This window comes from Leuciscus leuciscus, assembly GCF_965113295.1.
Source record: "Leuciscus leuciscus genome assembly, chromosome: 20".
Lineage (NCBI taxonomy): Eukaryota > Metazoa > Chordata > Actinopteri > Cypriniformes > Leuciscidae > Leuciscus > Leuciscus leuciscus.
This window is the reverse complement of record NC_138744.1, coordinates 15,295,428-15,568,871: the sequence shown is the minus strand read 5'-3', so window position 1 is coordinate 15,568,871 and position 273,444 is coordinate 15,295,428. Positions and strand designations below refer to the sequence as shown.

At 37.3% G+C, this 273,444-nt stretch overlaps 23 protein-coding genes and 3 long non-coding RNA genes across 41 annotated transcripts; 15 read left to right on the top strand and 11 right to left on the bottom strand.

Annotated features, from left to right (window-relative positions):
- Positions 1-2,328: 2,328 nt before the first annotated feature.
- On the bottom strand, positions 2,329-4,727 carry LOC309484665 (trypsin-3-like). Its single transcript, XM_082151003.1, has 5 exons — positions 4,609-4,727; positions 4,262-4,421; positions 2,916-3,169; positions 2,668-2,804; positions 2,329-2,569 (listed from the first exon to the last, which is right to left on the bottom strand). Exons 1-5 carry the CDS (start codon positions 4,646-4,648, stop codon positions 2,420-2,422), a joined length of 741 nt encoding a protein of 246 aa, XP_082007129.1. The 5' UTR covers positions 4,649-4,727; the 3' UTR covers positions 2,329-2,419.
- Positions 4,728-15,505: 10,778 nt separating this feature from the next.
- On the top strand, positions 15,506-21,400 carry LOC309483647 (uncharacterized protein). The gene is made up of 3 exons (XM_082149573.1): positions 15,506-16,623; positions 19,446-19,871; positions 19,974-21,400. Exons 1-3 carry the CDS (start codon positions 16,266-16,268, stop codon positions 20,741-20,743), a joined length of 1,554 nt encoding a protein of 517 aa, XP_082005699.1. The 5' UTR covers positions 15,506-16,265; the 3' UTR covers positions 20,744-21,400.
- LOC309483649 lies at positions 16,644-19,513 on the bottom strand. Its single transcript, XR_014200612.1, has 2 exons — positions 19,374-19,513; positions 16,644-18,564 (listed from the first exon to the last, which is right to left on the bottom strand). It is a non-coding gene; the product is annotated as an uncharacterized lncRNA (long non-coding RNA).
- A 390-nt stretch (positions 21,401-21,790) lies between the features above and the next one.
- On the top strand, positions 21,791-28,137 carry LOC309483646 (uncharacterized protein). Its single transcript, XM_082149572.1, has 2 exons — positions 21,791-22,313; positions 24,348-28,137. Exons 1-2 carry the CDS (start codon positions 21,932-21,934, stop codon positions 27,971-27,973), a joined length of 4,008 nt encoding a protein of 1,335 aa, XP_082005698.1. The 5' UTR covers positions 21,791-21,931; the 3' UTR covers positions 27,974-28,137.
- A 3,187-nt stretch (positions 28,138-31,324) lies between these two features.
- On the top strand, positions 31,325-37,224 carry LOC309483550 (uncharacterized protein). Its single transcript, XM_082149439.1, has 2 exons — positions 31,325-31,764; positions 33,066-37,224. The coding sequence occupies exons 1-2, from the start codon at positions 31,401-31,403 to the stop codon at positions 37,214-37,216; spliced, it is 4,515 nt and encodes a 1,504-aa protein (XP_082005565.1). The 5' UTR covers positions 31,325-31,400; the 3' UTR covers positions 37,217-37,224.
- Positions 37,225-58,752: 21,528 nt separating this feature from the next.
- znf576.1 (zinc finger protein 576, tandem duplicate 1) lies at positions 58,753-71,666 on the top strand. 2 transcript variants are annotated; one of them, XM_082150998.1, is made up of 10 exons: positions 58,753-58,880; positions 61,627-62,299; positions 62,789-63,310; positions 63,801-67,255; positions 67,386-67,590; positions 68,428-68,586; positions 68,703-68,792; positions 68,880-69,066; positions 69,155-69,362; positions 69,979-71,666. In XM_082150998.1, exons 2-10 carry the CDS (start codon positions 61,687-61,689, stop codon positions 71,218-71,220), a joined length of 6,681 nt encoding a protein of 2,226 aa, XP_082007124.1. In that variant the 5' UTR covers positions 58,753-58,880; positions 61,627-61,686; the 3' UTR covers positions 71,221-71,666. The 2 variants fall into 2 exon arrangements, with proteins under 2 accessions (XP_082007124.1, XP_082007125.1); XM_082150999.1 differs by having other exon boundaries at positions 58,753-58,884; positions 61,630-62,299.
- Positions 71,667-71,900: 234 nt separating this feature from the next.
- Positions 71,901-76,380, top strand: znf576.2 (zinc finger protein 576, tandem duplicate 2). Its single transcript, XM_082151001.1, has 5 exons — positions 71,901-72,041; positions 72,781-72,968; positions 73,371-73,486; positions 74,108-74,251; positions 74,912-76,380. The coding sequence occupies exons 2-5, from the start codon at positions 72,824-72,826 to the stop codon at positions 75,698-75,700; spliced, it is 1,194 nt and encodes a 397-aa protein (XP_082007127.1). The 5' UTR covers positions 71,901-72,041; positions 72,781-72,823; the 3' UTR covers positions 75,701-76,380.
- A 151-nt stretch (positions 76,381-76,531) lies between these two features.
- On the top strand, positions 76,532-84,294 carry LOC309484662 (uncharacterized protein). Its single transcript, XM_082151000.1, has 4 exons — positions 76,532-77,808; positions 78,229-78,840; positions 79,858-80,834; positions 82,451-84,294. Exons 2-4 carry the CDS (start codon positions 78,234-78,236, stop codon positions 83,741-83,743), a joined length of 2,877 nt encoding a protein of 958 aa, XP_082007126.1. The 5' UTR covers positions 76,532-77,808; positions 78,229-78,233; the 3' UTR covers positions 83,744-84,294.
- Positions 84,295-84,753: 459 nt separating this feature from the next.
- On the top strand, positions 84,754-87,572 carry hcst (hematopoietic cell signal transducer). The gene is made up of 5 exons (XM_082151002.1): positions 84,754-84,987; positions 85,444-85,529; positions 86,079-86,099; positions 86,297-86,428; positions 86,532-87,572. Exons 1-5 carry the CDS (start codon positions 84,890-84,892, stop codon positions 86,573-86,575), a joined length of 381 nt encoding a protein of 126 aa, XP_082007128.1. The 5' UTR covers positions 84,754-84,889; the 3' UTR covers positions 86,576-87,572.
- A 1,105-nt stretch (positions 87,573-88,677) lies between these two features.
- On the top strand, positions 88,678-90,606 carry tyrobp (transmembrane immune signaling adaptor TYROBP). 2 transcript variants are annotated; one of them, XM_082149471.1, is made up of 5 exons: positions 88,678-88,968; positions 89,820-89,840; positions 89,941-90,099; positions 90,181-90,245; positions 90,393-90,606. In XM_082149471.1, exons 1-5 carry the CDS (start codon positions 88,923-88,925, stop codon positions 90,447-90,449), a joined length of 348 nt encoding a protein of 115 aa, XP_082005597.1. In that variant the 5' UTR covers positions 88,678-88,922; the 3' UTR covers positions 90,450-90,606. The 2 variants fall into 2 exon arrangements, with proteins under 2 accessions (XP_082005597.1, XP_082005596.1); XM_082149470.1 differs by having other exon boundaries at positions 88,681-88,968; positions 89,817-89,840.
- A 13,977-nt stretch (positions 90,607-104,583) lies between these two features.
- Positions 104,584-106,189, bottom strand: lratd2b (LRAT domain containing 2b). The gene has a single exon (XM_082149438.1). The coding sequence runs from the start codon at positions 105,728-105,730 to the stop codon at positions 104,918-104,920; it is 813 nt and encodes a 270-aa protein (XP_082005564.1). The 5' UTR covers positions 105,731-106,189; the 3' UTR covers positions 104,584-104,917.
- Positions 106,190-108,293: 2,104 nt separating this feature from the next.
- Positions 108,294-117,981, top strand: klhl38b (kelch-like family member 38b). Of its 2 annotated transcripts, XM_082149437.1 has the most exons (5): positions 108,294-108,734; positions 109,722-109,888; positions 114,771-116,124; positions 116,222-116,327; positions 116,943-117,981. In XM_082149437.1, exons 3-5 carry the CDS (start codon positions 114,955-114,957, stop codon positions 117,230-117,232), a joined length of 1,566 nt encoding a protein of 521 aa, XP_082005563.1. In that variant the 5' UTR covers positions 108,294-108,734; positions 109,722-109,888; positions 114,771-114,954; the 3' UTR covers positions 117,233-117,981. The 2 variants fall into 2 exon arrangements, with proteins under 2 accessions (XP_082005563.1, XP_082005562.1); XM_082149436.1 differs by lacking the exons at positions 108,294-108,734; positions 109,722-109,888 and adding an exon at positions 112,310-114,077.
- Positions 117,982-122,662: 4,681 nt separating this feature from the next.
- Positions 122,663-129,542, top strand: fbxo32 (F-box protein 32). The gene is made up of 9 exons (XM_082149678.1): positions 122,663-122,955; positions 123,569-123,678; positions 123,764-123,813; positions 123,903-123,995; positions 125,868-125,961; positions 126,607-126,791; positions 127,391-127,573; positions 128,446-128,589; positions 128,704-129,542. The coding sequence occupies exons 1-9, from the start codon at positions 122,834-122,836 to the stop codon at positions 128,791-128,793; spliced, it is 1,071 nt and encodes a 356-aa protein (XP_082005804.1). The 5' UTR covers positions 122,663-122,833; the 3' UTR covers positions 128,794-129,542.
- A 289-nt stretch (positions 129,543-129,831) lies between these two features.
- prelid3a (PRELI domain containing 3A) lies at positions 129,832-136,836 on the bottom strand. Its single transcript, XM_082149681.1, has 6 exons — positions 136,423-136,836; positions 135,354-135,522; positions 133,296-133,385; positions 133,073-133,143; positions 132,820-132,922; positions 129,832-132,389 (listed from the first exon to the last, which is right to left on the bottom strand). The coding sequence occupies exons 1-6, from the start codon at positions 136,452-136,454 to the stop codon at positions 132,318-132,320; spliced, it is 537 nt and encodes a 178-aa protein (XP_082005807.1). The 5' UTR covers positions 136,455-136,836; the 3' UTR covers positions 129,832-132,317.
- A 133-nt stretch (positions 136,837-136,969) lies between these two features.
- On the top strand, positions 136,970-139,745 carry LOC309483732 (uncharacterized protein). Its single transcript, XM_082149680.1, has 5 exons — positions 136,970-137,106; positions 137,871-138,134; positions 138,235-138,285; positions 138,626-138,760; positions 138,894-139,745. Exons 1-5 carry the CDS (start codon positions 137,079-137,081, stop codon positions 139,088-139,090), a joined length of 675 nt encoding a protein of 224 aa, XP_082005806.1. The 5' UTR covers positions 136,970-137,078; the 3' UTR covers positions 139,091-139,745.
- A 590-nt stretch (positions 139,746-140,335) lies between these two features.
- Positions 140,336-153,380, top strand: tbc1d31 (TBC1 domain family, member 31). The gene is made up of 22 exons (XM_082149663.1): positions 140,336-140,683; positions 140,764-140,910; positions 140,999-141,114; positions 141,218-141,396; positions 141,597-141,748; positions 141,834-141,993; positions 142,297-142,497; positions 144,831-144,998; positions 145,153-145,232; positions 145,343-145,489; positions 145,607-145,740; positions 145,860-145,993; positions 146,110-146,289; positions 148,044-148,276; positions 148,376-148,528; positions 148,629-148,764; positions 149,572-149,664; positions 149,928-150,068; positions 150,245-150,439; positions 150,785-150,938; positions 151,864-151,974; positions 152,984-153,380. Exons 1-22 carry the CDS (start codon positions 140,601-140,603, stop codon positions 153,127-153,129), a joined length of 3,243 nt encoding a protein of 1,080 aa, XP_082005789.1. The 5' UTR covers positions 140,336-140,600; the 3' UTR covers positions 153,130-153,380.
- LOC309483734 lies at positions 146,316-219,302 on the bottom strand. Its single transcript, XR_014200636.1, has 3 exons — positions 216,444-219,302; positions 213,607-216,100; positions 146,316-147,129 (listed from the first exon to the last, which is right to left on the bottom strand). It is a non-coding gene; the product is annotated as an uncharacterized lncRNA (long non-coding RNA).
- dync1i1b (dynein cytoplasmic 1 intermediate chain 1b) lies at positions 153,961-164,984 on the top strand. Of its 6 annotated transcripts, none has more exons than XM_082149674.1 (17): positions 153,961-153,973; positions 154,796-154,919; positions 154,990-155,104; positions 156,596-156,653; positions 157,777-157,836; positions 159,024-159,139; positions 159,289-159,375; positions 159,463-159,625; positions 159,883-159,982; positions 160,091-160,216; positions 160,634-160,780; positions 161,683-161,796; positions 161,886-162,019; positions 162,246-162,390; positions 162,477-162,617; positions 164,091-164,216; positions 164,396-164,984. In XM_082149674.1, exons 1-17 carry the CDS (start codon positions 153,963-153,965, stop codon positions 164,507-164,509), a joined length of 1,881 nt encoding a protein of 626 aa, XP_082005800.1. In that variant the 5' UTR covers positions 153,961-153,962; the 3' UTR covers positions 164,510-164,984. The 6 variants fall into 6 exon arrangements, with proteins under 6 accessions (XP_082005800.1, XP_082005799.1, XP_082005798.1 ...); XM_082149673.1 differs by having other exon boundaries at positions 156,563-156,653; positions 164,399-164,984; XM_082149672.1 differs by having other exon boundaries at positions 156,563-156,653.
- On the top strand, positions 165,245-178,023 carry zfat (zinc finger and AT hook domain containing). 2 transcript variants are annotated; one of them, XM_082149659.1, is made up of 16 exons: positions 165,245-165,425; positions 168,191-168,352; positions 168,857-169,120; positions 169,209-169,385; positions 169,470-169,623; positions 170,124-171,442; positions 171,531-171,763; positions 171,841-171,925; positions 172,003-172,152; positions 172,247-172,420; positions 173,148-173,236; positions 173,328-173,466; positions 173,568-173,692; positions 175,782-175,902; positions 175,983-176,131; positions 177,366-178,023. In XM_082149659.1, exons 2-16 carry the CDS (start codon positions 168,208-168,210, stop codon positions 177,594-177,596), a joined length of 3,555 nt encoding a protein of 1,184 aa, XP_082005785.1. In that variant the 5' UTR covers positions 165,245-165,425; positions 168,191-168,207; the 3' UTR covers positions 177,597-178,023. The 2 variants fall into 2 exon arrangements, with proteins under 2 accessions (XP_082005785.1, XP_082005784.1); XM_082149658.1 differs by having other exon boundaries at positions 165,245-167,215.
- rbfa (ribosome binding factor A) lies at positions 178,266-180,824 on the bottom strand. Its single transcript, XM_082149679.1, has 7 exons — positions 180,524-180,824; positions 180,402-180,432; positions 180,009-180,173; positions 179,180-179,292; positions 179,015-179,099; positions 178,825-178,898; positions 178,266-178,737 (listed from the first exon to the last, which is right to left on the bottom strand). Exons 1-7 carry the CDS (start codon positions 180,724-180,726, stop codon positions 178,362-178,364), a joined length of 1,047 nt encoding a protein of 348 aa, XP_082005805.1. The 5' UTR covers positions 180,727-180,824; the 3' UTR covers positions 178,266-178,361.
- adnp2a (ADNP homeobox 2a) lies at positions 181,694-186,868 on the bottom strand. The gene is made up of 4 exons (XM_082149664.1): positions 186,588-186,868; positions 186,114-186,231; positions 185,202-185,294; positions 181,694-184,974 (listed from the first exon to the last, which is right to left on the bottom strand). The coding sequence occupies exons 2-4, from the start codon at positions 186,219-186,221 to the stop codon at positions 182,281-182,283; spliced, it is 2,895 nt and encodes a 964-aa protein (XP_082005790.1). The 5' UTR covers positions 186,222-186,231; positions 186,588-186,868; the 3' UTR covers positions 181,694-182,280.
- On the bottom strand, positions 188,341-192,885 carry pard6ga (par-6 family cell polarity regulator gamma a). The gene is made up of 3 exons (XM_082150171.1): positions 192,544-192,885; positions 191,810-192,032; positions 188,341-190,803 (listed from the first exon to the last, which is right to left on the bottom strand). The coding sequence occupies exons 1-3, from the start codon at positions 192,607-192,609 to the stop codon at positions 189,851-189,853; spliced, it is 1,242 nt and encodes a 413-aa protein (XP_082006297.1). The 5' UTR covers positions 192,610-192,885; the 3' UTR covers positions 188,341-189,850.
- Positions 192,996-196,019, bottom strand: LOC309484035 (glyoxylate/hydroxypyruvate reductase B). Of its 2 annotated transcripts, none has more exons than XM_082150172.1 (6): positions 195,878-196,019; positions 195,393-195,768; positions 195,134-195,305; positions 193,797-193,975; positions 193,622-193,718; positions 192,996-193,478 (listed from the first exon to the last, which is right to left on the bottom strand). In XM_082150172.1, exons 1-6 carry the CDS (start codon positions 195,962-195,964, stop codon positions 193,325-193,327), a joined length of 1,065 nt encoding a protein of 354 aa, XP_082006298.1. In that variant the 5' UTR covers positions 195,965-196,019; the 3' UTR covers positions 192,996-193,324. The 2 variants fall into 2 exon arrangements, with proteins under 2 accessions (XP_082006298.1, XP_082006299.1); XM_082150173.1 differs by having other exon boundaries at positions 192,996-193,428.
- On the top strand, positions 199,293-241,903 carry jarid2a (jumonji and AT-rich interaction domain containing 2a). Of its 3 annotated transcripts, none has more exons than XM_082149661.1 (18): positions 199,294-199,888; positions 209,537-209,660; positions 212,327-212,471; positions 213,304-213,470; positions 226,143-226,313; positions 228,805-228,968; positions 231,792-232,779; positions 234,492-234,970; positions 235,068-235,160; positions 235,260-235,378; positions 235,942-236,012; positions 236,161-236,275; positions 236,366-236,471; positions 237,374-237,445; positions 237,715-237,839; positions 238,509-238,686; positions 238,884-238,991; positions 240,147-241,903. In XM_082149661.1, exons 1-18 carry the CDS (start codon positions 199,844-199,846, stop codon positions 240,318-240,320), a joined length of 3,444 nt encoding a protein of 1,147 aa, XP_082005787.1. In that variant the 5' UTR covers positions 199,294-199,843; the 3' UTR covers positions 240,321-241,903. The 3 variants fall into 3 exon arrangements, with proteins under 3 accessions (XP_082005788.1, XP_082005787.1, XP_082005786.1); XM_082149660.1 differs by having other exon boundaries at positions 237,374-237,556; XM_082149662.1 differs by lacking the exons at positions 238,509-238,686; positions 238,884-238,991; positions 240,147-241,903 and having other exon boundaries at positions 199,293-199,888; positions 237,374-237,632.
- Positions 199,774-207,565, bottom strand: LOC309483735. 2 transcript variants are annotated; one of them, XR_014200637.1, is made up of 2 exons: positions 203,437-207,565; positions 199,774-203,400 (listed from the first exon to the last, which is right to left on the bottom strand). It is a non-coding gene; the product is annotated as an uncharacterized lncRNA (long non-coding RNA). The 2 variants fall into 2 exon arrangements; XR_014200638.1 differs by having other exon boundaries at positions 203,473-207,565.
- A 1,725-nt stretch (positions 241,904-243,628) lies between the features above and the next one.
- On the bottom strand, positions 243,629-270,449 carry dtnbp1a (dystrobrevin binding protein 1a). Of its 3 annotated transcripts, none has more exons than XM_082149677.1 (10): positions 270,054-270,449; positions 269,404-269,457; positions 267,527-267,574; positions 267,283-267,343; positions 267,069-267,201; positions 264,727-264,859; positions 263,688-263,710; positions 252,122-252,277; positions 251,375-251,518; positions 243,629-244,348 (listed from the first exon to the last, which is right to left on the bottom strand). In XM_082149677.1, the coding sequence occupies exons 1-10, from the start codon at positions 270,107-270,109 to the stop codon at positions 244,056-244,058; spliced, it is 1,101 nt and encodes a 366-aa protein (XP_082005803.1). In that variant the 5' UTR covers positions 270,110-270,449; the 3' UTR covers positions 243,629-244,055. The 3 variants fall into 3 exon arrangements, with proteins under 3 accessions (XP_082005803.1, XP_082005801.1, XP_082005802.1); XM_082149675.1 differs by having other exon boundaries at positions 267,527-267,577; positions 270,054-270,448; XM_082149676.1 differs by having other exon boundaries at positions 243,629-244,345; positions 267,527-267,577; positions 270,054-270,447.
- Positions 270,450-273,444: the final 2,995 nt, after the last annotated feature.

Genomic DNA, 273,444 nt, shown 5'->3' with positions numbered 1-273,444 from the left:
AGACTTAGGTGCTAAGGACACATAATGTTAATAATGTTTCACTTTTTTTATTTCATCTCTTTTTTTTCATAAAAATGTTTTGACTGAATTTTGACTGATGTTGTACAATTATTATGGTAACACTTTACAATAAGGTTCATTAGTTAACATTAGTGAACTAAATTAGTTGACATGAAGAATGAACAATACTACAGTATTTATTAATCTTAAATACTTTACTTTCTTTAAATCTTTAAATACATTACTTTCAACATTTACAAATACATTATTAAAATCAAAGGTTATTTGTTAACATTATGTACTGTGAACTAACATGAACAAACAATGAACAGCTGTATTTTTATTAACTAACATTAACAAAGATGAACTAATATAGTAACAAATGTATTGCTCATTGTTAGTTCATGTTAGTTAATATACTAACTAATGTCAACTAATGAACCTTATTGTAAAGTGTTACCATTATTATATTACTTATCTTTGGAAACTAAGATGCAAAACCAAGGGTTTAAAAATTGGCCATATTATAATGTTAAATATATAATGATAAATGTTATTTAACATATCTTAATGTTAAATTTGTTTCATTTGCTAAATTAGGATACATTACATTGTGGTGCAATTGCAAACAATGATTCATGTTAGAGTCTGTGGTGTTTCACTTCAGAGGGCTCTTTTATTATTTTTAAAAAATGTGATCAAATTCATGAAATTTGTAAAATGAGGGTTCTCATTTTACAAACTCTCATTAGAGAAGACTGAGTGGACAACACAGACTTTCTGACACTGAAAATCAAGAAGCCCTGCCCTCTGACACTTTAAACCAAACTGATGTAACATTGGATGATGCATGTGTAGATCATTCACCTGAGAAAAACACAGGTGAGAAGCCCTTCACATGCCAGGATTGTGGGAAAGCCTTCGCTCAACTCTCTAACCTGCGATCGAGTTGCTTTGGCACCAGAGATGAGTATGAATTACATTTGCAAGGACACAAGGATACCCAGCGTTACAGCTGTGACTGCTGCAAGCAGACGTTCAGTCTTCTCTCAGAGCTACATACGCACAGCAAGCACTGCATTTCCATGCGGCACACAAAAACCAAGTCTTCTGGTTACAGTTCTCCTCACAGATTACAACACAAAAACTCTTTGAAAAGAAGAACAGCACAAAAAATGCGAAGTGCAAGTCCAGTAAAATCTCCTGAAAAAGATTTTTCTTTGCTGAGGAAGTTCAAAAGATGCTCTTCTTTGCTTGCTTGCCCTCCTCAGGTCATGGCCACTTCGGTTTATGACTCTCAGAATAATCTCTATTCAGTGAATCAGCCGATCAAATGCAAAAGAAACTCCTCTCATTCTCCTCTTCAAATGGTGCTGAAATGCCTCATTCATTGTCACACTTAGGTCCCTCAAGTTTACATCCATTACCAAAACAGCAGCAAAAACCGAACACGGAGGCCCCGAGCACCACCAGGACATCGTCTTATGTGTCATCAGACCCACATTCCTTTCCTGATTCTCTAAATAATGTGAGGCAAATTGTTAAAAAACACACTGAGAACAGTTTTTCAACAATGGAAGAATTAAATGGTTCAAGCCGGTCACCATCTGTATTGAAGACAGAGGACACAACCGGTAACTTAGTTTGCACTGAATGTAATGCTAGTTTTTCCAACCTTCTAGAATTGCATGGACATTACTTGGACCATGCCAGAGGACAAATATGAATATTCTGTAAAAGTTGTTCTCCGAACGTGAGTGTGTGAGGAACTTTTGTATGGGAATGACATAACTTCTGAAACTAGTGAAAATGTTGACTGTATATGAATATTATGTTTTTCATGTGATATCACCATTACTGATGTACTGACACATAATTTTGTTTAAAAAATTAATTTTCAAATATTTGGACTAGTTATTCCCTGTAATTGACAGTATTGTTTTATTTAGAGATCCTTTAGTTTGATTTAGATCTGTTGGTGTTGGTGCTGTGAGTGAAATTTTATCTGTTGATTATAACAGATTAAATGTCTTGTCTGATATCGCTCAAGTCTTATGTTATTTATACTTGTATAGTTGTTTGGGCTAAACATTCTGATTTTTTTTTTTTTTTTTTTTTTTTACAGATAGTAAGTACAACCAGATCTGACCAGAAATTAATAGAATTCAAATTAAAATCAATGAAAAGATCCATAATAAATGTATTCAATGTTAATTAAATATGTTAATTTTTATGTCAATTTAATTAATGATAATGTGGAACTCAATCTGTGAAAATCCAGACATCTCAAAACTTAGCTAAAATATAATATAAATAATACAAAGAACATTCTTTAATGTTTGTTATCAGATCTTTATTTTAGTTTGCCAAAATGATATTGCAAAATGCCATGATTATGGTCTTGAAAATCCATGGTAGCTTAGTTGGAGTTCATGGTGTTTCTGATCCAGGTGGTGAAGTTGCAGACTTTGGCATAGACACCAGGATTGTTCCTCTGGGCACACCCGTAACCCCAGGACACAATACCCTGCAGCTGGTTGTTGCACACCACTGGGCCGCCAGAGTCACCCTGCGATACAGAAGCGTTTCAGAGAAGTCAATAATTGCTGCAAAAAGTATTTTTATATATCTGTTAGCTTGACATCAAAAGTTTAGCATTGATCTTACCTGGCAGGAGTCCTTGCCTCCCTCCATGAAGCCAGCGCAGAACATGTTGGAGGAGATCTGACCAGGGTAGGCACTTTTGCAGGTGCTGTCACTCAAGATAGGAGCGTTCAGGCACATCAGACGGCTGGGGTAGTTGCCTGAGAAAACATCAAGTCCCCACTTGGTTAATTTGCATTAATGGGTTATTTTAAGATGGCCTAAAGATTTACGCAGGAAGTTTCATTCCATATTAATTTAGTGGCACGCACTTCCACTGGCGCTCATGTTTCCCCATCCAGAGATCAGGCAGCTGGTACCAGATGAAGCACAGCTTGAAGGCAGAGCAACGGTCTTAACGTAGCTGTTCAGAGTGGCGGCACTGCTCAGCTTGATCAGCATGACGTCATTGTCCAGAGTATTGCTGTTGTAACTGGGGTGTCTGATGACCGTAGCGGAGTTGATGAACTGCTCGGTGCCCTCAGTGGTGTCAATGTTGTGCTCACCCAGACGCACCTGGACACGTCTGAGAATAGAGACAAGTGATTATTGGTTTATACAGAAAGCATAAAATGTTAAACTCTTTAACATACTTCTACAATTTATTTTTTGAACCTAAGAAAATGTGCAGTTTGTTTGCTGAATTTTAAGTGATTACTAATGATGTATCCCTTATGTGCCTCTTATAGGAGATATTTATTTTTGAAAAGTAATTCCTGTATAGACACATATGGTAGAATCTTGACTACAGTAAGATGATGGACATTTCTACCCCATAGCAGGGCATATATTGTAACACTATGAGCAGATTGAGCACTGCCATTCAAAAGTTTGGGGTCGGTAAGATGTTTTTTGGAAGAAGTATCATAAGCTCACTAAGGCTGCATTAATTTGATCCAAAATATAATAAAAACAGTACTACTGTGAAATGTTATTACAGTTTAAAACAGTTTTCTATTTGAATATATATATTTTTAAAATGTGATTTATACCCTGTGATGGAAAGCTGAAATTTCAGCATCATTACTCCAGTCTTCAGTGTCACATGATCCTTCAAAAATCATTTAATATGCTGATTTGGTGTTTAAGAAACATTTCTTATTATTATTATCAATTTGAAAATTTAAAAACTCCATATTTTTTGTGGAATTTTTTTAAGGATTCTTTAATGAATAGAAAGTTATATTAAACAGCGTTTATTTAAAATAGAAATATTTTGTAACATTATCACTGTCTTTACTGTTACTTTTGATCATTTTAATGCATACTTAATTTAAATAATGGCATAGCAAGTAGAAATTTGTCATTACATTGGTTATTTAGTTGCTTTCTGTTATATTTAAAAGGAAAAAAATTAAGCACAAAATAATTCATTACAAAGTTAAAATGTTAAAAGTAACATAACTTCCTACACTATAGAAATCGTTAAAAAAAATAAAAAACATTATTCTTAATTCAAATCCAAAGACAAAGTTTTTGTGCAATTGGACTTTTGATTCAAACCTACTGAGATATAATTATTGTAACAACTTCCCCATGTGACAAGCTCCAGTCCAGTCTCCAATATATATATATATAATGCACATGCAAAAAAAAAAAGAAAAGGACTTTCACTTACGACTTGTAGCAGTGAGCAGCAGACACAACCCAGAGGTTGCTGATCAGAGAACCACCGCAAAAGTGGTAGCCACTGTTCAGGGAAACCTGGTATGGAACACCATTCTTAGTGCACTCGTATCCGCCAACAATCTTGTCATCCTCATTCAGAGGAGCGGCATCTGGGAAAACATAAGGTTTCATTGTTTCATACATTTTACCAATATTAATGAAGAGAGCTGTAACCATACGGAATTAAATAAAAAATGTATTATATTTTACATGATGATGTCTATTTAGATAAACCCTAAAAACCCTTAATAGATCTGTATTAATTTCGATCTAAATCTTTCATGCCCCTTTACTTACAAGCCACAGCGAACAGAGCCAGAAAAATGAGAGCCTTCATGTTGAGACTGCTGAGTGTGTGTTCCCATGCTGTTAAGACCCACCTTTTATACTCCGTCTACTCCACAGCTCGAGATAATTTTCAAGGACATACATACAGGAGCATACATACAGATGTTGGTTCATTATGTAAGCCTTAAATAGCAACCAGTGTGTGACTCCAGCATGTGCTTCAACATAATTCAGATTGTCTTTAGAACATATTATTGCAAATCATTTTTTGCATGTTGAGAAACAATATTCACAAACTGATTAATTGATGTTTCTTATTTTCTAATAGGCAATCATTTGCAGCGGTTATTTATAAAGGGGAAATTTGGTTGCATATTAGTAACAACTTGTAACAAATATGTTCAGAAAATTAACAAATTTGTCATGAGTTTTAAATATTAAGTGCTTATCATGCGCTACTTTAAGAAAAAAATGTTGACAAGACTTAGGTGCTAAGGACACTTAGGAGCGGTTTCCCGAACAGACATTAAGCCTAATCCTAGACTAAAATTGCCCTTTAAACCAGATTAACAGAAATCTGCTTTCTCGGTCAAGGCTTTAAATAGTCCTAGATTTAGTTTAGTCCAGAGTTTAATAAGCTGATTTCCTGGAGGAAGACTAGACTTACTCCAGGACTAAATCGAGGCTTAAATTAAACCTACCAGGTGGCAGGTTTAACTTCAGATTAACATTGTGTTTTAAAGAGGACACGTGTACTACTTGGATACACACACACACACATATATACAGTGTGTATGTATATATATTACAGTCTTCCAGCATTTATTTTATTTTATTCCATTCCATAGCTGCATGGCGTGTGCAGTTTGCTCTTGTTTAGTAAATGTTTTTTTGATTGCAGTCTTTTTCTGATTCCATTGTTTCCTTGGATTTGCTTCTCAGTTCCATGCAATTTTAAGCTTTTCTTGGTTCATTCCATGTTTTATAGGCAACCTCTGTCATGCTAATTCAGATTAGCACAGTTGGTTTTAAATTAATCTGGTTTATTTTAGTTCAGGACTCCATAGTCCAGGTGTAACTAATCCTTACTTAATCTGTGTTACAGAAAGCCATTTTTTAAGACATGATTAACTATTCTAGATTAAGGCCTACTCCTGGCTTAATTTAAACCCTGTCCGGGAAACCACCCCATAATGTTAATAATGTTTCACTTTTTTATTTCATCTCTTTTTTTCATAAAAAAGTTTTGACTGAATTTTGCCTGATGTTGTACAATTATTATGGTAACACTTTACAATAAGGTTCATTAGTTAACATTAGTGAACTAAATTAGTTGACATGAACTAAGAATGAACAATACTATAGTATTTATGAATCTTAGTTAACATTACTTTCAACATCTCTCACTTCATCAATGCATCTCTTACCTCTGCTTCATTTCCTCTGTCACTCAAAACTGCAGCTGTTACCCCTGTTCTCAAGAAACCCAACCTTGATCCCTCAGTTTTATCTAATTATCGTCCCATTTCAAATCTCCCCTTCATAGCTAAATTACTGGAAAGTACTGTTGCCTCCCAGCTTCAGTCTTTTCTAGTTGAAAATAATCTTTTTGATCCTTTTCAATCTGGTTTTCGCCCTTTGCATAGTACTGAAACTGCACTAGTTAAGGTACTGAATGATCTGCTTCTCTCTGGTGATTCTGGTTCTCTGTCTATGCTCCTGCTGCTCGACCTCAGCTCTGCCTTCGATACCGTCTCCCATCAACTACTCATTTCGCGCCTTTCGGATGTGGGTATTTCTGGTGCTGCTCTTTCCTGGTTTTCCTCCTATCTCTCTGACAGACTGTTCTACATTTCACTTCAGAATTTTCGCTCACCTACTGTCCCCCTGAAGCAAGGTGTCCCTCAGGGATCTGTTCTTGGGCCATTATTATTTATAATCTATATAATACCTCTTGGTCAGATCCTCCGCCGTCATGGTTTTAATTATCATTTTTACGCTGACGACATTCAATTATATACTACCTGTACATCAACTTTATCTCTCACAACTGACAAAATCTCTGCTTGTGTACATGAAATAAAAGATTGGCTTCATTCAAATTTTCTAAAACTTAACATGGACAAAACTGAGATTATTTTCACTGGACCCTCATCACTCAATAATAAAATTCCTACCAACTTCACCTGTGAGATCGCTGGCTCTCTTATCAACCCATCTAGAACTATTAAAAATCTTGGTGTAATTTTTGATTCCTCTCTATCTTTCCACTCTCACATTAATTTTATCACTAAATTGGCATTCTTTCATCTACGTCGTATCGCTCAGCTCCGTCCCTTTATCAGTATCTCAGATGCTGAAACTGTCATCCATGCATTTGTCACCTCACGTCTTGATTACTGCAATGCACTTTTCATTGGCCTATCAGCTAGCTCCATTTCCAAATTACAATACATTCAAAACTCTGCTGCCAGACTACTCACCCACACCAAGCGTTCTGCACATATTTCCCCAATTCTGTAAGATCTTCACTGGCTTCCTGTGGCTTACCGTATCAAATTCAAAATTCTCCTTCTCACTTTTAAGTCTCTGCACGGCCTGGCTCCCCCCTATCTTTGTAACCTGCTTCTCCCCTACCCCCCTACTCGCTCTTTACGATCCACTGATTCCAGCCTTCTCGTCGTCCCTCGGCATCGCCTTGCTTCAATGGGGGGCAGATCATTCAGTGTTGTTGCGCCCAAAATGTGGAACTCTCTCCCCCGTTCACTCTGTTCTGTTAACACTATCTCTGAATTCAAATCCATGCTCAAAACTCACCTATTTTCTGAATGTTATAATTCTTAATTTTTTTTCTTTTTTTTTTTTCTCAAAGTTATATCTGTTTGTATTCTGCTGGTTGCCGCCCCATCTACCCAATTCTCACTTACCGTACTTGCACTCTCAACTGCCTACTGTTGTTCTGTCTGCTGTCTTTGTCAACTGCCTTTATTGTTGTTTGTTTATTGTAAAGTGTCCTTGAGCTCTGGAAAGGCGCTATATAAATAAAACGTATTATTATTACTTTCAACATTTACAAATACATTATTAAAATCAAAGGTTATTTGTTAACATTATGTACTGTGAACTAACATGAACAAACAATGAACAGCTGTATTTTTATTAACTAACATTAACAAAGATTAACTATAGTAACAATTGTATTGCTCATTGTTAGTTCATGTTAGTTAATACACTAACTAATGTCAACTAATGAACCTTATTGTAAAGTGTTACCATTATTATATTACTTATCTTTGGAAACTAACATGCAAAACCAAGGGTTTAAAAATTGGCCATGTTATAATGTTAAATATATAATGATAAATGTTATTTAACATATCTTAATGTTAAATTTGTTTCATTTGCTAAATTAGGATACATTACATTGTGGTGCAATTGCAAACAATGATTCATGTTAGAGTCTGTGGTGTTTCACTTCAGAGGGCTCTTTTATTATTTTTAAAAAATGTGATCAAATTCATGAAATTTGTAAAATGAGGGTTCTCATTTTACAAACTCTCATTAGAGAAGACTGAGTGGACAACACAGACTTTATTTCAGACTGGAGTACTGCAGTGAAAAGTTTTAATTGTGAAAAGTAAAAAGTATTTAATTGAAAGTTGGCATTGATTAATTTCCCCATGTAACTATTATTTCCCCTTGATTATAAAAAAAATATAAGCTGTGAAATCTTAGCTGATGGTAACCTTATTTTCCGCAATATTTCAAAATACCTAAAAAACGATGACTTTACATAAACATGACATGGGAAAGTTCAACTGAATCAACATGTGGGAGCTACACCATTCAAGGTGTTTGTCACCAGAGATTCTTATTGACTATCGACGAATTTTGAAATATTTAATCAGACATTTTAAACTCATATATTGCTTGTCAGAAAGTTTTATTTATTTATTTTAATTTTTCATTTGCCAGGCACAATATAGAATAGCATTGTTGCTTAAAATTGTGAGCAGCAGATGCTCTATTTTCTAGCTAATAGCTAACTGCACATTTCCCTGGTTAGACTTTTACTCAAACCATAATAAATCTAAGGTTTTTTATCCCTTTGATGCATGGTGTCAACGACAGTGGACAGATCTTTAAAATACATTTTTAAACATGGCCGTTGTTATAGCCAATCCAAATTACCTTTCTCCCTTTTTCATAATTCTATATGACTGTCTTCTTTATATTTCCATTCTGTGTTTACTTATAAACTGTCCATTACATTACGTTAGAAGCCTCAGACTTGTCACTTTTAAATTTCATCATTTAAAAAAAAAAGTTCACAAAAAAGTTACCATATGGTTTATGCTTTGGGAATCTTGGGCTGATTTTTGACTCCAATTCCAGATAAATCACAGATAAATCATTAGCTTTTGTGGGAGAAAACAGATGGCTAATGAAGGCTAGGCAAGAAAAAAAAAAAAAAAAAAAATCTGATTAAAAAGCCTAGATGTATCTTTGTTTTTTTATTTTTGATATATTTTATTGTCTGCCTGCTACTATAATGAGTAAAAATAAATTCTAGATTTTTTTTTTTTAACTCATTGTACATCAATATCACTTTGTGGGCTGTCACGCATCGGGACATTGTCGCAAGAGATATAGCCAATCTCCGTGACTTCAAGGTTTTGAGTCAAAAGTCCATTTGCATAGGTCAGCTATAGTGAAGATTGATTTTAACCAAAAAGATCCTCAGATAGGCTATGCTCACCGGATCACTCGGGTGAAGCAAGTGATAAGCTAATACAAGTAGTCCAAGCCATTGCATGTTTACTCTTCTACCATGTGAGAAATGGGAACCGTATTTAGCACTTTTTCCTTTTCAACTTTATACTCAAATCGAGTGTAGCTGCAATTTTCATTTAGACAACAATTCCACTGAATGGGCAACATTTGCTTGTTGTAACACATATTTGACTATTCAAAATGTGTATTGGTCAATCTCAGGCAACTTTATTTAATTTTTTACAAGGTTTCTAAACAGAAGATGGACGCATGTTTTCTCAGTCCTGTTAACGAAACTCATGTCAAGTCAAGTCAAGTCAAGTTTATTTGTATAGCGCTTTTCACAATACAGATTGTATCAAAGCAGCTTCACAGTATTAAATTAAAATAATACAACAAAGTTTGTTTGATTTTAAATTTTAAAAAAGAGGAATTTATTGATTGATAAAATTAAATTAAATATCCCCAAAATATCCCCAACTGAGCAAGCCAAAGGCAACAGTGGCAAGGAACCGAAAAACTCCATCAAGTGACCTAATGGTGTCCTAAAACTCCATCAGGTGACCTAATGGAGAAAAAAAACCTTGGGAGAACCCAGGCTCAGTCGGGGGCCAGTTCTCCTCTGGCATTTATGAGCTAGAGGCCGGATTGTAGTTTGAACTGTAGGATTATATGAATGCCTGGCTGAAGAGATGCGACTTTAATCTAGTTTTAAACTGGGAGAGCGAGTGTGAGCAACGAACAGTATCAGGAAGACTATTCCAGAGTTTTGGAGCCAAATGTGAAAATGCTCTCCCTCCTTTGGTGGTTCTGGATATCCTAGGTATGACCAAAAGCCTTGAATTTAGTGATCTTAAAGAGCGCGATGGATTATAGGGTGATAGAAGATCCGTTAAATAGACTGGAGCTAAGCCGTTTAGGGCTTTATAAGTCAGTAGCAATATCTTATAATTAATACGGAGCTTTATAGGTAACCAATGCAGTGATGATAAAATCGGTGTTATATGATCATATTTTCTTGATCTCGTTAGAACTCTAGCGGCGGCATTTTGGACTAACTGTAGCTTGTTTATTGAGGATGCAGGACAACCAGCTAATAAAGCATTACAGTAATCCAGTCTCGAGGTCATGAATGCATGAACTAACTTTTCTGCATCAGAAACTGATAGCATATTACGTAGCTTAGCAATGTTTCTAAGGTGGAAAAAGGCTGTTTTTGTAACATATGAAATATGATTTTCAAAAGACAGGTTGCAATCGAGTATAACACCCAGGTCTTTTACTGTAGAGGATAAAGTAACAGGACATCCTATGATGTTAAAGTTGTATTGTGCGAGGTTTTGTGGGCGGTTTTTTGAACCGATAAGTATTACCTCTGTCTTGTCTGGATTTAATAAAAGAAAATTACGCGTCATCCAATCTTTTATATCTTTAACACACTCTGTCAATTTGGAAAATTTAGCGTTTTCATCCGGCCGTGATGAAATATATATTTGAGTGTTATCTGCATAACAATGGAAACTAATTCCATGTTTCCTTATAATATTTCCAAGTGGCATCATATATATGGAAAATAACAGAGGGCCTAACACAGATCCCTGCAGCACTCCATAGTTTACTGGAGTTATGATCGATTTTTCTCCATTTAAATAGACAAAATGGTAGCGGTCAGATAGGTATGATTTGAACCAGCTTAGTGCTTGTCCTGGAACACCAGTATAATTTTGTAGTCGATCTAAGAGTAATGTATGATCTATAGTATCGAACGCAGCACTAAGATCAAGTAAAACTAGTATTGAGATACAGCCTTGGTCAGAAGCTAAAAGTAAATCATTTGTGATTTTAACGAGCGCAGTTTCAGTGCTATGATGCGGTCTGAATCCAGACTGAAACTTTTCATAGATATCATTTTGTTGCAAGAAAGAGCCCAGTTGAGCGGACACCACTTTTTCTAATATTTTAGACATAAATGGAAGATTTGAAATGGGTCTATAATTTGCTAGATTATTATGATCTAATTGTGGTTTCTTAATGAGAGGTTTTATAACTGCCAGTTTAAATGTTCTTGGAACATGACCTAAAGATAAAGACGAGTTAATAATATTGAGGAGAGGCTCTTCCACTACAGGTAACACTTCTTTCAGTAGTTTAGTTGGTATAGGATCTAATAAACATGTTGTTGTTTTAGATGAAGTGATAAGTTTATTTAACTCTTTTTGTTCTATAGTTGTAAAGCACTGTAATTGTTCTTGCGGGGTGATAATTGAAGCTGAATTATAAGGCGCGATTGAAGATTGAACGTTTACAATTGTGGTTCTGATGCTTTCTATTTTCTCAGTGAAGAAGTTCATGAAATCATTACTACTGAACTGTAACGGGATATTTTGTTCGGGTGACGTCTGTTTATTTGTTAGTCTAGCCATGGTGTTAAATAAAAACCTTGGATTGTTTTGGTTGTTTTCTATTAGTTTGCGGAGGTGCTCAGCCCTGGCCGCTTTTAGGGCCTTTTTATAACGTGACATACTGTCTTTCCACGCGATTCTAAAGACCTCTAAATTAGTTTGTTTCCATTTACGCTCTAAAATACGGGTTTCTCTCTTTAAAACATGCGTAGTATTGTTATACCATGGTGCTTTATTTTTCTCTCTGACCTTTTTTTATTTAATAGGTGCAACCACATCCAATGTTCTATAGAGAATGGTGCTCATAGTGCTAGTTAGTTCTTCTAGTTCATCTGTTTGTTTGGGTTCAGGCAGCAGCTGAGACAGATTAGATAAGCAATTTGAGAAATTATCTATGGTGGATGGGAGGATTGTTCTGCCTGGTTGATAACGCGACGCCGCATGACATATTACAGCAGTACGTAATATGCAAGTTACCATGTAGTGATCAGTGACTTCATCACTTTGTGGAATGATATCTATATCGGTTGGATCGGTTCCATGTGATATAATTAAATCGAGTGTATGATTAAGACGATGTGTTGGTCCGGTGACGTTTTGCTTGACCCCAAATGAATTTAATAAATCTGTAAACGCAGCTCCTAACGCATCATTTGGATTATCTACGTGTATGTTAAAATCTCCAACAATTAATGCTTTATCGACATTGACTAATAGGTCTGAGAGAAAATCTGCAAACTCTTTTAGGAAATCAGCGTAAGGCCCTGGCGGTCTATATACGGTAGCCAAGGCTAGAGATAATAGGGATGTTTTTCTAACATCTAAGAGCGTAACATTTAGTACAAGTACTTCAAATGAAATAAACTTATAACCCGTTTTCTGAGTAACATTTAGAATATCTCTAAATGGTTGCAACACCTCCGCCACGACCAATCAGACGGGGCTCATGCTTATAACAGTATCCAGGAGGAGTAGACTCATTAATACCGAAATAATCATTTGGTTTAAGCCAGGTTTCAGTAAGGCAAAGTACATCGAAGCTATTATCTGTGACTATTTCATTTACAATAACTGCCTTAGGTGTGAGTGATCTAATGTTTAGAAGACCTAGCTTTAGAAATAGTTTTTGTTTACTAATAGCAACATTTTCTGTTTTAATAACAATTAGATTTTTCCTAGATCCTGCAGTAGATTTATTATTTGATCTCACTAAACGAGGAATAGACACGGTTTCTATGCAATGTTCTACACTAGTATTTATATCAGTTAAATTGGTGCAGCAGAGACTATGATTTGGACTTTTGGTTACTAGTCAAAGGGTATTTAACATTTTGGAGATGTTATCTGACAGAAGATCCGCTCCGAATCTGCTTGGGTGTAAGCCATCAGCACGGAAAAGCCTAGGACGCTCCCAAAACAGATGTGCCATTTAAAAAGCATGTTTAAAAGCATGTCAATTAATTCCTTTGTTTTCCCCACAAGAAAGTGTTTATTTTAAATAAATTGTTGGTTATATGTTCAAATAATTGATATTTGTGACGAAAAAAATCCCTATAATATTAAGGCAAGGTGTATTTTAATAATAATAATAAAAAAAAAAAACATTTTAAAGCAGACCGAAGCTCCAAGTTTATAATTGTTTTTTATAATTTAATTTATTAAACAATTGTATAAATGATGGACCAAACAAAATGGATAAAAACAGTGGCTTAACTTTATTAATTTAGAAAAAAAAAAAAAATTGTAACAGGAATGAACACTTGGTAACAGGAATGAACATTGGGTAACAGTAATGAGTGTCCATATGTGTGTGTATGAGAGAGAGTGTACATGACTGTGCGTGTATAAGATTTCTAAAGATTTCATAAGTTGCTATAGTACTTCACAGTGAAGGAGGTGGAAAGAGAAATAAGGAGAAAGAGAAGAAGAGAGAGGGAGGGAGAAAGAGGGAAGTTAAGACAAAAAAGGGAGAAAAGAGAGGGTTGCGGGTGTGTTTCGCTCCTACCATTGCAATATGCCATAGATGGATGTTTCTGGCACCTGCATAGCATGGGTTTTCTCCATCTTCTACAAAATGAAAGACAAAGACAAAACGTTTAAGACACTTCGTGGTGAACTGGCTTCCTGGAAGTATGATGTTCACATTGTAAAACTAATGCTAATGTTGACAATATAAGTAATTGCAACCTTAAAACTCATAATTCAGGTGAATAGTATTATATCAACTAATATTTACAGTATTAAATCAACAAAACAGAGGACTCTACTCACTCCTGTTACTTTAACTCACTCCTGTTATTTTCATATAAGTAACAGGACTGAAAGTAACAGGATTAAGTTTTTAAGCAAAAAGTTATCAAATACATGGCATATGGCCACATAGCATACATGCTAATAGCATGAGGACACTGAGCAAATTCTAGTGACTTACCAAAAGTTCATATTTTTAAAATAAACAATTAAAATCTAAGAAATAATTTAGGTAAAAGGACAGTATGTTGAGATTGACCTTCTCAGTCATAGTTACAATTTCATAAAATATACAGAAATTAAAATGAGAGGACTTACTTATGGTCACTCCTACATCACTCCTATTTTACAACAGCTCCATTGGCTCCCTATCATTTATCGTATCAACTATAAAATACTTCTCCTTACTTTTAAAGTCATTCATAATCTAGCCCCTTCGTATCTTTTTGATCTCCTCCATGTACCTACACACGCTCGTACTCTTAGATCCTCTTCTTCTATTCATTTCACCGTTCCCCGTGTCCACCTCGTTACTATGGGGAGTAGAGCTTTCAGTTTCTCTGCTCCTCAGCTCTGGAATTCGCTTCCACCGGACCTCCGTAATATTGATTCTCTCACACTTTTCAAATCTAAACTCAAAACTCATTTGTTTAGAATAGCTTACTCCCTTTGACCAACTGTATTTTCTTTTAATTGTATTGTATCTTATTGTTTTTAAATATTGTTATTGTTGTTGATGATGATGTAAGGTGACCTTGAGTGTCAAGAAAGGCGCCTATAAATAAAATGTATAATAATAATAAATAATAACTTATGGTCTTCCCATTGCCTTCAGAATATCCAGATGATGCAACTTCCTGTTGAAAATGTGTCTTGTGGAATATTTCAAGTTTTTCAGAGGGGGGCATGTGTTAGGGTAACAGGACTGAGTGAAAACCCGGGGACACGACTAGAATGTAAATATCTAAAATATTAGATAAAATATTTTTTTCTCATGAAAAAAACAAACAAAAACATTTTAAAGCATAGATTGGATATAAAGTCACACAACAATGAAAAAAAATGTAAAAAAAATTCTGAAGGATTTTAATCATTATATTTCATGGTAAAGTTTATAGATAGAGAGTGGGGACATGCAGAAAATGCTATTTTTTGTGTTCTATGTAGTTTTTATTAATGTTTTTAATTATACTTTTTAAAAATTGTAGTTAGCTTAATGTGCAGGACATTTTGCTTAATAATAAAATGTATTTTGGAGTTAATTGTCATGCAATTTTATAATGTCCTGGGGACTCAAATGTCACCCTTTCGGTGGAATGGATTATTTCCACTATTATTTTTTCATTTAGCTTGAACTTATATACTAATAACTTATATATAATTATAGAGCTGAGTTTGTTTAAATATACTTTCTCCGTTTTAATGTATAAAATATTTGATTCAGAATTTCAGATACAGCAACACGGTAAATATCTTTGTGTGATGTCATATTCCTGCGACGATTTGTGGTCTGTGTACATTTAGGATTCTAAGAGGTTAGCTTTGCATCTATGCACTTAAATCGGGTTAGCATTATGTTTTAAACTCTCTGGCCATTTATCACAGTCCGACGGTGTGAGTACGGATTTTTTTTTCCCATAAACTAAATCTGTCTCGTAATGCGGGCACGTCGCATATATGACTTTTCCTCGAACAGCAGTATTTGCTTGAGAAGAGCTAGTGGCGGCTAACGTAATTTATGCGGAATGCGCATCCATTGCGGATGTGGTGCAGAATATATGCGCATTGCTGCGACACAGGTAATTTTGGCCTTTACTTTTAAGATATTCCCTTAATTAAACAATTAGTTAAATGCGAATCCAACTATACAATCCATGCTTTATTTGTTTTTATTTCTCGCCCGCTCCTCTTGTAGCCTCGGACTTTTCCTTGTCATTGCCAAATTTATAGTTAATTAGGAGAGCTCTAAGATGTCTGCATGTAATTAATGATACTAATACATAATGTCATACATAACAGAATATCAGAAGAACATTAGAAAAAAGCCACAGGTTTTTGTTTTAGAGATACAAGGTACAGACAACAAAATATCGCAATAATTGCGCAGATACACATAATTTTTTTATATATATATAAAATGACACGTTAACCTATTGCCGTTCCGAAGTTATTATCTATTTTATGTAGTTGCTGAGCCCATTATTAAGGCTGTCCTTGTTAGACATTACAATGAAGCAATAAATGCCTTGCCATGGAACAGCATGGTGGCTTTTTACCCTCCTTGTGAATGGCACGCTGTCCACCAGTCACATTGGTGTGTCTGTAAACCACAACATTTCCATGACTGAATACTACGAGGAGGGAGGGTTGCTGTATGAGCACTCACCTCCCATGCACATCAAAGTGGAGTCTCCAGAGGGTCCCTTTGGAGGCGGGGTCTCAGAGGATGGTTTCCCCAGGGAAGATGACGACTCAGAGGCCAGTTGTGACCACCAGAATGGTGGGTTGCCTAGCAGTCTGCCCTTTAACGTTGTGGTTGTGCATCCCAACATAGTCGCACCTGGAATGTCTTCAGATGAACTCATCCCAATCGAACAAAGTAAGTCTTAGATGGAAGGAAGTGTTTAAAAATATGTGATTTTACTTTCCTGAAATATTACTTCTAACATTACAGTAATATTTAAAGGTGCACTCTGTAATTTCCGCCCTCATTATCAAAGTTTTACAAATGTCGAAATTAATAATACATTTAATAAATATTCTAAATTATGTACACTCATATAAGATGATAAGACGGCTATAAAGCAGCTCTGCAGAAAACAGTGATGTCATCGTCCAGCTCAGTTCAGTTCTCATCCAATAGTGTCAGTTTAGTCAGATAAATAATATTGTTGAATATTAAGCGTCCCCAACTACGCAAGCAAGAGGCGACAGTGGCAAGGAACCCAAACTGCATCAGGTGACAAAATGGAGAAAAAAACCTTGGGAGAAACCAGGCTCAGTTGGGGGGCCAGTTCTCCTCTGGCCAGCAAACAAACATGCTGTGGTTTAAGTCAGAAAACAGATTGTGAATTGGAATCATTCAAAATATTTTATCCAGTTCCTTCTGCTTGAAGATCGGATTCATTACGCCAGTATGGAGACGAAGCTGGCCATCAGGGTCTGTGCAAAGGACTTTTCTGGTTCTCGTGGTCTTTGCTCGGGGATCATTGTTGATGGCTGTAGTGTTGACAAGGTCTTCACAGGGGATTGTCTAGTTGATATTGTCTCTGCTGACATTCAGGGCTGTGTTGTGGTCGCGTCTAGGTGCAGATGCACCATCTGATCTGGCTGACTACGGTAACCTCAGGATAAGGATGAGACAGACAGATTAATATTAGCGTAGATGCCATTCTTCTTATGATGTAACAAAAACTTTGGATGTTGTGGGAAGTGTTCCAAGTTCCAGTTGACCTACTTTATACAGCCTAAGAATCTTTTAACGGATTTGAATTTATAGAAATGTGATAGTGTGTTATGTGTATTCTAGATAAAATAGATGCGTTTTAATCTACATTTGGATTTAACACAGAGTGCCTCCCGAACAACACTAGGAAGACCGTTCCACATTTTGGGTGCTAAATAGGAAACGGATCTACCGCCTACAGGCAATTTTGACATTCAGGGTATTATCAACTGGCCAGAATTTTGAGACCGCAATAGACCTGCAGGACTATAAAGCGTTAAGAGCTCGCTCAAGTACTGGGGAGCTCAACCATCCAGTGCTTTATAAGTAATCAACAAGATTTAAAAAATTTATGCAATGTTTAATTGGGACCCAATGCAGTGTTGACAGAATCGGGCTATTATATGCTCATACTTCCGGGCTCTAGTAAAAACTCTAGCTGCTGCATTTTGGACCAGCTGGAGTTTGTTTATTATGCGTGCAGGGCAACCACCCAATAGATCATTACAATAATCTAGCCTTGAGGTCATGAACACATGAACTAACTTTTCTGCATTTGTCATTAAGAGCATGAACGATAGTATCATTGCAACACTAAGGTCCAGTAACAGTAATAGAGAGATACAACCATGATAAGATGATAAGGGCAAATCATTTGTTTTTCTAATGAGAGCAGTCTTAGTACTATAATACAGTGTAAATCCTGACTGGAAATCTTTGCAGATACCATTTCTTTCTAAGAAGGAACATAGTTATAAGGATACTGCCTTTTTTTGTATTTTTGACCGAAAAGGGAGATTCAAGATGGGTCTCTAATGAACTAATTCTTCAGGCTAAAGTTGTGGTTTAATAACTGCCAGCTTGAAAGTTTTTGGTACATATCCTACTGTGAAGATGAATTAATAATATTATATATATTACTATAGTAACATTATGATATTGTAATTTCTACTCAATGATTAAATAAATCATTAAAAATGACAAATGTGTAAATTTTTTGGTCAAAAATATTTGCGTGATGCTGCATTAATGCTGCTATGTGTCAGTATAAGTCCAAAAATACCGTCCGTCAGCGCACCAAAAGCAAACAATTTACTGAGTGCACCTTTAAAGGACAATTACGGTATTTAACACTTTGAGTCTATTTTGTAGCTTGTTTTGGATGAACAAGAGTGGTGGACAAAGAAATTTTGACAATGGTTCCTGTCTCGACTTTTTGACTATTTTAGAATTGCCCATGACCGCTTTAGAATGGGAGTCTATGGCCATGCACAGACATGTCCTTAAAACAACCCTTAACGTTCGTTTTCAAAACTGTTCAACTCACCGAGTGGTTAGTGGTGTTCGTTGATGATTAAAAACAAATATAGCGGCACAATGTATGATTTCAATCCGTTTATTTTTCTATAGTGGAACTATTTTTTCAGATACCTCACAACCGCGTATAAACTTCCGCTCTTCGGCAACTTCCGTTGCTTTGCTCACGCTAGCCTTCTGAGAGTCAGAGAACCGAGCGAAAAGACTACAACCAAATGTAAACAGCCCCCTTTCCGTCTCCGGTAGCGCAGTAATATCAACGAGCAATGAGTCCTCCAACGGAAATCAATGGGATTTTACAAAATGGCAAATAAAACACGACAGAAACTGTATTTCGCTACGCTACTTGTTTTGGAACATCAACGAACACCACTAACCACTCGGTGAGTTGCACAGTTTTGAAAACGAACGTTAAGGGTTGTTTTAAGGACATGTCTGTGCATGGCCATAGACTCCCATTCTAAAGCGGTCATGGGCAATTCTAAAATAGTCAAAAAGTCGAGACAGGAACCATTGTCAAAATTTCTTTGTCCACCACTCTTGTTCATCCAAAACAAACTACAAAATAGACTCAAAGTGTTAAATACCGGAATTGTCCTTTAAATAGAAATGCAGAAGCCTAATTTTTTGTTAAAATAAAACTTGCCTTTGAATTAAAGACAGGGGGGTGTCTTCAGCATTAGCCGCAGGAGGCGTAGGAAAAAGGAAGAGCCGCTTTAGCGGGGCAGAGCTGGAGGTGTTGGTATCAGAGGTGACCCGCTGTGAGGGGGAGCTGTTCGGTCCAGCAGGGAGGCTCCGGCGCCGAGAAAGAGAGCGAATTTGGGCCGGGATACTTGAGCGTGTCAATGCTGTGTCTAGAGTACCACGCACTCTAAGAGAAGTGAAGAAACGCTGGGATGACCTGAAGAGACGTAACGGTGGTAGACTGGCTGACGCAAGGCACCGCACCTGCTACCTGCCATCCAGCAGAGGGGCCGCAATTATGGGAAGGCCGACTCAAGTCAGTCCCAGGCTCCAGCAGTCTCGTCAAAAGCAGAGCACTAGAGTAAAAGCCAGTTTCAGTTGCTTGTCAGACACTGATCCAGGTAACATCTTCAGGTTTTGAGTGACCTCACAAATTTGATTCTGTAATGAAGTCTGTCAAGCATGGGAATATTAAATGTTTACATATCTTTTCACTGTTTCAGTTGCAGTTGGAGATGGTTCTGAAAGAGATGGTTTCGAAAAGGAGGAAGAAGCTGGTGAGCAAGACTGTGATGATGGAGATGATTGTGATGGTGTGGAGAGCAGCATGGAGGATAAACTGGGCTTAGGCCTGGGTCTGGGAATAGTACCACCTCCGACATCAGAACGCTGGCTACCTCCTTCACCCCTTTACAGCGCGCCTTTCCTCAATGGGACCCCTCATACAAGCCCAGAACCATCCTTAGGGACCCACCAGGGCCCATTGGAGCCCCCTCCACCACGCACTTCCTGGCTGGAAGATGAACTTCGTGGACTGGGAGATGCAGCCATGCAGCTTGGAGATCGCATGGAGCAGAACCTGCGCGAGTTTGCAGAAGGCTTCAGAAGCGATATGCGGACGCTTGTGGCTTCACAAGAGGCCCTTACAAGCAGCTTGCAGCAGAATAATGTACTTTTGCAACGCCTGTTGGGTCTACTTGAGATGCAGCATCAGCCGCCTCAGCAGCAAATTCCACAACAGCAACAACAGTTACAGCAACCTACACAACAGCAACAGGAACCTCCACAACAGCAGCCTTATCAGCAACTGTTATTGCCACAGGAACATCCACAGCTAGAGGAGCAAATCCCAGCAACTCTTCCACCTCTACCGCCACCTCCAGATATTTTAGATGGTACTCTGCACACTGAACCACCGACTGACATAAATGGAGTATCGCAACGGCCACGCCGTGGCAGAACAGTAGACCTTAGACGAAGACGCAGACGTTGATGTTGCCGTGAGATGTGGAAAAATAAACTGTATTTGGTTACAGTAAATGTATTTATTTAAAGCAATGTTTTATAAGGTTACCTAGTTGCAGATTGTGCCATGTCATTGCAGCCACATTATATGTTATGCCTGTTGCAGATATATAATAAAATGTATTGTGTACACCAAAAAGCTCAAAGCTATAATCAAAATTGACTTATGAACTCTTGTTGCTGATCATAAATTACTGACATTTTATGGATCTGCTTGCTCAAGTTCATAATATATGGTAAGTTTAGAAAAATATTCTCTAGTATTCATGCTGTGGCATGATAAAATTGATTAATTTTCATTCTTTGATTGAGGCACCGCAGATCAGTGTAAAATGACGTTTTACTTTTGTTACTATCACTGGTTAAGAAGATACATCCAAATGCTGTTTTAAAGGATATTGTATTGCATAGAGGTTCTCCAGTTCCATGGAAATAAATGCAGTTTTCAGAATTACTGACTAACATAGATATCTAAGATTGCCCAGTCACTCTGCATGCAATGCAAGATAGCTAAGCTCAAATATACCTTTTTGCTAACTTTTCACCATGTTAACAAAAATCATGTGTATTTGAAAAAAAATGTCTGCATATGAACAAATTTTAATAAAAGCAATCAATACATTTATCCCCTTTTTTATATTATCAAAGTCAATTATAAATATTAAGCAACACAACTGTTTCAACATTGATAGTAATAAATATTAATCATGTGACACTGAAGTCTGGAAAAATCATTCAGCTTTGTCATCACATTAATAAATCATATTAAAAATAAAATGAAAATCGAGAAGAAAAAATAAGTGAAATTTTTGTTGATATGTTTGTGATTTAAATGGACCCAGGTGGATATTTCTGCCTTTTTCTGTAAATTATAACAACCAGTTTACTGAAGAGTTAAAAAATGCATTAAATCTACACAAAAATGACGTGAATACATTCACATGTCTGACCACGGTTATCAATAAATCTACTAAATTAATAAAACATGTAAATCTTAGATGCAAGTAAGTCGCAGATTCGCACCCATCTACATTTATCGAAAGGTGTCGCTTTAAATGTAGTCGCAGAGGGCGCATGTGACGTAACCACAGGCTTCCAATCAATCGCTGGCTTCCATGTTTTTAGGGGTGGAGAAAAGAGAAAGAAATATGTGAAAATGGCTACTGTACTGTCTGAATCCGAACAACCATTAGATAATAAACTCATTAACGGTACACTCGCTGAAAATAAACCCGAACTACAACCTGCATCTGCTACAGTCGCTGATTGTGACGCGGAGGTTTGTGCGCAAGGCAGCGGCGTAAAGGGAACGACAGAGCCTGGTGTTCCGTCTTCGCCAGCAAGTGAAAATTCATCTCCACATGGCGCTGCTCTTTCACCACGCAACAAAGATGAATCAGGAATGCCATGTAATAGGAAATCTACGGTGGACGAGCAAAAGACGGATGTGCTTTTCGAAAATAACGGTGATCTTGTTTCAGCTGAGCCCGCAACGGACTGCGGGGAGACCTCGGATCGTTTGCACAATGAAAACATCGGTAAGTACAACTTTGCATCAAGGGCAGACAGTAAATGGCACGCAGCGCTCCCTTGAAGAGCGCATAGACTTTACACACACATATATTCAGCCGTGGGAAGATCATGCAGAAACTCGTGGAGCGTGTTTTTGGGGTGGCAGCAATTAATTACTCTGTAATTGGCTTGTTCTAACCCAATCAGAAACAAAACTGCTTGTTTAACCCTTTCATGCTTGTAAATTAAGATCCGTTATAGAGCTTTTAATTAGATAGAATTGCATACAACACCTCAAAAGGTCATTTAAATAATTTTTCCGCTTATCAGTTTTAATTAAAAAGAATGATTGAACTGTCCTTGTGAAACAAGCCATGTTAAAGAGCCTTTCTGACATAATAAAAAATAGCATATTTTTATTGTACGTAGAAATTTTGAATAGACATATCCAAAACGTTTATTACATACCTGTCACTCATAATATAATTATGCATAAGTTGCAATAAACACAAAATATATTGTATCTGTAGGTTTAAATCAATCAACAACCTTAAATCAATTCATCTCCATCATTTTTTTTATTTGTCATTCGCAATGCTTCATAACATTGTAGTTCTTTATCATATTAAAGTCATGAAGTACACAGCCCTGTACCTGATTTACGTCTAATTTTGAAATACCTTTTTTTTTTTGCTTCAAATCAAAGTTTGTAACGTTGTGATTCATCTTGTAACTGGTTGGCTTGGTTCATGGCTTATTCAGAATGAAATTGACCTTATTCAGAATGAAGTCATCATACTTCTACAGTGGTGAAGGGAAACTACAACAAATATAAATTTTGCATTCCAATTTGCGTCAATGGAAAAAGAAAAAAAGCTTTATGTTTAAATGACTACAAAAAAAAGGAGTAAAATATTGAGATAATGATTACATTGGTCAGAAGAAGAGATCAGATATAGCTCTTTACAAGAAAAAGTATCAGCTGCATGCATAGTTACCCACATTTGGTTTTTGACCTCTTAAAATGTGTACCAATTTACTCAAGGAGTCACATTGAGATGGAAATTAACCATATTGGTTAATTACAAAATAGTGGATTCATCAGTTAATATACATCCTTGACATCTAATATTTTGGCTTTCTTCTTAATTTATATATTTCTTTTACCAGAGAAAAATAAAAAATGAAACTGAAAATTTTTATCAGGGGACCAATGGTTGAGCTGAGACGGAATGACCTAGCAGTTTTCAGTTATATTCAGTTATAAAGTTTAGTGTTATGAATGTGCATAAAAAAATAAATAAAAAATTAAAATGTGAAAAACATTGATTTACAATGTTTATAACTGTTGAAATAGGGCCTACATCATCACAGCCTGAGAAAAGGCTCTTGAATCAAATGTTAGTTACACAGATGCTTGTTTTATCTAACAGTGCTTCTATAGGTTTCACGCATTTAGGTTTTAAACTTTTTTTTTTTTTTTTTATCAAAGTAAAATTCTAGTATCATCTTATTTTATCTATAGTTGCCCTATAAAATACCTCACGAATGTACAATCAGGCATGTGCCAGCTCTATAATGAAGGTAGATTTTAGCTGAAAGGTTGAATCATGTTATCAGCACAAGGGTATTTTTCATGAATGTCAGGGCACGTCACGTGTTTTAAATTTTATGCATTTATATAGTATATTAATTGCAATATTTGTTGGTCAAAACAATGGTTTACCTTTGACATTTTTGCAGTTTAATTAATTTGTATGTTTTGTAATTCTTGCTTGCTGAAATAGCTGAAAAGCTATAATAGACTGTTTAATGAGCATGTTGTCACACAAGCTCAGTGTGTATTTAGTTAACGTAAATGTAACTTTTTTTTTTCTTGGACAAAAACGGTAGTAGTATTTAATATCTTTTTAGACTTTTTATATTACCGTATCTACTCCTTTTTAAAACAGTGAATTGATCTAAATAGGTTATTGCAATTATAAATCTGAATGACTGCTACATGTTGTGGTTTTACATTACAAATTACTTCTAATGTTTTCGTTCCTGTCACTCCACAGGGCAAGAAAACAACAAAGACGAAACGGCAGACAAAACTATAGAAAATGTCAGCAAAGATTTAAAGCTTGTTAGAGAGGAGGAACACCCAGCAAAACAAGATGAAGAGTCGCCAAATGTAAGTGAAGAATCAAAGTCTCATGGAGAGGTAACACAAAGCACAGAAGTGGAGATGGAGGACAAAGGAGATCCTAAAAGCATTGAGAAGGTTAAGGACAACACAGAAGAGAAGGAAGCACAAAGCACAGAAGTAGAGACAGACGACAAAGGAGATCTCAAAAGCACGGAGAAGGATAAGGACAACACAGAAGAAAAGGAAGATGAATCTAAGAGTGACGGGACAGGTGTAGTTGTAAAACGAAGGAAAAGCCGCCTGGAATGCAATGAATGTGGTAAAAAGTTTACTCGCCGCGAAACATACAACCTCCATCGACACTTTCACATGCATCAGGATGAGCAGGCTTCCCTCGTTTGTAAAGAATGCGGCATCACTTTTCAGCATCGAAGTGACCTCATCAAACACCGCAGTATTCATAAAGAAAATAGCCAACCAAGTGTGTCTCATTCAGGACGCTCTAAGATTATGTACAAGGAACGGAGGAGATTTGTGTGTGAGCATTGCGGTATGTGTTTCTCGACAATGATGCGATTAAGGATTCATGCTTGTGAACAGACTGTGGAGAAGCCTTTTCGCTGCCCTCTGTGCCGCAAAGAGTTCCAGTATAGGGTGTCTATCAATGCCCACATGCAGAGTCACTCATTAGACAGTCCTTATCGATGCCTGGAGTGCAACAAAGGCTTTCAGAGTTTGGGGACGCTGCATATCCACCAACGATCCCACGCTGCACTGAAGCCGTATGAGTGTCCAGATTGTAGTATGGTCTTCAAGCATCGCTACGTTATGGAGGACCATCGACGCAGGCATGTGGATGAAAGAGCCCACCTGTGCAAAATCTGTGGGAAGAACTTCAAATACAGCAGCCTTTTGCAACAGCACCAGTATCTCCACACCGGCCGAAAGCCTTACCACTGCTCATACTGTGGAAAAACATTCGCTTTTGCGCAAAACATGCGAGCACATAGTCGACAACACAAAAAGATCTCGGCTAGGTCTGAGGCACGTGTTGCAAACCATGATGTATCTCTTGTGGGGCAAGTAGGTAAAGAAAACGCAAATGTTGAGCAGCAGCGCAACTGTCCTCTATGCCCTCAAGTTTTTTATAAAGCTCCTGATTTAAGAGCACACATGTTAATCCATGAAGCAGAGTATGAAAGAATGAGTAATGGCAAGAGATTCGATAAGGTCTATGCATGCCAGTATTGTCCTCTCAAATTCCAGACAGAATCTCTCCTGCAGTCCCATTCGCAAACACATATGACGAACATTTTGGGTATCAACACAACACATATCACAAATCAGGTTAAAGCAGTACTTGAAAAGCAGGATATTGGAATGGATGAGGCAGATATTGACAGTATGTCAGGAGTAGGGGGTTTGGAGAACCAAACAGAGAAGAAACCGTTCAGGTGTCGAGACTGTGGAAAGTGCTTTCGTTACCGTTCAGTGTTAGAGCTCCACATGCGCATACACAACAAGGGCTACCAGTGTCAAGTTTGTAAAAAGTCCTTTAGATTTAGTAGCTATTTGCAGCAGCATTCGATTATCCACACCGGCAAAAAGCCATACAAATGCCCAGACTGTGGTAAGGATTTTGCATTTCATCATAACATGAAAACACACCAGCGGCTGCATCAACAAAAGCCGTTTCGCTGCACGCAGTGCCGTAAGGGCTACAGCGATGAGAGTCAGCTCCAGCGGCACATGCTTTCCCATACAGGAGAGAAACCTTACAAGTGTCATTTGTGTGACAAGAGCTTTGCTTTGGCCTACTTGCTCCGAGACCATCTAAACACTCATACGGGGGAGAGACCCCACCGCTGCCAGGAGTGTCATAAATCATTCCCTTGGCTTAGCAGTCTGCTTGTGCATCAGAAGATTCATATGCGTAAACGGCAAGGTCAGAGTCACAGTTATTCACTGTCCATACATTCTCAAAGAGGTAGAGTAAGTACCGGCAGGAGAGGTAGGCCAAGGTTAGATCGAGATATTGGAAGGACGGCACCTCTACATGGTAGAATCGTATCAGAAACACACTTGCCAAATGTGGTTCCACAACAATCCAGTAGCTTCGATGCAAATAGACGTGAACACATGCAGCTAAGATCGCAGCACTTGCAGACGAGAAATCATTCCCAGCAGGTTCCGTTGCAGCAAGAATGGCAGCTACAAATGGCGCCTTCATCAGAAGAGCTGCTACTCTGTCAGAAATCCACAAGTTCATTGGACGCTCAGCCCTCTAATGCAGTGCAGGTGCAGTGGCCAGGAAGTCACCTTAAGACGATCTTGCCTAAATGCGAGGGTCTCCCAGAGCTCATGCATCAGCAACAACATTCTCAAGCAAGTGTACCCATGTCAACACAACCTAATCATTACTCTGAGATAAATGTATCTGAAGCAGAGCAAAAGGGCAAGCATCCTTCTCTTTGGGTGAATACACCAAACTCCACTCTGCAGAAGACCTCATCAGAATCACAACACCACATGGACAGGCCTTCACCTCTGAATGTGAAAATGCAGTCACCGAGGTCCATGCAAGACCCGCAGCAGTCGCAATGGCCAGTACTCTGTGATTCAATGCAAACATCTAATCCAGAGCTGTTCAATAATTCGTCAGAAGATGGTAAAGGAACTGTTGACTTAGAAGCACCACCCAACAACAAATCTGATAAACTCACTCATGATTTGCAAATGCCAAATTCCTCTGGTCTGGCTAAAACAGAAATGGGTCAGGCTGGTGGTATAGTGATATCTGCTGGTGCTTCCGTTCTACCGAATACTAATCCATGGGGAATCAAAACATCTTTAGAAATGTCTACAACTGTGAGCTTACAAGAAATACCTGGGGATGGGTTAGAGAAGCAGCAAAGCAGAATAATCCAGCACTTGCCTCAACAAATGCAGCTACAACAGCAGCTTCTTCAACAGCAGCTTCATCAGCCACAACTCCAGGAACAGCCTCAAATACCTCCTACTTGGGTTAGTGCAACTCCCCCAAACCAGATGGGACCACTGAACATTCCGTTTGCACCAGCTCATTTTCCTCTTGGTGACAGAACTCCAATGTGGGGGTTTCAGGCAACTCCAGTTGTTTCCCAAGCCCTTGTAAATGGACCAGTTCAACAAGGCCACATCCAACAGCACGTAACTCTAATTTCTGGCCAGCGGATTCCTTTAAATAGCCCTCCATCTTTTATCTCACCACCTTTTCCTCCACCAGCTCTAAATTTACCTGCTCCTCATCCAATGCATTCTGTTGGAAGGCAAATTCCAGGTCCGTTACCACAAGGCATCTTCTTCACCTCACAGGGAAACATAAATGAGATGCCACTCATGCCACAAGTAACAAACTTACCTCAGTATGCCCAACAAACTGATCTACACAAAATGGGGAATAAAATGCCTTTTGCCCCGGATCACCTGTTCCAGTGCATGATATGTGGTTGTTCTTTGCCTGGAGAACTAGAATTACAGATGCATTATATGCAACATGCACAGCGAGATGTCTGAGTTAGATTTTTAGAAATGATATACATACAAAACAACAATAGCTCAGTTTAGACTGTCTCTTTGCTGTTTTACTGTAAATTGCTGTCAAGCTGCTGGAGTGTGTCATGATGATTTAAAATGTATTAATGTTTTTATTCAGTTATTAAATTTTCCAGCTGAACTTATATATTAGTTTTGTGTGCTTTGTTACCCTCATGCAATAAACCACACAAACTAAATTAATATTTGTTTGTTTTTATTTAATTTGAAGACCCCCTGTGGTGAAAATCAAGTTTTTAATGTTGGTTATATGTCTATGTGGTGTTTTTAATATGCTTTAAGACAAACAATGTGCAAAGTCATAAGTCAACACCATTGCTAAGTATTTTTTCCTTAAAACTGCAGTGAAAAAAGATGGTGTTTGAAATAGCTGACGTTTCTGACGTCACAAACTACCTTGTAACCAATCACATCAACGTGCGTGCGGGCTTTAGCATATTATTAACTGTCATATTATTAAGTGTTGCAAAGCAGGGGAGTCTCAAGAGAAGCCAGCTAATCCCGGTATATTTTTCTGCTGAAATGAAAAATCTGATTCATTTAGCAATATAGTGGGTGAATTATGTACTGTATATGATGTACATTACGATGTTATGTTGAACTAAAGCCTATGTCTTTATCCACTGAGCTTCTAAGTTGTTCAAAGCGTATCTTAGGATGCTGATTTTTAGAAGGCAGCTGACTGACTCTAAGATGGCGAACGGGAACATGGTTTGTGTAACATAACACATTATTAGCTGTTTGATAACGTAGTCAAGCAAAAGGCTTATCGTATAAATTGTCGTTATGTGTCCAATGTTGTAGAGAGCCATGCATAAAACGCATTCCCATTCTGATACATCGGCTTGTACAGCTGGTGTGAGTGAGTGGAGGCGGGACTAATTTGCATATTCATAGATTTGTGCATATTAAATGAAGAGTGTAGAGTTATATTAAAGCTATTTTAAGGCATGAATAAAAAAAATTCACAGAAAAAAAAAAAAACGTTTAAATATGTCATTTTGGTGATCAAAGATGAGTTTTAAGGGATCCAATTATTGTGTACAGGGGACTTTAAAGAACTGCAGTGTTTGTGTAACTTCAACTCATGTTGATATTCAAATTCATAGTCAACCACTTTTTTGCCTTAAACTTTTTTGCTCTATTCAGAAATTGTTATCTCATGGTCAGCATGATGGAGTTCAAATAGGTTTTCAGATTCACAAGGAGTGCTGATTATTTCTAAATTAGTAAGCATTACTCCAATAAACGTTAATAACGAGTGAATGAGTTCATGTATTTTGGACTAAATTTTAAATAGAAGTAATTGTCATAACCTTCTAAAAAGTTGTAATACATTTTTTCTTTTTCTCAAGTTTAGATTGTTTTTACTGTTGTTATACTTTTAGGATTAATATAAAATAAGACAAAAATAAATAAAAAATCATTTAAAATATTAATAGTAATTTAATGTTTCATTTAAAGTCTGAGGATGTTGATGAACTGCTTTTAAAAAATTTTTTTTTTTATAATAGTTGTTTAAATTTATGTAAACATTTAATAAATTGGACGTATTTCATCATTTGACCTGTATACCATACACTATACCAGATCAATATGGTTATTGTTAAAACTATGTATGTTGAAGTTTCAAGTCATTGAAATGCCTGATTTTTACTACCTCTATCCAGTGGTCTCAGCTTGATCGAATCAAGTATGTGTCTGGGTAGTACTGTTGTGTATGCTGAGTGCCCTCGTCATCTCAAAAATGTTTTATTAACAACACACACACATGTTGGTATTATTATGAGGACTTTACATAGGTGTAATGGTTTTTATACTAAGCTCTATCATTATAATGACATTTTCTATCCCCTTACCCTAACCCCACCCCTAAACATAAACCTCACAGAAAACTTTCTGCGTTTTTACATTTTTCATAAAAAAAAAAGCTATTTGAATTACTAGGACAGCCATCCTCATAATTTATGGGATAGAGACCTGAAACCTGAAAGATTACATATTAGTTGGTTTATATTTTAAACATTGTACAGGAAGTATAAACACTGAATATATTATATAGGGTACAATGGGGCGAAAGGCACACCTAAAGGAAATAAAAATTTGCTTTTCACTACTCCAATAGAGTATGATTGTAGAAAAAAAAATTGAATATTGAACATTGATGGAGCAATAGCTTTTGTGTGAAAATAAGTGGAAAAGCTATTTATTATCATGTTCCTTTATCCCAAACAGCAGGGGCGCTGTTTGCCCCAAATGCCATACAATTATTGGAAAACAGTTGCTTTGCCTTGAGCAACACTGAAAAACATTAACAAGAAATTTGTATCGAAATATAGTAATTTTATCGATTCACATTTGCTACATCTACAACATTTTAAAAACATGAAATAGATCAAATTAATCAACTTTGCATTGCTGTCCTAGATCGCGGTAAGGATCAGCCGCATTTCCACGTGCGTAGTCAAATGCGGATGTTATGAAAAGTACTGAGCTGATTTTTTTGTGCCATAGTTGTTTTAAAGAGAATAAAGTCAAATGCGCCTTTTCCCCGCTGCGCCTGTAGCCCAGTTGTACCCTATAGGCGGTAGGCCTATATTATAGCGTAGATTGCTGCCATGGCCATTTTGAACTGGATTCTTTTGTTATTCTAGAATGTACATGTACACCTGAAATTCATCCTGCCCACATCCCATCCACATTCAAATCGCAGAACGTTTTTGTCTTCTTGGAGAATTTTATATACGAAACACAATCATCGCTAAGTCTATTATTTCCAATTATTCAAATACCACATCCACATGAAGCCTACAAAAATAAATGGACAACGTTTTTCACAATCGACACAGATATCACCATTTACAAAAGTAAATGGACAACGTTTTTCACAATCGACACAGATATAACCATTTATCTGAATATACATAATAAAAAATGCATGTGAAAAGTAAAAAAAAAAAGGAGATTATAATTTAGATACATGACATGACCGCGAAATTACAAAGAACGTCCGGGCCGCTAAACCCCGCCCATTTTAAATCTCTACCATGATAAAACATTTATTATTTAATTCCTTACTATTTAATGTAGATATAATAGTTGTAATAAATGAATATCGTATTATCACATATTATTATATCTAACTATTCTATATCTTATATGATCATACAGCGCCTAAAGATAATATATATGAATTTGTTCAGGCAGACGTTGCGTGCTAACCATCATGGAGCCAGAAGGAACGTAGCCTAATCAATATTCATGAGCTAACCTTTCGCCATAGTAGGTTTCGTAAATGTGCCTCCCCCCAACAACAACACACTGTCCTTTACCGCGAAAAGTGCGGTGCCTTTCCCATCGAGGAAAGCCTGAGCTGGCTAGAGCCATTATGGCTGCGGTTTATTCTGAAAAGGAGTGCAGTTTGCAATCAAATAATGAAAGTTTGTCCTCTGAATATGAGAAAGGTTCAGCCCAAGAGGTAAACATCGATCCAGTGAGCAATAGCAAAGCCTGTAATGCTAGAAACACGGACGAAGAAATGGAATCATTTCCCCGTGGCCCAACATTAAAAGCCCAGGGCCACGCCGAAGTTGTTGCAGCCAATGCTGCAGTTCCACCCATGAAGATTAAAGCAGAGCAAGTGGAGGAAGATGAATGTGTGGTTGTACATATGGACGAGGTGGAGGAAGGAGATTTGGCTGATATGTTTACCAGTACAGGAGACTCGTCTGAGAGAGATGGAAGTACCGAAGGTAAGCAACTTTTTTTGTTGTTGACAACCTATTTTTTTACAGTCTATGTTGACAACACCGACCTTTCAGTTAGTCCCTAGCTACTAGTTATCTTTTACCTTGAAAACAAAACAAGATGGTATATAAAGTCACCTAAAATTAAATGAACACCATCTTCCACATTTTAGGAGCTACACACAACCTTTGCATCATATTTTGTTTTCATATAATTAATTAAGACGTGCATCTTACTTATTATGTTTTATATTTTGCGTTAAAACCGCTGGGTTAATTTGCACCAGCGGATACGCGTCGTCATGAGGAATGACAAAACAGCAGCAGTACTGCATGTCCATGAGGAATTTTTAAATAAATTTTTTTAACATGTTCTGCTTGCTGCCTGTCATTATATTTTAGTATATGGTTGACTGATTTTGGCTGGCATTTCACAACGCTGAGATTTTCGTCTTAGACTAATAGAAAGACTTTGTCATTTGCAAACCAGCTGTGCAGACATTGTAGTAGGCAACGAGATGTTAGCTACTGGTTTATTTAATCTGCTCCACCTTAATTTATATCGCAGTATCACCGTGTTGCAGTAGATGGCAGTCTTTACTCAACTTTTGAATTGCGCATGTGCGTTAAAGAATAATAGAAAGGCGAATTAAAATGTTGTTTTAAGCCACGGTTTTCCGTGTTTGAATTCTCTATATAATATGTTTGTGAAATGTATTTTAATATTTTATTAATTATCATAATAATGTGGATAATTGGATCATATCATCATGGTCGATATCAGAGGTGGAACAAATAATTCGAACCAGAAGCCGCATTGTTACCTGGCAACAGGTTTCTTTAACAAAGCTGCCTGCCAGATCGTCTTAATTGACACTTGTGGAAAATTTAAACAATGAAATCATTCTAACCTTTATTTTGTAGTTTTATTGATGTTTTTTTCTTTTTAAGATTAAGTTTTTATTTCTTATTAAGAACAGACGTTGCATAAAAAACAGTAGATTGTATTTCTGTTTTGTTTTTTCCTGATCATTTGTAATGCATAATTTATTTCTGATGGTTGCAAAACACTGATTTGTTATCCTATTCCTTTCCTCTGTTAAAATTGACATTAATACATTATTTCCACTTTAAGATTATAAGCTTATAGTTTTTTCCATCATTATTTTCTTTGAACATTTGGAGTAAAGGGGGCTTTTTTCAGTCTTCTCATTTTAATTTGTTGGCTCTGTACACTGTTTATTTTTTTCTCTCCTCTGGCCACAGGACTCACCCTGACCTCCCATTTTCCCCTCTTGTATTTTTAGGGGATGGGCCATTTCGCTGTGAGGATTGCAGTGAGGCATTTGGGAACAAGGAGGATTACTTAGAGCATCGCAGCGAGCATATCCATGATGGACCCATAGTCTGCCTGGACACAGATTCGCAGTGGGATGACCTGCTCATCTCGACTGACGGAGGCCGAAGAACGTTGTTCTGTGCTCTGTGTGGACAAAAGTTTTCAAGCTCGAAAGGCTTTTTCACCCATCAATTGAAGCATCGCAATCAAGACATTAAGCAGGGGATAGGTGACGGCTTTGGTGAGGGTGCAGTAAGACAGAAGCTTTTTGAATGCAAGGATTGTGGTAAAGCTTTTTCCACTATTGGTCAGTGTCTCAACCATCAGCGTTCTCATAAGCAGGCCTCAAAGTCTGTTTTTCATCAGCTTGCTCATCTAAAGAAAAAGTCATTTCAGTGCCCCACCTGTGGACGCTGTTACTCTCGGGCTTCGGCTCTTGACGCACATCGTCGTTGTCATGAGGTAAAGCTGGTGAAATCCAAAACCTGTGAAACTGAGAAACCTCTGCCACTTAATGAATCTCCAGGTCAAACTGAAGACAATGGCACAAGCTCTGAACAGACTGAGGAACATGAGCAAAAAGTTTTTCAGTGCTTCTGTGGCAAATCTTTTCGCACCATGTGTGGTCTCGGTACTCACCAGAGATTCTCAACCAGCTGTTCGGAAGGGAAGGTGAAGGAGGAAATTAAGCATTCATTTGTTTGCTCTGAATGTGGCAAGACCTTCGTTAGCTCTGTGGCTCTGTTGTGCCATCAGCGTTGGCATAAAAGACGGGCACAACTTGTCTGCAATGGCCAGCCATATAAATGTACAGAGTGTGGCAAGGTCTTCACTTCCCTCACGTTTTACAATAAGCATCAGCGATTGGCGCACAGTGAAGAGCTGCCAGCGAAATCATTCCTTCATCAAGTTATTCAGCTCAAGAAGAAGGCTTTTGAGTGTCAGGAGTGTGGTCGTCGGTTCTCGCGAGCTTCTGCCCTGCAGTCGCATCAGCTCTGTCATACTGATGTCTTCGGGGACATCATGGAGAAGAAGCTTGAGATGAGCACAGCCACTCACACATTAAAAATAAACCAGAATGATAATGCTGACAGTGTGGTTATTCATTCTAAGGAGACCTCACATGCTCAAGTTCAAAAGAAAGATTTTAACTGCACCGATACAGTAGAAGAGTATGGGGCCATAGATGTTGATTATGAAGTTGTCCATATCACAGCTTCAGATGATTATGAGAACAACAGCGGTTTCTCTCAGGATCAAAATCCTGATCTTGAGTTAGTGTGTGAATCAGACCAAGAGGAAAAAGATGACTTGGGCTTCAATTTGAGTCAGACAGCTGAATCCACCTCCTCCTTGCAGTTGAATCCAGAGATTGATGTCAAAATTGTACAGATTGATTATGAGCATTTAAATGATGAACCATTAACAAATGCAGAACTCGTGAGCAAAAGCCGTCCTCAAGAGGCAAAGTATAATTGTCCTCACTGTGATCGTAAATTTGTCAAGGGTTCGTCCTTGCGCTGTCACATACTTTGGCACAAGGGATGCATGGGAAAAAAATCAGATAGGAGACAGAAGTTTGACGTAGTGACGCCAATAAAGAAGGAACCTTTAGCATGCGATGTTTTTGTCCATGAAAGTCCCTCCAAGAGTGCTCATTGCTTTAACACAGTAAAGCATGAGGATAAAGTGGCGTACAAGTCTATTTCATACCAACTCGAAAATCTGCAGAAGAACAACATTAAATGTGAAGAGTGTGGCATGTGTTTTTCCAGACTATCTGCATTGCATTCTCACCAACAGAATCACAATAGAAAAAAAAAGACCTTTGCTTGTGTGCAGTGTGACAGGAGCTATGTGACCGCAAGTGGTCTGTACAACCATCAAAAGGTTTGCTCTGGCGGTGCCAAAGACGAAAAGACAAAGAATTTCAACCCAACCAAGTCACTTTTGGGCCCAAAGGTTTATCACTGTAAAAAGTGTGGTAAAGGTTTTTGGTCTTTGGGAGCTTTCTGTCATCACAAACAAAACCACTCGGAGTGTGCACATTTCGAGACAAGGCCCCCTGGTACGCCTGACACTGAGAACTGTCACATACGACGAAAGAAAAGGGGTCGTAGGGGTGGTTATAAAAGAGTGCACCCTATGAATTCAAGAGAGGAACATATATGCGAGGTGTGCGGCAAATCATACCACATGCTAGCTTGTTTTCTTAAACACAAACTTGTCCATGACACCCAAGGTCTCCAACCTGCTGTCAAATCTTTTGACTATCAAGTCCAACAGTTGAAAAAGAACTCCTACCAATGTCCCGACTGTGCAAAGGTTTTCTCCCGTGCCATGGCCCTCCAGTTTCACATGAAAAGTCATGGTTATGAGACTGGCCTTCCTTTGATGGACTCTGACTCCTCTGAGCGACCTCAATGCCCGACATGCTACTCTTATTTTGCATCTGAGTCGATTCTACAAAATCATCAGAAGCACTGTTTAAAACCAGAGGACAATGTGGAATTTCCACAAGAATGTGTTGAGATAGAGGAGCAAGAGACATCCTCCCAAAAAGCTAAAGATGTTTTTGACACTTCTCATTCAACTGATTCTAAAAAAGAACAAAACACGCCTTTAGCTTCAGATTTGAAATACAAATGTCAAGAATGTAGCAGAAGCTTTTCGGTAATTGGTGCTCTAAATTTTCACAAGCGAATTCATCGTAAAGGTCACCAATCTAAAAAGTTGAAATCCAGTTCGGCAAAGCCATTGAAGCTTGGTAAAGTAAAGCCAGAGAAGTGTTTGGCAAAATCGTCTTTTGTTTGTGCCGAATGTGGAAGATATTTTAGCACCAATTCAGCTCTTGGCACTCATAAGCGGTGGCACAAGGACAAAAAATTTGCCAGATTTCTCTCAAAGACCAATAAGATACGCTCAAAGAAAAGTGTGGATGGTGGACCTTATTTATGCAATTTATGCGGGAAAGGATTCTTCTACCTTTGTGTTCTTCGCCGCCATCAACTACATCACCCTCGCATGGAGGCTCAACCCCAAAAAGAGCACGAAGTTGCTGAATCAAATGTTTTTTTTACCTGTCCAGATTGTCAAATGTCTTTCTCAAGTGGGTCTCTTCTTACAACTCACTTTGCAGACCATCACAGCAAGCCTACTGAGACCGAGAAACTACAGTCTGAAATCCTCTCTACAGATGAGTCGGGTCCACCCGTCAAACTATTATACACATCCAAAATGGATGTCACCAATCGAGAGAAGACTAAGGTACAACACTTTCAGTGCTCACACTGTGATAAGAGCTTCTTGAACATACGTGGCCTTCGTGCGCACAAATGGCAGAAACACCACAAGGTTAGTGAGCAACCCACTGCCTCTATAGAAGAGCGCTCTGCATATGTTAAGCCCTTTGCTTCTGAAGGGTCCCTTCGTAAAACGTCCGGTAAGAAAGAGCTGAAAGCATCTACGGAGGAGGATCCCGTACAGCACAGTCGAAATTTTGAATTTGCTAAATGTTTTTTCAAATGCGATAAATGTGCTAAAGCGTTTCCCAGTGAGGAGCAGTTAAACGCTCATAAGGAGGTGGCGAAGACTCGTCCGCACTGCTGCGCTCTTTGCTGCCGTGGTTACTGGACTGAAAACCAGCTGCAGCATCATCTCGCATGGCACAACGAAGTGCGCCGGCGTCTCCCAACTGAGCTGCGATACAGACTGAGTGCTTCCCTGGCACCTGGGCCTTCAGACAACCAGCAGGCTTTATCACACAGATCTGAGTCTATAGTCAAGCTGCCTGTAGCTCTTGTAAGTCCACAAGCGAATAGTCATAAATGTCAGCAATGTGGAAAAACCTTTTTGTCACCTCGTGCGTTGCAGCAGCACCAGACTCTTCACAAAAACGAGGAGCCGTACCATTGTTCGTTGTGTTCACAGACATTTAGTGATATCAGAAATCTTATCGACCACCATCAGGAGTGCTTGGGTGATAAAGAGCTAAAGGACAGTAGCTCAGCTTCTGAAGTAAGAGGCGCTGCTAACCTGACTTGCATTGAGTGTGGTATTTCCTTCAAACAGGAAACAGAACTGCATCAGCATTATATTGAACATGCACGTGGGTTCTAAAACTTATGCATGGAGAGGGATATTGGTATCTGATACATTGTTTACTGCACCTGCACTGATTTAATTGAGGACTTGATTCAAGAGTTGTGTTACCTGCTGTGAGTGTTAGTATACAGTAGAATAACCGTATGCTTAAGGAGTAAGGAAAATGCCACAATCAGCTTTTAAATTCGACATTTTTGCTGAAATTGTTGTAAAGAGAAAGGTCTCTGCTGATTTCAGAGCATTGTTACAGATGTTCTCTAAACCAAATAATCTGTTGTAATTACTTGCATAAAAGCTGTACATTTCTATGATTCCCTTTAAAATCTTGTTAGATTTCTGCAAGTGTTTCAAGAGCATCTCTTTGATGCTTTTCAATCTATTTAGAGGTTTTTAAAAGATTTATTTTCCCTCTTTTTTTGACTGCTCAATTTAGTGTCTCTTTTTGTTTTTTTGTTTTTATCACCTGGCTTGTGCTTGTAAAGGGTCCTTAATTTAAACTACCAAGGTGTTTGCTGATTATTTTTTGTACATGTTATTTAAAAAATTGCTTGAAGATCTTTTTTGTAACCATTAGCCTACAGCTTAAGTCTCATGTGTGGTCATGCTAAACTTTGATTTGGGATCTGTACAGCATCTGTTAATGCTAGTGCCATTGCTCCTTTATTGCTATTGACATCACCATTTCTACAGTGAAAACCACAATTCTGTTGCATTTAGGTTTCGGTTTGCATTTTAAAACTTTTCATCTTTCTACTTTTTGAAAACATTTGGGGTTTAATGTTTCTCTTGAAAATGAAGACAATTATTTCCTTTCTAGATATAATGTTATACGTTCCTTGTGAAATTGCCCTGAAGTCATGTTAATGACATTAAGAATGTATGAATAAGATGCAAATGGCAAAGCAGAGGCAGGGTTTTTTGTGTAGGTATGGCATTATGAATCATAAAGAAAATGGCAAATGATTTGAACAACCGAATCACCTTGTGATATTAAATTGAACATTTATATTAACATTCCATTTTGTTGTCTTGTCTGGTTGGTGAGTGTGAAGGTTTATGGGTTGGTTTGTTAATAAAGGACCATCTTTTAATTCCCTTATGAAGTTGATTCATTGGTCATAATTTCAGCAAAAACTGTCTATTATTTTACCTTGTAGATGTTCACGTAGCCATAGCCTGTTTAATCTCTCCTCTCCCACTCTTATTAATATGTAGCTGATATGTTGGCTGTTATACATGACTGATGAACTTTACAGTGGTGGAGGTACTCTTTGAATGATGTCACTGGAAAAGTAAACTGATAAATATTAACATGATTAGTATATTTTACCAGCAGATTTATTTTGAATGTTATCTTACATGCAAATATTTGTTGTAGCTGGCTAATAAAACCGCAATGTCTGTATCATGTAGTGTGTGATTCTAAATACATCCTACCACACTACCATTTTTGAGACACCTGGATGACCCATTAAAGTTGCCAAAATTATTCTCTTTACAAAAAGAACACTGAATGTAATAGTGTATTCTACATTGTACTTAAACTGACCTTCCATTTCCAGAGTAACAAATTCTTAACTTCCCAATATGTGAATGTATTTGAGATAACTAGAAGCCACATGCTGAAATACACTTTTTAACTTGTGATAATGTCCCTGAAACTTTTTTTTTTTAATGTGTACTAGGCAGTACTATGCATGCTTTGCTCTTTTATTGATATCAACGTCGTCTTACTGACGTTTCATACTTTATCTCTTCTGTAGTGAAGATGCACAGCATGAGATGTCAGGTCTGTGGGCAGCAGTTCACTCTTTGTGAACGCGTGAAAGAAAAGAGACAAAATAAGAAAAGGCAGGTGGAATCTGTCTCTAATGGAAATGACAACGGCCTGGGATATGTTACAAAAAAGAAAAAAGTGAAAGAATCTTTTGATGGTTCTTGTCAGATAAAACCGCCTGAGATCTTCACCACCTGTCCTGGTGTTGCTATGTTGTCAGAGGAAGAAAAGCCAGTGTATGTGAAGGCAAACAAGTTCTACGCCTGCGCTGTCTGCGGGAAGGTCTACTCCTACCTCGAGTCTTTCAGAAACGGTACATAACAACAGCCTGAAATCTGCTGTAAAACATGTAAGAAAGCTTTCAACCGTTATTTCTCTCTCACACTTCATCTAAAATTAAGCAAGCAGTGTGTTCCTAAAGAGCCTTCCATCCTTCACTGTGAGCTGTGTGATCAATCTTTTGCCTCTGCTGTGGCATTCGTGAACCATCAGCAAATGCACAAGCAGAAGCCCTTCTGGTGTGATGTATGTACTAAAGGTTTCAGAAGTTCAGAGGGATTGAAAAGACACTTGCATGGCCACGACAACAAAAAACACGCATGCAACATTTGCTAGAAGTCCTTTCGGGTTTTAGTCGAACTTCGGAACCATTACATTGTTCACACTGGTGAACCAGGTCTTACTAATGTGACCTTTGCCACAAGAGTTTCTTGCAACTAGGAAATCTAATTACCCATTGGAAAAAAACACCAGGGCCCGTATCCCTAAAGATTCTGAAAATCCTCTCAGAGAGCTCCTAACTTAACCTAAAAATTCCTTGCCAGGAGTTTTAGCTTAGAAGTGATTCCAGAACATTTTCAGTGAACTCTGAGCAAGGAATGGTTGGAAAATCCTATCTTAGTGAGGAGGTGTGGTTGACCCCGTTGCTAGGTGTCATCATTTCAAAAGCCGTGATTGGTTGATCCTACAAGTTTGATGAAAATGAACTTTTGGTGATAATGAGCAAAGGATGTACCCTCAAATCAATAAACATAATTATACACTCTAATCTTATGCAGACTGTAATTGTAAATAATATTTCACATTCAAGAAAATATCTGGAAAATGAATGGTAAGCTGTAGGGGTTATAGCCTAACATTAGAATCTAAAATATGTGAAAACTTAAGCTCATTACACCCTGTTCAAATAATGATTCATGTCTTATTTGCTCATATTAATATCCTAGCTGGCATATTTTGTACTTTCACTCCCATATGGACCCCATTGAAAACAAGATGGCCTATCTCAAGGGGCTGTCCTTAATGAAGTAGAAATTGCAACCTCAGTGTGGTCTTAACGAGGGTTACACGGCTCAGCTTTTATCAATGTCTGTGATTGCTGGCTGGTCTATTTATGAAGGCTTGTTAACAAATATCCTACAAACACAGAAAATGGAGAAAAAAAGGTTTTGTGCAGCTGCTTAGGGGAACTCCTAAGCCACTAAAAGTCCTCTTCCCTGCTCTTAGCAGATCTCGCCTTAGGAGCCCTTTTAAGCGCTAGGAATCTTGAGGAATAGCTTTTATATTAACGGGGATTTTCGTGTCACTTTTAGGGGAAATTCTAAGAAAACGTCATGACTCTGAGAATTTTCTTAGAATTTGGCCGCTAGGAGCCACTTTTTGCACAAGGGGATACGGGCCCTGGATGTCTTTAAAGAAGGAGATGTTCCCCTTGGAAGAAAGGACACTGGTTTTAGAGGAAATAATTGAGTGTCAGTTATGGAAAAAGTCATTTTAGGAGTAATTAATGTTTTCAATCAAGAAGAGGAAATGAAAAAGGACCCAGAGGATGAAGACGGGGAAGTGGAAATCAATGCCAACAACACTAAGAGCGATTCATCTGACTCCTCATCAGATGAAGAACAAAAACATTTAAATGAGGCACAGGAAGACAATTTGCAAGTGCAGGAAGTTGAGGGGGACAGGGAGTGTATTGAATGTGGTTCACATTTAGTTGGGGAGTCTGAGCTTCATTATATGCATTATATGAAGCATGCAAGTGAGGAAGTTTGATACACAGTATGCTTGTTATTAATGTGGCATTTTATGTGACTCTCTCTTTACTTAATGACTTAATTTGTCTTGATGACAACCAAGTCTGTTAGATAATGCAAAAATATAGTTTTGGGGGTCTTGGATGATATTGGTTTAATCAAGATTGTTGTACTTCATTGCTTAACACTGTTTTTTGTGAGGCCTTAATTTTAATAAGCAATAGATTTTGACACTAACATTTGTCACTGCTTTTTGCAGTTTTGACCTGTTCATGTTCATGTCTGTTTCTTTCTAGTGTAGTGAATAGAGAATCTTTGTTGGTTGAGAGTGGACTATTTTTTGTTACCGAATATTTAAAAAATTTTTTGGGGATTTCATGTGTTGGATCAAGGCATTATCAATACACCATGTGATGTTAATCATAGAATTTATCTTGAGTTGATTAAACAGTTAAATAAATAATAACTAAAGTTGTGCTTTACTAAAAACGTAAAAGCATTTTTGTTTTTAATAAAACTTTGTATGTACACTACCTTGGTTTTATCATGTTCATGGAAAACGGTGTGATAAGAATTGTTGTTCCAGGTGCTAATTTTCACTTATGAATCATTTGCTATGATCTTATTGGTTGTTTCTGTATGGTAAACCCCTTAAATCACTTAAAAAGTTGATGCAATTCTTGAACTTAGCAGAAGTTTTCTCTCCAAAGTTGTACTTCATTCCTCTGCAATGAAGACTATTGTGTTTGCTTTGCTGGCTGTGGCTGTGGGTATGTAGATTTCTCTTATTTATTATAATGTCAATTGTTAGTGTCTGCCTACACACTGACCTGTAAAATTCCTTAGTCTTTACTATTAATTTGAGACTTAAAATGTTGATTGATCAGATAAAACAGCAAAATATGAAAAAGAAACATCAGGTCAAGTAATCAGTTACAAAAGACACAACAAGCTTTAAAAAGTGATTTTATTTACTTTATTTTGGGCACTTTGTGAACAATTAAACATTCTTTTTATGAAGCTTGCAGTGCAGATGATAAAATCATTGGAGGTTATGAATGTTCGCCCAACTCCCAGCCCTGGCAAGTCTACCTTACTTACGATAATGGGGAGCGCTGGTGTGGAGCATCTGTGATTAATGAAAGATGGGTCGTTTCTGCTGCTCACTGCTACATTTCGTGAGTATATCATACATTTATGTTAAACCTCATCAATCTCCTTTTTCCCTATAGAGCAACTTTTTTAAAAAGGACTAATCGCAGTTTCATGTTAACGTGTGTATACACTGAAAATTATGATTGTAAAATGTAACAGATACAGGATTTTTAAACCAAAGGCTGTGAAAAAGTTACACATTCAATTCTAAAATAAAGATTAGTACATTAATCAAACATTTGAGACTATCCATAGACATAATATGTAGGTAGGCAATATTGCTGGTAAAAGATGTAGGCCTATTAGAGCCCATGCAGTAATATCTTAGTTTTTTTGTCAAATAGAGCTTCTCGTCTTACTGTCCGCCTGGGAGAGCACGATCTCTACTCTGAAGAAGGCACAGAGCAGCGGATCGGGGCAGAGAAAGTGATTCCTCACCCGGGCTATAATGATTATACGTATGACAATGATTTCATGCTGATCAAGCTGAAAGAGCCTGCCATCTTCAACCAGTATGTGCAGCCAATCTCTCTGGCAACCAGTTGCTCTTCTGCAGGGGAGCAGTGCTTGGTTTCTGGATGGGGCAATCAGATCACCACTGGAGGTGAGATGGCTAAGTAATGAAAATATTTTGTGGTATAAAACAGTTCCGATCTTGATTGATTAGCAGTATATGATATTTGATCCAAGGCCAATGATATGCCGAGCATCAGTGCTGGAACTATTTTATCACTCTGCTTCTTTGTGTGTTCCAGACAGACTGTTGGTCTGTGTATTAGTGGTGGCGATTTTTTAGTGACTGCAGGTTACATCAATGTGCTAGTAGGTGGTGACAAGTAAAGGCTACTACATGAATAGTAAAGAAAAGTAAAGAATACACTACATGACTTTTGCCCAAATTTACAGTCTGGATGAGTTAATGCTATTTTCGGGAAGTCATACTCAGTCTGCAGATTTTGGCAAATCAAAGTTCACAGATTTGATCAGTGAATGGCATATGATGGCTAGAGATTCTGATTTTGTAGCTTCAGACTATGGCTGTGGTCAAAATTGCTACCTGTACCCTTATATAGGCTCTGTCTCAAATGGAACCCTAAGCCCTTGTGTTCTTCCTCCCGAGTCCAGAAGTGACTTCTTGTCATAAGTCTGCTGCGGGGCTCGTGGGCTTGCGGCTCGGCAAAAGCGTGCATCAAGGGCGCATATCGGCCGCAAAGGGCACGGATATGAGCACCCTTCTGAAACCTAAAATGAGAAATGGGATACCCTACGGTCTTGTGGACTTAACAGGCACAAGCCAGCCATTGTAAGACCACAAGTGCACATGAAGTGGGACAGGGTCATAGTGTTTTTTGAAGTGACAGCCATTTGTGGTGTTGTCTTAAACTTTAGTGGACATTGAGTGCACTCATTCAATCCCATAATGCAGTGTACAACCGAAATACACTCAACAGGTAGCCGCTAGAGAAGATGCTGTCCAAGTGGACTATATTAGTGGAGTAATGTTGGGAATAGTGAATGAGGGTATCCACCTTATTTTTAACACTAGCGCGGGCGTGGCCATTTGTAACTTGAATGTGCTTCCGTTATCTTTAACTGTACAAACAGCTTGTTATGCTGCTTGATACAAACTGGTATTTCTCATAATAATATTTTAATGTATATTGTTGTAAATATAAATACTGTCTTGTAGTGTAGATAGGTTTACCATTTACTGCACTTCGTTATTCTTCTAGTTATTTACATACAGCGGCTACAATTTGGAAATCTCGCACATTCAGAGAAGCTTACTTCTGCGTTGCGCAATAAGATGGATGGGGGCAATTTTAATACAGCCTATGACTGCATCCAGTCTGAGTACATCAAGCATCTTTGATATTTTGAGCCGTTTTCGAACACATTGTTTTCATTTATCATGCGTCTCCTAGCAAGGCAGTGTTCGGATTGACTTGAAAGTCTGGTAGTTTGTAATCCTCAGTCGTTTAATGTATGATGCCCAGTTTTTCTCTGTAACCATTTACAAAGTTGGCAAGTACTGTATATAATGCAGTTATAATCTATTCTAGCCTTTACTGTCTTTATGAGTGAGTCATTTGATTCATTCACTAAACAATTAGTTAAAAAATGCTGAAGAACAAATTCTGAAGAATTCAAGAACAAAACACCACTATTGTTTGTTGCTCTGAGACACGTAACACAAAATTATGTGTTGGCTTGTTTGAAATAACAGGTAATGGCGGGTAAAATACAATAAAGTAACTGGAAATGTGTAAGTTTGTCAGTATTCTTGTTAAATGAACTGTTGAATAAAGCCCTCATGCATGGGTATATATATATATATATATATATATATATATATATATATATATATACACACACACACAAAAGTTAGATATGTACAAGATCCAAATCTTTAACGTTGTTCTTGTACTCTTTTTCCAGTTGACTATGCTTCTAAGCTGCAGTGTCTGAATTTGCCTGTACTGTCAACGGCGCAGTGTGAGGGTGCGTATGGATGGAAAATAACTGAAAACATGTTCTGTGCTGGATTCATGGAGGGAGGCAAAGACGCATGTCAGGTATGTCATTGACGTAGTCTTCTTTTTTATGTCTGTTATATATTTTCATATAAAATCACACATTTCTTCTTTTCTTTTTCCAAACTGTTCTCAGGGTGATTCTGGCGGTCCTGTGGTGTGCAATGGGAAACTGCGAGGAGTTGTTTCCTGGGGTTATGGCTGTGCTCAACGTGGCTATCCTGGGGTTTATGCTGAGGTGTGCCGCTACACTGACTGGGTCAAGTCCACCATTGCTAACAACTAACTGTTTGTTCAGCTAAATTGGACCTTTTAATATATATTTTTTTTAATCTGAAATATCTGTGGTTTAAATCAGCTTGGAACAAATAAAAGTGTTTCTGTCCATTCATTTTATATAGATATAGTTTTTTAAGGTTTTCTTAGCCAAGGTTGCTCTTAGCCCAAAATGTAATTCCAAAAAGGGGGAGTCATAACGCTATTCTTTGTGTTCATAATCACAAACTTGTGATATCAGAAATCTTGCTCCATGTAACAAATCTCAAATCATCTCAAACTGGTTTATTGAACAAGACAGTGAGTTCACTATACTTAAATGGCCTATACTTAAAAGATACTGACCTCAATCAATCGGTTGAGATGTTCATAAAAGGTAAACCTTAAAAACGTAGATTTAAGAAAAGTCTCCAGCAGATGCTCTACGGACAATGAATGAATGACCAGACCCAAAGTCTATTAAAAATATGAAGACTTCAGATGCAAAAGACTCTAAGTCCGTCTAAAGTTTTTGTTTAATATTTACATTTTTATCAGGCTCCAATGTATAGGTTTCTAACCAAGTACCGGCATTTCTGAATGGGCTGAGGCTGGGATTTAGTGAGTTTGATGTGAAAGTATTTGATGAAGGTATACTATGTATGGATGGTGTAGCCAGGTTTAATAATGAGAAACCCTATCAAGCTGTCTAACCCAGTCATGAAAGAGTTAACTTTTATTTTGTATCTTTGATGGACTTGTAAGTGAGCCAATGGGGAAATTCTATGAGGCACTGAGCTGACCAATCAGCTGCCAGCTAGGCTCCGTTGCAGTTACGCCTCTAGTTTTGCGTCACTGCACGTTCTTTTGGCGCTTGCACTTGAGCATAGGAGGCTGCGTTATCTGCTTGAGTGTAAACGAAAGCTGTGCCTGAATCCACTGTTGTCACGGAGCTAAAGGCAGTGAGTTCCGTTAAAATGGTCAGGTTTTGGTAAAGAGTTGGGAACATCGTGCAGAGATCCTTTCCATGGAGTGATACAGATCCAGACGTTCCAGACGTTCTTCCAGAGATTCATTGATTCCCAGTCCAGGTGGCTGGGTGGCGAGCCAATCGTGTTTGACAACGAATCAAATTGCTTCAGACGAACTGCCCGGATCATCCTCTTCATCTTCGTTGTGGTAGGACAAACACTATCTCAAACAAAAAAAAGGGCCCCAACGGTGAAACTGAACTTTTGTCAACCAAGAGGACAAACTGAGCTCAAAGATACTGAAAAGAGGGTTTTGTTTTGTTTACGTGCGCACTTTATTATTTTAGTTTGTTATTTTTCATAAATGTGTTTTCTTTCTTTGTATGTATGTTCCACCCTGTGAATTTAATACAGGTTATCTAAACTGTCATTCTGGTGTGGCATTTTTTTTTTCATATTGATATTCAATTCTCAGGCTCTTAACAATTTAGCGTCTTCTGATTCTGGTCCAAATCATATTCATGATAGCCTCTACGACTACTTAGACTATTAAACCTATGTACATTATTTCTACTACTTCGTAATAAGGGTTACATTATTGGCGAGCCAGCCAGGAGCCAGAGACATTGAATATCAATATTGAAAGAATATGCAAAATGGATTTCATACAGAAGTCAGGTGTTAAAATTCCGAATGCAGTGATCGTTAGTGGGGTAACCCAGGTAGCAGATCAGGATGAGCAAGTTGTTGACTTCCTTAAGAAGTACGGTTCCATCGAAAGAGCCCTTCTCGTTGATGATTCTAAATCCGAATTTTACCAAAACCTGATCATTGAGTTTTCGAGTGGTTCAGCTTTAGTGAACTTAGAGCCACTTCTGCCATACACATACACAGTGCAAGGTGATCCATGTGCTAAATATGTTGTAAAAGCATTAAGCAGTGTGTACACTACGCAGATTGGCAGTAATGTTACAAAAACATATCTAGCTGAGTTAAAGGGTTTAGCCAAGCTAAGTGGCAAAGACTATGGGGAGGTGTTAAAAGAGATGATGTCTCAGATTGGTGAAGATATTGCAGCTATGAAACCCATAGGTATAGAAGTCCCCCCTTCACATGTTGAAACCCCTGTTGCGACACTTCAACCTCCTACCCCCGAAGATCAACCTCCCCTCGTCTCACTTTTGGATGCCCCACGGGAAGGAAATTGCTTAAGTACCACTGATTCAGTCTTGTTCACTAATGGAGGAAAAGCTCCGTCCCTTTCAATGAGTGACATAAACCCAGCAGAAATACAGAAGGTGGTGGTTGAGCATATTGTACGGAGGGAAGATGTTAGCCCATACTTGCAATCTCCAATGAGGCTTCGTTCCTTTTCTGGGAAGATTCCCAGACCGAGTAACGAATCTGATTACGACACTTGGCGCTCACACATCGAACTGCTTTTAAATGATCCCAGCATGTCCCATCTTCAGATTTCAAGAAGAATTCTTGAATGTCTACTTTCACCTGCAGCCGATGTGGTCAAAGGGCTACGGCCTGGATCACCCCCCATCGCTTACCTCCAGCTCTTGGACTCAGCCTTTGGTACAGTGGAGGATGGGGAAGAGCTTTTTGCCCAGTTTATGAACACCCTTCAAGACCCGGGTGAGAAACCCTCCACTTATCTTCATCGATTGCAATTAGCATTGAACCTAGCTGTGAGAAGGGGTGGGGCTGCACCGGCCGATGTAGATAAACACCTACTCAAACAGTTTTGTAGAGGATGCTGGGACAATTCTTTACTTTCTTGCCTGCAACTTGAGCAGAAGAAAAGCAACCCCCCTTCATTTGCTGACCTCTTGCTGTTACTAAGAACAGAAGAAGACAGACAGTTAGCAAAAGCTAGTCGCATGAAAAAACACATTGGCACCACCAGGCAGCGTGGCCAGCTTCAGCTCCAAAGTGCGTGGGCCTGTGCAGAGTCAAAAGAGAAGTCAGAGGTCAGTCTCAGTGTTATTGAGGATCTTGGGAGGCAAGTAGCCAGTTTACAAAGCCAATTAACCTATTTGATGGCACAGAAAAAGACAAAGGGGGCTGATAACAGGGGAGCAGCAGGGAAAAGTTCAGGCAAAGTACAAAAACTAGACAGTGCTAACACAGACATGCTAAAACAGACCAAGAAAAAGCAGACATTCAGACCCAGGCCTTGGTACTGCTTTAACTGTGGGGAGGATGGGCACATTGCCCCAGTTTGCACAGACAGGGCAAACCCTGTTTTAGTAGCCGAAAAGAAAAAACAGTTAGAGGAGAAGCAGCACATGTGGGACGCACAAAACAGTCTCCACTTACCTTTAAACGACTAGCAGTTCCTGTTGGGGGACAAACAGGGACTGAAGAGAGTCAACAACGTCCCTCAGACGTAAACAGTAAAGACAAGGCTGAAGTATGTGCTAATCTAAAACATGCAAGTAAGAACCACCCTTTTAAACTCCCTAAGGGGTTGGTCGGCACCAAGAGTACCGCGAAAGTCAACATAAAAGGTGAAGAAGTCAGCTGCCTACTAGATACGGGTTCCCAAGTAACAACAGTTCCCCGGTCATTTTATGAACAACACTTTCCAGAGCAGGAGATTAAGCCACTACATGATCTCTTGGAGGTGGAAGGAGCGAATGGACAGTCCTTACCCTACTTGGGTTACATAGAAATGACTGTAACTTTTCCAAAAGAGTTTATTGGAGCGTCAATGGATGTACATACACTCGCTTTGGTTGTTCCTGATATTCAAGCCACTTCACAGTCTCTTGTGCTTATAGGCACCAATACACTGGATGTACTGTATGACATGTATTTCGAAGCCGGATTGACACGCCATCAACCAATCCCACATGGCTATAGAGCAGTTCTTAAATGTCTTGAGCTTAGACAAAAACAGACCACCAACAGTCAACCCAGTGTAGTAACATTGCAAGGCAGAAGTTCTAAAATCATTCCAGCTGGTGAAACTGTAGTAGTTGAGGGAGTTGCTGTAGCTTATTGCTTGCAGAATGAGAAGTTTGTAGTCATTGAGCAGCCATCATTACCCTCCTTGCCGGGTGGCTTGCTGGTAACAGCTAGCTTAGTCGACATTCCCCAGCAGCGGCCCTATAAGCTACCCGTGGTCATCAGTAATGAGTCTGACCATGATATAGTCATTCCTGCTAAATGTGCAATTGCAGAGATAAGTGCTTACCAGAGCATCTTGTTACAGGAGCACAGTGTAGTAAAACAATCAGAACCCCTCTCAAAGTCACCAGAGGCACAGTCAAACAACAAGCACAACCTAAACTTCAATTTCGGTGAGTCCCCAATTCCATCTGAATGGAGAGAACGCATCACTCAGCAACTCAACAACATGCCCGACGTGTTTGCACAACATGACTTGGATTTTGGCAGAACAGATAAAGTGGCACACAACATAAAACTCTCAGATGAAACTCCTTTTAAACAGCGTGCGAGACCAATACACCCACAAGACATCGAAGCTGTTCGCAAACACATTCAGGAGCTTCTTGATGCAGGAGTCATCAGAGAGTCAGAGTCACCGTTTTCGTCACCGATAGTGGTGGTCAGGAAAAAGAATGGCCAAGTCCGGTTGTGCATAGACTACAGGCGTCTGAATCTCCAGACCATAAAAGATGCATACTCTCTTCCAAAGCTGGAAGACACATTCTCAGCGCTCAGTGGTTCCCAGTGGTTCTCAGTCCTTGATTTAAAGTCTGGTTATTACCAAATCGAAGTTGAGGAAGCAGACAAACCCAAGACCGCATTCGTGTGTCCGCTTGGGTTCTGGGAATTTAACCGAATGCCTCAGGGAGTGACTAATGCACCGAGTACATTCCAAAGACTAATGGAAAAGTGCATGGGGGACATGCATTTAAAGGACGTTCTAGTCTTTATTGACGACTTGATTGTGTTCTCAAAGACTCTAGAAGAGCATGAAGCAAGGCTGATGAAGGTGCTCACACGCCTTAGAGAGTTCGGGTTGAAATTATCACCTGAAAAGTGTGTCTTCTTCCAGACGTCAGTCCGTTATCTTGGGCATATAGTTTCCAGGAATGGAGTCGAGACTGATCCGGAGAAGATTGCTGCTCTTAAGACTTGGCCAGTCCCAAAAAACCTGCGAGAGCTGAGATCTTTTCTTGGGTTTGCTGGGTACTACAGGAGGTTTGTTAAGGGCTACTCTAACATCGTTAAGCCCCTCCACAATCTAACCTCGGGTTACCCACCTTCTCACAAGAAATTAAAGTTAGATGAGAAAGCAGGTCAGTACCGCAACCCAAAGGAGGTCTTTGGGAGTCGCTGGACACCCGCTTGCCAGCAGGCATTTGACCTGGTTATTGAAAGCCTTACCTCCGCCCCTGTGTTAGGTTTTGCTGATCCCCAGAAGCCCTATGTACTCCACACTGATGCAAGCACCACTGGACTCGGTGCTGTTTTGTATCAGGAACAGGAGGGTCAGTGTCGAGTCATAGGCTATGCAAGCAGAGGGTTGTCAAGGAGTGAGAGTCGCTATCCAGCACACAAGCTGGAATTTTTAGCACTCAAGTGGTCAGTGACAGAAAAGTTCAGTGATTATCTCTACGGCAACCACTTCACTGTTGTTACTGATAGCAATCCGCTGACATACATACTGACCTCAGCAAAACTTGATGCGACAAGCTATAGGTGGCTGGCAGCACTGTCCACGTTCTCATTCAAACTTCTCTATCGTCCAGGAAAGCAAAATGGCGATGCAGATGGACTGTCCCGCAGGCCTCATGGGAAGCTGGCTGATGATCTAAAATCTCAAAAAGAGAGAGAGCGCATAAGACAGTTTACTCAGGGTCACCTCTCTGATCCAGAAAATATAGATGCAGTAGATCAAGCTGTTGTGCAAGCAATCTGTGAGAGACAGCTCATTTACAGTGTCAGTAATGATGGCCAAGATTCTTCAGATGGTGTTGCTCTAGTTGAAACTCTTGCCATCTCAGCTACTGCTGTGCCTGACAGTTATGGGCAAGAAGAACACCTTGGTGGGTTGCCAGTTATCCTTCACCTAACTGAGGCAGAGCTTGCGAGTAAACAAAGAGCTGATCAAAGTATAAAGCATGTCATTTCGCAGCTCGAGCAGGGAGAAAAACCACCCCCAACCTTGCGACATGAACTCACTGAGCTTCCACTGTTGTTGAGGGAGTTAAATCGCCTTGAACTCCGTAATAACATCTTGTACCGGAGACGCCAAGTGGGCTCTCAGACCTTTTATCAGCTTGTGCTCCCAGCTGAACTGCGTGACACAGTTTTGACCAGCCTACACAATCATATGGGTCATATGGGGGTTGATCGTACACTGGATCTTGTAAGGACCAGATTCTTTTGGCCAAAGATGGCTCTGGATGTCGAGAGAAAAGTCAAAACATGTGGCAGGTGCGTAAGGAGGAAGGCGCTGCCTGAGAGAGCTGCACCTTTGGTAAACATTAACACCACCAGACCCCTTGAGCTCCTCTGTATGGACTTCCTCTCCCTTGAGCCTGACAAAAGTGGGACCAAAGACATACTGGTGATTACAGATCACTTTACTAAGTTTGCGGTTGCCATACCAACACCTAACCAAAAGGCCCGCACAGTGGCAAAGTGTCTGTGGGAGAACTTTATGGTGCACTATGGAATGCCAGAAAAGTTACACAGTGATCAGGGACGTGATTTCGAGTCCCGCACAATAAAAGAGCTCTGTCGAGTGGCCGGCATACACAAAGTAAGAACAACCCCATACCACCCTAGGGGCAACCCCGTTGAGAGATTTAATCGCACCTTACTAGACATGCTAGGTACTCTTGAAAGCCCAGAGAAATCTCGTTGGCGTGATTTTGTAAAACCCCTGGTCCACGCCTATAATTGCACCAGGAATGAGGTGACAGGATTTACACCATATGAACTTATGTTCGGACGTCAGCCTCGTCTGCCGGTTGATTTGGCGTTTGGATTGCCAGTGCAAGGGAGTCAGCAAACATCACACGCAGAGTATGTGCGAAACCTTAAGTCACGACTTGAAGACAGCTACAAGATAGCAATTGAAAATGCTGCAAAGATAGCACACAAGAACAAAATGAGGTATGACAGGCGTGTGACTGTTTCGGACTTGGAAGCTGGAGACCGAGTATTGGTCAGAAACGTTCGCATTCGAGGAAAACATAAGATTTCAGACAAGTGGGAGTCAATTGTCCATGTGGTGGTGAGGAGAGCAGGTACCCTGCCCGTCTATACAGTCAAACCTGAGAATCAGGATGGTCCTTTAAGAACACTGCACAGGGACTTACTCCTTCCATGTGGTTACTTGCCGACAGAGGTCAACAAGGCGCCTGACCAGCAGCCCGAGAGGCGCAGGCCAGCAACCCGTGCAAATCCTACTGTGGATGAGAATCATTTCTCAGACGATGAAGATGAAATCATTCCTGTTTACTGTTTCAGAGAACCCCCAAATGTTCAGTTTCCCACAGTCCATGACAGTCTAGTGCAGCCTGATCCAACTATGTCTACTGTGCAGGATAAACAGCATACTGAACCTCCAAGAAATTGTCCTGTTGAGAGTCCTGTAAATACTCAAAATGTTGATTGCACTCCTGAAATTGACAAACCACCTGATATGCCCAATGGTGCCTCAGACAGTCTCCACACAATTAATGATCCTAACTGTCACCACTACGACACTGAGGACCTACTTACCGAAAGAGTTATGCTTGATGACCAAGTTGATGAAATCGTTATGACCGAAAGTAACTTACCTGCTAGTAAAAACCCTGTGGAGGAACAAAACTTACCTGATGATGACATTCAAATTGAGCAGCTTCCAGTTTTCTCTGAAATGTTAAAGAGTGAAAAGGAGATGAGTCGCAATGGAAGTAAAGAACCAGAAGAGGAAATAAAGGATACAACAGTCAGGAGATCAGAGAGAAACCGTCAGCCGTCAAAGAGACTTGACTATACTGAACTTGGAAACCCCTTTGTCACAGTGGTTAAATCATTCTTTCAGGGGTTAACCACAGCTGTGGCTGACATTTTAAGTGAGGGTGAAAACTCATATCCTTCTGTCCTGTACCCTGAGATACAAACAGTTCAACCATTGCCATGTACAGGGACGTACATGAGTTCAAAGGGGGAGGGTGTAGCCAGGTTTAATAATGAGAAACCCTATCAAGCTGTCTAACCCAGTCATGAAAGAGTTAACTTTTATTTTGTATCTTTGATGGACTTGTAAGTGAGCCAATGGGGAAATTCTATGAGGCACTGAGCTGACCAATCAGCTGCCAGCTAGGCTCCGTTGCAGTTACGCCTCTAGTTTTGCGTCACTGCACGTTCTTTTGGCGCTTGCACTTGAGCATAGGAGGCTGCGTTATCTGCTTGAGTGTAAACGAAAGCTGTGCCTGAATCCACTGTTGTCACGGAGCTAAAGGCAGTGAGTTCCGTTAAAATGGTCAGGTTTTGGTAAAGAGTTGGGAACATCGTGCAGAGATCCTTTCCATGGAGTGATACAGATCCAGACGTTCCAGACGTTCTTCCAGAGATTCATTGATTCCCAGTCCAGGTGGCTGGGTGGCGAGCCAATCGTGTTTGACAACGAATCAAATTGCTTCAGACGAACTGCCCGGATCATCCTCTTCATCTTCGTTGTGGTAGGACAAACACTATCTCAAACAAAAAAAAGGGCCCCAACGGTGAAACTGAACTTTTGTCAACCAAGAGGACAAACTGAGCTCAAAGATACTGAAAAGAGGGTTTTGTTTTGTTTACGTGCGCACTTTATTATTTTAGTTTGTTATTTTTCATAAATGTGTTTTCTTTCTTTGTATGTATGTTCCACCCTGTGAATTTAATACAGGTTATCTAAACTGTCATTCTGGTGTGGCATTTTTTTTTTCATATTGATATTCAATTCTCAGGCTCTTAACAATTTAGCGTCTTCTGATTCTGGTCCAAATCATATTCATGATAGCCTCTACGACTACTTAGACTATTAAACCTATGTACATTATTTCTACTACTTCGTAATAAGGGTTACAAGAGCATTTACTCAATATTATTATCTCATTTTTGACAGAGGTGGCTTTTAGAGGCTTTTGCATCAGAGGTCTTCATATATTTATGGTATTTATTTATTTTTAATTAGAATGAAAGAAAGAAAGAAAGAAAGAAAGAAAGAAAGAAAGAAATGTGACCTTTGGGGTTTGTTTATTTATTCAGTGAGGAAAGCATCTGCTGCATGTTGAACATTTAAATTTTTTTTTGTTCTTTTTTTTTTTTTGCTACACACACATGAGAACATACTGGTTTCAGTATGTCATTAAACTAATTTTCTCTTTACCTATGAGTGTAAGTGTAACAAAGTGTTTTAAAGGAAAATGACCCTTTTAAATTCCACTTTTTTGCTGAAATTGTAGAGGGAAAGAAAACATGGTGAGCAATATTACAAATATCCTCTAAACAAAACAGTGATTTCTAATTACACTTAAAAGTTGTTAATGTATATTATTCCTTTTAAATGTCATTAGATCTCTGATGCAACTGATGCAATTGGAACAACTCATCTGAGAGTGATTCATCTGACACTAGTGGCTCTGACTCTGATTGGGAGTGTCATTTCAATGGGGAGTCTTCATCGATGAATGAAGCATGCAAGTGGGGAAGTTTGATAAATGCTCATTTTTAGACATTATGTGCGCAACACATCATGCATTGCAATATCTAATGATGTATCGTGATGACTTTCTTCATGCTTTTGTGTAATTATGTAATGTGTTTTGATGACACATTGACTTTTATGGCTGCTTTAAACTATAGCTAACTATAAATTATTAGAGAATTTTTCATGTACTGACTGAATAGTTAATAAAAAATACCTAATACAATTTTTCACCGTCTGAAGTTGTGCTTCACGCAAAAAGTAAAATAGCTCTTAATCAAACATACATTTAATATTTAAATATCAAAGAGAAAAATTAATTTAACACTTTATTTTAAGATGAAGTAGTTACACATTACTACGTGCACTTACTATTGCAATAACAGTAAATTATAAGTATCTAAACCAAACACTCTCCCTAACCATAATTCTATAATAAGTACATATTTAATTAATATGTCTCAGTAAGTACAATGTTACTACATCACCTTAAAATAAAGTGTCACTAAAATTAATTGTTTACATTAATTGAATATATTAATGTAATCCTCCACATATGGATGCTTGTGTAATTGGATTATTTTAGTTATTAATTCAACAATGGAACAAAACAAAGCATGGGTTAGACTGACTATTGACATGCAGTAGGTTACAGGATATCAAAATAGATGTTGTTCCTCAAACCTATAGGCAAGGCAAGGCAAGTTTATTTATATAGCACATTTCATACACTACGGCAATTCAAAGTGCTTTACACAGAAAGGAATTAAAATAATCACAAAATAAATAAAAATAAATCAACAAACGTTGATTAGCCATTTTCTGGCTAATCAACAGGGAATGCTAGGTTGTCTATTCTGGGAACCAAACATTTTTGGTATATATATATATATGCAGTCAGAAATATGTTTTTTGCTTCACACAACTTTTGTGAAATTCTTTACAAAACGAATTGCTATGGGGGAAACATGGAGAAGGTGAACTCCTCATTGGGAGAAAGGACACGTTTAAGGGAAAGAATCAAGTATAAGTTATGGGGGAAAAAATTGGGGGTTTCATGATTTTGATCAAGAAGAGAGAATGGAAAAAGGATCCAGAGATAATATTAATTGGTGATGAGGATGACAACTACCTCCTTTTCATCTGATAGGGAATCATCTGACTCTAGTGACTCCAAGTCATCAGATGAAGAACAAGAGCATTTAGATGAGGCACAGATGAATCATTTGAAAGAACAGGAAATTGAGGGGGGACTGGGAGGTTTTTGAAAGTGGGAGTCTGGGCTTCATGTGCATTATATAAGCCATGCAAGTGGGGAAGATTGTATATGCTCATTCACTATTTTGGACAAGGTAATTGAAGATTCAGTTGACTGAAAGATATTACAAGGTACTTGTTAACACCTGAGATCAATACTGTAAGTATTTGCTTTCTCATTGTGTAGAATTGGTTGGGTTGTGTACATATTGTGCACAGCTCAGTGATGCATTGTGAAGGCTTGGCAGTTTTACTTTTGTATATGATTTATTTGTATGATAATAACTAAATGTTTCAGTGACCAAAGTCAGTCTTGATGACACTCAAGACAATTAGATGTCTTTAAAATATGATTATTATTATAATTTTGTATTTAAATTATGTTTTCCTTTGAACCCCTTGTGTTTCCTGCATTATCACTTTAAAACATTAATGCTGTTTCTGAAATTTGCAGGATCTTTCTTTTGTCTGAATGTGAGCACTTCTTTCCTCTACTACAATGAAGACTATTATGTTTGCTTTGCTGGCAGTGGCTGTGGGTATGTAGATCTCTCTTCATACTTATTATTTTCAATGTTTTACACTGTCCTATAGCCTACTGCCTATCTTTAACCTTAATATGATACAACATTTTACTGATACATACATGTTTACTGATCATTATTAAATGGTAAAAATGTCAGACACAAATATCAGAAGCATGCACCTTTTGAAAAATGACACGTCTTTTTTAAACAAATCTCTCTTTTTTTTCCAGCTTGTTGCACAGGTAAGCTAATCATTGGAGGTTATGAATGTCTACCCCACTCCCAGCCCTGGCAAGTCTACCTTACTTACGATGGGAAACAATGGTGTGGAGCATCTGTGATTAATGAAAGATGGATTGTTTCTGCTGCTCACTGCGAGATTGAGTATAACTATATCCTCACTTTATTTACTTATTTATTTAAAAGATAGGGGTTCATTAACCAACCCACCACTGGAATCCAATGTCAGCTTATAGCCCTAGTTTTGTAAAGCCTATTATTTGAAAAGTACCGTTTTTTGTTTAAATTGCCTCTTTTCTGGATTTTCTTTACCATTTAGCACACCAGTGCAATATTATTTATTATTGTCTTGACATAACCATAATGTCTCTGAGATTTAAGTATAAAACCCATTTGAGACTATCCATAGCAGTGTGGGAACGCAATATTGCTGGTAAAAGATGTATTAGAGCCCATATATGAGTTTTTTGTCAAATAGAGCTTCTCGTCTTACTGCCCACCTGGGAAAGGACGATGTCTCCATTGAAGAAGACACAGAGCAGCGGATCGGGGCAGAGAAAGTGATTCCTTACCCGGACTATAATGATTTTACGTTTGACAATGATTTCATGCTGATCAAGCTGAAAGAGCCTGCCATCTTCAACCAGTATGTGCAGCCAATCCCTCTGGCAACCAGTTGCTCTTCTGCAGGGGAGCAGTGCTTGGTTTCTGGATGGGGCAATCAGATCACCACTGGAGGTGAGATGGCTAAGTAATACAACTTTTCTTTATTAACGTTTGATAAGGTCCGTTCTTAAAGCATTGCATTCAAAAGTTTAGATATGTAAAAGTTACACACACACACACACACACACACACACACACACACACATATATATATATATATATGTATAAAAAATGTTGTACACATATATGTATATATTATACATAGCTATATATATTTTTCCAGTTGACTATGCTTCTAAGCTGCAGTGTCTGAATTTGCCTGTACTGTCAACGGCGCAGTGTGAGGGTGCGTATGGATCGAACATAACTGAAAACATGTTCTGTGCAGGATTCATGGAGGGAGGCAAAGATGCATGTCAGGTATGTATAGTTTTTATCTATATGTTTGTTATATATTTTCATAAAGACTTTCTTTTAATTTTCCCATTTTTTTCTCAGGGTGATTCTGGCGGTCCTGTGGTGTGCAATGGGGAACTGCGAGGAGTTGTTTCCTGGGGTTATGGCTGTGCTCAACGTGGCTATCCTGGGGTTTATGCTGAGGTGTGCCGCTACACTGACTGGGTCAAGTCCACCATTGCTAAAAACGAACTGTTTGTTTAGCCTGGTTTACAGGATCATTTTCCTTGTTTTATCTTGAAAAAACTCAAATTAAATTCAGCTTGAAACATGCATAAGTGTCTTTGTGTTATATTTTGAAATGGACAGTCAACATGAAACGGAAGTCTCAAACAAAACAACAAAAAGTAGGGAGGAACTTGATTTTTGACCATAGGGAATTGATTGGATCGCCGTGGTTTACTAATTGATCAATCTCATGTGAGTGACAGGTTGCCCCGCCCTCACGCCATGGAAACACATCATCAGAGAAGAAAAGAGATGTTGTTGCAAGAGGGAGAGAAGTTATTTTGATTAAAGATTACGAGGCCACATGAATATAAAAAACAATAATGAGCACGGATAAATAATTTATATTAAATAGTGCAATATTCCATAACTGTGAAAACACTGAAAAAATTGTTTTTGTAAAATGTAGACATTATGACACCTTGTGATAAATAGCCCATATATCCTATTTGAATATGTGTGAACTTATTACCAAGCATTACCCATATTGCTGGAAGATATGATACAGTTGTAGTAACATTGCTCAGTTGACAGAGCACAATACATTTTGATTGTGCAAAATTCATAAAATGCTTGTGTGACCGCAATGTCCAATGAAATCATCCGATATCCACAACATATACAAATATCTTTAACTTACCTCTACATTGTGCCTCATCAGTGGTTTTTTGTTTTTGTTTTGTTTTCTGAGGAACTAAAATAGGCTATTTATTTTAAAGACTACAACATTCTATTTGTGTGAACTACAACTCCCACACGTAGAGTCTCTGCGTGACGTCACACAACCTGCATCCCAGTGTTGTGATATGGCGACCTCGCATAAAGCCCGTTAGATAAAGGCGCAACCAATGGGTTATCAAGAAAATACTGCATTGGAAAGATGCTGGGAGGAAGAAAAAAATTAAATCGGTGAGTTTGGGGCTTCTATTAGTTAATACAGAGCTATGCAGTCATGCCTTTATGGCTCTGCACACAACCACGCACAGGCACGCGCCATATAAGAGGCAGTTTTGCATACAATGGGTTAGAACAGCAAAGCCGCATATTAGCGAAACATTGAAGGATATAACCACTGCACGAGTGAGAGTAAACAGCTATTTTCTTGTAGTCGTCTTTATTTCGACTTCCCTTTCATTCGTTGTTCAGCTTATTTTAACCCTGCACAGTGGGCTGTGTGACCGTGTCTCAAAACCTAGTGGTGATGTACCTTCATAGTCGGCAGATTTGTGACATCAGTATCCACTTGCACTGGATTCTTTGTATCGTACACCATACCTAGAAGACTTCTACATTAACTTGTTACAGTTTGATTAATGTATAGTCCAAAATCACGTTCCGTTGTTTGTATTAGCCTGCTCTGCTTGAATGTGTTCCAGAAAGGCTGTCAGTCGGGTAGTGGTGGGGTCGGGATCGTTCATTGACTCTTTCTGTAGGTTACATCAGTACAAGAGAACATCTTTTTTTTAATCATTGAAACATTAATTCATTCAACCAATTCGATTAAAAACACTGATTAATTTAGGAGTTGATCGTTGATCGCCAACCTCAACGTTCAAACGCCATCTTTATTTTTTAGCTGAACTACAGGCTGCGTCCAAAAGCTTAAAAAATGCTGCCTTCGGAGTATGCATTCCAAGGTAGGAAGGCATCAAGGCACGTCCGGATCCAATGTTAGCTTCACTTCCTGTCTCCTGAGATACCTTCATCTGATCGATTTTTGAGGGCAGCATTGATGTATCCTTCGCTGCCTTTGATATCCCACCATCCTGTGCTTTCCATTCTCTGACAGTTGAGCCAAAATTAAAGATGGCATCTGAAAGTCACAGTTGTCAAGTTTGTGTAATCGTACATTTTTGACCAACTTTTTCTACTATTGATGTCATTTCTAGAAAGAAATTAATATTGTAGTTATTAAATATTTGCTTGGTTATCACCAAAGGCAAAGCTTGTTGTAGATCATTAAAGGGTACACCCACACACAGCAGATAGGGAAACTACTGAGCGCATGTGATTACCTGCATTGTTCTTCTTCAGGTTAACTCATACAGTATATTCGTGATTTAATTTTTTTTTATTAAGATTAAAATATCTCCACGATCTGCTTTTGAAGAAATATTGTAGTATCGTGCTACAGTGTGTTATATCAGTTGCAGTTTTGTCGCCTCTGTCCCAACATACTGTACAATGCGACCTACATTCACATCACGTGTTAACACAGTGGTTGAGTTACACTCACGCGATACTGCTTGCCGGTGCCGGTGTTTCCGTGCCGGTGTGTCCGTGCAGGTGTCCGTGTTTGTGTCGGTAAACGTGCTGGTGCCCGTCGCAGTGACCGTGCACGTGCCGGTGTCTGTGCCGGTGTCTGTGTTAGTGTGTCCGTGCCAGAGACGGTGACCATGACCGTGCAGGTGTGTCCTTGTTGATGTGTCCGTCCCAGTGCCCGTGCCGGTGTACGTGCCAGTTTCTATGCCGGTGTCCATGCCAGTCTCCGTGCGGGAGTGTCCGTGTTAGTGACCGTGCCGAAGTGTCCGTGTTAGTGACCGTGCCGGAGACGGTGACCATGCCGGTGTCCGTGTCCGTGCCGAAGACGGTGACCTTGCCGGTTTGTCCGTGTTGGTGTGTCCGTGCCGGTGCTGGTTTCCGTGCCGGTGTCCGTCCAAGTTTACGTGCCGGTGCCCATGCCAGTCTGCGTGCCGGAGTGTCCGTGTTAGTGACCGTGCCGGAGACGGTGACCTTGCCGGTGTGTCCGTATTGGTGTGTCCGTGCCGGTGCTGGTTTCCATGCCGGTGTCCGTCCAAGTGTACGTGCCGGTGCCCATGCCAGTCTCCGTGCCGGAGTGTCCGTGTTGGTGACCATGCCGGTGTCCGTGACCATGCCGTTGTCCGTTTCTGTGCCAGAGACGGTGACCATGCCGGTGTCTGTGTCCATGCCGGAGATGGTGACCGTGCCGGTGTGTCCGTGCTGGTGTCAGTGACGGTGCCGGTGTCCGTGCAGGTGTGTCCATCCTAGTGTCCGTGCCGGTGTCCGTACGAGCACTAAAATGTATACTTTTAATTCGTGAACTTTACTTAATTGCATTTTCTCATTATGGGGACCAAGGAGAATGGGGCATGAAAATAAAAGAATATATATAAAAAAATAGTTCATAGGAGAAGGCCCTGTTTCTGAGAGTGAACGACCAGTTGGATGCATAGCCATAGAAAATACAGTAGCAGAGAGAAAGCAGACAGAGGCCATGGCAAGGTTAAAGAAAAAGTTTGACTGACCACTTATGTTTGGTTAATGTTAAATGGATGCTGATGCATGTCATATAGAACTGTAATACATTTGTGCAGTTTTGTGCAATTAGTTAGGCTGATTATTCACCAAAAAATAATTGTTTATTTAATCAAATGTGAAGCATTTACACTTAAATACATCGTGGGCTTATTTAGAAAACAGGTGGTTTAGATGAAAGATTAATATTACAGTCCCACTTTATTAGAAGTGTGTTTAAATATCTTTAAGAAACTTAGTTATGATGACTGGGCTTAATAGACACACTTCCTCTACCATGCTAATGATTAAAGATATTTACATAGTACAATCTATGTACTATGTAACCTATGTACTCTTACCTTCATTAGTTAACCTGCATAATTTCTTTCTATTTTAGGAGAACTTTAGAGATCTGAGTTCAATTGTACATTGAGCTCCACATCAGAAGTTAAGCATCATGGAACATGCTAATGACCCACTCAGTGAACCATCTGCTCCTGAAGCAAATCTGCACAATGTGCACCTTTCACTTTCAGACCACCCATCTCCTTTGGAAGCACCATTAGATAGTACTGTACATGGAATAGAGGCTACAGAGAGTACAGATCAAACCAGTGGTCTTGAGTTGAAACTGGACCTCTATGTCCCAGCACCACCAATAATAGAACCTATAACCCCCGTAGAGGAAACAGTGGAGCACTGTGCTTTTCCTGTGGCAACACAAGATGACAGCACACAACCTGAAGCCGTTATAGAGGAAACAGATGAAACTGCTGATGTTGAAGGATTGCATTGTGAAAATCAGTCAAGTCTGGCTGAGCCGAGTTCAGATACTGTGACAGAAGTAGAATGTGAGCGTGCATTCAACGAATCTGGCTCATCAGACTCTAATGCTGCAAGTTGTGTGCCTGAAGAGCCCATGAGCTCTAATGAAACACCAAAAATGTGTGCCAACACTAAATCATCAACTGGAAGTACAGCACACAATGCCGACAGAAAGAACATCCCTCCAAAGAAGGACAAATTTAACCCTCTAAAACTTGACATGGCCAAAGTAATACCTCTCACCTGTAAGTTTTTCAACACTTCATGTCAGAACGTGTGTTTTCCTAGAAGAGCCATTGTTATGGTCCTCATATATTTATAAATGTATGAAATCAAAATTTATATTGTTTCCTTAATGCACGCTACTGGTCTTATATTGAAGGATTAAATTGTAAAAAAAATAAAACTACATAAGTTTCTACATAATTAGCTCTTTCTGTGATTCACTTCTCTCTGCTGCAGTTAGGCAAATCATTTTCAAATCTTTCCCTTCCAATATGCAATGCTCGCTTTTCACAATACGATCAACAACCATTGTATAAAATCAAGTCACGCCCTACACTTTTTATTTTTTATTCAATAATAGCCATTTTACTTAGAAAACGTCACAATTGCAGTAGTAAAGTCTATAACAAAAGTTTCATGTCTGTTTGAAGTCAAGTACAATTTTGTTTGCTCTAGCTATTTGTTCTTTTCTAACATGCATTGTTTTGTTTTATCACACTGACTTCTAGCATCCCAGCTCTCACTACAATGCCTAGAATGTCACATCATCTTCAGTGACTCCAAAAGCAAAGATCGGCACCTTAAAATGAGCCACCCTGCAGAATATCAGCAGAGCATGCTGGGAGATGTTCTCTTTACATGCTATGTTTGTGATCAGCATTTCACCTCCTCCACAGAGCTCATGGCCCATCAACGCACACACACTGGTAACGAGCGGTTCAAGTGCCCGTTCTGTAGTGAAGCCTTCTACCAATCCTGTGAGCTAACAAGTCACAAAAAAAAAATTCACTACAGCAAACATGGATACACCTGCTCAGAGTGTGACAAGCCTTTCAAAACCTTTACTTTGCTCAGATACCACCAACGGGTACACACAGCGGAAAAGCCATATGTTTGCTCACACAAACACTGTGGTAAAAAGTTTTCTGCATCCAAGTCTCTTCAGAACCACTTAGAAAAACATCACAAAGAAGATACCAAAGGTGACCAGACAAATGCTTCAACCACCACAAAGAAAAAGAGAACAAAAGGTAAATGACCAAAACATTCCGTGTATCATTCATTCAGTCGTATTTTAATTTAATATTGAAAGTATAAAAATGTGAAAAACCTTTTTCGTTTTTATTTGTATTTTTTTTTTTTTACGAAAAACAAGAATTCAGTTAGATTTTTCATTTAGGGATAGAAAAATGAATAAACCGTTCAAATATTTGATCTCGGCACGTGGGCAGGAATAAAACTCCCCGTTCTCTGATTGGTCAGCCGAAAATCAAACCGTGCCATCATCAATTGTTCCTCAGTTCTGTGCAACAGAATAGCTGTACGGATTCTTACCGCGGTTTTTGCAACTACAATTCACCTTTTTCTCATCAAACAACCAGACTAACGAACCGTACCGGGGCAGAGCCTAGACAGGGCTTCTAATAATGCTTTTCTTTCATCACTTTAGGATTGTTAAATGAGAATGTTGCTGTGCTGACCATTTGATTTATTTATACTTTTAATTTTGTTTTTCTGCAGGAACAAATGAGCGAAAATTCCCATGCTCACAGTGCAATGCAGTCTTCAAGACTTCTAAAGCACATCTTCTTCACATCAAAAATAATCACTCTCAAGAGTCACAAAGTAGCACTGTGTTGGTGCCACAACCAAAACCACCTGGACTTGCTATGACACAGACAGCAAATGGACAACCACAGACTCTGCTCATTGAGACCCTTGGATCAGCACCACCACAAATGGACAAGCTGGATGCTGAGCAAATTAAAAGACTAATTGAGAAACTTGGAAATGTACAGAAAGTAAATCAGTTGGTTATATTGCCTTTGCAGCCACAAAGCTTTGGGTTCCCCCATCCACAACCATCAATGCAACCATTCCATGTGAATTTTACTCAATCAACTATTCAGCCAACACTATGTGAACAATCTGACACAGGCCCATCAAAAGCAGAGCAAATTAACCTCCAAGTGTCAGCAGAGATGGAAGATTTGCAGCAAAAGGAAACTGTTCTGTCACAAGAGGAAACCATTATTTCATCAGAAAACTCAGAGAACCAAGTAGCACCTGTTAAACTGACACAAACAGAGGCCCAAATGCTAATGGATGAAATTCACCTTGAACTTATACCAATACAGACTGAAACTTCGGTTTTGCTGGATCAAACACCTTTACAGTATGAAGCGTCACAGAATGACTCGGTGCATGAACTGTCACATGCAGCAGAGGAACATATTCCAGAAACAAACAGTGAACCACATTTAATTCCTCAACCTGAAACAGCAAATTCTCATCAGAGGACAATGGAAAAGGACAATGTTCCGGTCGACACAGTAACGCCTGATGAGACAGTTACCAATGCAGAGACAGCATGTCCTACTAAAATTCAAGATTCAATAGACTTGTCAGTGGAATCAAACTCACAGGTAGTGAGTGAACAGGGTGATATAAGTAAATTAATTAAGCCTCAAGAACTTAAGCAATTCCAAGCTCAAAAGGACCAAGTTGAGTCAGAGAAAGAACTATCCATGATGGAACCACAATCTCAGCCGGATTCCCTCAACACTGTGCAGAAAAACACCTTAATTGACCTTCAACAAAGCTCTGTGCAAAAACCAGACCAGACTAGAGCCAATTTACAGGATTGCCCTTTTGTTCAGAAGAAAATTCCAACAAAGAAAAAAAGATCTAAGAAACAATTGACTGACAAACTGGAGACTAAGGAAGCAAGTAAAGTATGGGATGGCCAGGTAGAATCTACCAAGAAAATCAATACTTCATCAAAAGTGATTACTAAGAAAAAAGAAAAGACAAAAAACAAAAAGCTTGTTGTCAAATTTGGACCAAGTGAGAAGAAAAAATCCTCTAAACCGAAGGTAGTAAAAACATCTAAAACCAAACAAAAACAGAACCAGCAAATTAGTGATCAAAACCAAGTGCCTATTTTGTCTCAGCATGACAATAAATTGGATTTTAACCAAAAAGTGCAAAAAGATAAAATAAAGGGGGTTGAAAGTCCTCCAGGAGTAGCAGTGAAGTCAGTGGGTCAAATGTATAATGCAACAACAGACACTATTTTGGTGGCACCAGAAGCAGCACAACAAGGGAAACTTCAGAAGAGAAAAATTAAGAATCAAAACAATTTGCTCAAGAAGGCACAGTCTGTCCAGGAGGTCCAACGAGATGAAACACTGGTACCTGTGCGAAAGAAAAAGAAACAGGGTAAAACACCTGAAGACGATTGTCCCAAGAAACCCAAGGTTAGAAAGACCCAAAATAATAATTTTCAGAAGAATTGCCAAAAATTACCAAAGCATAAGGTCACAAAGGCAAAATCCAGACCTGATGTTTCAGACGTGCCTCACATAGAGGAACAAGCTCTGCTCTTGTTAAAAGGCCACAAGCAGCCTCAGCTGAAGGTACACAAGTTGGATGCTACTGAACTCGAGAAATCACCCCCAAGCAAATACAATAAAAAGGTACTGCAAAAAACAAAAAAAGCACCTAGGAAACCCTTGAATGTAGCGCACCAAAAGAAAGCAAAATCAGTTCAAAATAAATTGGTGGAGTATCACGGAGAGCCCTTGTCTTTTGAAATGTCCTCCGTTGAGAACAGCCATGGTTCTGTGTCTACGAAGCCCAAAATTGTACGGAAACGCAAAGCGCCTACAAAAATAGACCAGGAAATTGCATTGAGCCCTCCATATTCTCAACTTACTCTTGGGTGCCAGGACTGTGGGAAGACATTCTCAGAAGTGTCTGCTTTACAGGAACATATGGCGGCCTGGCACTCCGCTGGAAAGGAGGCTTTCCCGGATGAGACAATTGTTGTTGCTAAAAAACGAGTCATGAGACCTGGTCCTAATGAAAAGCTTATTTCACCTAATGTCTTTGAAATTCAGGTTGCAACAGATTGGGATATGGAGTCTGAGGTGGGGGAGATTGTGGGAGAAAGACTATCATTCCCAGCATTAAGTCCGTCTCCTTCTTTGACACTTGCTTCTGGTGGTGTTGAAGGAAAGCAACAAGAAGGAGACAAATATATTGAGGGAATTGTTCCTGAACCTGAGCAACCTCCTGAGAAAAATCCTTTAGAAGTTTGCGAGATCCCTTCACAGATGTCTACTCCAGCCTTAGTCAAAAGTATCGTGCCCCAGGAGCTATCTGAAAATGCTAATGAAAGTGTGTCAGAAAAAGAACAGAGCAATGAGGTTGGGACCATCACAGAAACTTCTTGCACTGAACCCAAAGATGCATTGGAGGGAGAAATTAAAGAAGAACTGCCCATAGGTGTCAATTTAGTCATGATTGGAGACCAAAATGAGGACGAGAACCATAACACTCAGATAAATAACATTTCAGGTGTCTCTCAAGAGCATGAAAATGAAGAAAGCAATCCAAGTCCTCAGACTCAAGAGTCTGCAAGAGATGCTGATGAAGTATTATCTCAAAAAGTTCTTACTGAACCAGAGATAAAGCAAGAAGAAGAGGAGGTACTTGTACGGAGAGTTGATGATCAGAAAAGAGTGATTGGAGGACATTCTGTGAAAAGGGGTAAGAAAGGAGTTGGAAGAAGCCAGGGCAAGAGACCGGTTGGAAGAAGAACTAGCACAGAAAACAAAAGTAAAAAGGACATTGAAGGAAATAAGGATCAACAAGAATGCCAAGTGCTCTATCATATGTGTGTACTTGATACTCCAGAGAGAAAGAACAAAGAAACGGAAAAAAATGGAGTTAATACCTCTGAAACTTGTCAACCATCGTCTTCTGAGGAGGCTCCTGAGGAACAGGTAGTTTTTGAGTTGGACTCTGTTACCACAAGTGTAATGGACATTGTGAACTCTGAAGATGGATCATTCGAGACATCTAGAGAGCTGGTTAGAGACGGCAGCTCTCCTGGAATCATATTGGAAAAATACTTGACAGCACGTGAGAGAAATATGGAAAATCCAAACACACAGAGTCAGATTGGACGGGTGAGGGTTTCTGCATGTTTTTCAGACTTTTTAAATGTTGTCCTTCAACATTTGAATAATAACTTTTAAACCCCTTATATATTGTGTCATGTAAAGTATTGTATGTGTGTATTGTGTATTCTCATTAAAGGCAAACTCCAAGTTGGATGCCAATAAAGTGACTTCAGCTTACACATCTTCTGACATGAAAATAGAAGAACGTTCTTCAAATTTGGCTCAGAGTTGTTCGATGCGTGGAGTACAGATGTTTATTGTGAAAGCAGAAGACCACTTGACTACGAATGAGATGTTTCAGGCACTCCAGCCTACAGATCCTCAACGTGTTGTATGTCAAGGTCAGTTTTACCTAAATGATTCAACCTTAATTATTTGTTATTAGATGTTATCTGGTGCGGCTTGTTTGCAAATGTTTGTCTATAGCCGCGTTTCCACTGAAATTACCCGGAACAATTTGTCCCAGGAACTTTTTCCCCCCCAGACCTGTTGCTAGCCACGTTTCCACCGCGGTCTAAAGTACCGTGAAGATTAGGCAAATAGTCCGGTGACGTAGGACTGCGCGCGACTTTACAGTTCCCACTGGATTTCATCCTCTGAAATTAAGCTTAATAAAGCCTGAACCTCGTCGTCGGTCCATAGGTTGTATTTTTTAAACTCCTTTGTTGATTAGAATAGCAGACGACTGTTACTGCACGCACCGCAACAGATGGTAGTTGAATAAAATGCTGCGTGGAGTCAACCAATCAAAATGTGGCATGAACTCAACCAATCAGCATGTTCAGTGCCCAAGTCCCACCCCTGAAAGTTCCTGAACTTTGAAAAAGTACTACCTCGCGAGCAGGGACTTTCGGAGGGGGAAATATTTACCCGGAACTTCATTTAGACCCTGGTTCCTGCGGTGTAAACACACCGAGTACCACCCCAAAGTTCCTAGTTCCTGGGGAAAGTTCCTGCGGTGGAAACGCGGCTTATTTAATCCTTTTACCACTTTTTATTTATTCATACTACTTTGATGTTACATACAACATTATTACTGTTTGTTTTCTTTCTTTTTACTTATTTATTTATTTATTTTTGATAATACAGCCGTTTCATTTTTTACTAAATGTATTCTCATAAACCCTTTCTGCAACATTTTGTCTATTAAAAAAATAATAATAATTTGCCTCTTGCAGATAAGAACAGAGATGGCACCTCTTCTGACTCTCATGTAGTGCCCTTGCAGACCTACAGCAAGCAATGTATATTTTATCCTGTTAAGGAGGAAGAGCGTGAACATTTAGTGGAGCCTCCTTATGCAGAACATGCATGCTTAGATTCGGGGGAGCTTACAGGTGGGGGACAAAATTCTGGATTTTATAAGATGTATTTAAATAATTTAATTTGGAATTATTTGCAGTATCAAATACATTTGTTTTGCATGTTATCACTAATCAGTCGTAATACATAGGGGTTTCATCTGGAATTGAAGAATGTGAGGAAATCAGTGTGGATTCGATACAAATGGACATGCAACATCTGCACACAAACTCTGAAGAGGGTAAATAAAAGAATAGCCAGGTTAATGCTTTGATGTGTGGTCTGTTCTGTGAGCTCATTTTGAGAATGTGCTATATTGTCTTTGTAGGTGATGTTAGTGCTGAACAGCAGAGAACCCAGAGCTTTCTAGAATTTCTCTCTGATAATTCAGACACAGAAGATGCCGATAATGTCCATTCTGAACCAGAAGCTGAAACCATTGTGATGTCCTGTTACAATGGAATACAGTGTAATGATACAGTACATCAAAAGGGCACAGAGAGATGTGGCAGAACGTGAGTGTTGGTGGCATAACATAAGATACCAGGTATGCCAAAATGCTGCCATCAATCTTTAAAAGCTGTGTTTTTATCTCTTCTTTAGAATCATGGGTGCCTCTCCAACAAGGCACACAGAACCAGAAAGACAGCTCAACTGGAAGCCCATTAACTATTTTAATCAGTATTTTAGTTTGGACACGTGGAATGAAATTTCTGTCTGTACAAGGCAAACATCAAAACTGGCAAACCCTGTCACAGAAAAAGAGGTTGCACAGTATGTGGGAATCCACATTGCAATGGGAACTCTGAAGGTTAGTCCTAACACAAGTGCATGACAACATCTGAAAAATGGATCATTCTCAAAAGATGATGACATTTGACATTTTAGTCAAAAAAGATTTCAAATGGTCAAGAAACTGCAATATGAATGGATTTGACATTATATTGTTTTGCACATTTTTACTGCTATGTAAATTTGTCAAATGCCTTGAACAAAAACATTGCCCCTACATGATAAATGATTTACAGTTATTTATTGCTAATTTTATTTTCCTGGGTTAAGCATCAGTGCAAGGTTTAAAAAATGTGCATATATATAATCAATGCTTGTGTCTTGATTGTATTTATTTGTCATGACCAATGTAAAAAAAAAAAAAAAAAAGTTGTGGAAAATATATTTCCAAGTTCAGATTTTAAAATGATGATGTTAAAAAAATTTACATAATTGTTTTTCATATGGTTCATTTAAATGTAATTATAAAATATTCCATATGTAAATATATATGAATATATGGATAATATATATAATAATAAAAATATATTTTTTTTTGTATCAGTGGTGTCACCATCTTATTGTTATCTTATTGTATCTTATGGTTACTTTTTCATAAACTAAACTGAGACTCTCTCTGTTTTCCTACCACAAAGTTCCCCAGCACAAAGCTCTACTGGGAAGACTGCACACGAGTACCTCTGATCTCCGATGCCATGACGGCTTCAAGATTCTGTGAGCTCACTCGTAAAGTGAAGCTGGCCAGTTCTGGTGGAGATTCCATGGAGATGAGTAACGATCAGCAGTCTGAAGAAAGTATTCGAGACCAGCCTGGACAGAGTAATGAAGTGCACAGTAATGAGGAGGCACATAATTGTGCAAACTTAAAGGCAGATCATTTGTGGAAGGTAATGCCATTGATTAGAAGAGTTCAAGTCGGTTGTCGGGCACTGAAGCGAAATGGAAGCTATGGGGTCGACCAGTACCCCCTTCCTTTTCAAAGACACCCAACCCATTCATTACTTCACACAGTTGTCATAAGTGGTGGAGGGTTGGTTGTGGACTTCAACTTGAGTGCAGATGAATCCAATAGAGAAAATGTAGTTGAGAAAATGGTCTCTAGGGGTAAAGACAGAAATGAAGGGATGGTGTTTCTTTGCAAACCAGAGCTTTCCACACCTTCTATGCTAGAGCATCTTTTAGAGGCGGGTGTGCAAAGCGCTGGCAAGGTTGGTGGGGCAAGAGGGCAAATAGGTGACGAGTTTGTGAGCTCAGATGGAAAACTCAAACTTTTCAGATGTCATCATGGCTTTATCCTTTCTGCAGTGGTAAAGGAGAAGCCGCGCTCAACATCTCTTGTCAGTGGCTTTGAGCGAGCGATTAAAGCTGCGAATCTTAACCGTGACTTGAGAAGTCTTTATCGCACTCCATGCACAAACTCAGCAATCAGTGGTTGGCCACATTCTGTTCTCTGGGACTTGATCGATCTGGTGTTGGTAAATGCATGGATACAGTATAAGCAAGATTACAGTCATATTACAGATCTGTTATCACTTATGGCATTTCGTTTGGAGGTGGCCAAAGCACTGATTCTCTCCAGTGGCTTTGATGCTCAAGATTCATCACCCCCCTGCCCTCCTGCTCCCAAACTACATGGCCCAGATACAAACTCAAGACCTTCTCAGGTTCTTGAGAGCCCTTTGCCGGATGTACACACACGGTATGATGGCTCTGGCCACTGGCCAGAGCAGCTAGCAGAGGGCGAGGAGGCCAGGAGGTGTAGATTTGGAGGCTGTGAGAGAACATCACGTGTGCGTTGTCTCAAATGCTGTGTGTTCCTGTGCATTTCTCGAAACCACAACTGTTTCCTGAAGTTTCACAGTCAGGGGTCTTCATGAGGATTACAGGCTGTGAACATTACTCATTTACATAAATAAGATGGTTAATTGTTAAGTTATTGCTTACTATGACTCATGACAAACCATGAGCCACTTATATCTATTCTTGTCCAGGTTGTGTAGTTGTTACACAATTAAACCCATTTGGATGTATAATGAATGTTTTATTGTGATTGTTATATCTTCTTTTTATGTAGATACTTTTAAGATTTAAGTATCATCTTTTTATGAATAGTATTTTATTGTATTTTACACCTAGCAAACAGTAGAGTTAATTTAATTGCAAATTAACAGTTAATTATTTGCTTTTTATTTCCTAAAAAGGAAAAGTTCATGTTTAGAATGTGATGTTTTCATTTCATAATTCATTACTATGGTTCCTGCTCATTGTGCATTGCGAAATCATCTTCAATTTATTTGTGTGAAATAAAAGCTTTTCAATTTTATAGTATGGGCTCAATCTTCTTATGATAGCCTAAACACTTTAATGCATTTAAATATGTAACAATATATAGATTATTATAGTATATTAGCATTGCATATGCAATTATTTTACACGCGGGCTACAAAATTAACAATATCATTTCATTTTAGAAGCGACTGACTTATTTTGCATGGCAAACAAGGCATTTCGATACCTGTTCTGCTTTTTCATGAACACAATGGAAAGTACAGCGGACGCCTTGGCACGTGATGCAGTTTTTTTTTTCTTTTTTTCAGTCTAGCAGCGGGTCACTGACTACACGTTTGCGCCCCCTTTATTTTCATATGTATGTGGCTTATGCCTTTTCCCTCCAGACAAAAAGGTTATTCTCTTTCGGGTAAGAATTCTGCTGAATTATTTTTTAAAGACCCAGATTTAAATAACTTAAAATATAAATATTTCCCTCTTTTGGGCTTTGTTTGATACGGCTTTGGCTAGCGAACTTGGTTTTTACTCTACAACAAGTTTAACCTCGAACTCAATAGCCTGCTAATGTAATAGCCGCTTAATAAATAAGAAAAGCTTTGCGCCGTTTAAACCGCTAAAGATTCGTTTTGACTGATATCGGCGCATTGGTAGCGGGACTAATTTCAATACATTAAGTAATGAGCTTGTTAGCTACATAGCATTGGTTCAGTTTGCAGATGATAAAGGCCAATGTAGGCCTCGTTAGCCGGTAGCATGTAGCTTAGCATAGCTTAGTTAATGCGAACAAACGGTAGGCGGCTCTAAAACGCACGATTGGAGACGTTCGGTTTCCTAACACTGTTTTCTAAAATGAAACACATTTTTTTATATTATGGACAAGTATTCTTGGACTGCTGTGATTGTTAAGTTCTTAGTGCGTGTAGGCAAATGTATCTTATTTTAAGCTTGCCAGCTATGTTCTGTGTTTTAATGGCTCAGTCGACTTGTACAACTTCATTCTGAAAGCTGAAGTACGTAGAAACAGTTAAATTACGTTCTTACGTTGTTTATTAATTTGAGTGGCACTTTTTAAATGGGTGATGGCATTTTGTGATGTATGCACATTAGTATGTTTATACCCTATATAGACTATCGTCTCTTCGTTACAGTGAAATTTACAGCAGGTGTATATTGAATCCTTAAGCCCTCATTATGGACTCTGACATACTGAACATAGAGGAGATAGTAATGGGCGGTGGAGAGACTGCTGCCCCTGCTGAACTGCCCCCTGAGAAGACAGAGGTTGCCTACACCACCTCCATTCAGAACCGTGCACCACCTCCTATCATTCAGTCATGTAAGTGTGATGGGAAATCATTGATTTTGTACTGGAATCAGTTATGGAAAGATGTCCCTCCATCTTTTAAGTGCATGTTTCTAATTTGCACCTGTTGCAGTGTTATGCCAGTTTTCTAATGGTGAATGGTGTCCTAGCATTTGTATTTAGATAGAATCATTTACTTTCAAGTCTTGGGAAGTAAGATTACTAAAAAAGAAAAGAAAGAAAGGACAGGATCCAGATATTACTGGATTAATTATGCTTATCACACTCCTAAATCCTTTCTTTTCTTTTTCTAAGTTATACTACTTTTAGATTTTTTCTTAATGTTACACTAGGTATATACCTTTATCATAAACTTGTAATTGGCATTGCCTTCTATAGCGATGTTTAAATTTGTCGTTCTTTCTGTGTCTTTAGACCAGCATGAAAGCCTGCAGTGTTTCCAGTGTTTTATTACTTTCTGCAACTCAAAAGCCAAGGAAAGGCACATGAAGAAGAGTCATCGGGAAGAATACAAACAGCAACTTCAGCAGGTTAGTAGTGAACCATTACCTTGATAGCACAGAAGCACATATCTGATTATTTAGGATTCAGTCATTTACAACATTCACAGTTTGATTTTGGGGGAACTGTTTTTGAGTTTTTCTTCACCAGTAGACCAGATACCAGATTTTTTCTGTCAAAATGACTGAAAGTTCTTTAAATGATCAGTTAATGTTATTAAATTACATAAATGTATTTGGTTTAATCTACTTTACTATTACCAAGTGGTTTTGTTTCAGATATTATGATGTCAGCTTTATTTGACAGACTTAGCAAACTGAATGCTGTGAGATTGCCACCAGTTGAAATAGATGATTTTACAGAGGAAGGAGTAGTTATTTGCCCTGTGCTTCTCTTTTATTTTTAACATCGTGGATGGATGCAATATAACTTGTTTGAGTCCATGCTAATAGTGATGTATGACTTGCAAAAGAATTATGCCACCATATATCTATTTTAACTTATTCAATAGACTAATAAAAATAACATAAACTTAGCAGATATTTCTGCAAAAATCTGAATCTGTTTTTTTAATGTTCATTCAAACATATACAATTATTTTGATTTGAAAATGATGCATGTTCACATACCTGTTGCCTTTGCATCAACAGTGTGATACTCTGTTCACATGCTACGTGTGTGATCGAACCTTCCCCTCTTCTGAGGAGCTGACACAACATCAGTCGACCCACAACAAGGAGGACAAGCCCTTCAAATGTGCACACTGTCAAGAAAGCTTCCGCACATTCTCAGAGGTGAGAGGAGGTTTACATTAATTGGAACTGAAAATGCTTGAACGACTCTCTTATATATTTCACATATTTTTTATTAAATGTCCATTTGTTTTGTAGTATAAAGTATAAAAGTATCTTAAAGGGTTAGTTCTCTCAAAAAAATTCAAATCCTGTCACCGTCATGTCGTTCCAAAACCGTAAGACTTTCATTCATCTTCGGTACACAAATGAAGATATTTTTGATGAAATCTTAGAGCTTTCTGGCCCTCATTCGACAGCTACACAACTACCACTTTGTTAAAGTTCATAAAGAGATTGTAAAACTAATCCATATGATTTATGTTTAGTCCAACATTTTCTGAAGAGAAACTCTTAATATGATGAACAGATTTAATTTAGGCTTTTATTCACATATAAACACTGATCAGCGAACATAAACAGAAGCTCATCCGTACATGCTTGACGTGCGAGAACAAGCCTCATTGGTTCTTGTAGAAGCTCAAACGTGCTGCGTAACACATGAGAAAGAACCTCATTGGTTCTAGCACGTCAAGCGAACATGCTTGGGCAACTATGTACTGTTGATTTACACATTCCATGCTTGTATTTGGATTTTGTATAATTGTAAATGTAAGCCTATGTTTAATAACAATTCAACATGCATTACTTTCTTTCCACAAGTTAACAACGCATCGACGGCAGGTATGCCCTGAACGTCAGTTTGTGTGCAAAGAATGCAACGAGACGTTTCGAAGCCCTGGACTTTTGCGCAACCATCGTTTGGCCCAGCACCCCGTGCCCCTGGATGAAGAAGAGGCGGAGGATCCCACAAAGACCTACCGGTGTGGTAAATGTGGTAGGGGGTTTGAAGAGGAGGCAGAGCTCCTGCAACATCAGGAGAACCACGCAGGTGACCGGCACTGCAATGGTAGCGCTGCCGTCAAACGCCGAGGGAGACCGCCGAAAACTGAGGCCACAGCTGCCAGTGAAAAGAAACTGAAGCGAAAGAAGGAGGAAGAGGCAGAGGAGCCTGAAGAAACCAACAATTCAGAAGACGCTTCTGCAACACCAGCCACAGCTGAATCGAAGACGGGAGGAAGACGAGGACGCCCAGCCAAATCTACCCAGGGGCCCAAGGCAGAAGATGATGAAGCAGAAAATGATGACAAGAAAGCTGTTCCTCAGCCGGCCCGGCAGATCCCTTGCACTGAATGTGATCTCACTTTTGCCTCCCTGGCGCAACTTCGAGCACATAAGAAAGAGAAGCACACGCAGCGGAAGCCTCACCCTTGTGAAGAGTGTGAGGAGAGTTTTAACCGACCTGCGCAGCTGGAGGCCCACATGGCAAGGGCACATAGTGCTGGTCGGTACACCTGCCCCACATGTGGGAAAAGCTTTGGCAGAGAAAGTAACCTGAAGGCTCATCAACAGAGCCATGGAAAAGAAGAGAAGCCAGTCGGAAAGAGATAATTCAGTTCGGGAGAATTTTGAGGGTCTATGTTATCAGAAGACGAATTCGATTTTTTAAAATTTTGTGTATAGAAATGTAGGTGGGGACAGGGTTCACTTTAGATTTGAAGTTGTAACATAGTGGGGATCCTTAAACTGTGTGACACTCGAGATCGACACAATGTGAACATGTTATTTGAAAACTGGAAACCCAAAGGGTAGTGTGTTCACAGTTAACTAATGGTATCCATGTTTGGGTGCCTCATTGTATCTTGACGTCTGTACATAGCTTTGGCATGGCAGTAAAAAAAGGATTCATACCACGATTGAATTCTCATTTGTAGGGATAACCATGTTGTAACTAATACCATCAAGAGAAACCCACGGAAAAGCCTTATTATATTGTCTAAGGCTTCACATTGTTGTTTTATTTCTTTTCTCTCTTTTTTTTTTTTTAATTTTAAAGTTTTTTTCTATGAATATAATGTGTTATTGTTTTTACATTATTTTTAGAAGTGTGTACAATGGTGAGTGGAAAGATTTACTAAATGAATGTTTTCTGATGAAATCTGGCTAAATTTTATTTCAAATGTTTTCATTTTCTACTGGGATGATTTGACATTTGACTTGAACTTAAATGTTACCCACAACTAAGACAGTTCTCTGAGTGAAGTAAATGTCTGAATAATTAATTGAAAATATTTTAGATGTCATCTGATTTTTTTCTGTGTTGCTATGAATTATTTGCACACTACAGCATTTGCACTTGTGAAACCAATGGTCAAGCTGATTTTTTTTCAAGTTGAACAATATCTATATATCTGCACTACTGATCATTCATGGAGAACAGTGGATATATCTAAAACTGCAACTGTCAGACCAAACCTTTCCCTTTCGTTGCGGTTCCAGACCAGTCAATCTTTGGTTAGCAAGCTCAGCGTACTTCCACTAAGTGTTTAAGGTTGTTTGATGAGCTAGAACATGATATCTGCACAACACGTTACGTTTATTATCCGGCATTGAGCAAGGTGGATATGATTTCCGTGACACCGGAAAGGCGTATCATCTTCCTGTGAGCGAAATATTTTAGTTACCAAAGTTAATTAATTTAAAATAGAAACTAGACTAAGATACTTTTAATAAAGAATTAGAATGCCTAAAAGTTAAGTGACTTTTTGCACGAGCAACCAGGTGGGGGGAAAAAATCCACAATGCATTTCTTTCGCATTCTAGTAGAAAAAAACAACATGAGGCTGCGAGCACCTCAAAGACCGGTTGATTCAGAAACCCCACATCTAAACCTGTTTGTATGCAGCATTTTACTTCTGGTAAAGATTTGGTCTGTGCTGAACTAATATGAATTGGTGAACAACTCGATCTGATCTGAGGGGCGGTGAAGTATTTCGTTTTTAGAGGTCGACATTCATAAAGTACGAAGGATTGCGCAAATCAATAAGTTAAATTTCATGTAGAATAAAAAATTATGACATCAACAATTCAGACTATCTAATTGAATAGCAGAGAAAAGCAATGGACTGAGACGACATATTAACATAAAAGTTCTGCCAGCCAGGTAATGTGTCTTGTTCTTTGGTGTTCATTATAAATGCAAAGATGGAAACGAAGCCACGCCCCACACACAACGCGTTGCTAATGAGAAAATGTGCAAGTATATAATAATAATTTCTGCCCTTTCACAACCTGAGAAACCTCGAATTATTTTAAAACATATAAGGATAAAATTATTACGTCAACATGTCCGCTTTGATTGTTTTTTATGAAGACCGCACTAACTCCCCCCTCCTACAGACGGCAGCATCAACATTCCAATAAGCTATTTTATACCGGAAGTATCGCATGGACAGTGGCTTATTTCACCTTATTGCTTCTGCATGCTCATGCAACCTAATTTGAGTTTTATCACAGTCGAGATAAACCAGTTTTCACATAGGCGGTAGTTACAATCTCGCATTATACAGTTGTCTCTCATTTTTCTAATTGATGGTTGTTGAGCAGTTAAACCCGCCATTATCAGAGATTCATTGTTTCATTACTGAACAGTAGATCCTGGAGCGAAGGTGCCTGGAAATGTTCGTCGAAGACTCCTAACGTTAGGTAATCTGAATTAAGTAAGCTTACAACTGCATTCACTGTAGTGGTTGAATTGACAGAACAAAAATACTGAACATGTCACTGTGTCATGCAGTAATGCAGTTCATGATAGATGTTGTAGACACTGTTTATGTCTGAAATCCAAGACATCTCTTTCTCTAATACTACTTGAATTATGTTACAAACAGGTTCCGAATATAATTTATATTTATTTTGATTTATAATTTATTTAATAATCTGATTTTATTAATAAACTATTTCATGGCCTTGGTATAAATGGATGAGTTCTCATCTTATTAAGGTTAGAAGTGCCTAGGTGAAAAATGTGACCCTTTAATAATAATAATAATAATACATTTCAAAATGTTAAATAAAACCCTGTTCGCTTTGCCTTGATAGTAAAATTGATACAGTATTTCTCTTTTTTTTCCCCCAAGACACCATGTCAGAGTTTACCCTCGATATCCAGCTGACAGAGTTAGGTTTTCCAAGCTGGAATTTCCCTCTCTGTGAGCCACAGAACGTCAAGGAGACATTTTTGCCAACCCCGAACAGCACTGAAAAGCCAGCAGCTGAGACTGAAATACCTGTAGACTGTCATGAAGATGCCTGCATTGTCTCTAGTGCATCGGCTGACAAAAGCTTTCTGCTGGACCATCAGTATTCCTCTCCCTTCAAACAGGAGTCTTCATCTATAGAGGAAACCGCTCAAGGTAATTCAAAAATCATTTTCTCAGAGGAGGATAAAGTCGTTTGCAATTCATGGAAAAGAGAAAGAAGAGCGGGGACAGAACAGAAAAACGATGATGAAGACCAAAGTGGACAAGAGGTAAAGAAAAATTATGAAAAGGAACAGAAGTCAGAGGGGAGCCCGAAAGCCTCCAGTCTTACAACAGATGATGCTATATCTAATGAAGAAAGGACATATGAGGATGTGGAATTTGTTTTGACTGATGATGATGATGTTGTTGATGATGATGATGAGGAGGAAGAAGATGATGATGATGTTGAGGAGGACGTGGACGAAGATGATGATGTTTCCTGGCCAGGTATTGTATAGTTTTCCAAATAATGGATTGTGATTTAATTAATGCAGTATTTTGTAGATTTTGCTGAGCTTTTGCACTGCTGGAACAGAACATTTTTACTTGCCCCACAAAAAAAAAAAACATTCCAATACAATGCACAATATATTGGGGTGTGTGTGCTGGCTCATTTCCCTTAATTACCCTGTGCCATCATCTAAAATTAATCTTTATATAAACAAATAAATAGAAATCAAAGTCTTTAGCACTAATAATCTTTAGTGCAAAAAAAAAAAAAGATCCAAAACTAAAAATAACAACAAAAAATTATACTGTACTTAATGTACATTGAGAAATACTTTAAATAATTGATTTTATTTTTTTATTTTTTATTCATTTATGCAAAATAGTGAAAATGGAAAGTAAAGAATATTGGTACATTACTAATTATTTTATCTTCAGCAATTATGTTTCATTAAATATTTTGTTAACAAGTACAATCTACTTTTTTTAATTATTATTTTTTTATATTATAATTATTACAGCTATAAATTCATAAACACTTTTTCTGGATAATGATGGCATAAGATGTAAAATATTACTGATTGGTTAGTAATTTCCATCCCATTCTAATAGAGGTGTGAATCTTCCACTTGCCTCACGATTCGATATATAACTATTTTCGGTGCATCACGATGCATCTTTTCCTTCAAATCTTTTATTAATATTATTAATAGTTATTTTTGTTGTTCTATATTTGTTATTAAAAATAAGAACAAAGATGCAAAAAACAAACCGAAACATTAGACACAAGTGCTTTGCTTCTGAAGAACATGCTAAACTTTTTTTTATAATAAGAGTACTTGTGTGATAGGTCTATTAAATTTTTTGAAAATCGATTATTTTCTTTTTATGCAGAATCAGTCACATCAGCATCGCGATGCAAAAAAATGACTATATTCCGCTGCTCTACATTTTAACTAATGATTCCAGTGGCCTTTCAGCATCTGTTGATGCAAGTTTTTTTTGTTTTTTTTTCAGAGACGAATGGATGTGGAGAGAATGAAGAGAATCGATGCCATGTGTGTGACCTTACTTTCTCCTCTCTCTTCCTACTCCGAGAACATTTGAATATGCATACGGGTGTTCGTCCCTACCGCTGCGATGAATGTGGCAAGCAGTTCTGCCAGTTAGTCAATTACCGCACGCACCTTCGCTCCCACTCGCACAAGGCCTCGATCCACTGTCGTGTTTGCTCAACCATCTTTGAGACAGAGGAACAGCTCCAGCAACACTTGGACACAAACCATTTTGAGAAAGAGTTCTACCAGTGTGATTTTTGCAAGCAGATTTTCACTGACCTAGATGTGTGCAAGGGTCACGTAGAAGCACACAGGCAACAGGCGAAACGACATTTGTGCCTCAAATGCGGCTCCAGTTTTCGCCATCGCAACTCGCTGCTCCGTCACTTGGAATGGCACAGCAGAGGCATCTTCTCCTGCTCGGACTGTGATCGGACCTTCTCCAGCAAGGCTTCTCTGTTACGCCACAGTTTCTCTCACTTGGGCGTCTTGCCATATACGTGTCTAAAGTGCAAGCGTCATTTCCGCTTGCCATCGCTCTACCACAACCACGAGTGTAAGCCGGAGAGCATCCAGTGCATGGCATGTTTGGTTTTCTTTCAGAGTCAAGAGGACTTTGACAAGCATAAGAAGGACACAGGTTGTTGGGGTCATCAAGGGGCTTTGCCTACCAAGAAAGACGAGATCCGCTGCATGGAGTGTGGCCAAGTCTTTGCAAGCATTGAGGAATTAAAGAAGCATGGGAGCACCCACCAGAGGGTCCTAAAATGTGCTGAATGTGGGATGGGTTTCCGCTCATCACTCATGCTTATGTCACACATGGGAGGGCATGCGGCACAGCGGCCGTGTCTCTGCCAGGACTGTGGCCTGGGCTTTCCACATCAACAGGGTTATGACAGCCACCTGAAAACATGTGGAATGGTAACTCCACCAGTGGTAAGGTTTTAGTGTTTTTTTTTTTCTTTCTTTCTTTTTTTCTTTTCTTTTTTTACATACCAAGTGTCCTGTACTTTAAAGCAGGGGTTTTCATAGGGGCTAAGGAGAATTGTAAAGAATGTTAATGTTAAAATGTTAATTAAAAGTTCACAGTCATTGATTTTGGCATAAGTGTTTCATTCTTGTATTGTTGTTAACTAAAACTATTAAAAATCTTTTTCAAAAATTTTGTTCAAGATAAAATAAAATAAAACATCAATATTGGATGAAAAACTTTAAAACTTAGAATGTTGCTTTGGTAACTCTGTAAAATAAGTTTGTTACAATTACAAAAAATTAATGCTAAAACCAAAACTACTGAAAATTGCAAAAGCACATGACAAAATTACTAAAAGGTAAACAAAATTTAAAATAAAAAATGACAATATTAAAATAAAAGCTCACTGAAAGTATTAATTAGTTTTATAGTATATGCAAAAGTATATAAATAATACAAAATTAACATGGTTTAGTTCAGCATTCTAAAGACTGGTCAAAAGTTATTTTTAAAATTGCCTTGCCACATACAAAATTTCAAACACTAGGCACTTTAGGCACGTTTCACCTCTGAAAAAGTGCTTTAGTATGATTTTATTGTGAAAAGTGGTATAAAAATAAATAGGGGTGTAAATCCCTTTTTTTCACGATACGATCCAACACCGATTCTCTAAGCCAGATACGGTATTTTCAAAAACTTCAAAACATGCTGTGATATGATTAAAATAAGAGGTATACTGATTGATATTTTGATATGATATTATTTGTCTATTTTACACAACCAGTTCTGATTTTTTTTTTATTAACTTACAAATGCAACCAAATATATTACATGAACATTAAACTGAAATGTGCAAATCCTGTATACCAAACCACACGCATTGCTCTGCAAAAATAAAAAACAAAACAGGCAGACAGGCTGATTGAAAATGCAACTTCACTCTCAGACAGAAGGTGGAGCTTATGAAATAGCAGAAGAGGTTTCCATGTTTGCCACATTGCACAATAGTAGCACTAATAAACACTACTTTATTAGGCATTTTATGGAGTTAACATGAAAGGAAAATGCCATCGAAACCTTTCTGAAAACGAATGGTTCCCTTCAGAGGTACTGATATAAAAACACTCCCCACACACACAAATTAAAAACTCCTCTGAGCTTTGCATGAATCACGTTAAAAGCCTATCTCAAAGTCAGAACAGAAAGGCAACGGGTTTGCTGTTATGCAGTGAAGAAAATATCTATATCTCGATTTTTACACGTTGCATTGATGCATATCGTTAGTTATTTGATCAATGTATTGATCCATATTCATGTTTTGCTACACCACTAAATAATTTGAACTTTAAATTTTTGTTCTGGTTTACACATTTAAAAGTACTTTATAGTCCATTGAAGACAAAAAATATAGTCAACTTAAAAAGTGAAATTTAACATATAAGAGTTTTTCATTTACAAATACAATGATGATATCAAATTAATCCAGCAATTTTCTCTTAATTTCATGCTTAATATCAAAATGTTGAGAATATCATTGTTGAAAAAATGTCCCCATACTGTAATCTTATTCTGTTTACAGGCTTCTGTGAAGAAACCGAAACCGAAGCCAACCCCCTCTACACAAATAATGAAACCAATTGCTCCTAACATTGTCTTCCAAACTATTGCTCAGGCCTCAAATCCTGTCACATTCTCCAATAGCTTGAAGGATGTCCGCATGGTTCCATTAGGTGACCAGAATAAGCCTGCTGATGGTAGGTGGAAGCTTACCTTAAATAAAGAGCCTGCTCCAGGTATGCCTTTAGTCATGCTTGTGCCAGTTTCCACTGCACAGTACTCATCTACCTCAGAGCCTACCAAGAGATCCCAAAACTTTTTACCATCCTCTCTAGTCTTAGAATCACGCTCATCTGCTCCACATGTAATTTCCATGCCGGTGGTCCCGCCTGGAACTGTTATTAGCAAAGAGGCAGAGAAAGACACTGTAGAGCCCTGCAGAACCAACATTCCTTCAAATACACTCATTCCTGTGGAAAGTCAAAACAGTTCCTCTAAGAAGAGGTGGACCATTTTAGAAGATCAGGGTTCTGTTCAAGTAATTGATACAGAAAATGTAAAGGCAGGTGAACAGGCCGCAGGTACAGCGCAAGCGAATCAGGGAATGAAGGTTACTACGCAAGTAGAGGTGGAGAATGAGCAGAAAAATCAATCAAATGTGGAGCCTAATGCATTGACGGATGAAAAATCGGATCCAGGGTGTTCATCAGATGCTGCATCTTTCAATTCCACGTGCCCTGTGAAACCATTATGTCTAAAAATGCTAAATGAGGAGAAGGATGATGATGACAACATCAAGAAAAAGTCTTCAAATTTGACTGACCTCAACTCCTCGCCTGTAATGGCAGAAGTTAGTGTGCCTTTCATGACAATATCAGATAAGCAAATGCTGGATAAGCAGGACAGTACAGATCAGAGATTTTTCAAAGAAGTCAAGTCATTTGACAGGATGTGTGATGAGTCACAAATGGAATTTACCATGACTGGGGACAAATCAGAAAGTGGTCCGCAGGGGCAAAACGAATCTGGTTTCGATGTAGAGGTGGAAATGAATGAAGATGTGGATTTGAGCAGCATGGAAGTGGAGATTGGTGATGAAGACAGCGGAGTGGATATGTTGGATGGTGAGCTTCATGAATGTGTGACTTGCGGACAAGTCCTTCCTGAAAAAGATATGATCCAGCACTACATGAAGCATGCGGCCGTCACAGACAGTCCTGAGTGCTCTCCTACTAACTGTTCCTCTCGCACTACAGAACAGTCCCCTCCGTGTAGCCCATCAAGAAAAAGACTACGATCTGGTACAAAGTTGTGACATTTTGTTCAAGAGTATTTACTACCTTTCTTTCTTTTTTTTTAAATTGATACAATGGAAATTTGGGAAAGATTGGTGTATGTTAAAGCCAAGTGTGTTTTGAATGTTACACTTCTTTCACAGTCTCGTATTACATTTCCAGATTGTCGTGTAAGATACAATAAATGTAGATTGGGACATTGGAATAAATGATTTTTTATTATTATTATTATTATAATAATTTTTTAATCTATATTTATTTCAGAGTAATTTGGGAAATTGAGGTAGTGTTAGATCAGCTTAATGCTGGTCTTTTGTGTGAGACTGCACATCTTATCAGTCCTGCTGGTTTAAAGTTTCAGCTTCTGATTGTGACATTATGTACCATATCTTCTGTTCTTCACTAATTCCTGTATATTTGAGTTTCTGATGTTTAAAAGTGGGGGCAAAACGTTTTTCTGTCAGCAAAAATAAAAAATAAATAATATGCAAATACCACAAAACGTCATTTTCACTGCAAATTCAATAAATTATACGATATTTGAAAATCAGTAAAATCAATAATATATATGGGGAAAACAATGCTAAATGAATTGATATTTAGTGCATTTCTGTTCTTCAAGGATGGGGTCCATGTCTGTTTACTTAATGTAGGCTGTCATGAGTTGTGTTGTTTTCTTTTGTTCCTCTTTCTAAGTTATTTCTCCATTTTTGTAATGAGGCATTTGAAAAGAAATACAAGCCATCTGTTAAGAGAAGCTGCAAGCTAACTAACTTTTTTTTAATGACAGAAATGTGTTCTGTAACCTACTTAATGACTCTTATTTATTTTTTTAAACTACATGTTGGTGTACAATAAATAATTTAGTTCGGCTGCCGTCACTTTTAAAAATCTATAATCGTTATGTCATCTTATACTGTTTCGGTGGTTCTCTGGAATTAATGCTGTAGGCCTATTGCAACTGAGTTCCAAGTGAATCTAGTTTTATTAAATAAAAATAACATAAGGTAACATTTCTAACGGAGAAAACGGCTCGTTGTTACTGAGAGTAAAGTGCAATTGTTGGATAATAGACAATTCTTTATGGGTGTATTCAGATTTTTGATCCGCCAGCAAATGTCTAATTTAGCCTATTTGGGAGGTGTTCACAGGCTAAACCATCTCCAATGACTCATAAGGGAAAAATAAACCGAGTGGGCGGAAGGTTAATCGAAGAGCAAAATGTCATCAAAGATCAAACGAATTGCTGTACATCACTTCACTGGTAAGCGAGACTCTCTTCGTTGTTTTAAAGTAGCCTTGTATAGCCTCTGTTTTCATTTTAAAATGCGCGTCGAAACATTATAACTCCAATATTGTTTCAAGCGTTCTCTTGTGGTCGTCTTATTTAACTTGACTTGACTGTTTTATTAAATGCTGTGAGACCATATAGCCTACGCTAACGCTTGTGGTAATGTTACATTTTGTTGCAGTCGGTTGCATTACGATAGTTCATTGTCGTCACTTGATTTACCAGATTTATTTGCAGGAAATGTATTGTGCTTGCCTTTATCGTAAATTGAACAACTTGTAGGCGATACATAATAAATTATATAACTTATGACTTAACTTATAGCCTGCGTAAGAAAGTAAATATTAATGTTTAAAAATGTGTTCGATTATAGGCGCTGTTCTCTGCGTTTTTGCATATTTTTCTAATTTGGACATTTTCTCATGTTAGGTTTGGTGAAAGAACAAGATCACCCAATTTTCAAACACAGGAAATGACAAAGAACGGTCTTACATTTTTTTTCCTCTCTATGTTGGGTAGGTGAGACTTTTTTTTTTCCACCTCTTCCTCTCCTGTTGTTTGAGACCACCGTGCATTGCATATTTGCAGCAATATCCTGTTAGATGTGGGCACTCTGCGGATGCAGATGAACAGTGTGTGTTTATTTTTTTATTTTTTTTATTTATTGTTTAGTTTTCTTTATATACTTTTTGTGTTTAGGTCACATTGATACACTGTAAAAAAAAATTACATCCCCAAGTCAAAAATTTCTAGTGACTGATAACATCTAAATTTTTCAATTAGTCTGACGTATTATTTCTCATTGAGCCAATGTTAACAGACTATTGCAACAAGAAATGCACTTGGGCCAATTAAAAAATGTAGATGTGACCAGTCACTAGAAAATTTTGACTTGGAGAGGTTAGACATTTTTTACAGTGTAATTGTGGTGGCCATCATTTAATGACTGTTGTTATCTTGCTGCAGTTTTTCTAAAACTTGATTACCATATATTTTTACATCACTATAAAAAGTAGACCTATCTACATTACATGTGTTTCTTTTTCTCCCTAACCTTTATGAAGCTATGGTCAGTGCTGTTGAAGGTAAGAATTTATATTGTGAGCTTTGTGTTTTGGTTAGCATGTTCAGTCAGTTAGGCTACATTCAAATAAGCATATAAATCCTATAGATATTCGACTGACTCCTGCACAGTATACTGTACCTGTTTACATTTCTTTATATGAATGTTTTTAACAGGATGTGTACGGTATTTCATATACACCGTTACTCTTTCCCATAGACAAAGGCTCATGCTATGGCATCAGCTCTGGCACTATGGCAGGTATTATATTCGCTGATGTTGCGGTGACGATCATCATTGTTTCTACCACCTATTGGTATGCCAGCAAGCGCAGACAAAAGAAAGAAAAAGGTCAGAAATTGGGCACACGCTTCTTATTTCTCTAGCAATCCTGTAATTGTCATATAAGTGCACAGAAGACATTTAACATGCTTGTGTTGATGTATTTTTTTAGCTGACGAAGTCTACATGAATGTCAGAGCAAACTGCAAAACATGAGGATCTTTTGAAGACTGACATGAACTACGGAAGACTCACTGACATTTAATATCATATGACATAACCGTTTTAATACACGGCTCTGCACTCTTAAGTGTTCTTGTGATAGTTATCTTGTACATATGACAAAATTAAGTTATCTGTCATTCAAAATCCTATGGAAACTAAGATTATTAACTCGATCTAGTAGATTATCAACAGCAATAACTGCAGTGAGGAAAAACACTGCCAGCTAGTGGATAGTTCTGTCTCACTACTATTTTCTTGCTCTAGGATTAAGTGACTTAAAATGTAATATAATCAAGCTTTCTGAAACTTGTAACTGGATTATAAAAAATACAAAAAAACAATTCCCTCATTGGCATCATAGCTTAATATGCAAAAAAAATGCTTATTAATTCTTATATTCTGCTTCACTGTTTGGTATTCTGTATAATGTCTATGCATATAATTAAACAATCAATAAATCTTAGATTTTTTTTATAAAGTGGATTTATGAATTGATTTGATCTTATTCAGACCTTAGTTTCTGTAGTCATGTCAAAGCAATTACTAAATCAGCATACTATCATCTGAAAAATATTGCAAGAATTATATGCTTTGTTTCCAGACAAGACTTAGAGGAACTTGTGCATGCTTTCATCACCAGCAGAGATCAGAGATCAGATGTGCTCCTACAGTAGTCACATTCAAATCCAGACTCAAAACACTTCTGTTTAGCTGTGCATTTACTGAATGAGCACTGTGTCGCTGTTCGTCCGACTGTTTGTACTGTACCGTATTTAATTTTATTTTTCTAAACTGTTTTAATTATTCTTATTTCTTTTTATTATTTTAATTTCTTCTATGTAAAGCACTTTGAATTGCCATTGTGTATGAAATGTGCTATATAAATAAACTTGCCTTGCCTTCTGCACAACACAAAATGTATTTTGCAAGTGTGTATTGCAGATTTTTAAATGGAGATTAAAATTTGCTTTGTTCTCTCTGTTATCTATCTTGACTTTCTCCAATCACATTTGTTCTGAGCTGATAACTGAACACAAGAAAAGGCGTTCATTTCTGCGGACTGTTAGCCCACAAAATATCTGCAAAGAAGAAAAACGTGTCCTGGCTGTACATATGTGCTTTTACATAAGCATGTTCTTGTTGTTATAAATTTGAAAAGTATCAAATGACTGTGCTCTGGAATCTCCCAGAAATTCCTGTGTCTAAAACAAGCACAAGACTCTGACTCCTCCACCAGAAAAAAAAGTGGAAGTAGAAATAAATCTTTACCGTTTTCGCCACTTAAATTTCTAGATTTATTTGCAATTATCAATAAAATGTAATAATTCTGTCACCAATGTAGATTTGATAAGGATATTTTGGAATACTATAAATTGTTTAAAGTCTTAATTTAAATACTTTAACACTTTTATGCTGTCTGTTTGCTTACAAAAATGTGGATTCAATATTTACATAGCGACAATATAATAGCATATGTATCATACCCGCAATGTCCATTGAAATGCATTTAAAATCTTCATATTATCACCCAGTATATAAATACAAATGTCAAAATGTTTATGTTTTTAATATTATGCATGCAACTAAGCATAATAATCTTTAAAAAGCTCAAGTGTTTTAAGGCAAAGGTCATCAGATTGTGACTGTACCTCATCAGTTAGTTTGTCTTCTTAACAGGGCAGATCTTAAGGTGAGAATGAAGTACACACCTTTATCACTGAAGCACACGTTGCTAAGAAAAACATTTTTAAATAAAATGGTAAGTGGAACAGGATATAGGGTTTTTTTCTACCTGTTTGAGGGGATCAGATATTGGCTTTAGTAGTCACATCCTGTGCAGTGAGACTTTTAACCGCATTAACAGCCAGGTCCCTCTCATTAGCCGCTTACTCACAAACCTAACTTACTGTGAAGTGCAACTACATAAGAAGGGCATTCTAAAAATACATCTTTTCAGTGTCATGTAAATGAACTGTATCCTCAGATTTAGTTTCCAATGTATTTTAATCTTTAAGGCTAGAAATAGCCTATATATTCTAACATTGACAGGATAAAATGTAGAACTATAGGTGTGTGTGGGGATGTAGGTGAGAGAGCAAGAGACTTACCTCAGATAGCTCAAGCACATGTTGCTCCTCCCCAGTATCCTTTGGTTCTATTTTGATGGATGGTGATAAGTCATCAACACATACTCAGTGATTTTTCACACACAGGCAGTTTCCATATAATCACTGTGATATTCAAGGTTTTCTAGCTCACAGCCAGAAAGGCATTTTGCGCTGTTTTAAAGAAACCTCAAGTCAGGGCTGCACCAACCCTGAGTAATTCTGTGCTCATAATGAGAAGGATTCTATACCTAATGGTCCCTATGAATGGACTTTTTGGTGAGTACAAACTTTCATAGGTTTTAAGTATAAATGAACTTAGATAAACTGATTTTTATATTGTTCTCCAATATAAATCATCAGCATTAAAATTACCAGTTTTCTCTGGAGTCAGTTATACTTTGGCGAATATTTCCTGTCTTTGAACCACAATTAAGACATTTCAATGGTTAAAGAGACTTTTGGCATACTTTTCACTACAAAACTCAAGATAACTCAAGATGGTAATTCAATAAATAACAATAGAGAAAGCATAAAAAGACTTGCTTTTTTTCATGTACATGAAATTCATGTATATGTCATGTATATATTCTAAATTGAATACATAAATATTAAATAAGTATATATTGTATGTAATATCTTATTAATAATCATTAACTGGTTGATATGGCATAGCATCTTTCTCCTTTTAAGTGTTCCATCAAATATAAATAGGCAGTATCAGTTTAATGGGGCTGCAAAAAATTGAATTGCAGAACTATTTTTGTATGTTTTTTGATTGTAGTTTTATGTGTACTTGCACACTGTGAAAACTTTTATGATCAACAAGTTATGACAACATGTTTTTACATTGCTTTAACTCATAAAAAACAAGTAAAGCAATTTTCAAAATCATATTATATCAGTTATAAAAATATAAAACATCTTTTTTTAAAGTCAGTTTAATGTAATTTAAGTTGAAATGACTTAAACATCCAAGTTGATTGTACTTAAAAATTTAAGGTAGCAACTTTTTTTTTTCTTTACAGTTTGCAAGTAATCAAGATGAAATGGCATTTTTAATTCTGTCGATTGATTTGAGAGCATGCTATAATACAATTTTTCTTTTCCCTTCTCACTTTCATCAGCAGGCTTTGTTGAAGGGAATCAAGGTAATAATTCCTCCAAAGATCTTTAAAATTCAGCTGAATCTTTTTTTTTTTTTTTTTTTCATATGAGCATTAGTGTGCCAATGTGTTTTCTGATTCTCAGACTGCAGTTCATGTTACCAGTTGGACATTGGAGTGATTATTGGGATCATCACGTGTGACATCATCCTCACGCTCCTCATCGCTCTCTCAGTCTACTGCTTTGTTTCCCATCAGAAGAGGAGAGGCAGTTTACATGCGCAGACCAGTTGCTATGGGTCAGGTATGTCTGTTTGTTAGAGAAATCAAAAAATAATCACGACAATGAGTTCCAGTCAAAGTGACACATTTTTCTGATGTTAAGGCAAAGCAAAAAATCACCAGCCATCAATGAGGTCAAAGACAATTGAAGCAGAATCACCTTATCAGGTAAACTGAGCAATATCAGGTTACTGTGTATATATAAATCAGTATTTATTATAAATGCAAAGTATTTGTGAGTTTTAAAACCAATTTTGGTTAAATCTCAACGTAAATGTGTTTATGCATGTACTAATTTTCAAAATGGTTTGACAGGAACTTTATGGAGTCCAGTCAGATATATACAGTGATCTTCAGCAGTATCGGAAATGAGATGACCGCGTGACATGTAATGTTAATAATGGGTCACGTACACACCCAAGAATATTTGGAGATTGCATAGGTTCATTAAGTTGTCAAACTGCATCATACAAATGTGTATTTACCCTAAATAAGCTATAGACAGTAATTGATTTATGCAAACAATTAATTTTTTTTTTAAATTATTTTAATTGGTTGTGGCATACATTTAAAAACATGAATATAAATAAATAAATGTTCATGGTTTATGGAAATGAAATGATCTTCAAAAATTTGTATTCTACATTTTTTATATAGCTGTCACAGTTATTGTCATTTTTATTTATTCATAATAGATCTTTGTAATGAAACTATATCAATATATAATTCCCTTGTTCTTCATGAATAAATAAATATGTTTTATTTTGATTGTGTGGCCTTTGCTCATTTTTTGGCTGCTTTTTATAGACAACAAGTGGGGTAGAAAGATGCATGAAGCCGCACCGATCTTGCACTGTTTTTTTTGTGTGTGTGTGTGGCTAAGGAAGTGGACACTGTGTATATAGCGGACCTGTTTAGAAATCGCATGACCGCAGTGAGTCAGTTAGACAAAAGGGACTTCTTTTTTTTTTTTTTGTGATGATGAATGTCTTAAGTCCTGAATTTTAAATCCTGAATTTCCTGAATCCTGAACTTTAAATCCTGAAACATAGCTATATGTAGTTATGAGCATTTCCACTATTGCTGATATGTTGCTCTATGTCTATGTAAGTCAAGTGTAATTATATTAAAACAAAGAAAATCAAGGAAATGAAACTGAAGGGTGCTTGACTTGGCTTGGCATAGAGAGCAATTTAAATGTGCTCCAAGATTAAGTGTGACCACTTCAAACGTCCACAAGAGTGCACTATTATCTCAGTGTGCTACATGTCACATCCAGCGTAGGCCTATACTCTGTCTGTCTTCCTATTGTGTTCCTATTATGTCCTATTTTGAAGCTCCTCTCTGTGCACTTTACCTTAATGTCTTCTTGATCTACAACAGATTCAATATTTATATAAATATTTATATAAAATAATGTTTGTCTTTGCAAACAATGGATGTTTTTGTGAATATTCTGAGAAACCTTGAAGTACCAAAAAGCTGATATTTATTTCTAAGACTTGCTGGACTAACAGCCAACTTTGATTCATACTTTGACGTAATAAACCAGATTACACCGAGCCCAAACTGTGAAGCCAGCTTTGTGTTGGTTTTCAAGTAGGCTAGTAGGCCTAATAGGAACAGATTGTTGACAGCATCCAATAGGTTGATAGCAAAATTGTTTTGCAGTTTTAGATTTTGCTATTTGCAAACTTTCACCTCCATAGTGGACTAAAGAGAAAGGAAGTAAAGTTTTAATAATCGTTCTCATTAATATCCACACCACTATAACTACAGTCAACATTTGACGTAGATAAAAAAAATCATCAAAGTTGTCATAAGACAAGAACGGGTATTGTTCAAAATTCATGTATTACTTTTGAAGTGGTTTTGATCCATTTCAAATGTTGACTGTATAACGAGACAGAGGAACGATATCGTTGGAATCACTTTCAGAACGCTTTTCCCCAGCTGATAAACAGTAAAAACATTGACGGACAATCAGAATCCTTTATGCTTTCAAGATCGCGAGCATTTAATGCGACAGGCGACATAACAGCGCACGCTTACGATAAACAGAACGTATAGTATGGAGCTTATAATATGACAAAATGATTTGAATTTGAATTGTGTAAATTTGAATTATTTGCAAGTGTAATCTAACTAAATTGAATTTTAGGTGGTAGTTTAAATAGTTCTGAATTTGATTTTTTTTAAACGAATATTGAACGTTTGAAATTTAACAAATTGAAATGTTTTTATGGCTGAATTTTATAGACATGTATTTTCAAACAGCTAGTTTTTTTGTTCTGAATTCGTATAGTGCAAATATTCAGTTTAAAAAAATACAGATTCAAGTTTTCAAGATGAAGAAATTCGGAACTTCAAATTCAGTTTTCTAAAATTCAAGTTCAAAAATTCAGATCTTACAGAAAGTAGGTCACAGGTCATCCACAGGGAAGAGTAAAGGATCTCAGATAAGTCGAACAGAGCATTTTGGCTGCACTGCAGTAGTTTTCTGCCGCAAACGTGGTGGTGGTTCAAGAGAATCCGTGTATCTTTCGTTCAGTCGTTTTTTAATTTAATATTAAGAGTAGAAAAATGTGAAAACAGCTTGAGTATTAGATTTCTTCTAATATTCTAGTAATAATAGTCCGCTGCAGCAGTTGCACGGAGCTTACAAAACGCGTGTATTGCAACTATAGGCTACATTTAATTTTCTCATCAAACAACTAGACTAACGAATGGCTCGGCACAACAGAAGAGCTTAGACAGGGCTTTCTCTCTGTGTAGACCAGCAGTTGGTCTGAATTTGCTATAACCTATAGCCTATTTTCTCGACTGTATAGGCTAAGTCACGTTTTATCATGAAACACGCTGTGATTTATTCCAAAGTGACTCAGGCATATATAATGCATTTAACGTTAAATAATCTAAATGTTGACTTTCAAAAGTAGGCGCGCCAAGAAGGCTATTCTCTGTATTTTGGAAATGTATTTCAGGGAAATGTTTGGAGTAGGACTGTGTGCGGCACAGCTTGCCCTTCATATTGTACAACAGACCAATTAAATTATGCAGAATAACTTTTTATATGTTTGGTTGACTGTGTTTCATTTTGATAATGAGCAGTCTGCGATATGAAGCAACGCCAGAACTGATATCCTACTATGTTGTGTGAGAGCGCGATGCGCTGGCGCCATCACTTGGATTTGTTCCACTGCTGGGAAATAACTTAATACTCTGTTATTTAGTCATACAGATAATATGACATCATCCGAAACAGTAAAATGTATATTTTTATTTGTGTACATTCAAAATAACTACAAAATATAATGCCATTGAAAAATAAATAAAACAACATGATGCGCTGCTTTAGCGCGTCTCGGTCTCTTTAGATCTTTCTGGCGCTCACCAAAAATGAACCAAAATACAGAGAATAGCCTTCTTAGCGCGCCTACTTTTGAAAGTCAACATTTAGATTATTTAACGTTAAATGCATTATATATGCCTGAGTCACTTTGGAATAAATCACAGCGTGTTTCATGATAAAATGTGACTTAGCCTATACAGTCGAGAAAATAGGCTATAGGTTATAGCAAATTCAGACCAACTGCTGGTCTACACAGAGAGAAAGCCCTGTCTAAGCTCTTCTGTTGTGCCGAGCCATTCGTTAGTCTAGTTGTTTGATGAGAAAATTAAATGTAGCCTATAGTTGCAATACACGCGTTTTGTAAGCTCCGTGCAACTGCTGCAGCGGACTATTATTACTAGAATATTAGAAGAAATCTAATACTCAAGCTGTTTTCACATTTTTCTACTCTTAATATTAAATTAAAAAACGACTGAACGAAAGATACACGGATTCTCTTGAACCACCACCACGTTTGCGGCAGAAAACTACTGCAGTGCAGCCAAAATGCTCTGTTCGACTTATCTGAGATCCTTTACTCTTCCCTGTGGATGACCTGTGACCTACTTTCTGTAAGATCTGAATTTTTGAACTTGAATTTTTGAACTTGAATTTTAGAAAACTGAATTTGAAGTTCCGAATTTCTTCATCTTGAAAACTTGAATCTGTATTTTTTTAAACTGAATATTTGCACTATACGAATTCAGAACAAAAAAACTAGCTGTTTGAAAATACATGTCTATAAAATTCAGCCATAAAAACATTTCAATTTGTTAAATTTCAAACGTTCAATATTCGTTTAAAAAAAATCAAATTCAGAACTATTTAAACTACCACCTAAAATTCAATTTAGTTAGATTACACTTGCAAATAATTCAAATTTACACAATTCAAATTCAAATCATTTTGTCATATTATAAGCTCCATAGTTATGGTGGGTTGGCATGGTCACTACTCGTTATAGTTCTCTTTAGTTATAGTTCTTGGTGTGAACGGGCCTTTAAACGAATTCCCGCAATCCCGCTATAGCGTGCTTTTCTGCAATGTCACATTTCGGAACACATCTTTTTGCAACTATAGATTGTAACAAACAATCGATCTTGCATAGCTAGACGCGCCTTCGTTCAGGTAGCCTAGTTGATTCGGGCCTAATGGCAAGTGTTTACTATAGCTATCATTCAGCAGATTTTGTCTTCCACATAGGGCCTAGTTATTCTCCCTCAGTTCTGTTCCATGTATCATGGAAAAGTCAAATACAAACTAAACTTTATGAATTTGGGGTTGTTTTTTATAATTACAATTTTAATTCAGTGGCGTGTATATGAGTGCATATTTAATGATTCTGAGTAAAAGCTATTTGTTTGCAGGACATATGGACAAACAAAGAGAGTGTTCAGATGAAACTAGGTTAAGCTAATCTTTTAATAATCTTACATCAGGGTTTTTTTTTTTTTTTTTTTCTAATAGGATTTCAAACACTTTCTTTTGCATCCTGTGCACTATTTACCCAAAGCCTGGCATGCTCGAACTACTCAGAAAGAAACAGCAGGAACATATTCAGAGAAAGAAACCCAATTATTTTCTGAATTTGGTTTGGTTTGTTTGCTTAATTTTTTTCTCAGTGTGAGAGGAAATCTACCATACATATTTGAGTATTTACAAACTGTTTTCAACTTTTGATTTACATTTGAGTGTGCAGTATCCCTGCTTTTCTTCATCCTTCTTATCTATTTGAAATATATGGAATGACAAACTGTTTGACTTCATCTAACCATAGTTTACGCTGTTGGTATGTGCTGGGCAGGACAAATAGAGGAGGAGTGTGGCATCTATCCTGACCTTGGCAGCCAGTTGCCAGCTTCAGGCTTATGTATCTTGATAATTTATCAGACTATGAAAACACATTCCGTAACTGAACCCACAAGCACAACAAATAGAGTTTATGTCTTAAAATAAAGTAGACTTACTCTGAATGCTTGTTCTGGTGAATGTATATGAGGTATACATTCATGTGGCTGTTGTAATCTTAATCCATGGCTTGAAACGTTCCAGGAATGGAAGAATTATACATATTATATAAAGCAAAATTTTGTCGTTCTTCTCTCATACAAACACACTTGTAAATCTAAGTTTTTTTTATTTATTGTTTTTATATACAGTTTATATTAATTATAAATACTATGCACTGACTCAAAGCCATACCCAACCCTTAAAAAAATAAATTGTTGTATTTTTAGAATTAAATGTTTTTTTTAAATTGATACTTTATTGATATATCAATTTCACAATTGAGGACATGCCCCTAGAGACAATGAATCCCAAAAAAAGAGAGTGGGGACATGAAATTTGCTCTTTTCCGGTTTGACAAAGAGTCCATTCCTCAGCAGTTGAAACAGGACGAGTCGACATGCTCTTGATAGCAACGAGAGAAGATGAGAATATCATCAAGATAAATAAATACAAACTTGTTTAGCATATCTTGTAGCACATCATTAATAAGAGCCTGAAACACGTCTGGAGCATTGACTAGCCCAAAGGGCATTACCTGATATCATAGCCATTTGGAGTGTTAAAAGCCGCCTTCCTCTCATCTCCTTCTCGTATCCTAACAAGGTGGTAGGCGTTCCAAAGGTCTAATTTTGTGAAAATGGTCGCCCCTTGTAGGATTTCGAAGGCAGTGGTCATTAGTGGCAATGGGTAGCGGTTCTTTACCGTGATGTGATTAAGGCCCCGGTAATCAATGCAAGGCCAAAGTTCGCCATCCTTCTTGCCCACGAAAAAGAAGCCAATTTCTGCCAGTGATGTAGATGGATGGATGAATCCGCTGTTAAGAGCATCATTGACATATTCCTCCATGGCAGCTCTTCTCTGGGGCAGAGAGGGAAAAATTCTCCCTCGATAAGGGCAGGAAGTATCGGCAGCAACTCGGAAAAAGAACAGAGAGAGAGACCTGAAATACCACAATTAGTGCACCAACCAGTCACTACCCTAGCGGTCCAATCTACATGTGGATTGTGAAGGGATAACTATGGGAAGCCAATAATTAAAAGGAACTCTGGTGAATGAATAAAGAAAAACTGTCTCTTCTCCTTATGCAGCCAGTTTGAAGATGGAGGGGTGTAGTGCAATGGCTTACCTGACCATTCAATATGGTCAGGGGTTCTTGAAGAGAGATGGGCTGAACTTCAGGTGTCTGTCCAATGTAAAGTCTCTCTCGAATGCAGTTGTCCACCCAGCAGTGTCAATAAGGGACTCTAAATTGTATTAAATTGTAATTGCATTTACTAAATTAAATGATCTTTAATAATAAATTGTAATAATCAAAATTGTATTCATATTTGTATTATTGTATTAATACTCATGTTTTTACTGTATTTTTCTGATCAAATAAATGCATTTAATAAATAAAAATACAATTTACTATACCCTACCCCTAAACCAAGCTCTCACAGAACCTATAGACATTATTAGATTTAAAACAAGCCACAATTTGGCTGATATTCAGCCCTTTACGTTAGTGAGACCACCTTGCTAAGTGATCACACAAGTCAGTTTTCAACATATTCAACTGGGATGGCATTAAGTGTTTATATAGCCAAGCAAGCGTACACACACACACACACACACACACACACAACTGGCAACTGGCTGGAATTATGGAATCATTCTATGACCTTTTACTGAGCACACAAGCCTTAAATATACCTTTGTAAATCCCTCCCTGCATAACCCAACAGGGTTGATACTGAACTGCTGTTAGTTCCCCATTTTTTCATCTGGTTGCACTGATGTTATTTTTAAGAAATCTTATTGTGCAACTGTTTGAAACACACAGTTCAGAAAATCAGTAATCAGTAATCTGATGGTAACAGGGTGAGTGAATGTGGTGCTGTAAAAGCTTGGGTGCTGTAATTAGCTTAATGCCTCGTTATCTTCCTGCCCTCCCCATCGCTACATTATGAGGCCTGGTCTTCTAAGGGAGATTGGGTGCCCTGTCAAATCAAACAAACTCCCTCCGTGTTAGCACTCGGCTGGCTGGTGTTGATAAAATAGAAAAAAACATCATGCTGATGGGAGAGGATTCCAGCAAACCAACACCAGCAAGTAGAGCTAATTCATCTTCACTGATTTACCGATGATGGACAAAATAGCCAGTAGGCTTTAGTTATGTCATTGCTATGCACCACAATTAGCTATTTTGCTAGCCACTAGCAGACGTTATTGGGGGAGGGTCATTCTCATTCGAGAAAGTATTTGATTTGACAAAAATCGTCATCAATATTTTTGATTAAATGTGTATATATATTTACATTTACATTTACATTTAGTCATTTAGCAGACGCTTTTATCCAAAGCGACTTACAAATTAGGACTAAATTAAGCGAGTCATCATGAAGAGGCAAAAAAACAACAACAACACAAGAAGTGCTCAAAATACGAAGTTCAGGTATTATTCAGAGTAGCATAAGCCTGATAAGTGATGTTTCAAAGGGAAAGGAATTATTTTTTTATATATTTTTATTATTATTATTATTTTTTATGAGGTTAAGTGCTCACGGAAGAGATTGGTTTTCAGCTGTCTTTTGAATGTTGTCAGGGATTCTGCATTCCGGATGAGGGTGGGGAGAGCGTTATATATATATATATATATATATAGTACCAGTCAAAAGTTTGGAAACATTACTATTTTTAATGTTTTTGAAAGAAGTCTCTTATGCTCATCAAGCCTGCAGTTAAAAAAAAAAAAAAAAAAAAAAACAGTAATATTATGAAATATTATTACAATTTAAAATAATGGTTCTCTTTTTTAATATATTTTAAAATGTAATTTATTTTTGTGATGCAAAGCTGAATTTTCATCAGCAAGTACTCCAGTCTTTGGTGTCTTATGATCCTTCAGAAATCATTCTAATATGATGATTTGATACTCAGTTATTATCAATGATGGAAACAGTTTACGCTGTTTAATATATTTTTTTGGAATACTTTTTTCAGGATTCATTGATGAGTAAAACGTTAACAGCATTTATTCATAAAAACAGCATTTATTCAAAATAAAAACATTTCTAACAATATAAATCGTTACCATCACCTTTTATCAATTTAACGCATCCTTGTTGAATTAAAGTACTAATTTCTTTAAAAAAAAAAAGTTATTGTTCCCAAACTTTTGAACGGTAGTGTATATTGTTACAAAAGATTTCTATTCTAAATAAATACAGTTCTTTTTAACTTTTTATTCATCAAATAATCCTGAAAAAAGTATCTCAGGTTATAAAAAAAATATTAAGCAGCACAACTGTTTCCAACATTGATCATAAATCATCATATTAGACTCATTTCTGAAGGATCATAAGACACCAAAGACTGGAGTACTTGCTGATGAAAATTCAGCTTTGCATCAGAAAAATAAATTACATTTTAAAGTATATTAAAAAAGAGATCCATTATTTTAAATTGTAATAATATTTCATAATATTACTGTTTTTTTTTGTTTTTGTTTTTTTAACTGCAGGCTTGATGAGCATAAGAGACTTCTTTCAAAAACATTAACAATAGTAATGTTTCCAAACTTTTGACTGGTACTGTATATATATATATCATAATCACCTTTTTGTAAATAGGGCCTACACTTAAAACTAGGTGGCTTCAAATCTTATAAACCTAATAAAATAATATATACACTTAATAAAAATATTGTTATTATTATTATCTTTCTTCAAATGTAATTGAAAAGTTCTATTGGTAAATTTGTCATTACCCTTTTCATTTGCATGAAAATTGCATATGAAGAAAGATGAAAGAAGCCAGAAAAAACAGGAGTCTCCATAGCACGTTTCAGTACATGGGGTCAAGTGAAATAGTTCACTCTATCAAAGTTTCTGACCCAATTTAGATTTTTCCTGAGCCAGTGCTGGGAAATAGATTGGATAATTTGATTCTGACTTGCCCTGGTAATTTTCCGCCTCTGTAAGTGTGTGTATAGGGTGTGTATTTGTAGAGAGCACTACATTGTTCACTGGCAGTGAGTAAAGGAGTGTTGTGTGACTAAAGTGCCAGTCAGAGTGAGCTGGGCGAATACGTGTCACATTGATGATCCTTGGCCTGAAAAAAGTCAGTAACAGGGTCATCCTCTTAACTTGTCAGAACACTGGAGCTTTGCAAACTGACAGGGCCTAAGGGGCATATTCAAAGTGGTCTCTCATTTTCCTGCTTCTCATTTATTGAAGTTGTTTAAAGCATCCGTGGTAGGCTTGATGCAATGTCAGGACTTGTGAATCTCCAAAATCAGTACACAAAATGTGTGTTTGCACTTGTTTATGATGGAGTTTTATAAGAAAAGGGCACAAATTCACTGCCCCTGATCCTTCTTTCTGCTTGAACTGAGGCCGAGTTCTTCAGCACACTGGATGGTTCTGACACCCTCTTTCACTGAGGGTATTAAAACCTAGTCATAAAGAGCGTCATTCACTGCCTCTGTTGCTCTGCATCATGGGGGCACATCAATGGCTCACCAGTGACTGGCCACAAATTAGCCAGACAAAAAACATAGGGTGCTGAACGGCTGGCTGTGCTCTGGCAAATATGGGATTAGAGAAGATTCAGGATATGACACAAAAGGGAAGGATGAGTGTCAGAGGAAGCGGAAAAAAGAGCAATGGATGGATTTAAAACTTCATCTGATGCTTGTGCAGCAGGCCATGAATATCATGTCATGAATGAATGGCTGAGGTTTCATCATGACTCAGCATTTTGTCAATCCCAGACAGATGGCTTTCGTCAACAGCAAGTCATAGGCCTGTGCTGTATTTTTAGAATTAAAAGTTAGTTTAGCACTCATAGAACACATGATGAAGAAGTGTTTTCTGTCCTGGCCTTGACTTTCTGAAAACTCAGAGACATTATGGCAGAGTGCTCTCGAGAGAATGGCTTTGACTGGTACGGTGCAAACGCCTTAAGTATTCTTTGGCCAAGGAAATCCTGGAAGCTGTACAGCTCTTCTGATAAGATGTTTCCTGGAACACATTGTTGTGCTCACTGGAATACAGGAGGAACAGGACTGTTCTGTCCGTTACCAAATAATTGATTCAGTGTCTCCAGGTAATATCTTTTTCTATTGTGATATGTTTCTTAGGGAGTTGCTCTGATTGATGACTCTTTTTTACAATCCATTCTTCCTGTGGGCCTGTACAGACTGTCCAAACTTAAATGCTCACTTTAACATATACAGAATTTGAATTTAAATGATGGAAAAAAACATAAGAGCAGTCAACACAACAGCTCAGTTGCATATTTATAAATGTCTTTTTTATTTATTTATTTTGTTAGGTAAGGCTTCCTAGCGCTGCCTCTCCTGTGTCCCTGAGCTTTCCCAGCTATTCCCAACAATTGTCTGAAGCATTTTCACAAGGATCCGAGGAAGGGTGTTGTACTTCCTCTTGTTCCTCTTATTGTATAAGCAGATAAAAGTCAGAATATCCTTATCTGTACTGAGGAAAATGGCCATTTTGTAAACCATGTGAACCCAAAACCTTATGGTTTTATTATTTTATTTATTTATTAAGTTCTTCTAAAAGCTAAGTCTGCTTTGTCTCAGTTTGTTTAGTTAATACACCTCAGACCAGTGCTTCAATACATTTTATTCCACCATCTCTCACAATTCCTTGCCAGTGTCAACTAGCTAAAGTGCAAATAATTCTTTCCATTTTGCTCTTCCTTTACATGCCATTGGATATATAAAGATTGAATCTGTCTTTTACTTGCGGGAGACAGTTTTGATTGCTGTTGGGAGTGTAATGATCCCATGTAATTAGTCTCACAATAAATTGCAATAACACATTTCACAGCTGGGAGATGTAGCTTTGTTGCACTGGAATAATCTTCCCTGGAAATGAAAGACTTATTTAGTGTCTGATGCATGTTTTAACACTTCCTGAGAAATATTATCATTATGTGAAACTGAAATGTATTAAGTTACGGACCAACACAACTAACATCATGTTAAATCCAAACGATTGATTCACATTCAAATTGGATACAAATTGTACTTTTTCTGAACTAAAAGAATCGGTCATACAGGTTATGATAACAAGATATCCTATACCCACAAGTCTATTGTTATGCAGTGCTGCATTTTTTTAATTCATTTTTTGGGGGGAAAATGCCATCCCAAGGTTTTTATTTCCAAGAAAAATGCTTCATTTCCATTGGTTGTTAAACAAGAAAATTTTCGTCATACCTATTTGTGTGAAGCGAATGATGAGATCGAAATGTTTACTTTATTTAGTCTTAATCTGGTCACATTTCTGCTTCTTCACAATTTCTTCCCAAATGTCCATAAAACACACACACATAAAACCCTGAAGAGATAAGATGTGCTTTGAATTTCATGATACAAATGGTCATAAATGGTCTTAATTCTAAAAAAAATTCTGCAGGATTACAGCTATTTTAGTCAGGAGAACCTGAATGACTCCTTTCATAGCTCAGCTGCAAACTGGAGTTTAAACCCTCATCAGCAATGGAATTATAGATGACAAAAAAAAAAAAAATCATCAGGACAATACAGCTTATTATTCCTCTTCATTAGCCTTTTTTCCATGAAAGAGGCATTTTTACCAAATTAGCATAATGCTATTGAAATTGATCTTTTTATTCTATGCAGCGATTTAAATTCACATGATCCATTTGAACTTCAGAGAATGAGCAGCAAATTAAAACTGGATCAGTATCAAGAGAATTCATAGATATCAAATCAAAGAGCTGTAAATAATTGTACCGAGTTATGTGGTCTTAAGTATCTCCAGTTATCTCATTTTTATGGCTGTGGTTAAATTATCCATTATATTATTAAAAATATACCAGAATCAGAAGGAGATTTATTGCCAAGTATATTTGCACACAATGAATTTGTTTTGGTGACAGAAGAAGCGCCCAGTGCACAAAGACAAAAACAGTACACAGATAGTAAAATAAGATACATATATATATATATACTGTATATATAAAAATAAACAAAATTGTATGTACATGTGTGCTATATACAAATAGAATAGAATGGAATTAACATGGACTGAAATAAAAAGGTAGAGTATCATAAAATACACACATAAGCTATATATATTCAACAATTCATCTTTTTTTACATTTCCTTTACAATACAAATTTATACATAAATGCTGTTATTATAATATAAAAATGAAATATTGGATGGTCATGTTTGCCTCTTGCTATATCAGTTTAGAAGAGGAGCAGCAGGTGAGTGAATGGATTGCTCTCATTTTCTCTCTCTGGAATTCAGACATGTTTTACTATCACCAGACCTTCTAGTGTAAACAGTCTCAACGTTTCCATGGAAGTGAGAGATGGTATGAGAGTCAGAGCCACAGTCTGACTAACCCAACAAGCCCTGGCAAAGAAAAGGAATTACAAACATGACACATTATAACAGAGTAAGGATATAGGCTGACCAGTTTGTGCATTTGTAACTTACTACCATGATATAATATAAACAGTACGATGTCAAAACAACAGCTCAATCTGAGGGGGAAATCAGTTGTGTACTTATCACTTAACATCCCGTCCTCTTTTATACAGAAAACCTCACCCTGTTGAAGAAGAAGGGCAGTTTGTTTATATGTTGTCTAAGTATTTCCGTGGTAGTCCATAAAATCATTGCACAGAAGACAGCAGTGTGGCCCAATACTTTGTTTGATGTACTGCGTGGTAAAGGAGAGGACAGCTTTATGTGGCTCTTCTCAGAGGATTTGGAGATCAATGTCAGTCACTGGGTAGCTGCAAAGACTCTTTTAAAATAGCTATTTTATAGTTAAGTCTCTTTTGTGTGACCTGTGGAGCATCACACACATTTACAGGCATAATGAGCCAATGAGTAACACAAGTAATATACTGATAAGATCAGAGCTTAATTATTTGTCTAAACCAGCATGGTTATTTGATGAAAGCGGAGTTAAAAACACTTTTTTATGCTTAAATCTGAGTGTAATCAGTCAGTATCTTAAATTAGATGAGAAATTGAGACTTAAATCTAATTAAGACTTCTAGTTTGAGACACTTCAAAAAGCAGCGGTTATCTTTTCTGAGCATCTGTACATCTTATCGAGCACAGTCAACTTCTCAGATCTGTACAGATCCTCTCTTCTTTGGCTAAACAAAACTTTCTGTGGGCAGTATTATCTCACAGATACTACCAACCGGGGGGATCTAAAGTCTGGTATGACGAAACAAAAAGACATCAGAAACTCGGAGCCCACATATTTCTCTCTTATTATGTCCCCTTTTTTCCTTATTGAACAGTTTTATTAAATCCCTGATGGGCAAAACAAAAACAACACAAAAGGCAAATATATGCAGCATGAACATAAGTCAGAAGAAGAGAATGATTAATTTCTGCTTACCCAAAACCTAAAGGGATAGTTCCCCCCAAAATGAAAATTCTATCATTTACTCACCCTCAATGTGTTCTTAACCTGAATTCCTTTCTTCTGTTGAACACAAAAGAAGGTATTTTGAAGAATGTCAGTACAAACAATTAATGGATCCTACTAACTTCCATAGTATATATTTTTTTTTCATTCTACGGAAGTCAATGGTGGTTATTCATTACGTGGCATTATTCCAAATGATTTAAGTAGAATATAATGAAAATCCCAGGGAGAACACAAACTATATCTTCAGAAATCCTTTCCTCTGAACATTTTACACTCTTGGTTATTACTTAAACAATTTTAATCATATTCATAAATGAATGTTTACTTTTTCCCTTTGGGTTGTTTTTCCATCATTAAATGCTTGGATGCTCATGAAATAAATATGATGGAATCAGGAATCATCTCTGGGCAGAAAAAGCTCAGTCGCCATTACCAGACTGGGAAACAAAATCCATCCATCAAACGGAAGAGTTAATCTGAGCTGAACGCTGAAATACATATAAAATGAAAATATCTTCTCTGTGTATGAATGAATAACAGGCTTTAATATACCAAGTTCTGTAGCAAACATATATACGTAGCCTACTTGTTTAGGTAACTGAAGTTGATTAACAGAACGTTGTATTGATTATATCACAATCCTATGTTGAAGAACAAAACCATATTAAGTAAAAAATAATCAGACTTTATTGAAATAATGTGTGTCAAGGGAATACATACTATGAATGAGATCATTATCATGGAAAGGCTTTCATAAAACGTTCCCTTGGATGTGAATACAGCAAAGTGAGGGTATAATCATGTCCTTAATAAAAAAAAACACCAGGATTATCATTGCTAACAAGCTGAAGTTGTCCAATTTATAAAAGTGCTGCTGACTCTCTTGAGAAACAGATGAAATTGCAACACTGCCGCTGTGCTTGAGGTGATTACAAATAAAGCCCATATCCTCCATGGTGAGGCTGTTTGTCCACTAGAGAACCTCCCTATTTGATCCTTCAGTTACAATTGTAATCATTCTCAGTGTCTTCTGTGCCATTTAAATGATTCTCCAGTTCCTGTATGACGGCTTCCCTTCCCATTTGGTCGTTTCTCCTCTTTTCCATGATCAAATCCTCTAAACTTTGAAAGTCCAAAACGTGACTTTTCTTCTCAGACAGCTGCAGTTTCATCTTGTACGGCTGCTTTCCAATTCGAATCTCCCCTCCAATTTTGAATTCGCGTTTGCCAAACCTGCACCAGGCAGCGAAGCATTCAGAGTTCTTCCAGCAAACATCTCGCTCTTTCATCCCCACTTGTTCCATGGCATTCTGCACCACAACATCCGGGCTCAGCGCGCGGAACTTATACAGGTCGTTTACAATTCTGCCCCTTTTACCTTGACTTGCGTCCAAAAGAAAGTCGCATTTAATCTCGTTTCTATAAAAATGAACTACCTGTAGGTCGCCAACACATACTGCCCAGTGCGGGTACTGGCCGATAGCCACAAACTCCACCAGGTCACCGGGGTTGCACTTATTCGGTAAGTTCTCGCACGACAGCGTTCCCACTTCGCCGAACCTGCTGTTTCTTTCGTAAATACACTCGTCGCGATAATAGACCGCGCATTCTAATTCATTGCGGCAGTCGTAATGTTTCACATCGTCCTTTTCTGTCTCCTCGATGTTGTCCTCTAGCTCGTCGTCATCCGCAGAGAAAATATAAGACACGCCAATCCGTGGAGTGTCGTCTTCTGGGTCGAATCCATTAGGGTCAGTCGTGGGTAATTCATTGTAATTCAAATGGGTAAGTTTCTCCACTTGATTCCCCATAACAATGTCCGAAACTCGTGTGAACAATTTCGCGTCCCACCTGTATCGGGATTTCAAAAACGCAACACGTAGGCTAATCCGGCTTTGGAGCCCCGTTCAGGTCTAAGTCCATGTCTTCTTTTTATCAGCGAATAGTTTGGAGTAATTAGGTGATGTAAGTTTTTGGACCATATCATAAAGTTATCCGAACTGTTTGCAAGCAGTTAGATATTGTTGAGTTTCAGTCTGCGTTCCGAACAGGTGCGTCTCACCTGCTCACTTCCTGGTGTGAGCCGCAGACAGGGGAAACCCATCAGACACAGAGGTGAACCCACGGGGAGTCCTGCAGTTAACGTCCTCTGTAAACTTGTTATTTTGATGATATATTTCCTCTCTCTCCACGTAATAGATGATGTCTCGGGCTCTTTGAAGTTGTGGGAGAGGCAGAAGCAGCTCTCTGTGTAAAATAGTAGCGAGCACGTTAATGTTTACTCAAGGCACGGTCAGTTAAAGAAACAGCGCACATTTAGACTGGATTCTGGAAGCGGATTTCGTTTTTTTTCAATGAACTAAACTCACTGAGAGCTAGTCTACAGTTTAAAGATTACCTTTCTGACCAGATGCTTATACTTTATAATATATATACAAAATACGAGAGTGGATGCCAGTTAACTTGTTTTCAGTGACTTATAGCGTCTTATCTGAACTTTAAACTCAAATATGTTTAGATTTTCAGACATAATGATGATGCAATATCCTAATACAGAGTAGCCTAGCCTAATACAGATATAGCCTACTACCTACTACAAATCAGTTCTTTAAAATCTTAAATCTATAATTACTTTTTAGCCTATACAAAGAGTGCAAATTATTGATAATGAACCCTTTTAAAATGGTGATAAGTCGTCATAATTGGGTAAACTTCTGTAGCGGTGAAGAGGACAACAACAGCAAATATAATTTTTGTATTCCCATTTGCTTCAATAGCAAAAGAAAAGATCCATGATAGCGTTTCCATGACTTTCCAAAAGAGGGGAAAATATAGAGAGACTGATTACAGCAGTTAGAAGAGAGAATGATGTGAAATTGGATGTCACTCAGTCGTTGTATTTGAAGCACCTTTGCACCAGTGTTAATTTGTTTTTGTTTTAAGCCTAATTAACTGCCAAGGTAGTAACACAAAGTAGTGTTACATGTATATGTAAAAAAAAATTAAGTACATTTTCAAAAATTTGACTAGATTTGGACATTTAAGAATGTCTTCATATAAGGTCGAAGAAAACAATTTGTGTGCAACAAATTTGTGTGACCAACTTGACCCTAATTTTTCATCCTCACATGAAATTCCAGATTGTGTGGATTCCAATTGAAATGACTGAATTTTGTCTGCTAAAAATTGCGGTACAACGGTAAATGTATCCCCACCTTTAATAACCTGATGCACCTTGTCTGCACCTGATGTGACTGTTGTCATGCCACGTGCAACACCTTGAGGCTGTCGACAATGCTAAAGCGTCGCATTGCGTATTGTCTGAATAGGTAGGCTACTATATTTGAATTTGAATTTACTTAACGGCCGTTAAAAAAGTAGGCTACGCTCTATATTGTTTGAATATGAATGAAATTTGGACGTAGCATACTATATCCTCCATATTGTTACTGTCACGTGACCTACCAGCATCAGTTGCATTGCTTCGCTTCCATTCATAAATCCTCTCCCATAACCTCACAGGTTAGTAAAGTGTCCATCGAATGCGCACTTCAGAATCTCGGCAGAGCTAGGTCATCCGGGGAATTTTCGCCTACTGTTTTTTTTTAATGGCATGCGTCCCAATATGCATAATATCCATCCTAAATAATATGTGAGATTGCAATAAGTGTGTCCCAAAGCATAGTATGTTGAAAACAGTATATCAAAAGTCCCCGGATGGTCTACTATTTCCGGTAGATTTTCGAAGTGTGGATCCATGCACTATAGCGGCTAATATTGCTTAATTTGGAGGAGGATTTGATTCAGAACAACAAATGCAAATAAAAAGTGTTAAAAGAAAATAATAACCAACAGTTAAATAGAGAGGTTTAGATAAAGGGGTTTGAGTGACTAATAATCAACATGATAAAAAAACAATGTGGACTTTTATAAAGATCTGTTTGGCCAATCAACTTTTAAATGCATTATTATGCAAACACATAAGGAAAGTTCTCTGCATGAAAGACCCATGTCTGGCAGATCAACGTTCTCTCCAATACAGTAGGAAATTAAAGTAAATGAAATCTGGAGGATTTTAACTGCAGTGACAAGATGATTGACAGGTCAGTTTACAGTGACAGATTGCTTATAACTATGCAACAGAGCGCCTGTTAAATACACAATTTAATGAAATGATAATATGTCCCAAACCTTATCTACTCTTTTGCTACACACTTTTTCTTCGCAAAAAGAGTACATACTTTTAGGGCGTAGTATTAGGCGAATTGGGACACATTCGGACATACTCTATAGGGAAGTATTCAATTTCGGATGCAGCGATTGTGTTACCCTACTTTTTTGTGAAGAGCTGTAACCAACAGCTTTTTTTTTTTTTGTGGACAGTGCATCAACAAAATAGTGTCAGTATATATTGCTTTATTATGGATTCAGACATTACAAATATATTGTAAAAAAAAAAAATCATTATGTCAAAATTAAGCAGTTAAATATATATTGCAAACATGAAATAAAAAAATTGCAAATCAGTAAACCCCCCTAGCCCCCCCATCAAAATTAGATGGCATATTTCTTTTTTATTTCATAAATCAAGGCTGTGAGCGACAGTATTCAAATCACTGTGACAAGAAAAACTGGGCGTGATCTAAGAAATGAAGACAGTGCAACAAAATTTAAATGAACTGTGCTGTACATCTATTTCTAACAGTGTTGTTTGCATTTGTGAAAAATTATAGGCTAATGGTGTCTACCCTGAAAAGAGCCAGTGGCAGTGGCAGCATCTTCAGAGGCGTCTCCCAGGAGATACTTCAGCTTCTGGTATCCAGTCCGGGGGCAGGAGGGTCTGTAAAACACTGCAGTGTTTAGTCCTGTGTTGTGGATTGACAAACAGCTAGCCTCTGGCTGTCAGTCCATCACCCCCAGTACAGGGGCTTCTCCTGCCCAAAAGCGTGCCTCAGCTCTTAATTACCTAACTTAACAGCTGTCCAGTCTGCTGTGTATTTGCTCATATCTGGCTGTCGCCGTGAGGCATATCACCAGTCACAAGCCGGGTGTCCATCTCCCAGTGCCACATAAAAAAAAAAAAATCCAGGCTCATGACAGTCTCTTAAGGCCAGATACACCTGCTCCCCTAATATTAAAGCATTAATAGTAAATCTCATTAGCATATTGTGCTTATATAATGAATTATGTATGCGCCAAAACATATATACTTTAACATTTTGTTAATTGCATACACAAATGATACTGCTTTATGATTCAGAAATCAGTCTTCAGAGTGACATTTTCACTGAAGCCTTGTGTTATAAAGATCCACACACCCTTCATCTCTATCCTGGTGAGTAAACAGAGGAATTTCAACGACCTGACATTTCAGGATTGGTCCGACACTACCACAGGAATTCCTCTGAGTGTTCAATCTCTACAAAGATTTTTTTTTTTTTTAAGTTTCCATCACTTGAGATTCTGTACTCTGGCCATTTTGAATGCCAGGGCACCTTGTGTCAGTATGCCTGTGACACCGTATGAAGCTGTCTGCCACCGCTGAGGATATAAAGATAAACAGCATTGCCTTCACACTGACTCGCTCAGTGAAAGAACTCATTATTTAGTTTCCTCAACTGTTAAAAAAAGACGTCTGGAACACAACACCTCCAAGAGTAAACAAAATAGGGTGAAAGTGCCACACTAGTGGGAATGCGTCTATGTTTTTTTCCTTCCAGTGGCTATGCACTGGTTACATCAGAAGAATTTTAAGCAGCTAATAGTAAGCCCCTTAAGACCCCTCTTTCTCTGATTCCAAAGGCAACTGCACTCCATCAAAGGTGTATTATTGCTGAAGGTGCATGGCGTGTGTCTGTTGGTGTCATGCCGATGAAGCCTACCAAAAGCCTGGACTGGCTGCAGAGAGAGAAATGAAAAGAAGGAAGAGAAGATCATCAGACAAAAATGTTGAGGTGAAAATGACATAGGTATGTTAATGTTATTGAATGCAACTCTGTTATGTGCAGTTCAATTTCCCCCCAATTACGCTGATGTTTTTCTTTAATGAATAGAGCTGTGTGTTGTTGTCCCATAATACACTGCGGGTTACCTTAAAAAAATCATGAGAGCACTTTTAGGTAGTTTAGTGATCACTAATATTGAGTGCAGTGAAACATTTAGGCTATTTGTCTAATCATAATACCCAACACGTGTGATGACTAGTCTATTAGGACGTATTTTTTCACAGTAAGTTAATAAGTATCATTTGAGCTGCACTGACCTCTAGAGGAACATGACATTTTAACCAAAATATAGCTCTCATGCCACAAAGTAACACGCCAGCAGGTAGGGCTGTTAAATCGATTAATCGTGATTAATCACATCTAACATAAAAGTCTGTGTTTACATAATATATGTGTATATACAGTACATTATATATATATATATATATATATATATATATATATACTTTTCTGTGTGTGTATAAATATAAATTTGTTTGTATATACAGTATACACACACATTTATATTTATACATATAGACTGTATCTATATATACTGTATGTATATATAAATAAATACAGTATATATATATATATATATATATATATATATAATATACTGTATATACACACATATATTTATACATATATATGTGTGAGTGTGTGTGTGTGTGTGTGTGTGTGTGTGTACACAGAAATATATACAGTATGATATATATATATGTATATTAGATTTTTTTTTTTTTAGATCTGTTAATGTGTGTATTTAAGAAATTAGTGAAATATGTTTAACATAATATTTTATTATGTTCACATTCACAAAATTTAATATTTAATTAGGGTCAGAAATCAGTTGGCTACATTAATTGCAGTAATTTAATATTTTTTCTCATGATTTGTTCTTTTTATAAATATATAAAAATATATCTATATATTCTTTTCCATATATATATTATGTTCACATTCACTCAATTTAATATTTAATTAGGGTCAGAAATCAATACGTTAATTGCAATTTTTTTATATACAAAAATATACAGCTGCCTTAATATTTATCAACAACGTCTCTCACAAAGATCATCATATTTAATGGTCCCTAACATCAACAAGTTTGAAAACCCTTGCTGTAGACAATATAATGTTGCTAACGTTCCAGTAGTTTGTTTCATTTCACAAGGGTTTTCTTAGATATTATCTTTTTCTTGCATTTGTTAACACTAAAATGTCCATACCGTACTGCTTATTACATTACAGCTGGTTTGTTTGCTCTGAACTTCAAAGAAGAAGCTTCAGTATTTGCTGTGTGGTGATGGTGATCAGAACTTTGCCTCCACTCTGAAAGTGGAACATTTTCTCCAGGCTCTTATCAGAAAAAAGGCCGGAAGAAGTAGGTCATTCAGATCTGACACATGACCCAATTTGCTATCTCACTATTTGCCATGTTCCCTTACATTTCTGCATGAGCGAAGCAAACTATATAATATATCACTGTCATACTGATCTTTTAGAGGTCAGCCTGCAATTCCCAATGGACATATTGCAATTTGCATTGCAACTCTTATCAGTGGCACCACCTAATATGATGATATTGTAGAGCAACATGCAAGAGCACTTGTTGCATGAATCTACCCAAAATCAATGTTACACAAAAAAAATCAAATATAGTCCTCAAAAATAATTATTTTGTGCTGAAGAGAGAGGCTCTTGTTTTATGGTGGTCGGTTTTTTAAAACGTCTGTTGTAGCATTTGAGGAGGATCACAAAGGAGTCCATAAAAGGAACCAAAAGATGAAAGTGCTCTTCAAAATGCATCAGACATTGTGCTTTAATATATCTAAAACCTGTGCTTCTTTCCATTATGACTACTTTTCACTATTCTCATAATACCTGGCAAACAGAAATTTCATTTGTAAAGTAGGCGCTGTTTTGGTTAGTGTCAATTATTATAATGTACAAAGGCTTGTGTTCATTGCAGGAGTGACATATAAACAAAATACTTCCCTTTTACATGTAGATTATAAGAATAAGAAATTAGTATATTCAAAGCTATAAAATAATTCATTATATTATTTTAAAAATATAAAAATATTTTATATAATTATAATAAAATATAATTTAATTTAATTAATTAATATACTTGTGTATGTATATATATATATATATATATATATATATATATATTTATATAAACACATTATAGTATAACAATATATTTATATACAGTGTAATAATAGTGAGGAATAAGCTATAAAATAATTTAATAAAACTATTAAAATATTTGATATAATTTTAATAAAACAATTTAATTAATTAATATACTTATAATATTATAGTATAACAATATAATTAATATAATATATTTATATACAGTGTGTAGTAGTAGGAATACAAATTGCAGAAGTTTTTGGAAAATGTCTAGAGGTCATAACCCTCCATCTCTTGGTGTGACTGTTATTTACCCTTCATTTACTCATGCAGCGATAAGCAGGGTTAATCGGGGAGGATGCTCTCCCTGAGGCACAGGCACTTTGGAATTGAGTGCTTAGCATGAGATAATTAGCAACTGCACAACAGACTCACAGTAATGTAATGTGGATGCTGTAGAGCAGAGCGGATCTTTAGCACTGCTGTGTACCTTGCAAGATATGTAAAGTATCTGCAGGGTTTAAGAGTTCTCACGACAGGTTGCGTATCAAGATATCTACCAAGAGACTGTTATTTTCATAGAGTGGCTCTGGAGAATTTAAGGTCCCAACATTCTCTGCTACCGAACATCATAGGCTTTATGATTATGATTTTATTGGTAATATTTTGCCTGTCATCTTTTCAAAGGGTGTTGTGGTAGAAGTTCAAAGGGATTACTCAAGCTATTTCTAGCCTTTCAATGGGTAGGGTGGAGCTGAAATGTGTTTAATTTCTTAACCTGACATTCTAGTTTCCCCAATTTTCTTCTTCACATCTTTATTTCACTCAGCCACTGCAGCAAGTTTTGTTTTGTTTCTTAATGTGCATTACCAGGCTTGAGGACATCATGTTTGAAAATAATCAAAATATCTTTATTATAATGTTAAATGTGTATAATGTATCTGTTTGATTTTTTTTTTCTGCTTGATCAAATGTGGAGACTGTTGTTGCTTGTATTAACGACATATTATCATAAGGTACATGAGAACATATTTATTTGAAGTTCTTGAACATTTTAGATTACAGCATGTGAAACAGAAGACAGCACAGGTGCAACTATTGCGTAATGTCTCTCAGGTCACAAGAAACCTCAGTACAGGGAACTAACACAAGATGGCGCTGTTTATCTTAAGGCGCATTTTTTCTGAAGCCCCTCAGTAGTCATGCAAAGAATCTTATTGTTGAAAATAGTTATTATATGATTAAGATTATAAATAATAATTGTATTCGTTTAGTTTTTTGTACATGCATTACTTTACATTAAAATAGTTTATTAATGCTTATGCAACTTCATACGCCTACAGTGCAACCTAAGTGCAGGACACTAAATTACCAAGATTATGTTCAAACAATAACCCAGTCACTCAGCGCTGTCTAATGTGTACCTGGCTGCGTATGTTTGGCTTCAAAGCTTTCAGCTGTTATATCTCCTCATTCTGAACTTTCATCATCCTAGAGTTTGTGACGACTGCTGCAGTAACACAGTGCTGGCTTTTGGGGGGATTAGTTTAGAAACGGGGGTCAAGTACACAGAAAACTCTTAGAATAGCTTTTGGTCACAAGTGGTGTTGTTTACAGCCTCGGTAAACATACACACGTTGTGGAGCATGGAGCAATTCAGACACGCGATGCAGACGGTGAAGAAACTTGTTGTGTTATGGAAAAACAGAGGGGGTGAGGGCGTACCATGATGAGGTGTTAGCGGGACTTGCTCCAGTTCTGACAGAGAAGAGAGATTTCTATTTTAAGGGAGACTGGAATGTACACTGAGGCCTCTCGAAGGATTTCTGAACAACAAATAACATACCGCGGTCGCCCCAGTCTCTATAAACATCCACCTGCCAAACTCTGAAAGTGAACTTTCAGAATCAGAAGTGAACTGTTTTTTGAAAACAGAGGGACGAGTTTGAGCTCTGCTTGAGTTTTGATGATACATAGGCTGTATATTTACAGGACCATCTAGAATGTGCTTCAAATCATCTGAGACAAGGTAAGGCAAGATATGGCTGACACATCAGGTCTCCAAGCAGATGCTTTGACTACAGGCACAATAACACCTGTGTAGTTTGTCTATAACTGCATGGCATTTTGGTTAGTTTTTCATGATATGTCAGTCTGCAGGCAAACTGCATTGTTCTAGTCTTGGAAGATTAATGTGATTGTGTGATGATGAACTGGCAGAATTGTTAATTGATGAAGGGAATCATTTCCTTGCTACCATTCCTTTGATTTCTTAAAATGTGCAATTGCAGATTTATTTTAAAAAGTGCACTGAATGCTGCACTGTTTCACGGATGCAACTTTACACTCATGTTCAAGCATGTCATTGAATCAGTCATATTATTTTATTTATTATATAATTATTTATATATATGTACACACACACATACAGATGTATACTGCAATACTGTAAATAATATTATACATATAAATACTAAATGTGTGTGTGTGTGTGTGTGTGTGTGTGTGTGTGTGTGTGTGTGTGTGTGTGTGTAAATGTGCAAATATAATCACTTAATTTTCAAAATCACTAGATTCAAAAAATGAAATGGTTATAGGAAATGCATCTGAACTGCTGCCATAAGAGTTTTTATGTGCATAAGAGAAATGTGTATGTAACCGATATCCTAACTGAAGAAAATATCTTATGATTATAAAACTTTTGTCTTTTTTTCCCCCACAGCTTAGATGGTCCAATATCAGATGTCCTGCATTTTAAAGACAAAGACCTGATCTCAACCCTCCTCCTGGAGCTGAACACCTTGAGGAAGGACCAAATTTTCACTGATGTTATTCTTTGCTCTGAGGGTAAAGAGCTCCCATGTCACCGCAATGTTCTGGTGTCCAGCAGCCCCTACTTCTACGCTATGTTCTGCAGCTGCTTCCTGGAGACCCAGAAGCCCCGGATAGACCTCCAAGGTGTTCCTTATGACATCCTTGCGAGTATAGTAGAGTATGTATACACAGGGTCTGTCAGCATCACCATGGAGCTGGTTCTCCCTCTGATGCAAGCCGCCTCTATGCTTCAGTATGGAAGGCTTTTTGAGGCCTGCTCGACCTTCTTGCAGACCCAGCTCAGTCCAGACAACTGCCTGAGTATGATCCGGCTCTCTGAAATCCTGCATTGCCCTAGCTTGCAGGAAAAAGCGAGAGAACTGGCTGTGAAGAGCTTCTCTGATGTGGTGGTCTCCGAGGACTTCTGCGAACTCTCGCTACCCGAGTTAGTGAGCTACTTGGAGGACGACAAACTGTGCGTTGAGGAGGAGCAAGTTTTTGAGACTCTTCTAGCTTGGATCCACCATGACCCGTTCTCCAGACGTAGCACTATCCACGACTTGTTCCGTCGCGTGAGGCTGAGACATGTCCATCCTTCCTATCTTTTCCAGTTTATCGCCAATGACCCTCTAGTCCAGTCATCTTCTTTATGCACAGAGATTATCGAATCCGTCCGTCGCCTTCTTTTTTCTGTCGGCACTCATTGCCCTGGCGATCTTGAGCTCCTTTGGGCAGTGCCACGACGGAAAAACTGCAAGGAGGCGCTTGTAATAGTGGGAGGTCGTAAGGATGGTGAGCGGACGTCTCGTGAGGCGCTGCTCTACGACGAGCAGACTCGCTGCTGGCAGTGTCTCGCAAAAATCCCGCTGCGCCTTCACCGGCCCTCTTATGTCTGCATGCACAGCATCCTTTATGTGCTCGGGGGCTTAACCATGACAGCCGGAGGGCAGTGCACAACTAGCAACACTGTGTACACGCTTTCTCTGAAAACAAACCAGTGGAGAGTTGGAGAACCCATGCTGACGCCTCGATACGCCCATCAGAGTTCTACCTACCTGCATTTCATTTTTGTTCTGGGTGGATTGACAGCTGACGGACAGCTGTCAAATTCGGTAGAGCGATACGACACCATGTTCAACCTATGGGAGGCCATGGCCCCCATGCCCACTGCAGTTCTGCACCCAGCTGTAGCCGCACATGACCAGAGAATATACGTGTTCGGAGGGGAAGACGCCATGCAGAAACCAGTTCGAATTATCCAGGTTTGATATTTCAGGCTATATGGGATGTTTAGTTGTATAGAGAACAAATTTGAATGATTTTGCAGTGGTAAAAGAATCTGATGTTTGTTCTTGATAGGTGTACCACATTGGAAGGAATCTGTGGTATAGGATGGAAACCAGGACAGTGAAGAACGTCTGTGCACCAGCTGCTGTGATCGATGATAAAATCTACATTGTAGGCGGTAAGGAGGTTTTTTTTGGAGTGTTTTGTGAATATAATGTTCCTGCAAGTTGGTTTTGAGGTCACCATGAAATCAGAATTGACCATTCTTATTTTTTTGCGGAATATTGAAGATCCCTCTGCTCCAGTAACCTGTCATTCATATGAGATTGCAGCAATTAGCAAATGACAACAATCCAATCAATTTTTGACCAAGTCCCGCCTTACATTTTTTCTTGTTCGAGATGTCGTTTCACTCAGAAATACACTACCATGAAATATTTAAATAATTAAGAGATTTTTGAAAGAAAAAATATTTTTGATGTATCTTAAGACTGGAGTATTGGTTGCTTTGCTCCAAAAGTAAAGCAGCTGAAAATTCAGCTTTGCCGTCACATGAATAAATTACATTTTAAAATATTTAAATAGAAAACAGCTACTTTAAATTGTAAAAATATTTCACAACATTACTGTTTGTACTGTATTTTGCTCAAATAAATGCAGCATTGGTGAGCATAAGGGACTTGTTAATTATTCAAAACCATTTGACCAGTAGTGTACATCACAATAGGGGGAAAAAGACGATCTCAATTTCCATTTCATGCAACTTTAACTCTCTTTTTTTATTATTTAACAGGCTATACAAGAAGAATGGTAGCATATGATGTTAAAACCAACAGGTTTGAAAAATGTGAAAATATGAAGGCCAGGAAGATGCATCACTCTGCTGCTGTTGTGAATGGAAAGATCTATGTCACGGGGGGGCGCTTCATTAACAGTGACGAGAGTGTGGAAGACTCAGACGGCTTTGACTTCTACGACCCAAAGACAGACTCATGGGTGTCGATGGGAACTTTGCCATTCAAGCTATTTGACCATGGCTCAGTAAATCTGGTCTATCTCTCTGATAAGTTTTTGCCTACATGACTGTATTAATATTGACAACGTAGCTTAGTCATATCATACAAGCTTAAATGTGTCTGTCTCCAACCAAAATTAATGGAGTGCTCTATTTGACAGTTCATACTGAGAAAAGAGTAAAAATGGAGAGCATATTAAGACAGTAACGCAATGAGACACATTTTTCGAAGCTCTCTGTCGGTGTTTGCACGTGTTGCCTTTTGAATGTGTGTGAGGTTATTAGTAAAATAACTATTAAAAGTTATAGAAATATCTGAAATAGCCAAATAGCTGGAAGATATTTCAAATTAAGCTCAGGCCATATAGCAGATGGACTCTTTTAATTTCAAGTGTCTTTTAGATCACCTGTTTATTGAACAATTAAATCATATTAGTGTTTACTAAAGAATACACATTACCTTTGAACTTGAAGAGTTTCAAATTCTGTATTATTTTGCACTTGACACTGAATAGTTGCACATTGTTTGTTTACATGTGTACTTTTATTTAAACATTCCTTCTTTTTGTAAATTGATTATTTATTCATGTTTTTTCCCCCAAATATTTTACATTCTTTTAAAAATTAATTGAGTGGAACAGTTATACATGCAAAATGATTTTACCATTAAATTCTTCATCAAAACTAATAATGCTTCTTTTGTGTGTTATTTGAAAATTGTCTTATATGGTAGAATTTAAAGGGATAGTTCACCCCCCAAAAAAAAAATCCTGTCATCATTTATTTAGCCTGATGTCATTCTAAACTTGTATGACTTTCTCTCTTCTGCAGAACACAAAATAAAATACTATAAAAGAAACTGATGGAGAATTTCATTGTATGAGCTAAAACAGACATTTTTCTAAATATCTTTCGTATTTAGAAAGAAACTTGTACAGAAAGTTTGGAATGACATGAGTAATTAATAAAATTTAATTTTTGGGTGAATTGTAAAAATCTTCTCCATCAATACTTTACATATACATTATGTGTAATATCTATTCAATTTGAAATTAAATGCATATTAAAATCATGTTTCTGATGTGACCTATTCATCATCCTACATAGATCATAAGATATTAAACTCATCATATGACATGACACAGAAGGTGTGAGGATGTAAGGCAGCAGATGTGTGAGAGAAATGTGTCTGGGTATATGTGTTATTGGCCTGTCTGTGTCTCACATGTCTTCCTGTCACTCTCAGTTAGACTGTAACAGGTGTCAGCATGCCCAGGCATGAAACTGTGAATTGCAAAGAAGACTATGATGAGCCATTAAGAGACTTGCTACTGTATTATGAATGCTGTGAAATGTGATATAAATTCCCAATACCCATTTCACTTTATCAACACACTCCAACAAACCTTAACATGTTTATACGAGTCCAATTGATGTCAAGTTTGACGATGTGCTTTTATTAGACACATAATATTGCATTAGGCAATAGTCTGTTGACTCATTGACATTAAGGATGGTAAAACGTGAACAACAAAGTGTGTTTTTTACGATTACCCAATGCACTGTGAGATCCTTAGTACTGCATGTGCTGTTTGGGGTTTGAATTGATTATATTACATCAAACCTCAGAACATTTCGTGCTGTAGCTTGTTCTTTTAGGTCGGAGATGATGAGATTCAGTCCTTGGGGGCCATAGGTGATCTGATGTTATTTTGGGAAACAAACAAGGGAGAACTTTACACCCCCAGAATCATGTGGCTGGCCCAGGTTGCAGATTTGTTGGTCAAGGGTGTAAACTGAAACATGAGGGAATGATGAAATTGGTGTAAGAGCAACAGCAACAGGTGTGTTAGTGAGCAAGCGAGAGCGTATGTGATCATGTGCCGCGTCCACCAACATGAACACAAAACAAAAACAGTTCTAGACGGTTCCATTTACTTCATTACATGAATGTTTTACATTTAAAGCCTTTTTCTTTACTTGTATTGCTCTTGTTCAACAGACAAATGTTGTGCTTTTCTTAACTTTAAATCATAAAATGGAAATATGATTGTCATCTAGCCGTGTAGATGTCTAGGAAATCCCCTCATAGCACTTGTCCCCAAGCTGAGAGCTGAACAGTGAGTATGGCTTGGGAAAAGATATTTTAGGAGAGGAACAAATGTCACGTTGTTGAATGTATTTGCCTCGCATTGGAAGCAAATGCCTTCCTGATGTGCTGTTAAACCTTTGGAATGAAAACCTAATGGAATGGTTCTCGCTCCAAAATGTTTCTAAAACATTTCAAACATATTTTTTTTAAAGTTTAGACTACAGTAACATACTTTTGCTGGATATCTGCCTAAATGACACTATTTTCTTTTAGAGCTGCTGTACAGGCGAAATGAACTGTTTGCATCATTGAATAATTTTCCTGTTATCACTGTAAAGCTGCTTTGAAACAATCTGTATTGTATAAAGCGCTATATAAATTAAAGCTGCAAGCAGCATTTATCGGGGTTCAAGCAGTTAAGGCCTTTAAGGCCTTTAAGCACAAAAGCATCAAAAGTTATTAAGTTTTATTTAGCAAGCATGTAACCACTGATATAATAAATGGAAAAGACCATTTACAGCCAATACAGGCAATTTGCCATATATGGTCTTAAAGCTTTTTAACAGTTATAGCGCCACCTATGGTCCGATCTCCATAAAATTTTGTGTGCTTGTTCAGAATGTTATGTCACATATTATGCTCACCAATTTTCGTGAAGTTCTGAGTTTTCGTTTAGGATTTATAGGCTTTTGAGTGTATTTTGTCACGGCCCTTTTCTAAATGACCCTGTTACAGCCACCCAAATGCAAAAGTTCAACTTTTTTTCCGATAATTATTGATCTAGAGAGTCCAGAGAATTGTCCTAGACTGGTTTGGTTCCGATCGGGCGAAAAAACAGGGACTAGTTCGCAAAAGTAGGTTTTGGACAAAATTCGACATAGCGGAAAATTTGTCCTGCCTAAATCGAAATTGGAGATACACATTTTGTCCGACTCGCCAGGGATCACAGTGGTGTAATACACTTGAGTCTAGGGCAAACGGTCTAAGAGTTATGATAAATTTTGTACTTTTGGTTGCTGTAGCGCCACCTATGGGCCAATCGGGGTAATACTCTGATAGGTTCTCCCCAAATTGAGGCCTACCATCTGTCCAGGTTTCAAGTCTCTAGGCCTCACGGTTTGTCCTGCACGATCAGTTCCTTACAAATCCTTACAATTACAATAGGGTTTCAGCATTTCATGCTTGAACCCCTAATAAACATGACTTAACTTGACTTGACTTGAAATGTTGTGCTTGTTAATGTTTCCTAAATTCCAGTGTGGAGGTCAGATTAAACCATGACTATATATCATCACTAATTATTCTTCTTGATCAAATTATTAATTAATCAAGTTGATAAATGAACAAAAACTATATTTATGATTTATCGTATAGGCCACTACAGGGCTCTGTGCACCTTCTGCATCCTTCTCAACTTACCAGACTGGCAAGGGGCAATAGAGAGACCTGTTCTGGAGTCTTCTACTCTACTTTAAACACAGTAGGCATAGTTTACTGCACCCAGCCAAGTCAGGTTACATTAGCGCTGCACTGGTGAGGAGACAAATTGGTTGAGAAATGTTTCCTGTAACCTTTACCACAAGCCTGAGTGTGTGTTGAATCTCAAATTACCATTTAACTATTGCATGGAATGCAATGTTTTGATTACAAGAAAAAAATGTTTGCTCTCCCTTTATGAAAATGCACACAAGCTCGGTTCTGCCTCTAAAACACTGTGTCTGGTAAAACATTGAGGTCACCATGAAATAACACCACTGAGGTCAACAACAGAAATACTGTGCAAAATAATTCCTTATCAATCCATATATATATATATATATGTGTGTGTGTGTGTGTGTGTGTGTGTGTGTGTGTGTACACATCATATATACACATTATATATTGGGTCTATATATATATGTGTGTGTGTGTGTGTGTGTGTGTGTGTGTGTGTGTGTGTGTGTGTGTGTGTGTGTGTGTGTGTGTGTGTGTGTGTGTGTGTGTGTGTGTGTGTGTGTGTGTGTGTGTGTACACATCATATATACACATTATATATCGGGTCTATATATATATATATATATATATATATATATATATATATATATACTAATTAAAAGAAAATCCCAGAAAAATGATAAGTGATGTTATAGGGTCAAATTCAGGTTGATTGGGACACTTTTTGCCATTGAGATGACTGGAAAAAAGTGTTCTAATCAACCTGAATTTACCCCTAGTCATGGTTTAATCTGATCTCCATGCAAGAGTTTAGGAAACATTAACAAGCACAACCTTTAGGCAGATAACCTTTTAAAAAGACGTTTGAAATGTGTGTTTCCTATAAAAAAAACTAATTTCACACCAGTTTGCTTTTATTTTATTGTGTTGACGCATTTAGTTGTCATTCATGTCTCATGTAAATTACATCTTGGTGTAAAATGAAACCCGTCGGTCTGAATGGCAATTACAATAAAGTGTTAGTTTTTGCATCAAGGAAGTGTAAAACACTGTAAATATACACCTTCTAAAATTCTTTTGGTCTCCACACAACCATTTTCAGCTGATAAGAATTAAACTGTCTGAAAGCAAACAATCAACACAGAGAAACTCTTGTGTGTGACTTAAAGAGATTAAATGATAAAAGGAAGCTGCTAGTTTCTCATTTCCATCAGCTCTCATTACATCATAATGTAGGGCAGCTGGGTCACATTTCTTGCTCAGTATGCACCTCATTACCAAACAAAAGTGAATAGCTATTGATGAAATCAACTTAAAAAAAGATTATATTTCCTTATCATGGTGTGAAGTGCGGTTCTCTACCAGTTTCATTTTACGAAATGGTGTTATCTTAATAGGAGGTCAGTTGGAATCTGATCATGTTACTAGCAGGTTCAGTGATAAGGTAAAAATATACATGCTTTTTCATAATTGGATAACCAGCCTTTGTTTGACCCACTTCTTTACAGTCACTATAGTCTGTATCCTGATTAGGAGGAAATGTCATTCACATACATTAATTATTTTCTCCTCATGATCCAAAATCTCACTTTCCTTTCATTTATGAAGCATGTAAGGGTAGCTATTACAGTTAATGTTGTGATCTCACTCATCAGGGAAAATCAAGAAAGAAGTCAGCTTTCTATGTTTAGCTCAAGTCTGGAAGTTTTTGTTCAGTCATTTTCTTGTCTGTTTCAGAAGATGAACTCAAGAAAATAAGAAATCTCAGGCTCATCACCTAGGCTACTATTAAATTGCATTGACTGAGTATGTCTGACATTTTAATAAGCGCAAGAGGAAAGATGATCCAGCAGCGTACTGAACTCTATCTGTGATTATGTTGCTGGTGAGGTTTTGCAATATTAAGGAAGATGATAAACAAAGCCACGTGTTGGAGAACGCTGTCCAAAGGGGGCGGGACCAGGAACATTTCCGGATTCTCCTCCTGACAATATAAATACAGCTGCGCACTTTTATCATCAGAAGCGCGTTCACAACATTATTTAATATAGCAGCACACACGCGAGAAAATCACTTTAACAACTTCTCGAGTTTAACACTTAACAAGTTTTCTTTCGTTATCACTGGTTTTCGTATCTTGACAATGCCGTTTCTTGGACAAGACTGGCGGTCTCCTGGTCAAAGCTGGGTAAAAACGGAGGACGGCTGGAAAAAAACGACGAAAGATGAGAACGAGACGAATAACAATGTTTCAGAACGGAAGAGGTCAGTGTTTAATGATTCAACATTTACATTTGAAGTCTTTATCTGATATTTTCCGTTGTCCACCACTAAGAGCATCATATAACGAATGGCGTAGTTTACTGCAGACGCAATCTGCGTCAAATTGAAATGCAGAGGCATTTATCAAGAATTAAGTTTTTTTTTTTTATGATATTTATCTAGCTTATTTTGACATTTTTATTAATATTGTTTATACTTAATATTTTATTAGAAAATTTACGAAATGTGTGAATACATTTTAAAAAGACTAGGCTAATAAAAAATACGTATAAATAATTTAAGTGAAGTTATTGACGGAGGTGCGGCACTAGTTTCAGCACTGCAGTAAATAGCTGTTGTAAACATAAAATGCCTTTGTGTTTACTCATCATCTGTTGATCACCTTTCTAATAATACAACAGGTCATATGCTCAGTCTATTTACTGTTTCTAAAAGTGTTGCTGTAGGTACAGACAATAAATGGGGTTAGGGCCTACATATTTGCATATTGATAGTGGCCATATGTTGTGTAATTCCCCATCATGGTGCTAAACTATGAAAAAAAAAAACATTCCTTGACAAAGCATGTTTGTTGACAACTTCACTTTGCTTTCAGCTACTGCAAGGAAGAACATGACAAGGAGAATTTGATCCTCAGCATTAATTATGACGTGGCTGCAAAGAAGCGAAAGAAGGACTTGTTAAACAACAACACAAAGATTCCTTGTAAGCCTCATCGCCGTATCTTTCTGAAAATCGAAATGCAACGAGTCTGTTACTGCAAACATTTAGATTTATTTCTTCATTGCAGATTTTCACAAAGACAAATGGATTTATGTTCACAAAGGAAGCACCAAAGAGGTAAGGCCTGGTAATCATCTCCTGCAGTACGATTGAAGAGGCTTCTGTGTGAATAAGTAGTCAACTAACTCCTCTTTCATCTCCCGCAGCGTCATGGATATTGTACTCTGGGAGAAGCATTTAATCGTTTGGATTTCTGCAGTGCCATCAAAGACACCAGGCGATTCAATTATGTCGTGAGGGTGAGTTTCTGCTCGTCTATTTGTGGCAGGGAAAACCGTGACAATAGCCAGGCTCAGTCTCTGAAGAAGAAAGGGTTAATAAGTCTTGGGCTCTGGGTATCTGCTACTTTCTTCATTCTTATCATAGCACACCAGACAAGCGGGCCTCTGGGGCAGTTTCATGGCAAATGCACAGGGACCATGTTTGTGCTTCTGTATACATATCTGTGTGTGTTTGCTGCAACTGTTTCTTGTAATGAAAAAACAAGAGTGACTTAAGCAGCCTTAAATTCAAGTTTAAATTAGCTATTACTCCTTTGGTTTAAGGTCACTAATGATTAGACATTCTTCTTGATTTACTTGTTCCAGTGATGAAAGCAAAGGTCATCAGCTAAGAGCAGATAAACACAGGTCGGTGTGACGTTGAGGTCACTGTCACGCAAACAGCTGAGGTTGAGGAAGCTTATGAAACTGGAACGGAAAGTCAAGTGACTTAGGTGGCCATTAACCCCACCCCCTCACAGGCCCTTCTCTCTATCTGTCGGCATTGTGACCCTGAATTCTGATCCGATCACTTGACTCCACTGTGGTGTAGAGTCAGCTATGATGAGCTTAAGGTGCTGGCAAATTGGGTCATGAATCCTTGTGATCACTTCAGAAGACAGGTAAACACAGGATCAGGATCAAGTTGTTTACTCAGACCTTTACTCAGCTAAGGTCACTACAAGTCACTTCAGTGCATCATATGTGCATCATTTATTTTTCTAGACATTTCCAGACACTATTGAGACACCATAGTCAGTGTCAGGTTTATCTTGCAGTTTCTCTTTTGGTTGTCTGACCTTGTGCTGGTGTTGTGTTGGAGCTCAGTTACAGTGATCAGGTTTAGTAGGGATGGAAAAACAAATCTATAAGGCTACTTATGACAAACAAAGACCACTATAATCTTGTGTGTATGTATATATTTGTATATAATACCATTTAAAACATTAGAGTTAGTAAAGTGCTTTTTTTTTAAATAAAGAAATGAACTTTTATTCAGTTATACTTTTATGCATTAAATTGATCAAAAGTGACAGTAAAGACATTTATAATGTTACAAAAGATTTCTATTTCAAATAAATGCCTTTCTTTTGAACTTATTCATCAAAGAATCCTGAAAAATGTATCCCAGTTTCCACAAAAATATTAAGCTGCACAACGGTTTTTGACATTGATAATAAGAAGAAATGTTTCTTGAGTAGCAAACCAGCATATTAGAACGATTTCTGCAGGATCATGTGACATTGACGACTGGAGTATTGATGCTGAAAATAAATGACATTTTAAAATCTATTAAAATAGAAAAATCCCCAAACTTTCATGCTCCAGTCCACATAAAGGCACTTGGAGCATCTTTCATCAGGGGCTCGCTGTAGGGGAGGGAGGAGAATGACAATGTTCACATGTTGCTGGGTCAAGTGTGGGTCAATGTTGCTCCATGATGTGGATTGTGCTGGTATTACATGCCAGTCATGCCTTTATAGAACACAACTCTGCACTCACTATCTGCTCTTGGCTGTCCTAACTTTTGAAAATGAACTTGGTGTTGGAAACCTACTCTTGTCCAATTGATTGCATACATATAAGGTGCACAAACAGTTACTGTAAAACGATCACTTTGTTTTAAAGTCCGTTTGAAGGAATGGTTACCTGCTTTTGTCTGAACTTCAAAACAACAACACTGCTGAAACAGACATTAGCCAGAGTGCATGTGTATGGGGAGAGAACGTCCCATTTCTGAGCCCTTTGTTTTTGCCAAGGCTGAAGCGAGTGGAATAAAACAGTCTGTAAGTAATTCTGGAACACACAGCCTCTTAGTCTGACCTCTCAAATTTATGTCCACCATTTCAGCTGCTGGAGCTGATCGCCAAGTCCCAACTGCCTTCGCTGAGTGGAGTGGCACAGAAAAACTACATGAACATTCTGGAAAGGGTTGTGCAGAAAGGTAAGCTTTCTTGTTAATGTCTCACGTCTTCACCATCTCATTTGCAAAACTATTAGCCAATGTGAAACATCAACAGTGTCTGTTTACATTACATGTTTGCAAAGTCTCTGATTATTTACTCCGAGGCTTGTACTGAAACTCTCTTGTGGTTAATAAGAAAAAAAGATGAGGCAAAATCTGTCCAAACAAAATAGTTGTTTATTCTGCTGTCTGCAATCTTTTACAACAAAATTAGTTTGGTGGGCTTGGCCAGTAGCTCATAGCTGAATGGAAATTTTATAATTGCCTGCACTGGAAAAAGCGACAAGCCTCAGATAGCAAACAGGGATCTCAGCTGTATTGTAAACCCAAAGTCATCTCAGCTAAACAAAGGTGCAGGTTGTTATGGGAAACTAAATTGCTCACTTGTAGGCTACGTCATACCCAAACCCCTTTATTAATTTACCTGTCACTTTCCTTACTCCTCAGTTTATGATATAAATGCATATGTAATGTCTTAATCGTATCTGTTGTATGTTTTGAAAGCATCTGGCATGAACTTAAAGTAGCCTGTAACACACAAGATCCTGTCAACAGTGTTGGGCCCATGTTGTTGTGCGCCCTTGAACTTTTAGTTACTAACTAAACATTTGCACTCTTTCTTAGTTCTTGATGATCAGCAAAATGTTCGTCCGATTAAAGAACTGCTGCAAACGCTATATGCGTCGTTGTGCAGTCTGGTTCAGGACATGGGCAAGTCTGTCCTAGTGGGCAACATCAACATCTGGGTGCACCGCATGGAGAACATACTACAGTGGCTACAGCAGCTTGATAACATTCAGATCAACCGGGTGAGTGTAAACGCGCCAGATATATAGCAAAGGAAAGACTTTTTTATTTTTTTATTGCAGTTAAAGGGATCGTTCAACCAAAAATGTCATTTGTTCACCCTCATGTGGTTCCAAACCTGTATGATTTTCAGTGGAACACTTAAGGAGAAATGAAGCAGAATGTTTTAGCCGCTCTTTTCTGTATAATTAAAGTGGATGGGAACCGGGGCTGTCGAGCTTGAAAAAGGTGGAACAGCCTGAAATTCCAATAAAAATCTTGCTTGACATTTTTGGTTACCATTCACTGTCACTTGTATGGAAAAGAGCAGCTTGGACAACTACTATAAATATCTAATTTTGTGTTCCATGGAGAACTTTTTTTTCTTATATATTCCTATATTTCTTTTTAGTACTTCATGTAGTTTTTCATCTAATATTTTTATTTCAGCTTTATACCAAAAAAGATATTTCATTTCAGTTACCAATAACAAATATCACTTTAAGCTACAAAAGTATCAGCATACAGAACATGCGTTATATTGTGTAACCTAGCAAACATATATCCATTGAGATTGTTCAGATCATGAAGGTAAACAGAGACTTTCTTCTTATTTGTCCAGCCTACAAACACAGGGATGACATTCCTTGATCTGCCGGCTAGCTTGCAGCTTAACATCATGCACCGTCTTGCAGACGGACGAGATCTGGTTAGCCTGGGTCAAGTATGCCCTGACCTAAGTGTGTTGGCAGAAGATCGGCTGTTGTGGAAGAGACTTTGCCAGTATCACTTTGCAGACAGACAGGTACATGTTTGTCACATGCTTAAAGGAATAGTTTAATTTACTCACCCTCAAGTCGTTCCATACTTTCGTTCATCTTCGACACACAAATGAAGATATTTGAATGAAATCTGAGAGATTTCTGTCCCTCCATTGACAAGTCTATGCAACTACCACCTTGACACTTCAAAAAGTTCATAAAGAGATCGTAAAAATAATCCATATGAATCGAGTGGTTTAGTCCAGATTTTCTGAAGAGAGACTGTCGCTTTCTGATGAACCGATTGAATTTAGGCTTTTTTTCCACATATTCATAAACGCACACATTAGATACGGTAAACAGAAGCTCAAGCATGTTTGCCTAATGTGCAAGAACCAATGAGGTTCATTCTTGTGTTACAAGCGTTTGAGTTTCCGCAACAACCAATGAGATTCAAGCAAGAACTGTTGAGCTTCTGTTTATGATCGCTGATCAAGGTTTATGTGAATAAAAGCCTAGAATTCAATGTTCATCATATAATCAAGTCTCTTCAGAAATGTTGTACTAAACCGCTCTATTCATATTTATTAGTTAAACAATCTCTTTATGAACTTTTTGAAGCGACAAAGTGGTAATTGCATGGGCTGTCAATGGAGGGATGTAAATCTCACAGATTTCATTGAAAATATCTTCATCTGTGTTTCGAAGATGAACAAAATTCTTACGGGCTTGGAACGACATGAGGGTAAGTATTTAAGGGTCAGTTCACTCAAATGAAAAATATTGTTTAAAGGACCAGATGAGTCTTGCATATTTATGTGACTGTTTATATCTTAAATCTGCTCATGAATTCCATTACCTGGCATACAGTACAAACACTTTATGTGGTTTAAGTAATTTGATATGTTCTTCACAGATCCGCAAGCGCCTAATGGTGTCAGATAAAGGACTTTTGGAATGGAAAAAGATGTACTTTAAGTTGTGCCGGTGCTACCCTCACAAGGAACAGTACAGTGACACGTTACAGTTCTGCACACATTGCCACATCCTGTTCTGGAAGGTGACTAGACTCATTTCTAGCTTTTAACATTTTATTTGAAAATATCAACCTCTTCTTTTTTTTCATTTATGGTCCTTTTATGGCAATAACAGATTATTTTTCCTGTTCATTTAGGATACAGACCATCCTTGCACTGCCAATAACCCAGAGAGCTGCTGCAAGCCCGTGTCTCCACAGGGTTTCATCAACCTTTTCAAATTCTAGGGGGCGCTGCATTGCTGCCATGTACATAGTGTCAATAGTGCAAAGGATTCCTGGATGACTTGAGGCAGGGAAAAGATGGGGTTGCATTAGAAGCAAGTGTCATAATGTTTATAAGTTTGGTAACTGAATGTACTCAAGAAGATATATTGAGATGAGACACTAAAAAGCTGTGTTGGGGGGAAAATGCACTCCATTTATTTATAAAGGATTTATTTATATTTATTTAGCATGGGTCCTGTTTACTCTAAGAAAAGTTCCATTGAGGATTAGAAAAAGGATATTTAAAATGATCCTACATGCATAAAAAGTTGCCCTTGTGCTGTCAGGATGCCTTGGTTTCTTCTGTGAATGTAATATAGATTTTATTTTTGGCAACACATTTGTTTGAATTTCAGATAGCATATTGGTGCTTTAGCAAGTGCATGAAATGGGAAAGTTTACCAAAATGGCCTAAACACTGGTGTGCAATACTTTTTCTAAGTACTTTTTTTTTCACTTTTATACATTTGATATTTTCAGTGGTTTGCAATTTAAACATGCTTGTTTTTCTAGTATGTTGTAAACTGTTCAAAGCATAAACTCATCCAAGGTGCCTTATCCTGAGTGGTCAAAAGCAAATTTAAAATGTTTGTCATTAATTTGCAGGTGTTTTTTTGTTTTTTTCTGAATAAAACTTCTGAATGGTATTTATTCAGATTTATATGGGAATCTCTATAAATAAAATATTTGTACGGATGTACCATAATTCATCAACTCTTTCATGTTTTTGTTTTTTTTCAACTGGTTATTTCTCTGTTTATTTTGGTTGTTGGAAGACCAGATATCTGATGTAAAAGTGTATGCATATGTATATTTACACTGCCGTTCAAAAGTTTTGGATCGGTAAGATTTATGTTTTTAAAAGAAACTTTTTTTAAAAGAGCTTCTACTCACCAAGGCTGCATTTATTTGATTAAAAAAAACAACAAAAAACAGTAATATTATCCTAATTTTCTCTTTTAAATATTTTAAAATGCTAAATTTTCAGCATCATTCAACTATAGATGTGATCACACGAAGCACCAAACAATTCTTCACTAAAAATGTATCAGTATTTTTTTATTAACTTTATTGTTGAATTATACAGTACATTAATATTTTGACATTTAATTCTCATTAAAATATATTGTGCTCTTCTATGGGTCATATAAATATCATTAACCAATTTTTGCAGTTTGCTGTAACAAGACATTCCCAACAGTAAACCGCATCATTAACCAATACTATCCATGTATCTCTCCATGGCATAAACATTAAAATAAAAACACATCACAAAAAAAAAAAAATTATATATATATATATATAGCATTAAAAGACAATTTCATTTTCTAAAATTTCATTTTATTTCTTGTAAAGCGATAAATTACACATCCCTCACACAGAAGGGAAAAAAAAGAAAGAAAAAAAAACAGGGTTTGGGATAGGATTAAAAGAACAAATGGCGTTTACGATACTTAATTAGTAAATATTATGCATGACTTATTTGCCCTCTTACCAAAGAAAAACAGATGCTTTAAAATGTCATAAATGAGAAAATGTAACATGCACCATTAATAAAGCCAGCATTAAGTCTGTGAAGACTTTCTGGTGTGCCTTAAAGGGTTAGTTCACCCAAAATTGAAAAACTCACCCTCATGTCGTTCCTAACCCATAAGCTGTCAATGGAGGGACAGAAAGCTCTCAGATTTCATTAAAAAGATATTCATTTGTTTTCCGAATATGAATGAAAGGGTGAGTATTTAATGACAGAATTTTCATTTTTAGGTAAACAAACCCTTTATTTAACAACAGGCTTAAGTCTGACAGTCAGGCAATATGTTTTAAAGATGTTTCGGTCTCTAACCATATCAAAGTTGAATATATTACATTAAATATTACATTAAATATTACAAAAATCTGGCATTGCTAGACTCGATTACAAACCAAGTTTAAGTTTGTTTACTTCATCATTAGGGAAGAAATGCTGACATGTTTTTTTTTTTTCAGTGGAAGAGCTTTACACAATGTCAAGTAGGTTATTTCATTTTTCTTATGGCCTGTAACTCAGTGACTAGTGAAAATAATTGTTTAATTAACAGTGACATTGATGATAATTTTATTAGAATTCATCAGAAATAAATAATTAAAGGGGTCAAAATTATACAATACCAAGGCAGTTCTAAAAAATCAAGTTAAAAACATTTTTAAAAATGGCAGGACAAAAACAAGAAAGAAAAATAAATCACACAAGATGTCTTCTGCAATTTAAACAACATAAAAAAAAAAAAAATTATTTTTCAAATGTCTGGCCAATAGGTGGCTCCATAAGACCTTAACAACTGTTTGTTGGTATACTTTGACAAGCATTGTTTTTAAATATCAAACTATTTAAATTATGTTGAATTAGTTACATTGAACTGTTAAAGAAAATATACAGTTAATAATTTAATAAACATATACAGTGTAACATTTTCTTCACAAACTAAATCAAACATGCTCTTCGTATTGAACCACAGAAGTAATACAAGGATAACATAATTATTTAATAAGTTATTTAACATAAACCATAAATGAGCATTTGTTCATATCAGTCTAATAAATAAACTTAAATCCTCCCAAATGGGCTGACAATATGTTCACATTGTGTCAATTATGAAGCAGCATAATCTCTTTTAAATATAGACTTTTTTAGAGTAAACATTACAAAATTACTTTTGATAAGTTATAGTACCTATCCTACAAGTTTTAGCTAGACTTAATAGGTTAATTACACTCTAAGACTACCCATGCAAACTTTCTGAAGCAAACAACTAAATGAACTGATATTCCCCTTAATCACACCAAAAATTCCATTCACTTTATAGATATTCTGAACTTTAAGGTTAATTACATCCAACATCCACTTCATACAGAGACATTATGTTATGGCATTAAAAGAACTATAAAACAAGAGGTAGTCAGTGCAGTGCATTCATATTTTGTAGCGACATTCATAACTCCATACAGTTTTGTCTGTAATAGTGCAATTTGATGTGCCTAAATGAGCACATTTGACTACCTTTGTGTACAATCATCAACACAAAGAGAGGTGGGGCAAAGTCAGGCAGGCCAGATGTGCTTTTAGAGCTGGTGAAAGTTCATTCAGCTCTAAAAACACAAATGAAACTGACATCAAATAAATAAATAAATAAAGTATATATTATAAACAATTAGGCCTCATCTACGTCTCATCATGAAACAGACATCAAAAAATAAATAAAAAAGAATATGTATGTTATGAAATGTATGCCTTATCATGAAACCGACATTAAATAAATAAATAATGTAAATAAATAAACATGTATGTATGTATGAATGTATACATATTACAAACATGTATGCCCCATCTGCTTATAAACAAGTTATTAAATAGCCTTTAGTACCAATGCATATGATAAAGCAAACCGATACATGTCATGTCTGGTTTGTACCATCCAAAAACAGGTGCTTCATGAAATATTACCTGTTCAACACAGGTCACACAAAGGAACATTTTCCCTTTCAGAGTTTTGAATGATCCATTCAATGGCATCCCATCCCTATGGAAAAAATAGAGCTTATCAGTTTAATAGTCATACTTTATTTAGAGGCTTATATAATGCTTATAATACTTAATGTATGCTATATAAAAGCAGTTTTTGGTTGATTTCAAAAGACATGAAACTATTAATGAAACTATAAATAAAACTACTTCTTTTTTTTTTTTAAAACATCCTCAAAAAACAACAGGGTTTGTTAGATAGGGACAAAACCACATTATCTGTGCTTTTAAGTTCCTTATTTTTGGACCTTCTTCGATTGTGTCACCAGGAAAATAGGAACTACTAAGTTCCCATTATGCAGACAGAGAATAGCAAACTTTGATCAAGGATTCGTAACACATGATGAGGCAAAATGTTAAGATGGATGTTCCAGGGATATTTGATCAAATAAAGATTTTTCATTACATTATACATAACAACGATTTACCTTTCTTGCATTCGCTGACATGGAGAGAGCCATCAGTCCCTCAAGGTAGCTGCTCAAACTGACCCCCTTCACCGTGATGATCGCCTCTTGTGTTAATACAGTGCTGCAAAAATAAAGCATTTTTTGTAGAAAATCTTTTCTTTTAACGGATTATTGTGTTACTTTCTATTAGTATGGTTTACATTGATGTGCATAGATATGCAGATATTACAATTACGTGTCAAAAACAACAATTAAGTAAGAATTTACTTACACGTCTGGATTTTCTGGATGAGGTGTGTAGACAAGCCTTTCATCAACAGATATTAAATTTGTTAGGGTTATCTGAAGGAGGAAAGAAATTTCTTTAGAACAGCTTAACATGAAGATTTAATACCTTATATATAAAATTAAATAATCTGATTAGATTTGTTTTTCTGTAAAAAAAGAAAAGAAAAAAAAGAAAGAAAGTTGTTTAATGGTAAACAAAGACTCACATTTGTTGAGCAAAGCTCCATTTTTTTTTCTTCTGGGTCCACAATGGAATGTTCTTGTACATATGTGGTGGTTCGATTTGTCCCTAAAATCTATGGGGGGAAAATGAAGGTCTTTATAAACCAGTGGTTCTCAATCAGGTAGCCTCAGGGGAGGCTCGAAATTACAGCAAAATTATTTGAAATAAGCCAAAACTATTCAAATCTACATATTTCTTTTTTTTAACTCATCACCTAAGCAACATGTTTTATATATATTTGAAAACCAGGGTTCTCATGGTCTTGAAAAACCTGAATATATGAGGTAGCCCTTCTTTTATAAGTGTTATTTCAGGAAAAAATTATGTACATTAATAAAACATTTTTTTATAAATATGCATTTTTCTAGTTATGCCAAGCATTAAAATATTTTATCAGGTAAAAAATTACATAACTTACATAACATAACATAACATAACATAACATAACATAACATAACATAACATAACATAATGAACACAACTGGAAAAGTCATGGATCCTTCAAATACTGTTGTGGACAATGAAGGGCCTTGGAGTCAAAAAGTTTGGGAACCACTGTTATAGATAATCCTGTTTCATAATGCTAAACTAATAAATACTGCAATATATTTTAAAGGTACACTATGTAACTTTTGTTGTTCAAAATCAACGAAATTTAAATAATGAGCCAATACATCATCACTTATTCCAAAACGTGTTTTTGTCATACCCTGATTCCCTATGGTAAGCCTATTATTTGTGTTTATATTTTAGACTGGGCAGGATGGTTTCCGTGGTAACTCACCCATGTTTTCTGTGTCACATCCGTAACTAGAGAAAAGTTGCTCCGGCTACTTTGACGCGTGCATGCATCATAAGCTGCGAATGCTCTGAATACCCAAGCCATTCATGGACTCGCTGATTAGTATTAACACTATAAATAACTATAAATTCCTTTGTTTGTGGTGTACCATAAAGCTTAAATGATAAAATGTTAGTAATACATACTGTATGTAATGTAACGCTCAGTCATTTATTTATGTGCCAAACGACGTAATTTTCTTCAAGTCTGCCACTCAGTTCCGGGTAAGCTGATTCACAGCAGCTTTGCCGAGTACGCTCTGTTGTTATGTATGGTCATCACTGTCCCGCGTTCTCATTGGTTTGTTGGCATATGGGGGATTTAATGCGCAAATCTCGATCAACGAAAATTATATTGTGTTTGATACAAGACTAACTGTACTAAATCAAGTGAAAAAAAAGTCATAACTGAAACTATTTTCATAATATTTTATTTTCTCCATATGGACGTTTATTTTACCGAAAACTTATAGACTGTTAAAGACAGACCTAAGCAGACCTCTAACTATCCAAGGCTGTTAATCGTAGTGCGTTTGTTAAAGTCATCAATTTGCATTAGCTATTTCAACTTATTTTTTCAAATAATATTTATTTGTATTTTATTCCTTATTATTTTATTCTAATGATATTTTACTTATATATTATTTATAATAGGCTACTAACATTTATTATACTTATTTTTAATTCTTAATAAATAAATAAAAAACACTTCTGGCACACATAACTTCTGCGACATTAGTGCCACCTAGCAGAACTTAAAAAATACGGCACATTTTGCAAACCCCAGTGTCAAGTAATGACTATAGCTACAGTAACAGTACAGTACAGTCATCTTCAGCTAGTCAGCTTGAGATCTTTTCCATCTAAACTGGTTATATCCCTTAAGCCTAGTAGTGAATGTTCTATGAGCAGTAGGACAATATTCATTTGCCAAAGCACAACCAAAACAATGTTCTTCTGAAAAATGCATGCAGTTTTGTTTTTTAACTGCTAGAGGGCAAAAAGTTACCTTTAATTTGTGTTTTAAATATAAAATACAAGATGTAAAAACAATTTTAGATGTAAAATATGTAAATATTATATGTAAAATATAAGGAGCTTCAACAGTTTTCACATTTTCATAATCTTTACCCAGTATTTTATGATCACATAACCCAATAGACATGTAATACATATAGCTCTGTGAAGCATATCATCTTACCGCTTTGACAATCCCTGGAAGACCCCACTCTGTGCTGAGGAGCCGATGACTGTGTAGACGTCCATGTGTGTCCAAGTTCCTATCAAGAACGTCCACTCCAACAACACTAGGGTTCATTGGATTGGGGTACTTCCTCATAGCTGCTTTGATCACAGTCTCCCATGGATAACTGCGTGAATACAGACAAAAACTCATGACAATGGCTTACAGTGGTTTATGAGGAACATCACTGTACTGACTTTGATCTCATAGGCAAACCACATTCAAGGGAAATTTTGCTTAAATATGAGCAGAATAAATTTTGGCCAGTGTAGTCCATCCTATTTTCAACAACGAGCATCACGTCCATAACAAGAGAGGCTGGGATCTTAAAATAAAGGTTTGTTTGAGATCATTTCTTTCCTCATAATGAATCATTTTGGAGTGAAACTAATGACTGGGTTTAAAAAAAGAAAAGAGAAACTAGAAAATATGGTTTTGCACAATCGTGTTTTGGGGGTGTGATGAATCCTGGTGGGGGAGAAAAACAAGTTAGTTTGTCGATTTTAGCTGGTCTAAGATGTTCTTCACTCATTTAAGGTGTTCTCTAGGCTGTTTAAATCCAATAAACACGCAGCCTGACTGTGACCAAACCAGCTGTTTTTTTCTTTTCAACAGGGATATATACAACATAGGCCTATCAACATTTGAAATTTAGAGAGGAAAAATGTTTAATTTTTACAACAACAAAAAAAAAAACTATATAATATGTAACTGCATATGTGTTTTGTTAGTAACATGCGTGATGAGTAACAGTGCGTTGTGCAGTAAAGACACTGCGCATAATTGTAATAGACTTGAACAGACAATCAACCGGCTAGGCCCAAATTAATGAATATTAGCAACTAAAGCTCAGATTTGTGTTATGTGAAAGAATAAATTCCTTACAAGCTACATATACAGAAATGTTCAAAGGACGAGAGCTGCTCTGTTACCCGATCCCAGCGGCACTAAAGGGAATCGGGATGCAAATCATGACAGAAAGGATGCTGGAATCTGTGCAGATTCGTCCTAAACGCAAATCATCTACCTGAATATGTGCTCCGTGCTCCAAAGCTTCATTTCTACGACTATTTGAAAGTGCCTCCAAACGACGGTGGACTGTAGATCATATATTCATATTTTCACGCTCTGCTCCCATTATAACCTGCTCTGAGATGCCCCTCATAATGAAGGGCAGCGGAACCTCCCTGTTATAACAGCAACTACCAATAGACATCAAGCTTTGTGACGCTTATAGACGGCTAGAGTACATCACTGTTGCGCTACAAATGTGCAAAAGTGACTTTATGGTTGATAAATAACGTGTAACGTTAGGTCATTTAAACGCTCGGCTATATTAGTCGCAAATTAAACTAGATTATTATTTGGCTCTCTTTTTCTTTTAATTTGATTAAACATATAATACATTCAGTGTGTTAGTGCCGTTAAATTTATGTTATTGAAGAATTTAAACTTAAAACTGTTGTCTTGTATGTTGCTGTTGTTGATCGCATGACATTTAAATCTGCGGTTAACCAGAATGACAGACATACGAGGGGGAATTCATGTGTGGAAATTACATTTTCAACGCGCATGCGCATATACACCTACGTATAAATCAATGGCAGCTGCAGTTTCGTTTTCACATGACTTCTGAACCGCGGTTCTTTTTTTTTATTTGGCATTATTTATGTTTACTAATAGATGGACAGCACGGTTGTTATATTCTCTGGTAAGTTTCGAACTCATACCCATATCTCGTTCTGTCAGGCCTGTTTTTGTTTGTTTGTTTTATGAAAATAGTAAAGAATGTTACAAGGAATTCGCATAGCGCTTCAAATCACTATTAGCTATCTTTCAGCTGTATATGTTTTATTAAGTAATGACGCAAATACAGTGTGTCAACGTTTAAAAGTTATTGGTATTCACAGATTAAAAAAATTACTCTCAAACTGTTTTTTTGTATTGACATATCCCTCCGAGTCCTAATTTTTAAATGCTTCACATATGTAATTTAAGTTGTTTGTGAATTTATTGTTTATCAAATATTTATGATGCAGTTTAAATGCTACAAAAACATTAAGAGCAACTTCCTTTCATGAACAGTTTCTGAAAATTACTGTTAAAGGTCAAAGCAAATGAGTATTTAACTTATTTGTCCAACTTTAGCTGAAGTCCAACTTTTTACAATAAAGGTTCTCATCTGTGGTTCCATGAAGAGCATCCATGGAACCTTTCTATTTCACAAATGGTTATTTATAGTGGGAAAAGTTTCTTTAGATTTTTTAAATGTTCTTCACACGGAGAAAAAAAAATGGTTCACTGAAAGGTTCTTTGAGGAACCAAAAAATAATAATTTTTTATGGCATACTTTTTTGGAAAATTTATTTTTAATAGTATGCATCCAATTTATTTTGGGGTGTATTACATTTATTTCTGTTGTTTTTTAAGCTTCCTGTGATTTAAACAATTCTCTCTCATTCTCTTTCTCAACAGATCAACAATTGCAGCAATATTTGGGCTTCCTCAGTAAGTGTATGACTGGGGTTTTAGTTCAAAGGATGTCCAACTGCTTGTACCGATCCCGCACAATCACGGCGTATGAATCACAGGTTATCACATTGCAGGCAACGGACATGCAGAAAGCCTCTAAGATGATGCAGATTGTCATTAAAAAAGGTCAACGTGCATGCAGCTCGTTCCTCAGTTGCCTCGGAATTTGTGACCCGGCGTTGTATGAGAATGTTACAGGATATCCAGGTTGGACAATCTATCAAATCTCTAGAAATAGATCTATGCTAATGTCTGAATTGTTTATTCATTATTTATTTTTCTCTTTCTTTTTCTTGTTGTCATTCAGCACAATTTGGCCATGAGGACCATCAACATATAGAGGAAATTCCTTTCTCAGGTAGATATTTTTGCATATTTTGCCTCACTGGTAATGTACCTTGACATAGACAGTTTTTTTTTCTTTTTTTCTCTGTTGTTTAAGGAAGCATCAGGGTAGTGAAATTATTTTGCAGTTCCTGTTCAGTAGTTAATATATCACCTTACTTCCTGTTGTTGTCTCTGTCGTTTGAAAGATTACCTCACACTTGGTATCAAAAGTACTGAAATGTAAAACCGCACACTTCTCAAAAGTGCGAGTGACTAGACGCTTTGTTTTGCTGTCCTACATCCCTTTGATTGCAATGTGTCGTGTGATTGCTCACATTGATGTCTTTTTCTTTTTGTCTTCTTTTTAACAGAAAAAATGCAATTTACACCTTGTATTATAAACATACAAAACTCTTCCCTGACCAACTGCATTATTGGGAACAACAATAGCCAATGCATTACCTGTGACCAGCTTTCTTTGCTTGCTCGGAATGATGCAATCAGAGGTAAGAGCTCTACAGCAGGAAATATAGGTCAAATTCTTCTAGCGTTATAGACTTATACTATATGTTATATATTACAGTTTATTGTTTTTATACGTTTATGTTAAATCAATTTTTTTTCTTTTTTTACAAACAGTGGATGAAATGGCTGCCACTCAGAGCAATGATGAACTGATCCCAGAGCAGGAACCAATAAGTGGCAACAGCATTCACATGGAGAGATCCAACATAGAGTATGTCATTATAGGGGATCACAACAGTATGACAGTCACTGAGTGTTTGAACTCAGAGGTTGAGGAGGATACAGAGACTGAGCCTGATGTGATCGGTTAAAAGATGTGAAATAGTGGGCAGGAGGGAAGATCCAGTTACTGGGATGTGGTCTGGGGGAGGGGGGCACAGTGACTGAGATGGCCGGGCCAGGCCCCCTCGTCCTGCAGACGCTGGCAGTTTGTCAACTCAGGCCTGACCCATGATTGTACGGTGCTGCCAAACACACTGAAATATTATCCTTTATCATGGATTTTTCTAAACCGGTGTGCCTTGAAGTGGCCATTATATTTGATGCTGCCTTGTTTGCTACTGAATATGACTGCTACTGACTGTTTCTCATGTTTTAATGGGTATATCAGTATTTATTTGTTCAACAGAAATGTTTAAAAATATATATGTTGGCTGGCATTTTAATACATTTGTTATGCAGCCTTTTTATACGTTTTCTATAAGCTTTTACATAATATTTGTTAACTAAATTATGATTAATGTTCTCCTGATGTTTAAATAGTTATTCTGTAATGATTTCTCAATGTATTCCTGTAGTTCTGGTGGATTTGTCTTGTGGGAATTGCTTATGATTTTATTTATGTTACTAGGTGATTAAAAACCTGTGAGGTACTGTACAAAGGCATTTTGAATGAAGAAGGCATGTGGCTGACACATTTGTCATTTTGGAACAATATTTTGAAATAAATGTATTTGAAAAGAGCAATCACCACTGTCTCCCAACGATGTCAAGACCAAAATATATTTTAAAATTAAAGGTCTCCACTGGCCTTCTTAAGATAATTATTTAATTCATAGCAGGGTAAAGAAATCGCAGTAATCTTGTCTGAAAGTGAAATCCTTATGTGATTTTTTTTTCAAAATTAATGGAGGTAAATGCACTCTTAAATAAATGTTCTTTAAAGATATTTGGGAGTCACAGACTGCCATGAATTAAATAAATATTGAAAGGACATTTATTTAGAGTGCAGATTTTATTTTATTTCACAATAAATATAGTTTGAAACATATTTAGAAACATATTTTTATAGATATTCTGTATTTCAAATTACTATTGCAAAATATAAAATTATAATACGCATTACTAAATCCGATTTATTTTGTTGTTGTTAATTGAGATAATTGCTGAGGTTTATAACGTTTTGATTTAATTAAATAATTATACATTTAAATGAGTGATTCAATTTTATTAATTTATTTGTATTATTTATATATACCTTTATTTTGTTTAACACGTAAGTTCACGTGACATTTCCTTAAATCCGTACGACTTCAATACCCATAATGCCAACAAGTGTTTACATGCGTCACTTCCTCTAACTGAAACTTGCGTCTTGTTGCTTGGTTCTTTATTTCGACCCTTTAACAAACACTAACATAACTGTTTTTCTCACTTTTACTGTTAATCTCCATATGAGATTAAGGTTCAATAACGAGTATGACATGCAGTCATTAATACTTTATGAAAATCGTTGCAGTCATTGAATTTCCCGCTGTGATGCCTGTGTGAGGCGGGAGGCTGTTTGCTGGAGTAACGTTAACAGTTGCAGAGTCTCAGTCGATGCTAAACATGCAAGTTACAGATATTGGGTCCAGAGAAGATGGGAAAATATGGCACAGAAAATTAGTATCAACAAAATATGGGTAAGTTTGACATAACCAGCACGGAGCAAACTGTTTTATACAATGAGAAGAGATTAATTAATGCATTTATGTATTCACAGCGTCTTGGCCACTGTGATCCGAAACGCGTCTGCTCGTCAAACCAAAACGGTTCGATTCTTACAAGTGGCTTTCGACACCACAGGAGAGTCCTTTCTTGCTGGTGATCATCATGGCAATATTTATGTGTTTGACATTAGCAGAAACAGGTATAGAAAACATTTTCCCTGTAACTTTCCATAAGTGTTCTTTCCTGTTGATGTATCATAATAAAACCTTCACTGTCACATTCGACAGATTCAAGCTGGTCCAGAAAACAGGCCAAGCATGCACTGCTTTAGCTTTCAACTTGAGAAGAACCACAGAGTTCCTGGTTGCTCTTGCTGATTACTCCATTAAGTGCTTTGACAAAGGTAAGACCTCTTTTTACAGTCTGGGTATGACATGTTATATTTTCTCACATAGACCTGCAAATGTTTAACTGTTCTTCTGACAAGCACAAACTACTGTTTCCAGACACCAGACAGTTAGTGAGCTGGATGCGGGGTCACGAGGGTGCCATTTCTTCCCTGTCCGTCCACAGTTCAGGCAGCTACGCCATCAGCACTTCTTCTGATACCGCTCAGCTCTGGAACCTTGACACTTTCCAGAGAAAAAGGAAGCTTAATGTTCGTCAATCAGTTGGCATACAAAAGGTTAGACATAACTTATCAGTTTTCATTAAAAGTATCTTTATTTGTGTTTTGAAGAGGAACAAAAGTCTTATGGGCTTTGAACGTCATGTTAGTGCGTAATTTAATGACAGAATTTTCATTTTTGGGTGAATCATCCTTTTAAGCATCATATTATAGTAACAGCTCTGCATCAGTCCCTCATTCCTGTGTGTTTGTTGTAGGTTTTCTTTCTCCCACACAGCAACACCATTCTCAGCTGTTTTAGCGACGACTCCATTTTTGCTTGGGAGAGCGACACTCTTTTTTGCAAGTATCAGCTGCCTGTTCCACAGGATGGACCCAGAATCCACTACAAGACATTTGCTGTTACACAGTAAGGCTGTTACACTTAGACCCTAAAATTGGTAAAGCATCGACTGGTGTGTTGTATTGTATGTAATCATTTTGTTTCTTTGTAGAGATGGGAAAACACTTGCTGCGGCTGGACGCTCCAACTTAGTCCACTTGTGGTGTCTGGACAGTGGACAGCTCTTGAGAGTAATTCTGATGCCTCCAAAAGTCAAGACAGTAAGATCTCTGGATTTCCTGGCGGATAGTTTTGATGGCGGATCCAACCAGGTACTGATCAGTTGTCTGCCACCTTAAAAAACGTTGAAATCATGCCTTATAATTTATACATAATATTTTATTACTAAATGTATTTATTATCAACTGTATACTCGGTGTATTGTGTAATATGGAATCATCTTGGTTAGACTTCAACATATTTTGCTCTTGTTCCAGAGACATTCTTGTTTTTTTCTAACACTCAGCAATGAGAAGAATAAAAACTACTGAACTTAACTTAAAAAGTTCACCCCTATGATCCAGTTTATAATTTAATTGTGGAAATAATCACACTAATACATGATCTGTCCTCAGACTCTGGGCGTTTTGAGCCAAGATGGTGTCATGCGCTTTATCAACATTCAATCATGCAAGCAGCTCTTTGAAATAGGGTCCTACGAGGACGCCATCACCTCGGCAACCATTTGTCCTAAAGGCCACCATATTGCTGCTGTGATGGACAGCGGTGCTCTTAAAATCTATGATGTACGAAGTCTTTCCCCAGAAATCAGTAAGGTAAATATATTGTTGTTATTAATAATTATGTATTATTTGTTGTAAATGGTTAATAATAGGCTTAAGGTTAGATAGATAGATAGATAGACTGATTGATTGATTGATTGATTGATTGATTGATTGATTGATTGATTGATTGATTGATTGATTCACTGAAAACTCTGGATGCACTTGAATTAAATAAAATAATTTTTTATGATACTGAATTTAAAAAATAGATTATTATTTATTCAGTTCTATGCAACAGAATCAGATTTAACAGATTTTTTTTTTGACCAATTATCCAAATAATGTATAGTCCTACAAAGGTATTATTATCAGAGCATGTGAGCAGAGCGTAGCGGGGAGCATAGCAGTTTAGAGAGGGTAGCTTTATTTTACCATCATTGCCCATCCTGGCTATACCACACCATGTTACTGCACAGTAGGGCTATTGCAAATAGAAGCAAATCTACTACAGATACATTTCATTCAGGAGCATTCACAATTTTATATATACAGTGAGGAAAATAAGTATTTGAACACCCTGCTATTTTGCCAGTTCTCCCACTTAGAAATCATGGAGGGGTCTGAAATTCTCATCGTAGGTGCATGTCCACTGTGAGAGACATAATCAAAAAAAAAAAATCCAGAAATCACAATGTATGATTTTTTAACTATTTGTTTGTATGATACAGCTGCAAATAAGTATTTGAACACCTGAGAAAATCAATGTTAATATTTGGTACAGTAGCCTTTGTTTGCAATTACAGAGGTCAAACGTTTCCTGTAGTTTTTCACCAGGTTTGCACACACTGCAGGAGGGATTTTGGCCCACTCCTCCACACAGATCTTCTCTAGATCAGACAGGTTTCTGGGCTGTCGCTGAGAAACACAGAGTTTGAGCTCCCTCCAAAGATTCTCTATTGGGTTTAGGTCTGGAGACTGGCTAGGCCACGCCAGAACCTTGATATGCTTCTTACAGAGCCACTCCTTGGTTATCCTGGCTGTGTGCTTCGGGTCATTGTCATGTTGGAAGACCCAGCGTCGACCCATCTTCAATGCTCTAACTGAGGGAAGGAGGTTGTTCCCCAAAATCTCGCAATACATGGCCCCGGTCATCCTCTCCTTAATACAGTGCAGTCGCCCTGTCCCATGTGCAGAAAAACACCCCCAAAGCATGATGCTACCACCCCCATGCTTCACAGTAGGGATGGTGTTCTTGGGATGGTACTCATCATTCTTCTTCCTCCAAACACGTTTAGTGGAATTATGACCAAAAAGTTATATTTTGGTCTCATCTGACCACATGACTTTCTCCCATGACTCCTCTGGATCATCCAAATGGTCATTGGCAAACTTAAGACGGGCCTTGACGTGCTGGTTTAAGCAGGGGAACCTTCCGTGCCATGCATGATTTCAAACCATGACGTCTTAGTGTATTACCAACAGTAACCTTGGAAACGGTGGTCCCAGCTCTTTTCAGGTCATTGACTAGCTCCTCCTGTGTAGTTCTGGGCTGATTTCTCACCTTTCTTGGGATCATTGAGACCCCACGAGGTGAGATCTTGCATGGAGCCCCAGTCCGAGGGAGATTTACAGTCATGTTTACTGTTTAGCTTCTTCCATTTTCTAATGATTGCTCCAACAGTGGACCTTTTTTCACCAAGCTCCTTGGCAATTTCCCCGTAGCCCTTTCCAGCCTTGTGGAGGTGTGCAATTTTGTCTCTAGTGTCTTTGGACAGCTCTTTGGTCTTGGCCATGTTAGTAGTTGGATTCTTACTGATTGTATGGGGTGGACAGGTGTCTTTATGCAGCTAACGACCTCAAACAGGTGCATCTAATTTAGGATAATAAATGGAGTGGAGGTGGACATTTTAAAGGCAGACTAACAGGTCTTTGAGGGTCAGAATTCTAGCTGATAGACAGGTGTTCAAATACTTATTTGCAGCTGTATCATACAAATAAATAGTTAAAAAATCATATCATATCATTTTTTTTTTTTGATTATGTCTCTCACAGTGGACATGCACCTACGATGACAATTTCAGACCCCTCCATGATTTCCAAGTGGGAGAACTTGCAAAATAGCAGGGTGTTCAAATACTTATTTTCCTCACTGTATATACAATTCTGAAGGGTCATGTTAATTAGTTCTTTTAAATTGTAATAATCTATCATAATATCACTGGTTTAACTGTATTTTTGATTATGCAGCCTTGGTGAACAAGAATTATATATTTTTATAATCTGGCCAACTTCAAACTTTTGAACGGTAGTATAATATGTTTGTGTTAAAAATAATAATATTTTTTACTCCTAAAAATGCTAATCACAAGTGTTTGTTTGTGTAGCCTCCCCAGCCTTTGTTGAAACAGGTCACTAAAGGCAACATCAATGTAGGATTGTGTTCGAAAATTAAGGTGCACACTGGGGCAGGTCAGCGTCCTGTGAAAACATCAGGACGCAGAATACAATCCAAAGTTTTACAGCCTGCTGTTTCTACACTGGATGACAAAGAGGTTCTGTTTTTATTCAGCATAAATTTTATTAAATTGATTTATTTTTTGAGGGGTTGGGATCATGTGACACCCTCTGTATTGCCTTTTCAATACATTCTCCAACCACAATTTATAACCTGATTATAATCCTATCTGTTTAATCTATTTTGTGTAGAATGATTTGCCCAATGGCCTTAACAAGAAAAGACTACAAGCGTTACTAAGAGCGTTTGGAGAGTACCCAGCCAAATACAGGTAATATAATAAATGTTTCATGCTAAAGCAATGATATTTGGTTGATTTAATGTTTATCTGTAGTGTGCGTCTTTGTTTTATTTGTGTGTATATTTGTTTTTTTTCTGCAGGATGTTTATTTGGCGTTCTCTATTGCATCTACCTGAGAACCATGCAGCTTTCAGTAGTCTGACTGACAAAGGCCTGCACTCAGCATACATTTGCCTTCAGGAGCGGTACCCCATTAAAAGCCACAAACTACAAAGAGGCCTACAGAGGTGGACACAGCATCAATCAATTGATGATTTAATTATATACAAATAGATTTGCCCACCATAATGATATGTCAGAATCTTAAATTAGTTATATTTGTCTTTTCATTTTTAACCTGACAGAGTGCTGTCTGCTCTTGCTCACTGGGCTGCTGTCTTTGGCGAGACTGATTATCTCCCCCTGCTGGCCTTCCCATTTGTCAAGCTGTTCCAGAACAATCCACTGATCTGCTTTGAAGTTGTGGCCACCGTCATTGGTTGGTAGTGTAAGATAGTAGTGTGGTGTTGGGTGACGCACACTGGTCTCTTTGGCAGTGATTCAATGATTTTGTCCATAGTGGAGAGACTTTAAGTGTCTTGGATTGCTTTTTTGCAGTGAACTGGTGCCAACACTGGTTTGAGTACTTTCCCAACCCTCCGCTTAATGTGCTGAGCCTGGCTGAGAATGTGCTGGCCCATCATGATAAAGAGCTGCTTCAGCATTTTGTTGCCTGTGGCGTTACCTCACAGGTAAAAGACATTGACACAAGTGTTTATATGACATAGACTTTGACTTTCAAATAATTTTTTATCTTAAAGCCAAAGATGATGAAGAAAATCCCCTACACACTGCTTTTCCTCTCCAGTTGTATGTGTGGCCCCTTCTTGAGACCCTGTTCTCTGAGGTCCTGATGACAGAAGAGTGGCTAAAACTGTTTGACAACGTTTTCTCAAATCATCCCTCGTTCCTTCTAATGGCTGTGGTGGCTTATGTCAGCTGTTGCAGAGCACCGCTACTGCTTTGTACTGACAAGAAGGACTTTGAGGTATAACATTAGACATTTTTATGTTTTTTTACGCTCAACAACCATTTGAGCTAATTTTATGAAGAATAAATTTGGCTTATCAAGACAAGTTTATCCCATTCAGGGATTTAATTTTTTTCATATATTTATTAGGGGTGTAACGGTACATGTATTCGTCCAGAACAATCACGGTACGGACGTCACGGTTCGGTGCATACAGTCAGACAGTGAATAAAGTCAGTCACAGTTGATCCACACTCCAATCTAGAAGGGGTCATGCAGTAACAGGAAAAACGAGCAGAAGAAGAAGAGACTATTCTATGCACCAACCCAAAACAAGAGTTCAGATGGCACACAAGAGCTTGCTAGTAACTTATATGCTGAGTTTTGATACATTTTTGTGACATGCTCCACAAGCATGTAAATGTAAACCATGACTCTCATATATATATATATACACTCACCTAAAGGATTATTAGGAACACCTGTTCAATTTCTCATTAATGCAATTATCTAATCAACCAATCACATGGCAGTTGCTTCAATGCATTTAGGGGTGTGGTCCTGGTCAAGACAATCTCCTGAACTCCAAACTGAATGTCAGAATGGGAAAGAAAGGTGATTTAAGCAATTTTGAGTGTGGCATGGTTGTTGGTGCCAGACGGGCCTGTCTGAGTATTTCACAATCTGCTCAGTTACTCGGATTTTCACGCACAACCATTTCTAGGGTTTACAAAGAATGGTGTGAAAAGGGAAAAACATCCAGTATGCGGCAGTCCTGTGGGCGAAAATGCCTTGTTGATGCTAGAGGTCAGAGGAGAATGGGCCGACTGATTCAAGCTGATAGAAGAGCAACTTTGACTGAAATAACCACTCGTTACAACCGAGGTATGCAGCAAAGCATTTGTGAAGCCACAACACGCACAACCTTGAGGCGGATGGGCTACAACAGCAGAAGACCCCACCGGGTACCACTCATCTCCACTACAAATAGGAAAAAGAGGCTACAATTTGCACAAGCTCACCAAAATTGGACAGTTGAAGACTGGAAAAATGTTGCCTGGTCTGATGAGTCTCGATTTCTGTTGAGACATTCAGATTGTAGAGTCAGAATTTGGCGTAAACAGAATGAGAACATGGATCCATCATGCCTGGTTACCACTGTGCAGGCTGGTGGTGGTGGTGTAATGGTGTGGGGGATGTTTTCTTGGCACACTTTAGGCCCCTTAGTGCCAATTGGGCATCGTTTAAATGCCACGGCCTACCTGAGCATTGTTTCTGACCATGTCCATCCCTTTATGACCACCATGTACCCATCCTCTGATGGCTACTTCCAGCAGGGTAATGCACCATGTCACAAAGCTCGAATCATTTCAAATTGGTTTCTTGAACATGACAATGAGTTCACTGTACTAAAATGGCCCCCACAGTCACCAGATCTCAACCCAATAGAGCATCTTTGGGATGTGGTGGAACGGGAGCTTCGTGTTCTGGATGTGCATCCCACAAATCTCCATCAACTGCAAGATGCTATCCTATCAATATGGGCCAACATTTCTAAAGAATGCTTTCAGCACCTTGTTGAATCAATGCCATGTAGAATTAAGGCAGTATATATATATATATATATATATATATATATATATATATATATATATATATATATATATATATACTTTTTTAATCTATTATTACTATTATTATTTATTACAAATGCATACATTCATTTATTATTTTGTTTATTATTTATTTTGTTGAAATCTTTCCCAATGTAGTACTTTTTCCATCATCGGAATAGCTTGGACATCGGTGCTATGCTGAAGGAAACCTATCGGTTGATGGACAGCACCCCTGCAGATGTTCATCCTAGCTCTGCGCTGAGTGACTTTGAACCTCTGACACACGGACAGTACCCCATTTTCAACAAATACCCCACCTTCATAGTGGAGTACCAGTCCCAAGAACGTGAGAGGATCCGGCAACAAGAAGTGGAATATCTAAGGGAGAGGTGCAACATTTTGTTCAGTTGTAGTAGTGATATGACTGGAATATTTCATATTTGGCGCACCTTTTACAAAAAGGTTTCTGCTTATGTTTGTCTATTTAGACAGGAAGTTCAGCAGCTGCATGCTGAGGCGGTCAGACAGCAGGCTGAGTTTGAGGCCTGGTACAAACAGCAGGAGCTGCTTCTGCAAGGAGAGGAGCAACGGAGAAGGATTCTACAGGAAGAGGAGAGTAAACTTTCACAACAAAGAGCCAGGTCGATTTCTCTCCTTATGCAGGAATTCTCAATATTGATTAAATTTAATTTAGCAGTTTCTCACACACAAAACTCACTTGACGTAACTTGCTGTGTTCAGATTGGCTGCTATGAAGCGTGAGCTGAAGGTGAAGGAACTCAATCTGATTGATTCTGCTAGAAGACGTTTTCTGAAGCACCAGCAGGATCAGCGCAGTGTACAGCTCAAGAGACTTGATGACGAGATTCAGAGAAAGGTTGCTTTGTACTCATGTGTTGCCATTTTACTTTTATGTAAATGAATCAATCATATTATACTTCAGTTCAAAAGCTTTTTATGTTTTTGAAAGAATTATTTTATACTTGCCAAGGCTGCATTTATTTGATCAAAAATAATGTTGTGAAATATTATTACAATTCAAAGCTGAATTTTCAGCATCATTACTCAAGTCTTCAGTGTCACATGATCCTTCAGAAATCATTCTAATATACTGATTTGATACTAAAGAAAAATTTCATTTTATTATCAATGTTGAAAACTGTTGTGCTGCTTAATATTTTTGTGGAAAACACAATACATTTATCAGGATTCTTTGAGTAGAAAGTTAGAAAGAACAGCATTTATTTGAAAAAAACAAAACAATCTTTTGTAACATTATAAATGTCTTAAGGTGATGATATACGGGGCAACTTTTTGAGCAATGTTGCTGGGCAATGTCGCCATCAACGGACAACCAGGTGAGACACAGAGCCCACGACTGATCTAAAGTATCCAGATAGAATTTGTGGCCCATTCTTAATGGGAAAGAGCCCAAGCAACATCGCTCAAAAAAGTTGCCTCGTGTATCATCACCTTTACTTTTGATCAATTTAACTTATTTATTTACTTGCTGAATAAAAGTATAAAAAAAATTGAAAACAAAAAAAAATCTTACTGATCTAAAACATGTAAATGGTAGTGTATGTTTCACAAAGTCTTTGTTAGATTAATGTATTATTTAGAAAGACAGGCCAGGGTTGTGTAAAGCTTGGCAGGTTATTTACATGTTTATTGTTGTACTTAGATGGCACTGCGAGATCAGGAGACTGCAGCCGCCGTTCAAGATATAGAAGTGAGACAGATGGAACTGGACGCCCAGAGACAACTGTTTGAACAGGTTGGCCACCCAAAAAAAACTTTCTTTTCTGCAAAATGTATGCACTATGAGTGTCCAATCTTCCTTCTGGATGGCCATCTTCGTGCAGAGTTTAGCTCCAACCTGCCCCAACACACCTACCTGGAAGACCTTGATTAGCTGGTTTAGGTGTGTTTAATTAGGGTTGGGATTTAACTAACAGGAAGATGGCCCTCTGTGAGCTGGTTCGGACACTCTTGAGATGTACATAGCCAAAGCTGATCATCATATGTTTGGCCTACTAGCAACTGGCCAAAGAGCAAGAGCGAGTGAGTCAAGAGGTGAGAGCAGAAGTGGATACAAGGAGACACAGGGCTGAAATAGACCATTTTACATTTCAAAACCTCATTCAGACAGATGGAGATATCAGCCAGAAAAACAAAAAGGTATGTCTCTACAGTTTTCATGAAGTGCATTTGATTATCTTTGTCAGACATCTAACTCCACCCTGATCCTGTTTCCTTTCTGCATTTCCTTTCTTTCTCCTTAACAGTCTTGTGTTTTGCAGTTGATTGTTGAAAAATGTTGATGAAACCAATTATGAGAATTCAAACTCTTTCAGATGCTGGAAGAGTCTCTGGCAGAGGTGGGACAGATGGAAGTGGATGCTGATTGGCAGGCCGAGGTGAATAAGCGATTGGAAAAAGCGGAGGAGAGGCAAGAGAAGCAAAGAGAGCGACTTGTGAACCTCAGCAAACAAACATGTGCTAAAGAGGATAAAATAGTGCAGCTAATGCTGGAAGTGGAGGGAAAGCAGGTGAGAATTTACATGTTAAGGTGCAGTCAGATTTGTGGAAAGTTTTTGTGGGCAAAAAGATATTTTGTCAATAGTGTAGTGATTTATGAAGCACAGGTCACTTTCAAGCTAAACTGCTTTCTGTTAGTCATTCGCGTGATCAACCCTCACATGAAATTTACGATCGTGTGGATTCCTATTGAAATGACTAGATTTTCCCTGTGAAAATTCATCGAACATTGTTAAATGTGACCACACCTTTAGTGTTATGTTTAACGTAACAAGTAGATAAGATTCATAAGAAATGTAATTCACTTTCATTACAACATACGAAAGCCCAATGACATTATTTTGTTATGGTCTCAGTGGGATGATGTAGTAGCTAAACAAGCTGAACTGGAGGAGGAAAGACGGGCGGCCGCCACTGTTAACGCCCAACGGAGGTCACTTATCTCTCAGGAAACAGAAGAGACTGAGCAACATCATGGAAAACTGCAAAAGAGTCTAGAGGATTTACTAAGTGAGTTAAGACAAAGACTTCTCACAAAACGTAATAAAGGATTCATGATATGGTTACAGGTTTAATATTACTTCCTTTTGATGATGCAATCAGTTTAAAGTGCCCCTATTATGCTATTTTAATTTCTTAATTTTCCTAATTTTGTTTTAGAGGTACAATAGGTCAACATGCATCCAAGGTCAAAAAACACTTTCATTTTCTCATAATGTAGCATCACCTCTTTTCTCACAGTGTCTGAAACGGTTTGATGAAGGATTCGGTCTCTATACCCCTCCTTTCCGAGAGCCTACTCTGCTCTGATTGATCAGATGGCCCAGTCTCTTGTGATTGGTCCACCTTTTACTGCATGTGTCAGAAATTAAACGCCAATTACCATATCTGAATTTCACCTCTGGAGGCTTCCTCAGCTCTAGTATACACACTGATAAGAACAGTTGAGATGCAATCAATCTCATCCTTTTGGAGTGCATAAATTTGCTTATACAGTGCAAATCGCATCTTCTCAAAATGTCACGAACAAAACACTTCCAGGCATCAGCTACAACGACAGTGTTTGAGGGCAGGTCAAAATAGCCAGCCAGCCAATGAATACAATAGGCTGACATTATGCAAATTTGTTACAAACCCTAGGTTAGTTCAGACAGTAAGACTTTTCAGTATCAGTTCTTTATTTTGGGAGAAAATAACTCCATTTATCTTGCACTTTGATCTTTGAAACTTTGCAGACCTTCGACATTTACTAACAGGTAATATCCGGAATAATAATAAAAAAATGCTAATATCCGAAAAAGCATGATGGGGCACATTAAGTGATAGTCTGTTCAACTTTACATGTTAACATGAGGTAATTGAGTTGTCTAGTGGTTGGTTTTCATCCCTCTAGGTGTACTGTGTGTTATGGAGATTTTTTTGTGTGTGATTGTAGATCGACAGAAGGAAAAGAGACTCCGATCTCCCTGCTCGTCCAGAGGCCTGCTGCACAAGCCCCAAAATGAGACCACTAACACTTCCTTGAATGCACAATCTGATGATTGCTGTGAGTATTATTAGTATAATCCAGGGCTGCCAACTCTCACGCAATTGCAGTGAAAAAAAATTACGAAAAGCAAAGAAGAACTGTGTAACTACACTCTGTAATGTGATGTGACAGATCGCTGTAGCGGCTCAGTTCAAGCGGCATGTGAAATGATAATCTTTTCCTCTTTACTACTAGTTAATAGTAAATAAACATGAACATCAGAAGGTATGTTGAAAAATACAGTACAACTTACCGAAATGTATCATGTCTCATCATGTAATCGTTTGATCAGTGTTTCAACCATGGAAAGAAATCAATAATGCAACTTGTATGTAAACAATGTCACGTAACGTTACATTTACCTCAGGAAAGCCATTTAATAACCATAGCATGTTAGTTAGCTAGAAAGATTAACTATTTTACTAAATGTATGAACTATATTAAATATTTATTATGTTTACTCATTAAGAATATTATGACGTTGTTATTATTATAAAAACTGCATTCGATTTATTTGAATTGTTCATTTTAACCTTTAATAATAATACCAGCTGACAGGGCTCCCTGTATGTTTACAGCATTAGTTGAGAGATTTTTTTCCTTGAGAAAAATGACATGAAACATCGCTATACTGTACCTGATAAATTATTCAAATGAATCGATGTTGAATCAAGATCGAAATCTAATTCGCTAGCTTATTAATTGAAATCGTGAAATTTGTGTCAAGGACTAATAAAAACAGTAGTCAGTAGAGTCATTGTATCATGTACACATTGTAACGTTGTCACTAAACTTCATGAAATTCTGTTTAGTTACCAAATGTTTTGACAATCACAATACACTTGTGATGGAAGGTCTTTTTTGTACAACCCCCCCAATCCCCCCTCTTCTTCCATAATTCTCACTCCAAGCTAAACTCAAAGGTTGGCAGCCCTGTATAAACTGTGAGCTGCACTGTCATAACCAAACATGATGATATAAAGTGGCAAGCGATAAAAGCTTTCTCTTTCATGTCGCTGCAACTTAGTTTCTTTAGATCGTGGCCGAGGGGAGCTTGACTCTAAGGAAAGGGAGCTGATGCAGGAAATCAGAGAACTGAGGACGAAATTAGCTGCCAGGGCCAGAGCGACTGACTTCATCTCACCCTCAACCAGCTCCATACACTCTCACTGATCACAGGACCAATGTGTGTGGAACCAGGCGCACATTCAAGCAGAGCTGAAAGAAAATGTTCTTAGATGACTTGAGAACCCTGCACAGCTTATCGACACTAATCCTAGCTTTTAATATTTTGTATATGAAATATTTTTATTTTCCCCCCATACATTTTTAAGGTAAATGTCATTTGTATTATCTTTTTCATGTTTTTGTATTTAAAAATGAGAAATGTCTTAACAATTTCAATAAAATTTGATGAAATGTAATTTACCATTTCTAAGAGTGTTTATTTACTTTTATATCATTTTCTGTGCAAACATGAATACATCTTTGTTTAGACAAGACCCTGTCTGTTCCAGATAATTTTTGGATTATATAATAATTTGTTATGTTTTAATATTTAATTTATATTTTACTGAGCACTGAGTTGGTAAAAAACAATTTGGGGTGGGTAAGTCTCTTATGCTTAACAAGCTTGCATTTATTTGACACAAATACAGTACAGTTGTGGAAACTATGATATCAAAGAACCCTGAAAAAAGTATTAATAAGTATAAAGTTCAAAAGAACATAATTTATTTGGACTAAAATCTTTCGCAACATTATAAACGTCTTTTGATCAATTTAATGCATCCTTGCTGAGAAAAAAAAAATCAACGCTACTTTACTGAAGCTCCGTTTCAAAAACTATCGTGCCGCCCAACTAGACTATTTTTGGCACCATAGACTCATTTGAACGTTGTCTAGATAGGCAGCTCACTAAGATGCATGATCTTAAAGCGCTGCCCGCTGTTGCTGGGAGGCGTTTATGACGTATCAGCATTGAGCACTTCCGGCTTTGGGTGCTGATGAGACTGAGGTAAACTGGTGATGCTTTGTGTTTTCATTTAGCGGTTGATGCTCATGTGTAGATTTAGCCTGTTATTTCAGTATTTACGCGAGAGACCGCAGCAGACTTTGCCCTGGTTGGATCGACATAAAGGCGGTACAGTTGAATTATTACATTGAAATATAAATGCAATATAGCCTACAAGAGCCTTTGTTGCGGAGTGCATTAATGCTTTCATTCATTTAAATGCAACGACAACCGTTTGTCAATGAACAGGATTGTGTTTTACTTTAATTCGCTGTTACGTGTCTTCTGTTATCATTCCTGTCAGTCAAGTGCATTTATGAACCAGAGTCACGTCATTTTTCTTTGCAGAATATTAGGTTAGTATGCAGTGTATTGTTTTTTTCATCCACAGCGCTATTTGGTATTTATACGTACAGGAGATTCACCTAAGAGATTTTATACATTATATTTTTGTATTTCTTTGTTTATTTCATAATTTATAGCAGTTTCATTATTGCATTTCTCGATGTATTCTGTATTAATTCCGTTGCAGTCACAGTATTTAAGCTTGGACTGTGTCTGTGTCCATTAGACTAATGGGCTTTTACACAGGCTGGTCTTCTCTGTATACAACCAAATGAAGCTGGATGTATAACTTCATCTACTGAAATTCAGCCAAATGCATAATGTAGACAGAACAGACCAAACCAAAGCACATTCCCTGGATAGCCTCTAATGTGTCCCTCTTCTTGGAAAGTTTGTGACATTGTTGATGTATTTTGAAGCATGGTAACATGTATGCATGAATACTACAATTAAAACTAAAACTGTTCATACTATACATAGATTGAACAACACAACGATGGCTGAAAGAAGTGACCTAAAAGCTGAGCTTGAGCGCAAAAAACAGCGCTTAGCCCAGATTCGAGAGGAGAAAAAAAGAAAGGAGGAAGAGAGAAAGAAGAAAGAGGTAAGTGCTTTTTTTGTTCTATATACTATTTATCATTTTATCACCTGCAAATATTTGTTCTGTGATGCAGTCTGAGATGCTTCAGAGGACTGAAAACGTGTCAGAAGACTCAGACCTAGACAGGAAGAGAAGAGAGACAGAGGCTCTCCTGCAGAGCATTGGAATTTCACCAGAACCACCTCTAGGTATATGATACAGAACATACAGCTGTCTGTGCATGTACATAATGTGTGTGAGATACATCTTTGTCAATGTGCATGGCACCTGCTTGAATTAAATGATAAAAGGAATCATCAGGAGTCTTTATAATGCAAAAGAGTTCTTTTTTCTCCCACTTAGCAGCCTTTAGAGCTATATCCTATAGGGCTTCACCCTACCCTTGTGAAAAAGAAGTACACTATACTAGCATATACTTTTTAAGAGTAGTTAATACGAAAATAATTAAAATATTGAATATACTTAAGTGCAGACTGAATGTAATGTTTTTGGACTGTGAATTGCATGTTAATTGCAATCAAATAAAAATATATTATTGTTATAATTTATATTAAATGCAATTAGCAGAACGTTAGAGTTGTTGTTTTTTTACCCTCTTAAGTATAGGACTTTATTACTTTTATATGTAATTTCATAATTACATTTTGAACTGGAACTCTGTTCTCCCCTTGAGTCACTCCATTTCTAGCCCTGTTTGTAATGATTTGTAATGTAACCTCTGTTTGTAAGGTTGCAATTTAGTACATCAAATATATTAACTTTAAATGAAATATCGAATAAAACACTACAGTTACATTTTTTAATAAAGTACTTATGCTTTAGTATGTTAGTCAACACATCAAAATAAGTGTACTTTAAAGCATAAGTGCACTTTAAGTGTACTTTAGTGTGTTAAAAACAATCATGAAAGTGTACTTTCTTTAAGTACAGTACACTTATGTAACCTTTTGTTTCATTAATATGTTATCTGCAAGTAAAGTTTTTTAATTTTTTATTATACTTTTATTTGAAGTACACTACAAGTGTACATTCAATACAACAAAGCACACTTCTTTCTCTCAAGGGTATGGTTCATTTTGGACTGATTTTTGCTGTTTTATTGATAAAGGGCATGTCGCTTTGGCCTGTATTTGAGGTCTAAAAATTTTTTTTGCATTTTTTTTTATCATCTGTGCAGGAATGGCTTGTGTCCTCATTAGAATTTTTGCTAGATGTAAATCAGATTTTGTAGTATTTATCGATAAGTTAGGTCATGAATTCCTCTCCAAAACAATTACTTTTATTAGATGAATATTAAGAAGTTTCATCAGTACTTAATAATCAGTTTATTGAACTCCTGTCTTTTACACTGTGGCTATATTTGAGCAAGACTTCACTGTGGCACACTCTATAAATAGATTTATAAGGTGATATTCCATGTAAAATTGTAATCATCATAAATCTGAAGATCTATCGTTTTAGAGAGAAGTGAAATTCGCTTGACAATCTCTCCTGTTGTTTTTCCTTTTGGATTTTTTTTTTTTCTCTTTGATTTGACCATTTCAATCCATTCTGTTCATTTTGATTTGCCTGTGTCTGCCACTGCTGGCCATCAGTGCAGCCACTGCAGCTTTTAACATGGGATACCTGTTATTTTCATTATTTAGTCCCAACCCCTATGTCTCCCTCTTCGCAATCAGTGAGCCCGGCCAGTGAAACTGGAAGTCAAGAGTCCATAGATGGAGGGACAGTGGGAAGGTATGAAATCTGCACGAGTGATTGTTTGCACACCAGACTGTATCTCAACCTTTAAACCATTTTGAAATACTTTTATATATTTCCTTATATGTGAATGTATATGGAAGTAGTGTTTTAATGCAGGGGTTTTCAAACTGGGTTCTGCAGGAGGGTTCTTAAGGAGGGAAACAATATTTGAATTTATTTTAAGAATATTTTTAGAATGATCAAAGCTTACTGGAAAAATATTTAAAAAATATATTCATTGTGAATTTCTCTTTAGGTTTATACACTTAACAATATTCTAATAATTGGTAGAACAAATATACCAATACAATTAGTCAGATATTTTTCAGAAAGTATTTTAACAAATTTGTCAGTATAGTAACCTAAAAGCTAGTTATTTCATTTTGCATATCATGTTGTTTTTTTTCTCATACAGTATAAGTGGCTTTTTTAATATAAATATTGTATATTTAACTGATTTCATATTTTAATGTGATCATCATATTTGGGGGTCCTTGGCATCAAAAGCTTTGAAAATTCCTGGTTTAAAGGATGTGAGCTTGGATGTGAGACTGATTGCAGTTTAATTTATATATCTATATTTTGCTAATACATTCTTATCAAGACATCAGACAGATTTACTATATTATGGTTGATTAGGAGAAATTAAATATTTTGTAAGAAAATTATAAATTATTTGAGGGACATTTTCAGGGAAGTTTTGCATTGCATTTCTTACATCAAAATATTTTGGCTATTGATTTTTGGACTACTTATTTTATTTTAGTATTTTGTTTTGCATTTCCCTTAAGACTAAGTCTGATGTTTTTCCTTTTCCCTACATCTTTGATGGGGACATCAGATATCGGTAAGGAAGGAGAAGTGTTGATGTTGTCATTGTTAGGTCCTAGCATTTGTTGATGCATCACCCATCAGTGGATGTGGTTCTGTTGTAGCTGTTCAAGAGTATAATGCCAAAGTCTATATGTGATTTTAGTTCAAAAGACAGTATGTTATTTCATGTAATCTTGCATGAAGAGGGTTTTGCACCGCTGGTGAAGCTGCAGGACCTAATCATGCATGCTCTTGGTCTTATCCCTCCTAACTATTATATGATGTATTCTTCTGATCTCTCTAGGACGTTGCAATGGGACACCGACCCCTTAGCTCTTCAGCTTCTTGCAGATTCTGTTCATGGGTGAGACTACCATCTCAGATTTGATATAGGAAACATTCAGTCTCAACAGAGAAATGTAGAATAAATTGGGAGTTTCGCATAAGGGCGAAAAAGTTCACCACAGATTTCGTCCGTTTTCAAGTTGGTCATGCGAATTTGCTGCGCTGACCAACAGAATTCTGCTTGGAAATTAGAAGTGCTTCATACATAGCTACACTATTCACAATTAAACTTTTTTTTGCACACAAAATTTCATTACTGTGACCGTATCACACCATGAATGAAAACTATAAAGATAACTACATTAGCGTCCACACCAGCGGACGATATCGTACTGTTTGTTCGAAGTGCGTGCTTGTCTGTCTCTTTAAATGCTCAAGCTCGTTACAGCAGGATGGATTCTGATTGGCTGTCAATGTTTTTATGGTTCATCAGCTGGATAAAATCGTTCTGAAAGTGATTCCAACAATATTGTTTCTCTGTATCTTTATAGCTCTGCTATTATTTTAAGGAACCGTATGTAAGAAATGTATTTCAATTAATCATAAAATGGCCCTGATATGTCACTAGACATTAAGAAATCATGTTCATTTCAAATACTTATATCACTGACAACAGTAGTCCGGCCAGGATATTGTCATTGAAGTTGCAGCCCTCAACTGATGTTGATGTTGTCATGTTGTGTTTTGGCCTGATGCTCCACCCTCCACCTATCTACCAATCATGAAGTCAGTAGTGTTTCGGCATCCGGGTTGCCAGCTCTGCTCTAGTTACCACAGCTACAGCTACAAACTTGTCGGATAAAAAATGTCTAACGTTACGAAACCTAAAAGACCTCGTTATGAATCCGAAATACGTCGTGACAAAGTCCGAAAAAAAAACGTACTGTGTAGGACTCGTCACTTGCCATTGGAAGCTCCTTGTAGCAGCCTACGTTCCTGCTGGATCCTGCAGCCTAACTGGCAACCTCGAGTCAGGGGAATTTGAAAGTGATTGCAGTACCAGTTTTGGCCACAATCTTACATATGGTTCCTTTAATATTGTTCTTTTAATACGATTTTTAGAACTATATCATTATCGTTATCTTTATAGTTATCACCCTTGGTGTGAACGGGCCTTAAGACTTTAGTAGGATGCTTTCAAGTAGTCCAAAGGCAAACAAACAAAAACATACATTAACATGTTCTCGGTTTGGCTTGATTTCTTAGGTGCAAGATGCAAAGGCTTGGAGCATCAAAAATTGTTCAGATTGATTTCATACCAAAAGAACTGGTGTCATACTCTAAAGAGACACAGACCCCTGTCTCATCTGATCAGCCTGAGGGTAAAGAGCTGTTTTTATTCCTACGTTATAATATGGATGGATATCCATACAAATTAAACTAAATATACTATATAAATTGCCCACAAAACAAATGCCATTACACTCATCTCATCACTTACAGTGTTTCCAAAAATGTCAATTTTCCACAGAGGAGGAGGATGAGGAGCTGGCAGTGCCCAAATCTGAGCCGGTGCCACAGCAGCTAGAGGAGGAGAAGCTTCAGGAGGATGAAGAAGGCAAGAACAATCACAGTTTTAAAAAAGAAAGTAATGCATTTATAAGAAGTGTAACATCATACAGACCTGTATGAATATGTGTCTTAGTTCATCCTAGAGAACTCACCAACGAGGAGAAAGAGCAGATTGTTCATTCAGAGGATTTCCTGTTTTTCTTCGACCGAAGCATCCGTGTAGTGGAGCGAGTGCTGGCCGAGGATACGGACATTTTCTTTGACTACAGTGGGCGAGATATGGAGGACAAAGAAGGGTCAGAGCGGAGGCTTATATAACAGTCAAACATGCACAGATTCCCATATGATTACAGAAAAGTCATTCATTAGATGGTACCAGAAAGGTCTATTTAACCTAATGTAGGATGATGGTGGTTTAATGGTTTGAAATCAGGTTTAATGAGGTGACCCAGAAACTGAAGAGTTGCACTCAACTTCAAGTGACTCCTGGGAAACTTACTGTAAATTGTTTTGGATGATTGTACCAGAATGCAAAGGTTTGTTTTGTTATCAGGGACATGCAAGCCGGATCAAACTTGTCTTTTAATCGACATTTCTATGACGAGCATTGGTCTAAACATCGAGTCGTCACTTCCCTGGATTGGTCACCACAGGTACTTTATTAATAAGAACATTAGTTAACTCTAAAATTGCATTAATATAAGCAATGCCTAATGCAAATGTGTTAGTCACAAATAACGCTCCCAGTATACTTTTTGCAGTATCCTGAATTGCTAGTGGCCTCATACAACACTAATGAGGATGCGCCTCATGAGCCAGATGGAGTTGTGCTGGTCTGGAATATGAAGTTTAAGAAGATGACCCCCGAGTACATATTCCACTGTCAGGTTTGAATTCCCGTTGCTCCCAATTAAAAACCTTTAATACCTTAAAGATGTTCCTTTCGGCTGCATTTCAATATACTTTAATAAAAAAAAATGTATATACTGAGCATGAGTGTGAGCAATCAACTTTTAATGAAAAGACCAGAATCGAAATTGAATTATACACAATATACACAAACAATAGAGCTCAACTTTCGGATGTTGTCTGCGTCATTAATGCACATCATTCTGTGTTTGCTCTGATGTCACTGATAAATGAACTCTCATTGTTCAGTTCATTCCCTGTATGCTCCCTTTGTGCCAAATGACCTTGATGGAGGGCAGGCTGACGTCCTCTATGCCAAAAAATAAAACGTAGCAAAGGAAGTTTAAAATCGGCACAAGTAATTACTAATGCATTTTATGGCTTCCCCCTTGTAGTCCTCAGTGATGTCAGTCGGCTTTGCTCAGTTTCATCCTAACCTGGTGATCGGAGGCACTTATTCAGGACAGATAGCACTGTGGGACAATCGAAGTCACAGGAGGACCCCAGTGCAAAGGACGCCCCTGTCTGCAAGTGCACACACTGTAAGAGCACCAATTACAGATATGTTTAAAAATATAAATATATATACACTACCATTCATGATCCTGTGGTCTGCATTTATTTGATCAAATATACAGTAAAAACTGTAATAATGTGAAATATTATTTAAATTTTAAATAACTATTTTCTATTTTAAAATATTTTAATATTTTATTTATTTTTATTTTATTTATTATCCATTACTCCAGTCTTCAGTGTCACATGATCCTTCAGAAATCATTCTAATATGCTGGTTCGGTACTCAAGAAACATTTCTTAGTATTTTCAATGTTGAAAACAGCTGCTATATATTTTTGTGGAAACCGTGATACATTTTCAGAATAGAAAAAGAACAGCATTTATTTAAAATATAAATATTTTGTAACATTAGAAATGTCTTTACTGTCACTTTTGATTAATTGAATCCATCCTTCCTGAATAAAAGTATCAGTTTCTTTAAAAAAAAGTCTTAGTTACCCCAGAGTTGTGTATTTAAATATTATATTATAATGTCATAAAGTATAATACTATAATATAATATAATACTAGTATATATGAAATGCCTTCTGTGTGCTGGAAAAACAGGTAACCTAATTCAGTCTGATGGTAGTTTAATGGTTAATAATGTGAGCTGAAAAAAACAAGTTTGCCAGGTCAATGAGGTGACCCAGAAACTCAACCCCAAGATATTTCTGAGAAACCTGTTATTGTAAATTGCAAAACGCATCTGATGAGAATTACGTTTAAAAAAAATTTTTTTTATTTTATTATTTGGCAAAACAATCCCTTATTTGTTTTAGAAAAATATTCTAATCATTTCCTCTCCTTAAAATAATATAGATGTCAAACCTGTTTCATATGGATTTTATTACTCATTCCATGTTATCTTACCAATTTATTGCAGCATCCTGTATACTGTGTGAATGTGGTCGGAACACAAAATGCCAACAACCTGATCACAGTATCCACAGATGGCAAGATGTGCTCCTGGAGTCTGGACATGCTCTCACAGCCTCAGGTGTCCAGATATAACACATTTAGACAAATGGAAAATGATTGCCATTTTAGATTGATTTAGAACAATTACATGTCTATTGTTGCTCACAGGAAAGTATGGAGCTGATCTACAACAAGTCAAAGCCTGTGGCAGTCACTTGCATGGCCTTTCCTGCAAGCGACGTGAATAATTATGTGGTAGGAAGTGAGGAGGGCACCGTTTACACAGCATCCCGCCATGGAAGGTTGGTGGTTCCTGTAACAGAACATATTATACACCTGCACACTCAGTATGATTGAAAACTCTTTTTACGCTTGGATGGCCTAAGTGTTGTCTTACTTTATCTTCTGATTTAATAGCAGACTTTTCATATTTGGGTCAACTGTTTTCTTAAATAATGTCTGTGAATATTAAAAACACTTTATGAAAAACAACTATTACCTTGAACTTGTTTAACTTGTCCCGTGCAGTAAGGCTGGTATTGGTGAAATGTTCGATGGGCATCAGGGGCCTGTGACTGGGATCAGCTGCCATAACGCTGTGGGTTCTGTTGACTTCTCCCATCTCTTTACCACTTCCTCATTTGACTGGACTGTCAAACTGTGGTCAACCAAAGTAAGAGTTGTATTGGAACTTGTGCTGCTCAATATGTATTTTGATTTTTAAGCATTCTATAAATATAACTTTCATTTCTCTAACAGCATAACAAGCCCCTCTATTCTTTTGAAGACAATGCAGACTATGTGTATGATGTCATGTGGTCTCCAGTTCATCCAGCGCTCTTTGCTACAGTTGATGGCAATGGTCGTCTGGACCTCTGGAATCTCAACAACTACACAGAGGTCATTACATTATTTACTCAGTCATTCTGTCTTCTGTTATATTAAGAACATTCATTACATACATTAATTAATATTAGTGTAAGAGGACTTCCTACTTGGGGCAAAAACCCCAAGGTAAACCTGGGGTAAACTTATCCCAGATTTTTTGTATCATTCATGTAAAATACTAAATGAAATATTCTATGTATGCTCATAAGTTTGAGGTAAGATTTTTTTAAATGTTTTTGAGTAATTTTTGGCTGCACGTATTTGATAAAAAAATAAAAATAAAATAAAAGATATTATTTACAATTTAAAATAACTATTTTCTCAAGGATAGTTCACCCAAAAATGAAAATTAGCCCATGATTTACTCACCCTCACGTCATCCTAGGTGTATATGACATTCTTCCTTCAAATGAATACAATCGGAGTTATATTAAAAAATGTTCTGGCTCTTCCAAGCTTGATAATGGCAGTGAATGGCCGTTTCTGTTTTGAAGTCCATAAAAGTGCATCTATCAATCATTAAAGTGCTCCACACGGCTCCAGGGGTTAATAAAGGCCTTCTGAAGCGAAGCAATGCGTTTATGTGAGAAAAATATCCATATTTAAAGCTTCTGGCCAAACGAACATACGGATTCCACTTAAGTCTAAAGCGTAACTTATGCGAGTAATGTGACGTACTGCTGATATTTACGCTACGCCATGACGCACTACACTACTTCTGACGTCACAAGTTGCGTAAGTTGTGCTTTAGGCATAAGTAGACTGCGCAAAGTGCGCATGGCCGTTTGGCCGGAAGCTAGAATTTTACTTTGTAATGTGTTAAATATGAATATTAAACTCATCACTTCGCTTCAGAAGGCCTTTAATAACCCCCGGAGCCATGTGGATTACTTTTATTATGGATGGATGCGCATGTAATTTGATTTTGTGCAATTATAAATGCAATTTGATCATTTAGTTGAAAAATGGCCAATCAAATAGCAGAATTCCAGTCAGAAAGATCCATTTGAATTACACTATATAATTCTATAAATTATATATGGGTTGATTTTTACTTCAAAAGAAAAGAAAAACAATAACTGTTATTGTACACATTTAAATGAATTATTGTATCTACAAATCAAGTCAGCAAAATTAGCAAATCAACAAAACAAAAAGATTTCACAGATCACTACTATCTACAGTAGTCAACATTTGAAGTGGATCAAAACCTTTCGGCAAAGTTATACATGAATTTTGAACAATACCCGGTCTTGTCTTAGGTTAACTTTGATTCACTTTTTTGATCCACTTCAAATGTTGACTACTGTATTCAAAATGAATGTCAATACTGTTCAGCTGGAGTGGGGGCATCCTACCTCATCATATTTGCATGCAAATTGCCTTTACTTCATAATAGTCTGCTTTGAACTAAATTAGATGAATCATGTTTCCACACAATGTTATTACGTTTACATTCCAAAACAAGTTTTCTGTGTGTACCAGGTGCCGTCGGCAAGTGTGACTGTGGAGGGAGGATGTGCCCTGAACCGGGTCAGATGGGCAACGGGGGGCAGAGAGGTGGCAGTGGGTGATTCAGAGGGCCGTGTTTGGATCTATGATGTGGGAGAGGTAATAACACCTACATCATGAGTACAAGAACAAGTCATTCTCTAAAATTTGGATGAATTATAAATATTTGCACTCATAGCCAAATACACAGACAGATCAAACAATGTGCAAATTTCAAGTCACTAATTCTGTTCTACCGTGAAGATGTGATGCAGAAGTTGGTTGTGTGTCTATTTTAGCAGTTGGCCATGTCACATACAGACGACTGGAGCAAATTTGCCCGTACGCTCATGGAGATCCGTGCCAACCGAGGGGGCGGAGAGGAAGAAGGTGCTTTGGAGCTGCCTGCATGAGAGAGACACAATTACATTCAGTGAAAAACAAGTAAAGATATGCTGAAACAGATGCTTGAAATAAGTGAGTGAATCACACATCCACGCTGCTGTGATCGCAGGTCTTTTTCTTTTGCCTACAAAACTCTATTTATAGCATTGGTGTTAATTAGCAATATCTCCTGTTCCAGTGCTAATAGTTAATTCCAGAACACACACAGGTGAAGAAATGAATGGCCTTGAGCTAATGTATATCTATGGCTTGTAGTGATTATATAGGAGTGAGCCTGTGATCACACTGTATCAAAACAATGACGTCAGCTTATTTTACATATTTGAAAGTACAGGGTCATACTGAAATGTGGAGAATGTAAATGTAAAAATGTATTGTAGCTAAGCTTATGAATGTGACTTTCTTTGACCTTTAACATTGTATGTGTGTATAATTGAATACAAAACTGGAGCATAAAAGCAACTGTAAAGTGTGAACTTACAATAAAAGTTGCGTTTTAATCTTTATTTGAGCAGTTATTTGTCCAAAATGGGCGGGTGATAAAAAGTTTTTATGTCAATGTCTTATTCCACGATTTTTTAGTGGCATTAAACTATTAATCTTTATCACAATGACAGGAGATTCCTTGTCATCCATGGTTTTTTTTTCCCTCCATCATCAGCAACTTCCATGGACGCACACGGCCGCACGTAGAAGGCGGGATCCTGTTACCATGACAATTACGTCAATATTAGTGTCGGGTAACTAAAGGTCAAACTAAAGACAAGCCAGAGACGGAAGGAAACAGGCTCGGAATGGCGGAGACTAAAGGTTTTTTGCAGCAAAAGCCGGAGGAAATCACAGTAATAAACTGTGGTTTAATCGCGTTATCGCTTGAACGGCAGGGCTTTGTCTAAATTGAACAGGATACCCATTTGTTACGAGGTACTGCTGCGGCGGGAAGGACAGTCCATGCTAGTTTTGTCTGTAAATTGGAGCAAAGCTGTAGAGCATAGCTACCGTTAGTTAGCCATGCTGTGTTGTTCCTTTTCGAAGCAGAATGACTTTTGCTAACTATCAGTGCTGTATTAGACACAAGCAAAACGCCTTGCTGGCTCTTTAGATCGCTTTTGCGAGGGTAAAATGCAGTGCAGCTACGGCTTGTCTGCTTGCTTCCTCTTCACTCAACTTGGTAGCAACACAGGCTTACTTGGTGCAAGTTCTTCTTATTATTCTAACTCTTTCTGTACGGTATATTGTAGCCGAGACTGGCTTAAAAATCACCGATTTTCTTATTCCCAAACAGAGAAACAAGGTTGAACCAATGTCAGTCTACAAATACGAGTGTTTTTAATTGTGTACTCGGCTCGTATATGGCTGTTATTTATGGTGATGCTTATATGTAGAGACTGTACTTCCAGTTGTTGTTTTTTCCGATAATAACTTATTTTAAAGGTGGGAAAATGACCTATATCGACTCGAACATGTTTGTGATTTGTTTTCATCAAATGTCTGTGTTTAGACCGTGACACTGTTCAGATCTGCAAGGTCTTCATCCTCATCGCGGTCCCTTTGTCATTGACGTGAAGGAGAGAGGACCTTTAACTTTCACCTCGGCTTTTGCTGTATTTTCATTTCTCATGAGGACAGTAGAGGGCAGCAAAATCACCACATACAGTTTTTTTTATTGCAGAATACATTTCCATGGATTTCGTAGATTGGTGTAATTTGCATTCGAATTAATTATATTTATTTGCATCACGTTATTTGTTTTTATTTGATATGCTTTTAACTGGTTGTTCGTGCCTGTAAACATCCCCGACTGGAAGCTGTGCGTATTCGTAAAACAAGCTTTCAGTTGGATGTTTGCTGCCATCGTCCAGTTCGTTCGTCTTGTTCTGGAATCCGTGATTTGTGTGTGTATGTAATCAAACAATACTGCGTCCTAAATGTTACAACTGAATTATAACTTTTTTTTTTTAGTGATGTGCCATCTGGATCTATTGATGTTTTGTGTTGTAATATATTCCAGTATAGTCGTTGTAAACATCCTACACTCAGCTGTATTCTGTAAACGAGGCTGGGAGGAGGGTGTTTGCGGTGACTGACTGGAGCAACTCTGTGATCGTGTTGGAATATACTTTACTGAATTGTGAAACATGAATGAGAAGGCTGAGGCTATGATAAAAGTAAAATATTTATCTTTGATCCCCCTGTTGTACTTTATTATGAATATAGTTTTACCCAAATAAACGCATTCAATTCTCTTTCATGTTTATTATTATAGCTGTTGCTGTTAATTAATAATATTAATTATTAGTGATTTAATTAATTCTCAGGTTGAGGTGTCGAGTTGCTATCACTGATCTGTGGTTGCTATACGCATATCGTATTCAGTGGTCTTTACTGTGTTGGCACCTCATTGTTTATCACCATCAAGGTTTAACTCTTACCTTCAAAAATGTCTGAATTGCTGATAACACAGAAGTGATCAAATGAACTCCAGGCAGCAGGTGGCGCGCGCTTCTTCGTGGATACTTTTTTTTGTGTGCTTGAAGACGAAGATCCATCCGCCATATTTGTTATCGCAGATTCGACAGAAACCTCTGCAGAAGTAATTTAAGTATAATGAATACATTTAAATTGCACTCTAGTAATAAAAACCAAGGTCAAAATCATTTTCACGGGATTTTTACCTTTTACTGATTTAAAAAGAATGGACCCAGTACAAGCAGGTAAGCAAAAATATCATTATTAGGCTAACTGCGTTCCGAGGAAACGGCTCCTTTCGATGATTCGATAAGGAAACAAATAAATTAGGTAAAACTAGTGACTTAACCCAGCAAAAACTTTTGCCAAAGGATGCTTTATACGGAAATTAAGATTTAAGTCTGCTGTTTTACCGTTCGTTGTTGAAATAACACCGTTTTCAGCTCACTGCACTTAAACATCATCTTTTTTTAATGAAAACTGGTTCCAGTGTCTAAGAGAAAAACACGAAACTGGTCCCGTGTTTACAAAAATCAGATGCCAGGGAATGTTATTGGTTCCCTTTTAGAAAAATTCAACTCTACACCACACTTATTTGCTATTGAAAATAAGTCTTGATATGCAGTTTAGTAACGGGTACATCAAATGTATTGTTACATGACATTTATTGCAACTTGTGAAAGATAACTATTGCAGATATTTGAACAACACAGTATATGAACTGATACTAAACTGCAAATACCAATCAACAATTATAAATATCAGTGTTAATGAATAAATTCCTGATTTGAAAGAGTATAAAAATCAACTTATTTAAGCGCTCTTATTTTGAAAGGTCTTCCTGATGTTGGTGCATTATTACCCCAGTCAATTCCGTGAGGAAAGGTTGTTTACAGTGGAAACAATAAATTATTGGGGGGAAAATATTATTAGATATTGCCTTTTAATTATTAGAGCCTTCTGTAATTCCATAAACTGCTTAGTACTTTTGCAAGGATGATAAATCTTAGTGCTTGTGGAAATTAAAAGCTAACCAATTTTTCTTTGTGCGAGAGACGTATTTCTGAAACTGTTTTAACAACAATAACAACAAAAAAAGCTAAATATATATATATATATATATATATATATATATATAAAACTAAAACGATAATTTCATGCATCCACGATTCTTTAATAAACAGACTGAAGAATTCAACCAGCTGTGTTTGTATTCACAGATGGTTCATCCGTCTTCATGTGCAAAATATGCAACTTGTTCTCTCCCAGTAAACCATTGCTTCTGTCTCATGTTATTGAGACTCACTCCAATGAAGGAGGTGATCCTGATACTTTCATTATAGCACTCAAGCCATTAACAACTCAGGAGCCACAGAGTTCAGGTAAGCAGCTTTGAATACAAAAATCACAGGTGCCGGGAACCTGCGCTGGGCATTATTAGAATCAAACACTGAAAATTAGGCCATTAGAGAAAGGCCATTGTAACTGTAAGTTGGTTCAAGCTTGAAATTGCAATTTAGGCTGATTTAAGCTTAAAGTTTATTTCATAATGGCCTGGTTTCACAGACAGGGCTTAGATTAAGCCAGGATTAGAATTTAGTTCAATTTGGACATTTAAGTAGCTTTTATAAACATGCCTTAGAAAAAACATCACTGGTGTGCATCTTGAGACAAAACAATGGCAATGACATATTTTAAGATAATGCCAGTGCAAGTTGCTTTCAGTTAAAACAACTCAAACATGCACTTTAGTCTGGGACTAGCTTAAACCTTGTCTGTGAAACCAGGGAAATTTGTTTACGACTGTAGTGTCTTATGTAATGTGAAAAGAAAGTTGTTATTATTAAAGCAATGGAAAATAAGAATGTATTTTTTTTATCTCGCAGATGTTGTTGTGAAAAGAAAGCGTGGTAGACCAAAAGGCTCCACTAAGAAAGCCCAACCAGAAAATGTCCAGGAAAAAACATCCAGTCAGCAGGAGAAAGAGCCCACTAACGTTCCACCAGTGGCAGTAGCTGAAGAGCAGAGTGAGGATGGAAGTGATCTGGAGTGCAAGAAATGCAATCGCATGTTCAGCAACAGGCGTCAAATTTCCAAACACATTTGTTTTGTAGGACTGAAAGAGGCTGCTGATGAAGAAGAGTATAATGGTACAAATTTATGTTAAAAATCTTAGAACTCTTTGTATTGAAATACTCTGAAAAGCCACAAGTTTCACCATTCAACTTTATTGACTAGGTCATAATACCGATGCAAACAGAATCAGTGATGGAGAGGAAGACAAAGAGAGGACACCAAAGAAAACTCGAGCGATGCGGACAGATAAGGTGTCCAGTGCAAAGGACTCTGAAGCGCAAAGCGGCAACAAAAACCCTATTATTAGTGTGGTCCTTACTAGTCACGAGGCCATGCCTGGTGAGATATGCATGCATGTGACTTCAAGTGGTCTAATAGTTGAGGGAGAGATTTAAACTAACTGTAAGTTTGGGTTTATTGCAGGCGCCTCTAAGATAGTTCCTATTGAAGCAGCTCCAGCTGAACCGTCCACCCAGGCCGATGAAGCTGCAGGTTCCCAGGAGGCAGCAATGAAAAGGGGTTACCAGGAATATGCTATTCAGCAAGCTGCTTATGAAGCGCCTCTCAAATCAAACAGGTTTATTTTTTAATTTAATTTAAAATGTTGACTTTAGATTCACTAATCTAGCAAAATTGTTTAAGCACCAAAGGACAGAATACTAATATAGTAATTGTACTGTTATTGCGTTACTTTGGAAGCAACCAAACAGTCTCACCATCATGTGACATCATTTGAAAACTTGGAAATATCAGGGAATTTAAAAATTATGATTTACAGGCCTAGGGAAGTCATGGAAATGAATCAAATCCATAAAAGTCATGGAAATTTCTATAGTAAATATAGATTTTTCTATTTATGTAATAGCTTGAAATGAGTATTTATTTATGTATTTATTTGATCTACCTCTATAAAATGATATTTTTAAAATCCCTAACCAGTAATCATAACCAACTGAAGAAGTTATGGAAAAGTCATGGAAAAATGAGCAACCTCCTGTAGAAAAGTTGCTGCAGTTGTATTGATCTTGTGGAATTATTTGGTACATTATTATTAACAAATCACATCTGTCGGCACAGGTTAGGACAGACGCAGCTTAAAATCTTCACCTGTGAATACTGCAATAAAGTCTTCAAGTTCAAACATTCACTGCAGGCCCACTTAAGAATCCACACCAATGAGAAACCATTCAAGTGCACGCAGTGTGACTACGCCAGCGCCATAAAGGCCAATCTCAGTGTTCATATGCGGAAACACACCGGGGAGAAATTCAACTGTGACTTGTGCTCGTTTAATTGCCTCAGTAAAGGCCACCTCAAAGTACACGTGGAGCGAGTGCACAAGAAGATCAAGCAGCACTGCCGCTTCTGCAAGAAGAAATACTCGGATGTGAAGAACCTTCTTAAACACATCCGCGAGACTCACGACATGAACGACAAGAAAGTGCAGGACTCCTACGAAGAGTACAGCCTCCAGACCAGGGAGGGCAAGAGACAGCTTCTGTACAACTGTCAAATATGCGACCGCAAGTTCAAAAACGAGCTTGAGCGCGACCGTCACATGATGGTCCATGGCACCAAGAGACCCTTCGGCTGCGAGTTATGTGATCACGGCTCGACCAAGTTCCAAGCCTTGCAAGCCCACATCCGAAAGCATCCCTTCATATACGTGTGTGCCATTTGCCAGGAAAAATTTGTCAGCTCTGTGCGACTGAGGTCACATCTCCGAGAGTTCCACCCGGAATCGGATGAGCCCTCGGCTTTTGCAGACTCCATCAACTCAAGCTTTTGCTTGCTCAAACCCGGTGATGACATTCAGAAGGACATGTTGAATCAGGATGAGCTTAAGATCACAGAAGAGCTGTCGCAGCTCAACGCCCAAGAGCTGTTAACCACAGAAATTAGTTGCATGGCTCAAGAGGACCTTCAAACTCAATGCTCTGATAATATAGTGGTCGAGTCAGATCTTCTCGTACAAAACTCAGAAGACGGAAATCCCATTGCAAATAGTATAAATGAGACAGACACATCTGCTGTAGAAGAAACACAAGAAATGGCCTGTGAAGATGTTATAAATACACAAAGACTTCAAGATGATCCACTTAAAATGGAGCGCAGTGTGACCGAAGAGCAGAATCCTGCTCAAGAAACCGCACCTTTGACACCTGAAAAAGCACAAATGCACTCCGAGCCGCTAACATCAAAGGATACGTTTCCTCAAACCGAGGAAGAGGCGATTGTTCAACAAACTAACACTGATGAGGACTTGCTCAGTTCAGAGCAAGAAGAAATATCTGCTTTCAAGCAGATTATAGAGCAGATGCAAAAACGACAGCTTAACATGGAAGTGTTTGAACGGATACGGAAAGTGTACGGAGACCTTGAATGTGAATACTGCGGTATGAAGATCTAATCTCAGGCTCTTTTTTTTAAATAACATCTCTAACCCTAGACTTTCTATAACTCTCTGTAATGTTTCCTCAACAGGTAAGCTTTTCTGGTATCAAGTGCACTACAATACACATGTGCGAACGCACACAAGAGAGCACCTCCATTACTGTTCTCAGTGCAGTTATTCCTCCATCACTAAAAACTGCCTGAAGCGACATGTCATCCAGAGACATTCTGACATCCTGCTGAAGTGTCCCTCTGAAGGATGCCAATATTGTACACCTGACAAATACAAGCTTCAGGCTCATCTCAAAACCCATTCGGACATAGTGAGTGCTGGTAATCTGTTTATTCTTGTGATATTGGCGAAATGGTTTCTTTATCAAATCTTATATCTCATCTTTAGGTCAAAAGAAGTTTTATATGTCCAGTATGTCAAGAGTCTGTTCCTGAGGACAAAGTTAGAGCTCATATCAAAAGCAACCATCCAGGTAAGCACAAATCAAACCCTCCGAAATGTCGCTCAAGAGCTCTGAATTACAGTAACGGATGTGCTGTGACTATATAGATGTGTCGTTGAACTACATCTCGGAAGCGTTGGGAATACGTGTACATGTGAAAGGAGTGATAGGGAAACGAGCTTCCAAATGCCCATACTGTGACTGTTTCTTCACAAGAAATGGGGCAGATCTTCAGCAGCACATATGGGCTCATGAAGGTGGGTTTTATGTCTTTTTCTTAATGTATTGTTGAACTTCTGTGCTTAAATGAACTGCTTTAATGTACTGATTGTGTTTTGATTGTGTCTCTAGGATTGAAACCGTACAAATGTTCACAATGTGATTATGCCTCAAGAAGTAAAAGCAACCTCAAAGCTCACATGAACAGACACAGTACTGAGAAAACGCATCTTTGTGACCTCTGTGGAAAAAAGTTCAAGTCTAAATGCACTCTGAAAAGTCATAAGCTCATGCACACAGCAGACGGTGAGACTCTTACTTTGTGTTTAAGACTTGTGTATCTAGTTAAAGTCAACAAAACCTCCATAATCTGACGAATTTCCGAGTCAACTTGGACAGGGTTATTAAACTAGGGTCTGGGGACTGCAAGGGGATGCTAGAGGGGCCATGAAAAATGTACAAAATGTATTGTGACAGTGACAAACAAAAACCAAATATGCTTATAATTTTGTGTAAAATATACACTATTGGTTAAAAGTTTGGGGTCTGTAAGATATTTTTGAAGGAAGTCTCTTATGCTTACCAAGGCTGCTTGCATTTGACCAAAAATACAGTAAAACAGTAATATTGTGAATTATTATTATTACAATTTAAAATAACTATTTTATATTTGAATATATTTTAAATGTAATTTATTCCTGTGATGGCAAAGCTGAATTTTTCAGCAGCCAGTCTGTCTTCAGTTTCACTTGATCCTCCAGAAATCATTCTAATATAATAATTAGTTCTCAAAAAAACATTTTATATTGTTATGCAGCTTGATATTTTTTGTGGAAACAAAAGATTTTTTGATCAATAGAAAGTTAAAAAGAATAGCATTTCAAATGGAAATCTTTTGTTACATTATTAATACTAAGTAAACATTTTCATGCATCAATGAATCATGCAGAATGAGAGCAGGAAACTTGCATGAAACGTCAGCTGTTTTATTTTTTTCTGTAATAATGCATGTTCATTTTTTTATATTTTGTAGGAAAACAGTTCAGATGCACTGAGTGTGACTTCACTGCTGCACTGAGACCGCATCTCCTTCGTCACATGGAGCAACATGCCTCTTTCAAAGTAACACCACAAAAGGCTTCTTTCTATTTCTGTTCTATGCTGTCATGTGTCCCACAACCATCACCAAAGCACAATTTTTTGCCTTTCACAGCCTTTCCGTTGTGCACACTGCCACTACTCGTGCAACATTTCAGGCTCACTGAAAAGACACTATAACAAGAAACATCCCAACGCACAGTACATCAATGCTGGAACGGGGGCGTCCACTTCTGAAACTGTCACAGAGCAAGGCAAGTCCTTCCTCATCAGAAACTACCTTAACTATCTAAGATATACAATATTGCCTCAAACTGCTTCAGTAATTAAAAAGTGTGTGTGTGTATGTTATCAGGTGGAGTCAAATGTCCCGTGTGTAATTACGTTTATGGCACTAAATGGGAAATGAACAGACACCTAAAGAGCAAACATGGCCTCAAAGTGGTGGAGGCTGACAGTCTGGGTCTGAATCAGTGGGAGGTGAGTCTCCATTACAATTACATGGCATGTTAAATTTGGTAAAGTGAAGTCATATTTATTAATAAAATGCATGAACAAAAATAGAAGTCCCACAATAATAACATTTAATAATGAATAAAATATTCTAATTAAAGGTTTAGTTCACCCAAAAAATTTACATTCTGTCATCATTTACTCACCCTCAAGTTGTTCCAAACATGTATGAACACAAAAGAAGATATTTTGAAGAATGTTGGTAATCAAATAGTTAATGGGCTTCACTGACTTCCATAGTATGAAAAAGATATGGGGGGACATTCTTCAAAATATCTTCTTGAGGGTCAGAATTTTTTTTATTTTTGGGTGAACTATCCCTTTAAGTTATTTTTAATGAAACCTGAGAGGTTTCTGTCCCTCCACTGAAAGTCTAGGTAACCAAAACTTAGAAGATACAAAAAGATTATAAAAGTGTTGTAAATTGAATCCATATGAATCGAGCAATTTAATCCAAGTCTTGTGGATATATATCCGATTACTTCATATGATGAACAGGTTTAAGTTAGGCCTTTATTTACAATCTAAACAATGATCGACACACATACAAAGAGCACACCACATATGGTAAACATGAAGCTCTAACGTGTGTGTGATGCACAAGAACCAATGAGATTTGTCCTAGCGCGTAACGCACACACGATCTTCCGTGTTAGCCTTATTTGATGCGCTAGAGCAGGGGTCACCAAACTTTTTTCTCTGGGGGCCACATTATCGTTCCTGACTGTGATGGGGGGGCCGGGGCCGGGTCAGCTGTATAACATAGAATTGTATGACCCAGACCAAAATGACCACCAGCAGGCCTCATTGTGTAGTAGAGATTACTAGTCTGGCACAGCCATCCCCGATTGACACTGGCAAAGGTGAGTGAAAAATTATAAATTATAGGTAGGCCTGTTGATATTAATAATAATATTAATAATAATTGTGTGCAACACTTAATAAAGGTCAAATAAATAGACCTATAAAATATTTTAATTAATTAAAAAAACATTGAAATTATAACATGAGTAATAGAACAACTAGCCAGCTCTTATGCCTATCCAAGTGAGAATCCAAAACATATTTTTTAGGTCAAGGTGAAAATTAAAAGAGCAGTAGGCTCAAAACTAAAGCACAACAATAATACAGAATAATGGGAATCAAAATCAGTATAGACGACGTGGTGACAACGCAGATTATATTCTTTGAAAACCGCCACACTTTCTTTACATATAATACAAACTGCACGGTCCTTACACTGAACAAAAAAATTATCGTTGGTCCACTGTTCTTTGAAAACTCTGCACTCTCTATCAACTTTTCGTTTAACGCTAGCCATTTTGCTGTCCTGAACACTGACAGTTCTCTGCGCGTGCATTGTCTGTCACTGCTTGATCTCGAGCATGTCGGGTGACGAAAATTAGGCAAATATAGTTCATTTTATAACTAAATATACATTTTTAACTGAAAAAATCAACAAAATACCAGATGCAGACGTTATTATTTTCCAAAAAGCAATAAAAAAAATAGGCCATGACGACTTTTGGGGATTGCCCCATAGCAGTTCAAGTAGTGGGGGGCAGAGGGGCTGGGGGGCCAGTCAAAGGGGGGTGGCGGGCCTGAGTCGGCCCGCGGGCCTTAGTTTGGTGACCCATGCGCTAGAGTATGTCTTTATATGTGAATAAAAGCCTAAATTAAATCTGTTCATCCTATAAAACACATCTAAATCATATCTCTTCAGAAGATTTGGATTAAATCAGTGGAGGGACAGCTATCTCTCAGGTTTCATTAAAAATATATTAATTTGTGTTTGAAAGATTATTGGTGTGGAACTACATGTGGGTGAGTAAATGATGACAGAATAATAATTAATAACATATTTAAAAGTTTAGCAAAAAAAGGCAAATTATTGGAGCCAAGCCACTTCAATTCTTTGATTTTGACATTCATAATACAGTTTCTTACTGATAAACTGGTGAATGGTTGTTAAATTGCCTTAATTCATGACATATCCCTAGCATTCGAAGGAAATACCACTGGACTTGATTCTGATGTTATCGGTGTGTTCATTCAGGTGGTGGAGTCAGTAGAGGAGCCGGCCATGCAGTACCTTCATATAGCCGAGACGGAGGATCCTCAAGGAACTGAGACTGCTGTATCCGCCCTGCAGGACCTGCGCTTTAATACACAAAATGGTCAGAAACTGTTGATTCATTTCTGGAACAATGGTTTCATTTCTTTAAAGTTCATTTCTAAACTCAACTCTTGTGTTCAGGTGTTGTGTCTGCGGCAACGGGAGACAGACTAGACCCGGCATCTGTCAACATCCTCCAGCAGATCATTGAACTGGGCTCAGAGAATCACGATGGCACTGTGGCTTCGGTGGTTGCCATGGCTCCCGGTACAGTTACTGTTGTAGAGCAGGTATGTTTAATATGCACATTCATGTACTGACAGAGCTGCTGTTGTGAAATGCAAGCGTTTTCCCAAACTATATCTAATGTCATTTATTGAGATGACAATATATCATCTATCAATTTATTGAGATCACAAATATATCACTCGCTGCCATATGATTGTTGATTATTGCTTAAGATTTGTAAGGTTTATTGTCTTGGTAATTTTGGTATCACTTTTATGGACAGTAATGCCCCTACCGTATCACAATATAATATACGTGTGTTATGCAATATGTATACTGTATGAATTTAAAGGGGTAAAAAAATAGGCAACTGATCAAAAGTTTGGGGTCAGTTCAATTGTTTTTTTAACACTCTAAAAATACTTTATTGGACTCATTAAGTTTTTATGACAGTTAAGTCATTTATTGTTACAAAAGATTTATATTTCAAATAAATGTTGTTATTTTGAACATTCTTTTATCAAACAATCCTGAAAAAAAAAGATCAATTTCCAGAAAAATATTAAGCTGCACAATATTGTGAATATTGATAATAATACATGTTTTTTGAGGACCAAATCAGCATATTAGAATGATTTCTGAAGGATCATGTGACACTGACGACGAGAGTAATGATGCTGAAAATTTATCTTTACCATCAAAGGAATAAATGACACTTTCAAATATATTCAAATAGAAAACTGTTCTTTTAAATTGGAATAATATTTCACAATACTAATTTACAGAATTTTTTTTATCAAATAAATGCAGCCTTGGTGAGCATAAGAGACTTCTTTCAAAAACGTTTGCAAAATCTTACTGGCCTCAAACTTTACCCCAGGTTTACTTAAAAAAAATTTAAAGATCAACCTAAATTGTAATTTTTTTGTTTTCTCTTTGACCCTTAGAATTAAACAGTCTAATATTTGCTCCAATAATTTTTTATGCTGAAATGCGCCACATAAACCTTTAAAGTCAGACTGAAATGTTCAGATGCCTTGTAAAAAATAAACTTCATTAACTAATTAATCATCCAGTATGAATCATTGACGTGTGAAGGTGGACAGTCATGTTAAATTGACATCAGGCATTTTTGCCGTTTCATTTTAAATAAATGTTCTTTTTGGACTTTGATCTCAGAAAGTTATGGCGTGTTTTCACTCTCTAGTAGCTTTACTCAGTCACAATGAGAGAAAACTGGACTCTTCATGAAAGCAGCTCATTTAATAATAACAATGTTCTGTCCCATCATCCTAGATGGAGGAGGAGGAGCCACAGACCAATCATGCCATGATGATCCAGGATGCACTTCAGCAGGCCACAGTGGGCCTGGCAGAAGAGCACCATCTAGTGGTGTCCTCAGATGACATGGAGGGCATTAAAACTGTTACAGTGTACACTCAGGGTGAAGACGCATCCCAGTTCATAGTCTACGTTCAGGAAGCAGTTCAGGAGGCTGTGCAAACTGAGGAGACCACCACAGTATAGAGGATATAAAGACCATGCATAAAGGGTTTTAAAACTACTAGCTGCCTAAGTGTTTATTCCCTTTTGTTGTAGTTACTCCAGTCCTGAACAGACTATTGCAGTCATACCTATAGTTTATAGGGACCCATCTTGCACAATTGTAAATAATCTGAAATGAACAGTAGCAATGAATACAGTGATGACACCTGTAGTCATAGTAGTGTGCTTTACTGGGAGTAAAAAGGTCTTTAGTCTTTGTAAAGATCATGACATCTATTCACAGTAGATAAACCTTGTCACATGTGAAGCAGAAGCTATTTAGAAATGATTTTCCCCCCATACTGCCCTATCCTGCAAGAGTTACTGTGTGACTCTGACCTTCTACACACTTTTTATATAAGACTCCCATACAGTGTATGGCTATCACAATAGTAAACGTGCTATTTAATGTGTGGTGTTGAGTGTATTATTGACACACTTCATTGCATCATTTCATAACTGATTTTAAAAAACTCACTTTAAAGCTGTGTACCAATACAGCATCACTTACACTACTGTTCGAAAGTTTAAGGTCTGCTATTTAACCATTTACTGGTTTTAATTGTATTTAAACCGCTTAACCTTAAAGATGATCATTCCTATCTTCTGTATAACATAGGAACACCACTGGGAAAAAAAAATCAACTGATCACCTGTCAAAATATACACGTTTACTTTTTTCCAAAGCTTGAATATTTTTATTTTACAGACCACACTAAACATTGCAAGTGACCAAAAGATCTGATTTCAGTGTCTCCTGTCTTCCTCTTCCATCAGCTCTGAGAGCTGGCTATTTACCAGGCTGTCCTCGTCACTGTCCTGCTCCTCTTTATCCTCTTTTTGAACGCTTCTGGACAAGAGGAAATCCTTAGGAGTGATGTCATCGTCCTTCATCCATTTAGATTTCTGTTTCTTTTTCTCTATGAGTTTCTGCTTCCTAATATCTGCTAGTGTGTCCAGCTGCTCTTGTGTTAGTCCTCCTGCAGCAGGACTCTGTGTGAGAGAGTGTCTCGCCCCCTTCTCTCGTTTATAGGCTTCAATCTGTTTGTACAGAGCGTCGTGATCGACACCAAACAAAACGGGTCTTTTCTTGTCTCCAGATTCTATGGGCTGCAGTTTGGCCCTTTAAAAGATCAAACTAATTAGAAATTCATTCATTCATTAAAAAAAAAAAAAAAAGAAGCTTTTAATAGAACTAAATTCTTCTTACCCGATATCGCTGACGGATAAATGCAAATTATTTTCATCTGGACCAAAATCTGCTTTCTTGAGAAGGTTGTCAATCTGATTAAGGATTGGACAATAACACACACACACACGAATATTAGCTATACCATCTACAAAACTCATGCACCGCTAATATATGAATATAAATGATTAATATGTATGTTATCTATTACCTCAGTGATAGCAGCATATTGTTTATCTCTGATGAAAATCACAGGAGGAACACAACCAAGGATTTGGTGAGAGATGAGAAGATGCCTGAAAAATAATATTAAAAAACAAATGAATTACCTTCAACTTGTTAAAATAAAGTAAAATAAATTATTAAAAAGACATACCGTATGCGAGGAGCACATTTGTCTAAAGACTGCTGAATATGGCCGTCTTGCTCAGCCGACAGACTTGTCTTCCAGTATATTCGACATGCAGAGAAATCGGGTGGTAGTGAAACCTTACATGGAGACAAGGAGACAGTTTAGGGCAGAACTGAAAACAACATTTTTGAAGAAATTAAACATTTGTGTAAATAATTAAAGAGAAATTAAAATTCTGTCATTCCAAAACTGTATTTTTTTTTTTATCTTCTGTGGAACATAAAATATTTTTTGCGAAAAAATGTTTTTCTCCTTTCCATACAATGGAGATCAAGGTTAACTGTTGTATTACTGACATCCTTCAAAGTATCTTTTGTATTCCAAAAGAAAGTCATATAGGTTTAAAACGACATGAGGGTGAGTAAATGATTTTGGTGTAAATTATCCCTTTAATTATTGAACATACGAGGTATAATTAAAGTGATAGTTCACCCAAAAATGAAAATCCTGTCATCATTTACTCACCCAAAAGTTATTCCAAACCTGTATGAATTTCTTTGTTCTGCTGAAAACAAAATTAGATATTTAGAAGAATGTCAGTAACCAAACAGTTGTGGGCACCATTGAATTCCATAGTATGAAAAAAAAAAATATATATATACACTATTTTTACTCAATGGTGCCAAATACTGTTTGGTTACCCATATTCTTCGAAATGTCTTATTTTGTGTTCAACAGAAGAAACTCATACAGGTTTGGAACCACTTCAGGGTGAGTGAATCATGACAGGATTTTCATATTTGGCTATCCTTTTAATGATGGCACAGAAGTTAGAAAGAAGAGCACATCCTACTTTGGAAATCTGTACATTGTAGGCACTGATCTCAGAGTTGACCTCATAGGAGCTCAGTAAGTCTGTCACTGCTTTGTAGATGATGTTGTTCAGAGTCCTCACACGAACACTGTCCTCTTTATTTCGCTTTGATGGTTTCAGAAAGCCAGGCTGAAGCGCTGTGGCCTGGGTGAGCAAAATATGCAAAAGACAAGTATGGCATTGTAGAGATAATATATATAAAATATATATATTAAAAGATAACAATAGCTGCGTTTATTCTGCTTACAGAGTAAACGCAGCTATTGTTATCTTTTAATATATATATATATTTTTTTTAAAGTATACAATACTGAAAATGAAAGTGAAGTAATTGAAAAAAATATAAAGTTATATATTTGGAAGAATTCTTACCTGCACAGGAGATTCATACCACTGTTTTCTCCTGTAAAGAACGATCATGTAACTCATGCAACTTTATAGTAAGCGCAACTTTTTTATTTTTTATTTATCAATTATACAAAACAGCGACTCACTTCTTTTTGGCCAGCATCTTCATTAATTTACTGCCTCCAGACAGACGGGTTGAACTATGAATGCTTCTTTCTTTAAGCATTACAGACCATGACGAGCACTGTGTCTCATGTCGTGCTGTCATTTTACAGAACATGCTTGTTAGTGAGGTATATCGACTGAATGCGCATTCTTTATAGCAAAGAACTCTCTTAACAGCCAGCATGATCACTACTTTGGTTTATCCAGAGTTTATCCTTGTCCTCACGCAGCATCGACTACATTCGTCTGTAAGGGTGAAGTAATTGATCCAGATGGAGTCGATCGACGACGTTGACAGATTGCATTTATGACGTCGATTTGGCAGTGCCCGCCTAATTTCGCTGCGGCTTTGGTTCTGGAAAGGGTTTTTAAGATTTTTTTTTTTTTTTTTACAGTCTATAATTATAGTCTATGCCATGAACCAAATCAACAAGCTACGAGGTGAAAAAACATCACAAACTTCGATTCGAAGCAAATATTTATATTTGAATCGGTGAGGAGGTGGAGATTTCTCTGCAGAATCATGGGTAATGTAGTGCGTCACCATGAATTCCGTTGTTGATGAATATGAGTATAAAAAAGAAGGAAAAAAAGGTTTAAATAATGCAGACTGATGGCTTAAAAAAATATAAATAAATAAAAAACATACATATTAAAACAAACATACCATTGATTAACAATCTTATTGCTTATTGTCTGTCTTAAAGGTTTATAAGTTTCAAAAACAATTCCTCCAAGGAGAAAATGAATGGGATTTTTACTTCCATACCTCAACCATTGAAATCTATTCGTTATGGTTCCCACAATAGTTTCTCATATTTTTCAAATATGAATTTTGAAGCATGAGTGTTTAATAATTTAAGTATCTGTTTACGAAATATAATGGTTATAATGGCAGATTCCTCAAGCATCTACATTTACATCCTTGTGATAGGTGTATTTTTTATTTAGTGACTTTATAGCTATCATTTTATTTTTTAGATAATAAATTAAAAAATCAGTTTGTCATGACTATGTAATATACGTCATGTGTAGCAATAATTGACCAATTGAATATATAAAATACCAATATATAATAAATATATATATATATATATATATATATATAATATGCAAATTAATGATATCATATATTTATTAAACAACACGTGTAATATTTATTCACGTTTATTCCAAGAGGCAAATACAACTGCAAACTTTAAATAGGACACGGAGGCACTTGTCTTTTTTCACATGTCTGAAATGATTACAGTGTATTATATGAAAGAGAAAAAACATAAAAACACCATAAGGTGTCCCTTTTGGTGATACAGTTATGAAATGCTGCCTAATTTGCCAGTTAGTAGTAATGATTAGCCAAGCTTTCATTTTCTTTACAGTTCTAATATAAAACGTTAAATGCAGAACTATTTCACTAGACATCCCCAAATGTATAGCACAAGTGTCCAAAAAAAGTATGATTTTAATATAAATGGGAAACTGGGTCTTTTCTTTCTTGCAATAAAGATATGTGATAAAAGAAACTTTTAAACAGCATCATCATATGAACTATATACAACAAAAATACAAAAATGTAGAGTGTAGAGTCTTTTCAGCATTGCTGTGGGTTCCCCTTTTTCCATAGACTAATGCCAAGAGGCAAACAATCTTATAAATGTGTAAATCAAGTAATTTTACATCCTAGTGTGAACATGCTGAATACAAACATAATTTATCAAACAAAGATGTTTAGCTATTTTTACAGAGGCCGTACTTCTGGAATGAAGAGGTCATGTTCCATTTCATTCACATCCTCTTTTTTAACAGTTACCTCTTGGATGAAGAGGTCATGTCCCACTTCATTCATGTCCTCATCCTCTTGTTTAATCGTTACCTCTTGGATGAAGAGGTCATGTTTAATTTCATTCACATCCTCTATTTTAACAGTTACCTCTGGAACAAGGCCGTCATGTTTCACCACTTCCGCATCTTTTTTTTTTACAGGCTTTGCCTCCGGAAAGAAGAGGTTGTGCTTCACCTTGTTCACTTCAATCATTTTGAAACCAAGATGTACACAAACCCTCTTCTTCTGAATAGCTTTCAAGCACTTGGTGAGCTTGCTGTTAAAGTGGGCCTTCACATCAGCCTTGTTTATCCACAAACGGGAAGCGAGCAGTTCGATTTCGGTCTTCGTCACGTATGGCTTTCTGTGGAAGTACTGTGAAAGGAAGTCTTTTCTGTCCTCGAACGATGTCCTCTCCATCCCCATTGGTTCCAAGACGAGTTCAACTGGAGTTTCAGGGACTTCTACCTTTGGAACTTTCGTTTTCCTTCTCCTGTTCTTCGGAGTGGTTACTTCTTTCTTTGGCTTGGCAAATTCAAGAGCCCCTTGAAAATCCGCGTCTGAAGAACTGGCCATCTGAACAGAACTACATAAATCACCATCAATGTTTTCCGTTGTATCTGGATTCAGCTTCCTCTCTGCTTCCTTGACCGCTTTGGGAGCACAACGACACCGTTGCACATGAATGGAGATGGTTTTCGTTGTCGATTTTTCGGCATACACCCCAAAACAAAATATGCATTTGTAAGCAGGTGTTTTTAGTATGGCATGAATGGTGGGAACGATGTGGTGTTTTGTTTGAAGATGGAGCTCGTAGTCTTCAGAGTTCTGGAGCTTTACTTGACAAAATGGGCAGGCGGTAGGTGGCACCTTCAATGCGGTAGCATATTCGGCCTTGTCTGGATACATTTTTATGAATAGCTTATCCTGAGTGCTGGTGATCAGTGCGAGGTTAAGCTCGCGGTTGTCAAGAAGATCTTTGGGCACATCTGTGTTCAGATTAAAAGTGTTGAACATGAGATTGCCCTTGTCGTCACAGTCGAGATTAAACTGTTCTTTTATGAAATTCCGGTTTTCCTTGATTTTCAGACTGTGATCTTTATTGGTGTGCTCCATGATCTGCTTGAAGGAGTAGAACATCTGAGGGCAGAACAGACACTTCAAGCCATGCAACAAATGCTGGAAAATCCCCTGTTCTGTCAGTAAAATCTTGCACCTCAGGCACTTGACAGTGTGGTCGTCATGTTTCTTCAAAAACGGCGCGAGCACAGCCAGCTCATTTGGTGTTGAATTTCTATTTATCGCCCTCTGAACTGTAGGCATGAGACCTGCGGGCACCACAGCTGAATTTGAAGGCTGGCTGATCTGGTTTTGCGTCAATACCATTTGAGCGGGACCGCCGTGGACAGGAACGGTGACTTGAACGGGTGCTAGAGTGTATGTTGGAACACCATTGACATTGTTGCCTGTGGGAATGAGACGCACAGACTGTGAGGCAATGAGAGGAGCTCTGGGTACTGACTGGTTCAGCTGAAGACCTTGAGTATAAAGAAATGGTGAATGAACACCCATTTCGCCCGGGAGGTTGACCTGGATGCCAGGCGGAAGAAGAACCTGCTGTGCTTGCTGGGTCTGTGGTAGCCTGGGAATGGACATAGTGATGGGTACCGTGTTGGGTGCACTTTGCGGCATGTTTGGCATCACCATATTACCTGGAGAGGTAGGCAGGGCTTGCGGCATCCCGCCGGGGGACTGCTGATGCTGGGCATTCTGAAGCGCAGCCAAAGTCGTGCCTGACAGTAAAGCTTGCGTTTGTGGGGACAGAAACATCTGCCCTGCACCAGGAGAGCAAAACAAAGCTGCTGCGTTACTTGGGCCAGCCAGAAGAACCGTACCGTTTCCATTTGTGTGTTGCATCTGCTGGGGCATGTAATTCGGTCTTGCAAGTAACGTGACCTGTTGCATCGCTTTTGGAGCGAGGCTCAGCAGATTCTGCAATCCGGGCATTTGATTTGTGCAGTCTTTTTCGATTATACAAGGCATTATTTGCCAGTGCAGGTCCTTGTGCTTCTCTGAACTTAAAATGTGATAAAGTAAATGTTCAATGGTCTCTGCTGGCAGTTTGCACACTTTGCAATGATATTTCATTGGTGCGCCGTCACGTATCTTCACACCACCAGACTTTTGCGTACTGTCGGACCCGAGCCCGAAGAAGCGATCCAGCATAGTAGCATAGTGGTTTACCAAGACGTGTTTCTTCATCACGTACAGTAAAGAGTCATGATAGCCGCAGGTTGCGCACGTGTATCTGTCATCGGCGGCATCAGCTGAGACTGTAACTGACACGGTTTTCGGTGCGTGAGCCAAAGTCTGGCTGGGGTTGCTTTGGAGAGATATACGATGGGCTTTTGATGGCAGCATGTGGAAAAACTTAATGTGTTCCTCTGTGACTTTCGGAGAGCTGACAAATGGGCAGTAGGGGCACATTAACAAACAGGCCACGTTCAGATCTTTCCAGTGACAGCGATGGATGTGACTTCTGAACGTGGGTACTGACCGGCTAGAGTACCAACACAGACTGCAGCACAGAGCTTGGCTCCGGTATGGATACTGAGGGACAAAATAATATCATGATTAATATAGCTTGAAATTATGTTTGTGCAGTGTAAAAATATTAGTCCCATTCAAACTGAAAAGTAAAATTGCTACCTTAAATTATTTATTCAAATAAAAGTGGTGCCAAATTTATTTAAAGAGATGGAAACAAATATGTGGTTATAACATCACAAACAATTAAAACATTTTTACAGTGCATAACAGATGTTAATGCAAATCACCTTTTTTTTCTTTTTTCCAACATGACCATCAGTGAAATCATCCCATTCAGTGTTGTCAAAACTTGCATCACCAGCATCAAAACATTTATATGTCTGTTGGAAACAAAGAAAATGTCATTAACAGGCATAATGATATTCGTGTCAAGAAACGCTGATATTGTGTAAAAAAAACTAAAACTAAAAACTAAAAAACATACTAAAAATAAAAACGTTTAGGATGCAACGTGAAACGTATAAAAGACAGATAATTAATTTTATTAAATGAAGTTTACACTTGCTGTCATCTAGAAATCAATCTAAAAGTAAAAATAATCAGAAATGTGTATGCAGAATTAAATATTCAATATCGATTGAGGCTGATATCAAAATCACTAATATCAACCGATAATCAATACATTATGCATTTATTTTTTTAACTTGTTCTTCTGGTAGAACATCAGACTCTCTGGTAATGAACGCCGGACTTCTCCAATCAGTTTCCTCCATTAGTCGCTTTAATCGCTTATAATTGACTGCAAGCTCACATTCAGATCTGCCTCTATCCAATCAACAACAGATGGAAAGAACCCCAGAAGTCCCCATCCTACATTTGTTTTCTTTTTCAATAATCCATTTCAATATGGAAGAAATGAGCAGCTTCTTCCGTTACATTCCAACTTTCGAAAATTAGAAATGGTCAGTTTTTGTCGATATCTTTGTTTTTATCTTATTCTTTTGCAATTTGTAAGGCTCTCTGAAATAACTAAAATGATTTTGTGAGGTGAGTGACACTAAACTGTAATGCAGTTCAAACCTAGAATTACTTCATATAGTGCAGTTAAAAACTAATCAACATCAGCATCCGTGAGCCAATCAAAATCATGCATTCAACAGATCATTGGTATTTAGAACATCATTACTACAATAATCTACCTCCAATAAATCTTGGCATTGCTGCTTCCCGATGTCACACAAAATACTTTTGACACGTTTCCTTGGTCGTCTGAGTTTTGTAAGGTTCTTCACTGGAATTTGATACATTTTGATGATCCTGTAAATGAAAACAAAAATAACACGAAATGTTTCTGGAATAGCCTGTAAAATCAATACATGCATTGGCCTAATCTTTAAAAACGCCAAATTCAATCTGTTTATTTTTGCGTCGATCTAATGCAGATTAAAGAGACATCTAAATTAACCTAAATTGTTGAGGCCTATAACATAGTTATAATACAAATACCTAGTTGTAACCATGTACCAAGAAAGGGCTGTTTTCTGTGTTTTTTAAAACAGCCGTTTAAGTAATACGGAACATGTCACATAATGACACATGTCACATAATGACACATGTCATTCATACTCCGAACTGTATTTTAGGGTCTATCATAAACCTGTGTCTAACGTTACCTTTAATATTCTGGCACAGAGCTGCGATTGAGTGGATGGATGTCTGCGTGCGTGCGTCCGTTTTCTTCCGGCGTCACTGGAAGGCGCGCAGTATGGAATCGGCTACTTCATCATATGAAGCATCCAGGTTGCGCTCAATCCGCGTTCCTTGCTGCACTGATGATCGTCTGGTGAAATATGAACCGAGCGCAGGATTAGCCCACTTTTGATTATATCTCACTAAAACATCACCCCACTCCTGCTGAAAAACATGGCGCACAGGAAGACGGGAAGTGACGTTTTCTGATTTACATATTGCATAGTGCAGAACCACCAATGGGAGAAAGGTGGGCTGATCTTACAAAGTTGATCAATGTAATGGCTATTAGTTTTTGAATTAACCATAGGACCATGGCTGTGGTCTTCACCTGTGATGTGATGTTGACACACCTGTGGTACATCACCTTCAGAGATGCTTTTATGGGGAGATGGATTGATGGATTTAAGTATGACATTATGATGAATGATGAGAAGGAAATGGGAGTTTTGCTTGCTGTCTCTGTAATATGCAGTGGCTACCTGTTGCATGTCTATATGTGGTTTATTGCATCAGTGCTGATGTCACCACAGCAAGTATAGGCTAATTTAAAACTTTTCATATACCAGGAACATATGGCTGTCATTATAATGTTTTATGGGTCTCTCCACTGGGCCCAGTTAATGCATGATACAAGGACCTAAATGGTCTTATATGGTCACACGGCCTGGGACATTCCTTTAGTTTGAGAGTACATTTAAAAACACAGAAACGTCATACTCATGTACACTTAAAAAAAGTACTTTCACTGTTGTGAGTCTTACTGAATCCTTTCTTGTCAGTGTTGCTTAATAAATGCATGTAATAACTTGAACTTTAAGGGATAGTTCACCTAAAAATGAAAAATGTGTCATCATTTACTCACCCTCAAGTTGTTGATTACCAACATTTTTCAAAAAATAATCTTTTGTATTCAGCAGGGTGAGGGTGAGTGAATGACACATTTTTGGGTGAACAGATTTAAAGTCTCTTCTTTAAAACATGAAACATTGTTCAAAATATGTTTTGTGTGTGTGTGTGTGTGTGTGTGTGTGTGTGTGTGTGTGTGTGTGTGTGTGTGTGTGTGTGTGTGTGTGTGTGTGTGTGTGTGTGTGTGTGTGTGTGTGTGTGTGTGTGTGTGTGTGTGTGTGTGTGTGTGTGTGTGTGTTCAGCAGAAGAAAAGAAAGGGGTAGAGGTTTGGAAAGACAGAGTCTTTAAATAATGACAGACTTTTCATAACTATCCCTTTAATTTAACAGAGTTCTTTCAATTAAATAAAAAGTCTTGTCAGCTTTACTTAACAAAATGTCGTTCTGTCAATGTGAAACTGGAGAGAAACAGCCAAACTGATCAACACAATGCAGGATGTCCCTTTATGCACCATTGTTGATATGGGTAACTGAAAACCAAGATCAACATTAAGTCAGCATGGAAAAAAACTTTTTTCACTGCTTATATTGATTGTATTTTTCATGGAAGATTTTTTAATATTGGAAAATGGGTGTATGGGATGCTTTTGTGGACCCTGTGTAGAAATCCGCAGCTGTCAACCTGTAGCTCTCCTCTCGCCTCCTCCTTGGAAAGCTAAGGTCTCTCCTGAAAAAGTGTTAGTTAGGCCAGCAGGGGGAGCTCATTCTGTGTGGGTCCCAGAACTCCAATACAATGATAATGCTATACTGTAAAAAGGCACACTTGAGATGTTGTAAAACACTGTTTTTTTAATATATAGTTTTAATATAGCATTTTATGAGTTATATACATGTGTGTTTACTTAATAATTACATAACTAAAATTCAGTATGGATACACAGGCATCTCTGATTTGATCATGTTGATTTGCAATGTTCTAAGACATTCAGACTTTCACCTCCAAAAATGATATTTGCTACTTGTTCAATTTCCTTAATTAAAATGAGCTAATGCAACACAATTCTTAAACAAACTTTATTTTGTCGTGTGCAATCCACTGAATATAAATCTGCTGTGTTTCTTAATTAGAAATTGCTAATATAATGACCTTTAAGAAACCGTGTGCGACACACAGCAGAAAATAAAACAATAATAATGTATGCATGTTGTGTGATAATAGCAATTAACTGTAAGAGATTCAATAGTGTTAGTTTAACACGTAATTTACATTTATTGAGGTTTAATGAATGTAGTGTGTTTATACTACACAAAGTATCTGAGAAGGCTTTACAGTTTTATTAAATGTAAAATTAATTTTCAATGCATTTTATTAAAGGTAGGGTAGGCAATTTTTGGAGAGGCTAGCAATAGCAAGCTAGCTTTGAAAGCATGAGATCCCACATTCCCTTCAGAGCGTCTCCAAAGCCAATCCTTCAAAACACGTGAACACACACAGCAGAGTTTGCAAAGCGTCACAAGACGAGAGACGGCCTTAAACTACCTCATGTCTCAAAGGCAGCACATAACATTACAGTAATAATGAAAATTAAAAAACACTGACCTGTACCACCTGACTGCTGCAGATCATTTCAGCGTTAATAGTGTTGCCATTGAAACGCATGAATTCAAGTCGCATATATATAAGTATATAAGTATAACTGAGTATTCAGACCGAATGCAATGATTGGACGAACATTTTGTGGTCCTACACCTCCCACAGACGATATATATATATAAAATCCTACATATAAATACATTTAGACCACTTAACTTAGTGATTGCTATCAGGATGTGAAGAGATTTTCAACCAGCATAATAAAAACTGCTTCTGGAGCAAATCGTCTAACCTGTCTTTAATAGCACAGTTCACCCAAAAAATGAAAATTCTGTCATCATTTGCTCATCCTAATGTTGTTCCAAATCTGTATGATTTTCTTTCTTCTGTGGAACATAAAATAATTTATTTTGAGAATTCAATGGCCTATGGTAACCAAAACGTTTAAAAAAATCGTATGTTCTACGGAAGAAAGAAAATCATACAGGTTTGGAAAGACATAAAGGTGAGTCCAAGATGACAGAATTCCAATTTTTATGGTGACCTAAAAAAACAAAACAAAAATTTTGATAATGTATAATAAAAAATATCCTTTAACATATAGAATCTATAGTAATCTTTAAAGTTATCAGTAAAAACTTGCAAGACATGCAAGTATAGCACGCACGTGACATGCATAAGTAGTCATTTATAACTTGTAGTGCAGAGTTTAACATGGGTGGTGTCGTTTCAGAAGGTTTATCTTTTACAAAATGACAACAATTCCATCTTCCTCCATTGCCCCCTGGGGCAGCAGTAAATGACGACTCAGATCAACATGCCACGTGTTGAGAATGTCATGGGTACTGCAGCTTTCCTGTCTGACGGCCGGGTTAAAGCCATAATGCTGCTTGGCCCTCAGATTCCTGTGAAGAGGGAGGCTGTGGTCAGTGTGAGCTGTGTAGGTGAGGCAAGGCTGAGAGTGATAGGACGCTGCCGAAATGAGCGAGTTGGGCCGTCTGGCAGAAACTTGAGGCCGGTAGGAAGTATTAACATGTGGTTGAGAAGAATGAGAGGCGTTTGAAGCACCAAACTGCCGGGACAGGTGTTTGATGGAGCTCTCGACAACCAAATCTGTATCCTCTTCGCTCTCAGAGCCAGTGCCTAAACCATAAGCTTTCATTATCATAGGCAGCCCTGGGTAGCTAACAGAGTCCGTACTATCAAAATAGTGTCCCGAGCTTGAGGGAATGCAGCTTTTTCGCCTTATGTTGTTATGCTGGTTTGCAGGTTTCACTGTGATGATGAGGTTGTGGCTGTTGGCAATCATCATGTCGGTTACCTGATCCAAAGTCTTCCCCATAACACTAATACCATTCACTTCCAGGACCTGGTCATTAATGGCTAGCAGTCCCGTGCAAGCCGCCAGGCCACCGGGCACTATGCGGGAGATAAAGATGCCTAGAACCTTTTCCAGACCGTAAGGAGTAACCCTGACCGTAGTACCATCACGAATGTAAAAGCCCAGAGGTCTGTCCGAGCCCTGGCGATACAGACGCACTCTTCGGTGGCATTCTGGGATGATGTCCACGTCGATGATGGAAGAAACCGGGCGGAAGTTCTGTGGCATGCTGATCTGAAATGGTAGTTTTCTGTGGCTGACAGGTTTCTTTCGCTTTGTTGCATCATCAGCACCTGCGTTATCATGATCAGCTTCCTCTGTAAAACAGTGCGGGAAGTTAGTTGAGCAAAGTTCTAAAATGATTAAATCAATCTGATTATATCAAAACTTTCTGATCACAGTTTTAATTGTGAAAAATGAATATTATAAATATGTGGAAAATATGTAGTTTCTATTACATGACATTATTTTTCTCTACTCGCTATAGTACTATAATGTTATATGTATTATTTAAATCTATTTTTTTATTTAAATCTATTTTTGCTTTTTTTTTATTATGGTAATTAAAAAAATATTTAATTATTGTAATCAAAAATTGTATTTGTTTATTTTGACTCGAGTTTGATCATTTTACTGCTAGTATTTATTTTATTTTAGCATGTAAAACACTATTTAACTATGGAGGACCAAGTCAGTCCAATTTAAATATAAATACAATTATGTAAACAAGCAAACAAATGTCCAGATAAACACCATAATCTCCCTATAAGAAAAATATCATGAATTTTTCACTAAATTTAGCACTTACTTTATTAACTCTGATTATTTATTCATTTCTGTATTTTGACATTTATTTATGAATTCTTCTTACTTTCTCTGTTTATGTTTATTCTTACATTAATTTATTACCATAGCTGACTAACTAAAAACTCTGGTAGTGATCACATGAACTAGGACGGAAAGCAAAAAAATAATCTGGCAAACAAACACACCACATGGGAATACAAAGCAATTATACTCAAGTACATGATTCCCAACTAGATAAGTTCCTTCCTTTTCTATTCCTCCTTCAAGAAGATCAAAAAGAAAACGAAATAAAATTATCTTAAGGTCTTAAAATTATGTTTTCCGTATAATTAAATCTACTGTTTATCTACACGCAGAAAATAAATCTTTAATAAGAACTAAACACAATTTATTTCTTGTTATGTGTTTGTAAAATAGTGCCATACGTTACATTATTATGACATTTTTGTTGTGAGGTGAGATGAATGGAGCAGAGAATAAAGGAAATTAGAGATTATTCTTCTACCCTTCCTGTACCTTGTAGCTGAATGAAGATACGCAGTAAAGATTGTGTGGAGGTAACAGCTTTGCAAAAGTTGTCATCATTATTGATAGGCAACAGCTCTCCTTGAACATCTGCATAGCCAATAAGGACATCCATTTGCCATAGGTGATGTAAACGCACAATGAGCCTGTGGAAGTCTTTATACCTGCCAGGCTCCCAACGATCCAGGGAAAACCTCCTGAACTCTGCACCAAACTGTAGAGAGAAAAGCACATGAATGAAATTGCATGAAACAACTGCAGGCTACTAAACATATAATATCTTAATTACAGGGTTTCTCTTTTATGTTCTCCTGGTCAAAATCGGTCAACACGGTTCATTTTTGATACTAGGATATGTAATCTTACAAATCTTTGTGAGCTTCAGGCTGTGAGTGACCTGGGACTGTATTCAATCAGCTGAAACAATGGACATATTTTTGAAGTGAGCCGTTTCTGGATATTGTGTAGGGTTTAATTGTTTAAGTCTTTGTTTACAAAGGTAGGCTACTTCCCCTCAGTCTAATAATACTAAAACAAAAGCGGCAAGATAATCATTAAATCGTTATAACGATTCTGTTAATGGATTTCAAATCCGAGTAATTCCAAGATTAAAGAAATACATAGGCTACCTCTAAAAACAGAGAAAATGCATTGCAATATAATAACTGACATATACATGCTAGAGATCAGTTAACATAGCCTAATAAAAGTATTTGTCAACTTACTTTACTTTTCACCTCGAGGACCGAAACGCTGCGCAGAGACTGAGACTTTCGAAGTGCCCGGTTCATGTTGTCCGATGAGCGGTAACTACCCCACTATTCGCAAACCACTCGGGTTTTGTTTTGCTCAGCATGACAGAATAGCGTTACGTGTTCGCATCATCACTGAAAACGCGGAAAGCAGGACGAATGTCTTGGCAAAAGACGGGATAACACGCGGCATTACTGCCACTTCTATTTTCTAGTAGTCTAAGAAATTTGTGAAGAATAAAAAAAAAAGTTTTTATAGCCCATATGTTTCTGAATAGCCTATATAAAATATGTATATGAAATATGAAATGAAAGCTTAAACTGAATGAAAGCTTTATGATACCCTAAGATTAAATAACTGATATAAAAGGAACAAGAAAATATTATATGAAAATAAAAAGTATGAAAAGACACCATACATTACAGTAGGCCTATTGCAAAGTTTATTTTTTAATTCTTTCAGGATAATTTTTTTTTTAAATGATCACAGTTGTGACAGATTTTGTTAATTTATAAAATGCTGTTCAATTTAACAAAAAACTTTATATAACATATAAAGTATCAATGTAACATTTAAAAGGAGGCTCATATGCACACACACACACAAACACAAACACACACAAAATCACAAAACAATCACATCTATACATTGTACTATCCAGTTTTTAAAATATGATGATTACCATCTCCATTAGTATTTTCTGTTTTACTGGTTAAAAATCAAAGAAGGGACAGATGGCTCTGTGATCTGGCACTATGCCTTGACTTCGTCAGGGAGCTGGCCTCCAGTTAGAGCGGCCAAGGCATTGGTCACCATCCTCTCCACCATGATCTGCGACGTCTCCATGGTGTGGGTTCCTAAATGAGGGAGGACGATGACATTTGGGAAGGACAGCAGGGGGTGATCCCTGTACATAACAAAGAATCATATCATTCATACTACAACAGTGATGTGTTTAATGCAGGAAAAAAACATTTAGGGCTGCAATTTTACAATCATAAATATTTGGACTTGTGTAAGTGCAATTAGATGAAAGTGTACTAAGCAAACCTGGGCAATGGTTCAGGATACGTGACATCTAAAGCAGCAGCTCGTATCATTTTCTTCTGGAGAGCATTCACTAAAGCATCTTGGTCTACTACCAAGCCTATGACAAAAAAGTAGTTCTCAAACATACGGATTTCCTTGAATGGGATTGTTTTGTTGTTTCAGCCTATTACATTACCTCTGCTAATGTTGATAAGGGTGCTATTGGGTTTCATCATGGCAAACTCTTTGGCACCAATCAGTTTGTGCGTTTGTGGGGACAGATTGACCACCACCATGACAAAGTCTGACCTCTGTAGCAGCTCCTTCATGCTTGCACAATACATGGCCCCAACTGCTTTTTCTTCACTCTCAGGCCTGAATATATAAAACACTGTGAAATTAAATATAAGGCAGGGGAGAAAAACTCGATTTCTGGAGGGCCATAGCCCTAAAGATTTTAGCTTAAACCCTAATTATAGACATCTGATCCAACTAATCAAGTCCTTTAGGCATATTTGAAAACAGGTAGGCCTATGTGTTTTGAAGCAAGGTGGGAACTAAACTCTGCAGGACAGTGGCCCTCCAAAAATGTTGTTTTGCACCCCTTATTTAGGATAGCTGTAAAAGGAGTTATTTCGTAACAACTCTCGGAAGATTTTTAGCATGGGGATGGATATGATAATGTTAATGTATTTGGTCTTCTACGCTGCTGCTGCTGTTTATTATTGCTGTTGTTGTAGATTATTGGTGCTGCTGTTGCAGAGTACAGGAACTTGCTACTGCCAATACGCTGCTGTAAGTATTTAAGACATACTGCTGCTGCACAAATAGCATATATCAATTACTCATAGCAGATCTATACAGGTGGAGCTGGGGAAGGTGGAGGGTTTTAGAAGAACTCTGAAAGTGTGCTGCAACTGCTATAGTGAACGATAACCAGCCATTTAAATTTTGAACAGCATGCGCATTGCCTGCAGAGGTGACATTAACCAATAAGCTTGTGTCAAGTAGTTAACGCTGTAAATATCATCAGCTTGCATTAAGACCCATCAGCCTGCACCATCTAGAGTTTCATGACATAACTAGGCATTAATACGTTGGTGGCAGACATGGCCTTATGGTTAGAGAGTCAGACCGGTTGCCGGTTACCAGACCGGTTCGATTCTCAATACCGGCAGGAAATGACTATACAGGTGGAGCTGGTACAGGTGGAGCAGGTGGAGCAAGGCACCAAACCCCCAATCGCTGGCTGCCCACTGAGTGTGTGTCCATTGCTCTCTACTCCTAATGTGTGTGCAGACTGTGCACTAACTTGGATGGGTTAAATGCAGAGGACAAATTCCGAGTATGGGTTACCATACTTGGACTTCACATGTCACTTAAATCAGTGTTTTTTAAATATTTGAAAACAATGACTAACCACTTTATGTTCAAATGGATCGAAAACAGACAGAAAAATGAGTTTACAAATCATTGAAGCTGGTAAAAAGTTGTTTAGTGACAGAGAATTATTTCAAAGTCCAACAGATTCACCTTTGATTCCTATTGTGGTAAAGGATTTTCATCTCAAACCCTTGAGCTCTCTTGGCGATTTTGTATCCTATTCTTCCCATGCCGATGATGCCCAGGGTGGCCCCGCTAACATCAGTGCCCAGAGAGGACTCTGGAAAATCATCAAATTCCCGGAACTTGGAAAAATTGTGCCCTGAAGAGAAAAAGAAAATCACAATGTACTCAGTGACCAATATGATAAACTCTGAAGAAAGCATAGAAAGGAAACTGCACTTCTCACCCTCAACAATCTTTCTTGCAGATGCCAACATCAAACTCATGCCAATATCTGCAGTGGCATTATCCACCACATGAGGAGTGTTGGAAACTTTAATTCCAAAGCTATTTATCAGAGGAATATCAAGGTGGTCTACTCCTACCCCACCATTAACAACAGCCTTGAGGTTGGGCAAAGACTGTAACAGGTTTTGGTCAACTTTAATAGCTCCACCCCACACAAACAGTGCCTGGATTTTAGCAGCGAAGTCTTCTTTCCTCTGTACAAACCTCTCAAATGTGATAATAGTAAAGTGTTTCTCAATACAAGGTTCAAAACACTTGTAGATGCCTCCGGGTGCTCCAAGTGTGGTGGCTAATATGCACGGTTTATCCATAACCTGTGAGAAAATTAACCAGCACTAGCATAAATGGGCTATAACTCAAAAAAAATTATAATAGACGAACGCATTCGTCTTTAAATGTCTTAAAAGAAATATTCTTTCTCACCACTTGTATGACAGTCGATCGCAGTCTGAATGTTCCCTGAAAGATTCTGATTGTCACGTGCAACATTGTATTTTGTATTCCAGACATGGTTAATCAAGTACCGATAAAGACCAAAGGTGGTTTTCTGTGAATCATTATTAAGTAACGTTAGGCCACCTCTTCTCAGGCTAAACATTTTAGACGATTGCCAAATACCTACTTAAAAATGTTTCCATATCCAAATCTTCTTTCGTGTCATCGGAGGTTTTAATAGTTGCTAGACACTCAAATAACCAGAAGAGGGCGTTAGAAGCCAATGAAACGTATTATTCAGTTGTGGCCCATTTCTGTCACACGATTAAGTTCATATGTGGTTGTTTGATGGACATGTGGTTCGTGTTTTTACTTGTACACAATATATTATTTCCAGATTGAATTTTCTATTAATTGTAATTTGGTTTGGTCACAAACACTGAGTAGCCTATAAAGGACTCCTGCTTTGCTTTGTCAACATTGGTATTTTGGTTTATAGTTCATTGTTGTATGTTTCATTGTAGATTTATTAATAAGCCCACTAAAAAGATCAAGTCTTATCATATATATTATCAAAAACTCCTCATTCACAAACTAGAATGCCAGTATAGTTTTTCAAAACACTATAGCAGTGATATTGTGCTGATGATGAGCCAAGCACGTGAAGGGTGAATTTGATAAAAGATTAAGACTTTAAGGCCATAAATTATGTTGAAGGCTTTGACAGTACTGAGGGCCATTGCATTAATTCCAGAACAGTTAGTAGGCTATTAATGGCTGCAACAGAGTTCCAGCTTTCCTGTGGCCTCCATCTGTTGGAAAATCCATGTGTAGAGGTTCAGCATTATAAACAACCAAATATTTCAACATAATGAAATTCTAGCAAGTAAGTAAATGTTTTAATTTCCACTATACAGAAATTTCTGAGCTATTATGTATTGTCTTAAACAAAGAGCATATTTATTTACTGGGTATTTTAGGATTGGATGTACTCTAATACAATGATGCCTGGTGGATTAATGCTCAAACACCCTGTCCATCTGCTATATGCCATATTTGTCATATCTGAGTAACCTCTCATATATGTGTATAGGGGTAACATCAGTTACTGGTGATAGTGGATAAATAATCCAAAGAAACTAGACGGTCATAATACCTTTTAACATCTGACCAAGCCTTCAAGCATATGTGGATCTACTAAAGCAGATCAATCACATACCAACTTGAATTGTGTCCTTTCTTTCTAATGAAAACTACTTCCTTGAGAGTTAGCTTTGTTTGGCAATCAACCAAAAATCTTCTCTGTTCTGCTGAGCACTTCTCTTCAAAGTCTAGTGCTTCACAATTAGCCTACATGTCGGACTCTGCCCCAGGGACAGGCATGTTTTAAAGTGATGAACTGATTCCACTGCCAGCAGGGTGGCCCATTATTTCAACCATATAGTCTACTTAAAACCCTATTTTTTTTTAGAACTAAAAGGGAGAAAATACCAGACAACCACTTGTTTTGCAGACTTTAACAGGCTCATGTGATTTAAAAAAACTAAGGGTACAACAATGTTCCTTTTTTTTCTAACTCAATAGACAAGAACATTTAAATAGCCATCAGCTTAATAATTTCAGTGTATCCTCATGAATTCAGTGATTTATGTTTTCCCCTAGTGGTTCTTTGTGGTTTAATGATTTAACTAAAACCATTACCAACTTCTTGCAGTTTGCTTTGCCTGTCTTTGGCATTTACAACTCTGGCCAAAAGTCTCTGGTGTAAGGAAATGGGCACTTGTGCTCTGATATGCCCCTGCTACCTCTTGAGGTTATTTTTAACACTGTTCCAATTAAAGAGGTCTATCTGCCCTCAGGCTCAGGCTGAATGATAATGTTCATCCTGGTAGAAAGACAAAGAACAGACTTCAGCAGATATTCAGCCTCACAATCATAGGAATATCCCATCTTGCACTTTTTTACCAGCAAAAAAAAAAAAGAAGAAGAAAAAGACACTTAGTTAAAAAATTTTTTCTAAAACCAAAGAGTAAAGCAAGAGTATTTGCATTACTTATGATTTGTGTTACATAATCAGATTACTTTTTTCAAGTAACGTGTAAAGTAACACATTCTTTTTTAAAATTTCCAACAGCATATTTTAAAATTGCCAAAAATAGAACTTTTTTTTTTATTAAAAAGCAAACAAGCAAGCCTAGCTGAGGTGAGAAAAAAGTAACGTAAAAGTAACTTAACATTTCCATAAAAAGTAACAAAATTAGTTACTTTTTAGGGAGTAACACAATATTGTATGCATTACGTTTAAAAGTAACATATATAACACACACACACACACACACACACACACACACACACACACACACACACACACACACACACACACACACACACACACACACACACATATATATATATATATATATAGTTATTTTTTCTCTAATTTTCTACTTCTGCTCTACATTATTTTTGTAACTCAGCGGTACTGTGCACATTGTTGTCTCTTTTTTTATTTGTAAGTTGCTTTTTTTTTTAAGTGTCCTTGCAATGAATTCATGTAAATGTAAATATAACAAATTTGTAACAGAATGCAATGCATTACTTTTGATTTTCACAACAGTTCCCTCTGTTGTTTAATTCAAATGAATGACACTCATAACACATCAATAGGGAAAAATACCCCATCAATTTCATCCCCATATACTGGGATTGCTGATCAGGGTTTATTTTTAGAAATAATCCCTGGATTATCACAGAGAGGGGTTTGCTATAATCCTTAAAGACTCCTTGATTTCACCAACATTAGCATAGTACAATGCATACTGGGCGTGGGTTTCCAGAACTAGCAACTGCTATTTAAAAAAAAATGATCAAAGCATGGGTTTACATGTGAATTGTAAGGAATTTAAATTTCTAGGTTCATTATTCACCATTTTGATGCTATTGTTTAGAAATAATGTGCAACACTAAATTAACACTTCTTACAAGCAAATCTCAACCTGTCAATTCATTGCATTTTGACTCTCGACCAAGACACATGAACGTGATTTTTGTTCAATTCTGTATATTATTTTTCATTGTTTACAAGCTAGTGACATTGCTCTAATGTTGTTTATGATCACGTGAATCACCTAATCTTCATGACAATTCTAATAACATGTAATGGACTCTTAAACTGTTTATTTTGTCTACACATGGAACTTATATGCTTTTTTATGCATTTTTGTTCTTCTGCACCTTCCTACTCAGTAATTGGCAACTCAGTCAAAAACTAGTTCGTGATATTTATTCAGAGAGCTCAAAGAAGTTAAGAAAAATGTTAAAAGCAAAGATTCGTTCACTGTTTCAAATGTACCGCTAAACGTGCTGAGTGTGAATGATAGGACAGACAGAGCCTCCTATGAAAGACGCCACTAGGTCGCATTAACATCGGTGCCATTGAGTAGCCTACACTCAATTTGAGGGAGCACAGCGGCAGCCAAAACCCAACTCCAGATTTTTCTAATTGGTTTGTTTGACTGTTTTGCACCCGCATAATGTAACAGTAAACGATATATTACAACCTACGAGAATGGAAACCAGAAGCTGGCTTTTATTTTGACTGCAAGAATGTGGTGCGGGGAGCACTGACAATACGGCGTTCAGCTTTCAAATGGAAGATTGGCTACTCCGACTCATTTCGGTGGATATGTTGTCGTTGTTTTTTTACACTGATCCCTTTTAATCGCAATGGATCTCTAGATTTGGATTCTTGTACCTCATTCGTGTCTTGAACTGTGAAAAGAAGACAGGCTACGCCGATCGACCGGGACGCAAGATTCTCTGCCTATACCTCGACATTTTGCTACCAGGGATTTAAATAATCACGTGCTACAACAACGAAAAGATTTTATTTTTTTTTATAATCAGAATTGATGTGGCCGTCTGACCTTTAATGAATTCAACCTGGAAGGCAAAATGAATAGGGAAAGGCCGAAGAGAAATATCATTCAAAAGAAATTTGTAAGTGCAAATTTGACATTTAATTCGTTGCGTGACCATCGAATAGAGTGGCTGCTGCTTCGTAATTTGCATTAATCACATTGCTGTTGTGCCTTGTGTTATGTTATCGTCAGGTCTGCTGACAGAATTAGGTCAGATGTTATAAACGACCAGTGCATGAACCATCTTCTATTTGAATTGGAGGTTAAGGACAGACTGGCCGATGTGAATCGTAGTCTACTGTTGACCCAGATAATGCATTGGGCTTTTGAAGTATACCTTGTTACATTTCGCATTAACGGCGTGTGTGACATGTCGCTATGTTGATTTCCAGTGTCAGTTTTGTCGTAGTAGCTTCAGTCGATGTAGACGACCGTCTCGCGACTATAACGTGGTCAGTTTGTGGTCTTGTGTGTGTGTGTGTGTGTGTGTGTGTGTGTGTGTGTGTGTGTTTGCGGTCATCGTTCTGTGTGTGTAGGTCGGTTTTTCAATGTCACAAGAACTTAGCTTGTCGAATCATGGGCAGATGCTTGTTTTGTGGTAAGGGCTGAGGTAGTTTACAGCCTGTCTCTGACCTACTACTGGTTAGATGGTGTAAGCAGACTGACCTATTTATTGCTAAGATATATGTTAAAACTGTCCCTCCTACTCATTCTACAGTCACTGTATCAGATGTGTAGGCTATGTAACAAAATGCTTATTTTTACTATAATTTTATATAAATAAACAAAATGCTATCTTATTTTATTTCAGATAGTTGCCAAGGCAACATTTCTTATTTTCCTTTAGTTTAACTTGATGTATTAAAATAATTGAATTAAATATGAATAAAAACTATATAGGCCAAAAATAGACAAAAACGAATTAAAATAACAAAAACACAAAAATACCGTTTATATTCAATGATATTATTAACTGTTAAAATTCAATGATAATAGTATCTTAATGATACTAAAATAACAAGCCTATTAAAGCCTATTAAACAAGCCTACTCAAGCCTATTAAATGTTAATTATAATTCATGTAATTCATAGTAGTAAAATGTTCAGGTCCACATGCCATTTTAATGAATGTTAAAGAAAGAAGCATCACCATTTCATAGGTTGTATTCATTTTAACCTATTAATATTATTAAGTGTTGTTTGATTTGTATTTTTAAGAATAGATGAGAAATATTTGAGCCATTGAAGGCCTATTACTTACTTCAATTATTTATAAAATCTTTATGAAATTGTAAGATTTTATTCATTTACATGAATTTTCAACTACAATTACACTTTTAAAATTAGCCTACCTCTTGTATCCTGGTTTTCCAAGACACTGGGAATCCTGGTACTTCTAAGAAAAAAACAGTTGTTGAGGGGGTGAATTAAAATAAGAAATATCTTGATTTTAGTTGCTTTGGCTTATTTTAATGCTACTTTTGCCTTGTCTTGAATAATTTAATTCACCTTGAGGCCCCCTTGGAAACTTGCTGAGGCCCCCTAGTGGGCCCCGAACCCCTGGTTGGGAACCACTGATCTATACCCTTTGAATATAACCTTATCTGGGTAACATTATAATGCACCTTGGCCATATGAAACCTGCAGCACAAAATGGCTGCATGGACAAAATCTTGACATACATTTCTAGAGTTAAAAGCACATTCAGGCAAAAAAGAAAGAAAGAAATGTATATTAAAAAAATCAGTTATTCTTTGAGGGTTACTATTTCATTCAGTTGCAGTCTGATGTCTTTGTTTACCTTGATTCTCTGGTGTTTAATTCGAAGTACAAGCTCTGAACATTTGGTTTGGTTGTATGAAGCTGGGAATGATCCTTTTAAAGATGATAGCTTCTTTGTATGGAGCTCTCTGCCTTGGTTTTAGTTGGTATTCGCTGTAATTCATTGCAATCCTGTGGATCAAATACAGCTGTCGCTTAGATGTTTAGACACGTGAAGGCACAAGCACAAACATACTTTTAACACTTCATGCTGAAATCTATCAGGGTTCAATATGAAGGTAATTCTATGAATATGCTAAAAACCTCTACTGTTTTTGAAAAAGCAAGGCTATGAATATAAATAGCCTGTTGTGCACATTGAAACTAAGAATGTTGTACATTCTTTCTTCTCGCTTGCCAAACCGGATATGGTCGGTTAGTAAATCTACACAGGGATCAAGAGATTTTTGATCAGGACTGCATGAATCAGCAGCAGAGTTGATATGCCTGTATTTACACATAACTCCTCTGTGACAGTTCCCATTATGAGATCAGATCTCGTTCTTTCTGTTTAAGAATATTAAACAATGTCATTCAGGATTAGGTGAGGTTACAACACACGCTATTACTGTGGATTATTGGAACATTACTGAAGTGTAGTGTAAATGAACAGGCTGTAGAAATTAGGAAGGCTGTAAGAAATCATGTTTCACGCTTTCTGCCGAGCACCATATGTGAAAACAAATCTATTTAATGTGACAACAGAGCAGAAATTGGCAGATATATATCGCTCTGTGTTTACAGTGAGCACAGGCCTGCCTCACATGCCAGAGATGGCCATCTAAACTGGAAGCTCTTGTGTCCCACACATTTTCTTTGGCCTCAGCAGTCAGAGATATTTGATAGCTCCTTCAGACTCATCCTTGGCATCAGTTTGCTTCACACAGTAATGGAGAACTAAAGCCCATGCTACACTGATCCTGTTTAGGGCAGCACTACATTTACAAACACTAGATAGACTCATTCATTTCAAGTGTTCACTTAAAATGATTTTTTTTTTTATCTAGAAAATGTTGACTGTTATTGCAAATCTAGAATAACTGGTTTGGTGGGGCATCTTAACTGGGAAGAACGAAGCTAGGCTGTTAACAATTATTTTTATTTTTTTAATCCCAAATAAGGGCGATGATTATCTGATTTCATTCTCGTTTGAAAACTTTTGGTCCTCATCCCTGAAACTGACATAGACGAAATGTGGTTTTAACTTGTCACAGTCTGGTTTCACTTCAGTCACTGGATTGCTTTGTATGTCTCAGTGCAGTTTTGGTCTATGTTCATATGATGATTGCTATGGGTGTAGCAATTGTCAAACCGAACTGCAGAACTGCGATACACCACCCACGGTACGCATCGCGATACTCTCATGGCGTACCGAAGGCGTCCCGCCCCCCGACTGACGTACTGAACCGTCAGCTTTGTGTAGCGTTACACTCCTAATGATTGCCAATGTGGTTTGAAATAGGTCCTAAGGAAACACTTAGTCACACTTTATACTGTTCATTTTACTGTGTATTTCATAATACTAATGGACTACATGAACTTTCTGTGTAATTAGTTTGTAGATATGATTGTTGTTATTATATTAATGATAGTAAAATGAATAATGTGAAACACTGACACTGTAAAATAAAGTGTTAAATAAGGTTGTATTGGTAATCCAACATAGTAGCAAAAGAATTAACATGCAGTTGGATGTTATTGATTTATGTACTGCTAAATGTGCTGACTCATTTTTTCACTTACAAGTTAATGTTTTTATGAATTTAAAGACTTAGGACACACACACACACACACACACACACACACACACACACACACACACACACACACACACACACACACACACACACACACACACACACACACACACACACACAGCATATTAGACATCTCGTGACACTGAAGACTGAAATAATGGCTTAATTAATAATCACATATGTTAAATATTGTTATAACATATTACATTATAATTAAATAAATATGACATTATTATTAAATGTATTTATTTAATAATAATAATTTGAGTTGAATGAATAATTTGATGAGACACATCCATCTTTAATCAATACTGTTAAACCACTGGATAATATTCAGCTGTGATGAGTTGATAAATGAGCAAAGGAAATTATTAATATAGCTTGTGTCGTCTTCTACAGTTGTACAGCCTCAGTGCATTTTATCTGTGTAATGAAATTTTGTGGCTGTGTTACAACTCTCAAATAAAACAAAGGATGATGTAAAAACTGCAGGAAGCTTGTAATGGCTGCTTCATCCCTCCGTCTCAGACATGTCCAGCTGTGCACTAATTGATGCAGTCATCCCAAACTCCAAGGAGACATATTGTATCAGAATGGGCTTGCTGAACTGGGTACAATTATTGCTGCAGTGTTATTATCAGGAGATGTTTTTATCAAGAAAAGTGTCTGGCTATTCTCTATTGATTTAATGGCTGTTTAATTTGTTTTCTTGAGAGATAATACTATAGATGTCATAAATAGCAATTTGATGCAGCCTATTTAAAGGCTTCAGCAAAACTTTGATGATCAAATATTGCTGTTTAGTGTTTTGAAACATGGGTGAGAATCAGTTTACAAGGTGACTCCACGGTCTGTTGTCTCTTGAGACTTCATACCGCTGTCATGCATGGTAGTAGCATGCATATTAGTTTTAATTCATCCCAGTACAAGCATATTGTTAACACTGCTCGTGTCTATGGAAAGAGAGGGAGGGAAGTGCATATGGTTAAGCGGCCAGGTTTGCCACTGGCATTCTCCTGTTGTCATGGCAGGAGAGGGAATTGTCATTGGGTGGGTCTTTGCTTCCTTGGCTTCGTCTGCAGCAATCTGTCTTCACAGCTAGGTGAATGTGTAGAGGATGCTGTCACTGGAAACACAGTGTCCTTGATAAGCAAACCTCTAGGAAGCGACGCTTGTGGGAACTCCCCTGTGCATTGAGTCCTTTGTGTTTGTACAATCAGTGAAGATTGTGTGGCACAGCGCTGAACCATGGGAAGACCAAAATATTTATTTGCAATGCAAGCATAAAGATCAGCAGCTTTTTTGAAGAAGACTAAGTATTCTGTTATTCTTTATGCACTTTTGGGAGAATGAATAATGCTTTGTTCATAGTTTTTTATTGGGACAGTCTGGGCTTTAACAAAGAGATTTTTGCAGATGCAAATGCACCGTTCAATGGAAGCTTGTTTCCAATTCTGACTTTTTTTTCTGAGAATTGCGAGATATAAACTCCCAATTGCATGTCATAAAGTCAGTTGCGAGAAATAAAGTCAGAATTGCGAGATATAAACTCGCAATTGCAAGAAAAATGCCAGAATTGTGAGTTAAAGCTACAATATGTAATTTTGTTTCACCGCTAGGGTTCGCTAACCTCTTACAATAACAAAGGCGTATGTTGATGACGCGCATAAGCGGAACTATGGAACTTGCCGTCATGCCGAAGGATCTAATAATGTTTATGGATGAGTGAATACATTGATGTTTTTTTAACATGACTGTGGTATGAAGCAGGTCGCGATTGCTAATAAGAGATATCAGCGCCACACGCTAGTCCCGCGGATATAAAGGAATGAGCGTGCCGCTAGACTTAACGCAGTTGTCCTCGTCTGTCGCCATGGTTACTATGGCAGTATGAGCGGAAACCAGGGATAACGTGGATAATCCGTCATTGACAGGCGACAAGTGGGACAGGGCATTATTTAAAATTGGAATTTCTCTGAAATTAAAAATCTTTGGGAACTTTTGAGATATTGTAAGTACACAACTGCAGGAAATATTTCACACTGTGCAAGTGATTTTTTTCATATTTCATTACAAAAATCGTACATATTGTAGCTTTAATTATGAGAAATTCTGCACGCAAAAGTCACGCAATTCTGACTTTTTTCTCGCAATTGCGAGATATAAACTCGTGTGACTCGACTGTGAGGAAAACTGTCGTTGTGAATTTACTTCCAGTTCCTATAGCTTTTTAGAAATGGAAAGCTTTCGTGTTGTAAATGGAGTAGGTGTGACTGTTGAATGGCTTATTTGAGAAGCTTATCGGAGGGAAATTTTCTTGAGAGGGCAGCCAGTCATCATTTATAATCGAACACCTGCGTGTACCGTGTTGATAGGCCAGTCGATGTTGGTTTAATGTCAGGTTGTTGGTCCTGGGTAAATAATAGATCTTTTTTTTTTCTATCATGCCAGCTTGCTTTTGTTAACATTAGTAGTAGTTAGCTGTGTGTGTGTGCGTGTGTATGAGTGACCAGTGATTGGTCTGAGACAGATGGGTAAACAAGGTCAGATTCGATGTGTTGGCAGGCTGGCCCTCAGCCCGTCTGCTCTTGTTGCCCTGTTTAAATTTGATCTGTGTGAAGCAGCGCTCCCAGACCCAACTAATGCTCTGTCTGAATCAACGTCTGTGCTAAACTTTAGGTAAAGATTAAAGCTTTTTCAGTAATTTTCCTGATTATAACACTAGTTGCTTTTGGATTCAAGTGTGTGCAATCCATAAGGGAGCAATTACTCATTAAAGCCATCATGTTTAATAAAAGCGTTTGACAAGTTATCTGTATGCAAATCAAACCCACACACAAGAATTAAACAGGCCTCAGTCTGCAGCCTATTATTCTGCCATTATTCCTCTGACTTTGTCCTTTGTTGTTTGCTGTTTGCTCTTTGTTGTTGTTCTGATGCCTCACTTGATCTTTGGATTATAGACTCCAAATGTAAACAAATGTGAAGTCCTCTAATTCAACCGATATATGTCGCTATCATGAAAGATCTGCATTGTGCTTACGGTGACAGACTTATCCTCGTGAGTTTAGACACAATACACCTTTATCAATAATTGACATGGTTGCTGGTAGCGTAATAAAAACCAGCACATGACTTAGAGATGTGTGTGGTGAGAGATGCTGGTGTAATTGTAAGAGCTGCCCGGAGCAACACGGACACAAATAGCAAACTGATGTGGTTAAAAGGAGGATGCATATGAGGCCGTTTTCACAGAGGAACTGATTATGACAGTTAAATGAGCAACATGAATCTTATGTTTAATTGATTTTGGAGATATTGGACTCATGCACCATCTGTGATTAACGTATTGATATTAGTTCTTACCTTAAATGAAAAAATTCTATACACTGTACATTAGAGGATTGTGTATATAAACACAACCGGCATGTTTAGTGAAAATAGTGGAATTATATTGTTGCATTTCTTTTATGAGGAGTGTCAGGGCTCCTTGATCAAATAATGGACCCGGATATTCTAGAATCATTCACTTAACTGTCGATTTACAAGCATCAAGTAAGCAAATCTCATTCTGTATTTGGCAACGGACCTTGTGCTGGCATAAAGACAGTGTATTTGGCCATAAATCCGAGTGCGTCTGTCCTCCAGTAATGCACTGTCAGGATTATGCTTTGTTCTGCCTAGTTTCATTGTGTTTGTTCTGTTCTGTTCCTGTTCCCTGTATTTGTATATTGTTTCGTTGTGTGTGCCAGATTCACCACATAAGTTCACCTGTTACTCATTTAGTTTCCTTTTTACCCCTGTGCATTTAATTCCTCACTTTCCATCTATCTATCTATCCATCTATCCATCTATCCATATATCTATCTATCTATCTATAATACATTATTGTTTAAAAGTTTTTTTTATTTTCTTCAGCAAGGATACATTAAATTGATCAAAAGTGACACTAAAGACTTTTATATTGTTACTAGAAAATGTATTACAGTTTCCACAGAACTATTAAGCAGCACAACTGTTTTCAACATTGATAATAATAAGAAATGTTTCTTAAAAACATCAAATGAGCATATATCAGATAAATTTCTGAAGGATCATGTGACACTGAAGACTGGAGTAGCCTAATGATGCTGAAAATGTATCTTTAACAACACTGGAATAAATTACATTTAACATCATAATATCACTTAATTTAATATTTTAAAATATATTTATATTATATTTAAATGATAAAATATATAAAGTAAAAAATAATTATTTAAAATTGTAATAGTTCTCAAACTTTTGAACAGTAAAATATATATATAATCATCAGTTATTCCTCGATAACTGCTTGGCTGACTTTTTATATATTTTTTAATTATAATTATTGCCTCATAGTATTCTATATTTAAACTACAATGTTAAGTACAGATGTTCGAATTATTAGAGAAGCATTTCCTTTTCTGTCTGGCAGTCTATTGATATTGACTTCCACTTTCTAGTGTCTCTTTTTGTGGGACCCTACTTGCATAATCTCATAAATAATAGAGCTTGGCCTTCGCTCGTGAAATGTCATATCGTTTTGAGTTCACCCTGACAGGGACTTTCACATGGCCGCCACAATAGACCTGTGGAAGACCGTCTCCATGGCTACTAGAAGTTCCCTAGCGAGTGCCACTTTCTTCGTGTGCCATGAGGAGGCCCTAAACTGAGGTCAAGCACTTCACATCGTCCTAATCATCGCACGTTTTTCACATTGCTATCACTGGGGGGAGGGCAGCATGATTGCGATTCTTGCTCTCAGGATCAGTTTGCTAAAATAAGTCCCATTTATAGTGATAACAATACATCACGTGTAAAATATAAAATCTGGCTTCATGAAAGCATGGTGCTCTTATGCTGATTGCAGTGGGACCTTTTTTTTTTTGCTTATACACAACTATTACAAGTGAAAACGTTCACTGATACTCATTAAGGCAAAACACGATAGATCATGTAAACTTTTTCTATTGGATGATCAGAGTAAATTATACTTATTTTGTTTTCTGAGAAACATGCACATATCTGATGTAGCTTCATATGGGCAGTACTATATCTTTGAACAAAATAATAAAAATGTACAAATCTTCATCCTATTCAAAATATATTTGGGAATCTTTGGAATTATAATCACCATGAAATCAAAATGGACAATTATTTTTTTTATGGAATATATCAGTATTTATTATAAATGATTTGTCTTTTTATATATATTTTTTTTTAAATGTGGCCTCGTAATCTTCAATCAAAATCCATTTTGCAGCGAGCAACATCTCTTCTCTGATTATATGTTTACTGTCCCGAGGGCGGGACAACCTGTCACACACATGACATCACAGCAATAGAAAACCACAACCATCCAATCAATTCCCTGATGGACAAAAACAAGTCCCGTCCTAATTTTTTCTTTTTCAAGAAGCCATTTATCTCAGAAATATACATCACAATAGGAAAGAAAAGACTATTGCAAATTCTGTTTCATGACGACTTTAAAAAACCCTGAACCATTGTATTGTTACCCTTGCGAATAGCTTGTTGCTGGGTCATTTAGTGCCAGTGCAACACTAGGGAACATGATTGAGAACAAGCTTGGCTTGTTACCCCATTTATGGTGAAGGGGATAGGCTAAGGCAATGAGCTGTTATGCTAAAGAGATTTAACAGTTTATAAGAGATCACATTATTGGATTAAAGACTTTTTTTGAGGCTTTGAGAGAATTGTGAAGAACAGTGAGGTCATTCAGCTACCTAGTACAGAGATGTCTTACTACAGCACATTAGATAATCTATGGGTAACAAATGTTATGCTAACATTTGTTGTCATTGCTTTTGGAGCATTCAGTAATAAAAGGCTTTCTGACATGTGCTGGGATTGAGAAACTGCAGCCAACTGCACTATTTATAGCACAGTTCTCTGTCTGTGTAGCTTTACTGTGTTTTTTTTTCTCTCATCCACGCTCAGTGTTTGTCATTTCAGTTGTTTGACATAATGAAATCATGCCTGTATCAATTGTTTGACTAATTATTCCAAAACAGTTTATTTAAAGAGCTGTTTCTTTTTCTTATGAGGTAACATTAGGTCATGTGTTTCATTTTAGAGCTCTAAAATGAACTCTTTCCTTTCTGCAGGATGATAACGATGGGATCCCATGGTCGGAAGAGAGGGTGGTCCGCCGGGTGCTCTACCTCTCCCTTAAAGAGTTTAAGACGGCTCAGAAGAGCAAAGTGGAGAATGGCACTGGAATAGTTAATGGTGAGTATTCCTCTTCTCTAGAGCAGTGCTTTCAGCGATCTACACTACAGAATGGATAGTGACCTTTAGAACAGCTGCAGTAAAGAACTCATTTCTGTGACATCTGACGCTGTTGCTTTCAGCTGCCATTATCCTTTAGAGAATAATATGCTGAGAATATCGTACCTTAACAGTGGCACTAGAATGAGTTTTAAGATGATGGTTAGGTTGTGATGTCACCATATGGTAGACACTGAGCACATGAATATTAATTATCTTCATGCTGACATTGCCAGGTAATCTTTCTAACACATCCAGGCATATTAGTTAGTTAATATTCATGAGTAATTCCTTCAACTTGGTCATATTTATAAACTCATATCCTGTGCAGATGATGTTCTATGCTTTTTTGGCATTGCCAAAGCCAGTTTTATGTTTGCTGAGGTATTTTGTATTATGAATAATCCCAGATATTGAATGTGTCAAAAATAGCCTATTTTGTTACATAAATGTAAGTTTGTTCTTCTGGAATTACATTTATTCATTTTGAGCAATTTACAGGTTCAAATTACACTGAGATCTACAGTTCAATGTGGTGTTTCAAAGGTGCATTGGTATTTGATGAATTATTTTGCCTTAGATGCTGAGCTCATGTGTCTGCAGCCAGCTGTGACACTCAGGGGAACACATGGCACTGTGGGACTTTTCTTTATTTCTTCAGCCTCTCAATAGGAATATTATTGTTCTGCCATGATTGCACTGAAAATGTGTGAGCAAAGTAAATTATGCCCTGAATAATGCCCTCTCTGTATGGGTTTCATGTACCGAGGCTGCAAAGCGCTCTCACTCACTGCTCTCAAATCACTGCACTCTAATGGGGTGAACTCAGTGACCCGCCTGGCTGTGGATGATGCAGTGCATCATCTCGCAGAGAATGTCAAGGGCATGTACAGAACACCTCACGAGCTCAACGCTTTATATGCTTTCAAAAACACTTAAGGATTCCTTTGTAATTGGTTTGTAATCAAAAACATCGCATTGCATTTCAGAGAGTCTTGCACATAATTAAAAAGCATCCTTTAGAATTCAAAAAATTGTAAAGTGACATGTTATCCTGTGCATTTAGTAGCTGCATTCTAATTCACAAGATTCTGCCGAAGTTCACTCACTTCACTTCACTAAAAATGACTAACTGTCATGTTTAAGAAACCAGTTTGAAATGATTTGAGCTTTGTGACATGGTATGTTTTCCTGCTGGAAGCAGCCATCAGAAGATGCACTGTGGTCATAAAGGGAAGGACATGGTCAGCAACAATACTCAGGTAGGCTGTGGCATTTAGTTTAAGGCTCAGTTGGTTCCAAAAGTGTGCCAAGAATACATCTTCTACACCCAGTGCTCGAAGTTGAAAAAAGTTGCCTTTCTATCAGCTTGAACCGGTCTGACCATTGTCCTCTGACCTCTGGCCTCTGTCCTCTGACTGGCATAAACAAGGCATTTTCGCCCACAGAACTGCCACTCACTGGATATTTTTTCGGACCATTCTCTGTAAAGAATGGAGATGGTTGTGCAGAAAATCCCAGTAGATCAGCAGTTTCTGAAATACTCAGACCAGCCCGTCTGGCACCAACAACCAAACCATGCCAAGTGACTTAAATCTCCTTTCATGTGATTGGCTGATTAGATATTTGCGTTAATGAGCAGTTGAACATGTGTACCTAATAAAGTGGCCGGTGATATTGTTTAGAAACCCTGTGTTTCTCTGTATACATAACCCTCAAGTTTCAGTTGCCCTCTGTCTGTTATTGTCTATGTTTGTGGTTGTTCTGTTCCAGTTCTTTGAGATTGCTTAGATTCCTGAGTATTGTTATTGAGTTATTATTAAAATCTGCTGCACATAGATCCTGCTCCTTTTTTCATCATTCCTGCTGCAACCACAGTGTGACAGAATAACGGACCATAATACATGGATCTAGCAGCAGTTCTCCACCTCTCCCAGGGGATCTTTCCCTTGGGATAGCTACATATGTAGAGGTTTTAGTTCTGGCCCCTTTCGTTCATTACGACGTCGACAGCCTCTGCATATTTTTTGCCTTCGCCATTGACTCGTCCCTCCACCCCTTTGGTTCTGTCGGGCTCCTCCTTCCCTCCAGCTTCACCTCAGTATATGGGCACACCGACTCTGCCTCAGTCCTCAAGATGTTGCACGATTGGAGATGGCCCCATACATATCGATAGATCTGCTATTATCATTCTCAATTTTGTATGAGGGAAGAGGAAAGACTATAACTTATGCACAATGTTGTATTCTTAATTCATAGACTACATGCTTATTTTTGGCTGCTTAACGTGACTGTAACCTTAGAGATTTGTAACAGGACACTGTAGGCACTGTAATTGTCCCTACTTCCTGTCAGTTTATTCTGAGTGTGCACTTAGTCTGAGTGTCCACTTGTGTTTGTTCGCTGCAGACTGAATGATTGGAAAAATCCTGAATATTTCTCCATTTCAGAGGCACTGAGGAGTTGCTGTGGATGCTATGCCCTATATATTTTTTATTTGCTAATAGATAAATGTCATAGCAATATTAAAAATAGGATGAAGGAAATTGTTCTCTTCTGTATTTATGTGTATATGTCTATTGCTTAAACTTAAATGTCTATTGCTTAAACCACACCTCTTTTCCCAGGCTCCTTTGCAAATGGTCATTTGAACGGTTTGGGAACTAAAGCTGGGCTGTTTGCTGGAAGCTGTAAGTCAGACAGGACACAACATGCTGTTCAAAGCAAAGACCACAGCCATGAATACTCAATAGATGAGCCTGTCAGGAAAAGGTGAGTTTACTGAGCCTTTCTCTGTGATATTTCCAGCACAGTATATTGTGGTTTTATGCCATTCTAAGTTAGTACATGGATAAAATGTGGTTTCACAGATAACATATCATGATGATTGAACTAGGTGGGAATATAACAGATTTAACAATGGCGCAGGGAATGAAATGGTGGCCCTATGTAACTTTCATTGCCAAAGAGATACAGTATAAAGTTAAATTCTAGGCTGACCCACACTGTTCACCAGCTAAACTTAACTGGTTTACCTGGTCAAACATGGAAGTCCTGTGGGTTAAGCCTGTTGGGAAACAAGCATCCAAACACAAAGTTGGTCAATTAAAAATGACTTGCGTAGTCAGACTTTCTGCTGAGCTTTTAAATGTCAAACCAAACTGCTTCCTCCGCAGGTTTTCTATGGGATTAGATTAGCAACTCTTTTCCTAGCAAAGGAGCGATTCAGATCGCTATGATTGCCTTTTTCCTCTTATTGACTCCAAAAATCTGGTTTGTGAACTGAAGTTCAAGCTCTTTTTTTACAAAGATACTTTCATTTGATGCCTCATGTTTTATTGAGACCAAAAACTAGTTCACAAACCAGATTTTTGGAGATTTTTGCCCCTTCAATCATTTATTCTCATATTGTTCGAAACCCACATGACTTTCTTTAGTGTCACATAGAAAGGAAAAAGAAAGCTTGATCTGCATTCATTGCAATTGCTTAAAGAAGAGCGACCAATGCAAGTCTTCAAACTTGAATGATGAATAAATGAAGGATGGAGGGAAATTTTCATTTCTAACAGAACTAATCCTTTATATTCCCTGTTTTTCGTACCAGGCCAAGACTGCAGGCTCAGAGGAAGTTTGCTCAGTCTCATCCCTGTTCTCCCAATGCCACCCAGCTGAAAGCGCTGGAGGCCATGCCCCCAAGCCCAGCCGCCCCAAACCATCTCACAAGACGCAGACCCAAAACTGAAGACTTCCTCAACTTCCTCTGTCTAAGAGGTGGGTCTGCTCTCCTTCTATCTTTGTCTGTCTTCATTTTCTCACTCTCTCAACTCTTAAAATGTTTACAGACTCCACAATTCTTTGCCTCTGGGCAGCGCACATTCACCTCTCACATGGGAGACTCGGTTATTACTGGTGTAGAGGCAAAAACAAGTAACTAACAAAACAGCATCAGGCATAAGAGACATCAGGATCAAATTGTTCTTAAAAGATATTTATTTCTTGCAAGAAATGTTCCCAGTCTGCCCACAGACCAGCTGCAGACAGAGTGAGACCCAGAGCAGAGGTTGGCCCGCATTTTTATAGTGTTATCTCTTTCAAAAGCTATCTCTTACAGCCCCCACTAAACAAAAGACACAGAGGAACCCCTGTGGCTCCCCTAACCCCCTAATCTTCTCACCTCTGAGTCACACACACACACCCTGCAGCTGTATTAACATCATAAAATAAACTCAAAATACAGACAAATGAATGTACGGCATTCATTTGTTAAATCATAAAATAAAAACAAAAGAAAAGATTAATTTTTTCCTACAACAATTCCTCCTCTTTATCATTCTCTGATAAACTATATATAAAAATTCAGCCTTGTTTTCTAATTTTAATTAAACCCATTACGCTATTAAATCTTCAGAATAGAATCAATTCAAGTCTTTACATAAGACTAGAATTAATTCAAGTTTCTTACATCACAGTTATGCCCTTCATGTCTTATTCTCGTATACCTGATCACTCTACTTGAACTTTGAAAAAGTAAAAAGCTTGTATCAAATAAATAAGCATTTTGTCTGAAACCGGGCTAAAAATGAACAAACATTGTTATCGCATTTTCCTGGTTGAGAACCAGACCCTCAGTCATCCCAGACATAGCTCAAAGCATATCGTAAGAAAAACGTAAATGATTATAATTGCAACTTCCGTCACTCGTACCATCTGCATATTTTGTTCATCCCTAGGATAGACTGTACCCATTAATAACAAAATTATCAGAATAACACATACAATCATAACACTATGTATTTGTATATGTAGTTTTTTCAATTAATCACAATATTTTGTCAGGAAATGGTTTTACTTCTAAAGCTGTATTTAATTAAAATCTATTTAATAAAATCTAACCCGACTTTTCCATTACATACCGTTTTTTTTTTTTTTCTTATCACCATACTTCACATTAATTAATAAATCTTCTACCTGAAAACACATTTTTTCTTTGCACAAGTCAAATGATTAGATTTATATCAATACTAAGCCCTAATTTGATTCAATCAAATAAAAATCACAAAACTTTTCTTCAACCATTAATTGGTCAACATTTTCTCCAGATATGTTGATCATCTCGTTGCCTCATGGACGTTCCATCTTCACCAATATGACACTTTGCATGCCGTAGAGAGGATTTTTCCAACGTTGGCGGGGTAGATAGTTTCTAGCACATATCATTGATCCCCCACTTTATTCTTTGCGTTGGTGTTTTGGGTTGCTGACGTTGGTTGGTGTGGTTAAGGTCAGATGCTTCGACCCAGGTCTAACACTCTTCAATCATTTTCAAATCCTTACAAGAATTTCCCTTAGATCACGATCGCACCCCCACTGGAATGAGTCATTTACTGTCTGCTGTCACCTGCGAAAGCAGACCTTAAGTGATTTTGTTAGTGACCGCTTGTCTTGTCGTCCCTTTGGTGTGACCTGTGAAATTTTCAACCTGAAACATATCACCGGATAATTTCTTGCTCATTGAATAGCACTCGGGGTCCTTGTTCCCCTAAAAAACATTCAACCCATGTTGCTCATGTTAACAAAACAATACAGAATCAGTTCTGTTTGGTTCAATCCGTTCTGACATCCTGCAAAATGAAAAATGTTAAGTTAGTGTGTGTGTGTATGAAAAGTCTGCATCTTCTGTAAAGAAAAACAAATGTTGAGGTTATTGTCACATAGTTTTCTTTTGTCTGCTGTGCTGCCACATCTGCCCTGGCGTTTCCTGTCAAAACAATTCTTGTTATTAGCACACTTAAAATACAAACAATGCACACAATTAAACCCAATGTCCTCCCAACATTTATCTTCCCACCTGTGCGATGGCTTTCAGCAAATGTGAACCCCTTGGTAAACCAGATCTGGCTGGTTAAGACAAATAAAGTTCTTCTACCCCTCCTGGACTTTCCTGAATCCAAATTGTCCTTCTGACCCCCTGAAGAGTTGAAAGGCTCTTATCTGACCACCAGTGGGTTCCTCCTGGACTTTTACTGTCCTCACATACCGATGAGGTCAAAGCTAGATAACCTCTCAGCCTGCTGTGAAGACAGTGGGTTTAGCCCCCCCTGTGAGGCCGAAATGTCTTTGTTTGTGGCCTGAATACAAATTATCCATACTAAAAAGTTCAAAGGCTCATCTGACCACTTGTTTTACTGTGCGTTCTCTTGTTCCCGCCACGAGCATATTCATCCTCCTCTTTATGCACGACACTCATCTCGTGCATAAATTTAACGTAGCTAATAAAATTCTCTTACTTTTATCAGATGTCCATAGTGACTTCCATTTCAAGGTACACATTTACATTCTTATCAGTTCTTGCTTTCCCTCGGAAATTGAACCCATGACCTTGGCGTTACAGGTGTCACACTCTAATGTTTGAGCTACAGGAAAAACTGCAATATTTGTTAATATTTATTTGGTAACATTTGTTTGGATAAAGTTTGCTAACCCAAACATTGTCCTTAAGCCAAATTTCCTTTAGACATCTTTCTCTGCCTCTGAAACAAAAATATTACTTAAAGCCACAATTTCATCTTCTTATCAAATTGTTTTAAAGGGCAACGACCCCGAGTCTCACAGCGTTTGCCTTCTCATCAGATTGACTCACAATCCTCAGCTTACTTTCAAATTTGTCATTTGCCTTAACCCATTTAAAATACTAAAACACTCTTTCCAGAGGTTAAATGACAAATTTATACACACTATTCAGACAGGATAGTTGTCCTTAACTAACGCATACTGTTCAAAACATGAATTAACACTCACACTCATCCCTGACTATGAACCGCTCATATTTCTTATTTATATATTTTCTCTAAAAATATTTAAATTTTAAATGACAGTTTAACCTTACATTTTCCTGTATCTTTTATCTAATGTTTTTATTTATGGCCTCTTTACCAGTTTCAAGGCATGTCTGTTCATTATTCATTTGATTTTAGAAAAGTATCAAGCAGTCTCTCAGCAGTCCACTCAAACAGTCTCTTTCTCTCTCACTATAAGCAAATCATCTTTTCAACAGCCTCCTAGGACTGTAACTAAAATAATCATAGTCATAGTCAATCCTTAATAGTTCACAAATGTCAAAATACAAATATTTGACTCAAATTAGAACCATTACAATAATCTAAAATACATTATGCTATGATCTTTTCTAAGGTTATCTTTAGTTTAAATACTCAATTCACCTAACCTTCGTTTTTTTCAGAAATTTCTCTTGACTCATCACAAGCTGTTCTCATCTTTAGCCACCACCATGTCTAACGACCTTCAGAAGTTCAAAAATTTTCTTTGCCCATAAGGCAACCAACATCATGTTCCTTATATAAATTAATACGTCTTGTTACGGTCTCCACAACAAATAATGACAATCACCTCACGGTCTCAGTTGGCTCTTGAAAGCCTATTTCCATTAGCTCTTAAGCAATAATTTTCTTTTCTTCAGGGTGTTGTCTCCCTGGCATAGATGCAGACACGTCACAATGGAGGACAAGCCATACAATCAACGCGGTTTCTTGTGAGTGGTATAGGGGCTCACATTTTCTGGGGCAGACTGAACTTCTTACAGCTCATCTCGCCTCTCAATAATCTGCTGAAGCTGATCGCCACTCAGTCAATCAGCGCCACTCTCATATCCATCTCACATAAAAACACCTCCATCAGGAAATGCCCAGTGTTTTTGCGTGATCCTTCTGTCTTAGGTTGTCCTTTTGGCCTTAAGATCTTACCCGTCTTTGAAGTAATCACTCGTACACACTGGTAACCGCTTTTCCCCATTACAGAATCTGTGACCGTTTTCTTCAACATAATCTGTTGTTTTCTGGAGCTTAGGAAAAGGCGCATTCAAGAGTCATCAGAGCCATTCGGACTGCCTACTAGTGTTAAACATAGGGAGACGGATTAATAACAGCAGTATTTAATCACTTAAATTCATTAATCATTTTAAAGGCAGCAACCTAGCTGCTTAGATTATACTCAGTGAATTTAGATCACAATCGTACATTCAGTGTACTGTTACTTCTGTAGCCGGAGCCATCAGCCCTGTTTTATGGTGGAGGCTAAAATGAGACAGTCACTGGTCCTAAAATAAACAAGTTCAAAACAGTATTATTTTAAAGACTTCTTTAAAGTCTTTCAGTTTTACTTTTAAAGCGTTTTAAGTACAAATTGCCCTTTGAATGGCAATGATTTCCTTTAACATCTCTGTGTCTATGATTTTCAACTGAAACACTGTGCTTTACACAGGCTCAGACAACATCTTTCAGCTGACATTGAATGAGAGAGAGACTCTTGAGGCATTCAGGACTGATACACTGCATTCTCATAAACTTTTAACTTCAGACTTTATCTACCATCTTAAGGCATCTTTTCCATAAATTACATGTATTGTAATTTAGACATTACAAATTTCCACTCAGAATGAGTCTCTGTTGCACTGAAACTGTGGCAGTTTCAGTCACAGCACATACCAAATCCAGATAAGCAAACCTGTTTTGGCCAATTCACAATCTTATCTTTTGAACCCAAAACATCGGCTGTTGGCTCTTTTCATAGTCAACAACAAGCTTTTGTTTAATCAAATGCCTTTTTTATACATTTTACATTTTGCAACTGTTAATCCTGTAACACTGCTTCTGCTTATTTTTCTTAAAGAAATAATAATTATTCTAGTTCTTAATAACGTTTCAAATTTCATTTCAATTTGAGTTGTCAGGTTTTCAATTACCATAATTTAATACCCGACTTCAATGTTTTCTCTAGGAGTTTATCAATCTGCTTCTATGGTTCCTACTAGCTTTTGAGGCTGCGCTCTCTGCTTTGTCATACATTTTATGATTATCACTATAAATCATTCGTTAGATTTGTCTCTCTATATCATCGCATTTTACAGTCACTGAATGACTTCGCTGACCGCAATAAAACACTCTTTGTTATTCTACCTACAGTCTTATCCCTGTGGTCTTTCTAACATCTCCACCCTACTTTACACCCCTGAAGCAGAGTGTTCTTATTCATGAAATGCAAACAGAGCCCCTGATAAGTTCTCTGCATTTTCCCCCACTGTCCGCTGCAAATTCAATTACAATAGCCGAATCACAATCTTCATCATATTGACACTGATCTACTTTCTAACCCATATTAACACAGACTTTTCTTTAAATTTGTGTTAGTTTGGCACTTTCTTTGTTTGGAGCCAGTCAAAGTTGATCTTTCCAATCAGAATCAAACTTTTACAAAAACATAATCTGCAAATCTCTTTGAACTGAGAGCTTCAGAGCAGAGCTGCTTACAGCATTTGCTCTCTTTTGTATCAGGACTATTCAGTTACTCTTCATACAGTATAAAGAAATTTAGCATGTCATTAATTTCATTAACACTGGTTTGATAGCTTATTCAAATGGTTAGTATGCAGATTCAACTTAATATTATCATTATTCAGTCCCACTTATCTCTACTGTTCCACAGAAATCACAAGATTCCTCAAATCTTGTTCTCAGTCTCTAAATTACACAGACAGCTATCCTAACCGCTTGCACCTTCAACTCTTGTTATAAAAATATGGCAATCTACTCTTAAATAACCTTGTATTCATAACATTAATACAATAAAGCACATCCACATCATTATTATTGGCAGAACATCAATTTTCATAAGCGACATGGAAAATCAAAATATTCTAAGCGGGTTTCACAAAGTTTCTGATTAACTTTAGTCATACGTGTCTAGGGAAATTATCTCCAACCCATAATTTCCTTTATAAAACAGACAATGTCCTTGTCTTTCAATGACTTAATTTCAACAAAATATCTGACTTTGTACATTATTGATTTCCCAAATCTTCGGACATAGCTGTCTTTACATCTATCTAATTGTGTTATCATCAACAACACTGATTACAAATCACGTACATATTAACATCCAGAAGCTGGGTTGAACAAGCAAGCGCTGTTGCTATACTCCCAGCATAGCTGGACCCTTTAGGTTCAAAAGACAATGGTTGTCAAAATAAACATCATTTCAATAATTATTTTATCTCTAAAATATAGAATTTTTTCCGTTCTGCTTAATGAAACATTCCTTATCTTTATATCATGTTAATCCCTGTTAATCATACTCAATGCCTTATTTTTATCTAAAACTCACTTTTCATACCATTTCAACTTAATTTGACTTAATCAGGCGTTCATAAATATGAATTTTATCTTCCCCTACATGCCAGTTTCCTCTGTATCTGTTCAATCCAACAATTCACTGTTTGTTCACATTTTTACACTCATGAACAAACTACAACAACTCTTTGACTAGTAACGGATAAATTGGCACTTCAGAAAAACCCTGTACTTTTGCCCAATCTCATACGCTCATCATTTACAACACTGCTCAAATCATCAGTCATAGCTTTGCTCAAAGTTTCATCAGACACACAAAAAGATTTGCAAGCAGTTTCTTCATTGCAGATAGCAGAAAGAAAATCAGTGTATGTGTTTGTGTGTGCGTCGTGTGTGCGTTTGTTAGTACAAATATTTTCATTTCCCCTTTGCTTAACAATCATCCGTTTCCCAATTTCTTGCATGCATTTCTGGCCGTAATTTTCCATTTTACAGAAAACCGGTGTGTAAAAATGGTCTACTTTACTGTTAGATGACTCCATTTTGGCTGAATCTCCCTTCTGGATTTCACAACTTCGACACGTGTCTTACAATATCTGTCAAACGTCTTCGACAGACCCGATCTTTTACTCCGAGATCGGACGGACCTCTGCTTGTTTACGTTCCACTCAAAGTTTTCTCACGTGCGCTTATTCGCTTGCTCAATTCTTTTTTACTTGATTAATTCAACCTGGTCTTGTAATTACGTTCCACTCAAAGTTCCCCCACGTGCGCTTATTCGCTTGACTCAATTCAATGTGGTAAAACTTCGAGTAGAGCACAATCACCCAGAAACTTCTTAATCCTGTTTTAAACTTTCTCTAAGGTTTACATAAATTTCGAATAGAACGTAATCATCTCAGCAGCTGTGATTTCTCTGAATCACCAGTGGATCCCCTGTCCACTAACGAGCTAAGTGTGGAAAAAACCGATCCGAAGCTACTTCAATTTCTTCCCCAAACAATTGTGATTATCTGAATCACCTCTCGCTCGTACCAAAGCAAAACTCAGCCAAAATGGTTCACGTTCACTCACAGTTATATCAGATTACACCACACAAAATAAAATAATTTTAACTGTCTCTTACCCGAGATGCTTTTACTGCCTCCGAGTTCTTTCTGAATCCAGTGGGTTCCTCCTGGCCCTGATAGCAGTTTTGGCTCTTCTCTCTCAATTCGGCGAGGTAAGACTAAAGCCTTTTGTGCTTTAGGGTGATCAGTCCGTCAATCCACTTTCTCAGGGCCAGAAGAAACCTCATGGATCCCACTTCTGACACCAACTTGTAGAGGCAAAAACAAGTAACTAACAAAACAGCATCAGGCATAAGAGACATCAGGATCAAATTGTTCTTAAAAGATATTTATTTCTTGCAAGAAATGTTCCCAGTCTGCCCACAGACCAGCTGCAGACAGAGTGAGACCCAGAGCAGAGGTTGGCCCGCATTTTTATAGTGTTATCTCTTTCAAAAGCTATCTCTTACAGCCCCCACTAAACAAAAGACACAGAGGAACCCCTGTGGCTCCCCTAACCCCCTAATCTTCTCACCTCTGAGTCACACACACACACCCTGCAGCTGTATTAACATCATAAAATAAACTCAAAATACAGACAAATGAATGTACGGCATTCATTTGTTAAATCATAAAATAAAAACAAAAGAAAAGATTAATTTTTTCCTACAACACTGGCAAACATTTGTGTGACTCTCTTGTGTGTGCTGATGTTATTTACAGTGTTTGTGTCTTGGCTGATCTCCCAGCGTGCATTTTCAATTCAATTTTGACCCTTCCAGTAAGCGAGTCAAAGGTGACAATGGCAAGGAAGAGCTCCAGAAGATGTTTAAGTAGATGAGGGATGTCTTCTTGTCCATGTTTGCTTGTTTAATATTCATGTGGAGTGGAACTATGGTCCAATGGGATTTCAGTGTGGGCGGAGCTGTTATACTATTCGAGTTCATAGGGAGATTTAATTCGAAAATAAATTTAGATTCTGGTTTATACATGAAGGTTGTTTTTTTAATTATTTTTTTTATTTTTAAAGAGCGTGTTTGTTGTCCCGATCCTTAATATCTGTTAAGCAAACAGAATATTCCTGGTCAGTTTAGCTTTAGACGGGTTGCATATGGATGTTGAAGATGTTATGAGAAAGAGCATCAGTAAATATGTTTACAATATGAATAATAAAACATTTCTAAAAATCCTAACTACCATGATAAACAAAAACGATTTTGGGTGATATTTTGAAATAATTGAGTTGACTTCTGGTTTTGACCAGTGCTGTTATTGTTAACTAAAACAATTAGGAGTTGTCTTTAATAATTGAAATAAAGCTGAAATAAATTTGAAATATAAATTTTAGATGAAATACACGAAAGAGAACTAACTGTTTACAGAACAAAAATGTTCAGATTTATCCAATTTAAAAAAACATAGTTTACATGACCTTGTGGGACAGGACTCAAGCAATTAAGAATAATTGGCTAGTGTAAATTTGTGCATGTAAACAATGATGATATCGCCACAGTCTGGATTTGTGACAGCTATAAATTCTGCTGCAGTCCTTCATCCTTTTTCATCTCATGGCAGAACAAACACAGAGGACACAAATCGAGTCATACTTTCTCGTATTCTCTCTCCTTTCCCACTCACTTACATTTCTCAGGCTCCTTTGAAATGGTTGACTTTCTCCATCTCTCTTCTCTCTCGCATACGTCTGTGTAAAGACAGGAAACAGACTGATTGGATTTGCCATGGACTCTTTGGCTAAGAGCAAAGTGGGTTAATGGATTTTCAAACATAAAGAATGTAAATGAGAATATTTTTTCCCGAGTCTCCATTCGTCCCTGTCATCATATCAAACCTCTTTTCATTATTTGGTTAGAACTGAGCACAAATGTAAATGTGAGAGTGGAATTGTGGATCAGTTTATGGATTTTTTTAAATATAACCAGAGCTTGTAGTGTCACATAAGTCAAGGATGATTTAAGCCATAACTCAGACGCAGTGGCAGCTGGTGTTTCTCATGAGTGGGGAAGCTCAGATGTCACTTATCAATGTGCATTAAAATCTTTTTTATTTTATTGCGGTGTCTGCTTCTAAAAGCTCCTACTAAACAGTGAAAATATTTGCCATGTTCAAACCTGCATTTATATCATTTACTTTTGAGACATTTACTTTATTCTATTTTTCTATGATTTCTATTTTAAAACAAATGGTTTCACACAGAAAATCAACATTAATAATAAGACTTTTCATGAGCATCAAATCAGTATATTAGAATGATTTCTGAAGGATCATGTGGCTGCTGAAAATTCAGCTTTGGCATCACAGGTATAAATTACATTTTAAAATATTTTAATACAGAAAATAGTTCATTTAAATTGTAAAATATGTTACAACTTTACTGTTTTTACTGTATTTTTAATCAAATAAATGCAGTTTCAAATTTTTTTTTTAAATATACCAGCCCCAAAATGTGAATGGTAGTAATAAATTGTTTTATTTTATTCAATTTTTTATTAAATATATGATGTTATTACTACCATTCCAAAGTTTGTGGCTGGTATTATATATATATTGGTTTGTTTCCAACCAAGCGATGAGATGACTGAAATCGCTTCTTTTTTAGCCTCTTTCTCTCTCTCTTTCTCACTCTCCATCAGCCCATAAGGGACAGAAGTAAAAACAGATTTGGGTTCACAAAAATCCTCAAGCAAAGTCACACACTGCTTCGAGAAAGAATTCATATCAGAGGATGACATGAGTCGTGATGTTCATCTCTTTCCAAAAATAATAGGGTACTAGGACTAAACACAGGCTTCTTTCCTGCAGATTCCAAAATGATTCATCTTAAATAATGAACGTGAGAGTTGAATACTTTATCATATCAAATCATCAGCTGTATTACTGTAGAGTAGTATTATGAGATGAAAATTACATTCATTAATATTCACTCTGAAATGGCTCTTCAAAATCTCAGGGCATTATCAGAGAGGAATCGAAGAATCATTCAGTTGCCTCTTGAGATGTAAACAATAGCCAATGGGTCAAAGCCCGCAGGAGCCCTTATTAAAGCCCTTGATGATGGAGGACTGGCCTAAAGAGCCTTTCTCCTTAATCTAGGGGGCCCAAAAATCCTTTCTTTCACAATTCAGCTCAACTCCCATTTCACCTGGATATTATAGCTCGCCGTCCACAACCAGTCGCTAAAAAGGTTTCACATAGTTAATTTCTATTGATCTCAAATAATGGCATATGAACAGGTTGTAATATAAATGTAACACTCTATTGGTTATCGTGGTTTGAGAAGTGAATTGATTCAAAAGCAGCCGTGCCACTTCTCCTCTCTATTTCTCTCCAGTTGGCCCCATTTCCCACCCCCTCCTCAGGCGCACATATGTGACCCTGGATCACAAAACCAGTCATAAGTTGTGCGGGTATATTTGTGGCAATAGCCAACAATACATTGTATCGGTCAAAGTTATCAATTTTTTTTTTATGCCAAAAATCATTAGGATATTAAGTAAAGATCATGTTCCATGAAAATATTTTGTAAATTTCCTACCGTAAATATATAAAACATTTATTTTTGTGAGTGAATGCAGCAAGATTGCGAACATAAATGGACAATTTGAATGGCGATTTTCACAATGTTTTGAATTTATGCACCCTCAGATACCAGATTTTCAAATAGTTGTATCTCAGCCAAATCTTGTCCTATCCTAACAAACCATGCATCAATGGAATAAATCGGAATAAATAAATGTATAAATCTAAATTTAAAAAAAAAATTACCCATGTGACTGGTTTTGTGGTCCAGGGTCACATATACACACTCTCTCTCTCTCTCTCTCTCTCTCTCTCTCTCTCACTCACTCACACACACACACACACACACACACACACACACACACACACACACACACACACACACACACACACACACACACACACACACACACACACACACACAAAATCACATGCTATGGCACATGCAAGCACTCAGTGTCTCTGGTGCAGATAAATGGCTATTGAGGGAATGTGGAATAAAGCTTGTGAACAGGCTCTCCATTGTGAGCACTGAACCCTTCAGTGAGGATCAGTAGCACATGCGATGAGCACTAGACTGGACCACTCTACCGTCACTATCAACGCCTCTTTCTTACATTGCTGGGACAGTGAAGTTAAACAGGATAAGCTGCTTTGCACAGTGCACAAATACACACTAGAGTTTTAGGAACACAGAAACTTCTTATATTTGATAGAAACTTCTCATATTTGATAGATTAAAGCAAAAGTAAAAACAAAATGGTAATTGTTTACTTACCATCACGGCATTACAAATCGGTATGACTTTCTTTCTTTCTACTGCGGAACAAATAACAATTTGAAAAGTTTCCTTCATACCTTGAAAGTCAGTGAGGTCCTGTGTTTTGGACCCCATTGACTATCATTATGCGTTGCTATTCAAAAGTTTGGGGTTGGAAATATAATAAAAAAAAAAAAGTAAGAAGTCTCTTATGCTCACCAAGGCTGCATTTATTTGATTAGTAAAAGCAGTAATATTGTGAAATAATATTTTAACGATTTTCTATTTTAATATAGGCTATAAAATGTAATTTAGTCTGTGATGGCAAAGCAAAATTTTCAGCATCATTACTCCAGTCTTCAGTGTCACATGATCCTTCAGAAATCACTCTAATATGCTGATTTACTGCTCAAGAAACATTTCTTATTATTATCAATGTTATTTTTATATGTTATATATATTTTTTTGTAAATAAAAACTAATTTTAATGTCACTTTTTGTAAATATAATTTTAATAGCTAAAGATTATAAAAAAAAAATACAAATAAAAGTATAAAAAAATAAATAAATTACTGACCCCAAACTTTGGAACGGTAGTGTATGAACAAACATTTTTTTTAATATTTTCTTTGGCATGCCAGATAAGACCGCAAGTCATACAGGTTCAAAACAATGTGAGAGCGAGTAAATGAAGACATCATTTTCATTTTTGTGTGAAATATCCCTTCAAGGACTACTAGGTTTCTTTCAAAGCAAGATATGTGGAGATTTAATCTTTTTTATTCTCGGCTGGTAGCCATTACTACTGTTCTGTTCTGTTTATATTTCTCTCTCTCTCTCTCTCTCTCTCTCTCTCTCTCTCTCTCTCTCTCTCTCTCTCTCTCTCTCTCTCTCTCTCTCTCTCTCTCTGCATGACACTTCCTCACTTTGTCTTTACCCTTTCTCATTGGTTCAGGCTCTGCTGCATTGCCCAGCAACATGGCATACTTTGGTTGTGCTAAGGATGATGAAGATGATGAAGACGAGGAAGAGGATGAGGAGGAGGAAGAATACAGTGCCCCTGCTTCCTGCCAGTCCACTCCTCGCAAGAGCAAAGGACATAACAAATGCATCGCCAACGGTCATGGTACTTACACCCCTGAAACACTCCAACCATTGGATAGTTAAATTGTGTGAATAACCAGAAACACACACACTTATTCTCATAAACTTTATCTTGCTTTGCGTTTTATAATCCTTTTTACTTAAAATAGCAATTTACAGTCCATTTTACTGTGTAGCATGTGTAGTGTATTATTGCACTGCCAGTAGCAGACAGCCTGGACATTTGGTTCCATTTAAGGACCCCAGTGAGGTGAGTTATGGCCCGGCCTCTTTCCACACCATACAGTTAATGAGCCGTGACTATACACAGCCCTCACTGTCAGATTGCCTACATTTGTTGTATACCATCCATATAACACAAGGTATTCAACGTCTGAGAATGCACACATGCAAAAAAACAAAGACATGATCATAATATAATATAAAACATTCAAAAGTGTGGGGTATGATTTAAAAAAAAAAATTAAGCAAGCAAGAATGCACTAAATTGATCAGTAAAGACATTGATAATGTTAGAAGATTTCTTTTGAACTTTCTTTTTATCAAAGAATACTGAAAAAATATCAGTTCCACAAAAACATTAAGCAGCACAACTGGTTTTCAACATTGATTTATAATAAGAAATGGTTCTTAAGCAGCAAATCAGCATATGAGAATGATCATGTGAAAATTCAGCTTTGCCATCACAGCAACAAATTACTCTTGAAAGTTTATTGTAAATTTAAATTGTAATGTATACTGTTTTACTGTATTTTTGATCAATTAAATGCAGCCTTGGTGAACACAAGATACTTCTTTCAAAACATTAAAACATCTTACCGACCCCAAAACTTTGAATGGTAGAACGTATTTTACATTTATTTTATTTTATTTTGTTTTATTTATTTATTTATTTTTATTCACAATAAATATTTAATATAAGTGTATACATTTCAGTGTTAAAAGATTAGTTGTGCTACAAATATTCCATATATGATATATTATTATGAATATTTGTGTGTATTGATGATTATTTTCACATTCATCTATTATTATTATTTCACAATCTATTATTAATGACTCCACTGGTCAATGTGCTCATTTTCCTCTTTCTCTTGAGATTTGCATACTAATTATAGCTAACAGATTAAAACAGGCCAGGCTGAATTTAGCTGAGATTCCATTTAATAAAATGCTGAATGCCACTCTGTTCTCGTGTTTTGAGTTCTTGGTCCATTCAGTCTCTGGGTTTGTAACCAGACCCTGTTACCGACTCAGCAAAATCTGCAGTGTAATCTGACACCTCAGTAAACCCAATATTGCTCCACATACTCGACACATGTCCGAGGGGCTTCTGACAAACTACAACCACACAACCGTCACCTCGCTGGAGCTTCGAGGTCAGATTGGACCTTAAGGATAAACAGTGTCTCTGTCCAAAACTGGGAACAGCTTTCAGGGTCTTTATTTTAGATTATTCCTCTCAAATTCTGGAACACTAAGATTTTGCAGAAGTTTTCACCGTGTGTCATGCCTGTATGTGGGATATGTTTCTGAAAGAGAACTCTCTGTGCATACTAATGAAATTGGGAGTCGTATTGAGCATCCATACTTTATAATGAAACCAGAACCACATCTCCTTATATTGCATGCTAAATATGACACTTTTATGTGCGCCATTGGCCGAGCTCCAAACTGTTTGAATGATAAGCTGGTCCCTCTAGAAGCTTTCATTTTGTAAAGTGACCCAAAGAGCATTTCAATACTTGTTTAGTGTTTTGCTGCTAACATTAGACTCTCTGTTCAGTTCACCATCTGTTTAGCTAATGGAGGCTGACAACTTTGAAAACTTTGCTTCTTTTGTCCAACTTCAATGTGGGTGGCTCTCAGGAAGAATGAAAATCTGTTATAGTAGATTTTCACACAATATTAAGTTGTTCTTACAGTCAAAGCAGGGCATTAGTCTTTTAACACAGCTGTTTCTAAAAAGTGAGCATTTTTAGTGGCATTTAGTCATTTGTGTTACTGGGTTTCAGTGATTTATTGATGTTATTTTGAGAGCTATAAGCAGCTTTTCTGGTACAATATTTGAGCTTTAAAATCCCATAAATTCTCATGTGTTCGACAAGGCCTCTATGCAGACTCTGTTAGCTACTTGGCAGTCTTCTTTTATAAGAGCAATTTACAAGTCAAGTGCACAGAAAGTGGAACGCAGAGCAGTCAGGTACAGCAGGACCATTCAGCAGAACGCCTCAAAAAAACCTGGGTCTTTTTTCCACTACAGTACTAAATCACCTGGTTTAGTTCTCCTAGGAGGGAAACAATATGTTTAAATCAGTGCTTCGAATCACTGTGCACCCATAATGCACCCTATAAAATAGACACAAAAGCATCAAAATAAATGCATGTGGTAACTTTTATAATATGCCCAATTTTTGTTGTTTTCTTTTGAATTTTAGAGTGCATGCATAAACTAAAAAAGTGCGCTAAAAGATTTAACATTAGATCTGTGCTGTGTGCTTCTCCTCTTCCAGTATTTAACGGGCAGGCGCGAGCTGCTGAGGAACACAGAGGCAGTTTGAGAGCCAGAGGGAGAGACCGGGTCCATAGGAAGGAGAAGAACTCTGTAGCATCAGTTAGGACGTCCACTACACACAATCTACGACCCAACAGGACTGTACAAGAACGAAAACGACAGGTATGAGTAGATTTATTTTATTATTTTTTTACTTTTGTTACCATGAATGTGCAAATTAGCCCCGCCTCCGCTCACTCGCGCCAGCTCAGATATCCACTCTGTCAACTTACTGTAGTAAACCATGTTCCCGTTCGCCATTTCAGTCTGCCTTCTAAAATCAGCATCCTTAGATATGCTTTGAACAACTCAGAACGTCAGTGGAGTGAGGCATATAGTTCATCATAACATTGTAATATACATCATACACACGCTAAATCTACCCGATTTTTCACATCAACAGAAAAAATACCGGGATAACCTGGCTTCTCTGCTTCTCTTCCCTGCTTCACGACATAGTAATGATAGGCTAAAGCCCACTGGCACGTTGACGTGATTGGTTACAACAAGGCAGTTTGTGACGTCAGAAACACCAGCGATTTCAAACCGTGTTTTTTTGAGACTGCCTTTAGATCACTGCAGTTTTAAAGGGAAAATACTTAGCAATGGTGTTGACTTATGCTTTGACAAACCATGTGCAAATTTATATTAAAAACAGCACATATACATATAAACAACATTACTAACTTGATTTTCACCACAGTCTTTAAGAAAACAAGTTTTGTTATGTCAAGATAACAGGAAAATGAATTTGTGGTGACAGCAAAAATAGAAAAATAAATAAAAGGCATGGGCTGTTAGGGCTTTAAATGTATAACTGTTGAATATAATTAATTTTATGACAGATTCTGCTATTTTTGTACCTTAAATTCCTGCTTCTTTGTTGGAGCTACATAGCCAGCTTACAAAAACACATTTTATAATTGAGAATCTCTTATTGTGGTAAGCTTTATTTTCATATGCTGATATTAGTTGGGTGTGTGGTGGTAGCGCAATGGATAAGACACATGCCTTTGGTGTGAGAGACCCGGGTTCGAATCCACTGTGAGACACCAATGTGTCCCTGAGCAAGACACTTAACCCCTAGTTGCTCCAGAGGCGTGCGACCTCTGACATATATAGCAATTGTAAGTCGCTTTGTATAAAAGCGTCAGCTAAATGAATAAATGTAAATGTAAAATGTAGTTGCAGTTATACACCACAATATATACTTAACCCTTTCGCACGTACGATCACACCGGTTTGATCAGTCTAAGCTGGTCCCTGGAGCGTACGATCACACCGGTGTGATTAGAACGGTCAGTGCATGACGTGATCAACTGCTAAATTCAAATGTGCTTTCGCGCGTTGGCTGGCGCTGAGCCAGAGACAGGCGCGCTCAGAGCTGTCATATATCACAACTTTTCAGTGTTTTCAACCACATAATGTTTATTTTAGGTTCCAGACATATAAGTACTAAAAAAACAATACATTACAGTTCGTAAAATACACACTGATGTCAAAGGAAGAGGCAATAATAATCCTTTCCATTATAATTCGTTTTATTCATATCAGATACACATTGTGTAAGTAACTTTAAAGTTTACTCTATTCTTCTCCCAGTTGATCTGCCACTTACTTGTATGTATTTCGGGAGAAGTGGATGAATTAACGTGTTGTAAATCCAACAGATCCGATTCTCTGAACTGCGCGTCTGCGGCACAAACTAAGATGGCGGCGCCCATCGCGAATACAGCTGAACTAACGCGATCGTTATAAATGTGTTTAAACAACAAAACACTTCCACTTGCATATATTTGACAACCGGAATATCAGATATTTCATGCCATATCTAACAAATTTGTGAATATTTTGAATAAAAAAGGAAAAATGACATAAAAGCAGATCATCATTCATTCAGCTCTGTTGTTGCTGCGGTGTGTCACGTGACAATCAATGACGCGTCACCACGGAAACCATAAAGTGACACATTCTAAATAACGGTCGCCTTGAAAAACTCACGCTGGATGGTCAGCCAGAATATTTTAAACTTACGTGTGAAAGGGTTAACTGATCTCTGAATGACCATTACTGTAAGTGAATGATGAATAATTGAAGAAGAAAAAAAATGGTTCCACTTTCAAGAAATACACTGACCCCCCTCCACCCCCCCCCCCCAAACACACACACACACACACACACACACACACACACACACACACACACACTATTGCAACATTATATACCAGTTTTTACAGTGTCATTTGCCTGTATTACTGTCTGCTAATTCAGTCAGTTCAGACTATGTAGACCAATGTGTGTGTTCATCAAAATTTCCTCCCCTCCTGCCAGAGCATTCTATGGACTCAGAGCAACATACGGTTAGCTTTACCCTTCCCTACCATCCTGCAGCAGGCCTATAGCAACACATGATGTCATCTCTCCTCTACCCAACCCCCTCTCTCCCTCCTCACACAATCAAAACCAGTGGAGTGTGGAAGTACCACATACTCTGGACTGGGTCCCATTTTTGTAAACATTAACTGTCTCTCTATGTGGTGGACCATTTGTAGATCTGTTGTGGTTTCTGTCAAGAACTTTGGTTTTTGAGACAAATTAATTTTCTCCCATCCCCCACCACATGCAGATGGAACATACATGGCCCAGGTCACGTGCGTTAGCTCCCTAAAGAATGAAAGAACTGCTCCACTGAGCCCCCTAGTGGAAGAATGTGGTCACTCTGAGAATGAATAATTGGAGTTTGCTGTTATATATTGAATTTGAGGAAGTAATGTATGCTTCTTCTGTACAACAACACTCTCAGCCCTTGCCTTTAAATCATCAAAATGTCAAACTCATGTTGTAGCACAGGAAACCACAGTGTTTACTGTAGCTCTAACAGTGACAGGATCATGGTTTTGTACAGTGTAAATAAATGACAAAACAATTATTTTTGTCATCCCTCAGCCCTCCAAAATGAACGGAACATCGGGAGCCTCCGCCATCAGTTCTAGGAAGACGAGAGAACTCCGTACTCCCCCGACCAAAGCTGTGAAATACCCCAAGGGCCACGTGACTTACACCAAAGCCAGACTGCTCAAAGAGGCCAAGCTCAGCCTGAGCGCGCACACACACACACAGACACACACACGCCACACCCACACGCCCTCCAACTCAGGAAAAGCCCAAACCAGCCACGCCAAGATGCAAAAACAGGGGCTATCACCAGCAATCGCTGGGAGGCTGTGTGGGACGGACACTTTCCCACCCAGACGAAACGGACTGAGACAGTCAAAGAGGCAGTTGGAGCTGGCCGGGGTTAGTCTGACTGGACCAGAGGTCGAGGTTAAGAGGCTCAAACTGCAAGTGGTTCCCTTGGAGACACGGAGTAGGAAAGCAGCTCAGGAGACACCGGGATCAGGATCGCAGCGGCCCAAACGGGCCACGGCGGGGAAGCTCATGTTCACCAAACAAATGCACTGTAAAGCCACCGTTCTGGCCAAGAACAGCCCCACTACCTCAACACGAGACATTTCGAAACCAGCCAACTCCCCCGAACTATCAGAGACCCCCAAAACAAGCAATGCTCTAAAACAAGGCAATCCTTCTAATACGACTGAGTCCCTCAACTCAGCTGAGCCTAAAGAGCGAGGCCGGCGCAGTGCGGAGGTCACGGAGGTTCCCGTTTTCTATCCCGGCACACGTGAGTTCAACGACCCGCTAGTTTACATGGAGTGTGTGCGGGGGCAAGCCGAGGCATTCGGGGTGTACCGGGTTGTTCCACCAGCGGGCTGGCATCCCGAGTGTAAGCTTAAAGAGGAGATGCGCTTCGTCTCGTACGTGCAGCATGTGCACAAGCTGGGCAGACGCTGGGGTCCGAATGTACAGCGGTTGGCCTGCATCAGGAGACACCTGCGGACACAAGGCATTAACATGGAAGAGCCTCCACTTATAGGTATGAAGTGCTGCACGAGATCCAAAGCAAAGTTTTGTGGGCATATTTGACAGTCTAAGACAGTCTAAGTGTTGGGGAGTAACAAACTAAAACTAACTAGTGTGAGATAGTGTAGCTATATTGTAGTAGTGCAAGTAGTGTAGCTTTTCAAATGTAACATGGGAAAGATTTATTGTAGTGAATCCATTCGTCCTCTTTATCAAATGTAGCATTTGACTGTATAGTAAATCAGTTTGCCTTTAATGATTCTCTCTCATACATGTAGCATTGGAATGTTTGATTAGTTTGTGGTGAATCAGTTCGTAAGAAAGGGGGGGAAATATAAAGAATTGTCCATTAAAGGAATAGTTCACTTAAAAATGAAAATTCTGTCATTTACTCCCCCTCAAGTTGTTTCAATCCTGTATGAATTTCTTTCATCTGCTGAACACAAATTGAAGATATTTTGAAGAATGTTGGTAACCAAACAGTTGTAGGACCCCATTGACTTCCATAGTATTGTTTTCTTACTATGGAAGTCAATGGGGTCCATCAACTGTCTGGTTACTGACATTCTTCAAAATATCTTCTTTTTGTGTTCAGCAGATGAAAGAAATTCATACAGGATTGAAACAACTTGAGGGGGAGTAAATGATGACATAATTTTCATTTTTAAGTGAACTATTCCTTTAATGAAACCCTGGCTTTAGTTTGAAACATTTTGAAAGTATGAATTATTCATATGTAGCATTAGAAAGTCTGATTCATTCTATTCAAATCTGTTTCTTCTGAATATTATTTTAATAGCAGATAATAGTAATGTATGTCAAATGCTCCTGTTCATCACTGTTTTAATTAGGTTCTATTTTAGTTTATTTATTTATTTGTGTTTAGTGTGAATTTATCAGTTTAAGTTTAGTGTTTGTTGTCACACCAACGAAGATGTTTATTCATTACAAAACACTTTTTTTTTTTTTTTGAAAAATCTGATTTATTTATAAATTATATCATCACTTTAAATAAAAATTAATTAATTTAAAAACTGCATTAATTCAATTTAAAACCAAATGTAAAACATTTGCCTCCTCCAGAAACTTCAAATTCTGATTAGCATGTAGCTTAGATGCTGCAGTTTCAAAGTAGCTTTCTTAATACTGGTCAAAGGCATAACATATTACACAGGGCCTGACATTTTTTATATAATGTTTTAATGTATATTGCATTACATTAAATTATCTGTTAAATCCAGGCTTGAGTCATGGATTTGATCCATGTGTTAGCTCAGACAGTAAGTAGTGTTTTATACTGTATTAACATTCAGATACACAGGATCTCACCTGTCTTCACTTGTATTTTAAATGCATATCTATTGGTCGTTCAGTCATTGACCTGTCCCGTTTGGACAGATTAGTGAGCTCATGTTTGCTCGGGCAGCTTCCTTTGATGAGATTACACAGTGCATCTAGAGCCAAGACTTAGATAGACGTCTCAGTCTGGTCTCTTGTTGACTGAATGGGGAAAACCATCAGCGCTGCTGCCTTCTTGCCAACCTCAAATCCTTCTTTAGTTTCAATGTGCCACTCAAACAGCGACAAGTCTGGCACTACCGTGAGCTGTTTGAATGCCTGTGACTAATGGGTAATGTGCCCACACATTTAGAGATAAAAGTGAAGCAAAATTAAAGAGACCGCAATATTGAGTGACCTATTTGTATTCTTTTTGCTTCCTGTTAGGCGGCTGCGAGCTGGACCTGGCCAGATTCTTCCAGATCCTAAATGAGATGGGGGGCATGCAGCAGGTGACAGACCTGAAGACGTGGGGCCGGCTCGCCGATCTGCTGGGCATCCCGCGCTCGGCTCAAGACCGGCTGGCCAAGCTTCAGGAGGCGTACTGCCAGTACCTGCTCTCCTACGACTCCCTGTCACCAGCCCAGAGGGCCCAGCTGGAGAAGGAAGTGATGGCAGAGAAGGAGACCCTGGAGAGAAGAAGTGGGCCCCTAGAGGGCCAGGGAGACACATCCCAGCATGCCGCTCTTCTGCTTCCACGCTGCGAGCCCAAAAATGGTCTGGTGAACGGAGCGTTGCACCGGAGCGGAGCGCGCGAGCACCTCAGAGAGCTGGACCCCACAGCGAAAACCACCCGGAAGAGAAGACTAGAGAAGAGAGGGGAGGAAGAAGGGGTGATAAGTGAACAACACAAGTGCATATACAGGGTATATCTGCATACTTTTGGGTAACAGTTTGGGATAAACATTTTTGTTAAGCATCAGTCTTTGGTGTAGACGTTCAGTGTTTGACTGTCGTTCTCAGGGGAAATCGTTCTCTTTGACAACATTCTACAGGGCAGCCAGGAATACTATGAACATGTGCTTCAGCAAAGAGCCAGACACTGCTGAAGTTGAGGTATGTCTTCATGTTGGCAAGCTATAGTTGGCTTTGATGAGCAGGAATCAGTGATTTGTTCCGGTTATGTTATGCCCTCTTCTCACTCTGTTGCTACAGAAGGAGTACTGGAGATTGGTTGAGGAAAAGGAATGCCATGTTGCTGTGCACTGTGGGAGAGTTGACACTAAGACTCATGGGAGTGGATTTCCTGTGGGCAAGTCTGAGCCATTTTCAAAGTAAGGGTTCAGAAAAATGTCAATATTTTTCAATAAGGTTGTATTTATTAACATTACTTAATGCAACAGGTATCAATTATCAACTATATTTTTCATTTATATTGTTATATTAGTTATATTTAATTTTAATTTTAGTTCACATTTTTAAAGTGTTGTTTTACTTGATGCTATAATAAATCATTTTAAGTAAATTCAGGCATCTCAAGATTATAATGTACAGTATGAAAAATTATTATTAATTTTGACCACACCTTAAAGTAAAAATCTTAGTATAGAAGTAAGCGAAATGAGCAGGCACGATTTAATGTCCAATATTGTCTGATATATTGTGCTATCAAAAATATGTTAGTATATATATATATAATGTAAATTAACATCATTAACATTTATAATTTCTATTCTATTATAATTATAATACAATAATATTATTATTAAAATGAGTAAGTGCTTGAAAAATAAAGTAAAATCTAGATAATTAAAAAAGAAAATGTTTTCATTTAACCCTGCTTTTGGTGCATAAAATATCGTTTGCATGCCTTTGATTTGTTTGTCTTGTACTCAAGGCATGGGTGGAATCTTACTGTCCTTTCCAATAACTCAGGATCCATCTTGCGTCATCTTGGTGCTGTGCCAGGTAACGCCCCGAAACTTCCATGCGTACAATAAAACACCTTGATGATCAAGAGTTAAATTATATTCCCATACTAGATCATTTAGAATGGTTTGAATATTTTATCTGTAGGCATTCAGTACATTCTGTTTGTGTGTGTGTTTGCATGAAGGAGTGACCATCCCCTGGCTGAACATAGGCATGGTCTTTTCTACCTCGTGCTGGTGTCAGGACCAGAACAGCCTTCCGTACATCGATTACCTACACACTGGTGCTGACTGCATTTGGTAAGAGTTTAAAGTTTGTCATTCTTTACAGCTGGTATAAACTGAAACTATATGGCATATTCCAAAGTAAATGTGTCTCTTTTTCTTCAGGTACTGTATTCCAGCTGAAGAGAAATCAAAACTTGATAAAGTAGTACACACACTGCTACAAGCTAACGGCACTCCAGGGCTGGAGATGTTAGAGAGGAACATTATGGTAAGAGTTGAACATTGAAAATTGCGTACTCCTGGGTAACATTTTTTTCCACAGTGCCAAAACTATAAATGATGCATAATTACATGCAACAAACTCTGAACCACAACCTAATCCTAACGCTATAGTAAGTACCTGTAGTTAATTACTATTACTCAGCACTTGTGTATTATTACACTGTAAGAGAAACCTACTTCTGGACTGCTTAGTCAAGTCAAGTCACCTTTATTTATACAGCGCTTTATACAACACAGATTGTTTCAAAGCAGCTTGACAGTGATAACAGGAAAATTATGCATTTCGGCTGTTGTTCAGCTGAAGTCAGCTCAGTGTTGATTCAGTTCCGTTGCAAAGGTCATCAATTATTCAATTATTTCATTTCATCTATAAAGCAGTTCTGCAAAAAAATATGTCATCGTCCAGCTTAGTTCAGTTCTCATACAACAGCGTTAGTATAGTCAGATCAGTAGTATTGTTGGTATTAGGTTAGGTTTCTCTTAAAAGGATAGTTTACCCAAAAATAGACATTTGTCATCATTTACTCAACCTCATGTCTTCTTCTGTGGAACACAAAATAAGATATTTTGAAGAACTGTTTTCGTCCATATGAAAGTATGGTGAATGGGACCCAAAACAACATAGGAGTCCTAGGTCCTACAACAGTGGGGTCCACTGACTTTCATTTAATCGAGACATTTTTCAAAATATCATCTTTTGTGTTCTGTAGAAAACGAAAACATTTATGACAATGTTTATTTTTTGGACCCCACTGACTTTTTTCAAAATATCATCTTTTCTGCTCTGTAGATAGCTACATTTTTACATTTTTTTTGGGGTGAACATTACATTTACTGTCATTCTGTAATTAAAATGAGAATGTGGTTTGACGTGATGTTCAATGACAGATTTCTCCAGAGGTGCTCCGTCGAAAGGGGGTGAAAGTGTACCGGACAGTGCAACAGAGTGGTCAGTTCATGGTATGTTTCCCAGGGACCTTTGTGTCTAAGGTGTGTTGTGGCTACAGTGTCTCAGAGACTGTGCACTTCGCCAACCCCCAGTGGATGAAACTGGGCTACGAGGCAGCTAAGGTGAGAGACTCGACGCATGGACGGACAAAGCCAGCTGGAACTTGACTTGGTTTAACTCAAATAGAGCTGTATTTTTGTAAGTGAGGTTTTGCCTAATTCCTCTGGGACTATGGCGCTTCCTCTTACTATCATGCTTGTGTGTGGGGTTTGCTTTGCAGGACCTTAAACGGCGTCGTATAGAGGAGCCTTTCTCCACAGAGAAACTGCTCTACCAGATCACTACATCCGAGCGGGACAACAAGCTGCTCATGAATGCAGTCTCCAGTCTCATCAAAGATCTCAGGTCTGTCTGAAACACATCCTACAGTCTGGTTTTGACTTCGAATTCCTTTCTTTGATGACCATTGTTTTTGTAATTGCATGTTGATTGAGGTTGGTTTATTAAAATTCTGATTTGTATTTTTCTGACACAAATCATGGTTATTACCGTTAACAACAACAACAACAACAACAAAAAAATCTAAAATAATGAAATAATCATGAAATCTTTATATTATTACATATTATTTCAACATTTCTCATTTTCAGGGTTAAAGTACTAAAATAATTTAAACTAATGATTAAATTAAAACCACATAAAATGACAAAAAAATTTAATCTAATTCAAAATATTAACAAACTATTATAATATAACAGATGCTAAAATAACACTGATAGATAAACCTGTACATTTTATATATACTGTATATATATTATTATTATTATTATATAGTACATTTCTATACTATTTTATGAGAATAATTTAGTTAAATTGACAGTTTTACATGTTTCAACTGAATTAAGGTATCACAATGGTCTAATATACCGTATGCAAAATGATTATTTATTTTGAGGTTTGCTGGAGATTAGATTTTACAGTGTTATTAAATTAATCGTGTATTTAAAGCTCTTTAAGTGCTAGTTGAGGCTGAATCTCAGAATGTTGGGTAAAATTCCTGTTCCGTTCTTTCAGGGATGCAGAGATTAGCCAGCGCGGGGATCTGTTCGAGGCCGGGCTCCGTCTGTCTGCACGCTACGGCACTCACTGCGAGTCTCATGCAGACAAGAAGAAGCAGCAACGCTTGAGATTTACAGAAGACACGTCTGACAGGCGCTGCCAAGTGTGCCAGCATCTGTGTTACCTCTCTATGGTAAATATACAATAATTCTCCTCACTTTATATTTGACATTTCAGGGTGTAAAGGAGTAACCACAAGTTGAAGTACCCTAAGTGAGTGGTCTGTCTTAAATTATGAAGGAATTTCCCCAGGCTAATTTGTTCAAGCTATGCTATAAGTCGTCATATTAGCATATATGCTGTATTCTCTCCCTGTGTGTTCTTCAACAGGTTGTTCACGAGAGTGATAATGTGGTTTTCTGTCTGGAATGCGCTCTTCGATACATCCAGAAGCGCAGGTCTCCCCGCGGCCTCAAGATGATGTTTCGTTACACTGAGGTACTTTACTGTCTACAGCGAGTGCATTGATACGTTTGGAATAGAATTGACTGTACACTGTCTACTTTTTGCAAGAAGTGTCTAAAATTAAATCATATTAAAACTAAAATCAATTAAAATTAAAACTAAATAGAAACTAAAATCAATATTATATTCATCATCATTCAATCATTAAATCATTTTCATTTTATCAACCCCACTGACTTTCATTATATGGACAAATATACAGAGATATGTTTCAAAATATTAGATTTTCCTCCAAATTTGATGACAAAATTTAAATGTTTTGGACCCCACTGACTTCCATTGCATGGACAAAAAATAAAGACATTTCAAAATATCAGATTTTGTGCTCTGCAAAAAACTAACAATGACAACATTAAAAATGTTCCATACAGCATTGACTTTCATTGTATGGACAAAAAAACAGAAATATAAAAATACCTGTTTTGTATTTTAATATTTTTTTAAATGTAAATTCATTCCTGTGATGTTAAAGCTGAATTTCCAGCATGATGACTCCAGTCTTCAGTGTCACATCCTTCAGAAATAACTCTAATATGCTGATTTACTGCTCAAGAAACATTTCTTATAGAAAGTTCAAACAAAACAGCATTTATTGAAATATAAATCTTTTCTAACAATGTTAATGTCTTTACTGTCACTTTTGCTCAATTTAATGCACCTAAATAAAAGTATTAATTTCTTTTAAAAAAGTACTTTTGAGTAGTAGTGTATGCTCATTTCCTTAATTTTTACATTTAAATTGCTTTGCTGTCATCAAAAAATAAATAAATAAAAATGTATTAACACAATGTGATCTTTAGCAAATCTCGAAATGAATGTCCATTTTAATACTGAACATTAAAATGTTGTGATGCATAAATTCACTTGATTCATTCCATTCCATGTTAAATTCAGCCAGTGGCAAGAAAAAAATACAATCATTTTTGTGAAAAATGTTTTGGCCTTCTAATAATGAATACCGATGTTAAAAATCTATTTTCTAACATGATATTGCATTGCATTGTATTATTAATTAATATTCTGTGTATACTGCAGACTTTGAATAATATGCTGTACCGGTACATCTGTTTAGCATTAACTTCTCAAAGTAAATGTGTAACATCAATCATCCCACACTATTTTGCACAGGAGCAGATCAACAGTCTGGTAAATCGAGTGTGTGGCAGAGCATTGGAGAAGGGGGGAGTGAAGCAGAAAGCCGTCGGTCCCAGCAAGACACCAGCAAAACGAAGCCCCAGGAACAAGAGCTCAGCGCTGGTCCCCCTCTCCAGCTCCGCCTCAAAGAGCAGCGGCCGTTCCTAACCAGACCAGACCAGACCGTCAGCGACATTCCTGCGGGTCTCCTTTTATATCAGGTGTTCCTAATACTTGTGTACAAACTCTCTTCAATACTCTTTGTACCTAGTGTATAATATCAATACAACAAGCTGTTATATTGCACTTTTTTATTACAGATACATGTAGTTACTGGCTGGTTAGTCCAATATATTGAATGTACGGAGGTTAAATGTTACATCGTGTTTTGCGGCGAATACACAACTGTTTAGGGCACCTGACATAAACTAATGGGTCTCATTCAACAAGCACGAAACCTTTTGCACTAGTATTGAGATTGGTTTTTAGATGAGTATTTTCGGGTTGTTTTAGCATTAAATCGAGTATAGATATGCGTATACATAGATATAAATATATCCTATACTATTCCTATCATTTGTGTTTAACTGGTGCTGTAGTGACACTTTTCTCCATCACCCTTACCGCCTGTTTGTCTCTTGGGCTCATGTTTATTACGTCTTAATGCTGTCAGGAACAAGAACGAACATGTAATATTACAGCCGACACGTCAGACGGTACATGTATCGTAGTTACTGGCATTTCCGGTTCTATAGCTAAAAAAAAAAAAAAAAAACCTGTACAGGCTTGACACTTTTACATAGATCTGACATGTGAAGGAGCCCGTGATCGTGCTCCTGACAGCACCGATCCGAGATTTCCTTCGCGAATTCCCACCTGGAGACTCCCCACTTTTAAAAGCACATTTTGAGGCCTTTTACTAAAAATCTTTGGAGTACAAATAACAAGTTTCATGCAGAAGGCAGTTTGTACTATTTGAATTGTAAATGCACTTTCCCTTGTATCCCGCTGACTTTATATTTGTAATTGGTTCTCCACCTGTTCTGCCATTAAGAATCTAATCTTTAAATATTATTTTGTTTTCATAGAATATTATTGAGAAACACTAATATCTAACAACAACGAAAAAGCCCCAAATATGTTTATATGCCAGTAAATTGAGCCTTTGAGTTCGGGTCTCTAGGGGTTTGGATGAGAGAGTCTCGAGATGAAGAAAAAGCCTTACTTCTACATTGGTTTCTTCATCGATATAAATTAGATGTTAACAGGGTTGCTACAAAAAACATACAAAAAATAAGTGCTGCTTAAATCACTGAGAAGTATGTCATAGTGGTGATCCCTAGTTTTTTAGCTTTACTTTTTTTATTCGAAAGGAAAAATCTTTTACCCAAAAGTAAACTATGTCATAGGCCTAGCTACCCATTGCACTGACTGTATCAAGGTCCTGTAATCAAACATGGTAGTCACCCCTTTCCAAATGACAGACTTGTATTTAAGGTTAAAAGTGTTTCCAAAATGTGGTTGTATACTTTTTATTACCTTAAAATGTTTGTTTTTTTCTTTTCTTTTGTTCACCCCATTTTATACAGTGATACTCCTGATCCTTGTACTGTTTATTTGTATGCACTGTTACTCAGTCCTCCAGTCCAGTGGAGATTGGCTTTTTGGTTCAATATTTTTTTTTCCCTTTTTTTTCAGATTTGTATATTTTTTGTTTTAATAAATAAATCACTTGTCAATCCTTCCAAAAATGCACTGGCCTCATGTTCTTTGTGGAGATGCACAGATATTACAGTTACCAAACAGTGACTATTTTGATGTTAAGGACAATAACTGATAAAATGCCCAAAATCCCCCAAAAATATACGGAACACAAATGTAATAATTGTAAATGCTAATTTAGGCATTACAACATTATGATATATAGTATGAAAAGTCTATTCATTTTTAAATTTGAAGGTTACATTTAACAGTGCTATTAAATTATTAATGTTTTAAAATATTTCCTTTGAACATCATATGACGGTAAAAAAAATAAATGTAAAAAAAGAGGAATAAGCATATATATAAAAAAAATATATATTTTATATATAAAATAATGCACTGTTCATTGTGCATGTTAGTGTAGGTCATTAAATAATATTACCTGATATAACTTTTAAACTGAATAGTGCATTAGTATATGTTGAAATGAACATTAAGATAAATTATTTTAAAGTATTTTTATTGGTAGTTCATGTTGACTAATGTTTTAAAATGTGGTTTTGTATATCTGAATATGTATTTAGAACTATGTTCAGAAGTTTTGGGGTCAGCATTTTTTTTTTTTTAGAGGTGAATACTTTTATTCACCAAAGATACATTAAATTAATCAAAAGTGACAGTAAAGACTTATACGTTGTTACAAAAAATTCAAATAAATGCTGTTATTTTGAACTTTCCATTCAACAAAGAATCCTGACCACAAATGTTTCCACAACAATATTAAAGGAATACTCCGCTTTAAAATGAAAATTCTGTCATCATATACTCACCCTCATGTTGTTTCAAACCTGTATGAATTTCTTTCTTCTGCTGAACAGAAAGGAAGATATTTAGAAGAATGTCAGTAACCAGACAGTTTTTGGTTCCATTGACTTCCATAGTAGGAAAAAAATATACTATGGAAGTCAATGGTACCAAAATATGTCTGGTTACTGACATTCTTCTAAATATCTTCCTTTCTGTTCAGCAGAAGAAAGAAATTCATACAGGTTTGAAACAACATGAGGGTGAGTAAATTATGACAGAATTTTCATTTTAAAGTGGAATATCCCTTTAAGCAGCACAGCTGCTTTCAACATTGATAAGAAATGTTACTTGAGCAGCAAATCACATACTAGAATGATTTCTGAAGGATCATGTGACACTGAAGACTGGAGTAATAATGCTGAAAATTCAGCTTTGCATCATAGGAATAAATGGTATTTTATTATAGAAAACGGTTACTTTAAACTGTAATAATATTTTACAATATATACAATAATTACTTTTTTACTGTATTTTTAAATAAATGCAGCCTTGGCGAGCATAAGAATTTAAATTATTAAATTAAAAGAATTAAGAATTATAATTAAAGGCAAAAAAAATCATACAGACCCCAAACTTGTGAACGTTAGTGCACTAATAACGGCAGAACATCCCTAGTTCTTGGAAACATTTTAAAAGCCATGCAGTCAGACTTTACTCTTCCTTTTAAACCCTCCTTCTTACTGCAGGTACCGTGCTAATTCAGTGTTTTTCCACAGAGGTAACAGGGTTTCAGAGCAACAGCTTGCTGTACAGGGAGCCTGTAAATTTTGCAACCACAGATGGTCCAAATGTTCCCAGCTATTTTTATACCGGAGACTGTGAAATCTTTGGTGGAAGATATTTTCTTTAGATCACTATGATTTGAAATATCAGTCCTTCACTGAGAAATGTCTGTGAGGCCCATCTTATTTCAAGGTATATTTTATTTATACAGAGTCTTTCAATCGGCTCAAAAATGAGCTCTGCATTACAAATTCATGCAACATACATCAGTGATATTAGCAGGAACACTGTAAAATGTTTATTAATTTCTATATAATTCTGATGCAGCAGGTAATATGAAGAATTGTATCATACGTTGTGTTGATTTATTTGTTTTGGGAAAGAATGAAGCAAAAATCACAGTGCTAACAGTCTGAAAAGAGCTGCTCTCAAGGCTGAGCACAAACAGCGTTCAACAAGGCCCCAAAACCTTCATCTCAAAGTGTCGCATTAAGCCATGAAGAAACATCTGGCTGGACATCAGCACTCCTTCTGTCTGGGCACTGATGTAAAACAGGTTTTCATGTCCAGAAACCAACTTGAGCGAGTGCGTTTCCCCCTGCATGGCCACTAGAGGGCCTGCGTGTCGCTGTCGTCTGAGCTTTTGAGCAGCTCTGTTTCTGGGAGGGCCATGAGGGCTGTGTCAGCATGCACCTCCTCTTCATCTGACTGGACCAGTGGGGAGTCTCCGCTGCAGCTTTCCTCGCTGCCATCGTCTTCATCCGGACCCTCGGTCACGCCGCTGATGGTGTCGGTGCAGGAGGAAGAGATGGAGGACACGGTCTGCCGCAGCTCTGTCTGTGAGGGCACCTTCAGGCTGATGTCTGATGGGGATGAGCCAGGTTCCAGAGCTGGGCCTTCTGCTGAACAAGGTGGAAATATGTCACACCATCTATTTCAGAATATGAATTAGCATTAAAGTGCAGTCACAACCCTGAATACTTCCATACCATGAAAGTCTCACGTGTTCACACAGTCATTCCAGCACTCAGACAAAATCTGCACTTTCTTTTTGCATTGTCTGCTCTGATCTAGAGGGAATATCTTCAGTATTTTGCGCAATGGCTTTTGAGGACAGCTGAAAACTACTATATTTTCCATTTCCATTTTTAAATGGCACACTCATTGGATATATATAATTGCACATTTTATATTTAGATTTTCTTCACTGTCTTCTATAATGCTCACTTAAAAGATCATCTTTAAAAATATTAATAATTAATAATGCTGTTAAATGTAATCTTTAGCCAATCTCAAAATGAGTATCTGTTTTATACTGTTTTAGTTTTTAGTGTTTTATATTTCATTTATTTGGTGTATTTCTAATCATGTATGTTGTATATGCATCACATCCTGAGAAAAAACTCATAAGACTTTGGTTTATAAAAAAATTTATAATAATTTAAAGATATTTTTAATGAAACCTGTGAGGTTTCTGTCCCTACACTGGAAGTAACCAAAACTTTAAAGATTAATATCTATTCACGACTTGATTAAAGATTCATATGGATTCGTTTTACGGCATCTTTATACGATTTTTGGATCTTATCTGGACTTTGAATGCAATAAATACTTTAAATTTGTTCTGCTCTTAGAACATTTGAATACATTCTCTGATTATATACCTGCACAAACAACAGAGCTCTGCATAACCACTGTCCTATTTTACCCATGTAAATAACTATATTTAAATAACATAAATACAATTATTACTTACTGTATTAATGTACACTCTCAAAAAACGATGTTATTTCTTAACACATTTTTATTTCTTAATGACTCTTTTAATACGTTTTATCATTTTGTGTTAAATGTGTTTAAACAACAACAACAAATGCAAATGTGTCCGACACAATATGTGTTAATTATCATCCAATCACACTGCTGCTTTGTGTAACTTCGTGAGCTGTTATTCTTCTCATGAGCAAGTTTCATCATAGTTGGATGGAGGAAAGAAACATTTCTGTATTTGGCATTAAGAGGCTTTCAAAAATGTATTTTGTGATCACTTGTAGATGGTCAAGGCGGATTTTACACCTATACACGGCAGTGGTGGAAAGTAACAAATCATTTTTACTTTGTTAATGTACTTAAAGTCCCCCTGTGGTGAAAATCTAGTTTTTAATGTTTTTTATGTCTATGTAGTGTTTTTAATATGCTTTAAGACAAACCATGTGCAACTAAGAGGCATACAGGCTAATAGAGCCATTTTACAAATGTAAATCAAGGTCTGGTGTGCTGTTAACTAAGCCAAAGGAAAGTAATGTCTGCTTTCAAGAATTCTATAAGTATCTTTTCACTTCAAAATGTAATGTGCCTGACTCAGATATGACTGACTTTCTTGATACTATTGACATTCCAAAGTTTAGTGAGGCTGCCAGAGAGGAGCTAGATAAAGAGTTCACTTTGGATTAAATTTTGAAGGCTATCAAGTCCTTTTCAAACGGTAAGGCCTCATGGCCTGATGGGTTCTGCATTGAATTCTATAAAGCTCATGCAGACATAATTGCCCCATTACTGCTTAGAATGATAAATCATTCTTTTAAAAATAAACTGTTCCCTATTTCTCTCTACGAGGCAAACATTTGTTTATTATTGAAAAAAGAAAGGCATGACACAGATCCTTCCAGTTACAGACCATTGAGCTTGCTTAATTGTGACCAGAAGATTGTTGCCAAAGTCTTTTTTTAACCAAACACATTGCTTCATTAATTCATGTAATTATGTATAGTGTAGGCTCTCAGCGGTCTAGGGCAGCCATTATTTCACTTGATGCAGAGAAGGCCTTCGGTCAGATCGAGTGGCGATAGCTATATTCAGCGCTAGATAAGTTTGGGTTTGGTAAAAAATTTCGTACATATATTGAGATGCTTTATGCCAGGGGTCTCCAACCTTTTTTCATTTGAGAGCTACTTTTTAAAAATGAAAGTGGCTGAGAGCTACTCATGTAATACAATACTGAAATCTCTTAAATAAATAATGTCTCATAACTCTCATATTAACAACTATCCAAACTGTTTTAGACCTAAAATAGTTTTTGTGGGCCTATATATGTCACCCTTAAATGTCAGAGAAAAGAACAGAATCAGAGATAAAAAATATATATATAGAAAATTGTACTTTGCATATTATACTGTAAAAACACATAATTATGTGTTTAGTTTAATTTAGTGACCAAAATGATCACAGTTATCACAGAATCCTGTTCAAAGTACGTCTAATACTACACAAATAAATCAATTCACCAAGTTTTATGTCTAAAACCAGCAAATAACAAATAAACAGCATAAACATTAAAATAATAACATTAAAAATGAATGGCCAGATTTTAAAGGAGTGTCTTGCAACATGTTATATCTACTAACATGTAACGTTACAAGTTCAAATAAAGTTTTGACAAAAAAGTTTTTATAAAAAGATAAACCTCGCATATTTCAGCCTTTAAATCATTTTTATAAAAAGAATGAGTCAAAAAAGATAAATTACTGACATTTACAATGCACATTAGCTTATCTTTTATTACTAATAGTAAAATTCGGTCCGATTTTCCCGTGGCGTGCGCTCTCCACAACGACAAAGAAGTTTTAATAGCTAATGGATTTCCACCACCGAAAAACGCTTGCTGTTGCTCTGCTAAAGATTTATTTACGGAGAAGAAAAAAAACACCCATAGTGTTTGGGTGCACCCCCATCCTTCATGTTGACTCACTGTGCCTGGAAAAATTTGCGCGTCACTTCAATTATTTGAAATGAACTTGAGCGCGCAAAAGAGCGATAAAAGAGCCCTTGGCGAGCTACCTCCAATCAGGCCACGAGCTACTGGTAGCTCGCGAGCGACGTGTTGGAGACCCCTGCTTTATGCAAACCCAAAATCAGCAATACTTACCAGGGACTATGTCCCTCTTTATCGTGGGACAAGACAGGGCTGTTGCCTTAGTCCCTTATTATTTAATGTGGCTCTGGAGCCACTGGCTATAAGTATTCAGCACCATTCTTCTATTAGGTGGCATTACAATTGGGTCTGTAGAGACCAGACTCTCTTTATATGCGGATGATTTGCTTTTATTCTTAAAAGACGCCATTAATTCCTTACCCTTTAATGAATTTAATAAACCATTTTGGTTCTTTTTCCAGGTATTCAATTAACTGGAATAAAAGCATCTTTGTTCCTCTTGGCAGTCATTTTCCTAATACATCTTTTTATTTATTATTTGGGATCATTTTACTTATTTACGATTGGTTATTTCCTAAGCTTAACTTTATGGCTGCAATAAAGAGCCTTAAATCTACCATTGGAAAATTGAGGGTTTTCCACCATCGTTAATTGGCCGCATTAATACTATAAAAATGGTGGCCCTTCCAAATTTTTTATATTTGTTTCAGATTTTAACCATCCATCTTACGAAATCTTTTTTTTACAAATCTAGATTCGATCCTTTTCTCTTTTATTTGGGGTTTTAAGGCACATCGTATCTCTAAGGCACACTTAGAGAAATCTAAAGAGCTGGGCGGGTTGGTAATGCCATCTTTTCAACACTGTTATTGGGCCGTGAACGTAAGGGCTTTGATGTATTGGAATTATGAATCGCCCTATTCTTATGAGTGTGCAGTGGATTATCCCAGCTGGATTCACATGGATTCTCATTCTAGAAACTAGAGTAAACTAGAGTTCTCTCCCAGCTTTACTACTAGCCAATTTGAATGTTCCTTTAAAGAGCATTACTAAAAACATTTGTAGTGCATAGTTCTTTAAGGATATTGAAACAAATCAAGACATTTCCTGGTATCACGCAGCCTTCCCTTTATTCTCCCATTAGTGAGAATTTTATACCCGCTTTGAGTGATAGAATCTTCCAAAATTAATGTGGAATAATAAGGGTCTTACTACATTTAACGAGCTGTACACAAACGGTCACCTTTCTTCTTTTGATCACCTTTTTAGTAGATTTGATCTTTCTCACTCTCGTTTTTTTCGTTATTTGCAGATTCGGCTGATCGGCATTATGCTCAGCAGGCTTTCTCTGACTACTGTTTCAATTACCTGGTGCAACAAGTACTAGATTCTAGGCATATGGTTTCCCAATTTGTCTCCCTGTTCTCTTCGCAGTTGAATACATTTACATTTACATTTAGTCATTTAGCAGACGCCTTTGTCCAAAGCGACTTACAAATTAGGACAAAATTCAGCGAGTCATCATAAAGAGGCAAAAGCAACAACAACGCAAGAAGTGCTCAAAATACGAAGTTCAGGTATTATTCAGAGTAGCATAAGCCTGATAAGTGATGTTTCAAAGGGAAAGGAATTATTTTTTTATTTTATTTTTTTATAAGGTTAAGTGCTCACGGAAGAGATTGGTTTTCAGCTGTCTTTTGAATGTTGTCAGGGATTCTGCATTCCGGATGAGGGTGGGGAGAGCGTTCCACCAGCATGGAACTGTGAATGAGAATGTTCTGGAAAGTGGTTTTGTGGCTTTCTGTGATGGAACCACGAGACGTCGCTCGTTGACCGATCGTAGGTCGGTCTGAATACAGAGGCTGAATACATCTTCTGATTATCTTAGGGTAGCCTGGGAAAAAGAGGCTGGTATCAATATATTTGTTGAAAATCTGAAATCTTGAAGAGAATACATAGCTGTTCCATCAATGCAAGACTCCAATTAATTCAGTTTAAAATTGTACACAGACTGCACTATTCTAAATCCAAACTTCACAAGATCTACCCAGCTGTGTTTCCAATTTGTGACCGATGTCAGGGTGCAGAGGGAACTTTATTTCATTCTTTTTGGTTCTGCTTGAAACTCTAGAGTTACTAGCAAGATATTTTTTCTTGGTCTTCAGCGGCATATGATCAAACTTTCCCTCCTGAAATGGAACTGGCCGTCTTGGCTATTCGGACACTGTTTCCTCTTTACCTTATTTTTTGCAGCTGGCATTAATGCAGGGAATGGTTGTGGCCAAGATAATTATATCAAGGGATTGGAAAGCCACTGCTCCCCCATGTTTTCAGAGATGGCTTACTAAGATGGTCTGTCTTAAACCTTGAAAAAACAGGATTTATTGAAGCAAAGTCTCATATTAATTTTCCCAAATTCTGGGGTCCCTTTCTCCAACATTTACATGATATCAGAACTTAGAGATTTTAACACATCAGTTACTATGATCCCCCTCTTTACATGATTTATCTTTCTCCTTTGTACTTTATTTAGGCACTTTTGGGGGGAGTCATATAATCTAGTATTATATGACTAGATGTCGCCTTAAAGACATTCGTTCCAATGAACTGCCGTAGACAAGGCGACATCTAGTGTGTATATATCTATGCACCAGTCTGCGTACACGTCAGATCAGATCACTCGGACATGTCTGCGTATAAGAGGTAAAAACGATATAAATACTGTTCGTTTTCTCACACAAACCGCTCGTTTCGTGTCTTAGGCCATCAATGTGTACTTACGATGGGGAATTGTTTAATTTGGACGACGGGGAATTGTTTTAATTTGGACTCTGTGCTTGTGTTTTGAGACCGTGACCATAGACCTGCATTATATGACTGACAGACAAGAACGGTTTGACCTAAAAATATCAAAATTGAAACTACTGCGGAAAAAAAGACACCTACATCTTGGATGCCCTTGAGGTAAGCTAAAACATACCAAAAATGAATTTCAAAGTGAACTATCCCTTTAAAAGTAACACTCGGAGCCCTTTTTTAACGATCTGAAACGCAAGTGTCAAGCGCAAAGCGCAAGTAACTTTGTGGGCGGGTCTCGGCGCTGTTGCTATTTTCCCGGCAAATCTAAAATGGGTTGGTCTGAAGTAGCTTCATTATTCATAGGTGTGGTTTGGGCGTAACGTGAAATAAACCAATCAGAGCGCCATCTCACATTCCCTTTAAGAGCAGACGCGCTTTTTCCATAGCGGATTGCTATTGTAACGGCGGATTTGCCAGGCGCGCGCCAGGAGCGGTTCACAGCCAAGGAGAGCAACGCTCTCGTCACGGCCGTAAAAGAGAGAAGTTACATTGAAATGGAGAAACCCACCCAAATTAACTTCGGTTAAACAGGCGTATGATAATTTGGGTAAATGTGTAAGCTAGATGTATGCTTTTATAATAAATTGTCTATCTATCTATCTATCTATCTATCTATCTATCTATCTATCTATCTATCGTAATAATGTATGATTTGCAAAAATGAAAACTGCTGCTTCTGTGTAGATGAGAGAATCAAAGTGCGCGTTGTGCACACGCTACATTGATTATGGCCAAGCATGCGCCCTTAAAATAGCATATGAATAACATGCGCAACGCGCCATTGACTTTAAACTATTTTTTCCTGGTTAGTGGCGCAATTGTTTTCTAAACCTGCAAAATAGCATGAAGGAACGTTTGCGCCGGAACACGCCTCCTCTTTGCGCTGAACCGCCCCTGGGAGCGCAAGTGTATTTCCTAACTTACCGACGTGCGTCTGTGGAGGGAAAAGTCCGCTTTGTGCGGGTGCAAAATCGGAATGATACATGCGTCGGTGTACAAAGTCACTTGCGCTGGGTGCAAGATAGGGCCCAAAATGTGTTGTCCTTATCTAGACACAAAAGTGTGTTAAGAAACAACACCGGTTGTGTTGTTTTCAAAACATAATTTAAGAGTGTATTGAAATTTCCAATGCCACTACAAATTCATTGTGTGAGTGAGCACACTTGGCCAATAAAACTGATCCTGTTTCTGATCCTGTTTCTGATTCTGAATTCGTCACAGTAGTTCTTTGTTTTGTGTTTTTGGTGCTTGGTGCTTGGTACTTTGGTGCTTACAGAAAAAGTGCAAAGTGCATAGGCACCAAAATACATTTTTAAAGAAACAAATGAAATCAGGTTACATTAAGAGCACAACCGACCTGTGTCAGGAGAGAGAGCGCTGTTCTCTTCACCTACGGAGCTGAGGAAGACATCGAGAGCCTCATGGTCGGACACATCTGTGAGATCCATTTGTTCCAAAAGATCAACATTCACCTCCATTGAGGACATACTGCCTATTGGATCTGCCCCAGAAGATGAAAGAAAACAAACCACAATTACTTCTTTAACTTTGTGAATCCTAATACCAAACCATCTGCTCGCTTTAAAACCTACAGAACAGCAGATATAGTTCAGGAATATACAAGCAAATTTCACAATATATTTAATATATTGACATGGATGGAAGAGGCTGGGAAAAAGAAGATGTCCTGAAGAACGGGGGATGCATGGGAAAGCATACCTCACACATCAGGGCAGCATTTAAGGCAGGAGAGAGGAAAGAGAAGACCATCAACATCCTTGCATAAGCTCTTTAACCTCGCATTTAACGCAGTAACAGTATGTTTAAATATTCATAAAAGGAAGGACAGAGCCGTGAGCAGCACATCATATAGAGCGGCTGTAATTCAAACTATTTTGCTGCTATTTTCTGAAGGTTACTATGAAAAAGAAAGCATTGCATTTTGACTGCTAAACCATTGCTCACCGTCCCACTAAATGCAGATTGCACTACATGAGGAGAGTAAATATGAATAGTAAAAGTGTTGTTGAGAGCATAACAAATCTAATTTCAGGCATTTGAACAAGTATGTGCACAAGTGGTCCTTATAAAATAGGTAACTGACCTCTCCTATCCGTGATCTGGAGGTATCCTGTGGAGAGGTACTGCTCCATGTCTTGCTGAAATGCCTCTTCAAAGTACTTCTGTCGCTCCTTTAGCTTGACCTGCTGCGCATGCTCCATCTCCAGCACTTTCTGGGCATGTTCTGTATCGAGCTCCGCTAAAGAGAGACATAAAAAACCAAGTAGGTTACAAAATGCCAGAGAGAAGAAAGAGTAATGGAGGATGGAAGCATAAAATGAACTGGAAAGGGAAGTGGATTCACCCTCAGAGAATCATTGTAGTAACATACAACACTTGAGCACACATAAAGCAATTACATAACACTTATTTTCACTAAATATAGATTCAAATTACATACAACAACAGTTTGTGTTCATCTCAACAAGTTTAGTAGGAAAGCATTAACAATCTGAATGGCCACTGCCTACTGATGCCACAGCTGTGTCAAGTTAATCCACAATTGTGGATAAAGTATAACAATCTTCTACAGTAAGTATCTGATCTGTAATATATTTTTCATAAGTTTCATGTTTCATATCAACATGTTATCAATATTCTAAAAACTACTAATTCACCAAGGATGCATTTATTTAATAAAAAATGCATGCTTTTTCCAAAACTATTAGCAAATTTGCTAACGCAAACCTCTGAGATCTAAACTTCAAACAACAGTGTACATTTTCAAACATGTTTTCTACAGCCCAACAATGAAGAAGATCCTACACAAATGTCTTTCCAGCATGCTAGCTTACCACAGCGTGTTATGATCTTCTAGTAGGGGTGGCAGAGAACGCAACGCTTCTTTTGTCTACGCGGCACGAGAGTGGGTGCGCTTATTGCGAGACATACAAGATGTGCAATGAAATACTTTATCTTTCACAGGAAGTGCATACTCTTCTCTAAAAAGCAGGAAGTCTGCCTATGCTATTTGAATGTCACGTCTGTGGTGTTTATAGGTGTGATGTATGCATAGATGTGGTACAAACATCCTGTCAAAGCTTATGGTGTCACAGTCTAAAAAAGGAATGAAAAGAATGAAAAGTTTATTTGACCTCCAAAAACTTGATATCATGCAAAATAATTCCCCTAAAACTCCCTAAACACTAAGTATTTCAAGACATTGTCACTAATCACCCTCTGTGCATTTAATGCATGCAAGTCTGCATACAACAACATCAAATATAGAGCAGACTTTGTCTACCGTTATCCTGTGTATTGTCAGGAAAATGAGTCCATTGACAAAGCTGTGAAGTGCACCTCTGTTATTAGGATGTGGTGTTAACTACAGTCCTGTCACATATAGTTTTTCAACAGACACGCTGGTTGAGCAGTGTTAAATAAAAGTGCTGGGCTGAATCTAAGCATGTTCACTAGGAAATCATTGTTGCCCATTTCAGCACAACATTAGCCTTGCGAAAGTGAGCTATGTAAATGAAGATGATGCAAGCACATTAAAATAAAACTGAATATGTATGACATTATTTTCATGACATTAGTTTAGCAATGATATCTGGTTGACAGCCTCCTCTGATGCCACCTGCACTACTAACCTGCTTCTGCCCCTCACGCTTGTCAAATCAATATTTCACAGCAGAATCATTATCCCATCTCTTTAAAGTTATAAAACTACCTGTTTACTACTATGCCAATTAAATGTTAATATAAAAACTGGTATGAAGGTAAATGGCAAATAACCTTTTGTTTCAACATTTTAGGTTAAAATCTATATGCAAGGGGAATATTTCTAACCATTTACACTACCATTCAAAAAATTGGGTCAGTAAGTTGGTTTTTGTTCATTTGTTTTTGAAAGAAGTCTCTTATGCTCATGAGGGCTGCATTTATTCAATCATAAATACAGTAAAAACAATATTATTGTGAAACATTCCTACAATTTAAAATGACTGTTAAAATATTGTTTTCTGTTTCAGCATCATTACTTTTTGCTAACAAAAAAGGATCTTTCTAGGTGGAAAACTCTACCACTCTCACTGGCAGGTAGAATTAATGCCATAAAAATGAATATTTTACCCAAATTTCTATTTCTATTTCAAAAGCATTCTTTAAAGGTAGGGTAGGTAGGAATTGTCTAAAAAACTTCTTTTCCAAATTTGTTTCAACTTTATTTATACATCAATACATAATTAAAATGTAAGTACTCTGAAAAAGAAAGTATAAAAATCGAGTGTCTGTAGACCTCTCACGACTGTTTTAAAGACAGCTCATTATTTCCATTCCCTCCACCCCCTCCCTTCTGGGCTCCTTCCAAAGCCACGCCCCCAAAACACATGAATGCGCGACTGGAAGACGCATTATTTACCTGAGACGAGCGGAGAGGAGAGCAGTGCATGCAGTGACATCATGTCCGAATCACATCATGTAATAAAAAAATCTAACTTTATCATTATGAATATAAACAAATAAGATGTATTTTAGTACTCACTATCAAGCTAGCATTGGTAAAGTTTAAAATATATATTTTTTGATTCGCTAATGAGCTAGTTATATCTATAAGGCAAAGCTAAAAACAGGTTGCATTGATACACGTTTTTCCATTACCATCAGTTACACTGTGATGAAGATGAATTTCGTTTAAGATTCATAACATATACGGTGGTCTGCATGTAAGAGTTTCCATGATGAAAACATTGCTGACTCTGATGAGGACTACACTCCAGAGACAAGTACCGCATTGTCAGCTCGAGGACAGGTCCGGGGTCGAGGGCGAAGCAGAGGAGGTCGTGCAAGAGGCAGTGCAACTAGGGTCCGAGGATATTGACACGCGTTTTATTTCTTTGTTGATCCAAAGACTTTTTGTTCATTACCTTTTCTAGTACTGTCTTCCTTTTTTTGCCTTGTTTGCCTTCGCTAACTGCATATGCCGGTAATGTGAATTTTGATTGCTCTTTCTCTGCCATTGTTTTGCTATTCCTAGGTTCCGTGCCTCTTGAATTCCTCAAATCAAACGGGTGCGCGCAAGTGGGCAGATCCTGTGGCAAAAGGGTGGTTGCCATGGTTGCGAGAGAGAGCCTAAGCCAATCCTTTGTTTCATCCCGGATGGAAATAATGAGCTGTGTTTAATGCAGATTAAACGGTCCAGAGTCACTCGATTTTTATACTCTTTTTTTCAGAGTACTTACATTTTAATTATGTATTGATATATATAGAAAGTTTAAACAAATTTGGAAAAAAGTTTTTTTATAAAATTCCTACCTACCCTACCTTTAAGTCACTAGATCGAGTGATTTCAGATTTTATTTGGAACGGAGGCCCAGTAAGAATACAGAAACTATTCCTTCAACAACCCAAAAGATTAGGTGGATTCGCACTTCCTTATTTCTTATTTTACTACTGGGCAGCAAACATTCATAGCATTTTATATTGGAGTCAGTCACATTATGGTCTTTGTCATTGGGTGCCGGCATGGGATGAAATAGAATGCGACTCCTGTAGCCGAGTCTCTTTACATGCTTTATTATGTTCTTCTATTCCTATAAAACTTTCCCACTATTCTTCAAACCCTTTAGTTCTGCATAGCCTAAAAATTTGGCAACAATTTAGAAAACACTTTGGCTTTCAGAAAATGTCGGGTCTGTCTCCTATACATAAAAATCCTTCTTTTTTATCTTCCATTTCAGATGGAGCCTTCGCATTATGGTTTAGAAGGGGCATTGTAAATATTAATGATCTCTTCCACGATAATACTTTTGTAACTTTTTCATATCTATCACACAAATGTAATCTTCCGAAAACTCACTTCTTTAGATATCTTCAGACTCGTGAATTCATAAGAAATAAATTCTCTCACTTTCCTCATGCACTCTCTGAAACAAGAGATTGATCAAGTTTTAGAAATTAAAGTCTCTAAAGGTGCCGTCTCCAATATTTACAAAACTATTTTTTCATTTACTGCACTCTCAGATTTTTCACCCATGTCTAAAATAAAGCAAAATTGGGAATCAGATCTTAATCATGTTTTTACTGATGAAGAATGGTCAAAGGCCCTTTGTCGCGGTCATACCACCTCTACTTGCGCTCGTCACTCACTAATACAATTTAAGCTGTTACACAGAATATACTGGACGAAAGCTAAACTGTCTAAAATAAACCCGGATCTCAATCCTACTTGTGACCGATGTCGACAAGCCCCGGCCACTCTTTATCATACTTTTTAGCTTTGCCCAGCGTTGACCTCTTTCTGGACATCAATCTTCAAGTCAATTTCTAATGTTTTCATGTTAGATGTTGAACCGTGCCCTTTAGTGGCACTATTTGGTCTTAATCCCGCAAAGGTATCCTTATCATCTTTACAGTCAAACGCTTTAGCTTTTTGCTTAATAATTGCCAACAGGCTTATACTGATGAACTGGAAAAATCCTTTTCCACCCAGCTACTTTCATTGGATGCACGACCTGTTGCAGTTTATTCAAATAGAAAAAATTTGATTTACAATGATTGGCAGAACAGAACAATTTCATATGATTTGGCAACCTTATCTTTTGCACTTTAAAAAATAATCATTTTCCTACAAATAACCATTTATGTAACCACTCCTTTGCATTTGACCCTAGCTGATTTAGTCCTCTCTCTCGTCCCTGTTTGTTTAAGAAACAGAGTACATAAAAAAAAAAGGCAAATTAATTGTATTTGGTTTTCTTGACAGCTGGAAGTGATTGTTTAAAAAAGGTGTAAAGTTTGTTATTTTTTGTGTGTTTTTTTGTTTTCTTTTCCTTAGTAATATTTACAGTTTTTGCTGTACTTTATTTATAGTGCTACCATACTGTACATGCATACTACATTAATATTATTTTTACTTGTATTATTGTGTAATATACTAGTATGTTTTGAAGCAAGCATTTATAATCTTTCTCTTTTTTTCTTTTCTTTTCCCCTTTTTGTTGAATCAGAGAGTAAGAAATACCTCTGCTTAATTTCATCTGTATTTTTTTGGTCAGTATGTCGAAACAAACACTGCATTGTCTTTCTTTTATTATCTCTCTGATTGGTAAAACACCAATAAAAAAAATGCTGATTTGCTGCTCAAGAAACATATATTATTGTTACAAATGTTGAAAACCGTTGTGCAGCTTAATATTTTTGTGGAAACCATGATAAAAAAATGTCAGGACTCTTTGTTGACAGCATTTATTTGACATAGTATTAATTTCTTCAGGACACAGCTTTAAGTTACCATTACTACTGTATCAGGAAACACAGATATGGAAAATATAGCAAATATATACATATACTGACTCTCCAACATGTAGACTTCCATAGGCAAGTCTAAATTTGTGACATCAACCTTATTTAATGGCTGTTCTCCTTTTAAATGGAATAAATTCAAGCTTTTTAATGGGCAGGCTAATGCTTTAAGAAATAGAAGGAACTTGCAATGGCGCAGGTTCAATGCATTTTACTTACTAACATGAAATTTCCAAGAGGTCAAGGTTTGGCCTGTTAGCTCCTGCTGGTAGATGCCATCTGGCTGCTAAAAGCATCTTTCTCCCTTTGACGACCATTCAAAAGCAGCTCCATATTCGGACTGATAAGAACCTCACAAACATATATATTCCTAATTTTTATTTAATAATTACAGTAGATGCCACCTTTCCTAACTTATTTGAAGGGCTCTAAAGGCATGAAATGGATTTATATTTGTCCCTATCTGCTGTCTTTGACGTCACAGATCAGAAGAGCTGCTAGTGAAGGGATTGAGTTTGTTCTTAATACCCCATGAATAGTGACTTTTTTCTACTTAATACATCTGAGGTTCAGGTGATTGTCTCAAAAAAAAAAAAAAAAAAACTGACAGCAGAACGCAGCGCCCATGAGCTGCCATACTACCAGTGGGGTAAGGGGTGGATTGTCCGACGCAATATGAGCAAGTGCCATTAAGATGAATGGCAATGCTAACGGACAGCTTCCTCCCTTGAAAGATTACATGTCCACGGGAACTAAATCATGGATACAGAATGAAAGCACTAAATCTGCAGAGTTAAGCTGTGCCTTTCGTCACATTTTCCGTTACGTACGTGTGACAGCTAATGATAGCTGACGGCACAGGGTGAGCCCGAGGCTCTCTGATCATACTTGTCACATCCTCCACACACATTACTCAGAAATGAGGGAAACATGTTAAAGTCACCATGAAATCAAAATGAACAAATCAAATTTTTAATGGAATATTATGAATATTTATCCATGCACTTTTTTTTTTTTATTCATGTGTCCCCGTAATAATTAATCAAAATAACTTCCCCTCCCTCTTGCAACGACATCTCTTCTCTGATGACGCGTTTACTGCTGTGAGGGCAGGACAACCTGTCACTCACATGAGATTGACCAATAGCAAACCACAACCATCAAATCAATTCCCCATGGACAAAATCAAGTTCAGCCTTACATTTTTCTTGTTCGAAAAGTCGTTTCACTCGGATGTATGTCACAATAGGGAAAAATAAATAAATAAATAAATAAATAGCAACTTCCATTTCATACCCACTTTAGGAACCTTCGTGAGGGTTAATGGACAGAACCACGGCTACGACTTCGACAACACAGTTTCATGGTCTGCTCACTGTGAATATGGCTAGATTACGCTGATGACAATGTTCATTAAAACCATCAATCTTCTATTAGGAAAATGCAGCAGAAGAAATGCAGTGCTAATCAGTGGAGCATCTGGCAGCGGATTGTGATGCAGGTTCAGCCCATGAGCCAGACAGGTTAATGACTCATTCTAATGAGCTGACCTGCCTCCGCACACAGAACAGAACCCAAGAATCCAGCAACAGAAAGAGGAAGGAGACAGAGGAATGTATGAACACTGACTTCTTTCAACATATGGGTGGTTCAAGATCACTACTCTGCCCAACAACCACAGTCAATTAGGATAGACAATGAATTATAAATAGTCTCTGGTTTGTGTCAGTAGAACCTTTTCTGGTAACATTATTTTACAGTGTCCTCCTTGTTACAGGTTACATGTACTTACTGTAGTAATAACAGTAAATTATGCATAATTACAAGCAACTGACCCTAAACCAACCCCTATTCCTAACACTACCCTATAGTAAGTACATGTTGTTACTTGATATTACTCAGTACAGTAAATGTATAATTACACTGTAACAAGGACACCTTAAAGGGGTGGTTGATTATGATTTCACTTTTCTAACTTTAGTTAGTGTGTAACGTTGCTGTTTGAGCATAAACAACATCTGCAAAGTTACAATGCTCAAAGTTCAAAGCAAAGGGAGATATTTGCTTTTAAAGAAATTACTTTTTAAGGACTACAACAAACGGCTGGTAGGGACTACTCGAGCTTCCTCCAATGTGACATCACCAACCCTAGAATTTACATTAAACCCGCCCCCTGAACCCAATTTATAGATTATCAAGACAGAATATGCTAATCAGTGACTAGAAGATAACTACACATCAGCTACATAAATTCATCAACTAACCATTCAGAGATTTCCTTTTGCATTCTACATGTTGTCACTTCTTCTTGAGCCTCTCCATCATTGACTCCGTTGACATCATCTGACTCCGGTTTGAACATAAAAGGCTAAAAGTTTTCGAAATTTTCAGTGCATGTCTGTGTGAGGTAAAATGACACAAGCTGTTGAAGCTCCGCCCTCTGTGCCGGGAGCAGCAGCTCATTTGCATTTAAAGGAACAGACACAAAACAGTGCGTTTTTGCTCACCCTCAAAATGTGACAACTTTAACATGCTATATAAAAATATCTGTGGGGTATTTTGAGCTAAAACTTCACATACACACTCTGGGGACATCAAAGAAACATTTTACATCTTGTGAAAAGGGCATTATACCACCCCTTTAAAATAAAGAGTAACCCCTTTGCTTAGGTTTTTTCAAACCTAAATGTTCTAGCTTAACTTTATGTTAGAAAACATACAACTCCCACAAATCACAAACTATACAACCTTTGAAAATAGGTCCGCTTCACGCCGGGATGTTCTTTGTCTCCACATCGTGCATTAAAATTATTTAATGCACAGCAAGCCGTGGATTATCCCTTACTTAATGCAAGAAATGGAGGCAAGGAACCACCCGACGCAAAGTGGAGTTAACATTGTTTAATGCACGGCTAGCCATGGATTATCCCGCTTATACCATGGTCATTTGCCACCATTGACAACTTAAAGCTGTCATTGATGTTTGCAGCGTAATATTTGACCGGAAGGGTAAAATTGACGGTTATTTTCATCAGTTATGGCGCGTCAGATCTAGCATTCTGCCTGCTTTCAATCAGACAAAGAGATATAGTAGTGTGTAAGATTACATTTATTTGAATTATAGCATATTTTTTAATTAATTATCGAGAGAGAGAGAGAGAGAGAGAGAGAGAGAGAGAGAGAGAGAGAGAGAGAGGGAGAGAGAGAGAGAGAGAGAGAAAGAGATTCGTACCTGCGTCTGTTCAGCTTCTCTCTCTATTAACATCAAAGCTGTGAGCTTAATTACTTTAAAATAGCGAAGTAACCCCCTTGTTGCTGAGAAATATAATGTAGCGATTCAGTTGCTGAGCTATTTTATTACTAAAATTCGCGGGGCAGCGTTGATAAGTGTAAAGAGGTATGTTGATAAGGGAAGGAGGCGGGAACCGGCGAACGTTCAAACACTTTAATATATCAAAATAAACAAACAACAAAACGAAAGGAAAAGCGGCAGCCCCTCACGGACGACTGCCGCACACACATAAACAAAACATAACATAACATAATGTCCATAATGTCGTCGCTCCTCCTTTTATGCTTCAAGAGCTCACGCTGTATAATATAATATAATATAATATAATATAATATAATATAATATAATATAATATAATATAATATAATATAATATAATATAATATAATATATCAATTCTCTCTAGTGAATGCTTAATCTCTAAAATAACTTTATGAGATTGTAATACATGAGCCACCAAGAGGCTGCAGCTCTACAACCCAATGTACAGGTCAAAAATGAACCAATTGGCAACAGTCTGAGGGCACACAAGTTAAGCAAACAGTACTTTGGCTCTTTAAGACATTGTCATGTTATCGCAATGCTCTCAACACATAGAACAGCAGGAATACTAACCCTAACTTCAAGTAAATAACTACAACAACTCCATGGCAAGGATGTCTTTCAAACAGATTTACAGCAACATTTCTAAATTTGATGTATCCAAAGTCTTTTATAAAAAATATAATTCTAAGCACTGCAAAGGCTTGCATTATGATGGCTGGTAATGAAAAGGCATACAGACACAAAAGCCACAGTATGTATCCCAATCTGCGCTGAAATTCCATTACTAAAGCCTGCCAAACCCAAAGATGACAAACAATTACTGCAAACCACCAATTCAGATCCCTTGAAATACAGCCAGAACTGCGATACATCAGCACATCAAATTAACCTTACAACCATCTACTCAATATTGAATTAAAAAAAAGAGTGTCTGGAAACCTACAAGAATCTCTCATGCTGCTGTCCAGAGTTCCCGACGTGGACATTTTGTATTTCTCCTTGAAGAGTGCAGATAAGCTGAAAGCAGGACTGGTAAGCCTGAGACTGCAGTTAAAGTGAGGCTGAAGAACAGCTAAACGAACATCTTATATTCTGCAGCCACTCCTTTTATTCCAGAAGCAGCTCCTCTATGGCCAGGAATGCTGAGACATTGCCTTGCTCAGGGACACAGAGCTACAGATGCAGCTGGAGTGAGGAGGAAAGCAGGGAACGTACCATTCACATCCTGTTATAGGGGTGAGGGTCTGTAGAAATCTGAGTTTTGTATAAAATATTTGCCTTCATCGCTTTGCAATCTGGGACTAATCAATCGATCTTATAGCCTACTTTATTCAACACTCAACTATATGATTAATATTACAATTAGAGAATTAGAGAACATGAATAACGTCAACATTAGTTTGAATAATCATTAGTTAGTGCCAAAAACACTGCAATCTGACACAAAAGCACATTACACACAAAAGTCATTGATAAATCTAAAAGTCTTTCACAGATCTCAGCGTTGCATTTTACACTGCACATACTAGCAAACCACAGCTTCCTTGTCCAGATGGGAAAAATGAATTAATAAAAACATAAAATATCATTTAAAAATCTAAATAAATAAATAATCAAGTATGAGGTGTGAAGTCTTGAAGTACACTGCCCACACAAACAACGAGCCAATCTCAAGCAACACCACCTACGTACCAAAGGAAGTGTTATAAACAGTCTTTACCACTTTTTCAGTGACAAAGACATTTGTAGAATCACTAGGATGTAAAATAAATACATAAAATAACATCTACTTTTGCATCAATTACAAAATAACCTCTACACTCAGATGACCTAAATGTTCTCTAGATAAAGGGCACGGATATGTGAACAGTGATGCATAGCCGCCTAAAGGCAATTTCTGTTTAATACAACATCTCTATCTGATACATGGAGGAGCTGCGATGATGAAAGTGAATGTTATTTTCTCCGGACGGTAGGTATGAACAGATGGAGCAGGCAGCCTCCCTTGGAGGTCAGTGTGGAATTAATGGCATCATAAGACCAAATAAAGACAGCAGTGTCCACACACTAGAGCAGTTTTGCCCTCCCTGAGGTTGCTTTGTGTCGCCTGGGTAATTACTGTACTACACGGTTATTCTCATTGTTCAGCACTAAATGTTTCTGTTTCTATCTTTAAATACATTTGTATAGTGTCAGTGGTCAATGACTCGTTCCCTTTACTGAACTATTTATTTTCATACAATTCTTTAGTACATATGATCTCTCTACTTCTTGAATCTGTTTAAGATGTAAAAGAAATTATAATAAAATAATAAGATGATATACATTATGATATAATTATAATGAATTAATTATAATACTTTAAGTAAGTATGATTACATAATTATAAGTAACTAATTAAATACAATACCATTCAAAATCTTGGGCTCGGTAAAACATTTTCAGTGTTTTTGAAAGAAGTGCCTTATGCTCACCAGGTCTAGATTTATTAGATCATAGGTCATAAAAAATTTGATCATAAAAAAGTTAGGTCATAACACTAACATTATCAACAATGTCAAATAGTATTACCATTTAAAATAACTGCTTTCTATTTTAATATATTTTAAAATGTAATTTATTTCTGTGATGGCAAATTATGATTTTTTTGCAGCAATTACTCGTCTTCAATCACATGATACTTTAGAAATCATTCTGATATGCTGATTTGGTGCTTAAATAATTTGATTATTATTAATGCTGACAACAGCCGTGCTATTTAATATTTTGTTATATTATATTTTTGGGAGAAAAAAACGTAATACATTTCTTTCTATCCATTCTTTGATGAACAGAAATATTATTTGAAATATTTTTGTAACAATGTAAAAATCTTTACTGTCTCGTTAATATAAATATAATGTAATAATTATAAACTAATATACATATACATATATATATATATATATAAAATATTGGTAAACATACTTATTAATGTATATTTGTATTAGCTGTGGAGTTAGGAGATGGAGAAAAATGATCATTCTTACCTTTGAAAGACTCAAGCTCTTTCCTAGAAAAAAAAAAAAAAAAAGTTACATACACAACAAATACATATACGGTAGTCAACTAGAGCACAAGATCTCACCAGATGTCACATTAAGTCAGCCCCATTTAAAACAGGCACAGATTCCCGTGAAAAAGAGGCTGCATCATTTCATTGGCGCTGACAACTTTTGCATCTGTGTGTTTGTACTAATGAATACCCACACGCAGAAGGAGAAGGGCACTGAGAACTGAGCCCAGCTGCTTTACAACTCACTGGGCAAAGCCAGAGATGTATGATTTAGCTACAGGCTCAAACAGCGAGAGCACACAGCATCAAAAAATGCCTGTATGATTACACAACACACATACATGCTTGGTAGTGTTTTCATACAGTACAAGGGCAATAGGGCGTTCGCATGTTTTCATTTAAGCTTATTTCTGCGTGTGGTTATTCAGTGCTTCTGTGAAATCTGCATAACACACTGTGTGCAGTTTCCTTGTGATGATAAACAACCTAAACAGCAGGTGTTACATTGCTTGTTTCACAAACTCTTATTTAATACAGATGCCCTAATATCTTCTCAACATTGCCAGGGTGCAAAATATCGTCAAAATGACAATGTACTGTTCCTTTATTAAGTTAAAGGGGCAAATCCTTGATGGACAGAACCTTCATGTTCTGCAGTTATTGTGAGCTGATCAAATGACCATGAAATTCAGTACACAGTGCATGTCCTGATCACAGCATGCCTTCAGAAGAGTCATCTCTGAATGAACAAGTGCTCAAGGGGAAATGTGATGATTCGGGTGTTTGATGCTATGATAACCATGCATTTATGCACTGGTAACTAGTACCACCTAAATTCCATTCTATCTTTCCTACAGAACCCTTGCACAAAGGCTTTCTGACATATAGGGCTGGTTATAATTCAGCCAAGGGGACAAAAGACAGCAGAAAGGAAAAGTACTGGCTAAAAGACATAATGGACACATTAAACTGTCTAGGGCCTTTATTTAAGAGCAAATAAACGCTGTTTTTACCTTTTCTTCTTCTTGTAGTTTTCCAGCTGCAGGACCTGAAAGTGTTTGTAGCGCTGATGATCACACTGAGCACACAAATCCTCGAGATATAACAGACGACTCTCCATCTCTTCAAAATCAGCCTCCATGTGAGCTGTGCAAAAACATGGAAGACGAAAGAAGTTTATAACATGTTAAAGCAAATATTATGTACAGGAAAAAAAGGAAAACAAGCCAAAGCCCCTATAGTGGTTAGGGAGTTGAACTGGTAACCCAAAGGTTGCTGGTTCGATTCCAGAACCGGTGGGAAATGACTGAGGTGCCCTTGAGCAAGGCACCTAACCCCTAATCGCTCCCCAGGCGCCACACAAAGGCTGCCCGCTGCTCTGGGTGTGTGTATCCACGTTTGCAGTGTGTGTGTGTTAACTACTCACTACTCTGCTCCTAATGTGTGTGCATTAACTTGGATGGGTTAAATGCAGAAGTCAAATTCCAAGTATGGGTTACCATACTTGGCCGTCACGTGTCACTTTCACTTTCACTTTCACTTTTCACTTTCACTATAACGTGTGCATCCTATCATATTGAATTCATGTGCTACTAGCTAAGGAGTTTTGCAGTGCTGATTTAGAATGCAAGGTATGGTGACATATTGTCATTTCCATTGAGAATTCCATTTCATCTGTACATGCATTACATTACAGACTACAAAATGAGCACAAGTGAATGATAATAGAAATATAGGCAAACTGTTTGCTGTCAGTGCGAGTTCCACAAAGGCAGGACTTCATATAGCTACATAACACCACCAAGTGGCAACACTAAAAAGTGCCTAAAAATCCATGAGAATTTGCAGTTCTCTCTGAATTTGAGCTTTGGATTCTCAGAGGGAACGTGATATGCCTTATTTCATATCTGCTTGCATTAGAAAGATGGTGGAGGAGGTGGTATTTACACTTGGCCACTTCATACTTCTTAATAAAACTGCAAACCAGTGTAACTAGTATAGAAATTCCATTTACACTTGGAAAATCACTGCTTGCATTTCCTGAAACCTTTCAGTTAAACATACAGTACAGTACTTTTTTCTTTGAAATAATAATAATTGTATTTTAGCAAGGATGTATTCAAATAAACGAAAGTGACAATAAAGACATTTATGATGTTACTAAAATTGTGTTTCAAATAAATGCTGTTCTTTCTATTCATCAAAGAATCCAGAAAAAATGCATCCACAAAAATATTAAGCAGCACATTTTCAACTGTGATAATAATAGGAGATGCTACTTAAGCACCAAAACAGCATATTAGAATGATTTCTGAAGGATCGTGTGACTCTGAAGACTGGAGTAATGATGCTGAAAATTCAGCTTTGCCATCACAGGAATAAATTACATTTTAAAATGTATTAATAAAAAGTCATTTTAAAATGCAATATTTCCCAACATTGTGGTTTGTACTGCATTTTTTGGGTCAAATAAGAGAATAAGAGACTTCTTTGAAAAACATAAAAAATTCTTACAGATCCCAAACATTTGAATGGTAGTGTATAAACCTTCTAAACTGCATAACCTGATTCTCAGATGAAAATTTGACTGCATATAACTGCTTGTAACAAATTTACTATTAACTAGATGCATATTCCACAAAAAGTCATTTTGTTCAAAACACTACAAAAAGCACTTATAACAACTGAACGATCAGAGCAACTTTAAATTGGCTATTGTGTAGGCAGTCTGCACAATACACTTTGTAAGGGAGCCAAGTCTGAGGATTGAAGCCAATAGGTGCAACGTTATGGCATGAACAACAGCTACTGACATCAGCAGATGGAGCTCCACAGGAATCACTCTCATTACCACCATGTACCACAGTTACACACAGAGTGGATAGCATTGTGCCTAGACAAACACTCTACAAAGGCAGTCAAGGTGATCTTATTTCTCTACTATCACAGAAAAAGCTCAATTTAAGCCCACATGAGATGTACAATAAGCACTGATTTCAAAGGTATCATGAAAACAATCCATATGACTTGTACTTTATTTTAAGATAGCTTTCTACAAGGATAAAAAAGTGGAAATTTAAGTGATATTTCACTGATAATTCTCCCCTTAACAGCAGATCATGTTCCAGTTTGGTAAGTCGAGACACATTGTGCCAGCTTGGGATAAAGTATCAATATATGGAAGTACGAATGAGAATCAGAGAGGAAGATTGTCAGTTAATCCAAATAAACTAAAATGACAGTTAAAAGTAATATTAATAACCTCCTTATCTACCAATACCATAAATATCTAAGTATTCCTGTACGAATACCTCTGATTTGTCACTGATTAAGATTCTTATGTGTGATGTCTCACCGATACGTGAGGTGATAGTCTCCAGGTCCGAGAGGAAAGCAGGGATCTGCTGCAGATGTTCCTGCAGCTCCAGCACTGCTCCTCGTCTCTTCTCCCAGTGTGCACACAGCATCACAACCTCTCCGTCCACCATCTGACAGACCACAGGGTTTAGTTACCATGGTTATGGCCCCACAAATGAGTCAACTGTACAGAGTTATATGTGTGAACTTACTTCCCCAGCCTTTGCACACTCTTTACCCCGTTTATGAAGGGACACCCAAGTGTCTTCATATCTGGTGAAGAAAAAGCCCAAACATAAAAAAACAACAACAAAAAAACAGTTATTACTACATTCATCACCTTCAGATATTTATCAAAATACTTCCTTTGATTCCATTGCACTTAAATTTTTGTTGATAACTTGACATCATTAACATTTCTGATATGGTTGTGTACAAAAAAGGAAAGCAACTTACCGACTGAGTAACTCGACTCCAGCAGAATATTCAGGGAGGTGCTCATCTCTTCTGGGAGAATATATGACATTATATATATATATTTATGTATGTATGTATGTATGTATGTATGTATGTATATATATATATATATATATATATATATATATATAAGTGACATTTAAGGGGAAAAAAATGTGGAAGAAAAAGTGCAGAACGTTTTCTGTGAGTGTTATGTTTAGGGGTAGGGTTATGGTTAGGGTATAGAAAATATCATTAGCCAGAATAAAACCATTAATTGCGCCTATGGAGAGTCTTCATTTATGGTGAATTGCCCTAATGTGGGACACTGCCTAATGTGGGACACCTAAGGTCTAGTGTTTGTAGGTCCCCCATAAATACATGAATGACAGTGAAACTATGGGTTAGACAAAGCTGTGGTGTCAGATGTCCTATCAAATGTCCAATCATATTTGAGGGTGGAGCAATCATCAAACAGGAGGCACCTTGTGTGAAGACCATCCGAAGGCCATTGACATAGAGTTTTAACAAATTTGATATTAAGGAGTTAAATACATTTTAAACAATGCAATCCTGCTACTTTTTAGCCTAATATGCTTATGAAATGTCTAACTTTGTGTGTATAAACTATATAATTTATATTTTTATCAAATTTTCTAGAGTCCCACATTAGGAAATGTGGTTTCCAAATCCGGGACAACATGATCAGCCTAATGTGGGACAGTACTTCAATGAGTCAAAAATGTGTGTTGGGGCATGGTTTGTGGGACAAACATGGTTATATACATGGTTTTAGTCTTGTAATGCAATATTACAATACTGTTAATGCAGATTTTTACAGTCATGTGAATGTTTTATTCTTGGAGTGCGGTTTGAAGGCTCTTTTTTTGTTTGTATGTGTGCTTGTGCATGCCTACATACGTGTGTGTGTCTCTCTCTCTGTGTGTGTGTGTGTGTGTGTGTGTGTGTGTGTGTGTGTGTGTGTGTGTGTGTGTGTGTGTGTGTGTGTGTGTGTGTGTGTGTGTGTGTCATGTATGTGTCATGTATGTGTAAAAGATATAGTTGACTTAAAATGAAAAATAGCTCTGAATTTAAAAATGCAGTAGAAAACCAATAAAGCCATTCCACTTTATTTTATGCATCTGATTAATTCAATGAAATGTATTTTAGATCACAATGGCAAAGGTGAGAAAGACAGGGACAGATTGTCAGACGCAGAAAGAGAGGCATAAACAGGGAAAGGATAAGAGAAAGAAACTTAATCAGTGGAGGCAGGACAGGATGAAAAGAGCCATAGAGGAGTATAGGCAGATTGTTGAGGATGGTGGGGTCCCTCAGCTGAGACTGTTCGCCAGGGCATGAAATGTCCCTAAATCTACTCTCCAGTGAATCTAAAATAAAATAAGATTTGACTATTCTACATGTATCAATGTGATTTTTGGTCTTTTATCATAGATTTTTCAGTGTCCCACATTGGGGACACAACTGTCCCACATTAGGAAGCTGCCGATTTTCTCAGACGACTTGCAATAAGAGCACTAATATGTCTATATTTTATCTTATGAATAAGTTATCTGAATTTTCTCTTTTGATTTGATAGGATACATCCTGTTTTTTTTTTTAAATGGTATTGGGTGTGGATTTAATGTTTTGGTTACACATCGCAATATGTCACAGAAGTCTGAAGTGCAAAAAATGTCCCACATTAGGGCAATTCACCTAATATAAAAACACGTTGGTTTGTGTGTGTGTGTGTGTGTGTGTGTGTGTGTGTGTGTGTGTGTGTGTGTGTGTGTGTGTGTGTGTGTGTGTGTGTGTGTGTGTGTGTGTGTGTGTCTAAAAAAACAAAACAAAACAAAAACAAGAGAGCACATTACCTTTGTTTTTTCTTTACTTTCACCTCCTTGGATTTGTCACTTAGGGTCTTGATTCTGAGAAGTTTTGAAATATGACACAGTAAAAATCCTAAAATCCAAATAATATGCCTAGTTATATAAACCTACAGTATTTTATTGTTTGGTTACATTTATATGTTTTGGTTTATTGTCGTTATATAAAACATGCACCAGTGTCACTTGGAAATATAAAATGAATAAAAGGGAGTAATGTTGTTTCGCCCATCACATGACAGTCAGCTGGAAGTTATTAGTGCAATTCCAGATTGTAGTTGTTAGCATCCGGCTAACTTGACAGCATTGAACATTTCGTGTCCCTCATCCCACAAATATTAAATTATTAAATACATTTTCTGTCTTTTAATACCCAGCAGCCTTTGTTTTGTGAATATTAAGACAAAAACAAACAACACTCATTGCTGTAAGAAACGTTAAGTGAGATTATTAGCAGGCTAATTAGCTAGCGTCCACTCTCTGCTGAATAGCGGACACTCTCGGCAAGAAGCCAAAGCAGAAGTTAGGTCAATATTATGTAATATGAGTTCAGGTTCTAAAGTTCATAAAATGTTGCTATCTCAACACCTTATTAAGACTCTGGATAGTAAAAAAGCAGCCAGGCAGCTCATACGTACCCTGATGTGAAGTCCTGCTGCACCGTTTGCAGTCGCTCTCTGAAATTCTCAAACATGTCCTTGGGCTGCTTTAATTCCTCTACACAGGCTTGACATTTAGGTTAGATCTGTGTGTGCTTACAGTCATTCACGAGGGCTTCAGTCATCCTATGTCATAGGGCAATATCCTAATGTCCCGTTGTGGGCTTTGCTCCGTCGGACAATGTATGCAGGACTACAGTAACGTTAGCTGGATTCATCCAGCCAGTGTTTATCTCAATAATCAAAAATGGACCTGGATCACTGTATTATTAACATAACATTAAATGTTTACCCAAAGTAAGAAAATGTGATTCAGCGTCGTCTGTCAGATAGCTGTAGCTACTAACGTGAGCCTGAGCCCTTCCTGTACTAGTTAAACACACGCCCCCTTACTGAGAGTGAAAGTGGGTGACAAAAGGAAAGGTTGTTCAGCAATTCGCTGATTCATTTTAGCTATTCGGTTCATTCGTACGGTTCGTTTCAATGAACCGATTCAGATAACCTATCACCAGTTCCCATAAGAATGTATTGCCTGGTTTCACAGACAGGGCTTAGGTTAAGCCAGGGTTAGGCCTTATTCAATTTGGACATTTAATTAGCTTTTATAAACGTGCCTTAGAAAACATAATAGGCTATATCAGTTCAAGTTACTTAAAGGGGTGGTATAGTGCCCTTTTCACAAGATGTAAAATAAATCTCTGATGTCGACCCAGAGTGTGTATGTGAAATTTCAGCTCAAAATACCCCACAGATATTTTAATATAGCATGTTAAAGTTGTCACTTTTTAGCCCCTTTCACACAGAGATTCCGGAAAAAATACACTGCCAGTGATTTTCCGGAATCAGAGAGTGTGTTCACACACAACCCTTAAAAATACCGTAAAGACACGTGACATCGATGTGACTTGTAATGTCTCAGCAGCGTCTTAAGTTTGCTTATGAGCTGCGATTTCTCTCTCGAGAAACCACGCTTGTGCATTTTTTTCTGATTCGATCATAAACGGCATTACATACCGTTTCAGTAGCTGGCGAACGATCCCGGCTTCAGTGTCATCACTACGACACGGCATTATTACGGCTTTTGTTCACACAGCGCGCGTTCCGGGACTGAACACGGCAATGTTACTAGGTCCCCAACCCCTAGCATTGGTAGGTTTAGGATTAGTTGTGGGGGAGGGGTTAGGATTAGGGGAGGGGTTAGGATTAGGCAATCAGGTGCTGACTTCAACGAGGGGGGTAATAATTTGGCAGGGGGTAGAAATTCGGCACAACACCTGTATCAATCCCAGGTCGTGTTTGCGTTCACACAGAAGGCGATCTGGCAATTTCCCGACAATTTGCCGGGATCATCGCGCTGTGTGAAAGGGGCTTTTGAGGGTGAGCAAAAACTCACAGTTTTTGTGTCTGTCCCTTTAAATGTAAATGAGCTGCTGCTCCCAGCACAGAGGGCGGAGCTATACAACAACTTGTGTCCTTTCACTGATTTAGTCATTGATTAGCATATTCTGTCTTGATAATCTATAAATCGCGTTCCCGGGAGCAGGGTTTATGTAAATTGTAGGGTTCATGATGTCACTAACCCGGGAGGAATGTCCTGTAGTCCCTACCAGCTGTTTGTTGGAGATGGAGAATTGTAGTCCTTAAAAAATGATTTCTTTAAAAGCAAATATCTCCCTTTGCTTTTAACTTTGAGCGTCGTAACTTTGCAGATGTTGTTTATGTCAACATTACACACTAACTAAAGTTAGAAAAGTGAAATCATAATCAACCACCCCTTTAAGTTTAAACTAGATAAAATATACTTTTTAGTCTGGGACTAGGCATTTACTGTGAAACCGGGGGTGAATGTACTAATTTAGATGGATTATGTTATATAAAAACAAAAAGTCAAAAATATAAAGTCAAATCACATTTATTTATAGTGCTTTATACAATACAGATAGGGCCTAAAGCGGCTTCACGGTAGGCTAATAGACAGGAAAATAACAGTGTGTTGCAAAATTCATTAATTATGAAACTACTTCAATTTCAGCTGAAATGCGGCTCTACAGAGGTGGCATTCAGCTCAGCTCAGTTCAGTTCAATGTTGATTCAATTCAGTTCAATAACTGTCAATGTTGCAAAGGTAGGCCAAATCATTTCTGAAACGACTTTAAAGGCAGGGTAGGTGATTTGTTGCAGAAATTTTTTTTTTGTTATAGTAGTTGAAAGTCTCTTCACATCCTGATAGCAATCACTAAGTCAAATGGTCTACCCATATTGTCTGTGGAAGGCATAAGACCATAAAATTGTCGTCCAATCATTGCATTCTGAAAAATTTTTCTAGAACAAATCACCTACCCTTCCTTTAATTTTAGCTTTACAGCAGCTCTATAGATGACAAGTGCTCAATATCAATTGGGTTATGATCCCACATGTATACACCACTCTAAAAAAAGATGGTTCTTTACACGCAGTAACAGTTCTATTTAGTACCATTTTGTCCTGAAGAACCCTTTATGCTGAAATGGTTCTTTGTGTTAGACTAGAGTTTAGGGTTCTTTATTCCCACCTTTTTGTTTTTCAAATCTGTAACTGCACTGTAAAAAAAATCCCCGTAAAAAAACGGTAATATTCCGGCAGCTGGGGTGCCAGAAAAAAACGGTAAAATTACAGAAAATAACCAACACGTAAAATTACAGTAATTTTCCTTTATTTAAATCCCCGTAAAAAAACTGTAATATTCCGGCAGCTGGGGTGCCGAAAAAAAAAAACGTAAAATGACAGAAAATACCCCACACGTAAATTTACAGTAATTTTTCTTTATTCAAAATACAGTTTTTGGCTGTAATTTTTCATACGTTTTTTTGTATTTTGAGCTTTTTAATGTTTAATTTAACAATACACCACAATATAACAAAACTCATTCTAGTTCATAACTATACACATGTCAAAGCCTCCTCATTAGGCTACTGATTTTCTGGAGCTCAGATACAACTACAGTTACTACACAGACTGTCAACATACTCTCAACAGGTAAATTATTTCTTTCTTAAAATGTCTATAAATTATTACTTAAAAAATTGTAACAATCATTTCCTAACAATCATGTATTTTTCTCTTTTTAATTTAACAGAACATGTAAGTGTGAGCAGCTCTGTTCAGTTAAAGGATAGCTACTCATCTTCTCTTCTCCACAAAGTAAGTAACAAAGATATGGAATTTTTTTAAATGATGACTTTATGCCTAAACATACCCAGTCAGAAAAAAATTAAATAAAATAAAATAAAGCTATACCATGACTTTATATCACTTTTTTCCTTTTAACGTGGTAAGGGGCTAAACCTGTCAATTTTTGCAAATTTTGGCCTTCATGAACAAATGGAAGAGA

Excerpts from the sequence above, each read along its gene's own strand:
- LOC309484665 (XM_082151003.1), bottom strand. The coding sequence starts at position 4,648 with ATGAAGGCTCTCATTTTTCTGGCTCTGTTCGCTGTGGCTT. Across the intron at positions 3,170-4,261 it reads GCTGCTCACTGCTACAAGTC|ACGTGTCCAGGTGCGTCTGG; the intron begins GTAAGTGAAAGT and ends CTCTATTCTCAG. Across the intron at positions 2,570-2,667 it reads GAGGCAAGGACTCCTGCCAG|GGTGACTCTGGCGGCCCAGT; the intron begins GTAAGATCAATG and ends TCTGTATCGCAG.
- LOC309483647 (XM_082149573.1), top strand. The coding sequence starts at position 16,266 with ATGCCTTGCCATGGAACAGCATGGTGGCTTTTTACCCTCCTTGTGAAT. Across the intron at positions 16,624-19,445 it reads ACTCATCCCAATCGAACAAA|ACAGGGGGGTGTCTTCAGCA; the intron begins GTAAGTCTTAGA and ends TTTGAATTAAAG. Across the intron at positions 19,872-19,973 it reads CTTGTCAGACACTGATCCAG|TTGCAGTTGGAGATGGTTCT; the intron begins GTAACATCTTCA and ends TCACTGTTTCAG.
- LOC309483646 (XM_082149572.1), top strand. The coding sequence starts at position 21,932 with ATGGCTACTGTACTGTCTGAATCCGAACAACCATTAGATAATAAACTC. Across the intron at positions 22,314-24,347 it reads TTTGCACAATGAAAACATCG|GGCAAGAAAACAACAAAGAC; the intron begins GTAAGTACAACT and ends GTCACTCCACAG.
- LOC309483550 (XM_082149439.1), top strand. The coding sequence starts at position 31,401 with ATGGCTGCGGTTTATTCTGAAAAGGAGTGCAGTTTGCAATCAAATAAT. Across the intron at positions 31,765-33,065 it reads GAGAGATGGAAGTACCGAAG|GGGATGGGCCATTTCGCTGT; the intron begins GTAAGCAACTTT and ends TTGTATTTTTAG.
- znf576.1 (XM_082150998.1), top strand. The coding sequence starts at position 61,687 with ATGGAACATGCTAATGACCCACTCAGTGAACCATCTGCTCCTGAAGCA. Across the intron at positions 63,311-63,800 it reads AAAGAAAAAGAGAACAAAAG|GAACAAATGAGCGAAAATTC; the intron begins GTAAATGACCAA and ends GTTTTTCTGCAG. Across the intron at positions 67,591-68,427 it reads TCAACGTGTTGTATGTCAAG|ATAAGAACAGAGATGGCACC; the intron begins GTCAGTTTTACC and ends TGCCTCTTGCAG.
- znf576.2 (XM_082151001.1), top strand. The coding sequence starts at position 72,824 with ATGGACTCTGACATACTGAACATAGAGGAGATAGTAATGGGCGGTGGA. Across the intron at positions 73,487-74,107 it reads ACAAACAGCAACTTCAGCAG|TGTGATACTCTGTTCACATG; the intron begins GTTAGTAGTGAA and ends TTGCATCAACAG. Across the intron at positions 74,252-74,911 it reads GCTTCCGCACATTCTCAGAG|TTAACAACGCATCGACGGCA; the intron begins GTGAGAGGAGGT and ends TCTTTCCACAAG.
- LOC309484662 (XM_082151000.1), top strand. The coding sequence starts at position 78,234 with ATGTCAGAGTTTACCCTCGATATCCAGCTGACAGAGTTAGGTTTTCCA. Across the intron at positions 78,841-79,857 it reads TGATGATGTTTCCTGGCCAG|AGACGAATGGATGTGGAGAG; the intron begins GTATTGTATAGT and ends TTTTTTTTTCAG. Across the intron at positions 80,835-82,450 it reads GAATGGTAACTCCACCAGTG|GCTTCTGTGAAGAAACCGAA; the intron begins GTAAGGTTTTAG and ends TTCTGTTTACAG.
- hcst (XM_082151002.1), top strand. The coding sequence starts at position 84,890 with ATGACTCATAAGGGAAAAATAAACCGAGTGGGCGGAAGGTTAATCGAA. Across the intron at positions 84,988-85,443 it reads TGCTGTACATCACTTCACTG|GTTTGGTGAAAGAACAAGAT; the intron begins GTAAGCGAGACT and ends TTCTCATGTTAG. Across the intron at positions 86,429-86,531 it reads CAGACAAAAGAAAGAAAAAG|CTGACGAAGTCTACATGAAT; the intron begins GTCAGAAATTGG and ends GTATTTTTTTAG.
- tyrobp (XM_082149470.1), top strand. The coding sequence starts at position 88,923 with ATGAGAAGGATTCTATACCTAATGGTCCCTATGAATGGACTTTTTG. Across the intron at positions 89,841-89,940 it reads CTTTGTTGAAGGGAATCAAG|ACTGCAGTTCATGTTACCAG; the intron begins GTAATAATTCCT and ends TCTGATTCTCAG. Across the intron at positions 90,246-90,392 it reads AAGCAGAATCACCTTATCAG|GAACTTTATGGAGTCCAGTC; the intron begins GTAAACTGAGCA and ends ATGGTTTGACAG.
- lratd2b (XM_082149438.1), bottom strand. The coding sequence starts at position 105,730 with ATGGGGAATCAAGTGGAGAAACTTACCCATTTGAATTACAATGAATTA.
- klhl38b (XM_082149436.1), top strand. The coding sequence starts at position 114,052 with ATGTGCTTCAAATCATCTGAGACAAG. Across the intron at positions 114,078-114,770 it reads TTCAAATCATCTGAGACAAG|CTTAGATGGTCCAATATCAG; the intron begins GTAAGGCAAGAT and ends TTTCCCCCACAG. Across the intron at positions 116,125-116,221 it reads AACCAGTTCGAATTATCCAG|GTGTACCACATTGGAAGGAA; the intron begins GTTTGATATTTC and ends TGTTCTTGATAG.
- fbxo32 (XM_082149678.1), top strand. The coding sequence starts at position 122,834 with ATGCCGTTTCTTGGACAAGACTGGCGGTCTCCTGGTCAAAGCTGGGTA. Across the intron at positions 122,956-123,568 it reads AATGTTTCAGAACGGAAGAG|CTACTGCAAGGAAGAACATG; the intron begins GTCAGTGTTTAA and ends CTTTGCTTTCAG. Across the intron at positions 128,590-128,703 it reads GCCACATCCTGTTCTGGAAG|GATACAGACCATCCTTGCAC; the intron begins GTGACTAGACTC and ends CTGTTCATTTAG.
- prelid3a (XM_082149681.1), bottom strand. The coding sequence starts at position 136,454 with ATGAAGCTTTGGAGCACGGAGCACATATTCAG. Across the intron at positions 133,386-135,353 it reads TTCCAGGGATTGTCAAAGCG|ATTTTAGGGACAAATCGAAC; the intron begins GTAAGATGATAT and ends TTCCCCCCATAG. Across the intron at positions 132,923-133,072 it reads CATCCAGAAAATCCAGACGT|CACTGTATTAACACAAGAGG; the intron begins GTAAGTAAATTC and ends TTATTTTTGCAG.
- LOC309483732 (XM_082149680.1), top strand. The coding sequence starts at position 137,079 with ATGGACAGCACGGTTGTTATATTCTCTG. Across the intron at positions 138,135-138,234 it reads GAATGTTACAGGATATCCAG|CACAATTTGGCCATGAGGAC; the intron begins GTTGGACAATCT and ends GTTGTCATTCAG. Across the intron at positions 138,761-138,893 it reads TCGGAATGATGCAATCAGAG|TGGATGAAATGGCTGCCACT; the intron begins GTAAGAGCTCTA and ends TTTTACAAACAG.
- tbc1d31 (XM_082149663.1), top strand. The coding sequence starts at position 140,601 with ATGCTAAACATGCAAGTTACAGATATTGGGTCCAGAGAAGATGGGAAA. Across the intron at positions 142,498-144,830 it reads TTTCCCCAGAAATCAGTAAG|CCTCCCCAGCCTTTGTTGAA; the intron begins GTAAATATATTG and ends TTGTTTGTGTAG. Across the intron at positions 144,999-145,152 it reads CTACACTGGATGACAAAGAG|AATGATTTGCCCAATGGCCT; the intron begins GTTCTGTTTTTA and ends TATTTTGTGTAG.
- dync1i1b (XM_082149669.1), top strand. Across the intron at positions 157,837-159,023 it reads CTTGCAGATTCTGTTCATGG|GTGCAAGATGCAAAGGCTTG; the intron begins GTGAGACTACCA and ends TTGATTTCTTAG. Across the intron at positions 161,797-161,885 it reads ACATGCTCTCACAGCCTCAG|GAAAGTATGGAGCTGATCTA; the intron begins GTGTCCAGATAT and ends TGTTGCTCACAG.
- zfat (XM_082149658.1), top strand. Across the intron at positions 171,764-171,840 it reads TCAAAACCCATTCGGACATA|GTCAAAAGAAGTTTTATATG; the intron begins GTGAGTGCTGGT and ends TCTCATCTTTAG. Across the intron at positions 176,132-177,365 it reads CAGTTACTGTTGTAGAGCAG|ATGGAGGAGGAGGAGCCACA; the intron begins GTATGTTTAATA and ends CCATCATCCTAG.
- rbfa (XM_082149679.1), bottom strand. The coding sequence starts at position 180,726 with ATGCTGGCTGTTAAGAGAGTTCTTTGCTATAAAGAATGCGCATTCAGT. Across the intron at positions 180,433-180,523 it reads AAGATGCTGGCCAAAAAGAA|GAGAAAACAGTGGTATGAAT; the intron begins GTGAGTCGCTGT and ends CGTTCTTTACAG. Across the intron at positions 178,738-178,824 it reads TTATCCGTCAGCGATATCGG|GGCCAAACTGCAGCCCATAG; the intron begins GTAAGAAGAATT and ends GATCTTTTAAAG.
- adnp2a (XM_082149664.1), bottom strand. The coding sequence starts at position 186,221 with ATGTATCAAATTCCAGTGAAGAACCTTACAAAACTCAGACGACCAAGG. Across the intron at positions 185,295-186,113 it reads AATGCCAAGATTTATTGGAG|ACATATAAATGTTTTGATGC; the intron begins GTAGATTATTGT and ends TGTTTCCAACAG. Across the intron at positions 184,975-185,201 it reads TTGGAAAAAAGAAAAAAAAG|TATCCATACCGGAGCCAAGC; the intron begins GTGATTTGCATT and ends TTTGTCCCTCAG.
- pard6ga (XM_082150171.1), bottom strand. The coding sequence starts at position 192,609 with ATGAACCGGGCACTTCGAAAGTCTCAGTCTCTGCGCAGCGTTTCGGTC. Across the intron at positions 192,033-192,543 it reads TCCTCGAGGTGAAAAGTAAA|TTTGGTGCAGAGTTCAGGAG; the intron begins GTAAGTTGACAA and ends TTCTCTCTACAG. Across the intron at positions 190,804-191,809 it reads TATCTTCATTCAGCTACAAG|AGGAAGCTGATCATGATAAC; the intron begins GTACAGGAAGGG and ends ACTGTTTTACAG.
- LOC309484035 (XM_082150172.1), bottom strand. The coding sequence starts at position 195,964 with ATGTCTGGAATACAAAATACAATGTTGCACGTGACAATCAGAATCTTT. Across the intron at positions 193,976-195,133 it reads TACCACAATAGGAATCAAAG|GCCTGAGAGTGAAGAAAAAG; the intron begins GTGAATCTGTTG and ends TTATATATTCAG. Across the intron at positions 193,479-193,621 it reads TATCCTGAACCATTGCCCAG|GGATCACCCCCTGCTGTCCT; the intron begins GTTTGCTTAGTA and ends TGTTATGTACAG.
- jarid2a (XM_082149660.1), top strand. The coding sequence starts at position 199,844 with ATGAATAGGGAAAGGCCGAAGAGAAATATCATTCAAAAGAAATTT. Across the intron at positions 232,780-234,491 it reads GGAAGAGCCTCCACTTATAG|GCGGCTGCGAGCTGGACCTG; the intron begins GTATGAAGTGCT and ends GCTTCCTGTTAG. Across the intron at positions 236,276-236,365 it reads ACTGGTGCTGACTGCATTTG|GTACTGTATTCCAGCTGAAG; the intron begins GTAAGAGTTTAA and ends CTTTTTCTTCAG.
- dtnbp1a (XM_082149675.1), bottom strand. The coding sequence starts at position 270,109 with ATGTTTGAGAATTTCAGAGAGCGACTGCAAACGGTGCAGCAGGACTTC. Across the intron at positions 252,278-263,687 it reads AGAGCTTGAGTCTTTCAAAG|CGGAGCTCGATACAGAACAT; the intron begins GTAAGAATGATC and ends GTCTCTCTTTAG. Across the intron at positions 251,519-252,121 it reads CCAGATCACGGATAGGAGAG|ATCCAATAGGCAGTATGTCC; the intron begins GTCAGTTACCTA and ends CTTCTGGGGCAG.